Below are 288,358 nucleotides of genomic sequence, written 5' to 3'. Positions count from 1 at the left end.
TATTTATATCAATATTTTTAATGCTTTTATTTTTAAAATTTTGTGTCTTTCTGCTGGAAGTTATTTCCCCTAAGTAAACAACAGTTATTTTTAGCTTTCCACAAAAGAGAAGGGAATGAAGAAATTAACTTGGTCTATGTGTTTAATCCAACCAAAAGTATCCTACAGCAGCAAAAGACTATAACAGGCATATGACTTATAACAGACTTTGAATATTCAGGTTTTATATTTAACATACTTCACTATTTGAGACAGCCATTTTTTTTTTAATAGAATTTAAAATACAGGATATCCAGAAGTTTGATCACATTTTTCTGTTCCAACAAAACAAAACCCTCAGTTAATGTCCAATATTGAATAGAAAGGAAAAAAAAAAAAAAACTATCAGAAATGTTGCTGCTTGCAAGGGACAGATTTCCTACTGAAGAACAGAATTCTTGTTTGTGTCTTGGCCACCTGCTCTGAAAACAAATTCAGAACACAGTTCTACTGCAAATACATTGGTAAAAGGTCATTCTTATACCATGACATCTTCCCCCCTGCTTGTCCAGTGTAAGGAAACTTTAAGTCTAGACATTCCAAATGTCCTTCCCTCAAATAAGACCAATGGTAAAGATGTTTCTCTCTTTCTGGGCCATTTTTTGCTTAGTTTGTTATATAATGGCTGTTCACGGTCTTAAACTTTTTGCATAAATTGGGCCATGATTAACCTCACATGGAAACTGGAACATACTAGTGTGTATATTACAAACACTTACCAAACTGCAAAATCCTTCTGAAATCACTGGGACAAAATCAAGTACCTTGAATTAAGTAAGAGTTTTCCAAAATTCTCAACAAAGTGATGTGGTTCAATTAATGAAAAACAGATACCAGGCTGCTGGCAGCAATGTGAGTTTATTCAAGTAATGAACATTCATTTGATAAAAAAGCGTGCAACACGGTAGGATTTTTATTAGAAGAATAACAGAATTTAAAACAATGTAAGCTGTCTTTGAGACAGTGTGTTATTACTTAAATGGTTTATTTATTTTCCTTCCTGCCCTCTACCACCCCCACCCTGCCCCAAGCATCTACTGTATTCATTCCACAATGCCAGTGTCTGGAGGTTGTTTGTGTGGATTCCCAAAGTAAAATCACAGTCTCCTTGGAGACAAAAGTGTTATTTAGTTATTTAGATTTCTTTCAGAAAGATTTGGATTCAGAAAGAGAAGTGCACAGGTACAAAACAGTGTCATCTCTAAGTGAGATGGTTTTGGAGGACTAAAGATTAAATAAAATTCTTTGTCTATCACTTCAACAAAGTATCAGTATACTAGATGGAGTTTTACTACAGGTGTACATTAAGATAACCTTTTCCTGTTGCAGTATATGTTTATCTGTGTATATGTGTATGTGTGTACGTATGTGCATATATACATATATCTACATACAGAATACTAGTATGTAAGGATCATGGAAGATTACAGAGTTGACAGTATAATAATTTTAAGTAACTCTATGAATGTAAATAAGGTATGGAAATTTTTGTTGGTTCGGGTTTTTTTTCTTTTTTTTCCCTTCTTTTCTTTTCTGAACAAGCTATGACAAAAGCCAGCCGTTCTTCCAGGGGCTAAAGAGAGTGATATGGTGTGTGCAGCCAGTGTAGTATCTCCACTGTTGGTATTAAATTAAAGGATTTCTGGTTTGATGTCAGAGGATGTATGCAAAAATTGCATCAGGAACCTCTCCCGAATGCCTAATATGAAGTAAGGGGAATGTCTTGACTTACTAGAATAAAACACAGTTTGTGGGAATGCAGAGGATTAATGTGGTTTATTATTTAATTCCCAGACAGATGAAGCAGCTGAAGTCTTGGTTGAAGAATAGAGTGAATTAATATAGGGGCTAAATTAAAAACTGGACTACTTGAGGAAAACTAGAAGGAACAGGATAAACTGATGAAAAAGCATTGCTCTAAATTTCTTATCAAAGTTATTCCATGATATAGTCTGGTACTCCTTAGCTGTCCTGTAATCCTCTGTCTCCTCTCCCTCTTTCTCCTTTTAATATATGTATGGAAATCACTTTTACTTCTAGTTCTTTATTTATTATTGGAAATAAGTAAAATTGTTAGGAAAGTAACTTTATAGCAACTGTAACATACCTTCAAGTGCACGGATCACATCCAAGTGACAGACGGTAAGCTTCATGCCCAATTTGTATGAACAATTAGCTTGGGCAAATAAAGTAATTGCATATGCCAGTTCTGACAGAACAATTTATTTTTTTTCCCCTCTGTGCAATCATGATGATTCTAAAAGCAATTGTAGGGCCCGTTGTAATTTAAGGCAGGGACTGCTTGCTATTCTAGACTTGTACTCTTCCTAAAACTAGAAAGCCCCATTTTGGTTGGTCCCTCACCACTGCCATGATTAACACAATTATAGATGGAATAACTTCACAGCATTTCACTTAACAAAGATAAACTACTGGTGCTTATGCAATTATAATGTGCAATGCTGGATGTCCCCACACCCCCAAAAAAACCCCAATGCTGTAATCAAATCTACTGGATTTGTATTTTGAAAAGAAATTTAGATTATTGAAAATGATACAGAAGACATTTTTTAAATTTTGAAGTTAGTGAATATGGGGAGGAGAGGGATTAGTTAGATATTCTACATCTAAATGTTGGTTTTTTAGTGTTTCTTTTGAAATGGAAATCTAATGCTAGCAAGAGTTTTGTTGTTGGCAGTAAAACTCTCCAATTTGTTGTGTATTTTGCTTCACAGAATGTATCTAGCAGGAGCAGTACTGTAATCACTACATTGCCACAGTTATGCTTCATAAATCCTACTTGCAAATATGAAAAAGGTCCTCCTTTTTTAATGCCTATCTTTGACCTTTCTTCTGCAAAGGCAGTTTCCTAGAACTAGTTTTCAGCTAAGCAAAAAAATTTCCATAAAGATGAACTGTTTCTCCTCTGATACGGAGCAATCGGGAATGGTACGTGTTACTCTGACCCAGGCTGAGCAGAGACGTCAAACTGAATTTCCTACATAACATGGAGTTCTCATCCACTTATTCTCCAACTTTTACACACATATCCCCTTCTGAATAAAAGTGCTCATATTTTCCACCAGAAAATAACAGTTCCCTATGTGTGAAAACTTTGGGAATGCTTGATGGTTTACTTGAGGTTGGCTCAAAAGCAAACAGAAAACTTGACATTTTTTGTGAAAAAGAATTTTCACCCCTTGGTAAATGGACACTTCTTGTTGTCTGCTGTCGCATGTGATGGTGCATGTAATGCGGGCTTTTAGGCCATATTCTGTCTCCATAACTTGTAGCCATCTAAAAGGCAGCTGTCAGCCGATGTCAGTCATCTAACTTCTTCCATCATCAATAATGGGGAATAGGTAACTCCATACAGTGACTTACCCCATCCTGACATAGCGGTCTAAAATAGAATAGATAGGTCTCTGGATCTCTTTTTCTTGACTGCAAATGACAGCTAGACAATTAGCTGTTATATCTAAAGTTTGGTGGGATGGATCACACCCTTATCCATCAGAATTGTTTGTTTTTACAGACAAGGATCTGAATAAGCAAGCAGGAAACTCAGGTTTTATATTCTGATCTGCCACACAGTCTTAGATAAACTTGTTCCAGTTTATCCCTATCTTATTCCTCATTTTCTTTTTTGCTTACTTTGTCCTACAAATGGGCCGGGGAAAAGAAGAAGTCTTATGTCACTGCTGAGGCGGACATGACACACAAAGGATTGTGCACAAAACCAAAAGGCCAAAAGGCCCCGTTTATTGTTCTAACAAGCCTTTTTATATATTTCTTCAGAATAGGTGTCTATATTGGTTCACTTACAGACGATCAGTACATGATTGGATGGCCTTTTCTTTGCTACACCTTTGATACGCTTCTTCCACTTGTGCATCTGGCAGTTCCTTATCTTGTTGGCTCAGCTATTCTCAGGACTTTCCCAGGCTCTTCAAGGATACCCGGGTATCTGTTCAAGGCTAAGGTTAAGCTCATATTCCGATCCCTTGGACCAGCCAAGGTTTCCCACAGTCTTAACAAGCATAGCCAGGACTTGATCTTCACAGTCACAGATTTTAAAGAGGAAAGGACCAACAAATTAATTAAGTGGGACTTATATAATTTTGTTCATTTATAAGTTAAGCAGCCAGCTATGGTAATCACCTATGAACCTTCTATTATCCCTGGAGAGACATGCAGCTTAGAAAAGCAATGCATGCCATCTATTGTACATACATTAAAAGCTAGGTGAAATGAATCCAACCTTAGAAGATAAAAAATTATCAAAATGCCAAATTTTTGATTCTAACTCATAGTTGTTGTCATTGCTACTGCTTAGTTGAACTGCTGTGGCTTTAGTTTTCATTTACTCCTTCTCCAATAGATGGAAGTTACCTTCAGGAATCTAGAAGGTTAAAAATAGCTATAAAATCACAAGAACTTGATTTTTTTTTTTCATTTAGGATACAAGAGAGAACAAAATCAAAGTACCTTTTGCCTACTGAGCAAGAAATTGTCTTTATTAAGTGAAAAGAAGCTCTGAAGATGTATTCAAGATGGACCACATCCTTTGGTTCTGACAAAAGTGAAGGAAATAAAAATAGGATTAATGTGACTTATATGAATAAATCTTAAGAGCAGGTAACCTACTACTGCCTCTGATACAAGTGTTCAAAGTTCCCCATCAATAAAATGCAGCATCCACTATGACACCGTAAGGAATTTGTGTCCTTTGTCATGTCAGAGACTCCCAAGTCAACACAGAAGCAAAGTTCATCTGAGCACACTTCTGCTTTCACTCTTGTTGGCTCACAGAGACAAAAACTAACACATTCAGAACACAAAGGTGTCCCAGTGGGCTGACAAGAAGAATAAAATTATTTCCCATTGGAACTGAAAATGAACACAAATTTCATCACTGTCTGGTCCAAATGCAAAAGTAATTTTTTTCCTTCTTGCGTAATAAGAATATATCAAAACCCACACTGATAACACTGTAGAAAACTGTTTAGAATGAAGGATATTCTTTATATAGCTGAAAATAATAAGGAAAATTTATTTGGCAGGAGGAAATAAAAATATTTTAACTGTGGCAAAATGGACTCCTTGCACATAAAGTTGCCAGTGTAGCTGGCCTTTACATAGCATGGTAGACATCCACAGGATTTCTCTGACTCTGGATGAAGAACAACTGAGGTAATTAGCATCTGTTTAAATCAACATGGAGAAGCTTCAGTGATAGTTAAAATCCAGACATCTCTACTATTTTCTTCACATTTGCTATGTAGCATTTTTTTTTTTGGGGGGTGGGGTGGGGTGGGTGGATGGGTGGGTGACTAAAAATGTTCTATTGAAAAAAGGAGTTTTTTTGTAGCCATGATGGTCAAAGACTATAAATTATCAGAACAGACATTGTCTTTTTTTGGAAAGCTTTTGGGAATTCTTGAGGTGTCCCATAGAAGTTTCTATATACATATGTTTGCATAATGGCTGACTGTTCTCCCTCTCTCTGACCTGTGCAACAATATCAGATAGCTAAATAGAATTACCACTACTCCTTACATATCTTGACACTCAGTTTGGGATAAGTGAACTGTCTCTTTAATTGTGATCTTGGCCATTGAGGGAGAAGTACTTACAGTAGAAAATTAAATGAGAGCTGTTTTGGCCCAGATGGTTAGCAGAAGTGTGCCTCTCAGGGAAAAATGACATGGTCTGCATCTATCCTAACAAAGTTGAGCATGCTTGGGAAGATTCCCTGGCACTGGAGCATGATCATTTATGCTAGTAAAGCATTAGAAGGCTTCCTGGCATGATTTTGGCCCATTCCAACAAGCTCCTTCCCTAAACAACTTCTGGACATGATTTGGCAGCTGGAGCAGACCAGGAGCCGTTCCAGCAGGCAGTTTGCACACAGACATCCTGCTCTGGAGGCCGAAACAGTTTATTAGAAAAGATAAGAGATGTCCTGTACCAGTTGGGCTCATTGCTTGAAGATATCTCTGGATACATTTAATTGGCTGGTGTAGATGTAGCTGTAATGAAACTTGTTCCCACATGTGAACACAGTAACAGGCCAATCTTGGCTGGAAAAAATTTCCTCAGAGGAAGAAAAGCTCAAGATAATGTTACATTTGAGATTACTTTATTAAACTACAGATTTTTAAACCCTAAAGTCTGATTCATTATTACATTTTTTAAAGGATTTAGCACTTATGTGATGCAGTTTTGTCGTTGTTTCTCTAAAATGGAAACTCATTTCTGGAAGATACTATGATTTGGAAGATATCACTGTACACAATGATTTTAGTTCCTCAGAGTTGAAGGCATTCTTCTGCCCAGTTTATTACACCAATAAAATAGAAACAAAATAAAGATCATACATGCTTACTGAAAGGGCTTGGAAATACAAATACGTTTGCATTTCACTTACTGAATTTAGCGTGGTTTACTTAGATTAGTAAGGTGAATATAACAGCCTGGAAAGGCAGATAGACAAAGCAGACAAAAATAATAAATTGTTTTCAGCAGTCCTGAGGAAACAAACAGCTTTCCCAAAATAAATAGCCAGTTCTGTATATCAAGATCACATAGAAGTAATTACTACAGCTGACTTGTATTCTATAAAAAATCTTTTGCATCAAAATAGTATCAGTGACTTAAGAGATTGCACCAGACATGATGGATGCACTTGACCCCTTAACCAAACTGGAGATAATTTGGTGCAAGCTCCAAAGGAGGCAAAGCCCTGAGCCATAGCCAGGCCACAAACTCCTCTAATTCCAATCTGTTCTCTGAAAACCCACAAAGGAACAGAGTGACACAGTGACCATCAATGTATATGAGCTTGGAACACTGATCATGTGATCCACACATGAAGAGCAGGTAGGTTTTCCAAGACTCATTCATCAAGGAACAAAGAAAGTTGTGGGTACAAGGAGTCTCATGCATACCTTTCCCATCACATGTAAATCGACTACAAGCCAACCACTTTATTTCGTAAATATGACAGCCCAAGTGAGCCTTCTCTGAGCTCTCCCTGCCAGCATGGTGGTGATCTCCCCTTGAGCTGGGATACCTCTCAAGGTTGCTCCTTGAGGCAGAGAGACCTTTTACCACCAGCTGGTTTTTAGTAAGTGACAGATATGGTGCATAACCTTGTAGTGTGGTGACTTCGATTTCTGCCTTGGAAACTTTGATTTTGTCTTGGTGACATTGATTTTGCCTTGGTCACTTTGATTTCTGACTTGGTAGTTTTGAATCACTGCTCAAATGGTTGTGTTCGAATGATAGAGTGAAGCTTGCCATCAAAGGTTGTTAAGTTGCACTTTTACTTCATCATATTAAACCCACCTCTGTTAATAGTTTTGATGGTGATTCTTTAAGTGATCTAAATCACCCATTCACAACAAATTGGTGTAGTCGGCAGGATGACAAGTAGTATCACTGATTATTTATAGAAGCATTGAATAAGTCCAAGTCCCAGATTCTCAGAAGAATAGGCTCACAACCACCGGCATGACTAGGGTGCTATTGAAGAACATTAAGGCTAACAAAAGAAAATATTAAAAATTGTAAAGACAAAGGAATCATTTGTAAGATGTTAGGCACCTGCCTAGAAGCTGCCTGTCAGGATAGAAGAAAGCTAATAGAGGGAGACAAGATCTGAGTGAGGAAATAGAAGGCAGGAAGGCAGCTAAGTTATTACTCTCCCTGCAAATTGAACAGCTACAGAAGCAGTTGCAGGAAGAAGAGGAGAAGAAACTAAAGTGGGAAGAAAAGACTGAGATGATGCTCACATGGTTCCCACATCCCATTAACTCCTGCAAATTAGGAAACCAACAGTGTTCCCATAAGTCTGGGATGGTAATGTCTGGGGTGATGCTGATAACTATGACGTGGGAAATGATGACTGTGATGAAGGAAGTGATGACCCCTTGTTCCCCCTCAGATTTCCCTGAATATGAGGCTAGACCTACCATTAAAGCAGAATATATCTTGATTCCAGTTCGTCCTTCACAACAACTGGTGACATTTCTAATAGATACAAGAGCACAAAGTTCAATCACCTAAAGTCAGTCACTGGAAGCCAGGTGGAAGTGTATGTCATCTACTTGCTTTGTAATTAAAAAAAAAAAAAAAAAAGAATATTTTGGGGGTTGATGTCTTGACCAGATGAAACTTGTGCCAGACAGACAGCAGCGTGTAGTCCTTTGGTTCAAGTATTGATTCCAACCGCAGTAGAAACTGGGAGGCTACAGTACGTGCATTCTGTACAGGCCCTGTACTCCCCAGCTCAAAAATTACTGGTGTTCCAAAGTATCCAATTCCTGCTGTGGCATGAACTGGAATTTCTGAAGTAATAGCAGATTTGTAAAACCAGCACATTATATCCAGAACCCACTCCCCATATAATTCACCTGTCTGGCCAGTCCGAAAGCTGTATGGATGCTGTCTGGCAATTGATTATAGGTGCCTAAGTGCCAACACAGCCCCACTAACGGCTGCAGTACATTGTATTGCAACTTTAACAGCCACACTATAAGCAGACACATGTCCATGGATGGCAGTGCTAGATGTCAGAGATACGTTCTTTATAGTCCTCTTGCAGGAGGAAGATATAGAAGAATTTATTTTCACTTGGGAAGGTATGCAATACACCTATAACAAACACCCACAGGGGTACAAACTTTCACCCACAGTTGTTTATGCTGTGCTTGCTGAACTTTTACAGACAATCTCACTCTCTCAAGATGTGAAACCATACAAACATATAGATGATATTCTAGTCAGAGGGACCTGCCCTGAAAAATTAGAAGAAGGGAAAACAGCAGTATGGCAAGCACTATATAAAGCAGAAGTTGAATTTTCACCTGAAAAATGTCAGGGACCAAGTACAGAAGATTTTTAAGTACTTGTTAGATTGCAGGTAGTGCAGCAACTCCACTGCGCACCCTAAGCAAAACAGAACAATTGCAGATACCCCAGCTGAGGAAAGAATTACACCACCTTATGGGTACCTTAGGATGCTGGAGGAAGCATGTACCTGGATTTTCTATCATTGCTCGCCCACTTGTACTCACTTTCATAAAAGGGGAAACCATGGAAATGGAAGCCAGAACATGAAGAGGCAGCCCAAACCCTAATACAGGAATCAAAAGCATATCAGTCACTGAGGCCAGTACACCCCCGTGATCCTATGATAGCAGAATGGAGTTTTGCAGAAGACCATGCTGATTGCAATCTACTCCAGACCAGTCCAAGTGGGTCAAAAAGGTCTTTAGTGTTTAACTCTACAGCACCTGAAGGGACAGAACAGAGCTATTCCGAGTGGGAAGAGACTTTTCTCTTTAGTCCGAGCAGTTGAGCCACTAAGGGATAACCCACCCAAAAAATCCTACTGAGACTTCTATTGTTTTCTCTTTCCAGAAATGATACTGGGAATGATACCAGCACACCATTGCTGGAGATTGGGAAACCACTGAAGGATTATTTATCCTCGCAGAAGTAATCATCACCAGCATGAACCAAATTCAGTTCACACATCAACAAGCCATACCACAGAGTGCAGAGGCTCACTGCTTTTATTTATGTTAATCAATACAGTAACTATAGTACATTCTGTACCATACATGTTTCTCATTTGTGGGTGCAATCTACTGTAACAGCAATTATAAAGGAAGGTGATGAGGGCACCTCGCCCACTGAGATGCAAAAGGTAGTTTGGGATAATGCTACTCAATTCGAAAAGGATTTCCAGTCTTGGTGGTATCTAGTTAATGCCACTTATGACCCCACTGACAGTAAAGCTACACCTTTTGTTTTGAAAATACGCAATGTTTCAGTATGCGTCATACACCCAGTCATTGTACTGGGATTAAATCACCATGGAATTGTCCTCTGTCAGAACACAGAGCATCAGAGCATAGGACCAACAAAATGGGGAAAATAGCAAGCTATTGATGTTGATGCACATGCTGTATGGGTATTACAATAATTTATTTGTGAAAGTAACACCATTTAGGCCCAAGACATTTGCCTTGACACTGAACTAAATGTCATTTTGAAATACATCCCGATGAAAACCCTGAAACTGTACTTGTATATGTTGGAAATGGATGCGCCTGTGTGATAACCCTTTGTAATTCTATGTTTACAGACAACACCACTGTAGAGACATATAATCACTCAAATATCTGTTTTTTTAATTTTACCAAAATTATGGGATGTGACTAACTATTCAGCTCTTGTCACAACTCAACAATTGCTACAATCTAACTACACAGTGTCAAGATTTATTGTCTACCACTATTGGAATAAATCTTATACTGGTAGGAAAACTGTTGCAACATGATGACCTGAGTCAATTGCTACAATGAATTTGGAACAATGGACAAAGAACCCTGATTACCAACCATCATGATGCAGAGAAGATACACCCTGTCCTAGAAAGAGTGAAGAAAGGTGGAAAACCTCACTGGTGGGAAACTCTTTTTGTATGGTCACCACCAACAACTGGAATTTTTGGATGCTCCATCCAATTATAGTTTTGTTAGTTTTGATATGTTTATTGCTCGTCATTATTCTTGATGTCAAAGTTTGGTAAAAGAGGAAACATATGTTAATCCAACATGTAAAATTTATACAATCAACTGATTTGGTGTGTGAAATGGGGGATAAACAGTAGCATTAATTGTGGCACTTAAACTAAACAGCTTATCAAATAATTTGACTCTTATCACTGAACCGCAATACACCAGCTATTTATGACACAGAGGCAAGAATTAACCACACTGCCACTTTATGAGTTGATAAAGCAGATTGACTCTAGTCATCAGGTGGACTGTGATGGATGAACTCCACTCCTTCACCAAACTAGCAGTAGTTTGATGCAAGCTCCAAAGGAGGTAAAGCCCGGAGACATAATCAGGCCAAGAATTCCTATAATTCCAATCTGTTCTCTGAAAACCTGCAAAGGAGCAGAGTGACACATTGGGCATTGATGCATATGAGCTTGTAACACCAATCATGCAATTAACACACAAATAGCAGGTTTTTTTTCCAAGACTCATTTATCAAGGATCAAAGAAAGGAGCTCTAACAGTCATTGTAATTTGCAAGTTTCTGTTTATATTATATAAAATTGACTTTACTCCCTTCTAGCCTTCAATATTGACCACAGAGTAATTTCTATGAAGTGACTCAAAATAATATGAAAATATAGATTACTGAGGAGAAAATATCTCAAGGGAAGCTAAACTGCCGATAGCTGTGTCTTTAAAAATGTTTGAACCATCAAGGTAAGATAACATAGTCAAAGGTCTGGAAGTATTCTGAGACATATTAGAGGATAACCATTTTCTGAAGGAAATAGGCTTGGGTTATTTATTTCTGGTCATCATGGTATTAAAAAAAAAAATATATTAAATCACAAATGTGTGGTGAAGGCAAGAAAACTACTTGGTTGTAAGGAGTACCTTATTACATTTATTTCCATTGGAGTCATTTAAGAAGGAGGAAAGAGAAAGAGAAGTTAAATATAAGAATCAAATGCTTCCTGGATCATATGTCTGCCATGAAATATGTATCAGTTGTAATGTCAATGAACAGTGTCCAGATAACATTAGACACGGAGAACAGGGCATGGAATGGAACCTAAATCAGAGGTCCAAGACATAAAATAAAATTATGGATGTTGGTCTGTATTTTGACCCTATCAGTGTATGTATTTGCATTAACCTCTTTAACAATTATATTCAAGAAAACAAAGAAACACTTAATTTCCAAGAGAGAACTTTTCTTAGAATGTATTAATAGTGTGATTCACACCTATTTTTGGATGAAGACCAGTAAATGCCATAAAATGTTTTCTAATATACATTCTGTAGACACTTCCGGGAGCTTGAACCAGAGGTTTAAGTTGTTGGAGGTTTAAGTGTTAGGTAAAATTAGTTCAATACACAGTCCATGATAATTTTATTGGCAAGAAACTTTCAGATGTTGTCTTTACAAGATTCATTAAAAGCCATGAGTGAAGATATAGGTACTTTTGCTTGTTAGTCTCTGTAAACACTGTTGAAATAATTGAGGATTAGAGGTATTTGCTCTTGTCCACTACCCATATCAATTCACAATGAGTTTATTCTGATGAGGGACACATGGACAATAAGAAGGGATTTTTCAAGTACCTCAGCAGCAAAATAAAGACTAGGGAAAACACGAGCCTGCTGTGAACAAAGTGGGTGCCCTGGTGACAGATGCTACAGAGTGGAGTTAATGAATGCCTTCTTTGCCTCAGTCTTTACTGCTAAGGCCAGTCCTCAGGTTTCCCAGACCCTGGAGGCAAGAGAGGAAGTCTGGAGAAAGGAAGACTTTCCTGGGGTTGAGGAGGATCATGTTAGAGATCACTTAAGCAAACTTGGCCCCCATGAGATGCACCCTGAGTGCTGAGGGAGCTGGCAGGTGTTATTGCCAAGCCCCTCTCCACCATCTTTGAAATCTGCTTCCCAGATCAGGAGTGAACTAGCAATGACCCTCATTTACTCATAATTACTGCTTAGTATGGTAGCCCTAATTCATGTCCTGTGAACTTTCCATGTGATCACATAGGTACTGTAAGAGAAAAAGTTGTTTGGGTTTTTTTTGTTTTTTTTTTTTAAGTAACAATATAGTATGCATTACCACTATTCTTAGCCCAGATGGAGAAAAAGAAAAAGTAGGACAAATCTTTTTATTATTTTCATTCTTAATAATATTTTGAACTATAGAGCTCTTGACATTACTCTTGGGACACTATGATTAAAGACAACAAAATACTCTTAATTATTGTTTATAAATCATTTAAGAAAGAAGACAATTAAAAAAAATAAAAAGGAAATGCAAACAACCTAAAGGCTTTTATGTTCTCTTCATTAAGAACTTTCAGTTAGGATTAGTCCTTTGAGACATTGTCTTTTGTTTCTTTCCTCAAAAGCAATTTTAAAGTATTTTATTTTATTTTTCTTATTTCATCTTTTCTTTTCAAAGCAGTAGGGAGTAGTAAAAATATCACAATATCCGTGACAACTGGGTATATTACACAAATAATAAATAATAAACAAGGAAATCACTGTTGTGGTAGGACATCTGAATACTTCTTAAGTGTTTCATCAACATACAAGTTTGGTTTTGAAAGGGGAAACTCTATTCACCAAGTCAGTAAAACTGAGAATACAGCTAACTAGGTCAGTCCAAAAAAAATCTAGAATTTTTCATCAAAATGTCATTATTCCTCTTGTAGCTTCCAAAACCAATACATACAAATGATTGACTCCATGTAGCATTCATGAAGCACTGTGGTGGTTTATATGGAAAGTACTGATGCAGGTTGTATCTAGATTGCAGTCCCCAGCAGGTACTGTGAAAGCTTAGGTAAAATGAAAGATGTCTCTGCATGAAGTAACTGTCATCTAAATACAGTAGTGAAGATCAGCTTTTTCATCTTAACTTTTGATACAAAAGAGGAGCATCACACACCAGTTTTCAGTTACTTTTGCATCATTGTAAGGGTCTTTATTATTTTGGAGGTGGCAAAGGCAGAGAAAAGCAAGGGTCAGAGTGAGGATGGGGTAAAGACTGTGTATGTGTTAGTGTGTGTGTGTTAGGAATACACGCTTAGTTGCTCTCCTGGCTGCACAAAAACCAGGGAATTGCAGCAGCCTGGCTGTATTGGGTAGGGATGCAAGGACTCCTCTGGTGCAGAAAGTCTGCTTAGGTTTTGTCTCTTGTGCACTGGGAAGGAAAAATTCCCTGGGTCCTAAAGTCTTCCAGAGCTGGAGTCCTTAAAACAGAGAAACCTAAAGAAATTAGAGAAAAATTCAGATGCTGGACTACAATCCAGTCTAAGTCACACCTGCATATGATTCCTTAAAACAATTTGCTTAGTATTTTCATCCTTTTTAAGGTATACATTTTTTTTTATTTGAATAGATAGTTACTGTTTAAATATCAGCATGCTTCATGAAAGATTAAAACCAAATTGATCTTCTTTCTTACTTTTCAATCCAAGTTGCTATATTTTGCAGTTAAAAAATATGATTTATGTATATTTATTCATACAAGTCAAAGTTGCAGTTAAATGTCAAAATGCAGCATTTTAAAATGGATTAACAATTTTCCATTGTATTCTTTCATCTCACAAAAGAAGACTCAAAACAGGAATTCTGAGAAGCATGGCTTTAAAACGTATGTATAATTCATGTATAAAACTACTATATTAAAAATATAGGTCAAGATCTGGCTTAAAAATGTAGTTTATAATAATCTCTGACAATCTGTGCATCCTCCTTATCAAAATGAAACTCCACAGATTATTGCCTGTTTTTACATATAATACAACCACATGATAACCAGAGAGGTCTAACACTCAAGCTTCCTGCCCTGCATATGCCTACTGCTGTCTATATTTGCACGTCTGAAATTTTTAGTGACTAAGTCATCTTTATTTGGTAATTTTGCTGTTTGGTAGCTTTGTGCCTTGGCCACCAGCTACAGTAAATCTAAAGTCTTTCACCTTTGTACTGTCTCAACTACTCATCCACCAAAACTGAAACCGTGCTGAGTTAGATCTTACTCTCAAAGATTACTGTGTTGATGAAGATATGAAGGGAAACCACTGTGTTGCTCATCACTCCTCACGGGATTTCTATTCCAGTGCATTTGATATTAAAAAAGATTTGCAGTTGCTCAGCTTTTTATGTAGAGAAATACTAGGATTCAGCTCATCAGAGCTGTGCAGGTACCTTACTCCCCATCAGCTCCTTTTTTGCCACATCCAAACAATGGATAAGAACGCATTAATTTCTTTCCTGTGCAGTGTCCAGGTATAAACTAATGCACCCACTATTCTGCACCTAAGTATCACTAAAACTGTCTAAGGCCCAAATTCAGATCCTGAATAGATTTTTTCTTCCAAGGTTTTGTTTAATCTGTCCATGGAAAAGACCACACTGGAGCTGGTACCCACTGCAGACCATGCAGGACCCCATGATGGAGCAGGTGGATATTCCTAAAGGAAATGTGGTCCGTGGAGAGCCTATGCTGGAACAAATTTCTGTGGAGGACTGCAGCCCTTGGCAAGCCCACATCAGAGAAGAGGAACACTGTGAGAGGAAAGGTGCAGAAGAGAGAAACCATTAGCTACCAACTGTAACATCCCGCTCCTCAGCTGCCTGAGCTACTTGGTGCCAGAGAGGAGTCTCGAGTGACCAAGTTGAGCTTGTGAAAAGAGGAAGGGAAAGTGTTATTTTAATGTTTGTCTTTTTGGTTCTTGATACCCTAATTCATAACTAAATAATCATAATTATATACTTTCTTTCATTGGCAATAAATTTAATTAATTTCCCCCAGGTCAAGCCTGTTTTTCCCATGATGGTAACTGGAAAACAATCTCCCTATATTTATCTTAACCCAGGAGCTTTCCCATCCTATTTTATCCCCTTGCCCCACTTTGTGGAGGGAATGAGTAAGTGTTTGGCTGTAAGGCCAGGCTAACTCACCATGTGTCACACTAGGACTGTTTTTCCCCATTATATCACTTTATATTTATCTTTGTTAAATTTAATTTGACATTTCATTGCCTAGAAACTCTGGCCTCTAAGGTCCTTCTGAAATTCTGTAGTCTGTCCTTTTCCTAAGTGCCTCATATAATGGTGGATCATCATCATTCACATCATTTTATCAACATACAGATCATCACATTTCTTTAGGTCATTTCTTAATACATCAAACAGAATGAGTTCCAGGACAGACCCCTGAACAACTGCTCTGATGACCATCCTGCATTTTAAGAAATGACCTTTTACTGGTATCCTTGAGTTCCTGTCCTTTGACCAAAGACTAATGCATGTTAGAGTCTTTTCTCTTAGCCCATGATACTTGGTGTTCTTACAGCCTATGTGGAAGCCTTTGTGAAAATTTCATAGGAAATTAAAATAGTCTATATAGTTACTACCACTTTAATCCATAGGTTTTTTGACCTTTTTAAATAATGCCTTCTGCTGAAGCCATGATGACCCTTCTCAAAATAAAAATTTACAAATTATCCAAGCATCTACTAATTCTATAATTTCTTAGTATTGCTATTAATTTTCCTAGTGGATATCTTAATTTTAATGGACTGTTAGTCCCTGAGTACATCTGGAAACTTCCTAAGCACTTGTATCTCATCCCCCATCTTTTTGTCTTCAGATATCATAAAGTTTTAAGTGAGATGTTATATGCTACTGTTAGTAATGTATTTATTTAATCTGTGAGTTCCTGTAGAACACTAGAGGTAATATAATCTGGTCCTGGTAATTCGTTAGTGTTCATTATGTTTATTTGTATTGTAACCTCCTCCACAATTGCCTTCAGAGACACTCAGTGCTACAGTGACTAGAGCGCTTCAATATACCTTGGGAATCCCATGCTGAGTTCTGGTCCAGAAACATTTCCCCTGCCTATCTGGGCACCATGCCGGATGCTTTTTCCCAAAACACCACCACTGATTGGCATAAATACCATTGTGGACAGAGACTGTAGTTCTTCCTTTTATTCAGTTTATTAGTGGTGTCCCTGGTTGAGGGATATCTGGTTTGCATTCCATCCTTTGCTGGTCAGGGTTAAAACCCAAACGTCAAATATTGCAAACCCTATATTTTAGGTATTCAAGAAGAGACTCTTTTAAGCCTCCTGCTGAAATTGCTAAACTTTACAGAACAGCTAAATATTCATTGGGCAAAAGACTCTATGATCCTAGTGATTAGGGTATTCATGTGGCAGGGGAGATGTGAGATCCTGACATCCTAATGAATATTTACATAATTTCGTATGAAGTATTCACTGGAGCAGAAACAGCAAGTTGCCTGATCACTTACCTATAGAATCATAATTTTTTTGCCTTTCAGCTCAATTTATTTTTAATCGTGCCTTACAAAGAGGAACAGACTCGAGAGGAGGAGCTGTCTTCATAGAATATCCTAGTCTTTTGTGTATTTATCCAATGTTAGTTTTGAAAGTCTCTCAAAAGCTGAAGAGATGTAAACCCATTGCTCACACTTTCTCAGGATACTGGACAATGAAGGAAAAATGCTATTACAACCACTCTTTTCTCTGGTCTCAAGTTTTGGAAAAATTTGTACTTTGTTAACAATTTTTGTGAGGAGATTCAGTATTTTGAATCACAAATGGAAGAGGCCATTGCAACCTCTGAGAGGAATACAGATTATTCCTCACTTTGCTGATGTCTTGGTTCCTGGATAGACTTGGTGATTTCCCATCTTTTTGGTTTGTAGCATTTCTGGCACAAATTCTCTGTGTTTCTGCACACCGCTGCACTTTTTATCCAGAAGGCATTTTAGAACATTTAGGAATCTGAGGAAATGGGAGCATTTCTAGATTTTTAAATGACAGCGCTGCTCTAGGTGGAACACAGCAAATGTATTTTGTGGTGTTTTATTTTGGATCTTCTGCTTGCTATCACGAGGCTCCTGATAGCAACAGGCAGAAAATGCAGTGGAATGCCTCACACAAAAAAGAAATTCACAAACAAACAAAAGTGGCTTTGAAGCAGAGATATTAACAAATGTGTCTCCTTTAGAAAATGTCAGTATGTTAACGTTAATCTGCAAAATGGAACTTTTCAACTGAATTCTCAGAAAAGAAAGGTGAGGGTAAGGGGTGGGGAGGAAATATCAAGTTTTCAACTTTTCAGCCCAGTGTAGGCTAGGAAAAAGTTTAGAAAGCCTGCTGTCAACATGACAGCTCACTTGTCCTCAAGATTACCAGTCTAATACTCTCATGATAAAAGAGACAAAAATGAAATGGAAGTTACTATGTGGCTTTTAGGTCTGAAATTCTGTAGTTCAGTCCTTCTGCATTAACTGCACTGCCAAATTTGAATCCAGAGTCGACTCAGGTCTGTTCCTTATCTGAGGTGGTTTGTTTGGGTTTTTTAACAGGAGATGGTCTAATTCCCTTTCATGGGGAAAGCTTTTCTCACACTAGTGGTTCATCAATGACACGAAATCCAGAGTCCTGTTACGCTGTACATATAAACTAGAGACTTCACTCTGATTTGAGATACTGGAATGAACTGAGTTAATGAAGCAGAGGGTATTCAGAAGCTAGCTGACTACAGCAAGAGAGCCTGTTCATGTGACTGCTGCAGTATTTATACTCGTGTATTAATTGCCTTGTCTGGCGAATGCTGTTCACCTAGGTGAGCTGTTATCTAGACAACTGTACCCACTTGCTGTGGTGATGTCTAGGCAGTGTCCTTCTCATAGGCATCAAGATTATGAACTTGTGCTTTTATTACCATAATTTTGAATTCAGCCTTACATTTAACCACAGGTAAATTAATGTAGTAGTCCCTAATATGTCCAGTGCTCATATCTAGCTGTACCTTCTCACTGTCAAAGAAGGGTGTCATCTCCCAAGTGAGAAAGTAGTGGCACATACCCAACAGAACAGAAACAGGACAGAAACAGAAAATCTGTTTGCCATTATGGACAGCACATATAGCTATTTTGCCCCTCAGGGTAAAACACAAGCACAAATGGTTATTTCTGATGAGACAAGTAGTCAGAATAGCAGGTTTACGTAGACAAGATTTGGAGGGTTTTTCTTCTTTTACTGTAACAAAAATGAGAAATTTGGTCAGTCTTCTACTCCCACATCCTCAGTAAATGTTTAATTATCTTCAATAATGATAAGCACAAGACCAAGTAGAAGGGGGAAAAAATCTAAACCACGGGAGGTTGCATCTTATATTTTGTGAAGAGAAATGTTCAGTAGCTACAATTTACTTTCCTCTGGAATTCATTTTTCCCTGTGAGACACTGAACATCACAGAATGTGACAGAGGACTCAGAAGACCTCAACCTAAAAAATGAGATTCAGACTAGGTTTTGGCCCATAATTTCAAATTTTCATTCTTGAAAAGTACTTCTCTGTCTCAGGCTACATTCCAGCACGTTTTATATTCTAAGTTTTAACTTACAGTCTTTCAGTTTGTTCGCTTACTTCTGAAAACAATGAGCAGCCCAGCATCTGACTTGGGCCCAAACCTCTGCAGAGTTTCCAAAGGAGGCTTTATACTGCCTGGGTTGCCCAAGTAACCCCATGTTGCAACTACTGTAAGCTTATGTATAAAATGTGATTATCAGTTCCTGCATGCTCCAGAAAATGTAGTATTGGCTGCTTTGCCAGGGCAAACTCACTGACATGACAGGGATGCTTTCATGCAGCAGATTAACAGCCAGCAGAACTTTGGAAGATCTGTGCTCAGTTCTTTCCTCTGCTTAACAGGACTTAACTCCCCACTTGTGGTTTTGGCAAGTTGCTTAGACAACAGAATCAAGGCTGCTTGGAGGGAGGGCAGAAGCCATCAGCAGTGCCAGATGAAAAGCCTTGCAGTGCACAGAGAAAGAATTCAGAATTCACTGGACTGGAAAGAGGACATGAAAACAAGGGCAGCTCTAGCAGAAACACTGGGAACATCCTCTGGGAAGACAGGGAGGCTTCATCTCCACTTCCAAGGGCTGTTTATATGTTTTTCCCAGGTGTGATTTCATGTAAAATGTATAATGTCCTAGCAGCAGGGATGGGGACCTCAGTCAGTTTCTGCCTACAGTCACTGATGTGTGCTATAACCACTAGGCTGCTCTGTGAAGTGGGAATTAAAATGATCCTGGAGGCTGCTCTGTCAATCCTCCCTCTTAAAAGTTGTACTGGGCCCACTAATGTGTTCAGGTATTGAAATAAAGACTATCACCACAAGCTATCTCCTCTACAGTTGTTCCCCTGCAACACATGCTCCCTTTAATGAAATCTCAGCAACAATATTATCCATATTTATCATCTCCTGACTTTCTTTTCCCAAGTCACTCTAGCAGAATCTACAGAAGGTTCACAGAGAAGACACAGCTGGTATCTCAGCTGCCTGATTCCTAAATGGACCGAGCCAAAGACAAAGCAGCCTGCCAGCTCTCTGGAGCCAGAACTGCCTTCCTGTTCACAATCAGATTTATGCAAATATCCTAGCACTGGTCTAAAAATACCTGGATTTAGTCAGGAGAGGCAGAGAAGTGTAGAAGGCTTATACCCTGCTCTCCCATCTCATTACAGTCCCCTGCATCATGTGTCATAGCTGGAGCCACACAGTTAAAGCAGGGCTATGTTATTCCCTGGGCCAAGGCTTATTTTCTGACAAAAAAATCCAAGACCAAACAATCCAACAAAAACACAGGTGCTCTGTCAGAGAGGAAGAACTTTACTGTTTGCTTACTGCTCACAAGCATACTGAGCTTGTCACCACAGTCAGTGGAGAGGGATCAATGAACTGATACAGGTCAGGAAACATACTGTGCTTGTGTTTCCTGAGAGTTAATCAATAGTGCCAGATAGAAGTACTGAGACATGTACAGAAACTGAACTGCATCTCCTAGGAGATGGATGGCTTGCTATATCTCTGGTCAGACATAAATAATGTTAATAACTCAACTGATAATTAGATTTAAATTATTAATTTTTGAGGCACATAAGGGATCAGACTGAAATATTCCTATCTTTCTTCAGCATTTTTTGGTTAAATGTCTAGGGGAAAAACATGAAACCTGTTCCGTTGGCAGATACAAGGGGCTTATTGTTGATCTTTATATAAGCTGTAGGATACCTGCTGATTTGGACTGTGTTTTGCATGTTGTAATTAAGCTGCAAGTTTTTGGTCTTTTACTAAATTTATAGAAATAGAATTCCAAGGCTTGTTTCAGATAATGTTTGTAATATTAAACCAAATTATAATGTTTATTTTTGCCAAAGAAATGAAGTTATGCTTAGCTTGCTTTATTTCCATGAGTTAGTAAACATGCTGTAGACCTGGATATTAGTAGAAAACAAGTTTATAACACATTGCACCAGTGTCTAGAAGAGATGATCAAGAAGTGAGAGAAACATCTGTGTGTCTCCCTTGGTGACAGACTTATAAGTGGAGAGGGTAATGGGCAACACTACAGGCAGCTACCAGAAAATACTTAAGCACTGACAATGTAATTTAGGAACCTATTTCCAGGCTACAGGTCAAGGAAAAATCTCTGACCAAATGTTACAAGCTGCAGACATTTACAATTCCACAGGTGAAATTTTATAGTTGTACAAAAGCACAAAAGTAAAGTTCACTACCTGGGGTACACTATATCAAAATTCACTAAAGTAACCAATCACTTAAGTCTTTGAAAACATGCAAAAATAAATTAATTCTTCACAAAGCACTATGACCACACTAATTTTAGGATGTTGGGGGCAGGGGATTTCTCTTACAGAGCACTGAACTGGTCATTAGATCTAAACCTTACACTCATCCAAGCAGAATGTCCTTATTGTTTGGATACAAATACACAACTCTGTGATCAACCTGGAAATTAATCATTACCCCATGGCAGGTAGGGAAAGACCTGTGACCAGAAGAGTGTTCCTAATCTTCAGCTACTCTCAAAGCAGCTCCTCAGGCAGTGAAATTTCAGGGTTGCCACAGATGTCCCTTCACACTGATACTGAAAGCCAGCTTTATGTCACGCATCTTTGAGCAGGTGTCATTTAGCTGCCTTTCAAGAGTAAGGAAAACCCCCTACTTCCCATAGATTGCATCTCTAATTTTACTGCTATCATGACAGTGTGGTGAGGGAGTCCAAAACCTACTATTTATATGGCAAATGACAGCTTTGCCTTGTCTGAACCTAACAACTACCTAGTGCAGCTTTAAATAAACAAGAAGTTAAGTTGGCACCTCTCTCATCTGGGCTCTCCCAAAAACATTGACCCTTGCCCTGAATTCATTTTTCTGTACCATCACCAAAGTAATATCATTTTTGCATCACAGGTTTTGGTCATTCCCCTGGAGTGGACCTGTTGAGACAATCTGCATAATCAAGTGGACTTCTTTTGCTAGATACAACACGGTTTCTGTTGCATGCATTTCTGTAAGATATACTGAAGAGATTCCTGCTGTTCTATGAAGTAGTTCTACGAAGGCTTATTATTGCCAGAGCACTATAAGTGAATAGAAAGCCTTGCAAACACATACAGAGACATAGTGCCTGCTGAGAGAAATTTACAGTGTAGCTCTGCCAATTCTGTATACCAGGCAAACCCCAACACTTACTTTTGTTATAATTATTTTTTTAATGGCACATTACAGTTCTGCTCATCTTTTTTCTTTGCCCCTTACTATTTTTTCCCCTCCTGTAAGAAGATTCTGAAATCTGATGAGGAAGAGAGAGCTATATATTGACATCATGAAATAAAATCCAGCTCCCCTTTCCTCCCATATTCTAGTTTTCCTGACTTTTTTAGAGAAAAGGACTGTGAAAAGATATTTGGAAATGCTTTTACCTGATTTCCATGCAGCAGAATTTCTGAACCTTTCATTCTGAAAGCTCTACAGCATCATGCCCTGCACATTCCACATCATCTGTTCCCTTCTTGTTGCATACATAAACTCCTCAGATCTGCGAAGAGATGAACACAATTTAAGAGAGAGTTGTAATCTCCTAAATGCTGAGAGAGAAGTGCAAGACTTCAGTTCTGATTAGAAAGGTTTGCTGGTTAGTATCTGTGATTGATTTGCCCTGCTTTCAATGTATGTTTTAGCCTTAAGGAGGATCAAGTGATCCAGCTAAATAATACAACTGGGGACACGAACCTCACAGAAAAATGTAGTATGCCTTTTTCAATCTTTCAGCTATCAATTTCTCTTACAGTGAAGTAAGTAGTTTCCTTAAAGTGAGGTTAACTAAACTGCATAGGGCAGAAATTATGGAGCTATTTGGTTTGTAGGGTAGAATCAATCTCTTTTTGTTCCAAGTATGGACCTTGATCTACACTTACTAGTTCAAACTACCTATAGACACTTATACTTAAATATTTAAAAACTGAGGCCCCAGTGAGTAAGTGTTGGAGTTCAGGCTTGGCAGGTGAAGCCCCCAACTTGTACCCCAAATTTACATTGCTAGTAGTTTATAACTTCAATTAATTCATTGACCTCTGAGATGAATCATACAGCATTACCCTACAAAAATCCATGAGACTGATCAAAGTCTGACTATAGGGACTGCAATGTTTGCTGTACATCCTCTGTAGTAATCCCAAAGTATCTAAGTCCAGGAATTTTATCTGTATCACAGGCTCAGTGTTTATACCAGCTGGAAGAGTATATTATCAAGCTACCTTGGATAGCACAGGTGAACTCTCTCTAAAGTTCTAAAGTTGGAAGCTTTAAAGTTCTAAAAGTGGAAGCTGAAAGGCAAAGCTAACAGGCTCAGGCCAAGTGAAGCACTATACAACTTTTCAGACCCAATCTACTACCCCCACAGACTGGGTACTCTCTATATAGACCCGTTGACCCTCTTGGAGTCACTTTGGGCACCTCTAGGTGACTGTATGATGTGAATGTGCACTGCTGGCAGGCAGGAATCATCTTATTTCCAGCTGGGTCAGTGCCAGCTGACAAAGAAATTGGGAACTTGGGGCAAGTGCAAGAGATGTCAGTGGGATCATGGTAGCACAATCTGCTCCACTGGGAAACTCTTTTAAAGGTCCTTTTCACTGTCCATATGAACTTTTATTTATGGGAAATTCTAGGAGGAGTTGTTAGGGCATGTTAGGGCACCCCTCTTTGCTCTTTGAGCCATTTTGGTGTGCATAGCAGAAGGCTTATGCTTTTAAGGATAGAAGATCACATTTTCTTCTCACATACTTTTTCAGATGTGCAATTATGGTTATTTCAATGAGGTAGTTCCTGACTGATTTCTGAGTAGGTGAAAGAGAGAAGCAGCCTTGCCAAATGGCCAGAACACTGAAAATTTTCAAGTGGATTGTATTATTGCCTGATGGAAGAGACTGCTGGGTAGCCTTGTACAAGCATTATCTTAAATTTCAGTTTTACAGAAAGGGATATCACAACTTTTTATAATGTGCTTTGGGATGTTCTGATGAAAATAGCTCTTTAAAAGCTAAGTGGCATTGCTATGATATTACAAGTGGACCGCATGCAGAAACAAATCCCCTTCTCTTGAATTTTAAATATTATATTCAATCACTGTTTTTTTGTCTGGTCATGCTATGTCTATTGTATGGTTTGCCTATGACAACAGTAGAGCCACACTGAGATTTTTTTTTCCTGCAGGAATACTTCCCTGTTCAGAATACATCCCAGATACTTCAGGTAACTATCAACCTGTCTGCTTTCTCTGTAGGAATACCTTATCACTGTGTGATGTGAAATCTAGCCTTTCTTGCTGTATATTAATACTTCTATCTGACTTCCTCTTTCCAATGCAGAGCTAAAGCCCCCAAATACCTGAAACAGCCTGTTCTCAGGGTTCTCATAGAGCAAACAGAAAATGAGCTCAAAGTGGAAACCAGCTATTTGGAGATTAACAGATTAACTTTACCCTCAAAGAAGTTCAGAAAAATTAAATCATTTTATTTGGGGCTAATCTGGATAAGCCAGAACTCCTTATCAGAATAGTTGGGGGCACTCACTCAGTCCAAAAAGCGTACAATAGCTATTTTGACAGGTGACTGCACAGTGACAAATGTACACTTGCAACATCAGTGGCCTCACCCTTTTTCTTTATATTGATATGACAACTGCAGCTGTAATAGCCTTCAATACTTCCACTTAATTGAAAAAAAATGGTACAAAATGCTCTACACAGAGAGGTAGCATAATGGAATATTTTGCTCTAGAACCAAAACCTGCAAATACTGGATATCTTCTATCCATTATTAGATGTGTCATTTGAAACATTTCATAAATTTCAAATTTGCTCCCCTTAAAGCTTTAGCAGTTCTGTTATTCCTGCCCAAAGACTATGATATTTTTATTTTCCCCCCCTTTCTTTTCTCTCTCAGTTGCTGTGTCATAACATTGGAAATGGAATGATTTTATTCAGGGGCTGGATTAATGGCCATGCATACAAAGAGGAGAAACTAAACCTCCCTAAACAGGAAGGTCAGAAACCATCTGAACATTCAAATCCCTGGGAAGCACAACAGTAGTAAATGAAAGCTAACCTAGTAAGAACAATATTGATTCTTGGATATTATTTCTATTATTATCAGATTAAAATTTGGGAAGAAATCCTCTCTTAATATTTCCCTGAAGTACTAAAAACAATGATCACATTACACTGGAACTCAAGCTTTAAAGAATTTGAAATTCAGCTAGAGCTGTTCTAGCAAGAGTATAAAAATCCATTTACTTCACATCCTCTTAAATCCTCTTAGTGCCTAATAGATTAGTGTGTTAAGAGGGAGGCAACAGTTTTTATTTTAATTGAACTGGATGTTAGTTTTCTCAGCTAGGTTTGATGAAGAGGTGAGTTCTCATGATGGAGTGGTGAGAGGTTTCATTCCCTCCTCTTAATGGTTTGACAAGTACAGGGAAGGACACTTTAGTTTTATGAATGCTACATTTTGCCACTCTCTGAAATAAAGCTTGCAGAACTATATTAACATTGGCTTTTTCATAATGATTATTTTGTCTGGGGAGAATTTGTGTATGAATTAACAGAGTGGCTCAGTTTGGACAATGCTTGGTCTAGAGGCACATTGTCCCACCAGCATGGAGAAAAGTATTGGAAAAGTGTAGATGTCTTACCTGGAAATGTTTATAAAAGAAGCTGAGACTATCTGTCTTGTGTCTCCCTTGGTGGGTCAAACACAAACCCCGGTGAGTCTGAGGCTAGTGTTAACTCATGGATGTGGTCAATCACTAGATTTTCACACTTCACAGGACACAAAGTCCAGTTCTGAGCTTTTTGTAATAATAAAATAAATTTTAATTCACATTGTTCATCTCCATCTGTACAGAGTCCAAGAAACATTATTCTGTGCAATGCTCAGACTGCTTCTTCTGTCCTTTATGGACGTTCATTATAAAAGGCATATTTGACTCATTAGAACATGAGTATATACATCAGACACTTTGGATTCAATAGAATTAAAGTAGTACATTTTTTCCCTTCTTTTTATTCTTTAATTAAGAATTCACTGATATCAAAAGAAACAAAATTAAACTGACCAATATTCAGGAAAGTGTCTTCCACAGAAATTCAGTTCACTCCCTATTTCAACTGTAGTCACCAGTAGCCTTTAGCTGACTACAGTTCCTCAACAATGTTTTTTATTGCTTTCTTATAGATTCATAGAATAGTTTAGGTTGGAAAAGACCTTTAAGATCACCGAGTCCAGCTGTTAATCACCACTAAACCATGTCCCTAAGTGCCACAGCTACACAACTTTTAAATACCTCTTGGGATCTATGAAGCCAGGCTTCAAATATACTTGCTTACTTGTCTTATTGTGCGCAGCTTTCACATCCACCTTCAGTAATGCAAAGGTAAGTGTTTAAAACACAATTTGCCATAAATTTTTCTATATGCTGTTGACAGAGATGGATGTGATACCATAGAGTGTGATTTAGACAGAAAACATGACTTTCAAAAGGGTTAAGCTACATGGGAAATTACCCGCTTCTTCACCTCTTCCTAATGTACTTTGATTTCTTCAGATTCCCATCTGGAAGAAATGCAAAATGCTGATTGCTTTTTCGAATAATCTGAAATCCATGAAAAAAAGAAGAATTATGTCCCCCAGTGTTGCATTTAGACTCAGTGTGGGCTTCTGCCATCACCTTGTTAAGAAATATGGAAGTACCTCCTCATCAAGATATATCAGAAAGCGATGTTTAAATCAATATTAGTATTTAAGCCTTTTGAGAATGAAAGATAAAGTACATCTATGTATAGATAAGGATATTCAAATGTAGCTTTTTGCTCCTAGTGAAAGGGAAAAACACATACAATACAGAGGAAGGATGCATCTTGATTAAAAAAACCAAAACCAACAACAAGCAAACAAACAAAAAACTGCCACAATAAAAAAGGAAGGTAGCAAAAGCAGGAAAGTAAACCCTCCTAACAGTTCAGGGAAGCCACAAAAAAGTGTCAGCCGCTAGAAACCAATTAATTGAAAACTGGGTGACCTTTAGATTCCCTGCAGAGTGTTAAGAGGGTTTGGCTTACTGCCATGATTATGAGTCACTCCAGTCCTATTGGTATAATTACTGCTACCAACAGGCAAATAATCTCAACCTTTTACTGATCTCTTGCCTGAAACAATAATCTTCCAGTCGCCCACCAGCAGCAGATTTTGAGATATGTATCACCAGTCTCCAGCTTTCATCTAAATTGGTTCTGTAGTTTGACATCTGACTGCAGCCTTCTCACCATTCCCTAGTGAACCAGTAATAATAGGCAATTTTAACCCCAGCAAATTAATTACTTTCAACCAGATGAAAATTCAGCATTGTCATGACTCAAAGAAATGTAGGCTCAGCAGTTCTGTAGGGAGATGTTGGTTATGATGCCTTTTGCTCTAGGACATTTGCTATCCCAGTTGGGTTTCCACTTGGAAAGAAGGAAGGACTAGCAAATTCATCCTCACAGGACCACTGTGTATATCCACTGTTTGCCAACCATCCCTGCCTACAGGCAGAAATACTTGCTATAGCCTGGCCCACTGCTGAACAAGATATACTGGTTCTGGGTACAGTTACTGTTTCCAGAAATGGAAAACAATCTGTCCATACCAGTAGATTGGGGGGGGGGGGGGGGGGGAAGTACAATAGTTGACTGGCCTCTCCACTGATTATTCAGTGGCCTAAACTGTCCCTACACGTTCACCTAAACCATAAGCTCACTTGGCTGTAACTTTGGGATACAATTAATGATGGGTAACAGAATAATAGTATTTTAATCTAATTGTTAAGTGCCAACACTCAAGTATTTGTGGTAGAATAAAACTTGCCTCTCAAACACATCTTGTATGAACAAGAAAATCAGGGGGTATGACAGGTGTCTCATCCTTCCTCCTTACCTCTCCCAGGAAAAATCTCCCCAAAACTGAGAATCTCCAAGGTGCTCAACTACCTTACTTAATGGTTGTTATTAATTAGGCAGTTGCTTTGAAAGGAATGAGTGGCTACCTGAATATAATATAATTAATACAGTCAATTTGTGTACTGCTTCCAAATTTGACATTATACCTGCTGAAATGGGAGCATAGTGGTGAGAACTACTCTGTGCCACAGGATGTAAACCCATCTATATCTCATATAGAGCAAAGGGACTGAGTTTCTCTCCTTCAGCATCAATGGGGTTTCAATGATCTCAATTTCAGCATGCTTCTGGCCTTTGTAGAATAAGGACTTAGATGGTTTCTAATTTGGAGCACACAAACCCATAATAATAATAATAATAAAATATTTCCATCCCTGTAGGGTTTTGCATATAAAAGATAGAAAAAACTTATTTATTAGAGAATTGGAGATAAATCTTAGTCCCAAACAGTGAATCGTTACCCCAGGTTCTGGTAAACAAATCACAAAGCCAGCAAAACCTGACCATTCAGATTAATGAAAATGGTTTTACTGTTATTTTCAAATAGAAACAAAATCAGAACAAACAAATGTTGGGGTTTTTTTGGTGTGTTTAGAGCCTCTTGAATTCAGAAACAAACAAACCCAAAGCTCTCAAGGCTGAGGCATGTGCAATTTATTCTGCTCCTTCAACCACAAAAGGATACTTTTCTGCCTTCCGGCTTGAAAACCTTCTGGTCATGAGTCTCGGCACATCTTTTTCTTCAGTCTTGACATTTTCTGTTTTTGCCTGAGGAACTAGAGCAGGGTGAAGTCATTTAGGGTTTGCACTAGAGAACCAGATAAATGGGTAGTTTCATTTGTTTTCTTCTAAATTGACAGGGACTTCAGGCACTTTAAAGCAGACAGCACTGTTGCCTGACAGTCACTTCTAATATGCTGGGTGTACCTTCTTATTATTTATTTCTTTTCCTCCAGCAGTGTCATCTACTTTATGTTATACCCCAAATTCACACTTGTACACATCTTTGAAAAAAGGCACAAGGCGATTTGGTACTTTTGGGGGAGGGGCAGGTGGATCACATCCTCTGACGGGGATTATCTTATTTATATATGCAAATACACATTCATGTACAACCACATACATGCATTTAATTTAAAACCAGAACTGGAAGTATAAACTGCTTGTCTTAATACAGTTTAAGAACAGACCACCTAATTATCCATGGCAACCATTGTCTGGAAATTGCAAGAAGAATAAAGCATGTATCTAAAATGAAATCTCTTAATAGAATATTTTTTTTTACATTTTACTTAGAAGAAACTAAAGAAAAAGTGACCCATTTTGATACAGTGAAAAATAAAGGCAACATCAATAAAATTGTCAGAGACCTTGACTCTATTAAATTATTTCACTGAAAATAGTCAGGACTAATTTTTTCTTATTCTGCCATGGCCCAAGTGTGTAAACAATATATGACCAAGATCCAAAATTAACATCTTCTACATGCAGCATCTATTTTGCTGCTGATGTTTTTTTCTGGCAATGTGAACAAAGCCATTTGCAAACAGTACTGCCTGGGACATGTTTTTCTGAAGCACAAACTAAATGAGCCACATCAGCAAATGGGTTATATGAGGGCGGTGGGGGAATTCACTTCTCCCCTGCCTGGTGATGTGGCCTAGAAAGCAAAAGCTGGTGAGGCAGGAATGTGTATGAACAGAACACACAAATTTGTTTAAGTTTTTTGCCCCCAAATGGCTAATGCTAAAAGGGAAGAAAACCATCAGCCAGATTAAACAGAAATTAAATTATGAAGACACTTTTAGGAAAAGGAGTCATCAGCTTGAAAAGAGGAATTAAAGATGGAGCAGCCTGCCCTGTCTTGTGGCATGCAGCATGTAGGTATCCCACTTTAATGAGCAGATGTGACTCCAAGGGTGTTTTCTCACTGTTTAGAAATTTATAGATAATCATTAACATTTTGTAAGTGACTAGGACTGTGGTTTATCTGCTGTATTGCTGATATTGATGCCAGATGTATAATTTATTGATTGCCTGTTAATTCTGTGTTGTTCATCAATCACACCACTTCGATCCTGATTTGCTTGAATTCATACAAGTGAGCAGCTCTTTCCTGTGACCCTGACCCATAAAAGAGGAATCATTACATCTAAGTTTTAATATTTAACTGGGATGTTAACTGAGGAAATTAGTCTCTCTCCCAGTAGTGAATGAGGCATCATGCTTCTAGGTGGAGATTCACATCCCATACGGCTTTGTGACCCCTATGGCTATGGGAAGAGTCTACAGAACCAAAACCTTTAGGAAAGTGCCTAAAAACAGGTGGCTGAACAAGTAGGAGTGTATGTCTTAGGGTGGCCTTTTTCTGGGCTGGAGGAAGGTGTTACCCTCTAAATGGGATCCACTACATTTAGTTTAGAAAGGCCATCTATTTGAAGACAACTACAGGTGGTTTTCATTTGTTGAATAGCTTGGTAGTCAAAGGCTTTGATCAGAAATTCAGAAGACTTGGATCCAAACTCTACTTCAGAGTATTGGACATATTATTTTATGGAAATTTCTTGATTACCAATACTGTGGAGCCCCCTATGGCTGGTAGACACTTCATTAACATCCACACAAACGAATTAAACAATACTTGGGAATATTCCTGACATTGGAATCTGACTCTACATATGTTTAATTGTTACTCTCTGGCACTGTTTGGACCCGTATGTAGTTTGCATGGAAATGTGCAGTTTGGGAGGAGTAAGAGGATTTATTAACATGGTTTATTGTGAGACAATAATGTGAGGTACAGCATGCCCATAACCTGTCTGCCCAATCTGAGCTATCATCTCATTTGCAAGGAATGATCAATTGTTTGTTGGAGTAAACTAAAGGAAAATTGGGCATTTTTTGCATCATTGAATACTAACAACCTACCACAGTTATGGCTCTACTAAACAGATCAGTATTATATAACAAGTACTCCATGTCCCAGGCTCTGCAGGTGCATATTCAATTATACCAGATCACCTTCATGAGCAAGCTAATGCTTACTAAAAAAATAACAAGATTAGAAAATTATCTCTGTACAGAGGTAAAGAAGTGAGACAGGCACGATCAGTGTGGTCAAAGCCACCAAAGATAGACATATCTTCTGATCTTCTGTTGAAAATGAACAAATGATACCTGCTAGACACATCTGCTGAGGCTAAGAGCAACACAAATACAGCATTGTGACAGCACAAAAAAAAGTAGTTAAGCAGGGGCTAACTTATTGATATTTCTACTCTGGTAAAGGTAATTTGTAACTGTGAGTGAGATGAAGGAGATTTGTTGTTTTTTTTTTTTTGTTTTTTTTTTTTTTTTTGCTTAAAAGAGATCCTGTGATAAGCTTGGCACTTTGCACATATATAGGTAGAGTCATCCCTGCCTTGGCCGTTTTCCCAAGGGACAGGAATATTAAGGGACCAGGGGAAGATAGCAAATCAACCAGATACAAATCAGTGAGATAACCTGCAAACGGCATGGCAGCAGTGGGGGATTTGAACTGAAAATTAAACCTGAAGATCCACAACACCCCAAAAAAGTCAGCAGCGTGTTTAGCAATAACTGGCAATCCTGCTGACATTTAACTGACCCCCCCCCTGTTGGGACCACAAATGATGAGAACTGAATGTGCATAGTGACTAAATGATCTTTTGTCTTCTGGCAAATCAGCAGGGGATTGAAAAGGAAATTTGCTGACTGCTTGTTATTCTTTGTGGCTAAATCCAGGGCTTCTCGTGCTGTCTCCCACCGTGAACATAAATTCATTTGAAAAACAAAATAAGAGGGAAAAATAGGCTCTTAATGCAAATTGCATAGTACTAAGCAAATAAAGGGGCTAATAATAAGTGATAGCAATACAGACTCATCCCTTCGTCAAGAGAAATGAGAGTCTTACATGGTATCATTCACAGTTACAAATTAAGGCATTACTGGCATTTCTTTCTCTTTTGTGTGACTGTGGATTATTAAAGTTCAGTCTTTTATGTTCATTTTCAGGTCAGCAAATTCCTTCATATTCTTTGGATAGCATATAATAAGGTCATCTACTGACTTGGAGTTTTTGAAGTGTCTGGTTTTCATCTCACCTTCTTCCCTCCACCCAAGTTCCTTCTCACGGTCCCCACATCTTTGGCAAAGATTAATGAACTAAGGTAAAGCTGCTTTTATTTTTAGTAAGTGAAAATTCCTCTAAGGTCTCTGGGACCTTCAAGCTTGTAACACAGATCCTATTGTGCACCTGAGAGGTCCTCTGTTGGTGAACCATCATCCTATTAATCACAAGACACAAAATGCTCCTGTCCCACAAACATAAAAATGAGATGAAAGTAGTCTTAGAGTGATCATCAAATTACAGCTCTTTAATGAGTTACCATTCATCAGCAGAGCTGTGGCAAATGATTGTGTGTGCATGTATTCTTAGGCCATAAGATATGTGAGCTAGTATATATTATTTCTTGTTTTAGGACACAAAAGCAACTTCTGAGCAGGCTACCATAGCTCAGCTGAGGCATGATAACTTACTCAATAGCAGTAATTAATAGTTACCATTAGCCTGGTTTAGATAGCTAAGGTACTACAAAGACATACATCAAAGAACGTGGGGATTCATGAAGGAATAGTAGGCAGCCACACATGGAAATCTATAGCAGTCTGTTGCAGCACAATCAAGCTGCAACAAGGTCTTTTACCATCTCATACCAGCATACTCTTCATACCAGTCCCGCTGCTGCCTTCTCCTTGTCTCACCTCACCCAGGGTGCATAAGCTTTTTCTTCTCTCTGCTTCTTCCTCGGCTGCTCTCTCTTCATTGGCTCTCAACCACTTAACTTAACCAGCCACACCTGCACCTTATCTACATCAGCCAACTCGCGACCCCTGAAGCCAACACACAGTTGTATATTATCAATGATAATTAACCCAGCTTCATTCCTCTACGGCAGTCCTGTGTTAGACACTGGGACAAGCAGTATGTTAACATATTGAATCAATTTATTTCCTGTGTTAGATACAGTGTATTTGGATATTAATTGGGTTAATTTATATTGCTATGAATGGCAAGTAATGCTGAGAAGTACAGATAGAAAAATAGTAAGTTATTCCATAATTTTTCTGTGCAATGCCATATAAGTTAATGGATATGGCTTAGTTTTTCTCAGGTCAGATATATTGGTGAGATGTAGAGTAAAATTTACATTTGAAAACTCTGTTTTGCAACAACAGCAATTTCTATATAGAGGCTTATGAACTGTTTTCTCTTGTTTGTCTGTGAATAGGTACATTAGAGTCCAAGTGCCCAGATAATCTGTTGGTCACACCACATGCACGAGAGAAAATATTTCTGGCTGGTGAAGTAATCCTAGCTGTGATTTGTCTATAGTAGTGTTTTACTCAAAAAGCCAAAGGGCTATTTCAGAGAACAGCATTTTCTCTTTCAAAGGTACATCAATTTAAGTACTTCATCTGAGTATAAACAAGCCAGAAATGCATGAGTTATCTATTTCTGCCCCAAATCTGTTAAAAATTAAAAGCACAGAAGAAAATAGATGAATCCCATCAGTAAGACCAGTGGCAGCAGACAAGGCTTAGAAAGTGCTGTGGTTCCGGGGTCAGACAAGTTCCTTTTGAAATGCATAGTGTTTTATGTATTATGTTCAGGTCTTGGATAGTCAGACATTTTGTAGAAATTTAATATTTAAATGGGCATCAACTCAGGAAGCACAAGCAGGAACACAAAGGAAATATAAAACTATACTTGCCTCATTAGCCCAGAGGACAAAGTATGTTTTTCAACATGTATCTTTGGGGATACTAAGTAACCAGTTTTTAACAAGAGTCCTAAGATGTTTTCTTAATGATCAGTAGAGGCAACCCCATGACTGTTCACATCTTCAGATACTTTCACTGTGTTTCACTGGAGCTTTCCATATTAGCAAGGCCTTACTCTGTTTCAAGCAGTTATTCTGTATGTAAATCCTAGATTCTAACAAATGTCAGGTCATTTGATCTGCAAAGCTGACAAAGCTCAACATTATGGAGATATCTGAATGATTATAATTTGCCAGTTATGGGCACTGTAACTCATCACTATATTCCAAATTATTATTTACTATGCTAGTGTGTAAAGGAACAACAAAGCACAATTACCGAGTGCTGTCACAAGTGCTTATCACCTAAATAATCAAAGCAAGTTTCATGAAGGGAGTAACTGACAAGCTCAGGACAGAAATCACCTGGGGCCTGGGTACAGGTTTGTACACCATCAGACAATCCTTCAATGTATTGGCACACTCACAGGCAAGATTATGGCCCATGACAACAAACACATTTTTGGAAATGCTTGGGATAGAAGAAATTCCTGTGCGCTGTATGGACATGCCACCCTGAAGGGATTTGGGTTTCTTGTTTTTGGGGAGGAAAAGAGGGTTTAGCCAAATGGGTATCAGCTCAGCCCTGCATCTTGGCAGCAGAACCAGGCAACATGTCTAATCCTTTGCCAAACAGCAAAGGCACAGCTATAAACTCTGGCCGAAATAAATTCTGAGACTGCTAAAAGGTCTTAGCTTTAGGTGTGCTTTGGCTTTTTGGGCTGTTCTGAAATCTTTAAGATTATTTTTCTCAAGGCTGTGTGATCTGAGAGAAAAGGGACCACAGCGCCCTTTCTGCCCCCACGCTGGACAGGAAGAAAGGGAAACAAAGGGAGTTCTAGGTCTTTCTTTAGGTTTTGGATACCCTGATTTTTGAAACTCACATGCAGTCTGAAATCGGATTAAACTGAATTGAAGAAAGAGAGAACCTGAAAATTTTGGTAATACAACTCCTTGGTAATACAACTACTAAAATAAAGCTGATCTGGCCCTGGGGTGTGGCTGCCAATATCTAAGGCCATGGCAAATGATGGATCCCTCACAAAGGAAGAGAGTGCCTCCTTGAACGCAACTGGCACGTCACACTCAGCCCAGGGAGCACTCACTGCCTCCATTGAGAGTGGCTGACTACACAAAAACAAACACTTCTCAGCATTAAAATAGAGAAAATAAGTTAGAGGTAGCCTGAGTGGAGAGCTGCCTTGCAGTGAAGAGGAACTATTTCTGAAAGACTATTCTGTCAGTACTTTCTCAAGGTCCTGTTGACTTTGCATTTCTTTTCATAGATATTCTTATTCCTACATGTACAAATAGGACATGGCTCAGTCCTTATGCCTTTCACAAACAGAGGTTTAAAAGCATGTTAGCAATTCACTTTATCAAAAATTGTTTTTCTATTTTGCAGTCCATGCTTTATAATTAAAATCCTTGTGTCATGTAGACTAATCTCTTGAAGAAAATAAAAAATGTCTTGACCATAATGACCTACTATTTGCAACATTCACCTTTGTAATTCAAAGCTTGCTTTCTTTCCTTTAATGAAAATACTCAGTGTATTTGAAGATATCTCCAGAATAAATTTAAATAGCGAAGAAATTATTAACAGTCCAATTTCCTTAATAACAAGAGGAAGAAAGTAGTGTTATCTGACATTAATTTCCAACTTAACTGATTAAAAGAACACTTGCAAATTTTATGAGCTTTACTTTAAAACAACAGGTAGATTTTAATGAGGCATCACCTTCAGTAATAGCTATGCATTCAAAACATTAAAGAAGAAAGTAGTTCTGTAACCAAATTAAGTTAGTTTTCATTTAAAAATTAAATTGAAAGAAAATGAAGGATACCTTTCTCCTATAGTCTACTGAAACTTCAGTAGGCTGACATTACTTAACTGATATATTTGCAAACATCTTAGCATGCAATACTGGAATCATGAATGCTTGAATCAACAGTGCAATGTTATTTTCTAATATATAAATATTTAACTTTGGTTACACATACATCAGTGGCAGCTCGCAACCATGTCATTCCTGGCCAGTATCTGTCAAACTGTTAGGTAAAGCTCTCCTATAACACACATTTTTCAGCATTCTCATGCAACCTCTTCTCATGCTTCAGTAACCATATCAATAGAAATTTTATCTGAATTTCTAGATCTCCTCCTTTCATATTATACCATTATTGCTTGCCTTATACACTACAGTATAGTGAACATTTTTTTTTTTAGATGCTTTTATACATGTCTACAGTTATCTTGTTTCTCCTGGGTTTTGTATTCTCTTTTTCTCAATATTCAAAAATGATATTCTGTTCAGTCTTTTTTGTGGGTGATATTTCCTAGATTTCTAAAATAATTTTTGCTTCTCTTCTCTGGCCTCTTTCCAGCTGTTCACAACTATTTTAAAGTATGTTGTGCAACACTGAGAAGAGCATTTCAGCTAAAGCCACTGAGTAGATTAGAAGGATTACTAAGATTACTACATATGTCTTGCGAGATACAATTTTTCCTTTCATCTGACCTAAATTTCTTTGGCTCTCATCCCTTCTTTTTCATTTTACAGATGGAAAACTCAGATACAGATAGATTATGTGAATCACCTCATTTCACATAGGAAATTCTGAGATCTGGGAACGGACTACACAGCTGATGAGTTTGGAGTTCAGCTCACAGAGAAATTGTATATTCCATAAGCCATTTTGAGGGTTTCACACAGTATTGTTTCTCCTGAGCTCTCTGTCATTCAATAGGTTCAGTGCTCTTTCTAGCCTTTTCACTACTGCCAAACACTTTCTCCATGCCTTGGCTTCAGCTCTAAAATCTCCCTTTTATCTCTATTAAAATTCTTGGAAGGATCCATTTCTCCCACTGGTTACAGGAACCTCACACAAAATGGCCTCACACATTAGCTGTTTGATCTCTTTCTTTAACTTTTGCATATCTTAGGTGTTATACTTTAAACGTAGATTCTCCTTTTTGGCTCTTTGGGAAGTACCTGCCACGTGCTGAATGTTACTGCACAGAGCAGAAGACATTTTTCCCATTTCATTGCCACCGTCTGCCATTGTACAGGCATTGTCTGTAGTGGAGTTATTTTTACTTCACATCAGTGCAAAAAATTTTAGAAAACTTTATCAGTCACTATCAACAAAAGGAAGCATCTGCTGAAAAATCTGTGATACAAGGTGGGCCTGAAAGACAGAGTCAGTGATTGTTATTAATCAGGTTATTTTACCTGCAAAAGCAAACAAGCAACTGGACTAAATCTGGGGTATTTTTTCAGCTTCAGAAATGCTTTCAGAACATTGACAACTGATGAAATTTCACAACACACAGATATGCTGATAAGCTGTGATGAAAAGATACTATGGAAAACATGAAAAATTTTATTATATGATTAGGTCATAAGAGAAGTCCTTAAATTGGTAACACAGGACCAGCCCGCAATGAGAGATATGGGAAATTTGCTGTAATACAGAGGTCTCTTATCTGCTACTCCTGCTACACAGGCCACAAGAGCACAGCACTGTTTATATAAACAGGTACCTGGCAGCGTGCTTAAGAAGCCAGTGATCAAAAACAAGGGTTTTAGAGAAGAAAAACACCTTCCTCCTGCTCTGAATACTGACCTTCAAACTCTGCTCCTAATTCAGTGCATTTTTTTTCAGTTGGTGGAGAAGCTTTGAACCTATTAGACTCATTTGACTTCTTCCAGATTATTTTTATTCTAAGCATGTAGCACTGTCATTTCCAGAGTGTTTGGCTCCTTGCAAGGCAAGGAACTGCCTTAACTGACTAGGTGGTTCTGACCTAAATGGGATTTTAGGACATGGTACTGGAGAGGCAACAATATGAAATATCTCAAGTACTTATGGTTGGGGATTTTTTTGTAAATAGTCACAAAATCAAATTAAGTACCAGCCTTTTTAAAAAAATAAATCTACTTTTCATTTTCAGTCTAATCATCATAATTGGAGGTTACCCTTCTTTCCTTTTGTATTTTCCTAGTCTGTAATCCATTTAATGATTCTGTTAGGGCACATGAAATGTATCATCTGCACTAAAATGGAGGCTGTGGTGATGAAGTGCCTTCCATTTTCCCCATAATGTTCTCATAGAAGACTGATGACTAAAATCCTCAAAAACAATTACAAAGAGGGAGATCCATCAACAGTCAAGACTGACCTTTTTTTTTTTTTTTTTTTTCTCACAGAAGTTTTTTCTGGGTCAGTTTGACTTCATTTCTAGAGTTCTGAGCATCTTCCCCTTATGAAAACTACATAAAATAGAATCTTAGAATAGTTTAGGTTGGAAAAGATCTTTAAGATCACTGAATCCAACCATTAACCCAGCACTGCCAAGTCCGCCATTAAGCCATGCCCCTAAGGGCCACATCTACACATCTTTGAAATATCTCCAGGATGGTGACTCAATCACCTCCCTGGGCAGCCTGTTCCAGTGCTTGACCACCCTTTTGGTGAAGAGGTTTTTCCTAATGCCCAGTCTAAACCTTCCCTGGCACCACTTCATGCCATTCCCTCTTGTCCTGTCACTGGTTCCTTGGGAGAAGAGATCAACACCCACCTGCTTACAACCTTCTTTCAGGCAATTGTAGAGGGTGATTGGTCTTCCTTCAGCCTCCTTTCACGAGGCTAAACAACCTCAGTTCCCTCAGCGGCTCCTCATCAGACTTGTGATCCAGACCCTTTACCAACTTCATTGCCCCTCCTTGGCCACCCTCCAGCACCTCAATATCTTTCTTGCAGTACCTCAATATCTTTCTTGCAGTGAGGAGGAGGCCAAAATTGAACCCCGGATTCAAGGTGCAGCCCCACCAGTGCCCAGGGCAAGGGGACTATCAATGCCCTGGTCCTGCTGGCCACACCGTTTTGGACACAAGCCAGGATGCTGCTGGCCTCCTGGGCCACCTGGGCACGCTGGGGGCTCATGCCCAGCTGCTGCTGCCCAGCCCCCCTGGGCCCTGTCCCGCCGGGCAGTTCCCAGCCCCCTGCCCCCAGCCCGCAGCTGCTGGGGGCTGGTGTGACCCATGGGCAGGACTGGAACTCAGCCTTGGTAAACATCATAAAGTTGGCCTCAGCCCATCAATCCAACTTGTCCAGATCCCTCTGCAAAGCCTACGGCCCTCAAGCATGTTAACACTCCCGCCAAACTTAGTGTCATCTGCAAACTTACTGAGGGTGAACTCAATGCCCTTGTCCAGATCAACAATAAAGACATTAAACAGGACTGGCCCCGGTTCTGAGCCCGGGGGAACACCACCTGTGACCAGCCACCAATGGGACTTAACCCCACTCACCACCACTCTTTGGGCCCAGCCAACCAGCCAGTTTTTTATCCAGCAAAGAGTATGCCCATTCAAACCATGAGCAGCCAGTTTCTCCAGGAGAATGCCATGCAAAATGGTGTCAAAGGCTTCACTAAACTCTAAGTAGGTCAATGCCCACAGCCTTTCCCTCATCCACTAGGTGGGTCACCTTGTCATGGTGGGTTAGTCAAGCAGGACTTGCCTTTCATAAACCCATGGTGACTGGTTCTGATCGCTGGGTTGTCCTGGTATTGTTGCACGATGGCACTCAAGATGATCTACTCCATAACATTTCCTAGCACCGAAATGCCTTATTTGCAGAGGCTGCAGTAAAGCCAAATTATTCAAGACAGAAAATTATGAAGACATTTTTTGACATCGATTAAGAAATGTCAAATTCCAATTGATGACTTGTTACATCGGTCTTCTCTTAATTGCTAAAAAAGGGTAAATCCTTCTTATCTTACAAGAATGGAGTTGCTCTCATTTTGATGTGACAAAAAAAAAAAAAAAGTTTTGAGGAAGAGGTTTGAGGCCTTTTCATTTTTATAGAAGAAGAGTTTCAGGCTGCTTTATATCTATGATAGTCTGAAAACCTTAATTTTTGAAAGGAGATTGCTCTTCCAGAAGTACCTAATGTTTTGGAAAATTTCTTTCACAGTTTCAAATACAATCCTGCCAGAAGCCAGGAATATGAGTTGTACCAATATTATTGTTATTGTTACTATTATAATCATCATAATTATTATGAACAATTATTTAGTTACATAATTGCATCCTTTTTTGCTCTCTTTTGCCCACAACACCTAAATAAGGCCCGAATCTTCTTTAGTTTCAATAGTATATGGAACAAGGAAATCCATATTGAGGTATTCCCCTATTTGCATATGTGCCTTGAAAGAAGACAAATCCTAGTGAAATAAGTGTAATATATTCTAGTGATAACTCACATCAATGTAATGCACGCAAACAGTGCTATGATAATTATTATTTCTTAGAAATTTCTTAGAATTTTCAGGAAAAAATAAAAGAAAACTGCGTTAAACTGCAGAAAAAAATTCCTCATGTGGAAGGTGCTTTGGCAGGCTGGCAGATGGCAGGTAAATATTATTGAAAGAAATGCAGTGGCATGATGTAGGGGAATAAGTAGGCAAGGATTATTTTTCTCTTTCTTCAGCTCAGTAAGGAATCTTCTGTAATGCAAGCTAAATTTTGATTTCTTATTTCATGTGTTTGGAAAACCAACTAACATTACAGGTACTGTACTTTCCAAATTTAGGGCGTCAAGTGATATAACTAAAATCATAGAAAACATTAATATAGGCCAAATCTCCCCAAATGACATTGAGAACTGAAGAATAAAGTTCTTTAACAGTTTCAATTTGCCTGGAATACAGAATGAGAAGAGATTGTATCTTTAATACCGATTTGTCTTTGGCCAGGATAATGATATTTTCTCCAAAATACTTGGCACTAGGAATCAAGATTAGTATTTTCTATAGTTGTTTTAATCTGTATTTTCTTAGCGTATGACATATTGTGATGAATCTTAGTATAGCACTGCCAAGAGCACTTGTGGCTTCAAGAAAGTGAATCATTATCAACACTGTAAATATAAAATTCATGTATATACACAGACATATAAACAGATTGTGTTTTGGAACTGTTTCTCAATACAATAAGAAAAGGTTGGCTAAGGTCAAATATTGGAAACTGGTCAAATAATGAACAAACCTTTTATGTTCTATGAAGTGAAAAAAATATTGTACCTGGCATCTGCAGAAAGGGAAGATGCCATCCTTAATAGACACAATATACACATTCGACTTTTTGCAGTACTGAGAATGTGATCGAGTCAATTAAACAGGGGTATGGCTAATACCGTGCTCGACTGACTCAATCTTCATGAGTTTTCTGGCTACACAGCTGCAAGGCAATAGCAAGACACAGAAGCAAAGCTACTGATACCAGCAACAGAGTTGAGATCAGTGATGCAGCATTTTGACATGTGCTCAGGGTCGTCAAGCTGGGAGGAAGTGGTTCCTTTTCCAAATGATATTAACTCTTGTCTTTCTGAAACAAGACAATCACTTATGTTGCTAAAAGCCCTTAGAGAAAGCAGAAGTAGGGTGTGGCAGCAGGTAACATATTCCTCTGGAAGACCTCTTTTAAAAAAAGATGTCATTGGATAGCTGCCTTCTGTTTTAGACATCCAGAATAGTATTTCAGCTACTTCTGCAGATGTTGTTCACAGCCAATGAAGAAAAGACAGCAGAACTATGACAACCTGTTTTATTTGCCTATGTCAGAAGGAGAAGAAAGTATTAAAAGTCATTCTTTATTCCATTGTTTAGAAAGATAACCTAAACAAGTATTTCTCTGTCAGCTAAGGTCTTGAGAGTTTAGAATTAGATCACTCTGCTCTAACCTTGAAAAAGGATAGAAATAAAATATGAGCAACTCCTACATATTTCTGGAATTATTGTTTGTGTGGCAATGTCTCTCATTCAAACTCTTTAGAAGGTGTGTCCACAGATCAGTTTTAGTTTGTATCTATACACGTGGTTTTACCCTCTCTACCATTTGTGTGGAAAAGTGCTTAATAATTTAAGTCTTTCTGTGGTGATGCAATTAAAACTCGAAACACAGTTTAGGTCACACTGCAAGTTGAGCAAACTAATCACTAAATACCCATCCCATTACTCCCTCTGACAGGTCATTTAATAAAACTATCAGAGAAAGAAATCTTTTACAAGTAAGTAAAATTAATGAAGGAATACATCCCGGAATTCCCTGGGCAAGCATAGAGTAGTACATTTAGCACTTTTCTGTAGGGATTTTAACTTATAACTGACTAAAGTTGTTTCAATCTGTTAGACCAACTTTGGATCATCATCATTAGCCCCTATCTTATAAATGTGACCCAACTCAGAAAAGCATATTTTTTAGTATCAGTTAAGTTCCCAAGAGGATATAACTGGATCTAAATGAAGCTGAATTCATTCTTCTGTGTGCTTAATTATCAACTATAAATGCCTTGCAGCCTAAATTAAATACCTGTCTACTGTTGTCCATCTATTTCAGTTTAATACTCTGTGGGTATTCCTCTCATGCTATCATATTGGCAGACCTCAACTTTCAGGCAGATCTTTCCAAAATCTAATATTTCTTAGCATAGTTTCATCCTAAACAGCTCAGTCCATGTTCACAGAATTGCTATGATACAGACACACACACAGTTGCTCAGCTCTGAGACTGTAATTTATACTGCTGAGCTGGTGCCTAGGTTAACTGCATACTGCTTGAGGAGAATTAAGGCTTTCAGGAGAGTTTACTGCATCTACACACAGAGCAGAAAGCTGCCAAAAGTATCCTATGGGAAATAGTTGGGAGGACGAGTACGTTTTAAATCTTGTTTCTATCACTGCTATGTTTGTTGACTTGCAACCAGGAATAAGATGTTTGTGTGAAAATAGGAGTCACAGGTTTAAACTCTCATCTCTATTAACTACCTAACTCACCCTCTTTGGGAGTGAGGCAATGGGTCTGACTATATAGTAGCTGGAGGAGGATGTGGTAAAAGCATTGTCTGCTTTTTGCATACCAGCTCAATGATGGGGAAACCTGCCTAAGAATTTGTAGACCAAGACTCAGGGTGACAAAAGGATTCAAAGCAACAGGAGTTGCCAAAATAGTGACCTAAAGCCCAGGAACTGGCTGGGAAGACACCCTGGTTCAGGACAGCAGAGGCAGAGAAAATATAATTTGATGTGAAATCTCCTTGAGAAATCTATTATCCTGGAATAAGGAAGCCTGGGATTTGGAACACTTCCCAAAACTGTTTCTACATAGGTCTTGAGAATTCTTAGTGCATGATCCAATGAATCTTGTTGAACTTGATATTTATTCCTTCTGTTACTACCACCTCCTACCACTAATAAGTAGATCTTGAAATACAATGTTAGTGATTGTCTTTCAGAAATAATTCAACAAACACAGATTTGATGTATGTTTTTCAGTTAAAAGTTGTTATGTAGGTCTGGGCAGTTACATCTGAAGAGATTTATGACATATTTGGATGCCAGAAAAGAGAAGCAGGAAACAGAATAATAAGACAACAAAAGCAAAACCAAAAAAAGCCCCTCCCAGATGTTAGCAATTTTATACTTTTAAAACAAATATTTGTCTGCATTTAACTGACACTGTTTGCTATAAGAATACTGTTCCTTTTGTAACTTCTGCCATTAATAATTTCTTTGGTGTATTCCTGAAGTGAAAACTGTACAGGCTTCATGGGAAGAACAATTGCTCTTTGTAGATGAAGGTTAAACTACTGGTGTAGAATTGCTTCCTACACAATGGGAGAAGGGAAAGACTATAAAATATGCTTCCTGTCAACAAGACAGCTTTAAAGCTTCTTGGCTCTAAATGAATCCCTTGAATTGATAGTTTGGGAGCACGGCTTGTGCTTCTTAGGACTCAGTTTGGTTATAAAACAAGCAGATCCCTCTTATTTATGCAGAAAATCTGGAGAATGCAATTTTTCAAAGCATTTCTGAATAAATGATACCACACTTGTGATACACTGAAGCTTGATTTTCACATAGTAGTAAATACCTATCCCAAAAGAGCATCCTTGTTTTGGTTTGCTTATGTTTTAGAGCAGGTGGAAGGAGGAAAATCAGGAAAAAAAACCCTCAGAACAAGAGACAAACTGTAATGCTTCAAGCCTGAATAGAAAAGTTAAAGGACTTTTTTGACTTGCCATCATGTGCAATTAGCAGGCTCACATCTTTCACTTGCTAGCACTTTTATTGACGTTACTGGAGTGTCTTCTCATTTCCACTGATCATACATTGTTTGTAGTTGGAAAATAGAAAAGAAACAAACAAAATAACTGTATGTCACAAAGAAGTTTTAAACTAATTGTTGCTCGTAATTTGAAATGAAACTATTTCTTCCAGAAGCATAAATATTTTTAAATGAGATTTTTCATTGTAAGTAATCTGAAGTCTTTACTGAACATTTTTAAAAATTATTACTTATTGGCTGCCTGCTTCAATCTGGGGAAAACTGAATCTACATATTTAGCACCAGAGGCTCTAATCCCTCAATTTTACATCTTCTGTGTCAGAGACTGATGAAAACCAAATATAGGGCCTGTACTTACAGCACAATCTGAAAAGCATAGAAGTACACTTGAATTTCTGCTGACTTTGATTATGTAGTTAGTAGATTCTCAGATCCTCATTGTCTGTCACCTTCTGCTTTGTTGTAAATCTATAAAACTATTATTATTTATCACTATTATTATTATTGTTATTTAGATTACATTATCAGTGCTGCTGAGTACGTCCAATTTTAACCAAGAACCCTTTCTACTAGCCATGTACACTGTGAAAGACTGTGCTTGCCCTGAAGATTTTATTGCATGGACAGAAGTAATTAGCAGAACATATGATGTGTATGTTATTGAGCTCATTTTCAGAAGACTGTGAGATTCAATTTATTGATGCAAATTGCATGTTTTCCTCAAGGTAAGCCAAGAGGAAGAACTGTAATTTTTAAGGGACAGAAAAAAATAAATGTTTACTAAACTAATGCCCCATCAGTTTAGAGAAATGACTATCACTGCTTCACTCTTTCTGAGGGGAGGCTACCTCAGTGAAGCCTGCCTTTGGGACTGATATGTCTTTACAAGAACTGTGACTCGAAGACCAGATTGTCATTTTATTCTCCCTGTGTGTGTTGTGCTAAACATAACGAGGCTAAAGCTGCTAAGTCACATTATGTAAGTCATAAATAATAAGAGTAATCAGGAGCAGATGCAGCCTCAGTCTATATGGAAGTGAGGGCTTCACCTTACTAGTCCCAACTTTAAATAAAAAAGCCAAGGTCCTACCCTGTGCAGCACTCTCTACTCAATAAATCCCAGAATGCTCAATGTAATGGAAATTCTCCATAGTCTAAGCCACAGTGAAACTGAGTGCAGAAAGCATCCTTCAAATAAAACTGGTTCATAAAACAGAATAACCAGACAGATAAGAAAACACCCTGCAACATGAGTTCATAGTGTTCTAGGACTTGATGCTTTAAAAAGATCTGTACCAGTGAATCCCTTCTTCCAGATAATTGGGGGGTTATAACACTGAACTATGTTCTGAAATAGAGGTAATGCATAGTACTACACTATACATTTCTTTGAAATAGCAGTTCGTGCTTGCTCACCCCTCCATAAGTTTTATTTTTCCTTCTGAGTTTATCAGTATGTATTTTGTTTGACTTACAACTGTGTTTCAAAGTTTTCCAGTTGCTCAGCATTTATTATATAGGTTTCTCTTAAAAGAAAAGAAAGTGAAAAAATATATGCACAGGAAAGACCATGATTTGATTCCTCTATTAAATTACTAGATTATGTCTACAGACTTCTGTGAAGTCCCTTCTCATGTGGCTCAAGGAAAGAGTCTCAAAATCAAGCCCAGTACATTTAATACTCAGTGTATAGCCCTTATCCATAGCAGAATATGAAAAGAAATCAAAACAAGTTCTGACAGAAAGAGCATGATGAAAGCAGTGCTGTGAACAGATATTTGCTGCCTTTAGCTATCACAGTGATTCCTTTCTTCTAGCCTGGATTGAAAACACACGTTTGGCAGACTTGTTCTGAATTTTTTGTTTCATGAGTCCCAGCTGTGGTTTCACTTCAGGTAATGAAATATAAAAATTACAGATAAAGATATTAGATACTCAGCATGTGTCAATAGATGAAACAAGGAAAGGGAATTTACAAGCATGGCCCATATGTTGTTGCTGCCTTTGGTCTCCATGAGAGAGCACATAAGTTTCTTTACTTCTGCATCTGCACATGATCTGAGAAAGGCCATGACCTTAGGCTCAGGTTCAAACTTGACAAACTTGTGCAGTTCTGAAACTCAGAAAACTTGTGTCTTGCAATCAAGGAGCAAAATACTAGTTTGGTTTGGTTTGGAATGGTTGGGTTGGTTTTGGGTTTTTTTGGGGTTTTTTTTTTTTTTTTTTTGGTTGTTGGTGTTTTGGGGTTCTGTTTTTGTTTTGGGATTTTTTTGTGTGTGGGTTTTGTGTGTGTGTGGTTTGGGTTGTTTTTTTGTTTTTGCTTTTGTTTTTTTTTTTTTTGTTTTTGTTTTGTCAGGGGACCACCATATCCTTCCCAGAAGGCCTATCATATTGTCATATTGTCTCTTGAAAGTCAACAGACTTTGGAAACACCCAACTGGAAATTATTACTTATTGGTTTATACAGGAATAAAGTTCTCTGCAGGAAAAAGGACTTGCCCACCTTTAGTTTCTCTTTCTTTCACTCTTCCCAGGAACTGAGAATTATTTTGGGGTACCATTGATATCATTAAGGAAGGTATCCTCAGTGTTGAATTTTCCTTAAGATGTGATTTTTCCCTTTTGTGTTTCCAATGGCAATAAAAAAGACAAATGAAAAAGTGAACAGATATGAAAGAACAACTAAGCAAATGAATGAACTTATTCAAGATTCAAAGAAAAACTGCAAAGATAACTGTGGTGAGCTCATGACAATGTGGTGATCAAAAGAGTTTGGAAAAGCTTTTCTTTGCTTTAATACATGAAAGTTAAGCATAATAGCAATTAGACTTCAGTTGCAGTAAGACCAGTGACTTCTATGGTATCCAGTGCTCTCATTATGATCTCCTTAGATGTCTAGACTCACCTATGGCTCTTTGAAACCACCTTCATTTAGTGTTACTCAGGTTTTTGACTGAACTTGAATCCTATGGAAATTCACACAGTAAAGTGGTGCAAATAAAGAGTGCACTCTCACAGCTGTTGTCTGCAAATGTGAATTCAGAATATTAAGAAATATTTTGCCATTATGACAGTTAAAAACATGATAACAACAACAACAACCCAAAATGACAAGGATCTTCAGCTGGTTTTCCTACTCCTATAGCAACACCTCTCTATTAAGTTGATGGACTTTCTAAGACTGAGGACAGAGGATTTACTTCCTTATGTTTTAGGAAAGGTACGAAATGGAGGAAAGAATCATGGTAATAACTGCTATCTTAGCTTTTAAACACAGAAGACCAACAGTTTCTAAATTAGTTTCTTCATGCTTCCTTCTAACAGACAGAAACTAACTACACAGCTCTTATTAGCTTGGAATTACTTCGCAAGGAAGTCGTTACTGTTTTCTGAACAATAGTGCTAAGGACTGGTATGATCTGTTTCTAGAGATACCAAACTATTGGCATCTAGGTATTTTGTATCTACCTGTTGCTCCTGCTCAGGACCGCCTGAGCCAGACAGACTCAATGTCATACCTCGCGTGAGGGAAAGGCGCGAATGAGGTCAAATGACGCCAGTCAGGGAGGGATACTGGCGCAGGGTGTTCAGACGAAAACAGCGACAAGAAAGGGAAGGAAGGACAGGAAAGGAGGGGACCCAGTGCGCATCGGGACAGAGCCGCAAGAGACAGTGGTCGCCATGGACCCGTTGGCGGCCTGGCGACGCGCAGTTTCCCCCCCACCCCAGAGGCAGCAGAGTCCCCTGATGGCCCCCCCCGCCCGGCGGCGCGGCCCGCCAGCGACCGCTCAGGGAGCTGTTTCCTTCACAGTGGCTCGTGCCCCCCGCCCGTGCCCCGCCCCGCCCCGCCCCACCGCGCTGGTGGCTGGGGGTGCACGCGGTGGCGGCATGGCCCGTTGTGGTGGGCTGCGCGTGGCTGGGCGGGCAGAGGCGAGCGGGCGTGGCCGGGTGTGGCCCTGAAACACCATGGTGGTGCCTGCGCCCGGCCGGTGCCTGGGCTTGGGTGACAGTTGGCTCCTTGCCCTACCTGTGGCTGCCGGGAGCCTCGTACCAAGCCCAGCAGGCTGTGAACTAGCTGTGAGACAGCCCGCTCGCAGCATGGGCTCTCACACCTGTAATCTCAGAAAATCATGCAATAATTTATATATAAAATGGCTGCCTATTCTTTAAAGTAGCCCGGTATGGCAGGCAAGAATTATCATCCCGGCAGACTGGCAGAGTAATACGGAAGAAAAGTGATGTGCCCAGAATCTCCAGCCCAGTCTGTGACAGTTACAACTCAAACTAATCCAGGATTTTTCAAGCTACAAAATCAATTCACAAACCGATAGTGACTGAACTAGGAGCCGAACACCATGGAGGCTAGGCGTCCCACACTATACTGCTGCCACCAGTTTGACAACAGATCAGCATTGTTACGTATGATACAGTAACACTTGGGTAACTCCATATTTTGTCATAGAAATTTTAGTTGTTACAAAGAAATGTTTCTCTCTACTTTGTACTAGGCGGATTAAGGGACATAGAGGATAACAAGGTCACTAAGGCATAACTACACTTTCTGTGTTTTTACTGAAGGCAATTTAATTTGGGGTTACCTAGAGGGAAGAAAAAAGGACCAACAATTAGTCATGCAGCATAGCTAAGATCATGCAGCTTTCTGTTCTGCATGGTGAAAGCTCAGTTGGTCTGTGAGAAATCACATTTCTCTGTGACCTAAAGGACATTATAAAGAAAACTATCAGGTTAGTTCCTGTTGTCGAATAACCATCACAACGATAAAGGAGGAGAGAAACCAAGATAGCAGGATTTTTCACTCAGCTACAATTTCTGATGTTGCTTTTGTCCAGATACATTCAATAAGAATAAATATTGAGATATGATGTACAAGAAGAAAAGGGAGGAGAATGAGGGTGGCAAGGTTTATTTAAAACAGCTGAAGAAATGTAATTTCCATTAAGTTTAAATAAATGAACAATGTGTGAGAACTGAATAGCTGCCATGAGTGAAAGCAGAGAAAGGATGGACACAGCCACCTTTCCCTGTATTGAAGAGTTAACATTGTCAAAGTTAATTTTGGGCTTTTCAGATTGCAGGGATGTAAAGCTGGAGCTGGGAAGGACAGATAATTTTTTATGCCAAATTAAGGATGGCTCTAAAACCTAGTGACCTTTAAATCGGATGTGAAAATCAAGGATAATTGAATGGCATGCCTGCTAATTATTTAAAGGAATTAATAATTCAGAAACAGAGAACTAGCTCTGACCTGGTCTACAACTTGAGGGGCATATATCCAATTTTGAGAATCCATCATCTGCCTTGTGACCTCTACTTGAGGTTTTCTAAGTTCAGCCTAAGATATATGGGATAAATTAGAGTACTGGAAAATATGGCAAAGGTCAACTTGTAATTTTTGTTCCTGTAACACAGAGAAGCTCAGAGCTGTCACTGCAATTAGACATGCAGAAACTGGAGATAGGGAAGATACTACTTCAGCTGTGCATTGAAGGTACCCTGACCACAGAATAATGGGGCAGGTGGAGATCTCTGGGATGTATCTTAGTGATTGCTCATCATAGCAGTCTGCAGTTTGCTGGTTTGCTAGGGCCAGCCTCTTGCCTACAGGTGGATGTGAGATAGGAGGAGGAGGAGGTAGATCTGTATTGATGGGTGAGGACTCATCTGAGCAGATGTTTGTCTTGATTGTATATACATATATGAGTTTGACATCCAAGGCTCCTTTTATAAGTAATACAGTGAAGGGGTCATTCTGTGCACAGTTAACATGGTCTCAATGTAGATGCAGAAATAGTTTAGACTGATGAATTCAAACCAAGGCAAATTTATCTCTATAGGTGTAAAACAAAAAACCTGAGGTGATCAGTGATTTGAAGATATTTAACTGTGGATGAGATTAATTTTACAGAAGTCACAGAGATCCTATAAGAACCTTGCTAACATGCATAGATATTTTCCTGGGGCATGCAGAAAAAATTCTGCAGACTACAGAAAATATTAAGCCTTCCCTGCCTTTTTTAATTTCAAACATAGCATTTTTCTTGTCTTCTATATGTTAGTGTGGGAACTGAATAAAATGGTTTGGGAATGTCAAAGCAAGTTCAATTGTTATTTTAAGTAACCTTGAATGACGTATTATGCCTGGTTCCATTTCAGTCCTCTGCATGATCTAAGTATCCTTGGGAAAAGTCAGACAAGATGTTACACACATGCAAAACAGTAGGCATGAATTTCAATACTTTTGATGCCAATGATGTTTAACATGTCTTAAAAGCTGAGAAATTGTTTTCTGGATAGGATATTCCTTGAAGAAAGGTTTGCCAGCTGTAGCATTGAAGAGGTCTACCTTTAGCTGAATTAGCTGGGCTGAATAGTGGAATTAGCATAGTTCTATATTAGTGAGATATTTAGGCTAATTAATGTTGATATTTCTGCACAGGTCTGCCCCATGCCAGGTATACATGTCCTGTAAGATGCTAATTTGGTGGGATTCAAAACACAGGTTAAAGCTTCTAAAGGTAGGTGTCTACTTCTAGGTCCCTGTGTGTGAAATATGTATCTAAGCTGTTACAGTTGTGGAGATCTAGTCAATACAGTGGAATTTAAGGAAGTATTTTAAGCAATGTAGATGCTTCCATTTGATCATCCAAACAGTTCTTAGACCCAGCTGTCTGTACTGGCTAGATGGATATGGACTATAATGAGAGTTTAGACACTTAGATGCAGACATACACATTTCAACACCTACATTTAAATGTCTTAATCTGGAAGTTGAACTGCATCCATGATGTGCATATGCCTTAATTTACCCGTTTGGAAAAATGGTCAACATAATTTCTTGTCCTTACAAACACATATGAAAGGAATGAGAAGGAACATTCATGTTCTTTAAGAGGGGATCCATGTAACAGTAACAGTTACAAAGACACAGAAAATTTCACCATATATTCATTAAAATTGCAACTTCTACCCCTCTAAAGCTATTCGCAGATCACACATGTAACATAAAATCCAAAGAATAAAGAGCTTTTGCATCTCAAGAGAATTTTTCATGCCTGTTAACATGGTGGATACCCCTGGGGGAGCATATGAAGCAACTAGTGTACTCCAGGAAAGTGGTACATTGCAGGGAAGTTACATGGCATGAAGCAGTGTACAAAACTGAATAGTATAATTTGATCCCTGTACCCAAAACACAAAAGATCGATATGTACGCTGTATGGAAAAGTTACAAGTCTCTTTCATCTAATACTAGTAAACCTTTCTGTCTATAAAAGCAAAAGAACACAAAGAGCTCTGATGAATAACTGCAGAGTGTGGATCTGTCTTTTGTTATCAGCTACTGTCACAGAGGACTGTAATATTTTTTTCTCTCTCCAAGGCCCAGAAGTCATATTTCAGTTTCAAGTTTCTTTTATCTTTAAGCTTCCAAGTAGATATATTTGATTCATAAATTCATTCAGAAAAGACTTTTGTTAGCTCATGCTTCAGCAGCAGTATGTGTTATTCGTTCAGCAGGAACAAAAAGTTCTTGTAGACTAAAATTCAGTAACTCTCCATAAGGACTTAAAAATATTGAAGTTAGACTGAGGAACTGTTGCACCTGAGGTGGGATTTGTCTGCCTCTGCTCATATACAGCATTTTCTTGCTCTGAATGCTACATGCATGGTGTAGATGTGAAACAGGCAGAACGCTAAAGAGAAGAGAATGGGAAGAAATAAATCTGTTGTAATGATATTCACAACTGTTGTATGACTATGCCACCAGGGACATATTGCTCTGTTATTGCTGCCCTCTATCCTATCTCTGAGTTTGAATGAGAGATCAGTTTTGTTATAAATGGTAGGGTAGATTTGCTCATAAGCCTCTCTATCCATCCTTCTGAAATAGTTCCAAAGACATTTTTATCAGTGAATTGAAATTGTTAATGGCTGTTGTGGGTGCAAGCAAGCACTAAGAGTAGGGAAAACAGGGAGTTGTCTCATATTGGTTGCAGTATGCCTATACCATGGGCAAGTCAGGTAAAGGCGTTTAAATGCCTTGGGTTTTGTCCCAGACAAGATGTCCCCAAAAGTCCTATCCCCCAAATTTTGCTAAATCCCTGGGATATGCAGCTCAGGTTAGAGTTACTTTATTACATATCAACGTATCTTTTTTTTTTTTTTTTTTTTTTTAGAACAAGTGAAGCACATGTCCTTGGGTAAGGGTAAAGCAGACCAATTTTACAGCCGATCAGTAGGAACTGCTATCTGTTAAAGCTGTGTTGACTTCATCACTGAACAAACATGATTATGTAGTGGGAACAGATCTAAGTGAAATCTCCCATTCCGCAAATAAGTTCTTTTTATCCATAGCAAGCACAGAGGACCATTTACACCCTTAGCTTCCTCCAATCACTCACCCTCAAATTTCTTTTTTCTCCCTCTCCACATGCTTCCCATTTTGCTGCTTCTATTTTTTTTCTGTTTTCCTTAGCTATTAAACACATTCATCTTAAAAGAATTATTGTGATAGGGACTTAAAGCCCTGAAAGTGGTTTCTATTGTTTATTAAATACCTTTGTTTTCACCTCCAAAGAAATATTAAGCATAGTTTGATATAAGCAAAAGACTCTATCTAGTGAGATTTTTTTTTAATTTTTTTTTTTTCCCAGGCAATCAAGAGGAAAATGTTCCTTTAGTTATCCTGCCTCTCTGGGATTGTTTCAAAAGATGGAGTATGACTAGGACTCAAAAATTATGTTGTGAAATTTGGCATTTTTCCACCAGAAAGAACCAAAACAAAACAATGGCATCACTATATAGATATTATATGTGTATTTAAAGGCCCTAGGGACATCTTCTCTTTGAATTTCTTCTGCCTTGTCCTTCACATGCACCCAGAGAGAATTACACCACATATTGCAATGTAATGTCAGTGATCCCCAGAATGGGATGCCCCCTCCCCTTCTAATGCAATATTGATATTTCTCAATGAAATATTAATATTAAATGTCCAAGCAGACCATATGAGATGGAATTTGCCGAAGTGACTGTCTCTTGAGCTATTTATTTAGATTCTGCAAACCAAGGAAGCTCCTGCTGCATTGGATATACTTACTTCCCCTTGCTTCCCAGTCCAAAGATTCACAGCAGCAAAGGATGAAAAATGACAACAGTTATTGCTTTAAATTGAAACTGAGATTTAGAACAACAATTGAGAGTTTGGACAGAGCTCTCAATTGTCCTAAATCTCAGTTTCAATTTAAATTGAAAAAAACTATTCAAACTGTCAATATGGTTTGGTTTTTGGTTTGTTTTTTTTTTTTAACTATAGAACATATTCTTAAGCAGTTATTTCTTCAGTGATGGAACAAGAAATTTTAGTTTACATATTAGCAATGATGTAACTCTTATCAGGAAAAATGTTCCTTTATTGCAGTGAATTTCACCGAATGAGAACCACAGAATCTCTCTGACTTTAAGGGTATGTATACAGGGCTTAAGGAAACATCTATTGATTAGTTTATTGCAGCTGAGCTACTGAAAGGTTATGTATTATTTACTAATTTGAATTTTTAGTATCTATGAACAGATTTTGTTCCTTTTTTTTTTTAAAGTTATTCTGAATGTAGTTGTATTTGAGCAACCTCTAGAGAAGTAATGACTGAGGAAGGTAATCCTTAAAGGACTTCGTTCTGCAGGTAGTAAAATGTGTTCCAATATTAAAATTGTCACAATGATAATTAACATGACAAAATGTTTTAATGAAGGGAAAAAAAATGAAGAGCTGTGCTACAAAATACTGCTCCAACAAGATGGATATTGCTGATATTGTCAAAGATTTGTTTTATAATAGTAATCTACATGTCTTCTTTCATTAGCACAAAATAAATAGTGGTTTAAAATGACAGATGCTCTCCAATAGTATTTCATATGAAACAGCATCAAGTTAAAAGGATTAAATTTAATTTTGGTCTAGTTTCTTGAAGCAGACTGAAAAGGGGTGTGACTGGTGTACTTAAAGCCTCAGGGGCAAACACTTAGAGGTCTGTTTCAAAATGTGGCTTTTGCACAGGCTTACCATGTAACACTAGTAAGTCTATTTCTTTTGGAATTTCTTCTTTTTCTGTATTGATCTGTTATGTGAAAAGGATATTTTTTGCCTCCATTGCTTGTCCATATGGCCTATAAATATATCATAGCAGGTCTTTCTCTCAGTTCAATATTCTCTCAGTTCAATATTTAAGATAACAGGGTTAATAATTACAATTATGGACACACATTAAACTTGGTAAAAGGAATATTTTTCAGGTTGTGAATATCAGCGTTCAAAATCAATGTTTGCCAGTATCACTTTGCTCTTCATGTATGCCTGTGTAATAATTTGTCTTTAGCATGTGATCTTTCCTGAATAGTGGGCATCACCTTCAAACAATCTGAATCTTTAAATTCCTCATGGAAATAAATCCTGCAACAAAACTCATTTAACAACGGTGTTGGGCACTTAGGCCAAGAGATTATGAAAAAAGTGCACTGAGTGCATTTTATCTGGCCAGATTTGGCATGGATCTGAATGAGTACATCCTATGCTCTACTTCGATTAAATAGAGGGAAACTGATGCTCTTAAGGTGCAAATCATCCTTCCCCAAAAGTAGATGTTTATATTAGCACTCCAAAAATTGCTGTATCTCTCCTTTCAAAAATAAAACCCTTGAGCGACAAGTTCAAGTGTAAATGTGTGTATTGTATGCTTTTTGGTCAGGTGAGTGCTATTGCAAACGGCAACTGCAGCCCTGTGTCAGTGGATAAGGCAAAAAATGTTATGAATTCTGGGGTCATCCTCATCCCTCCCAAGTCAGTGGCTTAACAGAAAAATTCAAGGAGCCTTTCACTCTCATTTGCTTTGGATCAGGCCTTCTTCAGAATGAGTCAGTCTTTAGTCAGTTCTGATCCTTATATTATTAAGACATGGTGATACAGCTTTAAATGTAAAGGCTATGAACAATTACATCTAAAGGATTGTGCAGCTAAGCAGCTGGCTGGAAGCTAAAGATGCAATCTTTAGTAGAGGAATACAAAACATAAACATTATGCTGTAAATCATTCACAAAAAAAATCTGGCATAAAATCTGACATAAGTAGATTTTTGGAATAATAATTATAAAATATATATCTTCTAGAGCTGAGACTTTACTATGTACTGAAACTAGAGATTTTTCTCTCCTGTGTAAAAACTAACAGCATCTCTGAAGTTCAACAAAAATAATTGAAAGTCAAAATTAAATTGCAGAGCTAGAAACAGTCATAAACAGCTCTATTTTAATAGTAAATCTAAATTAAGTTGGGACAAATCATAGATGTCTTCGGTTAAAAAAAGAGATTGAAAATTTTATTGCTAAAGGAGAATTTATTAATCAAAACAAAAAGTAAAAAGATCTACAGTAGCAGACTAAAGAATTTGATCTGGAGGGAAAAAGAGAGAGATATCATCTAGGTCATAATATTAATCTAGATAATGGAGAATTTAAAAAGTTAAAAAAGGAACCTTGAATGCGAACTATACTTAATTCAAAACATTGAAGGAAGTCATGTGCATGGGTAATGCAGCAGTAATGATTTCTGGAATGTGCGAAGACACTAATCATAGTAGTCTTTGCTAATTAAAGAACCTATAATTATAGCACAGGGATGTTGAAACCTGTGTTGTTACAGTACTAGGACAATGTCATGTAAATTACTTCTTCCGTGCACACAAAGGTGGAGCTTCATTTCCACCTGCACCAATCACAGATGTCAGGACCTTTGCTAATTAAATAAGTAGACATATAAGCTGGTGATCAAATGAATTTATACAGAGGGAGACAGGAACAGATTTTGTCACTTCTCCATTCCCTTGTGATCACTATGCCATTTGAACTGAAAGAGCAGTCCTCCTGGCCCTGACTCACAGATATGTGCCTGTAGGTTTTTTCCCATCTATTTATAACACACATTTGCTTCTGAATTGCTGTGGAGAAAGGGTCAGGAACCAGCTTTTGCAAATTTTCATACATTTTCTCACTGCTTCTTCCTCAAATCCCTTTCCTTCACAGTGATCCACGTCTCTGTTGTCATTTTCAACTGCTTCCTTCTATGTTGCTGGAATTAAATCAGCATCATGTAGTTTTGTTATTCATTGCTACTATCAGCAGAATCATCCAGAAAAAATTAGGTTTGGGGAAAAAAGTTTTCATTCTTGCTTTCACATGAAGGTCTGTGTTTAGATCAGTATATTGAATCTTTGTGATTGACACAGGATATGCCCAGATCCCTTATAATTAGTTGATAGAGGCCAGGTGATGTAAAGGTCATTTGTGGGACATAGCATTAATGTCATTCTCTTCCATGGACTGAGTGACAAACAATTATCTCTATGCTATGATTTAATTGGATTGATATCTAGTGTTCCAGTACTGACAGCTGCCCCGAGGATGAATATTTTTTTGTTATATGCAATTACATGCCATCATGAGATTGTTGGTGATTAATGTCAGCCCTTCAGAACTGTCACCCAGAAAAGGAAATAAAGACAGAGACCAGTATTCAGGCCTGAAAAGATAACGATGATCCTGGAGCCTTCAACATAGCTTTTTGATAAAGGCATAGTTTCTTGAACTACCTCAGGGCAATGGTGTTGTAGGTTTAAAAGCAGCTTGTTAATTCAGTTTGATTAGGTCTCCATTTGTTATATTAGTAATCTCAGTAGGAAACACCTAAGTCCTTTTGAAGAAGGTGTCAGAGGAACTAAGAAGAAGTAAACAAGAACTTAATTGGACACCTGAGAGTCAGTTATAAGCTTAGCAACGAAAGAAAGATAATCATATCCAGCAAGAGAAATGCTTTGTCTCCAGAGTTTACGTGAGAGAGATTATAGTGAAGGTGGGTATCATTAACTAATGATGTGCAACCACAGTGCAGTGAGCAGTTGATTACCTTGCCTGGGAATGTAATCTGTGTCACAGATCAATCAATGTTGATCTTTTAAAGGAATCAGTCTAGAGACTTAGTTTTAGAAAAATCTCAGTGATCACCCTGGCCATGGGAAACATTTGCCCATGTGACTCTTACAGACCAGGCTTGAATGGCTGACACTTCTGTTGGCCTGAGAAGAACATAGCTTGTCTTTTGCTTTGGTATCTGGCACTTCCTGAGTGCAAGTTCTCTGCTGTCCTTGGAAAGAGAGGATAGTCCTGACAAACCGATGTGCACACAATTTTCAGTAGATGCCTTCTAATCCTATACCATCCTCTTTTTTCTCTTCTGTAGAAGAAAGCCACAACAGCAGATCCCTACCACGTTTCTTGCAGATTCAGAAAAATTTATTAAGTTTACTGCTGGCATTGCTATTTCCTCCTCCAGAGAAAAGGTGGAAGGTTTCTATGAATCAGATTTGGTCTTCCAGTTACCAAATATACGTAGAGTATTTTACTGTCACGTTGCACATTTGCACTTCATTCTTTTTGAGACTGTGTTCATACAACTGTTCATTCTTTCTTTTCATTATAATTTAAACATGGGTCTACCTATGTTTTTCAATGTATTCTCTAACCTTCCCATTTATTCTCAAGGCTCTTCTCTGGGTTGTCTCAGTTTTTCAGTATTTTTCAGCTGTTGATTGCAGATTAGAAATGTGAATTCTAGAAGCATTCTTGTTAATAGAAATGGAGGTAGTATCATGTCTTTCTTCTCAGTTGGCGCTTCTCTGTGAATTCAACAGTTATATTAAACCTTTGATTACTGGAATTTCATGTTTATCTGACAATTTGAAATGATCTTTAATTCTTTTTCAAAATTATTTTTCTCAGGGACAAATTTACCTATCCTGTAGCAATGGCTAATAACCATGTAACAAGTGACTTTACCTTTGACTATATTAAAATGTGTTTGCTTACCCACTGATGCAAGTATCTCTGTAGAAGTGGCCTGTCTCTGTGCTATTTATCATTTCACCGAAATCTTACCAGAGTTCAAAATCTGCTTTTAATCATCATAGACTTAGATTATTGGCCTAGGTCACTGTTAATGGTACAATGTACGGGCAAGAACTAGTATATTTGGAACCAAAGGAAATATGCACCCACTATAGATGAGTCCTCTCACACTTTCCTTATGAAACCTGAGGCGTAATTAATTTTCTATTTTAATATTTGTATTTTAACTGTGTGTTACAACAGTCTGTTGCAAGGCTGCTGTTTCCTTCATCAAGCAAAACAAACTTTTTCATCTTGTCAGTCAAGATATGAAGTTAGTTTGATGACCTTTTTTCATGTTGATTGATGTTAATTATTTTACCTTTCTTTAATTTTTTTATTAGTTGAACCCCTGTCAGCTGCTTCATTATTTTGCCCAGGATCAGTATCAGGCTGTCAAGAATATAATTGCCTAAGTCCTTTACCTTTTTTTAAAGAGTTGGTATCTTCAGTTCTTTCTAGTCTACAACTCCATCTCCCTGTTAAGAAAAAGATCTGTCTCCTAATATTATTCTTTATCATTGTTTGATACATCATGTTAGAAAGACACTGAAGATCATGTCACTACTGGAATAGGTGAACAAACTTACATTGAAAAAAGAGAGATTTTTTAAAAATTAGAGTAAGCCCTGTAGCTTTTACAAAAGTGAAACAAAGCAAACTGTATACATTCCTTGCTATCCGTTGCTGTTACATCAAAAGGGATCATGAAGAAGACAGCAAATTTTTACAAACACTCAAGAAATTTCAATATTTCTGTTACACTAAGATGGTCAATGAGTCATTGTACAGCAGAAACAATGAACAAATAACAACTGAAGAGTTAGGTGATAAAAAACACTCACAATTAGACTGAATTACAGTCAAATTAAATGTTTGAATTCTTACAAATCACAAATACATTTAAAAAGAGACAAATGTTATTTGTGAACCCTTTTCAAATGAAAAAACCAAAGTTTTTTTTAAAAAATAATATAATGAGCATTTTACCCAACATTAATCAAACTCTCCATGAGTAAACTCATTTATGTTTTTCCATAAGCATTCTGAGCCAAGAAAGCAGATAGAAATATGCCTCATTGATTGTCTGTATTCTAATTAATCGCCGTTGCGTGACACAATTGTATTGGCATAATGTAACAGCTGTGCTTTCTGTCTTCCTGAGCTTCTTGAAGATACCAGGCTTCACTGGAATGACAGGAGTAAATTTTGGCTTAAGGATTAAGGATTAGAGATGAAGAACTATTGGTATGATTTAAGTCTCTGAAATACATGAAGCACCTGAGGCTGATGGTGGTGGTAAGGGTATAATCTGACATGCTGTAGAGAGAAAATTACTTTAAGTGCTGTATAACTTACTTGTATCTCTTTATGTATAAGAAGCCATGGAAAGTCACATTTTCAATGTGTTTAAAAAATTCACTGTACACTGTAATTCCTAGGAATTTGCATAACTAAATCATGTAACAGATGTCCTGGGAATTTTTCAGACATCATTTAATTTTCCACACATCTATTCAGCATTCTGTTGTCCGCAGTATTAGAGCAAGAGATCTAATATTCTATGATAAAAATCGACAGAACTTAAAAGACAAACTGTTTTACTGACTTTTGAAGCCATAATGTAATTCAGATTCCTATTTCAAAACAAAAGATGGCCCTTCAAATCTAAAATTAGTTAGCATTTTTATTTTAATTATTTTATGTTATCTTTTTTTATTTGCTTTTTAGAATAAGAGACACAGCAAATACAGGAATGATAATCTGCAGTTAACAATCTCATTATTTATTAATTATACTTGTAAAGTTATTCAGTACAATATATACATAGTGGCCAAGCAATTTGGCTGCACAATTATTTATTTATGGAGTCAGCATAGCTAGCCCATAAGTATGCAGCATTATGGTTTCCATTCTTAATACCATGTTACTAGGAAAGTACATCACTATGTAAACAACAGTGTGTAATTAGTTTGAGTGCAATCCACAGGTTTCTTAGAGTATATCTATATCACACCCACGTACTAACTGCAGATTGAGATCCCTAAGTAGAGAAGTGTGAGGAGAGAAATGTGATGCAGATACACCAGCTTGGCCTCTCCTGCCCAAAAGTACTTGGAGCAGGAGTCAAGCTGTGCTGTGCCTGGCTGCATAGAGGAGGAGCATTCAATGCTTCAGGCACAGGGTAAGAAATAACAAGGCGGCTTTCTTGCTGTCTAGCCTGGACTCTAAGTGCATACTGTACTAGATGAGCAGGTGTGCTGGACCTCCATACCCTACTGCAGGAAAAATAACTGGAGTGTACCTTTCTCTTCAGCTTGATGTTAATTTTAATATGCCACCACCTTATTTTCCTTTCCACCCAGATGAACCTCAAGATATATGTAAACACTGCCAAGGAAATCAATGGATACTGTACTTTTACAGTTGGAGACAAGACAGAAACCTTGTCTTTTACTTGTAGTTGAAAAAAATGTCAGGGTTTCTGAAGTTGTTTCTGCATATACATACAGTTTAGATCTCACGTTATTTGCAGTAAGGTTTGGTTTGTATGAGTAAGACAAGAAGTCAGAGAATCACATTACTTTCCAGAAAATACAGACATTCCAATAGATCTCCCTCGTTTGCACCATCAGAGAACCTGGCCTACTAGTAATGATATCTGTGTGCATAAGGTACCTGATTTTCAAGAGAAGATGTTCTCATCCATTTTTAGATATTGGAAAAAAATAAACCCCTCCAGTGAAAAAGAAAGAATTATGAACTCAAGTTGTGTAATTACACATAACTGCTTTGACTCCAAGTTAGGTACATTGATTCACACTGGCTCAAGACCTATCCACTAATTTTTATGTTAACGTGTCTAATACAGACCCTGAAGACTTTTTTTTTGGTAGCATTTGCCAGTATTTCAAAGTGTTTGCATGAATTTTAATGCTTATTTAAACCAGGTATTAATAATAATAGCTAGCTACACTATGGGAAGCAGCTTTGATACTTTTAATCCACAATTCTACTAATGTATAACAGTCGCCTCAAGTTACCCCTTCTTAATCAATGTTTTGTGTATTTTTGACAATATAATGATATTTATATTGACAATGCATATCTGAGGCTTTATGTCATCTTTATTTTATACATCTTCTACTCACAGCTCTCTTATTTCATGTAATTTGCTTTCAAAATATGTGTGCAAGAGGAAAGTATGAACTCTTCATGCTGGTAAAACACATATATTTTTAGTAACCACTATAAAGCGTGATGTAGAAAAATATCTCTATATACTCACAGACTAACTTTAAGCCTTATGAACAGTTTTTCATGTATTTATTCTTAAAGTAACTTTTACCAGTCTTTTCTTTATGCTTCAGTTGTTCTCAGGTTGGTTGCACATTTTCTGCCTCTCAGTCTTTGCAAAGGGATAGCATCCTGCTGCTTGAACTTTTCCTCCTCAAAACAACACCTGATGAAAAACTAATGTTACATTAAATAAAGAAATAACACAAAATAAATCACAGTCCATCCCAGAATATGTTTGTTTTTTCTCCTGGGAAAAAAAGATTTCATATCTCTTAGGTATCTGTGACACAGGTGTTGCATCCTGGTCCAAGACCAGAGCAAAGTTGTATTTTTGGGATCAGAATTAAGACTCAAAATTGAGTCAAGAGCCAAGGAACTTTATTTGCCTGACAACAGGTTTGCAAATGGAAAGGAGACAGCAAGAGATAAAGAGAGAAAAGGAGAAGGAAAGAATGAAGGAGTTCACAGCTGTAGCTGACACCCTGGGGCTGCAGCATCCTGACAGTCCAATTTGTTTCCAGATATGATGGGGGAACGTTCTGTCTGATGTCGGTTGGTTCTATTCTTTCATAGGGTTGTCATGAGCTGTTCTGCTTAACCACACACTCCACCCGGCGGTGGTGTGCATGCCTAATACCTTCAGGTGGTCCTCAGAGGTCTCCAGGCCCCTCAATCCCCCTGACCCCGGGTCTGGGCACATGCTCAGGGGTTTGGTTAAGCTTCTCAGGATTAGCTCCTCCTGTTGCTCCATGGTGTCAGTCGGTGGGTTTCCTGCCATAACAATGTTGAGATAAACCTCTGCTATGGCAACGGTGGTTCTCACTGAAGTGTCTCTTACAACAGGTAAATAAGATGAGTTATGACATGAAAGTCATAAAATGGAGCAAACTCCCTGTTTTCTAATTAACAATGTTTGAGTGGCCTTCTTTGTAAATAGGAGAATAAGCTTTACCAAACTGCTCGTGGTGACTCACATCCATACCTTTACGCCCTACTGAAAGGTTTGGATTGCTGTTCTTTTTTGCTATGTCTTGCAAGTTTACTTCAGTAAACTTGCAAGTTTACTGACAGTGAAAATGTGTAATGTATTGCAACAGACGATATGTGGCACGCTGAATCAACATGCTCAGCCTATAGCATACTCCTAAGAGGTCCTCAGAAAGAAAAGGATAACCAGAAACAGGCTGAACAAATTGTTCCACAGGACGGTGAATACTGTCCATTAGCATCAGCCAGGAGCATGAGGTGGCAGTGGAAGGACCATGTTTTGAGAAGCCAGTCTGAGCATGGAAACCTTAATTGTCCAAAACCAGTTCGGCAAGTTGTATAGGCTGTAAATGGCAAGGTTTTGGTACTGGCAGGGTCTCTGTGAGAAAAGGTCAGGAGCTTCCCCCTCGATCCATAAGCTTTTCCATTTTTTTTTTCTCCCCCATCCAGCTGGAGAGGGAAAGTGAAGTTGAGTGGGTGTATGGCAGCTGGTCAAAGTTAGCTGCACAAGTTAAGCTACGTAGCAGAGGAAAAGCTGTTTAATTTTTTCTGGGAATACCAGTTATGGGATGCTTCAGTACTCATTCAGAAGTTGAGCACCTCTTCTTCACTCTCAGAAATGAAAGCACGACTTCCACAAAGAAATTGATGTTAATGACACAATCCTGATGGGTAGGATGGGAAGACACTCACTCTAGAATTAAGAGAACTTTATTTTAATTTGGATTAGGCAAAGGCTTGCTTTGAGTTTGGATTTTCTTATCAGATGATGCCCAATACACAGTCAAGTGCCCCCATTTCTTCTTCAGTTTTATATCTTAATCTGCAAATATTGAGCCCACAGAAAATGTTCTCATCCACTATAGATATTGGAAAATCTGATTTCATCTCAAGATAATCAACAAAATCATCTATTATGCTCAACTCTCCCTAAATATAATTAATTTTCCAAATTTTTTCAATCTTTGTTTCATAAACTGAAATCTTTCTACTCTCAGTATCTGAAACTTTGTTCAAAATTTGCTCATCTCAGTTCTTGACTCATGGTATTTCAAGCCAGATACCAGATCTCAAAAGACATCACCGTAGCACATGTATTTGCACAATATATAAAAGTTTAACTTATGAGTAGGCTGGTCTTGTGGGTTAAGAATTTTCACTCAATCAAGGTAATGTCACTGACGTAAGTGCAAGCAGTTTAGTATACACTACAGACCATTTCTCTTAGATCCTAAAGTTGTCCACAGCTGCAGGAGTAACACACTGGTAAAGGCTGGTAAATTACAGTGTCCACTGCTCTTTAGTTGTCACTGGAGAAAGAAGAAAGCTACACATTTCAGGAATTGGTTTTGCATAGATCTTCAGGATAATATCTAAGTACATACATACACAGTTTCATTACTCTTCACCTCTTAGTTGCCTGTAGGCAAAGTGTGTACTTTAAAAAAGCTTCAATCCTCAATATAGGTAGCTTTTGTGCTTGAATGAGGTATGTTATAGCTGTACCTAACTTCAACTAATACCTTTTGGGCTGAGATTGGCTCCTCTTCTATGGACTATGTAAGGTTAAAAGTTTTCTTTTCCCTAAAAGCAATTGATTAAGAAATGCAAAAAAATAACAGAGAATGAATGAAGGATGGCAATGCACAGATTTTTTGTGGATTTCTCTGATCAATCACATTTTAAAAATAATATTTCTCAGTACATCAACCTGGAAAGAGAGTATAAATGCTAACTGTCCAAATGCCTGATGAAGCTGATTTATATTGACTAAGGCACTCAAACATCAAAATGAAAGGTGGTCTCAAAATGTAGACTGTTCATCTAATAAAAACCATAATATTATTCCTCTTCTGTTGGTAACAGAAGGCAGCACTGAAAAATAAAATGCTGTTTGATTGTTCTCTAGCTTTACTTAGGCTGTAAATTATGTACCTGAAGATATTTATTACTTACTGGATTAACTTGACTGTGAATAAGAAAAAAGTTCGTTTGTCTTTGGCAAAAGGAATTAAAGTTAAACTTTAAAAAGATTATGGAGCTTCAAGGTGCAGTGTAATGAGTATTTTGTCTAAGGCTGTGAAGAAATTCATGACTATCTTTCAGAAAGCATTCCAGAAGAATTAACTTGTAGCTTGTGATTGCAAGTATACATGAAAGTAGGAAATAAAAATAGCACTGACATTTCAAGCATGAGTTCTACTTCAGAGAGGAGCTGGGGATTTAAAAGAAAACAAAAAAAAACCCAAAAGAAAACAAAAAAAAGAAACAAAACCCAAAACAAAATAATAGTCAGGATTTGTATATATTAAATTTTCATCTGGCATGATTTTACAATAAAATTGTGACAGCTATAATTATAATTAGTTCTTATGAGATCTAGATTTTCTCTGAACTACTGTAAAGTGTTCAGACTTTGGAACGAGTCTTTGGAACAGACAGAAGTTTGTTAATGATGAGTCAAAAGTTGGATGACATCCCAAAGGAACTAAGAACTCATGTAAACTTTCAGTTTCAAGTGTAAACAGCAATATTTCAATCTTGGTATTTCTAAAGAGAGGAAAAAAAACCAACCCCGAAACAAATCAACAATTACCAGTATGACTAATTAAAAGCAGGAAATACTTAAATTAATCTTATCTTGAGAGAGGATAACTAAAGAATAAAAATAAATCAATAATGTAAATAAAAACAAAAATCTCTGTGATGTAGTGAAGACATTGAATGTATTTGTCTTAAACTCATGTAGGATGAGTGAACTTGAATAAAACAGCATGCTAAAGCATTTACTGATTTAATCGGTCATTGGATTAAATTTCAATATTCTCTTCCACTGCATTCTTGTTAATGTATGAATATGGTGAATTTAATGTTGTTTTTTGCTATTTTGCTTTTATTTAGCTCCATTATCTACATTCAAAAAACACAGCCGTGCGGCTTACCTAGAAATTGCTGCCTTGAAGCCAGGTTCCTGATGAAATCAAACACTTTTTCTTCTTTTTTTCTTTTCTTTGGTTTCTTATTTCTTTATTGCTCCATCTGCCATTCACAGTGTCATGCAAGACAGAGATGGGAACTACCTCACAGATCATCCAATCCATCTGGAAGTGCTTCAGGCTTCCTACAAGACGGTTTTGTCTTCATACCTGTTTTTGGTGTGTTAGGTCTACCCCTGAGTGACTTTTCTCCTCCAGACTTCTAGGAAAACAAAGAAATTGCATGATGATTTTGAATGGAACAAATATAGTAATAATGAGGTCATGAAAATACTTCACACTGAAGTCTTCATCCAGGGGTCAGAAAACAACAGAACTATGGCATAAAATACAGACAAAATAATGAACAACCCCCAAAAATATTCCTAGCCTTTCTTTACCAATAATAATGAAATGCATGTTTGCTACTTCTCTTTATATTTCATGTTTATTAGGACAGACTGCTAAAACCAAGTAGATTGAAATACTAGTGGAAAGTGAAGTTTCCATTTTAAATCTGAATTGAAGTTTTATATTAGGTACCTGCTTCCTAGAAGCTTGTTAATCAAATAAAGGTACTAAAATCTATTAATATCTGCTTACATTAAGCTCATCAATGTAGATGAAACTGACTGTCAGCAATTTCAAATTTAGATCATTTAGTCTTCCTGTAGGCACAGAAATGAGAATGTATTCTGCCTGTTCATTTCAGTGTTCAGACTGCTGTCCAGCTCAAGAAGATAAAATTAGCCCTCAGGTAGCCTACTAGCTAATGAACCAAGGTAGCCAAGTACCAGTATTACAAATCTTAAACCCATAAAATAGCTTAAACCCATAACATATTCAATCAATAATATGATTGAAGTGGCTTTTACTTGGGTTTGGCTTTTTTTAGGGCTATAAACTTTCATTTTCCCCCTCCACAGCTGGAAAAAATCTGCAATTAAAATTGTGACAGCAATTAAAAGTACATGAATTTGAGAAACTCTTGTATTTGTATTCCTCTACCTGCTACCACAGACTTTAACAACACTACATCTAAAATACAAGGAGTATTTCTAATACTCTGTGTCTCATGGTAAAATGGTAAAATCTGAGCTATAGTAATAGGATTGATTTAGTGATGGAAAAGGGGGGGAAACAACAATTGTGGCTCCTAAATATCAACAACACTCCTGTTTGTCAGAGGAGGTTGAGTAAACATAAAGATATGCTGAGCAGTACAGCCTGATGCAGGAGCAGCAAGTTAAGTCTGATCAACCCATCTTTGGAACAAGAAGTCATATATTTGTGTTAGTGTGGTGCCAAAGACAAACTAATTATCCCTGGTGAAGGGGAATATTTATTAGCTCAAGCAGAGCAATGTTCCTGTGATTATATTGTTTTTAGGACATGAGAACATAAGAATGGCTGTATTTGACCGTAGCAAACCCCACTTAGCTCATCACCCTGCCTCCAACAGAGGCCAATAGTGGGTGTCCAGAAATGATAAAAGAATTAGAAACCATGTCATAGTCCTAGCATGTGCTCCTAGACACCAACTAACTGCGGCTCAGGGGCTTTGCGAGGCTTATGTCTTCATGTTTCAGATCCCAAATTGTACCTAGCCAGGAGCACAGCCATACATCCAGAGGTAAGCACCAAACCAAGTGCATGACATGTACATATCTGCAACATCCCAACCACAATCAAACAGGAAACATCAAACCTATTTAAATGCTTACTGAATTCACAAATTATCATAGCTGAATTTTGCTAAATGTAAACAGTGCTCCAGAAATGATCCTTAAATTAAAATGTTCATGTAAACTGTGGCCTGACTTAGAAAAACCTATTTAAATTAATAGGTTATACTGAAACAGCTTGTTTGTGTTTCTAATTGTATAATATATATTAATCAGAAGTGACTGTTTTCTGAATTAGCACAATCACAATTCCATGCGATTTACTTCAATTAAAATGGAATAATCAGCTAGTTATTCCTTTTTTCTCCTCTCTCCCTCTTTTTTGTCTTTTTTTTTTTAAAGCCAAAGTTAGACACTGACCTCCTTGCTCAGTGCATTAGTGGCACTACCACAAAACTTTCTGACACTAAAATGAAAGCATGAATCTGTCTGTCTTTGACCTCTGTGATACTTTGAGTAGCAAACAGAAACACTAAAACCGGAGGATGACAAAGCAAAGCAGCTGTAATTTTGTATTGATCATTAAAAAGAATTAATCCTAAATAAAAATTTACTAAGCATATACGAAGATCATTAGGATAGGTACCCTCAAGTGTTATCTCCAGGGTAGACCGCTAAACCGCATAGCTGAATTGGCCCGGCTATTTGACGAAGTACATCTGCTAGAGATATGGTCACTAAATATACCTATACTAGTAAATAAAGTACGGCTCAAGGAATGACCCATAATTGCCTAGACTGTTCAGTTTTGACAGACTGTTTGCTTACATCCTATTTACAGCCAGTAGCAACTCTCAGGCAGTACTTGCAAATGATGTGAATAAAAGCAAATAGTAAAAACTGTTCATAACAGGCAGTGTGGCTATGGCCATCATATTTTGGGGAGAGAAGGGCAGATTGAAGCATGTGGATGTGAATTGTTCCATGCCTTTGGGCCCTGAATTAAAAAACAGATCCCGACCAATTTTATCTGTACCACAGTTGCAGACAGTTCTGGAATTTTTATTTGCTTGCTTGCTCTTGCGTTTTTTTGGTTTTTTTTTTTTTTTGTTTTCTGCCAAATTTTTGCATCATTTGTTTGAGTAACCCAAGGTAATTTGATAGAACTCTGTAAACACAACTGTGCCTAAAAAAGGTTTTTCTGGCACAAAAGTCAACTGGTGATGTGACTTTGTCATGCTTTGAAATGGCAATGCTTTGCTAACAGAACTTCTTCAATATAGATGTGGCAATTAGTGTTCTGATAAGGTTCTGGCAGCTCCTGAAAAACAGAGTACAGTGAACACTTCTAAAGAGTTTGTAGACTAGTTAAAGGGCTATTATGCTATCATTGTATATTGCAATTACACCACAAAATACTGACACAGTGCTTTTCTAGACAGAACTGTAAATTGGCATAGTTTTTTATGTGCTTATACAAAGACAACAACTGTAGAATCATAATTAAATTTGGCAACCTGGAAATTCTGGAGGAGCAAAGATGTCTGGAAAAAAGATGATGGTTTACACTTTGCGGAATTTTATTGCAGGACAATCTCTCATGCTGGAAAATGTGAGGAGCATCACTGTGTAGCTGTTCTCTCTCTTTTTTTTTTTTTTCTTGGACAGGAAATATTCAGAACAAAATGTGACCATTTCACATGCAATGGTGTCTCTGTCAGAGGCAGGTGTTTAAAAAAAAAAAGAAAAAAAAAAAAAGAAGGAAAGCAAAACTAAACTCCACAGTTATGTAGCTGAACATATAACTGACGGAATAATCACTTTTGCAAAGAATCTTAGTCTTGATGAAATTCAGTAAATGTTTTTTTTCCATAGACATTAAAACTTTCTTCTTGGCTAAACTTGGGTCTTAGTCACATTGTCATAAATCTGGAATAAAAGTTAATTAAAATGTGTGAAGTTGTTGGGAAATGGTAAAATTGAGGCTGTGTTTTTAAGAAAATTGATTATTTCTAGTAATTAGCAATATGAAGCACGAAATGTGTAAGCATGACATTTCAGTCCACTCGAAAGAGAAATGCCTTTATTTCACATAAGATTTGTACAGATTTGAGTTTTGCAATGCAGTTCACATATCTGTCCAAATGAACTCAGGTGAGCATCTGAATCTGTGATTATATGATCCATGGCTCATCCATCTTCTTCCAGAGTTGTTGCCTCCTGAACAGACTGTAGATTACCTGTTTGAGTTTATCATTTAGCAGCTTGCTAAGGCATCAGGGCTGCTGAGATGCACAAGGATCCAAGTGTCAAGCAGACATATCTAACCACCTATTTCCAGTCTTACTGTCTGTGGACAGCATGAGCGGTCTTGAGGAGGTAGCAGTCTTGGGTCTCAAGGTGCAGCATAGAGATAGACCTTGATGATATCTACAGTGGTTGCTCTGCTGCATCAAAGATAAGCTATCACTATTCTAAATTCATTTTCTGGTGAAGATAAAGACATTTGGAGACTTCCAGGATGCAAGGTGACTTGGTTATATGCCTAAAAGAGGCCCACAGCATTAAAACTACAGGATGTGAATTTGACCAAAGAAAGAAAAAGTAGGGAAAGCTGAATTCAGCTAGGGCAGACCTGGTGTAACATAATTTCTGAACAGACAGAAAACTAATCTTGTACTCTTATTCCTGGTCATGGCCGTTTATTGACTACAATTAAGTATATAATCCCATTTATACCATACTCTTGTACCAGATCAGGATATTTAAACTATTTTAGCATAATTTTATCACATATTATGGTCATACATCTAATTTCTGACTTTCTAATACAGTGAGTACAGGAAGATCTGTAGTTTGCTCGCAAGAGGTCTACCAGCAGAGGGAACTGGTCCTATGTTTTCCATATCAGATTCTTTCTGTATGGCCATGGGTGTTTCCAAAGTAATTACACAACTGGAATATGACTTCTTTTTGTCAGACACAAAATTTTACTGTATTTCCATACTTCTTTGCAAATGCTTTGTCAATGTACAGGAGGAAATTTATTCCCGTATTTTCTGTATAAAATATGACAAGTGTTAATAAGCTTGTCTGTCCACAACAGTTTAGATTACTTAGATTTTATTTGCAGAATATACCAAACTGACATTTTGCTGGGGGAATGATTTGTACTAACAGATGGTGGGATGGTTTTTGTTGCTTTCTCCCCTCCTTTCAGGCTCTGTATAGAGCGTGACAGACATTTCAAAGCCAAAACTCCAAAGGTTTCACAAGCTTATACCAAATAATAACATGAAATAGAATTAAGTAGGACCCAAATCTGATGTCAGTGGCCTAAGTCCCTTTGACTAAGCAGAGCCCTGATCTGGAAGGTGGCCAGTGAAAAAGCAGCAGTATAAATGAATTCCTGTATCAAGTAAGGTTGGCTTTCTGTGAACATCTTGTGGAGTTCTCAGAGCAGATTTGGGCAGGTGTTGCTTCCCCATTAACTTCTGGGCTGACTTCCACAGCAAAAGAATTGCAAAAGCAATTTCCTCTCTCCCTACACTGCCACTGCATTTGGCCTAATATCCTCTGTGGGACTTGCACCTGCCTTGTCCAGATTTAAATCTGGCCTTGGTCTTGCTATGAGTTTTGTACCATCTGCATCTGCATGGACCCCTTTTAGCATCAGTGTGGCTGTACCAGGGCTGCCTGCATCCACAAGGCTTTTGGAAATCACTTCCTGAGCCCTGGGGAACAAGACTGAAATTAAGGGGTTATATCAGGGGTGGATTTGCTTTCCTCTTCTTTCCCCACCGCCCCTGCTATGGAACAGTGATGTCAAAAAAAGACTGGTTTTCATATAGCTATTGTATATTTGTGTTTTATGCCAGTCATATGTAGTATTTCCTTTCCATATTTAAAGATGTAATCTATTTAATTTTCTAAATCTCTCCTTGTGTAGAGTATGTAACAATAAATAAACTCTTCAGTTTCACCTAATCTGAATTAGATCTGTCACATCTTGAGAACCACAGTTTACTGCATCTTTGAAGAGTGGTTTTTTTGTGTTTGGTTTTTTTTTTTTTTTCCTTTGGAGATGGATAAAGTAATAGAAAAATGAGTGTGAATGGTGAATGGCAAAGTGCCTGGTCTGATTAAGACAGACCAACTACATAGAAATTGCCCTGGCAAAACAGAGCCAAGAGGGTCACAATTCAGTGAAGCTAGGGAATATAAAAGCTCTTAACTCTCTATAATGCAGTGGAAAGCAATCAGTCTTTGTCAATACAGAAACACGTATTTAAGTAACCAGAATATTCAAAGGAAGGAGTTTCTTTGATCCTTTCACATTTATTCATTGATAATTATCATCTTCTTGCTAAACAGTGTGTCTTAACTGGAAATAAAGCTGATCGAAAACATGAGAGCAGTGAGGAAACTTACACAAGTGAACATAAGATGGGAAAAAAAGAATTAAATTGATCATATATATATGAAACATGCTAAAGAAACAGCATTTCACACAGTCCTTCGATAGCAATTTTGTCCTCCAGATCTTTTTAATTTCCTCTCTGTACATGTCTGTACAGTAGTAACTTATTTTACATCTTGCCTTTCCAGAAATCATGTATTTAGGTTTGTAAATATCAGACAACTTACTATTTTACAATTAATTGTACTTATATATTTTTATTATTCTGACTGGTAAATTTTCTTCTGTTGTTTCAATTCCCATGGGGTTTAGTTACTTTGTTAGTTCTGATTTTGTTTTTTGCCTTTCAGGATTAAAATGTCATGATGCTTAGTGTTTGCTTTTATCTCAGTACCCTACAGGTTTCTCATGCTGTGGACAGGAAAGCTGTGAAAGTATGGGTGTATAGCATTACTCTACAAGAAACATTGCAAAGGCTAGTCATGTGGACTCTCTGAGAGCCTGATCACAGTGCTTTTTTGTCAGCACAAATTTCTCTGTAGGTCTCAATTAGGTTTAGATCACAGTCTTAAGTTATGCAATGATTTCCAAAATCATGAGTACAAATAGGTGTAAACTATTTTTGGCAGTTTAACAAATCTCTTCATATATACTGAATGAAACTAGAGGTCAAAATAATAAAAAAACCCAAACAAACTGAAGAAAATGCTGCTATCTAATACCGATAGTGCTCAGTCCTTTTGGTCTTCAAAATGCTCTGTGCATTTTGGCTGATATTTTTCAAAATGCCCACATGAGACATCAAAATACTGCCTGTGTGTTTTAGAGGTATGGGTGGCTGAGAGGGGAAATGACTCTTGGTGAGTCAGCAGCAGAGCAAAGTTAAAGTGTCTGAAATCTCTAATTCCTGATTTTCCTGGTTACTTTAAACCATACTGCTTCAGCAAGTTACTTTTAGCATGCAAACCGAATCACAAAGGAAGCACAAAAGAAGCACAAACCAGTAATTTAACAGAGTAAAATAAAGGGGTTTCTGCATTCAAGAGAGACTTCACACCACAAAAAACAGACAACAGGGAGGTCATGCTAATTTTCCAATTAGATCTAAAGATTTCACTATTTGCAGAAAGAGAAAACCTAAGACCTAATGGGAGAAAAAACTGAACAGATCAGTGTGAAGAAAAAAGTTTTGTTCACAAGAGGTCTACCAGCAAGGGGAACTGTTTTCCGTATGAGGTTCTTTCTGCATGACCATGGAATTTTCCAAAGAAATTACACAAGAAGCAGAAGCAGCAGGCTTAGCTCCTTCCATCAGTTCTATAGTACAATTTGCTAATGTGGTCCTCCATGAAGCTCTGTTGTCTTCCAAGGTCTGACTATGCACACAGCCTATGTAAAATTTTCTAAAAAGTTGTCTGCAATTAGGTGGTGTTATCTCATCGATGAAAGCCCAGTACTTATTTTGAATCCCTGGGTTTTACAAATGGGGCTTATCAAATTCATAACTGCTCATTTATCATTTGGCAAATTGTTTCCTAGGTTACTTTAGAAAGACAAATACTTGCTAGTCATGGAAAAAGCCTGTCAAGCACCAAGTAGAAGAATTTCTTAAAACTTTAGATTTGTCAACAAATTAAAACCCTGTGGCAAAAAAATGTAAAGTTCTTTCAAGTCTTTAAAATGTCTTTAAGAATTCTTGAAAGAAGGACCAAACGGCATTCTGTGCTGGCATTCAAAGTTAAGTTTGCAGATCTGAGTACATGAAGACAGTTGAATCACTGCTTCTTGCATGACACAGCACTTCTCCCCTGTTTGACTGCCTGACATTGCACTTGGCTTTAAGCAAGTGGGGTCAGGCAGGAGACTGCAAATAGACAGTGTCAATACAAGGAACTGAGATGTTGTCAAAGAGCATCAGTGTTGATTATGGACCTGAACATGCAAAGATAAATATTAATGCATACATAGGACCATCTCTTTATATACTCCCAGCACTTTGCTTGTTTAATGGTGTTCCATAGAAAATACTATAAAATCTTATGGACTTAAGCAAGATACACTCTTTTCCATTTCAAATTTGTAAAGCATCCTAGACCAGAGAAATTATTTTATGGCCATGTGGTGAGTCAAATGAAAAACTGATCGGTTGTAAACTAACCCCATCCTTTATACCCACAAAGCAATTCATTTTCAGGATCCATCTCCAGCTTTTCCTCAAGCTGTACATTTTTTCTTACTGGCACAGAAGTAGGGTGGAGTGGCGTGAACACATCTGGTAAGTGAGTATATAGGAAGAAGTACAGGTTGAAGAGTCTCCTTTCAACACCTCCTGGTACTTAAACAAGCTTAAAGTGGTTGTGAAATCAGAACTTTAGGCTCCCTACATACCACTTAAACATGTATTATATTTTCTCTAGGAACACTCTCAATAAGTGTTACCATATTTATTGATATCTGTACAGCGACATGAGATGTATGGATGATGCCTACCTCCAAAAGTTTGCAGGGCTTGCAAATGTTGGGGAAAACCTTTAGTAAGGAACAAAGGGTCCAAACATTACTAAGGCAAATACTAAGTGTTGATTTTTTTTCATTCAGTTTAAAAAGGAAAATGACAAAGTTTTTTCACAAAATTCTAGGTTTGGCTTATCCTTTTACTGAATAGCTAGCTTTCAGCAAATGGAAATTGCCTAATGATTTCACTTACTAGTCAAAATGGTTTGCATTTTGATAAAAGGCTTAATAAAGTTGGCTTTAAAAGCAGAAGAAAAATAAAATGGCTGTGAAAAGTGAGGGAGTTCTGTGAAAGATTTTGTTGTGTAAAAAGAAAAGCTATTGCTTATAGTATCAATAAATAAATGTAAACAGTAAAAAAAGAAGTGATAACAAATTTAACCAAAATAAAAATTTAGTGAACACTAATAAAAAGCTATTTTATCAAGAAAGTAGAAAAAAACTCTTAAATTATATTTCTGAAGAACTGAGAAATAGTGGTACTGAATTCTGTCTGCAAACCTTTCCCTCGCTGACACCTTACAGATTGTATTTTCAGTATCACAACTCCTGCAGCTGAACCTTTGACAAAATTGTTACTGTTTTTAAGGTGGCCACAACAGCTCTTGGTGTTGAGCAGCCTTGCTCAAGAAAACACTGAGACAGAAGCCATGTTTAGACCCTGATGTGGAAGGTACTGAGCTTTGCAGCGTTATAGAATACAAAACAAAACAAAACAAAAGGCAAGAAAGGCATAAGCATGTAACTACTCAGACTGCTGTCCCTCTAAATGTCATTCTCTTTCCAATGATGGTAAAACCCAGAGTCTTCTGGAAGAGGTGTAAGAAATTTTTACACCACCAAAGATAGAATAACACACTTATTGGGAAAGTGTTATGTTAACGATTCTCAGTAGTTGCCTCTTGCTCTGAAACCAAATGTGTAATTGCATTCAGGAAGTTTGTTTGTTTTAAACTCAGTGCAACGATGTCTGCTGTGACTTTGGATAGTCTCATAGAATGTTAGAGGTGACCAGACCTCCCAAGGTGGAGTTTTGTTATTGAAAATATGATTATTTCCTAAGAAATGTAATGAAGTGCTGGCACAAATAATAAAATAACTGCAGAACTGTCAGCTTTGTGGCTCTCATGGTCAGCTTGAATAACTATTTTAATAATCTCTCTGCAGCTATTTAACTACAGACATGGAATATAAAAGTAACATTAATGGTGTTAGCCTTTTTCCTTAATCTCAAGAAAGAAGCACAGGGAAAGATTATGACCAGCATTGTGTTAAAACATTTTGTATCAATTAGAATTTAAGGATCTCATCTATGTTTCTGTCTTAGCTATATCATGCAGTACTTCCAGGCTTATAAAGTGTGGGTTTTATTTAACTTATAAAAACCTATGTAATAGGTTCATTGTGAGAAGGCTGATACAACTTTGGAGAATAAAAGGTATTATAAACAAATCACCATAGAAAAAAGGTGGCAGAGAAAGAGGAGAAAAGGAATGGGAAAAGCATGAATGTACCTTAGGACAGAACTAAGCACTGAATTACTGAATTTCTGTTTTCTAGAAGCCTTAGGTGCCTGCTGTTCACCCAGTACCTTAGAGAAATATTGGTCCAAATTGTTACTAATCTACCTTCCTTTTACTGTTAGTGTTGATGTCTCCCTTAAGAAATATGAGATGAAGAGGAGGTATGGCTCATATTAGAATTTATGAACGTAAAATTACCTTTCCATGATCAGCCCCAGATTGCCTTGCCAAGTTTGTATGCTGTCCATAAGAAGTGCCATTGCCCCATTGCCTGACTGAAATATGGATTTTATATCCAAATAAATTACAGCAATAGCTATTCATAAAAATGAAGCACATTTTTATTATTGATCTGTTTCTTCGAGGGATGAAAAAACCAGTGCTACACACTGTTTGTTTCTGCTGTTTGCTACATGATGTATAATGTCATTCTGCTTCTTTGTTTCATTTGTTTTAAACTTGCAAAGCTTTAAATCACGTAAACTTTAAATAATATTTCATTTTAATGTAACATGTAGAGGACTGCAAAATTAAAGAACTCTAACATTCCTTTTTCTCTAACATGACAAATTGTTTTTATCATATTTTGTGTAGAACACATTATTTTGAAGAGAAAGACGAGATCAGGTAGATACTCCTACAACATATTCAGCAGTTTACCATAACTGTGGTACTGAGTTCTCAAACAGTGCAGTGAGGTTATGGTGAAATACGATGACTAGAATATGACTGTTGAGTCAGAGTTTCTAGCTGTGGTGATCTCAAAAGATAAATTAGAAGGGTCTAAGTTCTTTCCAGTAAGGTTTTGAGGTCTTAAAATTCTGACAGTTCAGAACCCCTCAATCTCAAAAACACTTAACCAGTTAAATCAAACACTCAGCTGATGAATTACTGCCTACGGATCTAGTGGTTTATTTTGTTAAACAGATGAATTATCTGTGCTTTTAAGTGGGCCAACCAGATCAGACCTCACAAAACATAGACATAATCTGTCTCATTTAATGCAGCACCATGGGGATGTTGTGTATTTTGGATAGAGGACACCAGGAATTCCTTGTCTGCTTGTGCACAAACACTGAAAAGAAGGTTTCCCTTTCTGAGTGATTAGCTACTGGTCTAGAAATGATGCTTTGTGTACCTGACCTAACTCAAGCTCCCTTGTGTAACCCTTGGACTATGGCATTCACAGAGAAGTCTGTTTACAGAATCAAGAACTTCATTCTGAGCAGTGCATCCTGCTATTTTGCCAGGCACAGACAGTTTTTATTATCTCAGTGGCAATATAGAGCACTTGGTATTTGGATGAACTGCTCTGTACTTGAAAAGTCTGATTGCTGATTCAGTTTTGCTGTAACAATATACTTGCTCTCTGAAAGAGCTTAAAATATGATACTGTTTAATTGGAGATACTGATTCAACGTGAGCTGAAATTAATGAATGCTTTAGCATTGATTTCATTGGCTGTTGGATCAGGCCTTTTGAGTTAGAACTGATGAGTATGAAAGAACATTTACTTGTCATCACTTGGACATGTTACTAATTTGACAGATTTCCAGGGAAGGCAGAACAGTGGGGCAATCGGCACAGTCTTATATGAAACCTGGATTACAGAAAACACTACCGTTTTCCTTTGATTATTGAATTTGCAGTTCCATGATGTGTTTTTATTTGTGTCTGTGGAGCAAATCAACTGTTGATAAAATAACTACTAAAGCTAGAGAAATGAGAATAAAACAAGTTCCTCACAGAAAATATGCATAAGTTGCTTAGAAAGCACTGTGGGCTAAGAATAAAGTCTCAGATGAGAGATACGTATTTATCATATAAAAAACCCCCACACAGATGGAACAAGAGAATGCATGCAAATTTGCTTATGAAATTCATATATTTGTTGAAATATATTTCATAGCATCACATACCCTGAAAACGAACAGTTTTCCTACAAGATGACATGGAAATTAGGGTGAAAAGCAAGACACTAAAATCTGCAGATGAGAAAAGAAACTACTTACGGTAATTAAATCCAAAGAAGACCAAGAAGAAATCTGGAAGTATATTCTCCAATTTCTATTTTCCAATATTAAATGAAATTTGATGGCAATATAAGCATAAATTATATAGGGTGAAAAAGGAGGGGTAGTGACAGAGGACCTAATGAAGTTAACTGTATTAGTTCCAGAAAGATCCCTGGACACCACCAGAGGCACCACCAGAGGATATTGGCCCCAAGAGGATACAGAGATGTTAAACACATGACAGGCAGGACAGAAAATAATATGACATAATTGTATTATACAGATCAACTGGCCTAGCCTCTACTAAGCTACTACACAGGCTCCTAGACACCCTTCCAAAAAGACCAGAGGGTAAAAAGGCACTTATCACATGGAAATGAAAAATTTTATGGTCATGAAAATCTCATGAAAAGGAAGTGTATAACTGACATTAGTTACCTTTGCAAGCAGTTTAGCAGTTGGGAACTTAATCAAGATGTTTGTGACTGGGAAACAGCAATGAACCTCACAGTTCCATAATACAATAACAAAGAGACAACCAGTGAATTTCAAAGGGGGCAGGTTTGAGGCTGATGAACAGAAGGAACATATTACACAAGGCATCATTAAATGGTAAAACTAGTTGCCCTAAGCTGCACTGAAAGAAAATACATAGATTCAGGGGGGAGTTACACTTTGTGTTGTTAGCAAAGGCATTTAGCATCAAACAGCTCATCCCAAGTAAAAGAACACCACTGGAGGAGAATAATAATCTCATGTTTGGTGTCATAAATCAGTCTTTTACTGATTTTACAGAGCAGGCTGAGACCAGCAGAGGCATAAGGATTACTCCACACCTGCCTTCTCTGGGGGCTTCATGAAACATCTGGTGCTGCATGAGTGATGTAGTTTACTGTACTATATGCTTATTGGTTCAGATCCAGTTAGATGGTTCTGAGGTTCCAAAAGAGCTGAAAAAACAATGAAGTCCTGAAGCCAAACATTGCAGAGTGCTCTCATAAAAGCTGATTTAAGGCCACAGGGATGAAATTCCCCCACACACATTTTATTTATTGCCTCATCAGTGCAGTGGGAAAGATCTGAATGATGTCAGTGACTGCAGCCCGTCACTTGCATTCATCTGATGCTTTGCTGTCCAGGTGCCAGAAAGCTCCTTCCTATGGATCCAATTCCATCTGCGCTCTTTTGAAACACTGAATGGTTTCATTGTCAAAATTTACCTGTAAATTAAGTACTGCTAGAGAATGTCTCCATGTTGGGAAGATCTTATTGCAAATATTTCAAGTTAACAAAGGGGAAGAGAAGTAAAATAAATTTTTTTTGGAGAGTCTTTCAAAACAATACATAGAATAGGTATTCACTGCCTGAATATACCTTGTGACCTTTTTCTCCTCCTGGTAGCAGTATTACTGATGGGGTATTAGTACACTTGATGAATGTAGCTGTTTAAAAAACTGGAGAATACATTGCATGTTCCCTGTGGTGATTTGGAGGACTTCCATCCTCCAAAAATTGCACACAGGTCTAGGATCCTGGTTTATAGACTGTTTCTGCTAAGACTGATCTTCTGGTACTAACTGGTATCATGTTTGAATGACCTTCTGGGAATAGCAGAGAGCTTTGATAAAAAAAAAAAAAAAGAACTAACAGAAAAATAAATAGCATAGTGGATGGAGCTTGATCCTTTGTCTTACCCCCAAAGTTATTAAACTGTCTGTGTCATCATATAGACTCCTAGTTAGATACTTGCAGAATATTCAAGAACTTTTTTTATATTGAACTTATACTCTTTTTACCTTCCAATTACTCATGTTTTGCCAGATTTATTTGATGGTGCACTGAATATAGTGAAGATTTCCTCTCAGGAGGAATCTACTAACACCGTATTATTTCCTAATGACACTGTTTTTTTCTTGTTGTGATGAACTGCTGCCTTCTGAGAGAACAGAGAGAAAACTAGGAACAAATTATTTTGCTTTTCAAAACTCATTTTTGTTCTTTGTAGTTAGTCAATATTTTTTATTAAACTATTATTGAGACAAAATTATTTATTGAACTTTCAGGTTGAGCAAATGACAGCTTTTTGATAGACAGAAAAATCATAACCTAAATAACTAACATTCAATAAAAAAGTACTGTAATCCTTAAAAATTAACAATATTTTCCAGAATAATTAATATAAGATTTTTTTGTGACATTGAATACTTCAGCAGAAACTGTACTTCCTGTAGAAAAATACTGTTTTAAATGGAAGTAATTTTCCCAGAAAGCGTCTGGGTCTGTACTTCTAAATTCATCAGAAAAAAAACTTTTCTTCTCTGCTCATGGTATTTTGAAATACATATCTAGAAACACAGAAGGGGTTTAACCAATTCAAACACTACAAAATGGTGATAACTATCTGCTTATGTTTGAGAAGGAAATAATGTGCTTAATACAGTCACTGAAAGTATGCCTATGTTTAAAGGTTCTCATGTCTTCTTTTTGCACTGCTCCTTCTCTTTACTATTGGGAGTGGAGTTAAGCCTGTCTCCAGTTTTATCATGACCCACCACTAATTAATATACCCTGCAGAAAAGAATGAGATCCCAGGCTGAAACCCAGCAGTGCAGTAGTATCTTAATACAACTAATGGCTAGCACTGGTCTGAGTCTGTTTGAGAGAGACCTTCACAATCATCTATTTAAACTTTCTTTGTAAAACAAATAAAGGTAGGAAAACAAAAGATCATCAGGAAAACCCAGCTGTCAGAGTAACCCGGAGGATAGTCTTGTGAGGGCTTAGATCTGCTGTCAAAGTATTGCATATCACTTGAGGCACCTTAACTGTCTGTACATGTTTTCAGCTTGTAGCTAATCTGAGATAACTGGACTAAAGCTAAATTGAATTAGCTTGTGATAGTCTGACTAATAGGACACACATGGACAGTTACTATGGCTCACCTAGCCTGGTAACTGGTTAAGCTGAGATAATTTGTTCATCTTTGTGAGCCCTGGGAAGAAAGCATCAACCTTGGTGACCCTTCAAACTAGGCAAGGCTTAAATGTATTCTGTGACCAATCCTGGACTTTCAGAGTAATGGACTGGATGATTCAATTTGACTTTTTAATTTCTTGACTGTTGTGATTTTCTGAGAATGGCTTCTCTTTAGCCACTTTCCTAAATCAGTGTGAGAGTACGGGCCCAGACAATTATCTCAGAAGGGCTTTTTAGGTTTTTTTGAGCCTACACTCAAGCAACTTGAGCATGTGCCTTTTCTGTCATAATAACCAACTACTGTAGCATCCAATGACTTTTTTATGCCTCACTGGCAGCTCTGATAGACAGAGGGGACTCAAAAGAAAGGAGACAGATTGGAAGCCAGAGGCTTTTGTGTATTACTTAGCAATACAGCTTACATCTGTGATGGGACTGGGCTGAACCACTTATTGTGAGCAGAAGTGCTGAAATTCATACTTATTTAAGGAAAGTATCCCGTTTCAGGAAAATTAAAGTGCTTATTGCTGGAAAAACTCAGAAACCTACCAGAGATCCTATGGCTTTCGTATTTACAGTGACCTGCACACTTGGCAGTCTTTTCATAGGAAGTTTTCCGAGAAGTTTCGCAGAGGCTGGCCAAAGCACATTGGAGTCTGTTACTGGGAAGCCAGAGAAGAAAGATTTCCTAAGTCAAATGGTAAAATCACCTGTTATTGCAGGAAATCATGTTGCATGGCCACTGTTTTTCTGAACTTCAACTTAAAAATAGTTTAGACTTTTTCTTCTAGCTGTTCTGACTTAATGTCTCTAGAAATTACTTCTCCCAAAGATTGGATGTCACCATTTTGGTTACATTTTCCACTTTATCCATTACTAGTTCTTCTTCCTTTTCCAATACTCTTATTTTATATTCCAAAAGATAACTTTGTTATGTGCATCTGAAGATATATGTGCTTTTAAACTTCCTACTTAATAGGGTATTAACTTAGTTATGGGGTAAGAAGCCCAGAGGGTTTGCCTTGCTAGTGAGGAGGAAATACAAATGTTGAATGCTAAGTATGTACAAAACTATTTTCTATCAACTTGTTTTTCTTGTTATGACCAATAATCTCTCTGGAGTTGCAGGCTCAAAATTTTTCTACCAGTAATGCAGTCATGAAAAGAGGGTAAGGAGAATCAAAGGGGAAGAGGCCCACAGGTTGCTATTTCAATAAAGCAAGAAAAATTTTGGTGAAAAATGAAAACAGATCTATGTGGAAACACTGCCAACTGATATGGCTAAATTGTGGAATATTAATTCAATCTGATTTATGGGATAGGAACTCTTTTGCCTAAAGTTATCAGACCAACAGGCTGGTATGCAGTCCTCCTTGAAACAGTAGAGAAAGGCATGTCCAAAAGAGGTACCAGTTGTCTTAGACATCTATCTCTGCACTGGATGAATCACCCTCTGGAAATTTTTTTCTCTCTCAAATGAAAAGCAGGGAGTCTGTGTCTCCTTTTGACTAGACACTTAAGATTTGGAAAGCTAAAAAACTGCAGCAAAGCCCATCTGAAAGAGAGAATATTTTCCCGTACCAGATTTCTCAGTTGTCAGTTTTTGGATCTTAAATGGCTTATATAGATGTCCCCAGCTTGCAGTTTCCCTGGGAATGTTACTGTATTAACAGGCTAGCTTAGATCCTACAAGATTATTTCTATTTTCCACTGAGTCCTTTGTTACATAATATATTATCATACTGGGAGCATGTGTGGAAATTACTATCCTGTGCTTTTTGCCTAAGAGCACTGCAAGGGAATTTATGCCATTGCTCAAAGTTCTACTGAAAAAAACTCCTCTTTTTATATTGCACACAACTTATCAAAAGGAAACCCCTGACTAAGGCTTTTATAGCCCTCTGCTGGAGATTTACCACTAATCTGCTCTAGCATTACAATCCCATGCCAGAATTATCCCCCATTCTGACCTTTTTTTTTTTCTTTTCTAATTCTAACTATATCAAAGAAAAGAAAAAAACAAACAACTGTGATGGATTGCACTGGAAAAAAGGTTTCACTTTAATTATTTGTAGTGTAATTTAACAGCACTTGTATCATGTGTTTGCTCAAATTTTTGCTGCTTTTAGCATGATGTAAAATGGAGGAAAGGATATTCCAGGTGCATGTGCTGGTGGTGTGTTTGCAGGTGGGAGGGGGCTGAGAAGGGTTAGCTGAATCTGTATTCCTGGAAATAATTGCTTCATTACTTGAATGAGTTACACTGAGCTGAGTTGATGTGATTCGCCATCTGTTTCTTTTCATTTATTGAACTAAGTGCCATTGGACAGTTAAATAAATAAGTAAGAGCTGTATGCAGCCGGTGCAAGAAAGTCAGGGAAGTCAGAGTTTGAAAGTGCTGAGGAGGCTGTGGCTTATCCTGCTTCAGTCAGACAAAGGCAGATTTGATGGGAAAAGCATGAGCATTATAGTCTCGGTATGTGAGCTCAATTTTCAGCACTACCTCAGGCTTGTTATATAGCTTCAGGCACCATACAACTGCTCTGGGCCTTCAAACTAAAGGTATAAAATAGGAATTGTAAAGATGATGATTGGTTTCCATCTCACTGCGTTTATCTGATTTAGTTTCTGGGATTTAGGATTTTCCCTTGGCTCATATATGTAGCCTTGCATAGGCCTATGTACAACACCTTGCCCAAGGAGAGATGGACCCGTCAGTATTTGAAAATACCATTTATTTAAGTAAGGTTATTATTAAGTATTTGGTCTAAGTAAGATATCCATTCTGTCTTATCCAAGCCTTATGCAAGAAGGGTTTTTAGTAATACCACTATTTCAGGGTCTCAGAAATTGAAATAGATTTGGATGGACCTCTTAAAGCTTCTCCTGACTTGAACTCCTCTCAGTTTACCAGCTTACTCAGTCCTCTCTATGATATTGTATGCTTGATATTATACATTTCTTGGAATAATAGAAGTAATGTTGCAAAATGTTTTTGGATTTGTGAAATATGGGTGGAAATGCTGTCCCTTTTTAAAATGTATGTTAAGCAAATTTTATTTTGCTTAAATATAAATTGTCATATAAATGTCAATTACCGTGTACATCTTTGACTTATTTGGTGGTTTCAGAAATCTTTAGATCAAAGAGGTCCTTCTAACCTACTCAAAATTTGAATGTGTCACTTCATCTCAGTGAAATAAAACAAAAATTTTCATCTCAACAATGTCCAAACATGTGAGTACATTGCTAAACTGCAGCTCTCAACAAGAATGGCAAAGCTCTGTTACAGAGCTGTTGTGATTGCCAGAGGCTCTAAATGGTCAAGGAGAGAACAGAATGCATATTACTGACCCATGTCACTTCAGATTATGAAATCAGTTGTGTGGTCAGCATCCATATTTTTTGTAGTGGCTCCTCTACATTGATAAGCACAGAGAAGGCCAGTGTTATTTGGCCTGTCTCTGAACTACTAAGATGTAGTCTTCCATCAGCATAGAGGTATATTGGTGTAGTACTGTATCTGGACCAATATGAGCTGCAGGTTTTTGCTGCGATTTGAATACTGTTCTGGAACTGGTTTGTAGCACAGATGCTCCTGTCATGGTCCTGTCTACTCCCATCCTTACAGGATATGTCCTTACTCAGTTGTTTGAGGGCTTCACTAGAAACATTGTTGGCAGGTATTGTTTTCTTTGCAGGGACAATTCCTTTCTTTAAGGACCTAGTCATCATCTTTAAAGGTGTGCTAATGCAGGTCAACATGGAGAAACTCAGAAGATAAAAATATTCTGGCTCTTCCAAAGTATTCACTGCATAGAAAAAGACAAATGATAAATGCATGGAACTATTAAGCACAAGTCTAATGGCAGATTCTCACCTGGATTCAATATTAGCATAGTTAACAGGCCAAAAGCAAGTCAAATAGATCCAGGCTGTGCAAGAGTAGGACGACAAATGGAGTGCCATTGCAGTTAGTGCCAAGTCTAATCTCATTCACATTTTGTATCGACGAGATGACCGAGAAGAAGGAATGTTAAAAAAGGTGTACAAATGAAAAAGTGACACCAGACTAGGAGCTTTGATCAATACTAACAAGGCAAGAAGCTGGATCAAAATGGACCTTGAAAAATTGCACTAGCTTTTTCCAAATGACTGCTGAAGTTTTTTGTGGGAATAGAAAAGGACGTATAAACCCTGGAGAGCTAGGGAAACCTAGTTAACATTAGGGCTTTTAAAGTGCAGACTGAAAGCTTCCAAATACCAGTCATAGTCATAATATCAATGAAACACGTATCTGTGTGATGCATCACAGATTAAAAAGCATCGTAAGGATTGGGTGTCAGCAGAGAGGAAGACGAGTAAGAGAATGAAATATATACATGAACAGCACAAATTGAGGTGAGAGAAATGTTGAATGGGGAAGCAGAATGAGTAAGCTTTGGTGTTGATTCCCTGGAGGACTTTGGCTTTCTTCCTCCTTGAACCACAGAGCTTTATCATTTGTCTTGCCTTAATTAGTACTTTTAAGGAGCTTTGTGGGTAGAAGAAGCCAGACAAAACTCTCAGTATAGCTGATAACAAGTAAAAATTAAAAATTGCTGAGCAATACAAACTGAAGTGAAATAAGCACATAAACAACTTGAGACTACCAGCTGGCATGGAAATTCTAAGCTTACATAGTTCCAGTTTGTGCCTATAATTGCAGTCAGTGTTAGTTTTAGTGATTTCCCCGCCATTTGTTCCTGCATTCAATAAAGCAGGTAAGGACCACGTGCATATATTAGACTTAGTTAAAGCTGGCCAGTGGATAATTTCATTTTGCAACAGCTTTCCAGGCATAGATGTTTATATTCAGTCTATGTTGGAATAAACCCTAATGCTTTGGTAATTTTTGCAAAATGAATTTGGTCTGGAACATTTGTTTTTGGATCAGAATGGTTAAGTTGAAATCTGTGAGTAAAGGGTAAAGTGCATATTGTATTAGAAATATTTTTGTAGGGCAATGTTAAAACAACGGTCTTGAAAGAGACTTCTTGGGATGTCCGGATCTTGTACTATCAGAGCCAATAGGTTGTATAGAATCATTCAAAACAGCACAAAGCTCTATTTTCAAAGCAAGCTATTCCAGACCATGAATTTTGTAATCGTGGTTCTAATATTTTGAAAGATCCATCTAATTTCTAACCTGCCTTATTTACTAGCCAATTTAATCTATTTATTCTTTTCTCTGTATTTACCCTTAGATTTCCTGCCCCTGTATTTCCTCAATAAGGAAAATACCCTTTTTGTCTTTGCTTTGTCAAAATAGACAATCCAGGAGCTTATTTGTATTCACAACTTGTAAAAAAGGATGCTGAGATTTACAAGAAGTAACAAAAATTACTTACAAATGGCATATTTGGATTCAGCGGGTGAATTTGGAGCTCCCAGAACTCATGGTTTTGAGGGGTAAGCTTTTTTGGTCTCTGTCCACAACTAAAATACTAGGAAATGTCTTTCAGTTCTTTTCCCCCACCAAGGAAATCTGAGCTATGTAGGACCTGCAAAACCTGAGCTTGTTGTAGGACCTAGATCACTCAGGAAAAAGGCAAATAACAGTAATGTCAGATACCACAGGGACAGCCTGACCTAAAGACAACTATAGCCAATGAAGACTCCTTTGATTTGCACTTGAATCTGGCTTCTAATACATGCCATTGCGTTTACAGTTACCATTCATGCACTTACATTTCTTAGACATTGACTGCACAAAAGCAGAGCAGAGTAAATCAATTTCTTGAATACCTATGGCTGGATCAAAAATGCCATGTCCCATAACACAAAGCAGTGAATCAACAGGAACACAAGCTTGCAGAGCTGCTCAGAAGACTGTTTTGGATATTTTAATGGGGCTGAGCTTCTGCCAATACCCGTGCCTGTCTGCACTGCTCCCTAGCTGTATGTCTCATATCTAGTCAATATTCCCCCTTTTTAAAAAAAAACACCTGTTACTTTCCTTTTCTCACTTTCTGAACTCACTTTGCTGCTAGATGTGGCATTTTTATATGCAAGCTTCTGCACTTACTTTACCTCTTGGGTGTTCAGCAAAACTCCAGTTTTACCTTGTGATAGAGACAAAATGCTGTATTTATTTAGCAGAGGTGAGAAATCAATGGCTGCCTAGCAACGAAGTGACAGATTTCCAGAGATTATGTGTATTTGGAGAAATGGGAGGCTGCTTCCCCACCCAAATAAGCCATGCTTATCTTGAAATAATAATAACAACAGCAACAATAATAACAACAATAATAATATGAAACTAATGCTCCATACCTTTATAAACCTCAAGTAAAATGCTGTTCAGTTTTTAATCTGATATCTAATTAAAAATGTTTATTCTGTTGTAGTATCCTTAGTGTTATCATTGTTCTCTCCCCAGTAATTTTGTACATCTGTGAATTTTGACAAACTTTGAGAGGAAATTTCTGAGATGTTAGAAAGGCATTACATTCCCATATATTTTTCTATATAGATAAGTAGAAGGTGGAAAGTGAAGTTAGCAGGAAGACTTCAGCATAAATTCTACATGATTATAACCTCAAGTAAATTGAGAAATGTTAGAATTAATAATAGAATAAAAAAAAGATTAAAAAACTGAGAGTGCACTGTATGAAACAAGAGATAATCTAACTTTGATATATAAAAAAATAGAAAACCAGACTTCCTGAATTTAGTCACACATTGAAATTTTGGGTTGTCCTCATTTTCACTTGCCTTTTTCAGTTGAAGTTAAACCAGCCAAAGAAACTGATCGATCACACATAGGAAAAGTTTTACAGCAAGACATAGCCATCCAAGTCTGATCTAGTAACTAGAATATAATTAGTCATTACTAGAGGAGCTTGGGTCTGAAAATACCCTGTAATAAAGCTCAGTTTAGTCTGTGATTCTCTCTTGTGTTAAATGACAGAAGTTGGGGCAAAGATAATGTAGTAAACATCTCAAAATGCATTGCTGTACAAGCAAAAGTTACTGTTCGTTCATTACTGATCTGCTTATGCTTTAACTTTACATCAGCTTCATTCAGGCACTGTTGCTAAAGGATGACTGATAGTGAATATAGCAAATGGCTATTTCAATCAAGAGTTAACAAAGTACTTAACATGATGTCTAAAGTTGTGAAACTTGCCCACGTTTCTGATCTTCTCTTTATTATTCTGTTTGCAGTAGTAATCTGATTTACAGTACCCAGTGTACAGCCATAAGGGGGCGAGGGGGTGGAGAATATAAATTGTCAACTCAGTATTAATGAAATAATAAATTTATCTTGACAGCAATAGCATTTACCCACCAGAAAGCCCCAAACAAATGATAATAAAAAGACTACAACTTTTTGTGCATTTGGAAGCTACACTCTGTATCTTTGTTTCAATAATAGGTATTTTTCTGCATTAATGATCAAATCCCGCTTGTCCTTGAATAATCTCACTGGGAGTTAATGAGAATAAATGTTAATAAGAGAAAGAGGTTTAAATCCCAGTTCTCTGGATTGGAGGATTCACTAAGGTTTTGATTCTGAGAAGGCTCATCCATGGCAATGATTAACACATCTGTTAGCAGCTGCAGTCTTATGTTTGTAGGATATCAGGTCATCTAGGAACTGTGTGGACTGACCTCTGTGTATTTTTATTGAAATCAGAGGCCTAGTGCAGCCAGGATAACAACCTACTCTAGCAAACCTTCTGGGAAAGAAGGTATAGATCATCTGATATGGTCAAATGTTACGGACAGTGGCTCTATAATCGGGATGGACTGACTATATCCATGCCAGTCATCTACTGCTCCAAATGTTTGTAAATACTAATGGCTTTTAAATGATTGAACTGATGATAAGTGATCTGATGTCTAACAAGTTATTTTCACTTGAGTTTCTTGCAAAAATACAGAGCAATGCAAAGTGAATATACAAATATGAAGTCAAATTTTATAATCAAATACTTAGGTTGGAAAAGTCCTTCAAATTCAATTTGAAGATACCACCACAGTATTTCTTTGTTGTAACTAAAACACACTTAGGACCAGGTTCTGAAAGAGCAAGCTGAATGGAATTTGCCCGAATACAGTTTTCACATTTTCCTGCTGAATTAATCAAGATTCCCTTGCAGCTCTTTCAAAAGGTGTGTATCACCCTCATGAATGCAACCACCACACTCTGATCATGGCAGAGTTAATTGTTTAAATCCTTTCCACCCTGTATTTTCCAGAATTCCTATCTGCCACTGAACACAAGAGTGACCTCCCAATGACTTCATCTCTCTCTTTCCTCTGCTGGTGAGTTTTGCTTAGATCAATTGTCGCTGAGGCTTATTGCAAATGTATTTCCTGATTTTCTGTGGCCAGCTCCTTGGCCATTATTCTTTAGGTTTTGTTCACAGAAAAACATTTGAAATTTTATCTGTAATTGCTTTCCATATTGCCTCAATCTAGCTGCTTGGGTAAAGCCTTGTTCCAAGAGTAGCAAGAAAAAAAACAATAATTACAGTCCCTTTCAAACAATAGGAATATTTTTAGTGAGAGTTAACATCTCTTATTAAACCAGCTGGTATAACTGGAAGAAAGAACTGAGATGTGAGACACATAGGTCCTTCCTCAGTTCTGCGGTATCTCTTTCCAATGCTGAAAAACTCTCAGAAGGCTTCCAAACAATTTATAGTAATTAATGAATAAGTAATAAGTTAGGCCATGAATCATATTGCTGTGCAGTACTGTTGGCTCACATTACTGTATCAAAACTGGGTCTGAATTTTAAAAAGCAAGTACATTGCATCTTTTGGTCAATGAATATATGTGAGGGTCAAAAGGCAGCCAACTGAATTACTGTTAATAGGAAACAGAAATGGAACTGAAAATTATGTGATTTGTTAGCATAATATAGAATGAAAAGGGCATGATTTTGGCAGGACCAGAAAAGAACAACTCAGTAGCAAACAACTGTAAAGAATGAGAACTTTACTGAGTACTGAGAGTCCTACTGTGGAGGCAGATTTACCTATGTTATGCTATTAAGACAATTGTTTCAAAATACATATATTAATACACTTTTTACAGTCTTATAGTACCTGATATAATGTTTATAAATAGCAGTAACTGATTAACAATAAATTAAGCTAGAATGCTGACCATTTAAAAATGAACTAATGTGAAATATAATGTAGGTTGTATTGATATGATGCTGTGAAAAGATCAGAGTAAGAACTGTAGCTAATTCATTTCTGTGTTAACTAAAATAGTGCTGAAATCTAAGAATTATTGCTTCCAAACCACTGGGTAGTGCGGTATCTGAGAGACTGTGTCTTCTGTAAAACAGTGCACTGTGTTATAGAGCTCTGTAAATTGTCCTAGGTCATTAAACAAATCTAAATTAAAGGACAAAGCAAACACCGTAGAGCATTTCTTCCCTGCTGCTGATTTAATGCCTTTCATACCAAAAATCTCCTCATTGACACCAGGCAAGAAAGATAGGTGTCACTGAGCGATGGCACGGGTAACAACATCCTGACTCTGAAACTGATGGGACTTTTTTCATGTAATTCACCTCGTGGGCTCAGCATCCTTTCCCTCTCCTCTTTGCTGAGTTATTAAAAGATAAAGAAGAGCAGCTGCTGCAGCAGACATAAAAATTGACAAACTTACAATAGGTGATGCCACCTGTGCCTGCCTAATTTAATCACAGCCCAAACAATCTGCCATCCATTTACATGGAGATAATATTCAAGAGCATCTGAAAGTGACTCAGAAGCAGGAGGGTGAGGGGAGAGGAAGCAGCATGGGAGCAGTTTGCTCAAACACCCTCTTGGCTACAAAGACACTTCACAGAATATGGCTAGTGGACGTGAAAAACCCTTTCCCTGCTTTTACATAGAGAGGGGAAAAAATCTGGTAAGCAGCTAACAAACAACATATCGAACTCTTAAGTGCCAGATGGATTCAGCTGTACACTATTATATCAGCTACAGCTGATCCATCTGTAGTGAATGCTCCTTGTCAGTTGCTTGGCTTAGAGAGTGTTTGGGAGGGCACGCCAAGGGAGGAAGAAGCCTGTTTGTTGTACAGGCATAAGTGTCATTTCTGCTGATCTCTCATTGCCTCACCTGCAGTAGTCTCCTCTTCGCTTTTTTATATAATTACGTTAGTATCACTCTGGATGTTACCACTGTAAATCATTGTGATTCTGTATGAAGACCGTGCTTCCAAATTCCAAATACCTACTTCACATGCTTGTAAGTGTATAGGTCTGCAAGCTTTCCCATTAAATAGTCAGTTCAGCTCTGATAAAAAAATTCATGGGCCAGAAGAGAAGACTAAGTGCATCTGAGATTCTTAAAGCGGTTACCTTCTTAAGGTAGAAAGGCAGCTGGGCTGTGAGCCACTCTTGAGATCTAGGATGAGTTGGTGTGAGTTGCTACTATGAATGGTGGGTCTTATTCTTAGGTGAAGCTCTCTGCCATCTGATGTGTCTCCAGAACAAGAGAGTTCACAGACACAGAACTTCAATGAGCAAGGTATGAGTGTGTCCATCTTCTGAACACTTTAGTTCAGTGTTGAGTGTGTTGATAAACAGGTTAGAAGTCATAAAAAAGTCTCACACACAGCAGCAAAATCCAAGCCTTTGTGAAAAACCGATTTATCTAATATAAACCCTATAGCATTCTCATTAGCAATACAACATCAAAACTTTCTTCTGTGTCTTTAATGGAATAAATGGAAGCACATTGGCTATATACTGATTTTCACACCATCCAGTGGTAGCCAGAACTTGTCCCTTCAATACTACTAGAGCCGGTGGGTCTACCTAAGTAGAAGGAAACAGGCTTCAAAAAAATCAATAAAAGCTCTGGTCTTTTAAAGTCTTCTTTTTCTCCCTATTTATCTCAAATATACCTACATTTTTTCCTGAACTTCCCCCTCATATTCTTTTCTTTTCTCCCTGCCATTATAATAACCCACTCCCACCAGTAAGGAAGTTCTTCCCCTGAACTTTCATCCCCGAAGTCTAAGGGGAATGAAAGTTTTGTTCTTCATATTTGTGAGTTGCTTACTGAAGTAAATTTGGTATTTAAAGGTGCAAAATTATTATTCAAACTCTGAAAGCAATTAAATTATGCAAGATTTAATAAGAAATACACTGCCTTTGTACATTGTGCTGTAGTCTTTCTGCATAACAGCCATATACTCTATTAATTAAATGTTAGCAGAGATTATATTCCCTACAACAGTCTAGGCTGTCACTAAGCACATTTATTCCCATTAGAAAATATTTAAAGAATGATCAAAGCATACATAAATTTCCTGAAATCTGAAAGGCTTCAAGAAACTACGCAGTATGGTGTGAGCTGCAAGACACTGGCTGAACAGTGTTTATGTGGAGGGGTCTCCAAGACATTTGGAGTTGTTAAGATACATATGCTTCAAAGTATCTCCTTTAACTGCTGCAAATTGTATTAATTCCTTTTATTGTTGTAAATTAAAGTGCTATAACCTTAAAAAAATATTTATATTTATTTTATTTTGTTCTTTTAATAGACAAAAATAAGATCCAGAGATTGGAGTCTGCTGATGCTTAAGACACCCGAATTTAAATGTTCACATGCACACAAAGATTGTCTTTAGGTCAAGAGCAATGCAGCCAATGCAGTCAACTGAATCTGGAGAATGACTTAACTCACCCAAATTAGACAACCAGATTCAGGTGTCTAAATGGTTCAACTGCCAGTTGAGATGTCCTAGGTTATCTGAGAGGCCACTCAGGACTTAACAAACACAGCAAAGAATCTATGGGATCAGCAACAGGAGACCAAACAATTGTCTATCTTGACATACAAACCCCTCCTGCATTAATGTAGCAGTCTGTCAACAACTAATACAGTTTTCCCCTCCCCTTCCTCCCCCTGTCCCAAAAGAATCTAATAGAGATATGGAATGAGCTGTGTTTCTGAGTTCCTGTTGCTTAATTGAAACAACTAATTCAATTAAATGAGTTTATAGATTTTAAATGAGTCTATCAATTTTAGATTATTTTCAAAGTAATTTAAGTTTCATTTATCAACAGAATTCTTGTAGCATTATTTGTGAAATCTCAGTTTTGGATGAGGGGGAATTTTGTGAGTTTTAACAGCTAGCAGAACTTTCTGTTGAAAAATTAAACAATATTCAGGTGAAGGTAAACAGGAGGAAAGAGGAAGTACCTCAGTCCACATCTCTGAAATATCTACCTGTCTGGAACAGTATTGTTTAATACCCTTTTTGAGACCTTAGGACCTCAGTACCATCAACACATGGATGCTTTCAGGCTTTGCTTGTTTTGGATAACTAATTGTTATTTATGTATAGATGTGGTCAGAATATTTGTTCATTTTTGTAACGGTGGAAAAATATTTTGTCAACCAAGTCAATACCACGAAAAATTTTCAGCTGATATATGGACATCTAAGGGGGAGAAGTGTATGTGTCTCCTTTTTTACTAAAACATTAATCTTTACTAAATAAAATAAATTCCTATTTTTACCTGTGAAAAGTTTAACTGAAAACCGAAGTTACTGAATATGTTTGAGGAAAAACACCTCAGTCAAATCTAGGTATATTTTTACTTGTCTTACAAAGTATCTTTCTATTTAAGCAAAGGTTTAAGTTTTTTCTTTGGTTTATTTTTCATCTTTTGTTTCGCTTTGTTTTGTCTTCCAGTGAACAATGTCTCATCATAGAGAAGAATAAAAGGAATTTGTTCTCTCAGAAAACATAGTTACTCCATCTTTTCATCTGGAGTTTTTCTGTTATTTTTTGCATAATGGTAAAAAAACCAAACCTCTCTTTCTTACTGTATCCTACTTTTATTTGAGGTGGAACTTCTAAAATCAATCCCACAGAGTTACTGGGAGTTTTATCATTGTTTCATTTTAACTAGAATTAAACAACTTTGGCTACATATAAAAGATGTTTAATAACTAATATACAGTTATTTTTAAGATACTTGATTTTAATAAGTTTTGGTGTAAGTAGTTAAGGAATATACTTTTTTCTCAAGTATGTTTCTGGAAATGTTTGCTGTTTGGTTTTTTATTTTCATGGTTTTGGGCATTTTTTTTCATGATTTCTTATTCTTATCATTTAAACTTCTAGTGCTGCAGTGGATCGAGATTTAAATAGGCTTTTAGCTTTAACTTTATTTCATATATCACGAGCTTACAGAGAGGGAAACAAACACAAAATATTTTTTTTAATAATGTATGATCAATATTAGCTGCAGCTCTTCAGGGCTTGTGGAATCTTGTGAAATCAGTCACAGATTTTTTCACTGTTTTAAATGAAACTGCATCTGACCCAGACAGGAAAATTTATCATGTTTTTGAATGATATTTTGAAACTAGTCACACTTAAATGCTAAAACTCATGAAGAACATTCTTAGTAAGCTAAGAATGTAAGGCAAAATGTACATGACCTTGGTTGATCTATAAATAATATTATACTTTTCTGCACTATTTCAATATTTCCCTTTAGTAGTCTGGTCATGAAGCATCATATAGTTAGGAAAATTATTCTAACATATGGGTTATGTGACAAAAGAATCCTTCCTCTCTGAAACTCTTTTTTCAGTATTTCAGTTACTCCTGCTGGCTCAAAAGTGTATTCTAATGAATGAAAAAAAACAGTTGAAGCAACTTCTTAATGCATTCCATACTGTCTTTCTTCAGGGGATATGATTGTAAATGAACAGATCTAACTCTAAGAAAAAGAAAGAATCAATAAAGTTAAACTTCAAAGTCATCCCTTGTGTATTCTTATGTTAATATTTCTTTTGTTTCCCTCTTTCTGTTTCCACTGAAATCTAAAAGCCATAAACTAAATATTTTAAAAAGCTTAACAGGGAAATATGTCAAAACACCAAATACTTTTGAAAGGTTTCTGAAATCTAAGAAAACCTGAAACAAAAATTGAAGCTTCATTTTCGTTAACATGGCACAGTGCCATGTAGTGATAGTAGCAGGTGTATGTACTAAAAAGCTGGTTCATGTGTGCTCTTTATCTATACGTGTGTATATATATATATGTGTGTGTGTGTGTTCTATAATAAGGATATTGAACTGGACAGGTTCAATGAAAACAATCTAGGAAGTTTTAGGGAATCAGCTGAGATGAAAGGCAGGACCAATGTGTAAGGTCAGATACTGGAAGAGTTGTCTTACAGTTTTTAATTTGCACATGATGAGGATGATAGCCTGGAGCTTAGTGAGGTTTTCTGTACTCTTTATTCTGTAAATATGCATTTAGGGGAAGGTGAAATCCAAAACAATCTATAAGTCAATATGCAGTTCAGTCACTTTTGTTATAAGCAATGGGGAGGGGGAAAAAAAGGGGTAATATTTTATTCCAACTTTTTCAAATTAAAGAGTTTGCCTTGTTTCACCATGACTATTTTACATGCTACATTTGATAAAATCTATTATATCTTGAGAAAGGTAAGAAGACCTGATAATAATAAGAAAAGAAAAGAAAAGAAAAGAAAAGAAAAGAAAAGAAAAGAAAAGAAAAGAAAAGAAAAGAAAAGAAAAGAAAAGAAAAGAAAAGAAAAGAAAAGAAAAGAAAAGAAAAGAAAAGAAAAGAAAAGAAAAGAAAAGGAAAAGAAAAGAAAAGAAAAAAGAAAAGAAGAAAAGAAAAGAAAAGAAAAGAAAAGAAAAGAAAAGAAAAGAAAAGAAAAATATCACTTTTGGAATGCAAATTTTTAGATGTTTCCCATGTATTTCTGTGAATTAGAAAAATTTATAAATCACTTTCTGTCATCCTATTTTCTGTTTTCCACTATCAAATTAAATTAAAATGCTACATCAGCACGTTACTTTGGTTTATATTCTCTTTGATCATGAACAGGTCTTGGATGTCAGGTCTTTAACGTCATGAACTGAATTTTTGCCAAGTAATGGTATTTTCTAAACTGCTGTGGAGTAAAAGGTGGGAAACAGGTTTTGGTTTATAACCTCTGATATGCTATTTTTCATAACATAATCATCCACCCACACAGAGCAGTTTGTCTCAATGAAAAGTATTTTCACAGAGCAACAGCTTCTTTAAGTGCATATTAATTTAAAATAGAGATCTCATGTACCTGGAATTCAGGCATGTGGTATAGGCAGGAGAAAGGTATGCGTGGTCCAGGTTGTTCAAACCTCAGGCACTTGCTCTTTGTTCAGGGCATAATACTGCTGTCCTTACCTTCCAAGTCAATCACAGATTCTAGGAGCAAGGGAAAATCATCAAATCCTTCCTAAGCGTATTTATCATTAATTTAGCTTGGATGGATACAGTACACATGATAGCATGGGCTAAAAGAAGAGAGATTATTTTTCATTTCATGTTCAGTTGAAGATGCACTGAAATTTGGATATTTTTTTTTTTTTAACTTTGAAGTAACATACAATCTGTGCAGCTCCCCTGATTATGTGTAGCACTAAGCTAGGGCTGTAAACCCTTCTTTGCACAATCCAGCTACTGGCATATTGCATAGGCTAATAAGAAAAATAACAGAAACTTCACAATGATTTTCTTCCTCTATTAAATGCTCACTAGAAGTAGGGTTAATTGTTATTTTTTCTCCAGGGTAAGTGTCAGGCCTTAATTTGGTACTGTAGTTGCTGCTCCCTGAGATAATGGAAATAAACAAGTTCCGGAGTATATATAAATTTGTATTTGTCAAGTGTTCATAGCTATTTCGCCTAGTGTCTGCTGGGGACAGAGGGATGGGGGAAGAGACTGTTACATTAACCTCATTTTCTCTGCTGACTGATTGTGTGTGTTTTAAAAACAGTTGTCAAGCGTTCAGTACTCACACTACTATCATATAGCTGTCACAAGGCCTTTCCACTCTTGTGTGCATTTTACTAGCTACTGTCAGTTTATCCCATTAATGTGGTTGAGGCTCTGCAGGATGTCAGATCAGAGACTTCCCTGCAGACCATTAGGACCTTAAAATTCAAGAGTCTCTCCAAATATCCTCATATGTTTGTTTGCTCATTTAGGAGAAAATAAGAAAAGTTTGCAGAACCGTACACTGGATTAATCCCACTTAACTTCAGGCTCATGACCTGATCATCTAATCACTCCTGTCTTTCTTTGCAGGCAATGAAATGAGCAGAAAACTCCACAAGAAAAAATATGTGTGTTAATTTGTTAACTGTCATGTCTTTCTCCACCTCTCCTGATAGCACTGTGTGACCTTGCATTAGCTTAATTGCAATTACAGAGTGGATAGGACACTGATTTTGGGGGGATGAAGAAGATCTGTTAGGGTTTTTTTAAGTTCACTTAATCTCTAAAGAACCCTGATTACCATTTCCATGGTCTACTAAAATACTTTTGGTCTGTATAATTTTCATTACCTAATGTTCTAATGAATAAAAAATACACAATACATGTGTGTATGCATAACCATACAATTTTCCAGTCAGCTCTAGTCATAACAGGCATCAAATTTCAACCCATAAAATGATTTAATATTTGAGCATGGGGTGTTTTTTCTTGTTGCTAGTCAACTCAGATTGTAATTTTTCCAATAGCTTCAGATATCTTCCTCATATTGGAAGCAATTTATGGGTTAGAAAAGTTTCCAAGCTCAGATTTATAATTTGCATTAGGTAGTAATCATTAAAATAATTAAATAATCAAATATTTTTATATTAAACCAAATCTATTAAATAACTATAATCAAATGAAATAAAATAAATAAATAAAATAACTTTCCAAAAAGTTACTTTTTGTTTGTTTATTCTGATTCTCTTCTCTAATACATATTCTTATTTCTTTCTTGAACTGTTTGTTGCTGAGTTTTTAATTATAAATTCCTCAGATCTTTCAATAAATCTTTCAGATACTGTGTCTTTTTTTATTTCATGATCTATAAGTTTTTCACAGACTTTATTTCTAGCAGTCTATTTCTTTCTTCATCTTTTTACTCCCTCAGAAAATATTCTGATGGAATTGCATGAGGAAATAAAAGTTTTCTATTAAAAAAATGCTATTTTTCTGCTTTTTCATTAATTTTCCACCTGCAATTTAAAACACCTGATGTATGTAAAGGCTGATATACTAACACAGAGAAATGCATCCGCTTTGTAGCTGAATTTTTTACTGATTTAGAACACTTAATGATAGCTATAGTAATTGTAATTTGCAGATTTGTGGCATGCTTTTACTTGGAAATCTTGAGGTATTTTATGGACATGACAGAACATTCTAATTTCCTTTTCTAAAGCAGGAAATCTTTAATAATTTGAAAGAAGTCATGTGGAGAGAACTTGTGTCTCTCCATGGGCCCAAAGGGGAGTCTAGATGGCTAGCAATGGCAAAATGCCTTATTTTTTGGACAGCTAATGTTAGGTGAGATGAATACCACTCTGAATGATAGGAAACTGGGTACAATAGCCCACTGGGGACTGAACCACAGGCTCAGGCTTCATTGCCTACTTTTTCTGATTTATTTTTTCATTCTGTCTATCATTCTATCTAAATCAATCTGTAACAGTGAGCAGTAAAGTTTACTACTGAGGAACTGAGGTTTTCTTGCTATTATTATTACTTATAGAACTCTGTCTTTGATCATCTCTTTTATTTGGAGGGACTTTAGATAATTCCCCAGTTGCAAGTGATGTACTTCCATCCTAACCCAAACCAAGTTAAAACTATAATTCCTTTTTTTTGACAACCTTTAGATTGTTACCTACCTACATAAAAAATAAAAATACCAATCACCTACAGATTTACAAGGTCTGCTTACGGCTACATTGTCATGGGTCTCATGATGCATTGAATAATCCAGGTAATAATATATACCAAAGGAAATTCAATCTCAAATTTGGCATTATGATGACCTGATACAGCTTTCCTAGAGCTGATGGCAGAGGGGAAAGGAAAGCCAAGGAAGAATTAGCACTCCTCACAATCTTATCCATGTTCAAAACCAGTCTTTCCTACTGTCTGACTGTGCCACTTGAAATTTTCCCAATAACCTTTAGCTCTTCTCTGGCCTCAGCAAAACTATAGAGAATCAGGAATCCAGTCTTCAAACAGGTCAAGAAGGAGGACACAGGAATCTACAGGCCTGTCAGCCTCACCTCCGCCTGTAGAAAGGTGGTGGAACAGCTCATCCTGGAGGTCATCTCAAAGTATGTGGAGGAAAAGAAGGTCATTGGCAACAGTCAGCATGGATTTCCCAAGGGGGAATCATGCCTGACCAGCCTGAGAGCCTTCTATGATGGAATGACTGGTTGGACTGAAGAGGGCAGAGCAGTGGGTGTTGTCCACCTTGATCCAGCAAGGCTTCTGATGCTGTCTCCCACAACACCCTCACAGGCCAGCTCAGGCAGCGGGTGAGGTGGGTGGGCAGTGAGGGGGGTCGGGAACTGGCCGAATGGCAGAGCTCAGAGGGCTGCGATCAGCGGCGCAGAGTCTGGCTGGAGGCTGTAGCCAGTGGCGTTCCCCAGGGTCACGGCTGGGTCCGGTCCCATCCTACTCACTGACCAGTGACCTGGGTGAAGGGCAGGGAGCACCCCCAGTGAGTTGGCTGGTGACACAGAGCCGGGAGGAGCAGCCGATGCCCCGGAGGCTGCGCTGCCGCTCAGCGAGGCCTGGGCAGGCTGGAGAGTTGGCGGAGAGGAACCTCATGGAGTTCAGCCAAGGCCAGTGCCAGGCCCTGCCCTGGGGAGGGACAGCCCCAGGCACCAGCACGGGCTGGGGCTGCCCTGAGGGGATCCTGCCCCTGCCCTGCCCCGGTGAGGCCGCCCCTGGAGTGCTGTGGCCAGGGCTGGGCTCCCCAGTTCCAGAGACAGGGAACTGCTGGGCAGGGGCCAGTGGAGGCTACAAAGGTGATGAGGGGACTGGAGCATCTCCCAGATGAGGAGAGGCTGAGGGAGCTGGGGCTCTTTGGGCTGGAGAAGGGAAGACTGAGGGGGGATCTTGCCAACGCATATAAATACTTTCAGGGTGAGTGTCAGGAGGACGGGCCAGGCTCTTTTCAGTGGTGCAAAGCGACAGGACAAGGGGCAATAGGCACAAACTGCCACACAGGGAGTTCCATCTGAATATGAGGAAGAACTAATTTACTGTGAGGGTGGCAGAGCCCTGGCACAGGCTGCCCAGAAAGGCTGTGCATTCTTCTTCCCTGGAGACATTCAAACCTCACCTCTGTGCAGCCTGCTCAAGGGAACCTGCTTTAGCAGGGGGTTTGAACAAGAAAATTTCCAGAGGCCTCTTCCAACCCAAACCATTCTGTTATTCTGTGATACCTGCTAGGAGGTGACCACCATTTTCTACTTAGCAATTTCCAGCTGTGAACCTGCACTATAATATGACCTTGTGCAGGGTTCAAGACAAGGAAATGCTCTCCCCAGTTTGACAGGCGCTTTCCCAAGCTTGCACTGGGGCTAAGCATATTTTATTTGACTGTCTAAACACAGGAGTTGCCTCTGGTGTATGAATGTTCTGAATCTTTGTATGACTGAAGGAAACAGCAGAGATTTATGCTGGTTAAGAGGATAGGAGGGTGGAATTCATGGAGTTGGTGTATTGGTGTGAGATCAGTGAGAGAGCTATACTGGTTAGGGGTGACTGGTCAAAGCTAGTGGTTAACTGAGACACACAGACTGAAGACAAAGTAGGAAGAAAAGTTGCAATTATTAGCATAAAATACTTTAGAGGAACCAGTTAAGGATAATGTATCCTTTCACTACAGATTTTCTTTATAGCTCTTAGCAGGCAGATGAAGGCCTTGCACGTGCAGTAAGCTGGTAGCCTGGTTTATGAAACAAAGAAAGCACCGTTACTTCCCTGAATTGTTTAGATTCTACAGCCATAAAAAAGTCAGCTCGTATTAAGAATAATAGGGTTTAGTCAGCTCCTGAGAGTTGTCTTAGGCAGATTTCTACTTTTGCTGGGTAACGTGTGTAATGTTCTCAACCAGCCATTGCATACTCTAGCCCATTGTGTCAAATAAATTTTAGATTTGTCTGCAGACATCCTACTTTCCCTACTTAAAAAAACAGCCTTACTTAGCTGAAAGACTATTTATGAAAGAAAACAAGTGGCATTAGGGATGTTCTGTATATGAGCCATGACTCTTAAAACGCTAGATCTCCAAAGAATAAATTTGAATTGCTTATGTTGCCAAGAACTTCCTGCAGATACAAAGATCAATAGGTTTTTTTAACTCTGGACTTACACCCAAATGCAAAAGCATTATCTGGGTGCAGTATTTAGAATCCAAAATACAAACAAACAAAATGCTACCACAAAACTTTAAACGAGCCATATTATTACAAATCGTTTTATTGTATGAAAGTCCTTTTTGCAATTTCTTTTAACTACATGCTGTTTGAAATATTCCAGAGAAAACAGGAGGATGAAAAGGTAGAAGATAATGATAAATGATATTATGAAGTAAATGATAAATCGTAGAAAAAGATAAGTTAATGATAAAATATAGCCACATTTTCTTAATTACAGTGTAAAGAAAAATCAGTGGATTTCCATAAGAAAAAGCACAGATTAACATTTCCAAAGGGAAAATCTTTAAAAGGATTAGATGTTCATACTCACAGGTGGATTAACTACTGTGAATAGAAAATGTCAACTCTGTTCCAAGTGTGTTAAACCAAGATTATTGAACAATACATATTCTCCCTTAACACAGAAAGAAACATGAAAGCATCAAATTCAGCAAGAACTTAAACAGCCAACACAGATCAGAGAGTAATTAATTATAAAGAGGATCATCCAAGCACTCCTGCTGTATGTCTTTCAGGGGAAGATGGGAGAAGAGTTTCCATAGGCTACATCCGATTCAAAAAACAACTTCTCTGGGAAGCCAGGAAGTCTATTACATTTTAGCAGTCTACACAGGCAAAAGTAGATGGAGACAGTATTCCGGTAAGTTTCAAGAGAAGGAAACTTTGGAGAAAAATAGTAATTGATTTCTCCCGGCTTCACCAGTTAAGGTCTTTAATGTATGAGTTTGTCTGGAGAAGGAAGCACAAAGAAGGTACATTCAGGGATAGGCAGAGAGGTAAGGCAGTATGAAAAATCAGAATTCACAGCTGAAGGAGGCAATATACATACCCTACCAAATCATAACACCCTCTTTTGGTCCTAATGTGGAGATTATTACATGTCTTTGCTGCCTTCTCTGATAAGCATGACTGCAAGATGAGATGCTTAAAGCTTTGGAGACAGGATTGCTTTCCAGACATTTTTCTGCAGGTCCAACAATTCTGAGAATGGATTATCTGATCCACTCTGTAAAATTTTGTTAATAGAATACCATCAAGAATGTATTTTTCTCTGTGTCTTTCATCAAGAGATAATTCAGGCTCAGATGTCCCATTCTCCTGAAAGAGGTTGAGACCAAAAATAGCAGCCATGGAATACCCTAGTTAGACTTTGGCTCTTAACTCTATAAAGTATACTTTTTGTTTAGCCATCTGTGTGTTCTGCTCATTCTCTTAATAATTAGTTCTTTAATCTGGTTCTGTCATCTTCTGCGGCATTTCTACACTGATCTATGGACTACATTGTTTTGGGGCAGTCATTGGAGCTTATGAAGAAAGGAGCTATAGAACTGAAATTGTGCTATTTTAGTCAGGAGGCAGACCCTGAAAAGAAAATACCTGAAACTCAAAAAAGAAATGGTGTTTTTTTGTGTTTTAGTTTCTTTTCTGGTTTCTTGAGCTTTAAAGGATCCCTTTTTCAAGGTTTTCTTTGAACTGCTTAATTACATGATTAGAGAATATGGCCTTTAATTGTCAGAATCACAATAAAAATCACAAAACACAGCAACTTAAAAATAGATTCACTTTCCCTCCACAAATTTGTGTGGTTCAGTGGAGGTAGGAAGAAAAGAAATAAGTTTTCATTTCACTTAAGTAACAGTTTAACAACTTGTGAAAATAAGCTGAAGCTGGTGGAGGATGCATGAAATTAACATTTCCAGAGCACAGAAAGTAGAGAGAATTTTTTATTATAACAATTGCTGTATATCACCAGATAGAAGATATTTCTCCCAGCAGACAGCAATCTGATTATGTAAGGCACTCAAGATGACAAGACTGGTAATAATGCGTCTCATGACAAATTAGCAACTGGAATATTGTATCAGCTGGTCTGCAATAACTAAGGCTGCAGAAGTTAAAACACAAACATACATATGTACATTAGAAGTACCATCACTGTTGCTTTCACTGAGTTCCCCATCCGAATGACAGGAGACCCTCTGGCATGTTTGTATTCAATCCAGTTGAACAAAGAAACAAACAAATAATAAATGGCAATGGATTCCTGAAATCCCATCTTCCACCTTAATCACACAAATTCAATGTGAGAGAACTGAGCTAAGCTTTCTGGACTGGACAGAGTGAGTCCCATTAAGGCAGTAAGCAATGAAGCATTAATAATATGTAATGTAATGTAATATGATATGATATGATATAAATAATACAATAAAATAATATAAAATAATAATAAAGTAAATGGCTGGTATCTGTAGATCAATATGACCTCAATTGTATTTCATAAGATGTAGAATAACCATAGAATGGTGTGGGTCAGAAGGGTCCTTCAAAGCTCACCTAGGCCAATGTCCTTGCTGTGGGCCAGGGACATCTTCCACTAAATCAGGTTGCTCAAAGCCCCAACCAACCTGACTTTGAACACTTCCAGGGATGGTGCACCTTTAACTTCTCTGGGCTACCTGTTCCAGTGTCTCAAGCATATCAGCTGTACCAGTCAGCTTAGTGTCACCTGCAAACTTGCTGAGAGTGCACTCAATTCTACTGTCTATTGAACAGTACTGCTCCTGATACAGACCCCTGAGGGACACCACTTGTTACTGATCACTATTTGGACACTGAGGTTTTGACTGTAACACTTTGGATGGAGACACTCAGCAAATTTCTTATCCATCTCAGAGTCCATCCCTCAAATCCATATCAGTCCTATTTAGAGCAAGAATTTTGTGGGGGATTGTGTCAAAGGCCTTAGAGCAGTCAAGAGCAACATGGGTTGACCTTCCCTTATCCACCAATGCAGTCACTTCATCACAGGAGGCAACCAGATTAGCCAGGCATGATTTACCTTTTATGAAACCATGCTGATTGTCTCTAATCATCCCCCTGGGATCCACATGCTTTGACATGTCTTCAAGGAGGATCTGTTCCATGATCTTACCAGGCACAGAGGTGAGGCTTACTGGCCGATAGTTTCTAGGGTCCTGCTTTATACCCTTTTTAAAAATGGGTGTGATATTTCCCTTTTTCTAGTCACTGAGGACTTCTCCTGACTGCCATAATGTAATGACTACATCTGCCAGCTCCTTCAAGATGCTGGGATTAATCTCATCTGGTCCCATGGACTAGTGTACATTCAGGTTCCTCAGGTGGTCTTGAACTAGATCTTCTCTTATGATGGAAGGGACTTTTTTCCCCATTTCCCTCCACTGAGATTCAGGCAGTTGAGAGTGTTAGGAAGAGGAATTGCTATTGAAAACTGATGCAGAAAAGTTGTTGAGTACCTCAGCCTTCCCCCTGTCAGTGATCACCAGACCCCCTGACTCATTTATTGGGGGATGGGATAGGGAGGTGGAGGTACAACTTCTTTTGTCTTCCTTTTCTAACTAATGTACCCATAAGACACGTGGCTCCACTTTGGGTATAGAAGTGTTTGACCAAATGTGTCATAGAATCGTTTAGGTCAGAAAACACCTTTGATATCATCAAGTCCAGCTGTTAACCCAGCACTGCCAAGTCCACCACTAAACCATGCCCCTAAGCACCACAGCTACATGTTTTTTAAACACTTCCAGAAACGATGAATCTACCACCTCCTTGGGCAGCTTTTTCAAATCCTTGACCACCCTTTCAGTGAAGAAATTCTTACTAATATCTAATCCAAACCTGCCCTGCCATAACTTGAGAATGTTTCCTCTTGTCCTGTCACTACTTATCTTGGAGAAGAGACCAACATCCACCTGGCTATAGCCTTCTTTCTAGAAGCTGTAGAGAGCAATAAGATCTCCCTCCTGAGTCTCCTTTTCTTCAGACTGAACAACCCCCAGCTCCCTCAGCCACTCCTCATCAGACTTGTTCTCTAGACCTTCACCAGCTCCATTACCCATCTCTGGACATGCTCCAGCACCTCTACATCCCTCTTGAAGTGAGTGGCCCAAAACTGAAGACACTATTCAAGGTGCAGCCCCACCAGTGCCGTGTGCAGGGTGACAATCATTACCTTTGTCCTGCTGGCCACACTATTCCTGATACAAGCCAGAATGCTGTTGGCCTTCTTGGCCACCTGGGCACAGTGCTGGCTCATGTTCAGTCAGCTGTTGGCCAACAGCACCAGGTTCTTTGCTGCTAGGCAGTTTTCCAGCCACTCTGCCCCCAGCCCGCAGCTGCCTGGGGCTGGTGTGACCCAAGGGCAGGACCCAGCACTCAGCTTTGGTGAACCTCATACAGTTGGCCTTGGCCCATCCGTCCAGCCTGCCCAGATCCCCCCTGCAGAGCCTTGCTGTCTTCAGGCTGATCAACACTCTGTGAGAGACTGTGCTGGTGAGGCCCACCATTGCCACAGCAGGTGTGTTGTCTCAGCATTGCTATGGCAGGAAACTTATGCCATCACCACAGTGAATTATATCACCACTTCCACAGAAGAGATTTAAGGAAGGAAGATAACAACACTGCCACAGAAGAGATTTAGGAAACCAACGGCTGCCATGGAGCAATGGGGGAGGCTGATCCTGCAAAACTTAAACAAACCCCTGTGCATATTCCCAGACTTGGGGTATGTTGGGCATGTAACCCCTGTGCATGTGCCCAGACTTGGGGTCAGGGGGTCAGGGTGCCTGGAGACCCCTGAGGATTGTTGGGCACGTACACCGTTGTTGGATGGAAGGTGTGGTTAAGCAGAACAGCTTGTAACAACTCTCTAAAAAAACCAGAACCAATTAACATGGGACGGAATGTTCCCGTTCTGCCCCCCGCCCCGCCCCCCCCCCGACTTGGAAACAAATCGGACTATTGTGATGCCACAGCTCCGGGGTGGTAGCTATTGCTCTGAACTCCTCCTTTTTTTTTTTCCTTCTTTCTTTCCTTCCTTTCTCTCTCTTTATCTCTCACTCTCTCTCCCTTTGCATTTGCAGATTTATTGTTGGGCAAATAAAGTTCCTTGGCCCTTGACTCTGTTTTGAGTCTTAATTCTGTTCCTGAGGATACAAACAGAACCACGCTCCGGTCTCAGACCAGCATGTGACACACTCCCACCCATCTTGGTGCCATCTGCAAACTGACTGAGGGTGTACTCGATCCCCTTGTCCAGATCATTAACAAAGACATTAAACAGAACTGGCCCCAATACTGAGCCCTGGGGAACACTCCCTGTGACGGGCCACCAGTGGGAGGTAACTCCATTCCCCGCCACTCTTTAGGCCCGGCTATCCAGCCAGGTTTTTTACCCAGTGAAAAGTATGCCTGTTCAAGGCATGAGACCCAGTTTCTGCAGGAGAATGCTGTGGGAGATGGTGTCAAAGGTTTTACTAAATGTCACTACATTGGAAAATTATTTCTCTTTCTGGCTTGCTCTCAGATCCTAATTCCTTGACCTTTCATTCACTGCATGTTACCTAATCTGGCTTTGACCAATCAGTCATTTTAACCAAATCAATTAATTTCCTCTGCTACTAAATGTATGTGCTCTTGATATCTGCAGTTGTAAAATCTGAATTACTGTAAGGGAGCTCAGCAGGTCATTAAGCCAACCTGCTACTCAGGAAGGGCTAACTCCAAGCTAGATAAATTACTCAGGGCCTTACATAGTAGAACTCTAAAAATCTCTGTGGATGGAGGTTTCACATCACTTTAGGCAATTTGTTCCCATTCTTAAGTACTGTCACAGAGAAGAATTTGCTCCTAAATCCAGTAAAGGTGTCCCTTACTGCAGCTTGTGACTATTGCTTGTTGTTTCTGCTGTGCTGCAAGGAGTCTGGATCTGCCTTCTCTAGACGTCCTCAATACCGAAACACAGTAGTTAGATTCTCTGTTAGTTCTTTTAACACTGAAACTTAAGTCCTTCTGCTGCCGTTGTATGCCATGTACTCCGACCTACTTTCCATTCCAGTGACAATCTGCTGGGTTTACTCCAGTCTGACACTTTCATTCCTGTACTGGGGCAGCCCAGGTGGACACAGCACACAAGAGGCACACTTGCAAGTGGTAAACAGAGAAAAGCAATCATCTCCCTCAAGGTACTGACTGTGCTTTTGCTAATGTAGCCCACAGTATGAATGGCCTTAATGACAGCGGGGGCACACAGCCTTTCATGGTCACACATGGTCAGCCTTTCAACCAGGACCTTCAAGCTCTTTTCTGCAAAGTTGTTCTGTGGTTAGTCAGATCCCAGTCTGTGAATCTGCACTGGATGACGTCAGTCCCAGACTTTTCTCTTTTTAAAATGAACTTCATGATGTTCTTGTCTACCTATTCCTCAAGTTTGATGATGTTCCTCTGTGTTTTCCTTAGACATTCCCTGGACTGGCCAACATTCTTAGTTTTCATGACAGCTACTTCAAAAAGAGAGGGGAGGGTACAAATGTGTCCTCTGTTTCCTATTCTGTGACATAGTAAGGAAAATAAAGAGTTTGAAAAAAGGAAAGGAAATCACCGTGTCCTGGTTTTGGCTGGGACAGAGTTAATTTTCTTCCTAGTAGCTGGTACAGTGCTGTGCTTTGGATTTAGGATGAGAATAATGATGATAACACACTGGTGTTTTACCTGTCGCTAAGTAATGTTTATGCAAAGTTAAGGACTCTTCAGCTTCTCAGGTCCTGCCAGCAAGAAGGCTGGAGGGGCACAAAAAAATTGGGAGGGGACACAGCCAGGACAGCTCACCCAAGCTAGCCAAAGGCATATTCCATAACATATGACATCATGCTCAGCATATAAACTGGGAGGAGTTAGCTGAAAGAAGGAGAGTGTCTCTGCTTGGGGACTGGCTGGGCATTGGTTAGTGGGTGAGCAATTTTATTGTGCATCACTTGTTTTGTTTTGGGGTTTTGTTTTTCTTTCTTTCTTTCTTTCTTTCTTTCTTTCTTTCTTTCTTTCTTTTCTTTTCTTTCTTTCTTTCTTTCTTTCTTTCTTTCTTTCTTTCTTTCTTTCTTTCTTTCTTTCTTTCTTTCTTTCTTTCTTCTTTCTCTTTCTCTTTCTCTTTCTCTTTCTCTTTCTCTTTCTCTTTCTCTTTCTCTTTCTATTTTTTGTTGTCACCCTTTCCATTACAGTTATTATTAGTAATATTAGTATTATATGTTACTTTATTTCAATTATTAAACTGTTCTTGTCTCAACCCACAGGTTTTACCTTTTTTTTCCAATTCTCTTCCCTATCCCACTGTGGGAGGCTGGGAATAAGAAAGTGGTTACATCATACTTAGTTGCTGGTAGGGGCTGAACTACAGCACACTGTCAGGGGCTAGTGAGAGCTGGGGGCTCCCTGGAGCAGGGTACTGGGGACTTCAGGGGCTCCTTGGGCCATTAGGGTAGCCAGGGCCCATCCCACTGCCCCCAACAAGAGAGCAGGGCATGCTTCAGAGAAGAGGATCCATTTCTGTACCAACTCCAAAATATCACAGCTGGCAATTTTGCCTAAGAGACAATGGGACCAAGCCCTATACACTCTCTTCATATAAGTATCATTATTATTCCAAGGGATGAGTAATTACTATTGCTGTTTTGTCATATAAAGCAACCCACACTAAGTGGTATGATGGACAAAGTGATATAATTTAACTTACAAAAGAACATAACACATTCAGATCCAGATGGTCACTGATAAAGAGAAGCTTTTAAATAAAGCCAGTAAAAGCCCAGCCTCACCTACCTGAAGATGTGGTTTAAGTGGCTGGTTTCTGAACATGGAGCAATGGAAAGATAAAGAAAACACTGTGAATATCCTTATCATTTGTCATTAGCAGCAAGAAGCTAATAGCTAGAACCCGGCTATATCATATATCCTACAGTGATTGTAATTGTGATGGTGGGACTTATTAGCTGCAAAAAAAATTGTTGCCCTCAGAGACAGCTAATCAAAAATGTACCACTAACAAACATAGTGGTCCTAATGATAATTTATGACCAGCTCATGGCTATAAATAACATTTTGCAGTTAATGGATTCCAGCTAAATGGAAAATAGAAAGTAAAGACTGAAAGAGAGGTATTACATTTCAGAAAACAAACTCCAAAAGTCATGCTGTCTCTGTTCATGTTGCTTTTAAGCATTAGCAGTGATACTCATTGCTGTGAAGTCATATAGATGATCAGCAGCTATTTAGAAAGCCAATCCAGGAAGATGTAATCATCCTTTAATTCCACCTAAATATTATTTCAGTAATCGCCAGTTGTTAAAAATACATATTAATGTTCTTTTTACTTGTGATCAACCAGAGAAATATCATGATAGATTACACAAGTTATAGGAAAAAGCATACTTATTCCGGCTTTGGTATTATAGCAGTTCAAATCGCAAGCTAGCATCAGTATTTTTTTCTCATGGAGTCTGAAGGCACATAAATATTAAAATGCAATTTGAAAGTTTTGGCCAGGTCCCAGAACAGTATTGTTTATGCAGTGTTTGACAGTGCTATTCAAATAAATCAAGTTACAAATGTGTCATGATTACTGTTAAAGTGGAAACTGCAGCACTAACAACTATTAAGATAAATGATACCACGGGTGGAAAATATGAAAATATTTTATGGGTGCTCTGTCTCTGTGTGTATGGGTGTGCATGTATGCACAATAAGCTGTCTCACAGGAAAATTAAAACTGCATCCAGGGATTAATATTGCAAACATCCAGCTCTGTAAACAGCTTATGCTGTGCATGGGATAAAAAGGACTTGTGCTTTGATTTTTCAGTAAATCTTTGCTGGGTTTTGGGCAAGCTTGGTTTGTTGGGGTTTTTTTTCAGTTTTTCTTCCTTACAGATGGAAAGACTTTTGGCAGCAAAGAAATACAAGGACTTACTTGCTTGCCTATAGTCAGCCGTCTGTTTCTTTTTGTAGCAGCATGTTGTTGAGGGATATTAAATTGTAATCAAAAGTGGAGTATAAGCTCCAGCAAAAAGAAGGGTAGTTTTAGAGGTTTAGTGAGGGACACATCTCATCATATTTTAGGCCTCATCTCCACAATGTGGATGTCTACAGCTGAGCTATTCAGTTTTCTATATGGTCATGTGAGAGAAACAGGCATTTTTAGAGTAAGCATCTGACCTATTTGAGATTTTTAAATTTAGTTGATGTCACTGTGACATATACACTGAGCAATGTCGAATATCTGTAAGCAATGTTTGCAGTGATGACGTATATCTCCATACAAGGTCTGGACCATTTTGTGTTGTTCTGTTGTCTGTGGCTATATAAAGTCAACAGGGTGTAGGAACATATTTATCTTTTTAGCTGTACAAAGAGCTTAGAAATGTCTGGTGAGTTGTCCTCACCTCCTAGTCTTAGTAGGAACATGTTTGAATTCAGTTAGCGATAAATTAATGCAGATTTCAAATGATGAGCATCTCTGAAATGGAGGAGGTAAATATGTGATGACTTGTTATACATCTAACGAATAAAAATAGAAAGTTGATGTGGATCATAGATGAGTAAACACAAACACATTTTTACTGTAAGTGGTAAAAGACCTCAAGCTTTGTATTGAGCTGACAGTGCAGGGTCTTAGAACTTGTCTGAGCTCACTTTCTCTTGCTTTGAATTGGGGTTGTTTCTCTGTAGTAACAGTTATCTAGCCATAAGGTGATAATTGAGGAATCATGTTGCAGTTTAGCTTTAGTTTGTAATGATAACGTGTACAAGTAACTTTAGAAAACTCAGCACAATGCCAGAACAAAGGGGCAATACAGGTGAAGGTGGTCTTTATATAACAATTTTGACTATATTATTAATTAGACTTTCCTGTAATTATGTGTGTAATTACATAATTTGGATTAAAGAAACTGTTTAATTGGACTAACAATAAAGTCATAGTCTATATGTGTCGTGTGCTTTATTTGGGCCATAGCAAGACCTTTAGTATAACAGGATACTAATGAGTTTGGATAATGAGACAGCAGGAACAGGTTAAAAAACAGAGCAACTGCTGCTTAGCTTGGTCTATCTTTACCTTCAGTTTTGTAAATAATAATGAGAATAGTGTCCCCATAAGAAAATTGATTAGTGCATACAAAGTTCACTGGTAAATTCTGTCATTAGTACATCTATGATACACTACATTGATTAAAGAGTATTCTATGAGCTTTCCACTGCTCTATAGTTCTAGTAAAGCTCTTTTAGTCAAAAAGGTGAGAGTTATGGTTTCAAACTGATTATGTAACCTAAGAGAACAGGGTCCTGGCTGGTGGGAGGAAGACATTGTCATTACAGCCAACAAAAAAACTCAGATGACAGTTTGGATATGCTGTGGGAATAACATAACCCTTCTATCTGTAGAAGAAATTTCAGTTAAAGGCATGTATTACCAAAAGAAGACAGGAGAAATGAATGCACAGCTCATCCTCAGTGTCTTTACCTATTATCATGGATCTACCCATACGGAAACCCCCACCCCCTTAACCCCCACACACCCCACCCCCCGCCATCACTCTTAGTGGAATTGCAAGATGCATCATCAGCTGAGTCCAAAGAAATGATAAACCAGTGGAGTATGCTAAAAAAAAGTTTAGTGGGGAGGGAAGATTCATATAACCTTTCTGAAGGGTTTGGATACCTGGCATGTAAATAAAACTGTAGTACAACTTTACAGCTAAATGCACCTATTTAGATTTTAATTAAAGTTGATGGAGCATGTACACAAAAAGTGAAATAAAATCAGGACTGCAAGTGTTACTGAAATCTCGGAATGAAAAACTTATCGACACCAATGTGATGTAGATAAGCAGACACTTCTTTATTGACGGCCGGGTGCGTGAGTGAGTCCTCTCATGATCAACGCACACCAGGTCTCAAAATCAGACACCATATATAAAACTTATTCATACATATTCATTAAGTATTCATGAATAACCATGATGTTTCCCATAAATCATTAACATATTCTCCTCTTATATCCGATTCTGCGCAGTAGAGCTTAGAAAGGTCTAGAAATGGGTCTGGGGTACAATTTGGGTAGGTGGTATATGAGTCGGTGGTCGCGATCTCCCCCTGCCGGAATTACCTTTTACTAAAGTTCACAGTTTCTTGGCAGGTAACTACAAGCTGTTCCAGTCGACTCTCCCCAGTTTCCATTAGTCTCATATTCTGACATTTCAATACACTTCTACATACAGAAGACTGGTCAAATACAAAAAAACCTTTCAACCCTAGAGTTATTACCTAAGTTTTAACAATGGTTCCAGCCCCTTCTTCTAGCCTTGATACAGGACATACAGATGATCTCATAACAGCTTTTACTGTACAACTATAGGTTTCATTTAAAATATTTCTTATCCTTCTATTTTTCAATTTTATAAAATGATTTTATTAATCAATCAAATAAAGTCAATCAATCTTAACTTATTAACAAATCGATAACACAAGGAGCCCTCAAAAATTTAAGCAGACATTTGAGACCAGATGGAATTGGAGAAGGCCAGTGCCAATAGTTCTGACAATCCAGCTGAAATAGGGAAGCTGATATTTGGCCTGCTTAGAAAACTCATTTGCTGAAGCAGGACTTCTATATGGGTGGGAAATCAAATCCAGCTGTGCTGCAAAATGCCCCAGGCCTGAACATGAATTTTCTCTGCACCATACACTGGGTAAGTCTGGAAATGCTGGTTTTGATCTTTGTGCGCTCTAACATATGTGATGTTATATCCTATCTTAGCCATATAACCCACTTCATCCTTGAATTCTTTCAAGACTTTTGTTCATGATAGAAAGGTTTAATGTAGAATTTCCATCCTATTAACAATTATTATTTGCTTCAATATTTTTTTTTCTGTAGGCATGCTACAGGAGGAAAAACTTGATATATTTTTAATTTATGTAAAAATATACAGACATATATATGAGCACATTTATTTTCTACCAGTTCTTTATGTTAAAAAAAGCCAGAGATTTATTAGGTGAATTGGAATAAATGGCTCCTTGGTATGCATTTGAGTGAAAAACTGAGTTTTATGACAAACCTTCCCTTTTAATATAACTTAAAATAATCTTAAATCTAAGCACACATTTTATTGAGGTGACAGAAACAAATGCGGAGTAGATCATATAAACAACTTGTAGAATGAATACAGGGTTTTTGATATTTACATTCTGTGTCTGAGCCACCAATACAGCCAAACTAGAGGAAAAGGCCAATTTTAAACATGATCATATCATTTTTGATCTCTGCAATCAGTTGCTCAGGCCACTTCAAAATGACTGCTTACATTTCAGAGTAATGATCGTTCAGAATACTTTAAAGGCAGATGGATAATTCAGTGTTTATAGGCAGATTAGGTTTTAGTCCCCTTTTTACAGTTCCCTGCCAGGGGATTGATTATTGTTCACTGTAGCTGACCATTGGAAATTAGTACTGCCATAAATTTTCAACTAGCTATTCAGCAAAAATATTAGGAAGCAAGTAAATTCATACACTGACTATGCTTCATTGTGAAATGATTTTTTTTTTTTGTTTTTCTGGGCTGATTGCTTATTTTATATGTATGCATATGCAAAATAGAAAATCAGACATAACATTGTGCCATCTCTGCTCCTCAACTTGTTGTGTACTGTTTTCATTTTTTTATGCTATAGCATAATTAAAATCAGTATAATATTTTCCTTTATGTCTACTCAACTTCAATTTTCTGCTCCTTTGAACAGCTTTATCTTCCTCAAATTTATGAAACAGCATAGGAGAATTATTTGTACTTCTCACCCAATTTTCTTTTCCTACCCCTCCACCTCAAAGGTTCATGTCAGGGTGCTATAACTTCTTGCCTTCCACTTCTGTTTTTGACATAACACAGAATTTAAACATGTGCTTTCATTTCTTACCAACAGACATCATCAGACAAAAGAGACATTTTTCAGTTTGGGTCTGCTGAATCATTTCATGGGAAGCCCATAACTTTTAAACTCTTTTCTTTATTTGTTTGGGGTTTTTTTTAGATATGTAGGCTGTTATGTGTCCACTTGTCTGTCTTTTGCTAATGGATACCTGTGAAATACAATAGCCCTAAATAACCCTAAAGAAAAGAGAAGTGATTTTCAGTTCACTTACAGCCTGGAGGCAAACAGAATTTTATCATTGGAGAAAAAAAAAATTGCAGTCGTTTATGTACCTTCTAATGCCTGCTGTTACAAAGCCAGAAATGTGTGCACTAAAACTTTTTGTACAGAGGTATAAAATGTGCTTTCCTGAATTATTAATTCACATATCCATGAATTGCTGTGGTTTGAACATGCAAATGGAGAGGCACAGCAAAAGGGGTGTGACCAATAAAGTGACATTACAGAATGGTACTTAACTGAAGCAGTCAGTATCCACTGAAAATATTTCAGACCTATTGCACTGTCACACCAAAAATAAACAGCTTTTTGTTATGTAAGTCTTCCTTTGTTTTCACTTTTTGTAAAACAGAAGTTTCCCCTCTAAGTTACTGAAAATAACCTATCCTTCTCATTATGCACTTCTATTATCAGCCCTCGTAACAGAAGTCCTCAAGATCTTTAGATCCCTACATAGAGGCACAATTCAGACCAGAGTCCTCCTGTGCTGAACACATTCACGTAGATAAAGTTTAATTATAGAATCAGCTCACACAAAGAGCCGTATATAGATGAATCATGCCTATTGGCAACCACTGACAATAAAGGGAGTTTAGTGTGACCAGCTCAGACATAGACATTTGCAGCTGATCGGAAGAATTCTCCAAAGACCTGGGAGGACTCTGAATCGTGATTCTTGAATTTCTTTTTCAGATGTTTCCTGGTGCCACAGTCACTGAGTTTTCACCTATGAAGACAATGAGGTGCTTAAAACCTCCTTACAAAGCTGTAGAAAATGTCTATCTGGTCTGGCCATACACATCCTAATGACAATCAAAACCCAATCTCCACTTACGACATCTGAAGGGCCTGCTGGACATTATGAACACACTTATGAAACACTTACCAGTTCAATTTCACATGCAGTGGGAGTTTCCACTGTGTCTCAGAAACACAGCTGGTGGAGATGTTTCTCTTTCTAGTGAGTATCTGCAATTCCCTTCTGGAAACGGGAAACTCTGGTTTGAATCCCACCTCTGTCCAAATGATGTGATCTAATCCCATGTTCTTTATTTTAACAAGTATGATATAACTTAGCTGTTAGATTTTCTGAGGTAGAGAAGACTTTTTATACCGTTCCTCCACTCAGTATCTAGGATGATCCTTAGGATCACAGAGAACCAAGACTTTCCTCTTGGAAGAGTTGGATCTTTGATTTTGCTTGAAGGATTCTTAAATTGTGCCTATACTGAGAGTCAAATGTACTCTAGCATAGTCCTGCATATCCTGATCCACCAGTTAGCTAGATGAAGGAACACATCGAAACATGCAGTGCTTTTCCTCTGCGTGAAGACAGAATATATATATAATGACCAGATAAGGATTTAACCCTTCATTTCCAATGCTGTTGAAGTTTTGGCCACACTTTGGATTTGTGCAGACATGGTGTGGGAAATACACAACTGGACATGCCCAGCTCCTGAAGCAGGTAAAGTCACGACCAGTTGCATCTTCAATAAGTACAGTTTAACTGTGTTTCAAGAGGGACATCTTCTGTACGACAAATTGCAGGATGAAGTTAGCTTTCTTTGGCTTCTCAGTCTGACTGATAAGTGGTCATGTGGGCTGGAAGAACGACAAATCCTCGACTGAAACAGACTTTGCATCACGGAATAAGGAATTACAATATATAGATCATGTCAACACAAGGAAAAGTCTTTGCCTGAGTGTTTTGGTAACTTTCTATACAACTGCAAAAAGTTTCCTATAATCAATAAATTCTTTGGTCTGGTAGTGAATTAAAGAATTCTCAATCAAGAAAACTCCCCTGAAACAAACCAACAACCAAACCCCAAAATGCAAACAACCATCTAGCTAATTTTTTGGAAAAGTAAATAATTTGGGAACGCATATCTTGTAGCAGAGCCCTATTAGGTTTGTATTAGCTGCATATGTGTTCCTCATTTTATATAAATTTGATAGCTTTATTCAGTTCATGCAAAAAAACTCAAGTTGATCTATTATAGGTGACAAGCACTCATTACATGAAATGCTACTGACAGGAAAAACCTAAAGACAATAATGTAGCTTGGCAATATTGCAAAGTTAGAAGATGAGAGTCTGAAAGTCTTGTGTTGAAGGTTAATGTCATGCCTTAATGAAAATTTTTTGAAGTTTATGACTAAAAAGTCCAGATGGTAAAGCAGCAGCTCAGGTGAAGGAGTAAGTCCACCCCATATCCTATAATAAACCCGATGTATAATTTAAAATGGCACAGAAATGATTTTCCATTTCCATCTCCCTCATAATTCTACATAATTAAAGGTTTGATAATGTATAAAAGTTATTAAATGCAATACTGAAATCCTCAGAGAGTCATCTTTTTACTATGATATTTGAAAATATCTGTGGTATATTATGAGTGGTTTTGTAAATTATATACATTTTTCATAGCTGCTTTCATTAGCAATTTTCTTCTTCTAATGGCTGTATAATTAAACCGTAATGGGACATTTAGGCTTATGTATATTCATGGAGAAGTAGTTATAACAAAACAAACTATAATTAACTATGACCCCCCAAAAAATACACCAATATTTATTTTTCACACTCCTGATTTTTTTCCTGTAGAGAATAATATTGACAAAAAGTAATGAATATGGACTTTCAAATCCACGTGAGATCTTTGTGGCTACAGGTTTGTTTTCAACAGGGTTTGTACTAACTCTGGCTAGAATAATATCTAGGACTTGGACTTGTGTATTATTTCAGTGATCTCACTACACATAAGGGAGCACATTATTGTCTAGTCCAAATATACACAAATATACAGTGGAAAAAGTCCAGGTGATTTGTATGATACTTCATTTACTTAGCCCATGGTGCAAAATTAGCTTCTTCAGTGTATTTTCTAGCATACTGAATTTAAAATAATATCCACTCAAATTTTACATGATTCTGTCATTACACTATTTTTGTGGTCTACCAGCTCTAGTAATATCCAGATCAGTAGAAAATGGAACACGTCATGTTTCCACTCCTTCACACTGCACTGCAGAGAGGTATGAACTCTGCATATAAATGGGAATTCATGGCCTCCTGGCTTTTCTGCATGTAAAATATGGAGCTCATTAAATTCAGGAGAATTTTTCATTCACTTCAGAACTTCCAGGATTTAATCCTCTCTCTTGTTTTACATATCTGCATCTGAGTTTCTAGATGCAACCTTGAATTTCAAATTAATTTTTATATCAAATTATTAGCAATGGATCTTCAATATTAGCAGGACAAACTAACAATCTGAGTAATTAATTTAATTTATTCCTCGGCATTTTGTCTTCTGGTAGGCTTTTCAATTATTTTTTTTTTTTTTTAAATAGCTATTTCAGAATATTTATTTTAATGGATTTTTTCTGGTATTCAGTATGACAATAATAATCATACTTATCAGAATAATAATTAGTAGTAATAATTCTTTGTTTGATGGTTCAGAGAATGCATGGATTTCATAACTGTGCTGTGCAGCCAGACATGAAAGTGATATAAAAGGCCTTTTACTCCCTGAAGAGACATCCATCCATCCAGCAAAGCATTTGCATGGGAATGGTTGAAGCATGCAAGTAACCCTGTCTGCGAAGTATATGAATAAACAAAATATGTGAAACTGTCAGTCATATTCCAGTGTTGAATCTATAAATAGATCCACAGATAATTCTCCAAATTATGTCCCCTGTTTAGTGTGATAGAGATAGCTTCTCCACCAATGCAGGAATCCAGGTTAGTACTAGTTTTTATCAGGGAAAAGGAGGTGTTAGTTTTGAACCAGGTGAGATTTTCGGAAAGTAAATTTTTTTTCTATGCTACCATTGTCTTAAGCTGCCTTAAGGTGGCTGTGGAATTACAGCACTGGTCTCCATGGCCACACACATTATTAGTATTCTGACTCGACTCCCACACAGACTAATATAGTCAGCCAGTATAAGCAGGGATAGACCCAAGCTTCCCACACCTTAGTGTGAGTTGCTACTCTCTTGAGACTTCATATGGGGAATCTTACACTCTTTATAGGAGAACACCTCTTTGATGAGAAATTTGTAAACACAACAGACTATGGACATCAAAGATTAACATATGGTAGCAAACATGAAAGGTGATCAGCTTTTGTAAGCGTATCTTTATTGGGATTCCCAGAGTGCTGTTTCTGGAGTATATCATCTGGAAAGAAAGGTTTGCAGGATGCAAAAGATGCAGTTCTGTGATACTTGTTCAACACTTGTCTGATCCGAATTTCACCTAGATAGGCTAGAGCTTTTCAGCTGAAGAAAGGACATGAGACTTGGCAAAAATAAAGTATACGGATAGTGTAGGCAAAAGAAATGACATGACGTATGACAGAGGTACAATGGGAGGCATGGAGAAAGGGAATAAACAACAATTTTTCACTGACTTTTCTGAAAAAGGATCATCAAATAAAAGCTGGGAGGTAGGAAGTTTAGACCAGATGAGAGAAGTTACTGTCTTTGTCCTACTTGTATCTAAAGCTGTAGATCTTGCTGCTTTATGGATGTATACAAAGGCTCAAAAAGCACTGCAAATTTTTGAAAAATGCAGCCTTTTCAAAGTTTTTAAATGAAATTACATTTCACTTCAACATTGAATATTGGGATGCATGGATGGGGTTATGGCTGTTTTATTCTCACCTTTTCAGATGCTTGTAAAGTCTACATACATGCTGAGAAAGGTAACTGAGGACACAAGGTTTTCTTTTGGCTCATTACTGTTTTCTGACATATATCTAGGTTGTGATTTTCAGAAATAATGGATGAATGAAACTCCAGACGACTCTGAAGAGTCTTAAATGTATTCTTCTTGAAACAAAATGCGGTCCTACACTGCATAATAATGTGCTGACATTGCATTTTTATTTGTTTGGGGGGTAGTTTGTATTTTTTTTATTAATGCTATGCAGGTTGGCCAACACTTTTTATTGAAAACTATTTTTTGGAACACTTGGTAAAAAAATGGGGTTTTCTAGTATTTGTACATCTAATATTTTTTAAAAAGTGAGACTGGAAATTTATTGCTTTAATCACAGTGAAAACTAGAGTATTCTGGTCCTCAAATTTCTCTCTGGTATCCCACAAGACTTGTAGGAACCTGAGATCTGAACTTTTGCTCCTATAACCAAGGCCCCTCAGGCTGACTTTTATTATCAGGCATTACAGACCTCTGGCTGTCATGATAAATCATTTCCATGAACTTAGAGGTGAGACTGTGGTGAACTTTGGGATAGATCAGTGAAAGCCTTGTTTAGAAGAGGTTGCTTTATACAGTACCAGCATGACAACTCTTTTAGTTTAGTTTGGTGGCTTATGAACAGAAATAGTTGGATCTCAGCTGAGATTTGTCCAAAGCTTTATAGTTCCTGTAGATGTTTTTAATTGGAAAATTTTCTTTCTTTTTCTCTTTTTCTCTCCATTGTATTCAGAAAAAAGGAAAGCAAATTCCAGTAAGGTGAAGCTAATCCCTAGATAGTCCTGTTTCTGATTTCATAAAACTGTCCTTTAAAACATAAAGATTTCATGCACTTACCGTGATTCCCTAAAACACTAGGTATAGACACAATAATATTATAAATACTGCATTTAATTCAGTAGACAGAGAAGAGCCGAGAGACAGAAATTATTAGTGTCTCCTTTAGCCATCTTTCTGCTATTGTGTGGTAATTCTTTTTTCCTCTCTTACATTCCTAATACCAATACCTTAAGAATATGAGGTTTATTTAAGGTGAAAGCAGTATCAGGAGCCCACAACACCAAAACAGCATATGAAATCAAATGTGATAAATTGCAATGAAAAGGCTATGTAAGTAGTCTCTAACTCAGGAAAATTCAATTCTCAGAAAAGACAATGCAAATTAAGTTTCATCTGTTGTACAAACAAAAAAAAAAAAAAAAAAGGGTCACATATGAAAAATGTATGTTCACAAAACAATGCAGATGAGTTAATATGGTATTAGCAATTGAATAACACCCGTAAAGTGTACTGTGGCACATATATATGTGATTACATTAAATATGGAATTATGTATGTTTGCATGTTTTAAATCTGATTATCTCTTTGAGGTAGGCAGTGTGGTTTAGAACAAACATTTTCAGTGGTGTTTTTTAATTAAACCCAGAATTACCCTCTCCATCTAATGCTGTTGGTTATCTTTTTCTCTGAAATAATTCTTCATAGCAGATCTCTTTTTAAGCAAATGCTTATTTAGTCAAATAGTAATAACTTAGATGAATGTTAGTCAATCGATAGTAAATAAGGCACTAATTTTCACAGAGACAATATTCATGATCTTTTTCTCTAGATATAATTTAAACTGACTGCTATCTATGGGTGAAATGACATGCTTATTTACAGAGAAATTACTTTTGACCTTAGAAACACAGTGGTAAAAATTACATTTTAAATCCATGGAACATTTTCAGAGCATTTTTTTATCAAAGAGTTCATTATATAACATCTTATTGCAGTTTAGGAGACAGGATTCAGTATGAATCCACTAGAAAGAATAATTTTTACTTTAGAAGAATCATGTAGCAAAGTTTTATTACTTCCACAGAGTATTTAAATAAATGTTAGCTAGCTGGCAGTTCATGTCTTTCCAGGAACATCAGAATATTTATTGATGTCAATAGTTTTTTGTGCAATAAAACAGCTTTCCTCTTCTAACTTCCACATGAAGCAGAATAACAGTTAGATCCTGAGTTATCATGTCTAATGCAAATTACTTTCAAGGAGGCACCTGGAGTTTGGAGTCATGTTTTAGACTTTCCAGCACTGGTTTGAGTCCAGTGGAGGGCCACTAAGATATTTAGGGAACTCAAGAACATGACTTACAAGGTGAAGCCAAGTGTGCTTTTACTCAGCCTGGAGAAGAGAACAGAACGCCAAGGAAAGGCTACAGTTGTTATCTTCCTTTATATACAGTGAATTTGAGAGAACTGGGAACCAGGCCCTTCCAGTAGTATGCAGCAAAAAGCTGCAGTGAGGGAAATTCTGACTGGGTATAAGAGGAAAAAAATTCTGAAAAAAATTGTTACAGTTGGGGCCAGGCTACCTGGAAAAGTGGTCGAAACACCATCTACATAAATTTTCAGAACTTGATTAGGTGAGGCCCTAAGCAACCTTATCTAACTTTGAAGTTAGTGTTTGAGCAGTGATCAAACTTACTGATATCCAGAGATCCCTTCCAACCTAAGTTATACTATGATTCTGAGCATTATACCATGTAGCTACTAAATTTTAGTCTAGATATTCAATCAAATGGTTCATATTTCCTTCAATAAGATATATCTCACACTGAACATGTGAGAAAAAGTTTTTCCAAGCACATTTTGGGTTTGCATTGCACTGTAAACTTCACTTTATTTTAGTATCTACAAACACCTTTTTTTACAGATCAAAAAAAACTTTTCTAAAATATGATAATGGGGACTTTGAAGACTGGAGCAGGAATAAAGAAGCTTTCTAAGCAGAAAGTTTAATCTACAAACACATAATCTGTTCTGGTTTACACTTGTTTTGAACTTTGGAAACAAACGTCTGCATTGGAATGCTTGGAAAGTACATTTCATTAATCCTATAATATCCTGAGCTGGAAGTGTCCCACAAGGATCATTAAGTCCAACTCCTGACTCCATATGGGGCAACTTAAAATTAAACCATATATCAAAGAGCATTGCCCAAATGCTTCTTGAACACCAGCGGGCTTGGGGCCATGACTACGTCCCTGAGAAGCTTGTTCTAGTGCTTGACTAACCTCTCAGTGAAAACCTTTTTCCTAATATCCAATCTGACATTAATTATGCAATTAATTTCACTAATTATCTTATCCTGGTCAGCACTTTGAAAATACTTCAATCTCAAAATCTGCTCAACGGGTTTACAGATGGGATGTGGGGGGTGTGGGGCATGGGGAATGGTGCAATTCAATTAATAACAATTTGTTGGTTCTTTATTTTGTTCTGTTGGAAGCTTAAAGTGTTGGTATTTTGGATTTGTTCTTTATGAGTGCTGAGTAACAGGTCTACTGTGTCAGCTAAACATTTTAGTGGAGACTACAAAAGTAGAGAAAACAAAAGGTAATTAATTCCTTTTACATTAAGAGTGTGATATGAACAGGATTTTTGGAAGCAACTCAGAGCTGCTACAAGAGTTAAGAGTGATGATTACTGTCACATCTCAAATTTAAATGTTGAGGAAGTGATGAGCATCCAAGAGTAAGGGGAAAGATATTTTGGGTCAGAGGGTCTCAGATTACTCAGAGCACGTTATAAACCTAAACATATTCATTTTTTTCTTACTAAGTAGCCACCATAAACAAAAGTAGGCCTGTGCTTCTGGAACTACTCTCATAACTAAATTACCCCTCTTCCACTAATTAAATCCAGCCACTTCTGTTGTGGAAGGTGGGGATGGTTCAAAATCATAATTAATTCAATGCCAGAAATTACTATAGAACGGTGAGAAAAGATTATTTTAAGAATGTTAGTGGGATTTTGCTAACTATCTGACCAGTTTCATTTCTGGTTGGGCAGATGATGTTGCACCAGTCATCTTTGGTTTTTAACTATGTGTTGATCAAAGATTTTTTCAAAGAAGCTATGCTACTTTTATTCCAATATTAAAAACAAGTAGAGGACTCAGAAAAATGTTTTTAGAGACTTTTACAATAAGAAGGGTAACATGTACATCTTTCCCCATCAAAATAATTTTCAGTTTGAGAGCTATTGAAGATGTCTACTATTGATATAAATTGTCAGTGGGATGTTAGTATCAAAATCATTATTATAAGGAGCCAGAAATGGGAATTATTGCAGCCCATTAAAGACAGAAAAAGACAGAAATTGGTGTTCTGTAGAAAAAATCATCCTTAAAAGAAAAATAAAGTATCAAGTGTCACTGGTTTTGTTCTCTCAACTTTGTTGCTAACTCCTGTGTGCATGTGTAGCCATATATAGCTACTCACATGTACAAACGAGAATATAGATAAACAGACCTACAAATTCATATATATATACTAACACATGCATATTGTGTGTTCATTTCGTACTCACTTCTCCTATGATAGCCTAGTCTTCTTTTTTCACTTTCCTATGTTTATTTATTGACAGACACTTTATTTTTCTCCTTTGAGATATTCAAATTATAGACTCACGTTTTTCCTGAAAATTCTCTGTGGAAAAATCAAAAGCAATCATAAACCCTATACTCTATGAGACAACCAGTTTTTGACATTGCTCGAGATCGTTGCTGAGGACAAATTCAACACTGTGTGCAATTGCTGGTATGGAAATAGATGGACCAAATAATTCCATCCTCTAAAAATACCTCCTTTTTATTATCTTTTTTTGTGTCAGTCCTATCCCCATGCCTCCACACTGAATTGTGAAAGGTCAGCAACTTACAAGGTATTGTGTACAATGATGACAAATGTGAGTTTGGTTACAAGGAAGATGACAAAGTTGGTTATGGTTGTTATTTTAGCTTATTCCTTTTCTTTATCCCCCCTCCTTTTGTTTTTAGTATCACTCTGATTTATTGTCATTCAGCAGTTTACTTCAAAGTTTAAGGAATCTTTGGAGAGGCAGCATAACCTTTAAATAGAAGTGCTAGAGCAGACCACAACTCACATAGTGGCATGATGATACAAATTTAGAAATCATATTTTTTAAGAAGGGCATTAGGTTCACATAATGGTTAGGTTGTGCTCCAGCCTGTGAGGAATTTTTCAGTGAACTACTGAAAATATAGACCAGCTGTTCAGTACTACTTTCATGCTATGGAGATGTACACCAAATTGTGCATAGAGCTATAAAAACAGCATACTGCATCAAATGCTAGTTACCAATGTCATGTAGGTAAGAGCATCATAAATCTGAGTTTGAAAGGTAATGAAATGACATGAGTGATATATCAGTTAAACTGCTTCAGCACTGTGAAGAACATGAAAAAATGACTGGCAGAAGAACTGAAGGTTAGATAATGCACTCAAATGAACAACTAGAGTTGCAGTGAAGTGTTCACAGTAGTGAAGAAGGGTTGTGCTGAAGGAAACAAAGCGCCTGGCACCAGATGAGTTCTTACAGACTCACAGCTCTACTCACAGGTCAGCCGCTGCCTTGCGGTTGGACTGGGGACAGGTCACTTCTCCACTGTCACCCCTTCATCCCTAGCATGGAGCTATTGAGATGGCTTTCCTTCTAGAGCTGCCTACAGAAATGCCAGCAGAAACATATTCCAATGAAATCAAAGCATATCAGAAATTGTTGCATTCTCTGAAAACATGTTTATTTGAGGAAAATGAAGAGCACTGCAAGAAATTTTTAAAACTTGACTGTATCTACACATGCTGATTTTTAATTTTTTTTATTCTTTATTTTTTATTTTTTTATTTTTTATCTTGATGAAATGTTTGGATTTGGGTCTTTTAAAGTATATGAAGAAATTTTTAATGTTTTAAGTGGTGTCAATATGTTTGCTCTGTTATTACAGTTTTCTATTTTTAGCCCCTTTAGAATCAGGACAAAAAACAAGTGGACCATTGACAAGACCTTCATGTCTTCATGGCCACTCTCATGTTATTAACCTTGAAGATTTACTTACCTGGAAACATCATCCATCACCACCATCAACTGAAAGAAGACACAAAGGTTTGGTTGGTTGGTTGGATCGTCTGGGTTTTTTTAGCACAATGGAATAAAAACCACACATAAATTTCATGGAATGGTATTATTTTATAGGTCTCCAGGCTTTTTATTCAGAGGTCTAGGAGAAGAAAGACTTTGTTCACATTTCTTCACTGTACTAAGTACCCCTGTATCCAAATACAGAATCAGATCTTTGTAGAAGAATGTTTGTAAAATATAATTACTGCCAGGTACCCAGAAAGGTGAAGAGATAAGAGGTAACAGCTTTTAACCTTTCCTGCAAGACTGCAATGTCAAACTTTGAACTTTAAGAGTTAAATATATATATACTAGGATGGTAGGGTTTTATTGTTCCTGTTTTTCTAACTAATTAAGTAGTTCTCCATTCAAATTTTGAGCTGAACTGTATGCTCCTTATGGTGTTTTCATTGCCTGTGTAGTGTATGCAGGCATTTCACTTGCTGATATCCGGAGCATAACATATGTGTGGATATATGCATTTCAGGATTAAAGACATTTCTACCCATATTATTTTTCATAAATGAAAATTTCTTCACCACACACTGAACAAAAGTGTTCTAGAGAGAATTCCACACAGGATTTTCTTTATAGGTAAGATGAACCAGGACATAGATAAAATAGGAAATTCAGAGTTAAGGCTAAAGATAATGAAATCCAGTTATTTAAAGCAGTGATTTTCAGCATAACACCTAATGACTGTTAGAAATTAGTGGATTACTCTGAGGGGTTCTGCAAGGTGTAGGTAACAAAAGAAAGTCCACTGTGTGACATGTAAAATCTACTATATGATGATACACACCTTAAAAAAAAATTAAGGGAGCAGAAATTGAAAAATGTTGAAAATCTATGTTTAAAAAGTAAAAAAATAATATTAAAGCTTTTAAACAATCTTAAATATGTCCTATGGTGATAGAAGAATCTGGGTGTACAGGTATTACTGTGAATTTACAGAATGTCACTTATTTTGACAACAGGATTTAATGAATATTTCTTTTCATTTAGCATTTGTGCCACTGCATGGTGGTTTTGCACTTCTTTCTATTTTCTTCTGAGAACAGTGGGACTCTAAAATGGGTTCAACATTTAATGTCTCTTTGTATTATTAAAAAAAAAATCCAAAAATAAATTACAAGCTTTATTTAAAGGTGTTTGCCTTTTTTTTTTTTTTTTTAACTTACTTGAAATTACTAAGCACGCAATATCTAATGATAGAACTGCCATTAAGGAACTGGGACAGACATGGGCCACAGATCAGAACTGAATTATCTGACAATCTGCATACCCAGAAGGCTAACAGCCTGGAAGAGCTGTGTGGTATTGAAGTTACTTTAAAAACATCAAGGTCCTGCTTTAATTTCATACTAATATTTAGAGAGTATTTGAAGTCAGAAATACACAAAGCAGGGCGCTGCTGGAAATAGTTATCTGATTGTCTTGAAAATTCCTTCAGAACATTCAGAGTTATGTGTTGTGTTATTGGTCATGGGAATACTGCTACTTCTAGATCAATAAAATATCTTTCCAATGCAGAGAAAAAAGAAGGAACTTTTAAAACCTACTCAAAGACAAACTCTTTAAAATATCACATCATGTTTTCTTTGCTTGTTTCAGGCTTACAGCTCCCATTGACATTAAGGAATGCTGCAGATAGGCTCCAGAGAGAGCACAAATGTCTATTCAGGCAAAAACTCTGGAGGCACGTGTCAGAACCAAGATATGTTTAAGGTAAAGCTGTGCTGAAAGCTTTGCAGTCAATTAATTAACCATGAACTGAAAAAGAGTCAAGTACCTGAACACCTGAAGATAAATACAGCCTAAAACTCTGACTTCCATCTAATTTCTTGCAAGTGCAACTGTGTGCAAACATACATATCATCATCATATGCTCCAGATGTGCAATGTTTTGTTTGAGCAACAGAAAGAATGTGGTTACAAAATAATGAAAATTATGGCCTTTTAAAGACAGCTAGTCTGTTCCTGTGCTCTTCTAAGCTTGCCCCTTGCACTGAAAATTCTCTAGACTTATATCCTTTCATTGATGAGAGGATTTGTTTCTGCAGTCAGGCCATTTGAGAATTTAAGCTAACCCATGCAAAGTTGCCATGAAAATGTAAAAGTAACCACTAAACAAGTCACATTAGCACTCTATGATCTTTATACCTTTGTGCTTTCTCTCATTTTCGACTCCTGCATTCTGACTTGTATGGGTGGACTCATGTTTCTCAGTTCAAAATGTGCTTTGTAACAACCTAACTCTCAACCAGAGAGCTAGGTGTCTCCAGTGGGTATCCTAAATCAGGTTTCCAAACAAAGTGTCTTGGGTTCTGGAATTGCCTGTCTTTTACTATTGACTGTGTGTAGGATTTTAACTTCTAGGTGAGATTAGGAGGTTTGTTTTAGAAATCTTAAGTTTCATGGCATGATCAGCTATTTTTACTGATCAGGTGTTTAATCTCCAGTTTTTAAGAGTATATATATAAAAATAATCTCTATATTTCCAGTGTCTGAAAACTGTGGCCCTAATCTTGTAAACAAGTACAGAAATTTTAGCAAGTCTTGAGGAGCTAGATAAAAGTTTTTACTCATATATGTACTCCTAAAGGAGTGGGAGGTATAAAAAGCATATTTATGCTGAATAGCTCAAGACACTTTTGGTAGAAGTCATCTTGCCTTCTTCTAGAAACCTACAGTGCCGAGATCCCTATGTGAGCTAGCTGTCCACATCCCTGTTATAGTAAATGCATCTGAACAAATCCAATTAGCTAAGATTATGTGATATTAATCTTGCCCTCAACTTAGCTGTGTTTAAGTTTTTAATACACCTCTGGATCTATCTTTTCATATAGAAAATAAGGGACTTTCTGCCTCATGCAGGTGCTTAGGAGAAGAGTCAGGATTCTGCCTGTGGCCACATTCTGAAGCCATACTCCACTGTTCACACCCTCAAGCCAGCAGGAGCCACGTGGGACCATAGGGAGTGTCTTTGACCCTTCAAAACTCTTCAGAAAAAAAAAAAAATTCTCTTCCAACAACCAAAGAATTGCTACACTAAAAGTTCTTCCTAATCCTACCTACTGACAGCACACTGCAGGAGATATCTCAAATATAAGCCACAAGGATACACAGAGTGAGTGATTAAAACTGATGTGCTTTTGCCGTTCTTACAAAAATAAGATTATTTTTGTTTCAGTTTGGGACAGAAGTAGCTTGAATTCTCAAAACCACCCACAGGACAGGAAGTTCAATTTGTTTCTGGTGTAATCCTGTCCTGAATTCTGTTAGAGCCTCCTGAAGAGAATTCCTTTAATTGACTCTTTTTCGACAAGTCATATCGTTTTAAATCACCATACTGCTCTCATCTTGCTCATTAAATAGGAGATATGTTGATAAAGTAGATGCAGCTAATTAGTAATGAATACATTATTTATGGATTCTCAAAAAGATGAGTGACCTGTGAGTTAATATTGTTGGGGAATTATTTTTTAATTGGATGCAGTCTTACTGCTCTTTGCGTTTCACCTTGAAAGTTTTAAACAACCATTTCTTAGTTCAAAGATCTGAAAGTTCACCTGTCAGAAGTGGTAAAACAGGGCACAATAAGGGTATGCTCCTATAAATAGTCTGTGCTGTGGTCACTGGAACCTGTTAGAGTTCTGCAATAAATTATTTGCAGAACAAAATCCAAAAGCACAAAGTCAGCAAATAAGTTAATTGCATGCTCAAGCTTAAGTCCGGGACAGATTTACAGACATAATAATATGCTGATGTACTTAAATCTTGTTTTCTCCCAATAACATCCAAAGAAGTGCCGTACTGACACAGGCTAAAGTTTTTTCCTAATCCAATATACCACTTGACAACAGGAGAAACTTGGATTATAAAAGAAATAGGCATATGCAGACAGATTCTCCTCCAGGTAGATTCTCTGCCATCAGCAGTTTCTGGACTTTCTGAACCACTTTATGCATGCAATTGTGTTTAAAAGTCAAAAGGATGGACCAATTTTACATGAATTTGCATAATCCTTTTCTAATCCATTTAGACATTTATGGGAACTTCCTGGTAATTTGCTACTTGTTTCTATGTACATTTTTCTACAGACAGAGCTAAAAATTCCCTGGCTATTTGTTAAACAATACATGCAGCTCATCCTCCATAAAAAGAAGATGGAGGTATACCTTGCTTTCTTGTGTAGTGACTAATGATGTCTAATGACCAATAACAAATTTTATTCCCTGCTGTGGCCTTATGGTCTTTTTGTTTCTACTGAATTTCTAATAGTTCTGTTCACATTTATAATATATTAGAAAGAATATTGAATATTCACAACATCCACTTCAATGTTTTTTAACAGGCATGCATTTTTTTACGTACAGGCACACAGAAAAACACATACTTTTATATGCATACATATATTTGTATAAGAGCTGCCTATCAAACTCAGTAGTTTTTTTTACTTCTTCACCTGGTTATTCCAGCAAGATCATTTTATAACGATAAAATTTATACACCCAATATAAGGAGATAATTTTCACTCAAGTATCTTTGAGCACGTTCAATCATTCATACTTTCTGCGGGATGTGATAACATTGCTATTAGATTTAAATACACTTTAAAATCAGTATATAGAAGTTCTGTATAAGAAATATCATGTGAGAACCATGTAATTTCGAAATAACTGCAATGTCTCAAATCAGTTCAGCATCACAAAAAAGAGAATACTCTAAATACCTTTATTTTTCATTTGAATTAAGTTACTGTTGCTATTAATATTTTAGACTTCATAAATATTTTAGGAAGTAAGTTTTCTTTATGTTTATAGACTATGGCAGCTGATATATAATTTAAGGAGAAAAAATATAAATATACAGATATTCATTAGAAGCACATAGTCATAGCCTCAGAAAATGTCCGTGTGAATTTTCTGTGAAGATTATTCTGTATAAAGTTTATCCTTTCTGCTTTACTCATTTACCTTACTTGATTTAATAATTCAAGCTGATGGGAAAAATCTTTGCAAATCTGAACTTTGAAATATTTATTAGAAAGGAAACAAAACATCACAAGAGGCAAATAAGTGAAATTGAGAGAGCAACTTACTGGAGTCATGTTTGCACAGTTCCTAAAGGAAGAAAGAATCTTCCTCCTTAAATGTGTTGTGTTTTCACTACAAGCAGTTAACTTCTTTATGAATTCTCTTTTATATTACATTCTTTTTGCCCCCTTCTTCTTACCACACCAATATTGCAATGGGTCTAGGGTTAAAATACAGGGAAAAGATCTCTTTGTTTCTGAAGCAAAGTCTATACTTGATCTTTGAGCTGTGACTTTAGCTGCCAGATGTTTAAACAGACTTTATTATTTATCTATTTATTTAATGTTTCAGAAATTAAAACATTTCCAGACTGATCAATACCTGAGCTTTTATAAAGGCAGGAAGTAAAAAGACTCCCAGAATTTCTAATTGGCTGACCAGTCTAGCCAGACTTGACTTATGGCCGTGTCTTTTTCTCCTACTTTCTTTTGTTCTTGTTTTGGCAGTATAAATAGGATTTTTGCAACATCTGTGTTCTGGTATGGCTATGGCCTTTCCAGATGTGCTGCCTGCTTGGGGATTGTTTTCTTAGCCTGATTATGCTTTAAAATTTATGAATGGGGAACCCATCAAGCTAGCTCTTCTTCAAATTCTCTTTTTTCTAGATCCATCTAAACACTGCTGTCAGAAATATAACCATGGATTTCAAAAAGGATGCCTCTTCTTGCCTGACATGCATTCTTCAAGTGCCACAACTTAAACTGTATATACCTGTCCTCCCCACCTTTCACTGTGTCCTCCTTATATGTCCATTACAGAGAGAAAGATTTTTATCACCCCGACCTTAGTAATATTGTCTCTGATCTACTTAAGTGGGAGTGTCAACATTTTTTCTTAATATCCTAATAGGTTTGATATGACTTGAATCAATAATTTCAAAAAATTACTTTCTCATTTACTAACTTTTGCATACCAAATGGTAGGTGATTTCCATCTAAAATCTGTAGTTAACTGCACAAATACTGTATGTAGAAATACAGCAGGCTCCAAATGAATAGTTGAGTGCACTGAATGCCTATAAGATACTAAAGGGAGTTGCCTCATGACACACTTGTGAGAAAGGGAAACATTCAAATTCCTATATTTTTTTTAACTGGGAAATTATTGCAGAGAATGACTAACCATTGAAGAACACGCAAGGAGTAAACCCAGTTACCATCTTCCAATAAGATGGTCATTTTTTTCTAAGATTTATTAAAATGCTGTATTACACACCAATCTCAGTAGCTTGAATTGAGAAATACACATTTCAGAAAAATATTTTTTGCAGAATACCTTTGGACTTAACATAGGGAAAATATTAAAGCTTGGGTAAAGCAAGAGAGAAAAAAAAAAAAAACCAAAACCCAAAACAAGCCCACTCACAGCTGTAGGAAAGATTATTCAGCCTTGCCAATACCATTTCCTTAAAATGACACTATATTGTCCTTGGAAAATAAAATATTACACTTTTCTTTTATAGTATTTTCAACCGACATTAAAATTGTATAATTTTAAATTCAATTGAAAATTTACTTTGAGTCAATTAAAGTGTGCCACATTTCCATGTGGTACTACATTGTAGATGCAGTGAGATAGGTTTGACTTTCTCCAAAGTGCCATAGACTGGAAATAGACTGCATTTCCTGACTGCACCTGCTCTCTACAGAAATTATGTGATACATCATATTTTCAGATCTAGTATGTGAAATGCATTTTGATCCCCAAATCTGAGATGAGAAGAAAAAACCAAAAGCACTCGAACCTCAAGCTTCCTTATATTACCTTCCCTGTAATACCACAGTACTGTACAATGTCATCACTCTTCAGTAATTTTGTTACCTCAGTCGAAGCCAAGAAATTCTGCTCTTCATGTTTTATTTTCTTTACTGCTTAATACCTAGCTTGACTCTATAAAGAATGCCAAAACAGATCCCTTAATGCCATTACACAGATATTCATCATTTTTAATATGTTGAAATATGCTGATTTCCTGTAGACAAAATGTTATTCTTTTAACTCTTTTCTAAATGCTGCTTTTTGTAAGATGTATGAAAATCATGCAAAAGTTATGCTAGTTACAAGTAAGACAAAAATTGATAAGTGCACTGCTTGTATGTAAAGAAATGAGCACTTTCCTCTGACTTATAATTCCATGGATTTTAGAATGACTGCTGTTGAACATAAATCAACTCACCCAAGCTAATTTTTGCAGTATTTATTTTTGTATTTCTGTATTTCCTTCACAAAACATTTATATTTTATTATCATATAAATGGCTAAAAAAAAGAGCATAGGATCTCATTGCTTGCTTTATTTTTCATTGTCTTTTAAAAATGTATTTACCCCTGGCCACGCAAAGTGAGTTTGGTAATTTTTTTGAACTGAATTGTTCATTGCCCTTTACCTTCAGGGTCATTTACAGGAAAGCAACATACGACTAAACTTACGGGACCTTCAGGGCAGTCTTACATTGTCTTGTGTTTTCTAGTTCATTGCCTGATGTGCAGAGCGCTGGGGAATATTAGAAAAAAAATTATTCTTTTCCCATAACAAATTTTTACTTCAGTTGTGTATTAACTGCAAAATCTTAAAATTTATTATAAAATCTTACTTGATTCACTTGCAAGGGGAAGTTTAATAATCTGCTGGACGAAACATTTCTGCTTCTTGTACATTCTGCTTTTTCTCAAAATCATGGAGTTCTTCTATTCAAAGTTATTCTATGTTTCCAGCAAGTAGCTAAATTAATGTGTCCCTTTTCTTCTACCATTTCCTTCTGACAGACAGAACATGAAAAAACCCGCTGTCAACTGCCTATGGAAGATTTATCTTTGACATCATAAAATTCGGGATTAACTTCTGGAAGGAGTCTTTTGGAAAAAAGGGAAGGTGCCACCATTGCTTGATGAGGGCTGCTGAATTTTCAATAAGACTTCTCACTGCAGCTTGGCAGGATATGTTGTTCAGTGGACTGAATTTTTTGTAGTGAAAGAGAAGTCTCTGCAAAGGAACAGGAACAGACCACACTCCTCAATGTGATTGATATTTAGATGTGAGGCAGGGAGTGCAATCAACCATTGATTGTGTATTTTCAACTACACACAAAGTGTTTAACATCATCTGATATCAGTATCTTTGGAAGATATTATTAAAAGTATTTCAGTGAATTTATCACAAGTATCTCTTGCTATAAAAGGGCAAAAAATATTAAAAAAAAGGCAGCACACAACAGCATAAGGTTTGACACATATGGAGCGTGTCCCTAAAGAGAAAGATCTGGGATTTCCATTTGTGAGGATGTTTTAAATTGAGACAACCTTCGAATATAAACTGATGGGGAAGAAAATGCATTGTAACTGTCATTGGCAAAAGCAAACTGCCTCTAAATGCAACTTTAAGGACTTTTTTCACTTCAGACTCAAAGTAAAATCTCATGAGGTATGGAAATAGGAAGAAGTCACAACTGCTGATGATCATCAGCAAGAGTAAAACCTGAGATTTTGAAGATTAAAAGCAGATGAAAAATGTTCTCTGCATGACAAATACTATAATGCATTGCATTTACTTATGCAACTAATTGAAAACAAAGAGGCAGGTGGTGCTGCCTTATAAAACAATCTCTGCCAGTTAAACCTGATCTACATGTATCCCTCAGCCTACAGTTTCTCAAAGTTAGGTTCCTTTTACAAATATATTTTAACATAAATTTTATGATGTATAATTTTTATTCTGATCTGCTGAACTCACAGCAGATTCATAAATGGAAACACATATGGGGAAACAAGTATTTATCAAGGCAGAATATTGCTCATTTTTGGTTCAGATTTCCTTCCTCACCAAGGCATTTCCAAAGGCCAAAGCACTATGCAGGTATTAGAAAAGCTGTATGTTAAGAAGGCATCACTGTGCAGTGGCTTCTACGTGATACACTTTCAAGAAGAGCATTAGCTTTGAGATTCATCTTGCCTTAGTTTAAATATCAAGAGTTTAAATGTCTAAGCTTTCACTATTGTGAATGAAGACATCCTTTAAGGGATTTTCCAGATGTTTCTTAGCAGGGCGGGGACAAATACATGAAATATGCACATATTGGACTTTATTTCTCCCAATGTGATGGATGGAGCACCAGTAGCTCCTTGGTCCCATAAAGCTTGTACTAGTGCTGCAATTGGTTTTATTACTTTGTCTCTCCCTTTGCCTTCCTCCTTTTTGGGTTTACATATTTATGGTATTTTACCTTCATCTACACAAAAAGCATTATGAAGAAGGATCATCACACTGGCATCTCCTAAGGAGATTAACAACTAAATATCTGAAGTCATATCAGAATTTCTTTCTGGAAGAGGTAAGGATGGAGTGGTAAAGCAAGGAGGATTGAGTAGTTTAACATGAATAGAGGAGATAAAATGATGGATGTATATATGAAAGTAGAAAAGAGTGGATCAGAAATGCACTAAAACATTTTACAGGTTTCATAATTTCTGATGAATGTGCAAGTTTTTTTATGAAAACTTGTTATTTTTACTAATCTCTTTTCTAATTTTAAAATGGATTATTTTACATTTTAATATTTTTAGAAGGAAGTTTTCTTCTTTTTTTCCCCTTGAAATGATGTAATACCTATTTTATCTTAAATTGAACAAATGAGTTTGACAGCAAATATTTCCAAATTTATCCAAAGTAGTCTAATTAATCATTTATTTTGAGTTTTAGCTCCCATGTGGAGGGCAGGGAAGAAATTAGCCCCAGACCTCTGACTTTTGACTGAGAGAGAAATATATGCATTGTTGCATAACAGAAAATCTGGTGAAATAAAACTGTAAGCTGGATCCATGATGCTCCCAGGGTTGAGATAAAACCCTCCTTGAAACAGCAGTAAGTCCACAGAGTTAAACTGTGATTGGGATACACCCTGTACAGAATTTGGCAAAGGTGAAACAGTTATGTTGTGTGATCACAACATAAGGTCCTCTCTGGCCAGAAGTCAACCAGCTACACATTTTCATGAGCCAAAACGTGAAGTCAAGGAACATGGTATCTCTGTGTAAGTCAGGACAACAGACAGTGAGTCAGATGCATCATTCGTGGTGATCTGCTTTGCACAGTACTATTGAGAGCAGCAGCCTGAAAGCAGCGAAGAACAACCATTACATTGTTGCTGTTACATATGGCAAAAGTTTTATAGACCGTAGACTCTGTATTGGCTTTTTTTTTTTTTTTTTTTTTTATGCTTCCAGGCTAAAATGGAGAGGTTTATAATCCTCCTGATGAAGACAGGGAGTCTTCACAGCTATGCAAAATGGTACTAACAAAGGCACATTTCTAGCCACCCTTTGCTGTGTACTCCACAGACTAGAATCATCCTTTTAGACCTAACAGCAGCTGAGTCAGTCATGTTGCCAATATATAAACAGAGGTGGTCTTTCAGTATTATGTGCCACTTCAGATCTACTCTGGAGAGAATAAGAAAGTGCAGCCAGTGTTTATGTCTTCATCTTTTGCCTCTCATGCTCTGTGGACTGAATTCTTTTATCAGTTATGTTTAAGTGGAAAATAATTTGGTGGGGTTTTTTTATCCCCAGTAGAAGTAAGCCATGACTTCAAGTTGCTCTCTCAGAAATAAGTGAATGTATCCATATACTTCTTTTTTCCCCTCATTTTTCCTTTCTTTTTTTTTTTTTTCTTTGAAATTCCACTCCGAGATATATTTGTCTAGTATAGTAACCATTTAAAAGGACTGCCTGGAGAGCTTGGGTGTTGCTTGGCTTGTATTGGATTAACTTTCAGGAGAGTGAGTCAGGAGCATAACAAGGAAGATGAAATGAGGTTTGTTCAGTGATATATATTCAGAAACATGGTAAGACACAGTCATGCAGACAGTTAAGATGCTGGCCAGCCTTTTCATCTTTGCAGACTTACACACATCCAGGGAAGGTCCAATTGATTTTGAGAGTTTTAGCTTCATCCTTTGTGGATGTTTGTCCTCATCGCAAAAAAAACCAAATGGAATTTGATTCAATTGTGTGTGTGGAAACACAGGAATAACAGACATCACAAGCTTCAACTATAAATGGATTGGCAGCAGTATCTGGGAAGCCTGTAAGACAACTGCACTGTCTTTCAGAAAGCCTTTATTGTAGTCTTTCAGTCTAATTGAACCTAAAGCCTCATCAAATCAACCACTGAAATAAGTTTTCAAACTAGGAAAAAAAAATGGAAAAAAAAGATTGACTGCAACAATACTTCCTAAACATCAAAGAACAACTAGGGAAAAAGAGAAGAAGAAAAAGCTATTCTTAAAATTACGTACTTAGGGAAAAAAAACAAAAAACAAAAAACAAAAACCAACCAAAAACAGAGGAGAGGAAGGGGAAAGAGCACTAAAGAAATGCTGAATACACTCTCTCAAGAAAAATACCCAGACCATGGTGCCTTGTGGGAATTTTTATTAGTTCTGAAATTAGAAACAAGGCACTGGGGTTGGGGAGAGGGGAGTGTCTCAAACCAGCTGCAGCTCATTTTAATTAAGGGCTAATTAGCAAGTAAAGCCTGCTGGAACTGGGAGAAGTCTCTGTCCCTATATAATGCAGAGCAGCTCACTAAAGCAGTTTTTGAGAGCTTGGGGATATTGGCAGGGGGAGAAGAAAAGTGTTTAAATTTAGAAATGCTTGAGCAGTTCTGTAGGTATTTTCTTTCCAAAAGATCTGTGTTTGCTTAGAAATTGCTGCTCTTGTAGGAGAAAAATGTTAAAGATGAAGATCCATAGGTATACAGGTATAGAAAGTTAACTTTCTAAATCTATTATTTCTTGAAGCTTATGATATTCCTCTCTCCCTTATTCTTTTGTCCTTATTTCCTATGCTAGTTACTCGGGTAGTTCTAATTTGTACCATATGAAACCTCTTTTTGTGAAATAACTAAAAATAACAGTTTTCTCTTAGTGCTGAGATATTTCTGAATTGTTTGGATGTCTATGATGTGTACCTCCTCAAAAATATAGTGTAGCTCTATGTTTACAAGATCTGCCTTAATCTTGGTTTATCTAAAACTAATCTTTTTTAGGTGTGAGAACTTAATAGGTGTCTAGGTGATATTTCCTGCTGTTCTGAATTCTATTTATTAGAGGTATTAAAAAGAATAAGAAAAACTGACTAGGAAAAAATCCACCTGCTTGTTTAGTTTTTTGAAGTTCACCAGAGAATAATTAGCTACTTCTCTGACTAATAATAGCAGATATTCCTTGTCCAAGAATGATGATATGGTACCCATGTCTTCAGTTCTGCATGTGTATTTAGAAAGAGTATTATCACTTGGGTCTAGCCGTTTTTTATTGCTCCCTGACTGCTGTTAATCTGAGGCTGGTGTATATCAGAAAAGGCTGCATTACTGAACATCTTAAGGCAGTGAAGGAGAATGTTTAGCCCTAATGTTATTTGACCTATCTACAGACCGGCTGACTGGAGTAACATCAACTCCTAGGGAATCTTTTAATGGGAAAGATACTTCTGTATAAAACTTAAATCCCTCAGGGTTGTGCTAGGAATTTGTTTCCCTGTGTTTAATAGTATTAGGAGCCAAATGACATAGATGAAGAGGTTTTTAATGACTGAAAAATGGCAGATGTTGTGCTCATCTTGTTAGGGGTTGGAGGAAAGAGAGGGGAGGTCAGAAAAGAATGTGAAGGGAAATAAATCTCAAATTTTAGTTCCTTGGAAAACTGCTTAACAAGTATTCTTGGAAGCTATTTTCAGGTACATGAGCAAAGAGAAGGTGACTGTCAATGGAAAGCGTGCATTTAACAAGGGTAAACTGTGCCTGACTAAGGTTTTTGCTTTTTTGTATCATTTACCTTGACTTAAGCAGATTTTCAGTTTGGTCCTCCATAACATCCTTTTTGTCAAGTTAGACATGCATGGACAAATGTGTGACTATAATGTGGGTGAAAAACTAGCCAAACTGATCAATATTTTTTGAATTTTAACTAGGAGGTGGTTGAGTGGTCTTTTTCTTAGGGTCAGTACTGATGTTACTAATGTGTAACGTCACCATCTGTAACCTGGGTGATGATCTGTAACAGTACTGGCTCCCATCTGATCCTCCCTCAGGCACTCTGCAGATGAGACTCCTGATGCAGCAGGTGTGGTTGTTCCAGGCATTACAGGGGTTATGTACCCTGTGTTCTGTACTCTGCTGTTTTGCCGACTCCTGAGGTCGGTGTCTCAAATGACTTCTCTGTGGCCCTTGACTATGCCCGTTCTGTGGTCCTCTTCCATACCAACTACTGTATTGACTGAATGGTCTGTTTGTATGTCCTGGTGTCCACAGACAACCTCTGCTCTGGTGTTGCTAGAGTAAAAAGCTGGATATAATTCTACTATACCCACCAGCACCAGCCAGAAAGGATTCCCAGCCCAGAAAAAAATTTCTTACTGACACTGGGTTCCTAGCCACATGGTGATGCCAGGTTTGTTGCGCTTTTCTTTCTTCTTTGCTGTGCTCTGAACAGGACATGGTTAAGCAACCGGTTTTGGGTTGGTTTGTTTTTCCCCCCCCCCCCCCCCCCCCCCGTTTATTTCCTTCAAGCCCAACTGGACACCCAACTTTTCTTAAGGCATAGGCATGTGTTTTGCTCACTGAACAGTTCTGCCAACTCCACTCTAGTCACATAATGTAATTAGAAAGGTGTGTTGGCTATGTTGAGACAATGTGCAGTGTTCAAGCTAAATGCAGCTGTCAGTGCAATTTCTTTGATCCAATGGGTTTCTGAGAGAGAATACATTTCACTTGGGCTGGCAGTGACCAGTTGGGATTCCTGCATTCTGGCAAGGCAGTAGTCTAGTAACGCAGTATATCCCTCAGCTGTCTGTTCATGCATATGGTCTAGAGGCATGTTCAAACCGGTGTATTGCCTGTCATAAAATACAGTGTGCTTTTTAGCTCCGACTTGGGTCCAAGAGATATTGGTGCTGTTGAAAGCTCACCAAGTGCTGGACAAATTATGATGGTGTATTTCACGGGGTGTTTTTGACTTTTTTCAGCTGTATGTTTTTGGGACAGGTGATAGTAGACAGAGAAGCAACCACTGAAAAAGAGCAGCATGGACTGTCACAGATAAAAGGTGTCTTTATTTGACAATTCACTTGACTTGAATGCTCTGTTAAAGGTCTCTCTAGTATCTGGTAATGGAACTTTTTCACTTTTTTAAAATTAAAAAACCTGTTCAGTACTGAAGTGTATATCCAGCTGATTGCACAATCTCCCAGCTTCATTGAAACTCACATCATGTTTTACCATCAGCAGTGATGTTTGGGAGTTGAATCCACTAAATGATAAAAGTGAAAATACAATGTGACCTATGTTAAAAATCTTTCATCTAGGAAAGAAAGCTGTAAAGAATCCATGTCTATAATCTAGAAAAAATATAAATTACTAAGAAAACTCCATATGTAGTAAGGGTAACAACATACTGTAGATGAATGTGGAAATAGTGGAAATATTGAGAGAGGAAGAATTCATACCAAGCACTATGCTCTTGTAAGTTATGGTATCAGAGAACCAAGTATAGGCTGATGTTTGTAGATATATGGCATGTAGTAGTAATCCAAAACATGATACATTTACTACTAGTATGCAAATGTCTTTGAAGTAATATCCAAAAAAAAAGAAACAAACCTGCAAAGTGAAATGCCAATTACCATTTTTTAATAGCTTGGTTCTTAATGTGGTGCCTACAAGTGAATAAATCTGAATTCCTTGTCTAATGCTGGAGAAGTGATCTGGTAGTCTTGGTTAGAAAGCTGCGGAATCAAAATATAGTAGTTGTATGTAAGTCCTGGAAGTACCTCAGAACTAGGAAATTAATTTTTTCATTGTTTGTTTGCCTGGAAGGAAAAGGAGTTTTAATTTTTTTAAAGCTGTAAGACTGTCTGTTTCAGAAGATATGCCTTCTCATTAACATGAAATTTCTTCTGTGCTGTAATGAAGTGCTGGCTTCTGGCTATGTTAAACTTAATTATAATTATTTTCCTCCTAACACCTTTGTATCTGATGATTCTTGTCTTATCAAGTCAGATAGCAGATGCAGAATTAAAAGGAAAAGTGTATCTAATGTTTAATTCATGGTAATTTGTTCAATTTTTTATGATCTGAGTAAAATAACCTGTGTGAGTTCATATACTTGATTAATCTTTTTTGTCCTGGTTTAATAAGTTTGTTAGAGGACATCAAATAATTACCAGGAAAACCCTAACAAACAACCAAAACAACTTAGATACAGCTTATTACCATAAATAACTTGAATTGTTAGTTCAAACCACCAAAAAAAGAAACCCAGAATTGCATGTGACGTTGTTGAATATGCAGAATGTCCTAATTTCCCTTTATAAAATGATGTTTAAAGATACCTTTCCTGACTGTAATAGGATCAAGCAAACTCGAAACGATATTATGCTCTAGAAGCATCTTTGCAGACAATAATATGTTGCAGTTAACATTAAGGTAGCTAATAATGAATCTTATCTGACACTGTATTTTGTAGACTAACTTTAAGGCCAATGCCATTACCTCCTCTAAAATTTTATAGGAAAGTTTGCATCATTCTTATTAGCATTTGTCAGCTATGAATGACAAACTGATAGGTTGCATGGTTAGAATATAAAGAAGTCTGTACCTCTTCAAAACCAGGTCTGGGGTACTAAAGTGAAACTCAAACACACTGAAAGGTGATTGTATTTCCAGAAAGCCACAGTTTTCTACTCTTCAGTTCCTAGCAATTCTTTTGTTTTAGCCTGGCTTGGACATAATCAGAACTACAGATATGCAAAACCTCAACTTTCCTGCCAGCTCAACGGCCAATGTATTGAGTGGAAGTTGGACCTTTGGCTTTGTATCTCCTTGCTGTTCTAACACATGGCTACAACAGGGAGTAGGTGAATTCTCCCTGCTTGTAACTGAACTGTTCTTGCATTAAATGGAAGATGACAGATATTACAGAACTTTTACAACCTTTGCGCATTGGCAGCAGGTCTTGGAAATAGTTCCCTTATGAAGATGTTACTACATGAAGATTTATGAGGAGCTCATATACACGTGCCACTTCTGAGGCAGGTAATTTTGATAATCTGGATACAAATTATCTCTGGATATCTTGAGGTCTGTGACTAGTCAAGTCCACAGTTGCCAAAAAGCTGGAAACATGGTATGCAGAGCTCAGCCCTGAAGTTTATGTTGGTTGGACATTGCTTAGTTGCTAGAACAAGTCTTTGACTTGTGTTTTCAAGCTGTGATGAGACCATCAGTTGTGTCCTTTTGCTCATTGTGTCTACAAAGACAGTATGAAAGCATCTTTATTACAGAAGCATTAAATGAACAAATCATTCTCTAATTAAATCTCCCCAGGAAGCTTTTTTTTAGAAGTAAGTGCAGAACAGCAGCTTAGAGTTACTGTCAAGCACCATTACTGGTTCAAAGGAGGACAAACTCCTTGCCCCAACAGGTATCATAAAGATATCATGTCCCTCAAAAAAGTCTGCATGTTAGGAACAAGTCTGCCTTGCAATCAGTCATGTAATTGTACAGATGTCAGGCAGAGAGCCACCTGGATTGTTGGCTTTTGTTTTTTCCCTTGTACATGAAAGTTACTTCCATGCCTTTGTGACCTGTGCACTGCTTAGACATCTAGAGAAAAGTGTGTCTCATAAGGAGGTTTCCTGGGTCTCTTAAGCTGCCTCTGTACTAGCAAATAGAGCGGGCACTGGGTTTCTGCATTGGCCTGTGATGATCCACACAGTTCGGTCCACTCTGGTGCACCAGGACAGTCTGTGCCAGCTAATGCACAGCTCCCCCAGATGATGTCCATGATGTCAAGACATAGCATGAGCCACATGCTGTTTCCATAGACAATATGCATATAGCCTGACAGTTCTGAGGTGTTTGTGTGTGTGGATGTAAGCTCTGCTATAGCACTTTAGTTCAAGGTCAAACACACCCTGGTCTGATATACTTAGAAGTTCATGTTGCTTTAAAAAATAGCTAGTTTTAAGTATAAATTCAAACAGTCATTCAGTAGACCCAAAGCCTTGGCCTTTGGCAGGGTTCTTCAGGGGTAGTAGGAACCTTGGGGGAACAAACTCTCAGTAATATTAGTAGTATATTCATTAAAGTCTTACAGACACGTTATGGAAAGGTGTTCAAGTCCTTGCAGCTATGCTGATCAGAGGTTAAACATTATCTCTGTAAACAGAAAACAATCTTATTCTAAGAAGTCTGGCTATGGAGAGAAAATATTTCGTACAAGTTTCAGAGGATGCCACTTTGAATCTCTTAGAATAATAAAATGGCATTTGGCAAAAACTGTTGGCAAGAGCACTTTGACTTCAGGCAGGTGTTACAGTGCTTATTGGTTTGCCTTAGCTTTATCCAGTTCTAGCTATAAAGATTTTGGTGGTGTTGTGGTGGTGTTGTTGGTTTTGTTGTGGGTTTTTTTGCCAGCATCATCAATATGAGTCAGTGTCTTATTTCATACACTTGGTGAGACCTACAGAGATAAAATACAAAGGATTAAAATCGGGACACTGGATTGCAGGTTAGGTTAGCAGAAGGTAACCTTTTCATTGTTAGGAGTGAATCCAGGAAAGCAAAGGAAGTAGTGCATTTCTTATAATGTGTGTACATGGAACATTAAAATGCTCTACAAAATATATTGCAGTATTTATTTACTCCTACTTTTATGCCATAGGATTTCAGTTCTTCAGAACTTAGAAATTAAAAAGTTATTTCCTATCTGCAAGCAATTATGCCAACACATCACATAAACAGTTTTATTACAAGGTATTAAAATTTGTATTTGGAAAACACTGCAGAACTTCCAGGCACTTGTCAGCTTACACTAGTTGGAAGTTACAATGTGCAAAACTGTTGCAATGTTAATCTTATGTTTAACAGCCTTTTTTTAGTATTCTTTGATATGAAGAGTGCATGTTGCCTGTTTCCAGCTAGACAGAGAAGTCAAATTCCACCTCAAATACCTCAGCCAGCACTAATTTTGTTTCATTGTTATACTAATCAGTCACTTTGATAGTGAGACTTCTGTGTTCAGTAAGCCACACTGGGTCGGTAGTGCTGTGTCCTGCTAGTCAATCAATGAAGATTTCTGACTTTTATTAGTGCCTTAAATGGAATGATTTCTTTCTGTTGTGAATAACTATAGTCTAACACTTGGTCTAAATTATGGTCCCTGCTCTCAAAAATGAGGCTGACTCCAAACTGACTTCCAAACGCAGTTAGGCATCTGAAGCCAAATTTCTGATGGGAGTTGCATTGACCATCAAAGTGATTTAAGTGTCTTGGAAAACTGTTAAGTACAGATGTAGTCTCTTATTAATTCAATACGTGTGATAATCAAGGCATGAGTGGAGCATGCAGTGACTTGAGATGAATCAGGCTTCTCTAGTTCTTACCCTCTCACTCTAGTTCTTAACAGCTGCTGTTAAACTCTAGACTGATTTTGAACTTCTGGGGCATCAGTGTTGCTTTGGTTATGTTTCTGCCCCCATTTTATCTACTGTATATTTCCTTGGATTTATTACCTTTATCCATTGTGTCATTTTTTGTGAGTTCTTCTGTACTTTAGAAGTCCATTGAAATAAGTGAGAAATATGGAAGAACACAGTTGTAATGATCAGAAAGAGCTGATTATGGTTTTTTAAGATGCTGTAGGGACTCTCCTCGTGTAACATGTACATGTCTACTCTGAACAAACAAGGTACTATGCCTTATTACAAACAGCAAAACTCCACTAAACCTAGTCTAGCCAGACTCATGTTTCCCGGTACAATTTTAGAACCATTTGATGAAATCAAGTGAATATGCAAGTATACTTTGTGAATAAATACTATATACTATATATATGAAATACATATTTTATAAAAATCGGACTCCAAGATGACCAGATTTTGAGTAATATGGAATAAAACTGGAAGAATTCCATAGAGGTACATGATTGTGTCTGAGAAGAATTTGATCACAGCTAAACTTAAGATTAAAGTTAAGGGCAGTTTGGGGTTTTATTCAAAATATATGAAAAAAAGGGCTTGCCTCTAGATTTAATCAGTTTTAAAATCTTTGCCTTTTCAAAGAAAGGCCAGGCAGAGGGTTTAAGTCAGGGAAGATTAATGCATACTATTGGGGATTTTTATATTAGTTCATTCTTCTTTCCTGCTGTCTGCAGTGATGTCAGTTGCTCATGTTTTCAACCAATAAAACACAAGCTAAAATTATAGGTTGCTAAATATAACTTGCCACATCATTTAATTTGACAACTTATTTGTAAGGAAGACCCCAAAGCAAAATATAAAATGTTAATTGGGGCCAGAAATGAAACCTTGCAATAATTTTTACTCATTGCTTCTTAATTGCAAATAAATAATGAGTAGAAAATATGATTATAAAGCCCAACAATAAATGAAATGTGACTGTGGTTAACTCAAAGGAGGCTTCTCTCACTGGATTCCATTTAAGAGGCAAAGGTCACAATTTCAAGGTAAAACATTCTGCAGCACAAGGGCATTTTTTTTAACAAAAGGTAAACAAAGCTGAATTCCCCCTTTGCAAAGAAATTAAATCAAGTTTAGCAATCATATGGAAAATACATAATGCATATCTTTTAATTCTAGGTTGACTTTAACTGCCTTGGAATTGAGGTTATTTATAAAGGGAAATCTTCTCTAGGAATTAGAATTCGATGTAGGAACTTTTTTATGTTTGTGTGTTTATGTGTAGGCATGAGTACAAAAAAAGATGGGGATCTGCTGTCTGTCACCTAAATATAAAAACTTTGGGATTATATAAAATATGAATAAAACATATTCATGTTGCATTGATATTTGAAACAAATATTGCAGAAAAAAATCATTTGCATTACCTTGGAGTCAAACTCCTATGACTTGGCAGTAAAGATACTAGCTTGGACTTTTTTTTTTCAGTCTGTTATAAGTACTTTTTGTAAATATCCATGTTACATGAACTAATCATCAGGTAAATCTTACTGGTAGAGGATTGGGTTCCCAGGACTTTCACTTCCAGCTGAGCAGTCTAGCCCTGAGATTATAAAATCATGATTTTCCTTCTAAATAATCCAAACCCACTTTTATTCCAGTTTGAAGGTAAATGGGAGAAAAAAATGGGGGGGTAAAAAACCCCAAAACAACAAACAATTTAGTGGTTAGCAGTGGTAGATTATCATAAGGTCCCTAAAGGAACGTGTTCATCAGAGGAAACAATGGTGAAACAGCAACTTCCTGTCTGAAATTATTTGGATATGTTGATACAAAAAATGATTCAATGTAAGCAAAACTAAGATGAGTTAAAAATAGATCTTATGCTGCTAATGACCAGCTGGCAGAAAGTCTGAGACTGGCACAGATTGCTGATTAGATTCCTCTGACCCTTTGTATCTCCTCTGGTGTACTCTCCTTCCTGTTGTCTTTTCCAGAAACCTTTTCATATTGCAGCTTCACTTGATTCAAATACTTTACTGTTAAGCCTGCAATAGACTCTTCTACTGTAGCTTTTTTATCTTTCAGAAATAGTCTTACAATCTAAGCCTTAAACTTCTGCTTATGGACTATTTTAGACAACAACATTGCTTCCTTTGCACACGGATTTTCATGAGTAACAGGAACTACAACAAAATCGTGGCCATCTGTGCAGATGCTCACCTGAATCAGGAGCACCCCACAGGTTTCATTAGCAACTACCAAACCTGGGAATATGCCATTTTGACTCATTAATTTGTGGTTCTACAGCTGATAATATTAGTCACAAGAACTCTAAACCCCAAACCCTCAAAAAATCTTCTATAGGTTCTCGTATAACTCAACTTGTATAACCCTTTGTGTTTTCAGATCAATAGAGACATATATTATCACTGCTCAATGCTGGTATGTCTTGAGGACGCTATGATGAGGCAATTAAACCCAGAGTAAGATAATTTTTTGTTTTTCTTGCAAGCCAGTACTAATAAACTACATATACACATAACCACTTCTTTTCCTCCTGAAAAACTAGTACCTTCAGGATCAGAGCATGGTGATGGACATAGGTGCATGAAGTTCCTTACCTATATATAGCAAATATATTAATAAGTTATAGTAAGGCTATTTGTAATCAATTTGCAATAAAAGCACAGCCTTTTGCAATAAAAGCAAAGAATGGGGAAAAGGTGGAATTCATTGTATTCAAAGTGTTTTATCTATTTCTGCAATAAAAGCACATCAAATTAGTAATAATTTGTAATAACTAAATTTTGTAAATTTTGTAGTAATTTGTAATTGTAATTAAATTTTGTAGAAATAACTAAAAATTGTAAACTGCCTTTAGACTCTGTACTGAAAAAGCTAAATGCACTTTTTCACTCCACCTATTTAGTAGTTACACTTTATTAACCAAGCCTAAATGCATAATTTTCACATTAACTGATGTTCTGGATCCTGACATAGTTATAAATGTAAACACATCCCATGCAGTAAGGTGTTATATAAACATGAATTATATTGTCAGTGTAGCTTGCCTTAATCCATAAGCATCTGCTATGAATCCCAAGGAGGGTATTTGTCACTTCAACTTTGATGCAAGTACCTATCCACTAAGAAGTGAGATGAGACTGATTCTTGCATGTTGTATCAATGTGGAAGATGAAGTTTTTTATCCAGGGACACATTAGTTTGAAGTTTGGTATTTTTGTCAGGTAGCACAGAGCTGCCCATACGATTTTCTGTGGTTTTATGCAGAAACTTAAGCTTTGAATGGGGCTCTCCTCACTCCACAACTATTAAGTAAAGATTCATTACATGAGCAAAAGGAGACAATGCAAGAAAAGCGAGAGACTGGAGGTAAGAGATATGAGTGAGTGTTCCAAAGTCTGTACAGTATTTGGCCTTCCTTGTAGCACACATGTAAGTTGGTTTATGATAGTTCCTTTCATTATTGTAATGCTGAAAAATGTTATAGGCAGCCATTTGGGCCTCTGTTATATCTTTGCAATGCAGGGAATTTAGAAGAATAAACTCCTTCCTCATCAGAAGTCTTAGAGAAGCTTTAAGTCAGACACATGCAAACACAGCCACTTCTAAAGAGCAGGTCTATCATTTCCAATATCTCCAATTCATGTGAACCTGGAGAGCTAACTTTGAGTTGATAGCCGGACAGTTCATAAATTTGAAGATGTTCTTTGAGCCAAAGGGTAACTCATGATGATTTACCTTCCTGTGCAGTTTGGCTCATGGAACTTCAGCTAATGCTTCCTTATTAGGTCCAATAATTTTATCATTTACTGGTGCATTTTCTGAATACATAATATTGAGAACACCTCAGATACACATTCTACATGATTTGCCATCACCTTCTGTAGCTGGACACAGACTTGAATAATTTACTCCACTGAACAATGAATGGAGATATGTAAATTTTTTTTTATCCCAGCTAGGGAAGTTTTCCTCTCTTATTGTCATATGACATATTCATATGACAATAAGAGGTGTTAAGGAGGTCACCTGCACTGCTGAATTCCTTGGATAATAACAGAATCCTTCAGCCAAAATTGCCATGCTTTCCAGGGTCCTGGTACCCTCTTTATAGCATGATAAATCTCTTTGTATAGTTACATCATAAATAGAGGATTTTTTTAAGCCATAAGGGATACTATGACTTGTGACCCAACTTTCTTTACAGCAAGGTGAGAACAGTTCCACCAGTTCTGTTCTGAATCCTGAAGAACTTATTGTAGCTATAGATTATCTACTGGAAAGACATGCAGTTCTGACACTCAGCAATGGATATTCTGGCAGAGTTTGTGTACATATATTTCAGGTGATAGTTATTTAACTTACATTCATAAGAAAGTATTGCCATACAGAAGCTGTGCTTCTAATTTAGCCATTATCCAAATTCTGCTTGCCTCGCATGCAACAAAATAACATAGCCAGACAGTTGCTGGGCCAGGAACTACAAAGAAAAACTGACTTGAAAAAAAACCAACTTAGGTGTACTCTAACTCAATATTAACATATTCTAGATTTAACCACTTCGAAAACTGGGAAAAAGAACAAGCGAAAATGACAGAAAGGAGTAATAGCTAATGTGATTGCCCTGTACTTATCACCATGTAATTTTGACAGTCTGAGGTGGATCTGACTTACCTTGGTTAGAAAGAAATTTGGTTTCAGTGGCCTGTGAGGGAGAAATACAAGACTTCGGGCTCTTCCTAATGAGGTATGAGACCTACTTGATCTCAGCTAACTATAACTTAGTGTTACCAGATTCTAAGTGAATTTCTAAATGTGTTCTGCCTCTTTTGAAAACAGTAACACACTGGGGTAACTAGGGATGATGTTTCATTCCTTACTTGCATTTTTTATCATAAACTAGACTACCTCTTCAGTCTTAATTTTGGGGTTCCCTTGCAATTTTTTTAAAAGCAAGAATGGATGACAGAATCAAAAATATTCCATCAATCTACTAGTCTAGTTGCTGAGTGGTAGCAGCCTTCAACTAGTATATGACAACAAACCTGTTGAATGTCATGGTAACATCTGACGGATCACTTTGGTGGTGGTCTCCAATGTGTACAGTGCTAACATCCATCCATTTCTAAAGGTAGAAAATTCAAGGTGTATTCCTTCATCAAGGGATGCTTTACCATCTCCTGGGATTAGGCATTGAGTCTCATTACAATGCAAAAGAAACTCTAGCTAGAGACTGGTAACTACAACAAGGCTGTCTTCAAGATTTTGAAATCCCCCTCTTCCCTGGATAAAGATCCTGTATTTTTGGGTCCCAAACAATCTTGTTTTTAGCTGTGCAAAGTGTCTGGTCAGATTTCTTCATACAGAATCTACATAAGGACAAATACAGGCAAATTAATATGTTCTTGTTTACCAATGGTAGGCTTCAGTGCTATTTCATACTCCAGGTGATGTTGCAAGGCATTCAGAAAAGTCTGTTCCAGACAGAAAATCACAGATTTATAGAATCATTTAGGTTGGAAAAGACCCCTGAGATAAAGTCTAACCTTTAACCCCCAGACTGCCAAGTCCATCACTAAACCATGTCTCTAAGCATCACATCTACATGTGTTTTAAATCCCTCCAGGGATGGTAATTCCACAATGTCCCTGGACAAACCTGTTCCAATGCTTGACCACCCTTTTAGTGAAGAAATTCTTCCTAATATCTAATCTAAACCTCCCTTGGCATAACTTGAGGCTGTTTCTTCTTGTCCTGTTGCGGGTTATCTGGCAGAAAAATGCTTATGGAAATATGGTTATTTTTCCTTATGTTTTCCAGGCAGTATATGGTACTTTTCCACACAGTTGCACTATAAGAATGACTGTGGTGCATCAGATGAAGTGTGCATCTAGCCTTGTATTCTGTCACTCAGCATGACCAGTATTTGATAAGTGCATAAAAGTATAAGAGCGGGGAAAATAAGCTATGATACTTTTTTGGAGTGTTTTCTCCCAGCTTGAGGAAATTTCTGTTCAGAGTCCCACTAACCAAGCAGAAGTGCCTTTACATAGTAGCCCATGGTGAATTTATTATATAAATATCTTCAACTTCTTCAATTGCCTTTTGAACACTTCTAAAAATTTGATGCACAACTGCCTGTGGCAAGAAGTACTGTTTTAACTATACACTTTGAAAATGTGTACTTATTTTGGATCTGCCTGCTTTATATTTCATTCTATTGAAAGAGACAATGAATGACTTATCTTTTATGTGCCACTGATGGCATCTGTCATGTATCTCTTCACCTATCTTTTTTCCAGGCTGAGAAGTGCTAGACTGTTTTATGCTCATCATGCTGATGCAGTCCTGTACCTTTGATCGTCCTTGTTCTTCCACAAGAACTTGAAAAGGTACCGAGAAGTTAAATGATACTGCAGGGCAGCTCCAAACATGAGGGAGTCTATAGGCCTCTCAAAAAGGTCTTGTTTTCTGATACAACATTACTGTTGAAACTACATCGTACCTCAAACCACATCTCCACCAGCTGGAAGTGACTGTAGCAGGTTGGGTTTTTTTTAAAATTACTATTGATATTACATTCTCTTCCCAAAATACATGAAGCCAGTCAAGCAAAGGAAGAGAAGAGGGTTGTAAAGGGAAATGGGATGATACCCATTCTCAGAGTGCTTAAGAATATTAACATAATAAAGGCAATTTCTTTTTCAATGTCCGACACTTAAAAAAGTAAAGGCAGCCTCTTCATGTGGTCTGTATAAATAATGCTTGACACCTCTAACATTTCAAGGAGTGGTAGAAGTGTTTACCATTTGATTAGTATAAAAAACACTTTAGACAATAAAATGCTTTGAAATTATTTATTTGCATTTCATAAAACAATTTGCTATAATGACAATGACATGCTTTTCTGCTTCCTTGCGTTTTATTTTGTGTGTCAATTCTCCCAAGCTAAACTGTAAACCATGTGGTGCTTTTAAGGGTTGTCTTTGCAAACTTTGCCTTGCAGACTGTAATACTTCAGAAAAGGATGAATAGAAACTTCTATGCAAAAAAAATATTCAAAACAGGTGTATCATTTATTTTTCTCTCCTGAAGTGGTGCTTTGCAAGTAGGCTGGATTCGTAGTGTTTGTGGTCTAGCCTGGTTCTGAGCACAATCTTAAAGCAGTGTGCATACAAGGCTATCTCTCCATGCAGCTCAGACTGCCTGTGTTCAAGCTGCCCATAAATCCCATATGTTTTTGTGTCAGGATGTTTTGTGGCTTTTCAAGGAAGGACTGTTTATCTGCCTGTCTGTGACAGATGGGTTATGTTGAGATAATATGCATGCGGTCCTGAGGATACTTTCAAATATATTCTACTTATAAAATTTATAAATATTTTTTTCCCCATTGGAAAATTTCATGAGGTCTAGTCTATAACAGACTGCAAGGGTCATTAACAGGCAAGCAGTGAAGTGTGGGTGGTTAATTTGGTCTTAAATGGGCAAATCTTTCTCACACACAATACCATGAAGGTAGATGTACTTCTATCCATACAGGGATAACTTTCACAGGCACTGAAGGTCAGCTGCCCATAGATTGTGGGACTTACTAAAGTGCAAAAAAAAAAACCCTACTCCATTTGCAGGAAAAAGTTCCTCTTCTCCGCAGTTACTGGCAGGAGTTTACAGTGCTGGGCTATTGCTCATTTGCTGACAAGTCAGTGGTGCTCTTGGAATCATCACCTTATTTCAGATAACACTTCTGGGAAGGAGAGGGAGAACTTCAGACAAAAGAGCTGGTACAAAGAGGTCAAGCTTCAAGTATGGTAGCAGCCTTAGTTTAAGCCTGCAGAAATAATCTTTTGGGGGAGGAGTAACAGTCTCAGGTATGATGTTTCACAACTCTGAGGTCCTCACTGCTGGATTACACAGCTTCTCAGTAGTGTTATATTAAAGATTTATGATAAAATACAGCACAGCACAGATTCTGCTGGGAGACAATCTCTTGTTTGAATCGTTTAGGAGCAGATGCTCTGGGAACAAAGATGCCTTGGAAAAAGGGATGCCACACTATGAAGGTCTGGATGTACATCGTAATGGGCTGTCACTGACAATGTGTCAGTTAAAATGGGCAAGGCTTGCGTGAATTAGTATCACATCTGTGATTTGATATCAGGGTCTTCTAATACGGGCTGTGATGTTTCTTCATATGTTTCATTGTCAAAGTATTCCCAGACTTGTGTAGAAATAGAGTATTCTGGGGCACAACATGTGCTGGTGAATGAATAGGCTTTAAGATACCACATAAAAGGCAGATCTTTGGGAAGGACCAAGCAATTTGAATGGAAGATGTCTTAAAAATATGATTCTGGAGGTGTCTTAACAACATACAGAAACTTCTGAGGGAAGGTTTAAGCAGAGGTGTACAAAGAATGATACTTATATAGCATGCCTCAAAATCACAGTTGTAATCATCTTTGGCATTCAGGTGCTTTTCATCACACTTCATAAATATTTCCATGCCTGTTTTATACTGTGCATACAAAATTATCTCTGGGAACATTAGCTGAACTTTGGGACCACGGAGACAGTTTTCTTGCTGGAGATAGATCAATGATGCAAGATCTTGATTAAAATACCTGGTGATGAATTTTTTATTCTTTGTTTACACTGCAACACACCTCAGATACAGGAAGTAACTAATTACATGCAGGTAAACTCCTCTCAAATACTTTCTCGGTGCTGATTTCCAGGAAACAATCCTCCTGAGGACTGAAGTAAATGAAATTAAAAGAACAGAGTAAATTTTATAACTGATTGCAAGAGCATCTCTTAAAATTGCAAGCAAAACCAGTGTAGGGATTGCATAGTAACTAAACTGTACTGGATGGCATGTGTATGTGTATAAACTGATTTATGTTCCATGAGAGGGTAATGCACAGAACCTGTAATGTACTTAACTGTGTACTACTTAGTCACTGCTTTTCTAAACATGCTCAAAAACCTAGGCTTGACAGAATTGTGTATGATATCAAAGCATACTTGATCAAGTAGGCTGTGAGTGTTCATGTTTATTTCACCAGTGTTCTTACTACCTGTACCTCCTATCATAAAGGAATAGAGAAGTTATTAATTTTTGTAGCAGGTTGTCCAAGTCAGTGTTGCCATAGAAACTCTAACTTTCAGAATTCTTTGTCTTCTCAGTTGCAGATTGTTCAGTTTCGTTTTTTGGCATTGATACTAACCTTGCATTTAATAATTAATAATAGACTTTTGTTTGTAAGCCAATAAACAAGGGCGCATAGGTTCAACATGTAGTGTGATTACCTGCACCTGGTATGCAGAACTTCTAAAACTGCTGTATTGAACATGGCAGGGTGCGAATAAGCCAGCACCATATATTGAAACATTGCTAGGCTCATTTTTTTTTTTTCAGATATTCTCTTCAACATGTCAATGAAAGTGGTAAATGGCAGGCATCTTCACAAGCTTTAGTCCTTATGAGATTTATAACAAAAATGCTACCTCCTCCTAGAATTAGCTGCCTACACACAGCCTTTTTCACAATGGATCTAATAGCACAAAGAACCACAGAATGATGCATCAAATAATCACTCAATGCATCTCAGACTTGAATTAACCCTTTTATAATAAAATTAATTTTTTTCTGAGGGGATAGAGTGAATCTACCTTGCCAAAAATATGGCATACTCTTACACTGAAATTTCAGGGTTTATTTGTGTAGGATATGATATGATCTGGTAGCAACAACTGCAGTCTAAATAGCCATTGTGCCTATTGATCACTTTCTGCTGCAGTTGCTTAGAGATAAAAAATTCTCAAATGAAAAAAACCAAACCCAGCACATACACAACTATGATTTATTTATATTTTAAACATAACTTAGATTTTTCTCCCAAATCAGATTTCAGTTCAGTTGCAGTAGCTACTCTTGAGGGGAAAAAAAAACCAACAAAAAACAAACCCCCAAAAATATAAAACTTTCCAGATGCTGATATTCTGCAACCAAAACTGTCAAGTGAAAAACCAGCTTGATTTTGTAATGGTTTGAAATCTTGGCTATTTATGCTAAAATAAACCAATCCATCAAAATGTAGTTCACCTATTTCTAATGACTTTGTCTTCAAAGCTGGTATCATAGTTCTTTTCCTTGCTATCATGACAAGCAGAGACACGTGAAGGAGAATTTTTCCTTTTGCTTATAAAGGCCATTTCTTCCAGTCATTTTGAATGTACTGATAAGTCATACTCAGAAAAGTTGGACCAATTTTGTTGCGTTGGTGTCCGTTACAGGAAACTTTGCTGCCAATGTGATTTTGTAACCATTGAGAAAACCTTCAGAGGAAGAGTATGGTGAGACATATAAAGCTGAGGAATATATTAACAAACGTGCTTCCAGGAGCACAGTATTTGGAAGAAATGGAGTGTAATGCCCTAGATTCTGTCATTGGAGTATCTTACTTGCCTAAAGACATGTCCATCTTGAGGATGGTAAATTCTCATTTGCTTTTCTTTAGGTACACAACTGTCTTTTGGAAAAAGATATTTGATTGACATTGAAATATTTTATGGTAATATACTTTTTAAAGAAACTGAGCATTATTGAAAATTATTTTAAAATCATATTAGTGTCGCTAAAAAGCTCCCACTATTTAAAGTCATTCCCTTTGTTATAACCAATTTGTACTTAAATCGTCAATACTCCTTAAACTCTATTTCAACATTACATAAAAATGTTAGCATAATTTTTATATAATGATAAAAATAGGTAAGAGAGTCACAGGTAAGTGCTACTGTTGATTGGAGTTGTCCACAAGACACTACAAAGTGACCCTAATATTTCCCACTTTCCCATTTCTGTGTTGTATGTCTTTTTCGTTATTCCTGAGCATGTGTGTTTGGATGGGGGAAATGACTCCCTTATTACAGCTTGAGTTGATCAGTCTAAGCCTAGAAAAGCTCTTGCCATAATACTGTAGTTGTTCAAAGTATTTTTAAATACCACAACTGGAAGTGGCTGAAAAACTGCTGGCTTCAAGTGAATTTGATTCATGCTGTGTAGCCCACAACGCAAGTGACTGCTTCTTTGGTGCCTGTGCAGCTATGAAAGGTTTTCTTTTTGTATTTTTTTTCCTCTCCATAAAGCCCATATCTACTTTTCACTAGCACTATGGAAAAGGACAGGCAAATGCGTAGAATAGCTAAGTATCTTCAGGTACACATACCTGGCAATACAACTTAACCCTTACACCTGAAATTAGTTATGGTTTGTTTCTCTGAGTAGCAAATATATGTTCAAACTGGACCTATTAACCAAGACACAAACCAGTTTTCACAGTCCAATGACAAATCTGAAAGATGTTAAGCAAGAACTTTAGGATAATTACCTTCAAAATGTCTGTCTGCATAAGGTTTTCTAGTCTACCTCAGTATAAAATAAAAGCTGCATAGAGGAAAACCGAAATTTTCTGTCTTGACACATTTGTGGAATAAAGTTATGTTAGCTTTTTGTTAGTCTTCTGCTTGAGTGTTTAAGAATGGCTTAGTGTGAGAAAAATCTTCCTCATGTAGTGTATTTTATAGACTCTTACTGCCTGGCATAGATACAGACTAATGGGTGTGCTTCAAGGCTCTCCTGAGAACATAACCTGACACAGATCCTTCAGGTTCTTCTTTGAGGTATGCATATAGGCTTCTTCTTAAAAAAAAACAACCCAACAACAAACACAAAACCCCAAAACAAACACACACACAAAGCAAACAAAACCAGAACAACAACAGCAAAAAAACCCACCAAGAATTCTGATATATAAGAGGATGGTGCATGCTGGAGTCTCTCATTTATTCAGTACTTTTAACCTTTTTGTATATATACTGCTGCAGGAAAAAAAAAATACTACATAAATAACCTGTGAAGGACAGATGACCCCAGTTTTCTCTTCTCTTAAAAACATGTCATCATCCACTCACTGTCCTCATCCCCTTCTATAGTAGTGTGTTGGTCAGAACAGTTAATGAAACACACATGAGAGGTAAAGAGCAAATCTTAGATCTGATATCTTCTCAGTCTCTTTTTAAAAAGATATTAGCTATCCCCATCACACTATGAAGCCCTGAGGTAAAGGGGACATAAATATCATTATTTGCTGTTAAGTCTGTTTCAAATTACAGCAAGAGTCACAAAGACCAAATACCAAGTCCTATTTCATGCTTTAATCACCATAAACTATAATGAGATTCATATCTGCAAACATTTATTGCTCTGCATCACAAGGATATTTTTAGCTACTTTGAAGACTGTTACAATGAAAAATAATTTCTACAAAGGAAAAATGATAGCTGCTTTTAAATTAGACATTAATCTGGGAGCAACACATAAGCTAAACAGTATAATAAAGATAACTTTTCTAGGCATTTAAAATAAGAGCCTGTGATGTGCAATTAAAGCAAGAAGTCAAGTACTTAGGGTTTTCTTTCTGGTTTTGTCCTTTGCTTGCTGAGTTCTGCATTTTGAAAGTTAACTGTTGTGAGAGTTGGCTGCCTGAGAAGTCCAGCTGGATAATTCAGCATGAAGGCAATAGCCTCTTAGGTACACAAGTATATAACATGGAGAAGAAGTAATAAACCCAGCTATGCTGAACACAGCATTCACCCATAAAAAAAGGAAAGAGGATAAGCAGGATGAAAATTTAAAAAAGAAACATCTGGCTTTACATACCTCAGAATCCAACCTTTTCAGTCCATCTGATTGCTTTTTCCTGGATGAACTGAACAGGTTCATATTAAGGACTTTTGTCATTGTGCATCATCTCACCTACTGCATAACATTGGCCAGAGAATTCTCTGGGGGAAAAAAAAAAAAAAAAGAATAAAAATGTTTGAACAACAGTATTTAGAACATAATTTAGAAAATCATCTGTGTGACAATGATGGGCAGTACAGAAGCTATCCTCACCCCAAGGTAAGTTGCGTAGACTGATGGTTATTTATATAGTTTGCTCAAGAGTACAAATAACTTCTGGATTGAATGTGTCTGGTTTCCAACTCCAGCTCATGTACAGTCAGGAAACACTTCTGATCTCTCCCTAATAATATAACACAGAATATCAGCCCATCCTAAAAGGAATGTGGATGTATGAAAAACTCTGCTTCCCTCATGATCCAATCATGGCGTATGAATGCAGTGAGACGGGGATGGATGGATGACTACACCTACTTACTATCCTGTGCCCTAATTCATGTCATGTGGAAATAACTGGGTTAGTCCTGGGTGATGAGGAGTTTGTGAAGCTGTAAGAAGTGCTGGGGTGCAGGTTATGTCTTGTTTCGCATTCCTTGTGTTGGGCTGAGCACTGTTGTAAAACTGATGTCTCCTATGCTTTGAGTTTTTGCCAGTTTAATATTGGTAGACAGAGTTTTTTATACACAAAACTTCTATGCACAGGTATTTTAGCATAAAATGGATGAAAGAAAAGGCCAACACCAAAGACCAAGCAAACAAATCATTCTGATGGCAGAAAGACAGTGAGGTCACTGTTCTGTATGGTCAACATTTAGTTCAGCTGATGTAGGCAAAGAATTGTTTTTACCTCTGCATATTAGGGCTGATTTGAAAAATATTACTCTTTTGGTCACAGCAAATATTTTGTGAGACACCTTAATAATCATTTTTTCTTTTAGCACCAGCATCATACTCTGAATAACTTATAACAAGAGCATGAAAGGGACCTATCTTGATAAAGTGAATTACATAGTTTAAAGCGCTAAATTTATCTGATGAAAGATAATTTGCTCCTGTCTTGTCTTTAAATTTTTCCAAATCACACAGTTACAAGTTGTGACAGACTGAAGACATTGTAGAGACCATCCCAAGGGTGCTCAAGATCCGTTTGCACTTTGCCTCCAGAGAAACGGAAAGGTATAGTTCTGCTGACTTTTCCTTGCTTAGAAAGGAACGCTGCATTAGGCTGTGGAGCTGCTAGTCAGAACAGAATATTACCCAGCTTAAGGCAACAGTGAATTGCAAAAAGCTTCACTCTGGGCTGCACCACTAAGAGCTGCAATAAGCTCTTCACAGTGGGAAGCAGAGCTGCTCAAAAGTCCTCTGAGAGTGACTTGATTCCTTATTAAGAAGCGAAGATAATATCTATCACAGATGAACAGACATGTTCTTATACAACTTTTTTGAAGTAGCCACAATCCTGTTATGTACAAGTTTTTAAAGTTTTATCTGTTTTTTTCCCCATCCACTTTTTCTTTTTAGCTATTAAAAAAAATAAAATCCATTCAACCTGATAACATTAAATAATAGAATGAAGCAAGGAAAGAATGAAAAAAGAAGCAGCTCTGGTGATCTTGTAAAGTGAGTTCAGATATTTAACTTCAGAATTCTCAGAAGCCTTGCATTTTAAATAATGAAGAAAGGAAAATAACAAAGGAGACATACAGAAACAGGAAAGAGCGAAAATTGGTGTTCTCAGTACAGCATACTTTCACAAACCTACAAAAATAGGAGGAGAAGAAAATATCACCATTCTGTGATTCTGTGAATCTGAAGGATGATGGCTTTTACATTTTCCGAAAGGTATCTGAAATTTAATTGTCCCTTTTTTCACTCTTTTGTTACCAGTGTGCCTTGAAGGGTGCCAAGTTTCCTTTCAAACTTGGTTTCAGATTTATTAGCCTGATGACCTTCTCCTTACATGACATTTGCTTTGCTTTTAGTTTCCATTTATTTTTAGCTGGGTTCCAAAAGATACAATTTCATGTTAATCTGAAGTATTCGTGAATCATTCATGAATATTTGCTGAATGGCCAGTTCTTCCTCTTTCTTTCCCTCCATTTGCTTTCCAAAATTAAAAGAATTAATTCTTCCCTCTCCCCTTACAACATTTTACTACAATATATCAGAAAGGAATTTTTTGAGTCTTCTAATTTCTATATGACATTTTGGAACCAAATTTAACTGGATGTAAATTCTAAAAAAAAAGTGAAGTTTTTAAAAGAAACAAGTCATCAAGTTTTCTCTTTGTGTAGGGAGCGGAAATTGAAAGGTTTCCCTTAAAGCAATATATAACAACTTTCCTTGTTCCTTTTCATATTTTGATTTTGACCAACATTTTGAAAAACTTTAACAAAAACCTTTTCTATGCAAAGAATAGTTTGAACTATACATTGCATTAATCTAAGCTAATATATACTTAGAGCATTCACAGAGCCATTTTTTTACATTTTTGTATATTCCCATCATTTTCAACAGAACTGGGGCTCCTAAAGACCATATGTGTATGTGTATTTCTATACAATTTTGCTTGACACTGTGTCATTGGTATTTCTACAGATACCTAATCATCAGCTAAACTTTCTCACAGTGGCTGGGTAGCCTCCTGGGTAGTCAGATGTAGGGTCTTACTGAAAATTAAATAGCTGAATTAGATTTAATTATATTTCACATGTCTTTTGTTGGCCATCACAATACAGTAGCACTACTTCTATGCATAATATTATAGCTTAATGGACTGATATTCTAGATACTCAGCAGTGTAAGAAAGAACCTGAGCCACCAAAACTACTGTACCATGAGACTTTATGTTTCCAGGACCATATGCAGTCTCAGTGTGTCACTATGAGGTCAGTTCAGGCCCACATGACTAAACCTAAACCTAAACCTTGAACATTAAAATGTTGTCTTGTCTGTTGAGTTAGCCAGAATAACAGCCCAGATCTGCTGAAAAAAATTCACATTTGGGAAATGAACTAACATGATACTGCTGCATGTGCAAAACCATCTATTCCCTGTCCTAACACTAAATTGTTGCAGGGAGTGGGTTGTCCATTGAGAGGAACATAAAAGAGACTAATAAGTACCTTTGTCTCAATGTCATTGGTTTTGTATTGAGAATTGTTCAGCTTCATCAGTCTTCAACCTCAATATTTCATAAATATTGCCTATTCCGAATTCTGACTATTGGTGTACAAATTATATCCTTCCAGTTGTGTAGATCTATCTTCAGGATCAGGGCCTTGTTTTACATGTCTGAACAACATCATTATAAAGGATGTTATCTGGGGGAAAATGGGATGCCACCAACATTGCATAATTTGCAAACAGCAAAACTTCAGACTGCCTGCCTCCTGATCATTTTGGAAAGGTATGGGGAGCATTCAATTGATGATTAAAGACCTCTCCATAGACAAACTAAACAAAAGGTAACAATTTATCCCAATGTTTTGGTTCACTGCTGATTAATTTTCTTAGCATCTGCTTAAGTGTTTGATTAAAGTATTCTACAAGCCCATCTGTTTCTGGCTGGTGCGAAAGGGGGAATATTTAAAAGCTTGCACACCTCATTTAGCAGAGAAGACATAAAATTAGAGCCCTGATCTGTTGAATTTTCTAAGGGTAAGCCCACTCTGATAACAGCATTAATCAATTCATTAGCTTTGTGTTTTGTCAGCTAAGACTTTATGGCACTATTGTGGGGTTTATAACGTGCCAGCACCCCTTCCACATTTTGTTACACACTTCAGACAAGAAACTTGACTGAATAAGAGTGAAGAGTCATATTGAATTTTTCTAGTCTACCAGTATAATATGCTGCTGGATATAAAATGGAGAGGACATGTTTGGGATTTCTACTTATCTTCTTGTTCTGGTGGGGGCCTTCAGCTTAGCAGCTGCCCACTGGAAGTACAGCCCGGCAGGGAGGGACCAGCCCAGGAGGTTCCCGGAGCGTGTGGAAGAGACCTCCCTGGCCCAGCCGGTGAGGGAGCCGGCGAGGGAAGGCGCCCGCGGGACCGGCTGCTCCTGAGCCGAGAAGGGCGATGTGGTGGCTGGAGGCCACCTGGGGCACAGCTATCATGGAGCAATAAGAGTTTCCCATTCCCAGAGAAGCGAGGTGGGGGCCAGCAGACCTGCCTGGGGCTAGCGGGGGGCAGAGCTGGGCCTGTGGAGGAGCCGGGCTGACAGAGCCCCTGGGGCAGCAGCCCAGGGGCTGAGTGCTCCGGGCAGGCCGGGCGATCCGAGCAGGTGTGTGCTGGCGGTGGAGCCGGTGGGGGAGGCCAGCCTGGCTGAGCAGAGAGCTTTGGCTGGAACTAAGGAAAAAAGGAGAGTTTATGGCCTTTGGAAGGAGGGGCAGGACACTCAGGGGGACTGCAAGGGTGTCCTGAGGTTATGCAGGGAGAACATTAAAAGGGCCAAAGCACAACTAGAACCTAATCTAGTTACTGCTGCGAAATACAATTAAAAATGTTTCTATAAAGACATTGGCAACAAAAGGAGGGGTAACGAGAATCTCCATCCTTTATTGGGTGCTCCGGGAAACAGAGTGACCAAGGGTGAGGAGAAGGCTGAGGTACCTCATGCCTTCTTTGCCTCAGTCTTCAATAGTCAGACCAGTTGTTCTTAAGGTACCCAGCCCCCTGAGCTGGGACACAGGGATGAGGAGCAGAATGAAACCCCCACAATCCAAGGGGAAACAGTCAGCGACCTGCCAGCCCATTGAGACACACACAAGCTTGTGGAGGTGGCTAGGATCCCCCCAAGGGCACTGAGGGGGCTGGAGGAAACGCTCAGCAAGCTGTGGTGCTTAGGGATATGTTTTAGTGATGGATTTAGCTGTACTAGGTTAACGTTTGAACTTGATGATCTCAAAACTCTTTTCCAATGTAAATGATTCTATGAGTCTAGGATTCTAGGATTCTAGGATTTGAAGGGTCTTATTTCTCCTAATTACATGCTTGAAGGCCAGGCCAACATTATTTTATTATATTAATTATATTTATTATCAACATTATATTAAGGGATGCACAGCTCACCTGACTTCTATAGCTGAGATATGTAATTCTCAACTTCATGACACATAAACTATACAATGAGTTGGGTTAGTCTTCTGACTGCTTTGCATCTCAAGGGACCAGGCAAAATTGTCTTGTGGGATGGAGACATCTTTGAGTTGTCAGTTGGTCATCTCTGCTGTAATCAAAGAATGACAATAGCAAAGTTGTGTGTATTGCTGCTTATACTTCATATAACGGAATTAAAATGGTACATTTATAAAAATTCAAACAGCCTTGCAAGCAGCAAGACACTAGAGAACTACAGCCAAATATTAGTGTGAAACATTGAATAAAGGTGAAGATTGATACACATCGAGTCTCAAGGAATAGACAGACATGTCCAGCTTGGTTTAGAAAATCTCCATGGATGGCAATTCTACCCCATCTCTGGCCCCCTGTTCCCTATGGGAATAGTTTTGATTATAATATCTGATGAGAATTTCATTTATTGCAGCTTGTCTGTGGAGTCTTTTCCTTTGAATGTGCACCTTTGGTTCCAGCTGAAGCTGCCCTGTTGTTTGGAGAGAAAGAGTTCAGCCACCATTAAACTTTCCTGTGCTTCCTGCCACAGAGTCAGTCCTGTTTTATTTACTGCTGTAAATTTACTCCAGGAATTCTGTTCCTTTACCATGCATTCATTCTGCAGCCTTAGGCAAATTAAAAAATATTCCTCTGTTCTGGTTTCCTATCTGTAAAGTCAATGTCATGGTACTAGTACTTTTGTAAAATCTGTTATACAGGTCTTGGGGAAGTGATTTTTCCTTTGCAAGAGTGGATTTTCTCAGGGTAGAAAAGATGACAGCTAACCCTGAGATTATCATGACCCCAAGCCAATATGTATTTCATGCCATACAGAAGTTGTGATCCTGTGCTGCTGTTTCTGTCAGCAGGAGGGCTTTGTTCATCTCTTCTATTTGTACATTTTTTTACACAGGAGTCCCCCTCTCAGGTGGACATCTTAGATAGGCCTTAATGTGAAGAAGAAGAATCAGCATAAACATTAACATTATTGACAGGATGTTCATGTCGGGGGAAATCTTCATCCCAGTGTATGCCAACGGTAGGGAACAGAATAGGTTTTGCTTGTTCCTTTCCTCAAAACCCTGCTAAAATGGATCCCTTGCTTCAGCACCTCCTGCCCTCTGGACAGAGGTATGGCAAGAGTTCCACATCCTTAACACAGACCTTGCTGCCTGCTCAGGTAGTTTATGAATAGTGTAGAAGTCGTCAAGGGCTTGTTTTTTAACTCAGGCAACTGGGCACATGCTGAGCTCACAGACTCTGCCTGGCAGGGTCTGAATTAGGGATGAGCTCAGCATACTAAATCCTGATGCTGGACTGAGGCATGTGAGCATTAGAGAGAACTGAGACATAGAACTTTTTCCTGGGGTCCTTCCTGGAGTACAACTGGGGGCAACAGCCCACTTATGGCCTCTGTTGATATACTTAACGTTTACACTACTGCAAACTTTATAGTATGAGTCATCTTTTTGCAGTGAGTAGAAAGGACAGTGACAATGAATGGGAAGCTGACAATTTTTCTTCTCTCTTACTGAGTTTCCCATTACAGAGCATATACAATTTGAGGTCTTTTTCTGTCTGATACACACACTGATATTTCCTGCAGTAATACATCATTTTATACATTTTCTCATGGTGTGGCTTGCATGATTTCTTTTGTGCAGTCATCTGAAAGCAGCCTTAGTTTCCCTTCATTCACAGGTGTTAGTTAAAGCTTTCTTCTCTGCTAAAGAATAGTCTAAGATTAAATAGAAAGATGCTGGGTTTTATTCCAGCCTACTGAATATTAAATTTCATCTAATGAAAATAGGTATCTTTATTGCCTTTTTTATACTTTTAAATGAATAAGAACAGGCAAAGCAAGATAGTCCCTACACTGGGATGATGTACGCAATAAAAACACTAAAATCACTGTAGAACTTATCTTTTCTAAAGTTCAAAGTTTTTCTTTACATAATAGAAATTATTTTAGCTCATGTCATCAGCCTGAATAAATCTAATAAGTCTTGTTTCCTATCCTATGTCATGTGTGAATATTACGCTTCCTGTAATTAGAGAAATGAAAAAGGATAAAGGTTAGATTAGTAATTGAGCTGTTGGAAATCTGTGCATTTTCTTATGTAACCACAAATAAGTATGGATTTATCATCCTGAATCAGTAGAAGCACTGAGGGTTCTGAACATCTAAAGGGTATTTCAAGATTACTGTCTCTTTCAGACTACCGTTGTGATCATCCTGTGTATTTATTTGTTATCAAATTGCTCTCCCTAACTTTTTTAGAAACTTCATAAACTTTTATTTTCCCTACAATGAAGACCTGAAGACAATGATTTGGAGATACTTTCTCATCCTATCTGCAGCTGTTGTTGTTTCAGATTCAGCTGCACTGCTGAGCTATCAGAGCAGCGACAACATTCACTTTTTCCAAAAGCAAGGAAATTTTCTTGACATTACAGGTTCTAGAAAGTTGAGAAAAGCAGTAAAAAAACTATTGCTTCTGTAAGCCCTTGTGTTTGTGGGTTCTTCAGAAAAAGTTCAAATTTGCAGGAATTCCCTAAGTTTTGAAGGTTCCTAGGTTTTAAGGCAATGCAATTTCTCCCTCAAAATCTGGCATTCTGCTTTAAGGAGGGAAAACATAGGATCAGGAAACTTTAGTTTGGGAATCCAATACAGGAGCATATCCCAAGGCACACATGTAGAAACCTTATTCTCTACTTGCTTATGGCATAGGCATTTGTGGGTATATTTGTTTTAAAGTGGTGTGGCTGTAAGTTGTCAGCGTTATACATGAGGCAAGAACATTTTCAACAGCACAGAAAACTTCTGAGCCAATGAAGATCAGATAGCTGTGTGAAATCCTTCAGATCTAATAAATTTACTGATTAATATTTTCAAGATCACCAGGACCACTGTGATCAACTACTATATCTTCTCATTTAAAGACTGAAGGAATACAGTCTTCAAGTGCTTAATGAGCATTTGTTATAAAGAGCAAGAGAACCACATAGTCACTACATTGAAACAAGTACCAGTGAGCTTCAGCTTGTGCCTTAGTTGTTAACAGAGTTTAAACACTGGGAAAGCCTGTGCAAAAATGTTGTAACATTCTTAACTGGAGTTATAAAAACATTTAGAAAAACATTTATCAGTGATGATTTAGTTGATGCTGTTTGGTGGAAGGAGCTGACTTCTAATGGTGCCCTCACTTGTTTATCCATAGTTCTTTTCTGCAGATCATATGCTTTTCTATACTTATATAACTCTATTAATTTATGGTTAAACTAAAATATATTTTTTAGATAGACTTAAGGCAAGTGTGGCATAACAGCAGATAAACATTCAACTATGGAGAAGAAGGTAAGAAACTTTAATGCAGTAGCAAGCATATATTGGAATCCAGTTAGAGTGCACCTCAAATCATTACAGGAAAAAGTCCTTGAAGTCTTTTCAGATAATTAATTATTTAGTTGCAGTTAAACAAACAAAACATAAAAGCATTTAAAGAAGGTCTAGAAAACAAAACTTGGAACTATAATAATATCATCACACACTTTCCTGGCTTAGCTTTATGTCAGACTGTTCATTCTCCATTATGTCACCTCAAAAATATATAGCAGAAATGGAAGGGATCCAGAGAACCTGATGAAGTTCTTGAAGGCATGGAAAGACTGCTTAGTTTTGAGGTGATTAAAACCAGACATTATAGAACCACACAGGGTAATGAACATCACAGAGAAGGTAAATTAAAAAGTCCTTGCTTACTCTTTCTTCTAATAAAGCACAAGTGTATGTATAAAAAATATGAAAAGAAATCAGTATGAAGCCAATAAAATGAATGGGAGTTCTTGCAGACAACATAATTAAACTACTGAGCTCATTGATATCGTACTTAATGGAGGATCAAGGTTTAGAAATGGGGAAAGAATTGTGGAAAAGAAGCATGACCAGCAGGTCGAGGGAGGTGATTCTCCCCCTCTACTCTGTTCCCGTGAGATCCCCCTGCAGCACTGTGTTCAGCTCTGGGGTCTCCAGAACGTAAGAAGGACATGGACCTGTTGGAGCGGGTCCAGGGAGCCACAAAGATGCTCAGAGAGCTGAGCTCTCCAATGAAGGCAGGCTGAGAGGGTTAGGGCTGTTTAGCCTTGACAAAAGAAGAGTCCGGGGAGACCTTACAGCCACCTTTCAGTACCTAAAGGGGCCAACAGGAAAGCTGGAGAGGGGCTTTTTACAAGGACATGTAGTGATAGGACAAGGGGGAATGGCTTTAAAATAAAAGAGGGTAGATTTATATTAGATCTTAGGAAGAAATTCTTTACTGTGAGGGTGGTGACGCACTGGCACAGGTTGCCCAGAGAAGCTGTGGATGCCCCATCCCTGGCAGTGTTCAAGGCCAGGTTGGACAGGGCTTGGAGCAACCTGGTCTAGTGGAAGGTGTCGCTGCCCATGGCAGGGGAGTTAGAACTAAATGATCTTTAAGGTCCCTTCCAACCCAAACTATTTTATGATTCTCTGATTTACAAAAAGATAAAAAGAATATGATTCTTTGCTAATGGCAACACCTACAACTGCAAAACAGACAGCAATGTAACTACTAGGTTTTGCCAACATTTAGGGTCACAAAAATATGTAGGCAACACACTTATTTGAATTTCAGTGAAGACAGGTTTTAAAGTCTACCTTAGGATGTGGCTTTTACAACCCCAGAGTTCCCATTTGTCAGGACCTTTCTCTGAAAGAGCTGGGAGTCGATGGACCTCAAGAAACCATGGCTGAGAATCTCTGAGCCACTTGCTCTAAGAAATTAGCAGCCTCAGCATCATGCCTGAATGAGATAAAACAGACATAAAATCTCCCATTCTCCTTGTGACATGTGCATCTGATTTCTCTGAAGTTCCCAGTCTTTCTAAGCATGATAATTGGTTAACAACTGCACTTGCACTAAGCGTCACCGGTTCTCCTCCATGAATAGTCAGGTGTCACCTTGTTCAGAACAATGTACTTTTGAATCCAAGCCAAAGTAATTATGTCTTCGAAGACTTGTACCTAGTGTGAGATTCATCTCAGCTGATTTCATTTTTCTAGAAGTTTCTAGAATTTTCTATTCAAAGCCAAGTACCTAGATTCCCCTATGTAGTCAGTGGCAAGAGGCATCTCCAGAGGAAGGCTGTTAAGATATCTTCCTTTAGCAGTAGCTGAAACTTAGATAAATGAAAGTGTATTTGTCTTACATTCAGGCCTGAATGCCGTGGTAACATCCTTTCCAGATATCACAATGAGGCAGCTTTGCTCAGTCTTAGCCAGCTTTGACATTAGTTCACTGCATACCTTGCCATCTATAATTGCTTCCAAAGTAACAGTAAAGATGTCTGCAGCCAGTATTTTTCTAAGAAAACTTTTTCTGCCAGTCAGCAATAAAATATATGCTCTTTAGATGATGTGACCAGTAACTGGCAGCATTATTCAGCAAGCAGGGTCTTATAGAACACTAAAAAATAAAAACAGCAAATCCAGCTGCTAAAAATGTCCTCTTGGAAACACAAAAATGGAAGAAAAGCATTGGTCATTCCCCAAAATGGGCTGTTCTGCTTGTAAAACTACCTCTTTCAGCTTAAAGGCAGTCTTTTGTAACTTTTGTAACAAATGATTGAAAATGAAATATTCAGCAGACTTTCACTAAAATCTTGTAATGCATATTTCAGAAATATTGCAACTCCAATTTTGATGGATGAAAAAAGCACCTGAACATGTACTGAAGTCTGCAGTTTGTAAATTCGTAGTTGTTGAAGTTTTGGTCTCTTTTCTATGTCGTTTACAATTATAGCACCACTGTTTGCTGATCAAACTGCAAACACAGAATTCCAGGATGATGCCACTGCCTATTACTAAGTTTGTCTGGCACTTCACACCACAAGACCATCTTTTTATTACTTCTAATATCAAACAGTAATCATTTGGGCTGAAGTGGCTTTTGTTTTCTTTTTTCCCATGTCATGTGTCTGCCTGTTTTGTTCTATGGGTTTTCTTTACTGAAAGTTACAAACATACACTTGCTTCAGTTGTTTTTGACAAAAATGTTAAGGAGAAAATATATTACTCTTTCACAGTGTTGAATATAATTTCTCATCCAAGCATATGCACCCCTGAAAGGTAAGTCATCTAACATCAAATATTTTAGGAAAGGAGGAATCACCCCGTAGAGATGTCTGTGTCATCTTTGAACACAAAAGCAACCTATATGACTAAAGATTTACTAGCTTTATTGCCCGTACATCTAGTGAAAAGATTTCAGACTTGACAATAATGCACTTTGTGTCATTGGGATATTTGTTGTCCCTGGTAACATTAATTCCAACTGGGCAATGAGTTTGGTTTTGAGCAAGTGACGGTTTGCACACTTTCAACGAAGTCACATAATCCCAGAGAGCCAGCTCTGTGCCTCAGAGACAACATACTCTATCTGTGGAGGTGCTGGCATGTGTACCCCAGCGTGTGCATCAAAGCAGCTTAGATTATGACTAATATGCCTCTCTTTCTTCTGTAGCCCCACAGCTGTACACTGTTCTTGCTGTAGATGGTCAAGAGTTGCAATAATGGGAGGGATGTGAACAGCCTGATAGTAAGAAACGTATTGTTTACTTAATTCAGGCAGAGGAAGGAGTTCAAACGATTTATTCATAATCATTAGAGTATTTTAGCAAGTCTCATGGACTGTCATCTTGCCTTTTGAAATACAACCTGCTTTGTAAGCCTTCCACCTTTGGAAAGGATTCTCTGGAAGAGGTTTTGGCACTACAAAGACTAGGAGTTCAGTTCCAACCCTTTTCCTCTAATCTTTCTTGTGAGTGTATTTAAATGACTTCCTACTAAATATGAGGGATATCTAAATTGAAATATTGAGTTAACTGATCTTGAAAACCAATAACCATGTCTTTTCTATGCTGTTTGTGATTTTGTCAGTAAATTGGAAAAAAAAAAACCAACCCACATTGAAATTGATCCGATCCCATCAATAAAAAGTCTGCAAATGAAAAAGCTTATTTAGTATAGCATTTCTCAAGAAAATAATATTCTAAAGATAGTTTTTCATATAGCTCTAGAAATTAACAATTCTGTTTGGAAAACAGGTTTTGAGCTGCATCCAGTAAATAAAGCATTGATACATCTCTTATCCAAACATATAAACCCCAAATTTATTAGCTGCCTATTATAAAAGTGCAGCAAGTCATCTTCATTCCACAGTCCAAGAGGAAACCAGTAAAAAGTGGTATCCTTCAAGGGTCCATGCTGGGGCTAGTACTATTCAGTATGTTCATTAATGACATAGACAGTGGGATTGAGTGCACCCTCAGCAAATTTACGGATGACACTGAGCTGAGTCGTGTAGTTTATATGCTTGAGGGAAGGGGTGCCATCCAGAGGGACCTTGACAGGCTGGAGAAGCTGGCCCATGTGAACCTCATGAAGTTCAACAAGGCCAAGTGCAACATCCAGTGCCTGTGTTGGGGGAATTTCCAGTATCAATACAGACTGGGTTAGGTGCTGGCAGAGGTTTCCCAGAGAAGCTGTGGATGCCCCATCCCTGGAAGTGTTCAAGGCCAGGTTGGACAGGGCTTTGAGCAGCTTGGTCTAGTGGAAGGTGCCTTTGCCCATGGCAGGGGGGTTGGAACTAGATGGAATGTATGATTCTATGATTCTATTAATGGATTGAGAGCAGCCCTGCAGAGAAGGACTTGGGGAAACTGGTGTATGAAAAGTTGGACACGAGCTAGAAAAGTGCACTTGTGGCCCAGAAAGCCATCCATGTCCTCAGATATATCAAAAGAAGCATGACCAGCAAGGTGAGGAAGTTGTGTCTCCCCATCTACTCTGCTTTTGTGGGACCCCTCCTCAAGTACTGCATCCAGCTCTGGGGACCCAGCAGAAGAAAGACATGGACCTCTTAGAGCAGGTCCACAAAAATTATCAAAAGGCTGGAAGACCTCTCCTATAACGAAAGGCTGAGAGAGTTGGGGCTGTTCAGCCTGGAGAAGAGAAGGCACAAGGGTGACCTGATTGTGGCTTTTCAGTACTTAAAGTGCATTTATAAGACAGAGAGACTTCTTACCAGGGCCTGTAATGATAGGACAAGTGCCAATGGTTTTAAACTAAAAGAGGTAGATTTAGATTTGACATAAAGAAGCAATTCTTTATTATGAGGGTAGTGAGACACTGAGACAGGTTGCACGGAGGTGCTGTTGATGTCCCATCACTGGAAGTGTTCAAGGTCACATTGGACAGAATTTGGAGCAACCTGATATAGTGAAAGATGTCCCTGCCCATGGCAGAGGGGTTGGACTAGATGATCATTAAAGGTCCCTGCTGTCTCAAACCATTCTGATTCCACAATCTTCAGTCCTAAATAAGTCATAAACAAATCATTCAATTTTATAATTAAGGTCCACCTTGTAATGTAAAAACATAAGGAGGCCAGCATCTGGTTGCTGGACCAAAATGTTTCCTGCATTTCATAGTATCTAGGTGGAATATTTGGCAGCCTAAACTCCTTTCAATCTATTTTTCTGTGGGTGTGTTAAGCATGTGTGTGAGCAATAGATCTGTATTAATGAGGTTTCATAAATACAAATCTATTTTGTACAGCAGTGGAAAATATTTCACTGAGAGGTTTAACACTTCATAGTCTGCAGAAAACATAATGGCCAAAGACATTTATGGTAAAAAAAAAAGAAAAAAAAAAAAGAAAAAAAAAAAAAGAGAGGCAAATCCAAACTTTCATGGTACAAGACTGGCTAAAGACTTGTTAATAAAGGCAGAAAAAAAAAAGATTTTTTGTAGCATAGTTATCAGGGATATTTTGTTACCCATGAGAACTGCTTGTATGTCATTGCAGCCGTAATTTCACCTCCTGTTCAGCACTTGTTCTTTATTCTGGTTTCTAATGTGGTTGATACTGTGCTGTGCTAGTCATCTTTTTTTGTCCACCTTTTCAGATTTCTCTGATGTTTGGCAATTTTATCTTAGTGCTTTGCAAGTTGTCTTAGAATAGAATTGTAGCCATCATTAGAACAGCTGGTTTTGTAGGTTTTGTTTTATTTTTATGTTCTTTCCTTTCTTGTATCCCCAGTGACAAATTATCTGACCCTTTCCTCCAACTCTTCTCTTGGTGCTGAATTGCCTTCCAAGTAACATATATTACTAGGATATCTGTCACCTTGATGCATGATATTTGCCAGAAGGTATGCAACTCATCCTATACACAAATAAGGATACACAACTCACTGTAGTTTAATGTACCCAGCAGCTTGAATAATGTGCTTAGAGTGGATACATCAAGATGAACAGCAAAAAATACATAACCAATATAGACTGGAAATTTAAATCTTATAGTAGTTATTTCATTCAGCACTGTGCATCATGTCAGTGCACTTGCCAGGGGTGTTGGAGATTCAGGTTCAGAAACTCACTTTGTGGAGTTCTGAGTCAGAACAATTTATCATCTACTATTTCAGCTCAGACTGTACTAGAACCTGAATTTCATTCATCCAGCTCTGAGATGAGTATTCTAAGTATGTAGCAATCTCTTAGCAACCTTTACAGAGCAAATTAGTTTGCTGTTTGAGGCAGCTCCATGAAACATGTAGTTAGCTTCATGACTTGTGTATTTTCTCCATTGCACTTGTAAGAAGTCTAAGGAGATTCACAGCATAGAGATAGATGTGTTTAGGAAAGGGGTCAGCATTTTGCCCCATAGTTGGTATCATAGTGACATGCCATCACTGAGAGATGACAACAGCATTGTACAGTGTGATTGTTATCCTAACCACTCTATAGGGATTTTTCTGACTCTAGAACAATCTGCTTGGATCAAGGAAATTTCTACATCAAGACAACTTTTGATTTCTCAGCCATGTAATCCCACTCTGGGAGTCCACAACTTCTCCTTCACTGTGTAAAGAAAATAGGATTCTCATGTTGTTAAAAGGTAGTCACTGCAGGGGTAGCCTATAGAGTTATCAGCTCCAGATGACAGTTTATTCTGTGTATCTATTTTAACAATAAAGGGATGGGAAGAACTGAATTTTTATGGTATCTTTTTATTTTTATTTGCTGTAAAGGGTTATACAAAATACAAGCCTCTGACTGGTCATTGAACTCTTAAGTGGCTTAAATAAGCAGATGAATCCCACTATTGGGCTCCTGCCTCTGGTCCTTGATCATTTCACATAAACATTGTTTCTAGATCGTTGCTGGCAAGCCATATCTCACAAGAACAGAGGGAACAAACTAGGAGTATAAAGTCTGGTTCGTGTGTTAATCACAGCCTGTCAACAGATCAACAACTTGCTTTCAAACTTTTTACATCATTCCTGGATGTTGTTTGGGCTTGGTAATGTTGACTGCTCAATACTCCATACAAAGCAGCTGGTTAGGGTGCATTTCTTTCACTCTGTCTTTCCACTGGGATATTTAAATGTATGATAATTTACAGTTTAATCAAGTTTACTGATATTTGAGTATATGAGATTCTTGCTACGCTATACTGTGTGAATAACATTAAGCTCACTTCAGATTTAGACAGTCTAGATAATTAAATCATTCATGTTACTAAAAAACCCCAACAACAAAGAATACCACAAAAAAAAGTCCCACAAGACCAACCGAACAAAAAGACTTCTTCAACATTTCCAAACCTCTACATTCAAACAAAAATGAATTTCAGATTTTAGTCATAGTTTTAACTCATCTAAACACACCCAAAGAGCAAAAAAAAATAATATGGAAGTTACTCTCCAAGTTACAACACATTCTTCACAAAGAAAATAGTGTTTAAATTTTATTGAGAAACAGATTACACATGTATGCAATACTTCTCACATCCTTCGCATAATCAGGGCTTTTAAAAATTTAATCAAAGCACCACCTGCTTCAAAAATTCATCATAAAAGTATTTAAAATTTAAAACACAATTATGTGTCAAAAGCACTTGAGAACTTCCAAATCGGTAATAAGAAATTGTTCAAAAAATGCTGAGTATTGTCCCATTAACACACTTATTCAGCACATTAATAAACGAACAATACCTACATCTAGTCTTCCCCATTTAAGAAACAAAACCCAGTATCAGTAGCACTTTCTGAATTTATATATATATATATATATTTTTATCTCAGACATATTTTGAGGCTGTATGTTCCAGTGTATTTAAGGTCCTCCATTGCAAGCACACTACATAACTTAAAAGGTTTAAATTGTGTTCTCTAGCTCTAATTCATGCAGCCATGTATCAATCTTGACTCTACAGACTCAATGCTTTTCAACTAAACCCAAATTTTACACTGGGGTTTTGCTGTTAATAAAACCATAATCAGAGGTTTGTCCTGCTTAAAAGGCTCAAATACATCAACTGGCAGTTTCTACAGATGACAGACAATTTCACCCCTGTTGTAACCATTCAGGGTAACCACTAAGACACAAATGAACCATACAGAGCTGTAATCCCTTTTGATGGGAGGACTGTCAAAGAGTAATAGTTGCGGCTGGTGAGAGCATGCAACTCTTTTCGGTCTCTGGATTTAACCAGGTTACACCATCAGCAGTTCAACAGTTTTACGAGGCTTCATGTTGCTGTGAAAACGTGTTGAAATAGAGGGTCAACTTCAGTGAGGCCAGAGGAGCAGATTTTTCTCACTGTTTTAATGATCCAATCCAACAGAGAGATATACTGAAGGAATATTCTCCTAGGGAACCCATTTAAATGCCCAGCCTAAATTGTGCCTATTAATTTTTTTCTGTATCCAAAAACCTGGATGTTTTCTTTGTCATTAAAGAACAATAGGAGGATACAGGGGCCATTGTTTTGCCTAAAATTTTGACTAAATGTTGGTTTGAGAAGCTATTCTTTTTTGCTTTTCGTATGGCAAGGATATGGTATGTGATGCTTATTAGCATTTGCTTCCTTTTTGACAGACTTCAAGTGTACATGATTGTAGTACATCTAAACTAGAATTCATTGAGCAAAACTCAGAGCTACAAAAAGTCAGTAAGAAATAAACATACTGAGAGGAATATAATAGAAAATTACATGCTATGACCTACATAATATATATTAGCTGCCTAGAAAATTATAACTAACATGAAGACACTTCTTGGGAAACGAGAAATCTGCCATTCACCATAAAACGCGGGTATAAACATACAATGGACAACAAAAAACAAGCATAAAATAAAAAAAAAAGTGAGTATTTATTTAATCTTATTTTCTGTTTCTACTGATAGGAATTGAGAAGCAAATTGCTTCTGTAAGTGAAGGAAATGATCTGTAGAGAACTACTAAGTAACCTGGAGGTACCTTATGGAAAAATCTGAAGACTGAGCACAGGGATTTTGCTTCTGTCAACAGCAGGAAGCCACTTTAGTTTCTAACACACTGCAAAAGCATTCTAATTTCCACAGTACACAGGCAGCTGTGTTAACAGTGTTATTAGAGCACAAGAGAAAATACATCAATGTCTCATAAGGGACAGTGCCTTTGAATGAGCAGAAATTTTATGTATGTAAATACAAGTGTGAATGTTTCAAAAACATACCTAAAACAGAAAATTCCATTTTTATCAGCATACATTATTCTGTATTTTGAAGTTCAAACCCAATAACTATGCATTTTATCTGATGTATAATGTTAATTGTAATATTATTTTATTAACAGTCACTGTATTAATATGGCAGCATATTAAAAAAAATTCAGAGTATTATACAAATATATTACCACCTTGTCATCAAGTATCAGGGTAAGTGGATTTCATGTTAGCCACTCCACTGTGGTCCTGACTACAGGCTTTGCCCTGGTTTAAACTTTCCTGAAGCACCTCCTAGGATTGAGCCAGAATTCTGCACTTAAAAAGCAGTATAAATCTTAATATCGACAATCATAATAATACTTTTATTATATTTTACACAAGTGGTATCATTCATATAGGTCCCCTGAAGCTTGAGCACACAAAGTCCATTAGAATTTTGCATGTTTGGTCTGCTTCTGTGTCCTTGATAGTCCTGCTGTGGTGGCATATAAAGGATTTGCTTTTAATTATCCAACTGCTTACTAAAGACTGCCTAATTCTGCAAAGAGAGGGGCTTAATGGCTGCATTAAGAACAAGTTGACTAAGCTCCCACTCTCTCTTGGAGTGAACACAGAGTTATATTTGGGCATAGGCACAGCAGCTCATATTAATACTGCAGCTCTGCTACAGCATGACCCTCTGAGACAGCTGAATGAGAGCTGGTAATGGCACAAGGTTTCACATATGGTAGTCCCCAGCTGTTAACTCATCTTCTGTTTTACACAAAATGATATTTTCAGTGAGTCAAATCCAGGCTCTATGCTTCTAATACAGCATCAGGAGCAGCACTGTTCAGACTTTTTTGTCTAGGAAAGTGGAATTCCAGGTCTTTTTGATTGTCACACTCACTTCAGATTTAATGTTAGGAGTCTTGGCTGTCAGCATCATCTCATTCCCTTTTAAAAATTAATAAAATTTAGCAGAATATATCTTTTAATCCATCAGATCTATTCAAAACTCATCAAAGAATCACCAAATTCTTAGCAGAAGTATTTTTCCATGCCCAGAAAAGGTATACTTGCCGCATATGTATGTAAACCAGCAGAACTGAAATATTTAATTCCCTTCAGTCCACCTTGAATATGAAGTAAAACTACAGATCTCTGAAAAAGAGGGAGAAAAGTATATGGATTTATCAGAATTTTCTAAAAGTGAGAACAAATCCAATTACACATTATTTTCTTTCCACGTCAGTGAAATTAAATGAGTTAATTTAATTAATTTCTGCCTAATTTAAGGGCTCAAAACTTAGATGAAAGTCAATAAGAATTAATCTCTGCCTAGAAATGATTGTGTGAATGTATAAGCAGCAATATGAGTATTCTTACTTATCATGAATATTCATAAGAACTGAATGTAAAACAAGGTACAGTGGCTATAGAAAAAAGAGACTAAGATGAAGAATCTTAACTTTTTATGTCTAAACTATATCCTTATTACTGACAACAAATCTGACTACAAAGAGAAGGGAACAGAAGTAAAGATTACTGTATTTCTAACTCACAGGGCAAACACTGTCCTAGGAGGAAGATCTGGTTCTAGTGTGTTACAAATGGTATCACCCTTGTCACATGAATTTTATTTCTGGAAAATAAACATTGTCAGTTCCAATTAGAGCTTGATTGTCACAAGTACTCAGTTTGCTCTCTGCTAAGCATTACATTGGCTGTCCAGCTTTCGAGTGAATTCGCGGCCTTGAATCAGTCCTTGAGGGTCCCCTTTGGGAGTACAGTTAGTCACTGGAGGTGAGGAAGCCTTGTTAAATAATAACAGAGTTAGTTAAGCAGTGAATTCTATAAACTAGTCAGGAGGTAAATGCAAAGAAAGAGTCAAGATCCACCTCAGAAGCTGAGAAACTGTCTTGCTCTTTCTTATTATTCTCAGATTTTTTTTCCTCAAGGTAGCTACTTAGCACTTTTTATTTTTTCTGTCTATGACAGAACCCTGAGAGAACCCACAAAAAACCATTGTGCTTTCTACATGCCCTTGAGATGTAAGACATCAGTCAAATCACCCAGCTTTTGCAGAAAGAACTTCCCCCTGCATTCCAAGGCACATTCTAATCAAGCTAGATATTTTAGTAAGAGGTAAATCAAAAACATTTCCATTGCGAATAATGGATTAAATATTAATTTGGACTATGACAGGCAGATTCTACTGAGGTATTTAAGAGGCTAGGTACTTCACTTGAGCATCAAATAAGGCAGCTGGTCTGGAGAAGAAAGTGTCTTCTATTCACAAGGACAAGTTTTTAACTATGACACTATAATCTCTGCAAGTTACTGCCTTTGTAATATAGGCTGACTAGTGGGAAAAGAGGTTTCTCCAGCAACAGCATTTATTAGCATAAAGTAAATATAGTAGTTGTGGAAAATATACTGTGCTGGAGACAGAGTGAACTGGATTTCTTTTGGCAGTGGCAACTGGACATTTAAGGCCAAACTATTCCTCCTGCAGTGCCACTGTAGTACACTGGGTGCCATGGTGACTTGAATTTTTCCTAAACACTTCTCAGCTATGGAGTATCATACATCACTACTCACATGCTATTACATGGAGTATCACAGTCACTACTCTGCCAAATTCAGAACTGTTAAAAATATAAAAAACGAAAAAAAAAACCCAACCCAAAACAAACAACTCTACTGATCAATTGTTCAGCAAGTAAGTTATTAAATCAGACCCATCATTTACAAAAGGAGATAATAATAACTTCAAAAGTGGCTAAGCTGACTGAAATCTTATTTTCACATCAATAGCTCTGGTCTCGAATCTGATTTTGGTGCTGCACAAAAGGGGCACAGGGAAAGGAAACATTCACTCTAAAGCCAAGGTTTAGCAACAAGCTGCTGCATGCATTTCACAAACAGATATTTCTGTTAAAGTGGAGAGTGAAGAACTCAGTTATGATTTGTATAGAAAGTAGAAACCTCTTTAGGACATGTAAAAGCTGTCCACACATACAGAAGTTACTAATGGCTGTAGAAGGTTAAAGGACACACATTGAACAGAAGAATTGGGATGAGTTAGGCTAATTGAGTATGTGTATTCTCTCATTTTTTTTCCATGCAGAGTTTAGATCTATCTGCAGATCTGCTTTCCACTATTCTGTAATGTCCTAGACACACTGCTACAGCCTCCCTCCATTGTGCAAAGCACATTAATGTCATAGTCTGATTGTGAAGTATCTAAGATACATGAAAGGTGGTGTGCACAGTCACTGACCTTGCTCTGAATGGCAATTTGTCTTCCCATGCACTGGGAACAAAGGACAAATCAGCTCATAGTTGATATAACTAGAAAACTACATGTTCTCTTTAAGATACATAAAACAGAAGTTACTGATACCAAAAAAAACCCCACTTGGAGTGTGAGTCTGAGCCTTTGGAAGAAAGTGTTGGTTACAGAGATAAAATAATATTATCCCAACCTGTAATAACATACACTGTATAGCAATGCTGCCTGAGAAGTGACCCAGACACAGCATCTAGCAAGGATTTCCAGATCCTTTCAATCCTGCCAGACCCTGGCATGTGCTGGTACTATGGGACTCTTAAAGTTCAAGTGCTCTGATTAACTCCTTAGACTACACAAGCACTTGATCCCAGCATAGCTGCTTTCCAAAGGGAGACAGTTGTGAATACTAGAGGTGCAGAGCTGATACTAACTAATCCTTTTCTTCCTGGGAGCTTACCTGGGCCAGAAGGAAGGAAGGAAGATCTGCAGAGGTGGGAAAATGTTATACCCTTATTTCCTGCAGCAAGGGGAACCTCTCATGGTCTTGTATGAACTTAGATTTCAGCAGTGCAGGGCTGTAGGTTCCCGTTTAATATATAGACTGCATCCCAAACCCACTATAATCCTCCTTGAATTTGGACATTAACTCTAGAGATAAATATAGGCAAAATTTAGGCTAATCAGAGCTGGCTGCAGACATGGGCAAAGCTGGCAGCTGCAGAGGGCAATGGATTGCTTGGCGTAGGGAAGAATAAAGAGCCATGTTCCTGTTGCCCATTTTATCTGTGCCAGAGCTGAGGTGAGCCAAACTGGCAGCAGCTGATGCTGCTGGGGAGGAAGCGGGAATAAGCAGAAAGGGGGCTGCATCTGAGGGGCTGCATGGCCATACCCCTGGGTGGGGCTGCCCTTGGCCTCTGTGCCAAGCCCTGCCCGCTCGGAGAGGGGTCAAAACTGATTTTTGTATAAGCCTCTGATAAACCTTGAGCCAGCTTTGAGTCAAAAAGAGCTTATAAAATGCGACGGCGGAAAAAGTAAAATAAATTTTATAGAAAGATGCTCTTTTCTTTATGCTAAAAGCACTCAGGAGAAGATTAATAAGTAATCTTAAAAAGGGTAGTATTATGGGGTGTAGGCAGAAGCATGGGCTGCAAAAATATGTTTCTGACTAAAAAGGTGGTGTACAAGCTGATAAGATAGTGCATTGACTTTATAAGTTACTGTTTTGTTTTGTAGTTTCCCTTTTCAACTTTTCTTTATTTCTTGAAGAATGCTAAAGGAAACATAAAAGAAATTACTTCTGTCGATGGCATATCTGCTACCAATTATGTCATATCACAATGGCCTTCCCTTTCCATTTGAAACAAATTATTAGATAGATGAAAAAGAACATTTCAGCTTCAAAGACAATTTTGCTGTGTTTTAACTTTTCTATTTGAATATACATTTTGAAGCTAAGAAAGCCAGAAGTGTGTACATTTTCTACAAAATAACCCCAAAGTTATCCTGATAGTTGAAAAAATACTACTTTGTCAAAGTGATTATTTGGATATAAGGATTTAACTAAGGTACTCCAAACAAACATACAGAATAAGTCCTGCTTTACAAGAATTTATTTACATTGTTCATGTTTTTTCATGCTTTCCTTTGTGCTAGGGTTTTTGTATTCTTCTCTATTATGCAGTCAATATGTTATGCAGGGTACTCTGGTTACTCCAAAGTAAAGGAAAAATCCAGAAAAGGTTGCAAGATAACTTCATAAGAACTCTGTATTTCAGCAGTGTATAATTAAGCTGATTGGAGGCATTGGTCTTGAATTCAGGCTCTCTGAAATGCAGCTTCATAGCTTGTTAAGTTTGCTCCCAAAACAAATGCTTTTAGATGAAGTGAATTATTCTCTCAAAAGCTTTATTCTGTACCATCCCTTGAGGAGGTTTGGAGAATGTAAAAGGACCATGTAAAAGCATTTTTTATATATGAAGTAGAAAAATAAATTTTTATTTAAGTCATTTGCTTTAACTTATAAGCACTAAAATAAAGCTGCAGTGTAAAAATAAACAATAGTATTTTGAGCAGCCACATCATCTCAGCACAAAGCACAAAGCTGTGTCTGTCTGGGTTAAACAGCTTAGCTTCTCTGTAGCACATACAGTAGGAAGACATTATTCATCTCATCCAATACTGAAATGCTGCTAGATCTTGGGCACATGTTTGAAGCAAATCATAGCAGTCACTGCTGTTTGAAGATCTGCTCAGTCCTCCTCAGAGAAGTTCAAGCAAAGTCACTTTGTGTCATTTACATATGTTGTCACTTCTTTCTCATTAATAATGGATCTTCAATGGAGAAAGAATTAAAAGTAAAAATACCCACTTTGCTATGTCCCATGATCACATGAAGCATCTGGGATACATGCTGAAGACAGTTTTGGGTGTTCTTCTAAATTAATTTGTGCTTACTGATGTTTTTACTGTGATTTCAACAGGGATTTTTGTTCCCAGGTGACATAGCTGTCCACTGTGTCTGCAGTGTGAAATTTTCACAACATCCACTCTTAAAGCTGGCTGTGTTTCACCAGAGGGATGGTGAAGTTCAATCCTGGCTTTTTTATTGTTGTTGTACACACAGTCAAGTGTTATGTACATACATCACATTTTTTATCACCTTTTATGAGCTGATTAGGTAGTGTATCTTTTAATTATGCATCAGTAGTATTTATGCTTAAATATTTATTTTCTGTGAAAGAACCATATATGTAAATAGTTGTAAAACCGTCTACCTGGCCTACTTAATACAAATGGCCATGTAAGTGATTTGTTGATCTGAAAAGCTAAACTGTTTATACTACATCACTCCTAATAATAGTCTATTTATGTTTATTGTCTCTGTATCTACAACACACTGTTAATTCCAGCTCCTTTAATGGGACTATAAATTTGAAGGTTTCATGGTTAGGATTCATGAGGCTGACTTGGTGAATTCATCCCCTTGGCGACCTAGGACCAAAATGACCTGCTACAATGTACATGTTTCTGGAGCATGACTATACAAGTCATCAGGAAGGGCTAGAGAAGTAAGATCTGCCTCTTGCACCGCATTTCCCCTGATGATTATATTACACTGCAGCACATTTTCACTAACACTGGTAAAAGTATGACACTGAGGACTATTGAACACTTTTAATTTCCCCTGTGTATCCTAAGGGCTGAAATATCTGTTCTAAATAACTTTCTCAAGACCTGGAACGGAGTGGTTTGTATTCACAGATTGTATTAGTAATCTCTAGTGGGATAGTTTGCCACCATCTGTGGGGAAAATAAGTGATAAATGGATGTAGTAAAGTGATCACTGTTTTTCTGTGGAATTAATCACTTGTGGACTATTTGTAATGCTTATTCAAAATGTTCAACAGCCCTTTCATGTGAACGTGGTGTAGGCTGTGAAATGATGATCAGCTCTTCACAGGAAGGATTGAGCAAGGGTGGTTCACTGGTTCAGTATTAGACCAATGTCAAGCATTGGCCCTGAAAATCATGTGGTAACATTCATTCATTGATTAGATGATATTTTAACTACAAACATACTTTGTTGCCTCTAGCTAGCACATAGGCATATTAAGAGTGAAAAGTCATTAACAAGCTCATTTGAGTTTCTGCTGGTGTTAGCATGATTTTTTTTTTTTAACTCTTACAGAAGATGTTCCCAAAATTTTTGCAGATAAAAAGCTCAGTCAATAGAGTTTTATTTGAAAGAGCATGCGGGTATTCACTTTGGCTTTGTCGCCTCTGTTCTGAAATGTATGTATTTGGTTCTTTTAACAGGTGACTCATATCATAACAGGATTAAAATAGTAGGGAAAACTTGGAATCAGGCATGAAAAGATAATATAAAAATTCTCTAAGATTGTTCTAAATCTTATGAAACTAAACTGTTAGGAGGACATGTTAAAATCTTGCTATGTGCATTTCCATAAAAATCACCGTAATTGGATGTACATAACCTAAAACATATTTATCGGCTTTAGTTATCAAAAAAGTGTTGCTAAAGTAATTGAGACATTGAAAATAGTCACAAATGAAATAAAGGTTCCAGGAAGGAGACTGGATAATTGCAGTCAAAATCTCCAAAATATGTTGAGCATTAACAGAGTAAAATCACAAGTGTTCTTCCTAGATGTCTTGGGAGAATGAGTCACTAAAAAGTAAAAACTGATGAAGTGCCAGCCATGATGTTTTATTACCCCTGTAAAGTTTCTTCTGGTCCAGGTATCTACACTTTGTAGTCTGGTCTTCTTGTACTGATCTTGAGGGGTATGATGTGCTTACCAGACCATGGGAATTCTGAGGATGGTGCTTTTTCTAGTAGTCAACTAAATCCTGGACAGCACCTAGAACAAGAGATGGGTTCATGATGCCACAGTGCTGTCTTACAGGTATTTTCCTGCCTTTGTTCCTTCCCATTTTATCTCCTGCCTAAGTGTGGTTGGTTGGCAGAGGCAGTTCCACCTCTCAGCTATTTCTGTGGACCACTGAGCACTGAGACAGGTAGAATAAGCACCTTAGTAAAAGGGTTGAGGAAATGTATCAACTTGTGCAATAATGTGACAAGTGCTTCAGCAGAAAAAAGGAAAAGAAAGGAAGAAAGGATCCAACTCTCACTCTAGCCCAGACAGACTGCTTGTGTTGAGCCCCATACTGATATAAGGAGCACTCTGTCACATAAAATAAGGGGTTTGGTTGGTTGATTATCTGTCCAGAGTATTAAGCAAGTGGCCAGCTTCCATCACTAGTCAGCCCTGAAGGATGTCCTCACTACCTACCTGTTAAACTTTAAAGGTCATGTTTCTGTGCTCTCCTCCATATTAAAGTATATTTCTTTATCAAGTTATCGATATCCTCTCTTAGTATTTAAGCCTTTGAGGTCATAAGGCTTTTGCTTGTCATGCTAGCCTATAGCATGTCATTGTTTTGCGTAAGCTCAATCTCTGTTGATATCTTTTTGAGGACAATTTCTCCATATTTGCTTTATTTCTCTTTAGAGTGAAGAAAATGCAGTTCCTTTATTATTATTATTATTATTATTATTATTATTATTATTATTATTATTATTATTATTATTATTATTATTATTATTATTATTATTGTGTGTGTAGTCAAGTCCTGGTCTAGAGCTCCCAAGAACTGCTAAAATCACAATGATGAAAATGTGACAAAACTTAACAAAACCCACAAAACCTCAGTACTCTCTTACACATAAACTGCCTCGTTCTACTTAAATGTATAATCCTAAGTAACTTGATAAATCCAGGTCCCACTGAGGAAGCTGATGAAGTTCAACATGGTTCAGAAGCTGCCTTCTGAATCTTTATGAATAAATGAGCTCAAGTTTTGTGAAAAGATGAGAAAACTCAGATAAGGAAATTTGGAAAGCTACCTTGATAAGTTACATATATAGATAATTGTCTAAATCCTACCTAATACTTTTATTGCACCTCTAAATGATGAAAAAATGAAGCTTTCATGGCTTCCATCCTCTTTCATTTTCTCATAACATAAATGAAAATATTTTTAGCAAAAGTGTTTTCCCTGTACCTTTTTTTTTAATATGACAGATTTGGTTTTAAAAGAAAAATATTGGAAACAATGGAAAAATGTTCCTTTAAGGAACACAATATGAGCAATTAAAAATTAGTGTAAATACTTTCCCAAAGATATAATAAAGATATATTTTAAAAACTGAAAGATAAAATTAAAGTCCTGCAGCAGTATAAACACCTATATTTTGTGTCCCAGTTTACATATCCTTTAAGAGAATAATACACTGTGATTATTTCCATCACATTGCTGGTGAGATACTGGTTCAGGAAAAAATGAGACTTAAGGAAGATCAAACTATTCATGTTAGGAACTCGTTTCTGCTCTCCTGACTGTTTTCTGATATTGCTAGTATGAAGCATCTTGGTTGTCGTTGGTGACAGGTGGTACATATAGCAGACTATCTACTAGTCCTGTAAAGGAAACCCAACTCATGCACAAGCTGTTGAATGATTTCTCTGCATTAAGATCCATTCTAAATAGTCTTTTATCACATCAGAGAAAGCCCTCAACTCTGTAGATCATATACACTAAAAAACTTCCTATATTTTTTCTATTTTATAAGTGACAATTTTTTCCAGTGTTTAACCAACTGTAATGACATTAAATCAAATTTAGGATTTATCTAAAATCACCTGGCAAGAAAGTGAAAACTCCAGCAAAGCATACTTATAATTGAAATAGAAACATTAGCTGGTTTGGAAAACAAAAGCTCAGAAAATGGTGACTGCATTCATCATCTTCTGACTGGCATTTACATAAATGATCATGAACCTGGAGTTGCTCTACATAACTCATCCAGAGCAGCTGCTAGTGGTCTTTGCTGGCACAGCAATATGGCATATCAAATATTTAACAGTATACGTTCACTGTGCTTTCATGAAGCAGCCGGTTGTCTATACTGTACTTGGAAACTTTTGGTAAAGATGCCCTTTCCCTTGTCTAAAATGAGCTGGCATGTGATTTGTTATTCTGCTAGTTAACCCAGGAGGCAGTCAATTTCTGTCATTTCAAATATATCTGAAACCAATGAATCATGAATGGGACTTTTGTAGTTAGCTAGTGGCAGTTCTGCATTGCACATTTATACTGGATTTTACTTCTGAAATACTAACCTTGCCCAAATGATTTTACAGGAATTTCTTCACCTTCTCATTTTTATATTTCTTATATTCAACTTACTGCAAAACTATATTAGTTATATTAATTACAATATAACTTATATATATTATATATATATAATATACAATATACGAAAGTTAGTGGTCATTTAATTTGATTTACATAGAGTATTCTTTTTTACTTTCTGTCCTGGTTTCACCTTCCCTTCTTCATCATATTATAAATAAGTCTAGCATTACAAAACTACATGCTTTTGTCAGAGCATGTGTTCTCATGTTCAACACAAAATAGTTATTTATACAGCATCCTTACAACAGTGGATGTGCATTTGTCTCTCCAGTGTAAAATTATGTGCACCATTTAAAAACAGAGAAATGTTAAAGATACAGAAAAGAAGGTTCATTGAAAGGTAGTGGAAGCTGTTGTGGCTGAGAAGAGGCATAAGTAAAAAGTCAGCTCAGTGATTTTGTAAAAATTTGTAGTTATGGGACATGGAATCATTGGGCAGTTGAGAAGAACATATCAATGCAGAGAGACCAAGAGGCTGTGGAAATCATATCTTCAGTGGGATTAAACAATATGATCCCTAATTAATTTCCTTTTTGGGATAAATTAGAGTGGATAATTTTCTGTAAATCTATAACTCCACCTAGTTTCAGCCGGGAAGTTTATTTCTATGGGAAGATAACACAATTCTTTATATACCAAACCAGAAATGTGGGAGATGTTACGTATCTTGTGAAACAAAGTGCTTACAGATCAGTTTGTGACATAAACTGCACTATTAAGTCAAACCAAAGTACTTTGATCAATTTGCCAGAAATCATTCAACCACCACAGGCATAGTATAATACAGCTTCAACCCAATGAAATATTGGGGGATTTTTTTTTTTTTAATCATACTTGTGATTGAAAAACTTTTACCTGTTGTCAACTATTTAAGTGGAAAATTTCCTTTTTCAAGGCACATCATTCTATAATAATTTCTGGTCAGTTCCAGTGGTAACCATTTATTTAAAGAAATTGCGGCATGTATAACTGCAGTGACAAAGAAATTAGCTTCACAGTCATGCACACAACAGTTTCAGCAAGGCTGCCTATTTCAGGATGTCATTTAAAAAACCTGTAGCATCACACAGTAACCAGTTTGAATGTAGTCCAGGTCAACAGTAATGAAAAGTTATTGCTGTCAGATAGCTGTTTGATTGCCTGTGTGAACTGAGTTGATGGGATTGATCCAACATGTAGTAGGCAATACTAAAATACACTGCCATTACTAAAGAAAATTTCCTAAGACAAGATAAAGAATCCCAGGGGACAAAGGGAAAGGACTGGTGAAAGGAAAGTGGGGAAGTTCTTGAAACAGCTTAACAGAAATGTGTAAAAGCAACATGCATTAAAGTCATCATGGTGGCTACTTTGAGTTTTGGGTATATGACTGTGGTATATAACAGATATGTTATTGGGAGAAGAACTCAACAAGAGCCTAAGACAATCCAAGTTGGTGTCTGATCTAGGAACCATCCATCCCAATTAATTTTCTGGGTTTAAGGGCCAGATCCTGCTCTAATGCTTCTGTGTGAAGCCAAATGCATACAGACACTAGTGATATCAAGATATAATGAATTAAACCACTGCAGCATCCCCAGATCTCTAGTAGGAAGGGAAATTTCCCTTTGTACAATGCAAGAAGGGAACCAGTATGTATGTCTGCATGCATCACCGAGAAATAGAGTGTAAAAAATAGTCTCACTGTAAATGTGACATATTTTTTCAATTATGGGAGGGTAGCCTTAAAGACTGTTATTGATAGCATTCTACAGATTATTATATTACATCCAGGTGCTTTCCAATGTGAAGTGTTGTTTGTATATGTATGATTCAGTAAAAACATCCATGAATCAATAATAATTTCAGAACTCTCTGAAATATAATCAGTGATCTCATTCCAAAGCTTTCCTTGGAATATAGATTTATTACATTATACCATGGACAATTAAACATAGAATGATAGACTTGTCCCCTCATCTATTCATATTATCTGACTAGAAATATTTTCTTAGCTAATTGAACAAGGAAGATAAGCAACAATTGTTAGTCTTACAAGCTTTATGTGCTTTTTGTTTTCATGCGTGACTAAATGTGTTCTGAGCTTCTTTGTTTAGGTAACTGATTTCTTTCTTTGTATCTCTGTAATCAACAGTTTGTAAACATCAAATATAGAGGCTTCCAATTTGTATTCACTTCAATGAAAAGTAAATGCAAAATGCTTCTAGAGTATAATCTAACACTTACTTTGCCTAAAAGTAAATAATTACTCAAGGATAACAGAGAATCAAGCCTTTGAATTGCAATCTTTAAAACTTGCATATCTGGGTCAACTACCAGAAAATAAATTGAAAAAAACCAACAAACCCAAACATTTACCTTAGTCTCTAGAAGGAGTAAAGTTCAGCTGATAGCTGTGAGACATGAAGCACTTTTATCTCTGGCTCCTACTGGCAGCCAAATGATGGATGTAAGCAAGATGACTTGTGGCAACAAACCATCAATGCTTTTCCCACAGTCACATGAAGTGGGAAGACAAGTTCTCTTGCAACTGTCACTATAGCAATGGAAAAAAAGGTAAGAGCTTCTTCACCAAAACTTATATTCATGCATATGCATGGATCAGTGGAAGATGAGGACCTAGACCTGGTGTTGGGTCATTAGGGAGGAAAAAAGGAAGCCAGAGACATATTCAAACTTGGCTAACCTGGAATTTAAGACCCAAATATCACTTGGTAAGACTGTCATTGCAGAACTCTAAAAAGTTTGAAAGGCTGAAAATATTCAGGTGAAAGGCAGCTTTTTCAGGAAACAACAATTAATTATTTCAACCAATGCAATCTTACTTGGATTACTGGTAGATTACCTTCTAGCTCTGATTTTGTGCTTCTAGACAGACCCATGAGCAGACTGATCTAGAAAAAGGACTCTGTGTTCATGAATCTTTGGGCAACTTGCCAGGTGGATTATCCCTGGAAGATCTGGACACCAAGGGTTTCCAGGATATATAGTGCCAAGACAACAAATGATAACAGGACTTCCAGGCTTCCTCTCATCATATTGGAATCCTCATGGCCCCAGGCTCAGTATCTCTAATCAGACTGCTAAACCCAGGTATTTAAGGCAGCTGCTCAGTGGAATTTATACTTTTATCAGTTTCACTGAACAACCGAAGTAACAATGAAAGGAAAGCTTACTTGGATGGGCTTCTATAACAGAGTTCTGCTAAAATTTCTTTCTTTTTTCCCCAAAAAGATTTAATTTTCTGAGTTCAGCTAAAACTGCATTAAAAAAAATAAATCCTAAGAAGTACTGGGAAACTTCATTATTTAACTATAATCAAAGATCTCATATAAATTATGAAGGGAAGGGGTAGTGTAAACCATAATCTCTACTTCAGAGAAGTTCTGTTTGTTCTCTGCAGTTCCCTCATTAGCCCTATGCACTGCCCAAAATGTTTAAAAATGGATTCATGGTGATTCCAGCTGTTCCCTCATTCCTGAGCCACAGGTTGAATGTGATTGACAGACTGAAGCAGGAATGTGATTGTCCCTGTCCACTCTTTATGAAAGCCTTGATCATTCCTCATTCTCCATGCACTAACACTGCAGCCACGTACTGAATCATCTTTTTTGAACTCCACGGAGACTCACATTTTGCAACTGCAGAATGGAGGTAAATGGAGGAAGATGAAGATAGACTGGAGGTAAATGGAGCTGCAATCTGGATAACAAGCCTGTGCATGCTCTTCCGTATTTAATGACAAGTAGCACGTGCTATGCTAGGAGTGCAAATGGTGAAGAGGTGGATATAACTATTAACTTAGCTGTCCAGTATAGTTATGCTTGGGAGTGTCAGAACAGGGGGTTACATTTTGCCAGTGTGAGACTAATTTTGTTAAAAAATAATATTTGGTACTATTGCCCACAGCTTCTCTACTTGCCTTTCAACAACTTTAGTTTTCTGACACAGATCATTCTGTAATCTGTCAAAAACACTTTTTTACTACAATTTTGGAGTACTTCTACCTTTTCAATAGTGCTTCCTTCAGTCCCTGTATTTGATAGTTTTTATAGGTTGCTTCTTCAAAGAAAACTTTTGTACTTGTAAATCTATGAAATGCTGGCCTTGTCAGGTTTTGAGAGAAAAACAGAAAACAAAACTTGGAATTTCTGAAGTTATTTTCAGGTACTTTAAACAAAAGTGTCTACTATGTTGTGCGTTGCATGCTGTGAGGACCAGTGGGAGTTCCCAATAGTTCTGTATCTTGCCTCCTTGCACAGCAAGAGCTATTCTAGATATATATAAAGTAGTAATTTTCAGCAGACACAAACACAAAAAGAGGACCCTGTCCTCTTCTCTTGACAGCAGGAATTCAGAAAATAGAATAAAGCACAGACATTCTACCTGAATGTAACAAACATGTAGCACCGACCTTTGTCTTTTAAAATGAAAAGGTAGCATTGCACTGTCAGCAAGAGGCAATGTATGACTTTTATGCATGTGTAGAAGAGATATACAGGAAGAATTTTCAAAGGAAAAGCAAGATCTGGCAAATTCTTAGTTTGCAATTACTTTTGAAATTGAGCAATAAATTATTAAAAGTTGCTGCATTGTTGCTCAGAGATTAATACATATTTGCTCTAATGAAAAACATTATTCCTCTTAGCCTACCCTTTAAATCATATTTTGGAAACATTAATAGATTATAATCTCTAGGAACAACTGATAATTTAGAAGAATCTTCCTTTATGATTGTAGCAATCAGCTATGGTTGTGCAACACTTACAAGGCACAGAGAAGTATCGTTTGGTGTTCTGTCCGATCTATCATTTAATGTTGCATCTGCTCCTTTTCCCAGCAGTTTAGTTACTATAAATGGGAGATAAATAAAGCTAAAAATTGTATTTACCAAGTTTAATAGTTCTGGAAAAGAAAAGAGAGTATTTTGCAACACCCAGACTGCATGCATCCATACAAATAGGGATCCAGAAATGTACATTTGGACATGGTTAAAAGAAATATGCTTGTATTTGTTATGTCAGCCTACCAGTGCTCAGTCACCTGCCAGAGCTGGAAAGGGAAGAAGAGCAAAAATAACTTCACTACTTTCTTGAATCCCTATAAAACCTTTGTTGTCCTAATCCCAAGCAGTATGAAGGTTGCCCTCAAGTCCACTCTTAAAGATTTCTCAGGGTCATTCTGACAGTGACATGCAAATTTAGGCTGATAGATGAGTATTTTGGGGAATAACCTTAATTTGCAATTACATGTGCTGAATTTGGGCCTTATTACTCAAAACCCAGGAATGAGCAGCTCTAACAGCTTTAACATTTGTTCATGTTGCAGACACAGAGTAATAACAACAGCAAAAACTTTCTGAACAGCACTTCAGGACAGAGAGAAGGTGAAACACTTCATATTTTAGGACTGTAAGTGTAAATACTGGGAATAGCTTTGCCACACCCAAGCTATTTTACATGAACTAAAATCTTTGTCATGACAGTGGATTTTTGCCAGCAACCAACTCATTAAAATCTCCTGTATTGATGTATCATACTGCCCTCTGTCTACACTTTTTCATAGTATCATGTTACATCTATTGCTGCAATGTAATCTAATACAAGTTCAGGTAAGAGGTTAATTCTTTCATTCTATTTGTGTCAAAGATGACATTCAGTTGTGAAATGTAATCCTGTGCATACGGCTCCAAACCATCTGTAAGCAAAGAATAAAGTGCTCAAAAAGAAAATATCTTTGCAGGGTTCAAAGGTCATTTATGTTTTTGCTTCACCAGCATTAAATAGTTTTAAATGGCTTATTAACTCCTGAAAAGCGCAGCTGGAAGGCAGCTCATATACATGTATATTTGCTGACGATTTATGAAAGGAACATGAGGGAGAATAACTTTCTTTCATTACCATATAACCTCCTTAAAAGAGTGCTCTCAGTGACTTTATAGCAGTAACTGTGATTAATTACAGCTATTGAGATCAATCTGACAGTTAAAATAACGTTTGTTTTCCATCCTTTAATATTTTCCTGTGAAGAAGTTACCCCAGATATCAGAGCAATGTATGTGTATTCTGCTTTCCCCTTAGTAAATGAACGTGAAGGCCCACTTCAGAACTCTTTGATGACTTCCATTCCCTTAATCCTTAAAAAATACCCCAACAACATGAAAGGTAATGATATGTTTCAGTTTTGCCTGAGATTCACATAGTTATCCTAAATTGATTTAGAATTAAACCTAGTAAACTATGGCTGCTTTATTCAAGTGTTACTCGCTCCTTTCAACACAAGAACAAGTTAAAACCAAAGCAAAGCAAGCAACAACATAAGAAAGACAATTAAATTAATTTCACTGTGAGTTGAAAAGACTGAGTCTTCCGAGGAAGCTTTGCAAAATATAAGCACCCACAGGTCTGCAGATCTGCTGTTGCTGGAAGTCCCTGGCACTAAAGTAATTCCAGCTATATCTGTAATGTCAGTTCATCAAGAATTTCTATCTTTGCATTGTGACAAATACAGATAACTATTTTACAAAGGGGAAATGTCAGAAAATAAAATAATTCTGTGACAATTTCTTCTAGCATAGGAAAAACTCCATGGTGAGTTGTCCTTGTTCAGTTCATGCATTTTACTCTTAGCTTATTTATGCAACCTTTCACCCAGCATGTTTCTGAAGACTCACGATGCATCCAAATTTTGTCCTGCACTTTGGGAATTCTGAACACACAACTCACAGCTGGTAATCACAAGTCACCAAGGAGGAGATGATTCCAGGCTCCTGATTCCAGTCTCCTCTTGGGACAGAGCAAGCGGATTCTTGGTTTTTGTTTTTGTTTTTGTTTTTGTTTTTTTTTTATCTTGCAACTACAGTGTAGCACAAAGCAAGGAAAAGTGGGCACAACATCAATGCATGGGTTAAATGGATATGCATTTTGGTCATCTACACTTTGGTGGCTTTCCTCTAGTTCAAAAGTCTTCCTTGAAGGTAAAGAATTTGCTAGACTTAAATGTTGCCTTCTGCAAAGCTCAGAGCTAATAGCAGATTACAGGTTAAACATACCATAATTGCAGATCATTTGGCATCAATCTGAGCAGCAGGCAGACTGTGAATGTTCAGGTGAGAGACATCTGGCAGGAAATAGATTTGGAAAGAGTTTTTGCAGCCCCAAAGATCAAAGGGTTTGTAATTTTGTTATCTGGCATTTGAAACTGTGGCAGAGCCTTCATTTGGGATTCAAGTGAAAAGTTTGGAATTCTTCTAATAAGGAGCATTACAAACAAATCTTTTTCCTTCCTCCCACATTTTTCAAGGTAAAGCATCCATAATTCTTCATTTCTTTAAACTTAATGTTTTAAACTTAATTCTTTAAAATATGAATAAATAAACACAGAGACAGAGACCTTTTGGTCTTGAAAGAAAATCTCTAAATGAGTGGTGTTCTAAAGAGAATCTTTAGCCAAAGTGAAATAGTTCATTTTATCTGGATGAAAAACACAATACACCCCTGCTCCTACTAGATCTTTGGTCTGCGGGACATGATTCAGACGTGGTTCATTGAAAGCTGGACTGAGCTTTAATCAGACTTTAAATGACTGTTAGGTTCTTTTGTGGGTGGAGTTCAGAAGACCATAGACAAAGCTTGAATTTCTGTTTCAGAGTTTGCCTGTTCCTGCTATTTCTTGTTACTTGATCTTTGTATGCCCAAAGTATGCTGCATACATTGGCTCTTTTGTGCTAAATCTTTCAATTCAGAGTACAAAGATTTAATGGAAATTTAGGTGGAAAATAGCCAGACTTCTCAGCAATTTGAAGGATTTATCCTTTTTCATATAGTCATATTTCTCTTTATTAGAGCACTACTACTCTTTTCTCAGTTTTTCTTTGAGTAGTAATTTTCTGGAAGGATGATTCAAAACAAAAATAATCAAAAAAAGAATGATTGTTAGCCAAATTTATATTCTAACTGATGCTTGCCTCTGAGAAAATTTCTCTTACAATTCAATAGCAGAATGTGAGATCTCAATGCTTTTTATTCTGCTGAGTTTCCCAGACCACTTACCTGTGTTTTGACATCAAACAATTCAACCTTTTCTTCCAAGAGCAAAAACCTCAAATGCTATTAAAGTCATCAAACCAGAAACTTTTGTTTTTCAGTAAATCATTCCTCTGAATAACAGTCCTAGAACCCTGACCCAACCTTTACCCATTCCTTATTTGTCAAATAATGTATCATAAGTCTCAACAGGAGTTAGCAGAACATTGAGGATTGCAAAAAACTGTAAAAATATTGCTAAGAGGATGTTAAATCCATGCTTCCATTTAGACAAATAAACATAAAGAATCACACTTACAAAAAGTCTTATAAGCAGAACTGTGAGGGACAGGAGCAGACATGTGGCTGAGTTGGAAAGTACCATGTGACCGAGTACATGTATGGCTAATTCAGTGTGCATGTGAGCTACAAATCATTGTTCAACCCTTCTCCTCACATGCTTAGTTAGGTAAGATAGCCGTGCAGAAGCTAGCTCCAGCCCATAGGCTGTACAGTGCAGTATGCTATATAGTACAGAACTGAATTCAGATTATTTTTGCCAATAAATTTGTGATAGAGAGCCTCCACATCTTCAACCTGCAGTATCGTCACAGTCACTGCTGCCAGAGTAGACTGACATCATCAACGTGAGGCTTTATGGTTAGAGACCAGTGGGAATTTTGGTGATCACGGACTTATACATGGATGTTCAGGACCTCAGCAATGTCAAAATGATAGATCAAGGCATTCAAAGTGATGTCTAGATACCCACTGTCTTTGCAGATCTAGATACAGAGTGCACATTGATAAATAAATGACTGATCTGACCATTTCCAGCTTTGTGAAAGCTAACCCGAAATTTTTAACATTGACCCTCATATGTAAAACGTGGATGTTGCCCCTTTTGTGGCCTCTATATAGCTCAGCAGTGAGAACAGTGACACATGCATAGCTCAGAAGGGGTGTTATGGGACGAGCAGCTTTTTTAACACTAAGAAACCCCATGCAAAATACATTTGAAGGGCAGTCAAGGGAACCAGTTACCAATGACACAAATACACTCATCCAAATAATCTGTGGATGGAAGCTATGACATGAAAACTTTGAAAATAAGAGTAGTTGGAGGAATATGAAAGTTGATTTAAGGTATTTTAATGAAATTTTCTAAGGGGCATTTTGTTAATTTGTAGTGATAAGGTGACTGATTTTTTTTTCTATTAGACAAAAACAGCACTATGATTCTTTTTAATAGTGTTTTCGAAACATCTGTTATGATACCAAAACAGGTACTTAATCTTCAATGACAGAGTGTTTTCCATTTAGAATGCAGTCTGCAAAATGAATATTAATCTCTCAGTAAAGAACATGCCACCTTTATCTAATTTATTGCAGACATATTGACATTGATATTATCAGCTATGCTGAGTCACTGGAACATAATATGGGACAAAAGAATTACTTGTTCTGTGAAATAATGAAAGCATATCCCTTTGGATTGCCACAACATGTTGAAGTAAACAATAGCTCTGAAAACTAGCTTTTCGTGGAGAAACTGGCTACTCATGCTTTGGACAGGCATACTGTTCACTAGATGAAAACCTGGCTGGATGGCCTGGCCCAAAGTGTGGTGTGGAATTGAGTTACCTCCTGCTGGTGGCCTGTCACAGGCATTGTCCCCAGGGCCCAGCGCCGGGGCCAGTCCTGTCTAATGCCTTTATGGATGATGTGGGCAAGGGGATCGAGTGCACCCGCAGCCAGTTTGAAGATGGCACCAACGTGGGTGGGAGTGTTGATCAGCCTGAAGGAAGGCTCTGCAGGGGGGATCTGGGCAGGCTGGATGGATGGGACAAGGCCGACTGTATGATGTTCACCAAAGCTGAGCACCGGGCCCTGCCCCTGGGTCACACCAGCCCCCGGCAGCTGCGGGCTGGGGGCAGGGGGCTGGGAACTGCCCGGCGGGACAGGGCCCGGGGGGGCTGGGCGGCAGCGGCTGGGCATGAGCCCCCAGCGTGCCCAGGTGGCCCAGGAGGCCAGCAGCGTCCCGGCCGGTGTCCAAAACGGTGTGGCCGGCAGGGCCGGGGCAGCGCCCGTCCCCCTGCCCTGGGCACTGGTGGGGCCGCCCCGCGGGGCCTGGGCTCAGCGTTGGGCCCCTCACGGCCAGACAGACACTGAGGGGCTGGAGCGTGTCCAGAGCCGGGCAGGGGCTGGGGCAGGGGCTGGGGCACCAGCCTGGGGGGGCGGGGGGGTCAGCCTGGAGAGAAGGGGGCTGGGGGGGACCTTATTGCTCTCTACAGCTGTCTGAAAGGAGGTTGTAGGCAGGTGGGGTCAGTCTCTGCTCCCAGAAAATTAGTGATAGGATGAGAGCAAATGGCCTCACGTTGCGCCAGGGGAGGGTGAGATTGGGTGTGAGGGAACATTCTGCACCGAGAGGGCTGGCAGGCGCTGGCACAGGCTGCCCGGGGACTGGGGGGAGTCGCCGCCCCTGGAGGTGTTTAAAAAATGTGTAGATGTGGTGCTTAGGGACATGGTTTAGTGCTTTGGTTAGCATTTGGACTTGATGATCTTAAAGGTCTTTTCCAATCTAAATGGTTCTATGATCTTTATTTATTGACAAATAGATGAATATAGAAAACCTCTGTCTTTTATTCATTTGTACAGTTGAGTGGAGATACTTATACAGACTTTTTTTTTTCCTTTCATTCAGTGCATTATAGAGGATTGAAAATGTTCCTGAAAATATACAGTGCTAGCAGTTATTTATTAGAAGACTATTCATTTTTTGAAGGAACTTTAATAAGAGTAAAGATGCTTAAAATAGCTCCCCATGGAGTTAGCAAAAGTCCAGATGGGCTTACTAGCTTATGCCTAACATCAGCATAGTTAAAAGTTTTACTTACATTAAAAGCAATTTGCACATCATAGTGGAGAAACACCTTACCTGAGTACTGGGGGTGTGGTTAGGCTGAAAGTAAAACTAATTTTATACTCCAATTTATTTCATTTTATTTTTTCATTATTCAGAGAATCTCCACCTTCTACCGTCTCACTTATTGAAGGGGTGATTGTTCTGAACTAAAATCCTGGCCACCTCTTCGATTGCACTGGAAACATTTGGCCTTCCTTATACCCCCTCTGACCTTCTGGAGTCTTTAGCAAATATTTATATGAAGTCTTAACATACTGTTTTATCAGACTGTCTCACCCATCTTGTAGGGTGGGAAACATTATGTTGCACCCAATACTTGCATCTAATTCCAGTGCCTTGGGAACAGCAATTCTACAGCAAATGAGTGACACCCAGATCTAATTACTCTTACCTTTCAGCTTTTATATCAGTGCAATTCCACTGTATTTAACTCCTTTCTCTGAGAAGTGCATTTGCATGAAATTTAGTACCATTCCTTCTGCTGTATAGAAAAACTGAGAACATCAAGTAAACTCAGAGAAAAGTTTTCTCTCTTCCCTTCCTTCTCCATTTCACTTTCATTAGCTCATGAAGGCTGATGACCACAGTGTCAGACGACAGCTAAGCATGCCACGTCTTTTCCTAGTGTTTACTATTTCTTTCTAAAAGTCATGTAGACTACAGTTCCAAATAAGAGCTTTTAGCTAACCCTAGTTTGTTTGTGGAAAATTTCCAGATGTTGTAGTATCCAGATGCCAAAAAACATCAGGTCACTTAGCTTCCAAGATCTGGAAAAATCCAATGCATTCAACCCAAGGTATTTGCAGAAGCAGTTATGTGTTAGTGATCCCTTGCTGCTGTTTAATGGCTCCTCCAGTGGTGTGTAATGCCTCACTACCCTCTCTCCTTTTTCCTTTCCCCAAGCAATAGTGTCTAAAGTTAAAAACAAGCCCAAACCTACAATATCTTTGCCTGCATCAAACCATGTCTTTTGATTTTCAAGGACTAATTACTTTCTGTCCGTTCAGTAGCATCACGATCTGCCTTGAAATGTCATTCTAAGTTTAAATATCATTCTTAGTGGTGTAAGACATTTTATGATTTGAATTGCTTCTGACCTTCCTTAACATGCCGGCATGCAGGGCTGTGTTCATATAGTCCTTTTTTTTTTTTTTTAATTTATTCAGCAGGATTATATTTATTTATTTATTCATTGACTTGTGGATAATAAATGTAGTTTAAACATCTTTAACTAAAATAGGAGACAGATTCTCATCAGCAATTAAATTCCATACAATTTAACACATTGACACAGAATCAAGAAAACAGCTCTTCCTATCTATCTGTAGTTGTTATTACAGGAAATAACCACTTCGTAGGAATACTTTCAGCGATGTGCACATTTATATAGCTGTGTTGTGATCATATTGGAGTTTACTTCTGAGAGTCACACTGTCATATCAGGAAAGAAGTGAAATCAGTAACTGTCCATAAAACTGGATGAATTTGATCTGTTCCTGCTGCACCAGCTGTATTTGAGAGATGAGAAAGGGAGAGCAATTGTCATCAATAGGTAAAAACTGTAGACATGGAAACCCTCTAGTCACCCTGTGTGCCAGAAAAATAGAAGGGGAGTAAGGAGAGAGAGAAAAAAGTTTTTTAAACACAAAGAATTCCCATGTAGCCTGGTGTTTTAAGGAAAGATGTAGAAGCCAAAATAACATCTTTTGAAATTGTAATTTTACTAACCAATTTTCTTGTTTCATTAGGTCATTCTCTGGGTATTGATTATCATGCTAATTTTCTAAGCTATAAAAGAAAACTGTGATGCTTGAAAATCAATGACAATTCATGTCTTGATAAGAGAATCTTTGGGCAGATGGGGAGGCAGTCATATGATGCAGCTGTATAACATTGTGATGGTATCTGTGACCAGCTGCTCTGTGATGAGATAAAGTTTTGTACATAGCAGTGGGCCAGACACCTTATGAAATAATGCACTATGGGTGCTATGCACTAGAAATTTGATTGAAAACCCCTCACAGCTCAATAAAAATAGGTATTTTGGCACAGTGTTTGGGACAGGCAGGGGGATCACCCATGTACGTATACTTAAGTCCTCAGCTACTTCACTACCTTGGTGGAAGTAGGAATATGTGGCAGCTTGTGCTAGGCACACAACTGACCTCTCTGCTCACAGAGTTATGAACCCTTAATGTCCTGAACAGCATTGAGAAAGTAAAGTCTTTACAACCACAGCATTTATTATATGACCAACAGTACTCTCAGTTAAGAAGCTTAAACATTACAGAAATCACAGACTCACAGCATGGCTGGGGTTGGAAGGGGCCTCTGGAGACCATCTAGTCCAACCCCTGCCAGAGCAGGCTCCCCCCAAGCCAGCTGCACAGAGTCACGTCCAGGTGGGTTTGAACAGCTCCAGAGAAGGAGACTCCACAGCCTGTCTGGGCAGCCTGTGCCAGAGCTCTGACACCCTCACGGTAAAGAAGTTCTTCCTCATATTTGGAGGGAAATTTTTGTGTTGCATTTTGTGCCCGTTGCCCCTTGTCCTGTCACTGGGTACTGCTGAAAGGAGCCTGGCCCCATCCTTTTGACACTCACCCTCAAGATATTTGTAGACATCTATAAGATCCCTTTTCAGTCTTCTTCAGGCTAAGCAGGCCCAGCGCTCTCAGCCTTTCCTCATAAGGGAGAAATTCCAGTCCCCTCATCATCTTTGTAGCCCAAAGATTGTTGTGTGAAAAAAATTATTACTGAAGGATAGGTAGTCTGCAGCCAAGGGCTTGATGCATATGGTCTATTTTTCCTAGTAAGGTCCTCAATACTCCTTCTGTTAGATAAAGAAAGATGAATGTGACATAATGAATAGTATCTGCAAACTGTCTGAACCCCAGCTGTTGTGGCACATAGCACATGAGGAAAAACATACAAGGAATAGGCATGAGCTACTGAGTTTGTGGTTATTCTGATATCCAAAGAATTGAAATACTCAACCTAGAATCCAGTGAAAGTGAAAAATGGCTGAAATGGCTGCAGACATATACATATATATATATATTTCCTATATTTTTCTGAATTTATGTAAGCACTCAGCACCCATGATACTGTGGAGCAAAGATACTCAGCTTATCTGTATATTAAATTTAGACTTCTGTATATTAGATTTAGACACAGATTTAAGCTAAAGCTGTCAGGCTTTGAATGGCATTTGAGTTATCAGCTTGAAGCCCAGGCACACAAGTTCTTAGGTTTCTGTTATAAAGACAATTCCTCATAGTAGGAATTGCAAGCTTTTAAAATATGCTAGCTTGGTAGGTTGACTATCTACTGTTAAATCTGGGAACAGCTATTCCACATGCAATTGGGTTAGTAGTTCACCTGTCCCATTCTACCCATTGTATTCAGTTTGTACTTGGTAAGAAAAACTTTCCTAGCACAACAGGAGTCGGGCTGGCAAATGAGGCTTTTGCATACCATCACAAATTGAGTAATAAATATATATATATATTCCTGAAAACATATCCCTCTAAGCATGAAAAAATGTGGTGTTTGAAAGTAGTCGTAAAGGACAGGGAGAAATAAGAAATGGCAAGAGAACCTTTTCACATATACATGTGTGTGTGTATAAATATTGTGCACGCCATTTTTGCTTTGTGTAAAGTACTGTTATTGGATTATAAGTATATATATGTCAGTACACATATATGAATATATATAGAAAGACTATAGAAGTTCTGCACTGTGTGCATAAGTCTTTGCTATTACAAAGTGACTGGTTCATTATATTTATTAAAAATCAATATGCCTTTTATAGTTACATCCCCTAGACATTGCTGTCTTAATGTTCTACCTCTAAAGAATGAGACTTTCCCATTCGGCCAAAATGCAATTTTCTAGCTTAAGCTCTTGGACTCAATTTGTTTTTAAAGACAAGTCATCCATAACAGTAACAGATATGGTGGCAGTTTCTTTAAAAGAAAAAAAAAAGGGGGTTTTTTGAGATTTAAGATAAAGAGAAGATTAGAAAAGTACAGGGATAGTGCACACAAGCTTATTTTGCTTATTTCATTTCTAAATAGCTGGATTTATTACAGTTCAATATAGCATAACTGAAAAAAGTACCCAGAACAGATATAAACCTGACCCTCACGCAGACTAGATAATGGTTATAAGAAATAGGTGGATGTAAGTAAAAACAGAGCCCTGAAAAAGTCTGTAGATTTACTTTTTTCTCTCGGGCCTGTTTTTAAAGGCATGCATAAAGAAAAATCTATGCCCTTCTGCCCTTGCTCTGCTTTGGCCAGTGAAAATCCCTTCTGGCCCGGAAGCCGTATTGGGCACCTCTACATACCGGAGGGGTTGCCCTTGTGACCTACACATCCAGAAGCATTGGGAAGCGCTGTGCGGAGAGACCTTCACTTTCTTATTGGGAGCAGAATGCTTCTAGGGCTCTGTGCTGGTGTTCACCAGGGCTTTGACATCAGAGATATATAGCTTGTTTGATCAAATATTAGTGCTGCATGAAGGGAGCAGTGCTGCATGAAGGGAGCAGTGCTGCATGAAGGGAGCAATGCTGCTTTCAGACCTTGGACATTTGTTCAGTGGGTCCAGTTCAGAACTTACTGGATGAGACCATAACACCTTCTATATTGCATCAGTTCATTTAACACAATGTCACAAAATGGCCAGTAGCAGACACTTGAAGACAAGTGTAAGAACAAAGTATATGTGCAAAGAAATTTTCCCAAAACACTTCAATTTCCAGCAGTTTATTTCAAAGACAACCTTTGATGGATTGTTCTTCCAGACATTTTTCCTATATTTTTCTGAATTTATGTAAGCACTCAGCACCCATGATACTGTGGAGCAAAGATACTCAGCTTATCTGTATATTAAATTTAGACTTCTGTATATTAGATTTAGACACAGATTTAAGCTAAAGCTGTCAGGCTTTGAATGGCATTTGAGTTATCAGCTTGAAGCCCAGGCACACAAGTTCTTAGGTTTCTGTTATAAAGACAATTCCTCATAGTAGGAATTGCAAGCTTTTAAAATATGCTAGCTTGGTAGGTTGACTATCTACTGTTAAATCTGGGAACAGCTATTCCACATGCAATTGGGTTAGTAGTTCACCTGTCCCATTCTACCCATTGTATTCAGTTTGTACTTGGTAAGAAAAACTTTCCTAGCACAACAGGAGTCGGGCTGGCAAATGAGGCTTTTGCATACCATCACAAATTGAGTAATAAAAGTTGGCTGAGTAATCAGTCCCCAGTTTCTGTGCTGAAACCCACAGTATGTCCTTTGTCAGGTTGAAAATTGGATTATGTGACTTGGATTTAAAGAGTAACTTAGAAGAAAATAAATTTTAAACACTATTGCCAATTTTGAAAGGTTTCCCTACTGCTATGTACCAACAAAACACTCCAACTTCTAAATTTCTAGTGTTTCTCTGCTTATCATGTCATAGTATTAACTAAGTAGTCTAGAAAAGAAATAAGGCTATAGTATTTGTGCAAAATCATTGGAGACTGAGGATATAAAAGAACTCAAATAAAGGACACTGAAGGAAAACAGTTGAGGAAATACTACAAATATCAGTCCACAGAAGCCTTTGCAAATGTATTTATAACATCACTAATGGTATTTTTGTTTTGCTACTGTAAAGATGGGGAAAATACTTTCCTGGGAGTTTTCAGTGCCAAAAAGTGAGACCTGTTTAGTTCTTTGTCCTGACTGAAAGTTTCCAATCTCGTGAAGTAGGAATACAAACACAGCAAAAAAAGCCATCTACTGCGTTGAGCCAATAAAGAAATACATATTTGGGTCCATGAGTAGCTGACAAAGAAAAACACCAAAAAAAATTATCCTTCAAACTACTGACTGCTAATAACATGTAAAGAAAACCAAACTTTTCTGCCAGAGGGTTCTTTCCAGTACTCTAAGCATCTACAGTAAATTCCCTATATGCTGTTCAGTTAAGTTCAAATCATCTGAATTATTGAATATGACAGAGAAAACCATCCTCATCTTAAAAAGAGCTGCATACTCCTAGGGGCTGTTGAATTCAGGGAACAGAAGTAAAGCCAGATCCTTCTGGTGCCATCCCACTGATATCAACAGATTTCCATCAGCATATCTGACAGCAGAATTTAACTCTTCATTTTTATGTAAAGGAAGCCTTTATGGTAGTAAAGAAGCCAGGCCATTGCATGCTGAAGTTAAAAATGTCAGTCCCCTAAGAACTAACTGTAGACAAAAGAATAGTATATAGACATAAAAGAAAAATTTATGTTTAAGTCTTAATTTTTTTCAGACATTTAAAAATATATTATCTAACAAAATGCTTGCATTTTAGTAAAAACAGGAAAACTCCTAAGGCCAAAATAAAACTAAAAAAAAGATGTTTCTTGATGTAGCTTTCACGTCTTAGAAAATATGATGGATACTTATAGAGTTTAGTGTGTTAGGAAACCTTATTGTACTGAGTGATCATTAGCGTAGCTCTGCGTGACTGACATATTCAGCCACAGGCACTATATCCTTAGCTGAGATTAGAGACCTGTGACAACAATCACTAAACAAACGTTTAGCAGGAGAAACCTTTTCATCCATCCCACCTTGGAGAGTTTGCAGCCTAGACAGAGAAGACAAACAGGACCACATAGGAGATCTGTCTCAGACCACTTTTACAGTCACTGGTGATTGCAATCCCAGATCCATTGTAGTAAATCCAAACACAGCCAATGACATTCTTCCCTAGCATTGTCAGGATGTTTCCTGGGACTATTTTGGTCTCTTTAAACTGATATTTTTCAGGAATAATTCCCACATGGAGTTTGGCATGTAGGAAATTCCAGTGTTCACTCTGGGTAGTCAGGTTGAATGCAGCCATTCTGTTTGGAAAGATAAAGTAGTTCCTAGCATGAGCAGTGACCAACATTTTTAATTGGTTCCTCATGCCTAGGAATGTTTCTCATGAAGTCTAATTGTTTAAATGTTTGCATAAGTGTCTAGTTTCCATTTAATCCATTCCTACATTAAAGACCTAAGGGACATGAACAGAACAGAGTGAAGACATCAGGTAGGCTGGATGACCACTGTTCCTTCTTGGGATCTCACTTGCAGATATACCAGTTTTTGATCTTTCCAGTCCTTAACATCAAGCACATGATCCACCTTCATATTACATACAAAGTACATGATTTCATGACATAAAGGACTATCAACAGAGATAAAGGTGAGGGGTTTTTAATAAAAAGTAATTGATTAGGGTTCCTAAGCCTGAAATTTTTCATAAATTAACATTTAGGTAATATCCATCTACAAGTCTCCTGGGTGGAAAGCTGAGAAGAACCAGCCAGGTCAAGCAGTTTTTAACATTGTTATCACCAGAGATGCGTGGAAGTCTAGAGTTTTGATTCTTAGACCCCAATGAAATACAGCACAATTTATGTGACATCGTTGTCAGTGAGAGTGGTGCCAGGAAGGTGCCTAGAACAACTGTGTTTCTCATGTAGAGATCTGATTGAAATGTATGTGTAGAGCTTTCTTGTCCAAAGTTAATAAAAAACAAAACTGAAAAGCAACCTGGAATTGGGTGCTCTGATTTCCATGCTATAAATATAACTGAAACTTCTGGTTTAGTTTCTAGACTTGATCTTTATTTTTGTATTTATTTATTTTTTAAACAGAGTATCATACTGCTGCATAAATGAGCTTCCTTGAGACCTAAACATAAGATGTGTTATTTCTAGTTATTAAAAATTCTATGCCAGTATCAAAGAAGAATAGTTTCTGCTTTTAGTCCATCAAAAAAATTAGCATAATTAATTATACCTGAACTACATTCACAGTTAGGTATACTATTTCTGCTTGATGTCTGCTCCTGAACAGTTGTTCAGCCTTGCTATGCATTTTTAAAGAGCAGCTGAATTCTACTCCAGGATGGCATCAAGACAAACAAACAAACAAAAAAGTGAACTTTATTTTTTTCATATGCACTTTACCTAATCAATGAAATTTTCCATAGATTAATGAATTCGTTTTTGAAAACTTCCATCAGATATCTAGCTATTTATCAGTTTAGTGTGAGCGAAGAGGAATATTGTATTCAGTAATGTCAAAACAGTTCAGAATATCTCTAAGCAAAAAACATGCCTTACCCATAGCTACCATGAACACAAGAAACTGGATCACCCTGATTAGAATCCTGAGTAGGAAAAACTGCTAAATCTGAACTTGACTCCACTTGCTTAATTTTCAATTTCATGCCATAGATTCAGCTTCTAAAAAATGGAAGTGTGTGGATGCTGCACCGAAAAACTGTTTTAGGATGCATCTTCACCATATCTAGGCTTCCCAAGAGAGAAATATCTAAGTATAGTCTATCCTGTCTACTTAATGAGGGCAAAAGTGATGGAGATATCATTATTCACTTGAGTCCACCTGATTTTCAAATTTAAAGGATAGTGTAAGGACTCTCATTGTGCAATGTAGGCTCATTTCTTTGGTTGTTATTGGCAAAAATCCTCAAGCTGGTTGTTCAGAAGGTAATTATCTTTTTCCATGAAGAGTTAGTCCTTGTTAATTATTGTGAAATGTCAGCTGTATTTGAGATAGTTGTAGGAAGAATTTATCATTTTCCTCTTTCAAGGCAGGATTGTCTTTTCTTCTCCACTTAGTATAGAACACAGGAGCTGTTAAGCTCACTACAATAGAAGAAGGTATTTGAATGATTTTGCAGTTAAAGTGAACATTTTCAGCAGCTATGAGTGATGTAGTCACTGATTGAAATATAGGCATATTGAGATGTCAGCTGGAGTCATAGATATCCACAACTACTCTTGATGAAATAAATAAAAAAAAAAAAAAGCAAAATTAAAAATAATTAAAATGTTATAAGCAGGAAAATTTAGACTGAAGAGAGGAAATGACATAATCTCTCCCAAACATATGCTATATTATTAAATTTTATATTTTAAAAATAAATAATAAATCAGGTATTAGGGACTCTGTGTTTTATCATAAAACATGAGAGTTGTGATGCCATTATATTGAAAATAGCTGAATGACTTTGTATAAGAACAATTCGTTGCCTGGTGTATTCAGTTGTACCAGAAATTGAAAGTGTGTTTTGTAAATTACAGCAATTATTTTTCAACGAGGTATAAAAAATAAACCAGCTCAAAAGCTGGACATATACTAGATGGAAACTACTATGACTACCATCTTTTTATGGAAGATCTGAAAATATACTAGATTAAAGGTTTACTTTAAACAAAACCAACCGTTCCTCAATATTTCATTGGGAATTTAATTTTAATCCCACTGTCAAAGAGACTGGAAGTCCTGTGTCAAAGTTTTTGTTTGGTATTTAGGATGATGAATTGTTTTGGAAAAGAAGTAGTTAGTAATAAATAACTGGTATCCCATTGTCTATTGTAATAATTTAAGGCAAACATAGTTCTCGAATACATCATTTGAGTAAGGAAAATTTCTTTCTTGCCTATGTACTTCTTAAAGATGGTTGAGATGCTAAATCACCTAACTCCAGAAAATTTCAGCAACTGTTTTAAATCAGTATGAGAATTTATTTCCAAAATCTATTGGAAAAATTAAAAATCTGAAAAAGATATTACTTATAAATATTACTTAAGAAAGAGTGTTATTTAGAAATCACACAGTTTGGTTTTGGGCCATATTTCATGCTTTTCATTCTTTTTGTATTGCATATGATTAATAAAAACTTCTGCTATTATGCTACACTACAAAAGCCCAATAATTTTATGATCATATCTATTTTTAATCACTGAAAGAATGCTTATTCTCTTAGGTTGGGTGCAAACCTCTTTAGCAAATCAAAATGTTTCCTCTTTCTTGCAATAAAACAATTTTGCTTTTATATCAAGGTTTCCCCATCTACTCAAATTACTCTGAGGATGTCCTTTGTCTGTTGTCTCATGCTCCACACACTTTCTATTTCCAGATTAGCTTCAATAGCCATTTTTCAAATCTGGGGGCATGTTCTGGAAAATTGGTAGGCAATCTGCCTGGAGAAGGAACCTACATACACAACATAAATTATGTTTTTGACAAAAGAATCATAGGCCCATGGAATAACTGATGTTGGAGAGGACCTCAAGAGGTCTGTAATCCAACGTCCTGTCCAAAGCAAGGTCAGCTCTGGGGTCAGACCGGATTGCTCAGGGCCTTATCCAGTCAGGGACTGAAAACCTCCCAGTGTGGAAACTGCAAAACTTCCCTGGGCAGCCTGCAACTATACATGATAATCCACATAGTGAAAAGAACTTTTCCTTATATCTGGTCTGGATCTCTCTTGTTGCAGTTTATGCCTGTTACCTCTTATCCACCTACTAGGCACTTCTGTGATGTGTCCAACTAGTGCCTTCTCATTGACTTAGCTGCTCTCAGATCCCCTTATAGCCTTCTCTTAACAATCCCTGTTTCCTCAGTGTCTTCTCATGGGCTACATGCTTCAGCCCCCCACTGTCTTGGTGGACCTCTGCCACGAAAAATACAAAAATATTTTTTAGATGAGCACTTCAGCAACATCTCTTCAGAGATCATTCTCAGTGTGTTTTGGTGGGGTTTTTTTTTTCTTTTTTTTCTTTTTTTAATAGAAGGATATATCCTTCTACCTACAGATGATATTGCTGTGAATAATTCAAAGATGATAACCACTTCTTGTATATGTTTGAATGCATCTCATTTATGGTCTCTAAGATCAAGTCTTACTATAACATCTCTTTCTTATTTTTCTGGAGATTCCTTCTTTGAGATTGTAAATTCAGTGTACAAAGAGTAAATGTATAAGTATTGCTTTTATGGGGAAAAGTGTTCTCATGTTCACAGCAATGATAGCAATTATGCTCACTTTAGCCTCTGCCACATTAAATAACCCTCACTTATATTTCATGACCCTGCTATCCTCTAAACTGACTAGTCCCTCCCAAATCAAGGATGGTGGTGAGTCTATGTTTACCGCCTGAAGGGAACTATGAGCATGTAAAAGGTTTCCTAAGCAGACCCCCATGTCATTTACTGAGCCGAGCTTCTGCCACCCATGGCAAGGAAATGTTAGGGACATATCTGATTGTTCATCTGCCAGCTCTGTTTTGTTTTTTGTTTTTTGTTTTTTGGGGTTTTTTTTTTGTTTTTTGTTTTTTGTTTTCAAATACTAGCAGCAAACATTGCTTTCTATATGCACCTTGAAAACACAAGAAGTATATGGAAAAACTTGCCCGCTGATCCAATGAATCGAATCTTTCATCCTTAGAGCCAATATAATTGAATTGGCTGCTATGGTGGGCTTTTTTCAATTACTGCCTCAGAATTTATGGGCTTGTCTTTCTGCTAGGGACCTTGACAGTTAGGCAAGGAATTCTATCAGTGACTCCCTTTAAGGAAACTGTTGCAGTAGGTAGTCTTAGTTACTTTTCAATAATGAATATAATTGCAGCTAAAGGTATACCTTGGCCTATTGCCATTCCAGAGCAGCAGCTGAAGCAGCAGTCATGTGCATGTGGGATGCTCCACAGAACCTAAAATGACAGTAGATAACTATGTTCAAGCTATTGATTCATACCCCTGGTGAACAAAGTCCATTAAGTCTAGAAAGTTAATCTTCCCATCCTAAGGTTAGATACCTTAAGCTGCAATCTGTTTCTTGCTTCTAGTGGTGGTTAAAGCATTACCACTGGATGGTGAGTTAGCAAGTTAAAAAACAAGAGAAAAGTCATGGCAGGGCAATTTCAGGGAATTTGTGGCAAGTATACACAATCTAGAGCTGGACTTTGCACAAATAATGAGCCTCTGATTTTGGTACCTCCATGAGAATCCAGCTACGTACTCAATGCAGCTACATACACCTGCCAGCCTTTGAGGACAAATTTTGGTAGTGATGGCTGATAAAAGGAGCTCAGTCAGTGCTTGAATGCAATTGAAGGATGGAAAGAGGGTTTTGTAACCTCAGCTGCACAATCTACTGTCTACAATATTTGGGGGATTTAAGCCAGCTAATTTAAAGCTAGCTTGGGCATCTTGCAAATGCCAGTCACACGCATGAGTACAGGACAGACAGACTTTTCACAGAAACCACCTATTCCACCTTTCTCTTGCTGCTGGACAGCAAGATTGGAAGAGAAATCCATTCTGTGTATCCAGAGCAGGCTGTGACCTTCACTGAGAAGAGAAGTTGTGAGGGAAGCAGGGTGTGAAATTGGAGTTACCTGCTGTAATTTTGCAAAATTAAAATGAGATGAGCAGTGTTCCTAGCCAGCTTCTTGCAGATCAAAGATGGGCTGCTTTGTTCCAGCAGCTAACAGGCATGTTGGTAATGAAACAGACTCACAAGCTGACATTGCTTTCCCTGTGAAATGCCATCCTCTTGCAAAGTTGTTGCCCTTGATAAAAAGGGATCAGAGGGTCATACTCTTCTCCCTGCTGAAAGTTTATTACACAGGCAGATGCTCAAGTAAAACATTTTAGGGGGATTGCTTCCTTTATCATCCATCTCCTGCCAAATGTCCATTTTGATGTGCCACCTGAGTTAGCACATGTTGAAGCCAGAACTACCTTTTTTTCCCTTTTTTTTTTATATACTGCAGTTACTGCACTGTGCTTTTTTGACTTCATAAGCTTTCTTTTAAATGCCATTTTTTAATCTTCCTGACTCTTTTGACTTTTACTAGCCTACCCCTCGCTAACATCCTGACACTCAGAGCCACTGTGACATGCAGTGATGTGAAAGCAACTAAAAGGCCAGTGCCCTGTGCTTGTCAGATTACAGCTATGGACCCTGCTTAAACTATGTGCATAAAGTACTATATTCCAACTTCAATCCTAAAAGGACTAAAAAGTGCAAGTGAAGTTACAGCAAATTTTCAATAAAATCGTCTTTGTGAATTTGATTATGTTGTGTCTTAATACATAAGAGGGTAGCAGGCAGGCCCAGGGTGGTTTATAGCATTTACTGAGTCATTCCCTGTGCTACTCGCTGACTTACTGTAATCTGATTTTGGACCCGTGCACTGCTGTGAGAAAAGGGAGCACTATTCAGAAGTGCTCAACAATATTGATCAATTATACATCATGAATTTGTAATGTGTAATAGTACAAATACATCGGGTATTAAATCTTTGTGTAGCTTACGGGCTAAATTTATGTGAGTTAGCCAGCTGACTCCCCATTGTTCTGCCATCAGTATGCAATTAATTCTGTACTAAGAGGTTATAGTGATTTCCAAGTTACCACATGAAGATAATATTCCTGAATTAGATAATATTCCTAAATTAGATATTATACAGACTTTAATTCTCCCTCGGTTTTACCCAAACATACACATGTTTTTCATCTATATACCTATCGCCCAAAATGTTACTTCAATATATCATACAGGCATAATCTATAATTAATATGAAAATGGTGGCAAAATTCACGTGAGATTTTTTTTCTTTTGCTGAGAACAAGTAACAAATTATCATTTGTGACTTGCTTCTGGTGCAAAACCCATCTAAATCAGTAATGAGAAAGAATCATTGGTTGTCTACATATAATTAGAAATTAGTATCTGTAGAGTTATTATTCAGTTCCTAGAACAGTTCAGTAGGAGGCTGCCTTGGAGAAACAGATGTGGTCTTACAGCTGGTGGGGGCTTCCACAGCTCATCGAACTTAGGAATGTACATTCACAAAACATTAAAGCCATTTAACTTGGTTTAATTCCAGGTACAGATAGGAACTGCAAAGGCATCAATGCCATGACTGTCATTCAGCAAAAGTTTTCCCATACGGTCTGTTTATTTCCTTCTGAGCAAGCCTGGAAGTTCCTCATCTTCACAGTGTTTTGGAATCCTGCTTAAGCCCTCCCTACAGTCCCAGTTGGCTCTCCCTCCTATTAGCTTACCTACAGAGGCTGATCCAGGAGGTAGCATTGGAGGATGCCCAACACACAGGACCTTGGCCACAACCAAGCTCTACTTCCACAGCAGTGGTTACATGAAAAAAACATTGCTAAAGGCTCAAAACATTCATTTCTAGTTTCCTCCGCACCTGTAGGGATGACCCACACATCACAGATGAATGCTGCAACAAATCACGTATGAAAAGTATATTGTGAGAGAAATTCTAATCACTTATCTTATGAGCACTGTTGCTTTTCAAGCAATTACAACTTACCTCCTTCCTCAGCCAGGCATATGCCCTAACCACTAGACAAAGTCATGACTCTTTTTGCTCCTTCTCTGTAACCTGATTAATCTTTAATTCTTTCATTAAAAGTAGATCAGCTTCAGCAAGAAGACTTGTCACAGCTTCCCATTTTGGTGTCTAAATTTATTGCCATTAATCAATCTCTAGCAGCTTTTTACTACTTTTAGCTTGATTCCTTAAAGAAGTTTTGCTGAAATGATTATTATGTTGGATGTTGATTTGCCAGTCTGTCCTTAGACACTAACTTCTGGATCTGTTGACCAATTTCACCAAGCTTGAAAGAAGGATAAAAGTTTTGTAGATAATTGAGTACTGGCAAGCATTACAAACATGGACAGGTGGATAGAGAGAACAAGACTAGTTTGGTCAAAGGAAAAGGAGGCAGAAGTCAGGTGTTAGCCTTTCTGCTTAGTAGTGGATTGCTTCATGTTGCAGCCAGGCTACAGCTATCCCTTTGCTGTCTCTTGTGAAATGATATGATAACTTGATGGTGGGGAGAGTAACACGGGAATTTCAAATTCCAGCAGTTCAGGAAAAGAGGGTCTGTTTCTTCTGATGAAGAAGAATTGCATGCTACAGGAAAAATCTTGCCTTTATTTGGGAAGTAAAAAAACCCCTTACTATGCATATTTCACCCCAGTAGGAGTCTTCATTTTGAAAGTAAAAGGAAGTTACAGTCCTTGACATTTTTCATGAACTTTGTCTCTTATATTTCCATAGTAATGATGTCCACAGTGAGCCATAACTCTGTGGATGATTTCATCCATATTATCTCAGCAGAAAGAATTAAAAAGGAAACAAACCCAAAATCTTTGAAGAGGTCAGGAAGTAACCTTGAAGTGAACTTGTTTAACACAATACATGTGGTAATTTCCATCTGCCGAAGAACAATCTATTTCCTAGATAAAACAGAAGATTTGTTATTCTTTACAATTCAGGATAGATTTTGATCCCTTCTCATACTGGCCTGACTATTCAGAACAATATGTGAGTTCACTTTTTTCCTCAGAGGAGTATAATATTATTCAGCATAAGGATATTTTGCTAACAGTCCAAAATCTGGTGGATATCAAATAAAAGAAGACATTACACTATAGAAAATTAAAGAAACAGTGACTAGATTTTGAAAAGAGTAAAACTAAGTCTACACTATCAAATAGAATATATCAATATATATATATATATAAAAAAAAAGTAGGTGTTTCTTAGATTGACTCTTCTGCGTAAGTAAGAAAGGAGTTGAATAGGGTAATCTGTTAGCTTACTGATAGAGGACTGGATTTTCTTCTCTTTCTATTTTTGAAACGCCTCTTCAAACTTCATTATATGCCCAAGTAATTCTTATATCTTCAATTAGGTTTTACTCAATTCTCTGGGACTTTCACCAGCTGGGAACAATGTCTAGCTAGGATGTAACATAGTTTCTTTTTTACCCCTCCCAAGGAGACTACTAAGGTGTAGTTATGCACATAAAACAAGAGGTAAAGAAGTGTGAATCACCTGCTGGAAAGGAAATCCATCCATCTGTACCAGGATAAAACATACAGGAATAAGAAATGTTTATTAGGAAAGAAATAGACCAATGTCTTTTTCTGAGCAAATTTTTTTTCAAAGATCTTTGGACACCATGGCTGGAAAATGGCAGTGAGTTGGGAAATGCACAACTTGTATAATGACAAAGAAAGGAAACTGCAAAAAGCAAAATCAAACCTACATCGCTTCCTATTTTTTACGTTGTTGAATGAAGCTTAACTCACTGTGGATATAAAACAACTAACTAAATGCATGACATATACAATTTATTTTATTTTGTAAAAGAGGGAGACAAGCAGAAGGTGCAGACTAGGAAGGCTCAAAGCCTTCTCTGGGAGTACTGAGGGCAGCTGCTATAGAAGTATTATCTCCTGCGATGCTTCCTGGCTTCCTTTGATTCCTTGGAAACATCACATCAGGTATGGCTCATGCCACTTAATGACAAGCCTATTGTTATTTGCTTATCTCTTTGGGGGAGGAAGAAACTCTCACGTATTTCTGTTTCAGAGCCAACGGTTACAAATATAACACCAGAGTGTGAACCAGCAAGGGGGCAGTTATACCAGGTGGAGGAGGAATGCTGAGCCATGGAATGTGATGGTAACTCTAATTTCATAGAGCAAATGGGTTATAAGAGGGTAATTAAGGGAAGGAGCGAAAAAAGTGTATCATGGAATTCTGGGTAAGTGGAAAGAAAAAAATATCACACACACACACCCCCTTCCCTGTACAATCAGCTAGACCATGCCATGGTGGTTAATCTTGGATTAAGTCTCTGATTATTAAGCAAGTATCAAAAAAAGCATCCCACAAAGGTACATTATAGTAACATTGAGAAATATTAGCAAGACTACGGTTATGTAGGTCTGACTTCTATATTAGAGTAGTAGGTTAAATTGCTAAAATGCACTTAAAAGGATAGAATTAATAGTCATGTGTTTAACTATGATACAGTGGAAAAGAGTTTTAAAAGATCTTGTAGAAATCAGTTATTTCTCGCACCTGCATCAGTATTTAACCAGTATTCAAAAAAAAACCCCAAAACCAAACCCCAAAAATAAACACCAAACTCCCACAGACAAACAAACGAACAAACTTCAAAACAAAAGCTGTTGTGTTTTCTACTGTGCAGCTGGAATTTGAAAAAAAATAAACTACTTACTTGAGGGTATATATATATATATAAAAGTGTCAGGAATATAAGAGAAAGAATAATAACTGTTCCAGGACTTAAGAGAAAAAAAACCAAACGGTTTGCACAGTTGTCACCAAAGGAATCTGTGCAAGACTTGCATCGTTTGAAATATTCATAAGTGATCCACAAAAGGAAACAAATAGCACAGTGACAAAATTTGCAGATGACAGAGAATGATTCAGGACATTTTAAACTGAAATACATTGTGAAAATTTGCAGGTTTTTGTGATGCTGAGTGACAAGGAGATACAATCACAGATGGAAGACAGTTCTTGTTATATGCAAAGCAATACACATGGGAAAGAAATTCTTACAGTACACAAATAAAGGCAAACTCTAAATTAGCTTTTGCCAATGTGGAAAGGGATCTAGGAGTCAGTTACTGGTCTCTTCAGAAATTCCATTTAGCAATAAAAAGCTGTCATGAAGGCAAATACAACATTGCTGTTAAACAGTAGAGATTAACACATGAAAAGCTTTAAGTCAAAGGAAAAAAAAAAACCAAACGAATCAAACAAAAAAAAACCAAACCAAAACCAAAACTGTACCTGTATCTTTATGCCTGTATAGAAATCCTTTTCTTCACCTGGAAAAGGAGTTGGAATGAAAAAAAAAAAAGATAGGTAAGAGCAAAATCATTAATAGCTTTCTCTATAAAGGACCAGCAAGTAGTTTAGGATTTTTCAGATGATAAAAGTCAGGGAGACTATGATGGAGGCATGCAAAATCGTGAGCTGCATGGAGAAGGAGAATGAGGAATGGTCAGGAGAAAGTTTTCACGTTTCAGTTTTCAACAGAAAAACAAATAAGCTGGTCTGAAACTAACAAAATGAAGCACTCTTTCATCGAGTATACAATAACACTATGGAATTCAATGCCACATGATTTTCAGAAGGTCAGACGCATAAATAAGTTCAAAAGCAGACACATTTGTGGAAGAAAGTTTCCTTGACAGCTATGAAACACAATGCTATAAATCCATCCTGCAGCACACATTATGACAGATGAGAAAAGGTGGGAAGGCTTGAGGGACATACACTCTGAACGCTGCTTCGGTCTTTGAGCAGGTATTTTATGTATCAGCTTAGGGCCACAAGTGTAAGTACATGGCCATCTGCAAAACTTTCAACTCTTTCACCACTTTTAACGTTGACTTACACACTCGTGTCACAAGAATTTCCAAAATACTGGCCTATGACTTCAAAGTAACTGCCCTCTGCACAATTATTTATGGTTTGTTTGTTTGTTTACTTATTTAAGGTATGTGAAAAGAGCCTTTAATTGGTAATGGGATACAACAGATGCTTTTCAAATCCATTAAACTCCATGCACCGAATTCTGCTTCTCAACGTGGTGCCAATGACCTGGAACTGAAACTAAACCATTTTGCAGTAAGTTACTTTCTTTCTGTTTCAATGGACTGATTAGATGTGCTAAACACTAAAAAGCTCTCTTGGCAAAAGGTGTATTCTGGTTTCACTATCTGCTGCTATCTAATTTATCTGTCCAAATATCTACTTACAGGTTTTATTTCATGTACATCTGTAAAGCTTTAAAAATGTTAATAGTGAGTACTGCTGCTTTCCCTGCTCTACCCTTTCTAGCTGCTTGGGTAGACATTAATCCTGTATTTCATCAAAGTCAGACTGAAGGTAAGTTGACAAAAGAAGTTCCCCATGTATTTTGCAACATAAAAATGCATTGCCTAGTGCTTGTATCCCTCATAAGTACTTGTAAACTGTGATTTCATATCCTCTTAACTGCCTTTGACTAGTCTAAAGATGTTCAGCTGTTGAATCCCTTCCTTGTAAGATTCATCCTATTTGGAGGAAGCTGGGACATCATTTAGATAAGCAGCCAAATGCTCACAATGTTGTCTCAGCAAACTTTCTATTAGTCTTTGGAAAGATGCCAGATTCCAATTTAAAGTAAAGGGCACCAGGCTGAGCTGATGGGGGTAGCGAAGGGAATTAAAAAGACTGATTCAGCTGCAAACACAAATGTAGGTCTGACCCAGCCAGGATTTAAGTGTTGGCAAGGCCCTCCAAATAGACTTTCCTTAAACAGGCTAAGGAGGAATGCTTTATTTTAACAGGTCCCAGTGACAAAATTTCTAAACAATAGGGTTAATTATTGTATTTACCAGGCACAGAGAAACACTGAATTAATAGATGTGGCACATAATGTTTTGTATGTAATACGCTAAAGTCACACACTTTAGTACTTTCTATACTGCAGTCAATTTTGCATACAACAAATGTTCCTCATCAGCTCTCATTTCTGTTCTTCCCCCTCATTCCCACCCTCTGCCATTCCAGGAATAGTTCTGTTACTTCATTAGTAAGCTAAAGCAGATTTGTACTTTTTTTGGGTGTTTTGGGGTTTTGTTTGTTTGTTTGTTTTATTATTATTTTGGCTAACATAAGCAGGAACTCTGCAAAATATTATATTCGTCCTAAATATACTTTCTTAGTATTTAAGTTTGAAGCAAATCAGCCCTTGGCTTCAGACTACCTCATAAAGGCTTAAAGATGTACACAGCTGGCTATATACAACCATCTATGTTTTCTAACAGCAAAGGTCTTGGCTAACCTCTTTTTCAACTTCGCTCCAAAGTGCCTATTAATTTGGATGATTCAGATCTGTAGCTTTCCATTCTCCTTGGAAATGGTATAACTGTTTTCTAAATTGTAGCCAAACTGCTTTCATCATTACCTACAGTTCTTGTCACCAGCACTAGGAACTGGTGTTACAAGAAAGAAATCCCAGATACCACTGAAATGATCCTGTTCTAAGTAAAGGCAAGGGGAATCTGGTTCCAACGCAGCATATTAGAGGTGCTCAAAAGATCAGGAGTATTGAGTTTTGGCCTCTAATTTGGTGTGACCTTCTCTCACTTCTTTCAGCTGTTCCATAAATTGAATCTTAGCTGGTAATTATTGAATGGCTTGGTCCTTTTATATTCATTTTCTCTCTCTCCAGTTTCACAAATGGAATCAATTGTTGCCAAATGCTGCACAGCTGTTTGGAGTAAGAGTCTTGGCATTAACAATCCCGGCAGTCCTGTTAGATTTGTTTAGTTTCCCCTCTAATCTCTGTACCCCATCCCAACGTCACAATTTGCCAATCCAGAAAGCTTTAAAAAAACTAAAACAAAAAATAACCATGACTGAAATGGTTTGATTGCATTAACCAGTTATTTTTTTTCATTCTGACCCATTCACTCATTTTGTTGTTTTTTTGTTTGGGTTTCTTTCCCCTCTAAATGATCAGACTACCTGTCTTGCCTGCGCTCCACCTTCTCCATATGTCTTTCACAGGCCATCAAGCACACAGTGTGTGAGGCAGGAGGGAGGTTTTGGCATACCGGTCCTCTTTGCTGTGCCTGCAGATCCATCCCAGGATAGAAAGGCCATGTGAAAGTGATGGGTCCAGCTGAGAATTTAACTCCTCTGACACCTTACTTGAAAAAGATCTGGCACTGAGATTAAAACACTGGTATCTACACGGGTCTGATGTTCCCCAGTCGAACTGATGTAGGAGAAAAAGGTGAGAGGTAAGAAAAGGTAAGGAAAAAGACCTGGCTGGACAAATTGCAGTGCCTGCAGACTTCACTGCACAACTGAGAAAATGTTTGAAATTTGCCCTTCTTACAGAGGTGTCATGTTTTAATTCTGTCAAAAGCACAATTCAATAATTGCTTTATTAGTTAATGTATTTTGAATAGGCTTGTACCTTCTGGGTGGTTTCAATAATAAACATTAAAATAAGGCAAATAAATATTATTAATAGAGTTTCTTTCAATTGCATCCCATTTTCTTGACACTAATAAATCACATCTGATTTAGGTTTTAATAATATGTATTTGTAAGTCGTGGAGTAATTTTCTGAGCTAAAGGCTGTTCAGTCCATTTTCTGTTTCTTCTGCTGGCAAACTCTTTTGGTTTGACTATTTTTCCATTAGCTTGTACAATTAGGAACAGCCATGCTTAAAGGAACCTGATCTTCTGCTCTTACAGAGAGTAGTCATGATTCAGGAGACATGTCAGTAGCTACTGGAAAGTAGACTTATATATGTTGAAGAACCAGAAATCCAAGGGATCCAAAGTAGTAAAGTGTGCAAGGTAGGGGGATCTAGGCACTATTTTATGCCTTTCTGATCAGTGCATACATCACTTTATCAAGTCAACATACAGAACATATCTTGCATCTTTGACACTTCCCTCACCCATTTCAACTCAGATTCCTTCCAGATGTTATTGTTTCATATTAACTCCACATTTCCTCCCCCCCCCCCGCATTGTTTTTTTTTCTTTTTTTTTTTTTCCCCCACGAGGTATCAACAGCAATAATAGTAGGTATAGCAGATAGAACTTGGTTAAGGTAATCGCCATTTTGAATATCTTTCTTACATGGGAATTTTTTTGAGTGCCGATATTTTGTTTTATACTTGTCATTGTCATAGAGGAAGAAGGGAGAGGCGACTTCTCATGTCAGGGAAAGTTTTATTTCTGGTATAATTTCAATGGTCTTCTTTAGTCCTTCATGACCTCAAGCACATTATATGTCTTTAACTCAGTCTTGTGTCTGTTTCATGCATTTATAACATTTTCTCATATTGCAGTAGTTGCCTAAATCATATTCTGTCAGCTGTCTGAATGCTGATAGACAGTAGTTTGAAATATAAAGAAGAAAATAAGATTAAAAAAAAGCAGTTTACACGTTATTAACTTTCTACACAATTAACCTGCAAAAGCTTCTAGACATTTGTTACCCTACTTTTCAGCAGCTATAATTAAGTAATGTTCAGTGTAGATTGATTTCTTTCATTACTTGAACAGTCTAGCACTGGCGTATGATGTTTCAGTTAAATAACACTGAACTTCAGGTTTTGCCAGTGATTGCAGCTGTCGTGCCTTTTTTATATATAAAAAAGGTATTTTAATATTAAATCTCCCTTTACTTCCTTTTGCTTTTAAATCTTAGCCTGGCTTTCTGCCTACTGTAACAGCTATCTCATTTGCTTAGAGACATGGGAAAGAGTATATACGATACATATAGACATATATGCGTGTCCCTGAGCGTGCTTTACTGGACTGGTCTTACCTTCAGTTCCTTAGACAGGAAGTAAATATATGTGGGATAAAAACTATAGTGGAGCAATTGACAGCATGCAATAGTGGTAGAAGTAATGGGAATAGGTAATTAAAGAAGTAGTTTAATAAAGACATCAGCTTTGATGGGTAATGTATGAAAACTGAGTAATTTACTGAAAGAAATTTTTTAAAAATTTTCACACAACATTCAGGTCCACATGAAAAGACCTAGGTCTATTTGTCTTCTCATATTTCCTTACTTGAAATGATGATTTGCTGCTCTGACACTAAGAGACTGATACTGGGCTGTACTTCCTTAAGTGTTTGGTGAAATGAGTCAGTTCTGCAATGATTTCTATTCTTTGATTCCAGTGACCAGCTGAGGAAGCTAATAAATAGGTAAAGATGATTAGATTAAAAATGGCATTGAGAAGCAGTAAAATCTAGAGTTATATCAATAATTTCACACTTAATGCAAAATTGTCAAATTTTATCAGCTAGCCTTGGGTAAAATGAAAATCACATCTTTTGACAAGTCAAGCAGCATATGTAGGTTAAGTGGGCAATTCGTCCATTCTATTGTGTAAATACACTTGGAAAGCAAAAGGATGGGGACAAAATACTGTATGGAACAGTGGCATTGAGCAAACTGGTCTAATGGAAGGTGTCCCTACCCATGGCACAGGAGTTGGAGCTGGATGGTCTCTAAGGTCCCTTCCAATGCTTCTACAATCTCTGTTATTGTTGTTTAAAAGTTAGATGTATGAGTCCATGTTAGGAATCAGGCTTTCCCAGTGAATGATCCATCACACACCAACATAGAACTTTTACATAGACTGGATGAATTTCCCTCTGAAGGTTATTAATCTACTTTCCAGTGTTTATAAAGGAAACAGAGGGTAACTAGCTCAAATTTACACATCTAACGTTTTGATGACTCCAGATAAGATTAATTCACTCTTTAAAATCTGTTTCTGGGTAACTCAGAGTAATTATAACTGTCCTCAGACTCTGACCAGGAAAGGATATATTTTCAGAAAAAGAGCAAAACACCACCACACCATTACTTACTTTACTTGCTTTTTTGATGTGTGTTTCTGCTCCCCAGTTTATGGATGCTTCTGTAATATCATACTGCCATAAGTGTGATAAAGGCTGCAAAGGGATTTGCTACTGTGTTAAGGGAAATATCCCAGTTTGTATCCCGCTATCCTAGGCTGGTTCATGGACCATATCACCACTATTACTGTGTGCCCCAGAATGCTGATTTTATTTATCCTCTCAACGTCCCAGTGAGGAAATAAAGATCTGTTATTGCTGAAGATAACAGCAACTGATTTTAGGAACTGAAACATGGAGCCCCAAAGGGCACGGTTTGTTCCAAAACATTAAATATTTCCCATTTTAGGCTGGTGGACTGTACTGTGCATGAGCCATGGTTAAGAAGTACCAGCTTAGACTTTCCCTAGAATGAATCTAAACTGGACGTTAGGAAAGAGTTGTCTCAAATTGTCCCCAGATCTGGCATTGTAGACTGCAACCTACACACAGCTCTCATCTGCAGAAGCAGCAGGGTCAGGGCTGAAGCCTCTCATTCACTTCATGGGTCACTGGAAAATGCCTTACCCCATGCAAGACTCCTGATCTTCTTCCAGAATGACTGACTTCAAACTTCCCTTGCAAAAGCAAGGGGCAGCATGTTGTTTCTAAAACTTGGTAGTTGTTTGGATACTTATGTTAGCCAGCTGTTTTAACGAAAACACTAATATTTTCTACTGGAAAGGACCACTATCACTCCATTTTGTGCAGTACAGAAGCTCTCTAATACAGAATCTTCTTTGGCACATGGAAGATTAAAGTGGTCTCCTTGTGTTCACCTTGTGCCATGTATTCACCTTGTGCAACACAGAATCCCTAACAATCAATCCTAAATTTACTGACTACTCATGGATATATCATATTGCTGCCTGCGGTCTTCTGTTAATAAGGACAGCCTGACGTGCAGCCTAGCAACGGTATGCACATTTTGGCTTTTATGAAGGGTTAACATTTCAATATTTTTTTAATTCTTTTTTTTTTTTTCAGATACACAGAGGGATTAAAATATGAATGTGTACTATTTAAATGCAGGGTGGGGGGGGGTGACTACATGCATTTCAGAGGCATAAAGAATAGATACCATAGAGACTGAGAGTTATTAAAAGCAAGGAAAACCATTTTTTCTTGACCATACATTAAGCAGGAATAAAGTAGAGGCCTTGCTTCACTTCCTATGAAGTACAAAGTATATATTCAAGTGCATTAAACAAACAAACAAAAAAAAAAGCAAAAAAGCAAGCATTTTAAGAAGGAGAAAAGAGCAGAGAGTAAAAAGCAATGTTCAAGAAGGAAGCTTTGTTGAAGTATGAAAGGGCAATTTGCCAAAAGAATTATGCTTCTGAAGAAAGCAGTGCATGCCAATTTTCAGTCCAAAGCAAAATGTCTGTAGCTGAGGTCTTAACTTCTGGAACAAAGGGATTGTATGCCACATAATGCTTGTAAAACAAGTGAGTAATCTCTGCACATGCCTGTGTTAGAAATGAACAGAACATTCCCATTTTACAAATGAGTAATAGTGAGTCCTGAACATTTTTAATTAGTTCGTTCAGTTCCACTACAAGGAGACCAGAAAAGGAACAAGGATAGCATTCTAACAAAGTCCAGTAAACTAAAAAAGAACCCCACCCAAAAGCTGTCTATTTTCTGCAGCAAAGTAAACCTGAAATTATGTCATTCCTAGAACTGCCTCCTGCATAGGTACCAAACTTCCATGTGTGTACTTGGATGCAGCGTGGTTGCCTCTTTCAGAGTGTGTGGGAACCAGACTTGATCACACTTGCCAACACAGTGTCCTGCCAGGCACAGGGAGCTGAGACAGGCACTAGACAGAAAATGTCATTTTGCAGCCTCTCTCAGACTACTGTCTTCAAAGGGGATAGACTTTGTCAATGGCTTACTGTAGAAGACTGAATTCTATGGTCGAGACAACAACCAGCATAAATAAGCAGATACTGTCATGTACAGAGCAGAAGATAATAAAGAAGCTAATGTGAGTACAAGCTGACTAGTTATTACAGTAGTCTGAGTAGTCATACAGTCTCTCTTCTTCCACAAGGTCATTGAAATACTTGTAACTTAAGAGATCTTTAGAGCAGATCCTGATTGTTTAAACAGGATAATGATGGAGCATAGCATATTGCTCAGGAGTTCTGCTCGCTGCATGCCTTTCCTGCTCCAGGTAGAAATAGGGGTAGGTGCACCCTTTACTGTATAATGCTTGACTCACAGAATATCCCACCATATACGCCAAAATTTCAGGCCCTGAATCTCCTTCAAAGTGACCATGTTGTATTATATTACCTATCTGTTGTCACAGCCTTGGCAACACAAGTGTGCCCATGTCCCTTTACAAAAAGATCTGTGCTGTCATGTCTTAGTGTCATAGAAGAAACATTCACTCTGTGACCTGTGAGATACTGCATAACAACAACCTAGTCCAGTCCAACCTTTATTAACAGTACTACATTTATGAATTGGCCTTATAGTGATCTTATACTAAGAAAGAAGTGGGACAGGCACCAGTCCATGTTGAAGGCTATACAGAACCCCTTCGATGGCAAGCTGGGCCAACTCTGTGTTTTCTATGAGTGCAGTGGCTCAATACTCATGTTGGACTTCTGACATCTTCATGTGGCCTTTCAAGTATATTCTGCTAAGCATTCACCGTTCAGTTGAAACACTCAGTTCTTCAAGATGATTGCTAACAATTATAAACCCACTATCTCCCACTGGCTGTAAAGAACAAGCAGCAATTATGTGGTGGTGGAAGTGTATGATCCTTGAGATGGGGTTTATTTATCTGTGAGTTGCTGGTTCAGAGGTACATGGTCACATTCCTGTGTAACAATCCAACCTTATCTTTGCAGCAACAGCTGGGTAACTGTGAGTATCCACTTCCGCCACGTAATAGCCAGACACTGGGAGCCTGATCAGCCCAGACTCCTACTGGTGATACACAATTTCATAAAAAACATGTCTCCTGTTATGGAGTTCCCTGTGGGTGCCAGCTACTCCATCACAAAGCCTGTTCATTTATCTACTTTAACTGTGGGGTAGGTGTGTACCTTCTTCCTCTCCAGTCCATCAGGCTGCCTGAAAAGAAATCAGTTAAGTGCTTAAACCCTGCAGACAGGGTGTTTATGTGGCAGGTCTGGTATGGCATGCTGTCAACACTGGTATGTAGTCTGATGTGAGAATTTAAAATGAGCCACTTGGTTCCCTAGAGACTTTCTTGGAGAATTTGAGAACTGGACTCAGGAGAATGTGCCAAACTGGAACGTATATACACTTGGTCATTTTGAATCCCAAGACCAGGGCTTAGAGTACCCTGGAAGCAACCTCAGATGTGCTCAAATATTTGCTGAGTAAACAGCGTGTGCATAAACCTTGCAGTTGGTGTGAAAAGAACAAGCCAGCAACCTAAAATATTTAACTGTTTCCAATTTTGAAAGAATATCCTCTTTTCCAAATGCAGTGGTTTCACCTTTTTTTTTTCTTTATTTTTCTTGTTTTGTTTTGGGGTTTTTTGTTTTGTTCTGGTTTTTTTTTTTTTTTTGTTTTGGGTTTTTTTTTTTGTTTTTGTCAAAAACTTCGGGGCTATTTTTGTACTTCTGAAGAAAACAGCTTAGAATTAACTGCCAATTCAAGTCCTTCAGGGCATTCATTTAGCCGGCAGCAGTTTATAGTCTTGGCTTATCTTCTTTTCACCTCCATGGTGTATGCTGTTATTGCCAGCCCACCGATAAACTCAGCTTCGTCTCGGGAGGCTAGAGACTGCACGTGAGATATGGATAAAAAGGAAAAGAAAACTCTTTTTGAAAGCTATATGTGATTAATCACTGGCTGATATTCCTTCCACTTCTTTATAGGTTTACTGCATAAGACTCCTGACTAATCCCCCTGAAGGGTTGTCATTTGTAACAAAGTTGAAGTGAACAATATTATTTTAAAACAAAACAATGTAGCATAAAGTAACACAAGCCAGTAAATACACACAGGGCAGATCTTGTGGAAGTAAATAGATAAAAATGCAATTTGATGAGGTTAATTATACTCAGAAGGGCTTTTTCTGCCTTATAGAAAATCTGTTTCAGTTCCCTGTAGATATGGATAATGCTTAATAGAGGCCTATGTGTAATGGAATATAGTTACTTCGTGACTATCTATGCTTCTCAGTGGCCTAGTCATAGGTGTGGAAAAGTCCTAAAATAAAATAAAACCCAAAATTCTTTACTTCTAAGGCATAAGTACTTTCCTGTGGAAGACTGAAGCTGTGTTAATTATCATTGATAATATACAGCTGTAGGCTGGCTTCAGGGGTGTGGGGGGCTGATGTAGATAAGGTGCAGCTGTGGCTGGTTCTGTTAGGAGGGAGAGCAGCCAATGAAGAGAGAGCATCTTGGATGAGGAGAGACAAAGAGAAGTCAGCAGAGGTGAAAAGCAGAGGGACTAGCTAGAGCAGCGTGAAGAAACAGCATGAAGAGTAGATGGACCTTTGAGGCATTGTGTGGGATTGGTGGCTGTGCTAGGGCAAAGTGTGCTAACTACTTATTGAAGTTAACTCGGTATGTGAGGGTAAAGGACCTTGTTGGAGCTGGCTAGTTTTGAGAGTGCTGTGACAGTTGGTGCCCTGTGTGAGGCCCTTCAGATTATGAGACTGAGTGTAATGAGTGGTGACAGCAGTTGATGGTTGTGCCAGGGGACATTTGAAGTTTTGAACAGTGACAGTGGTGCCTAATGTAGTGAAGACAGGCAGAGGTAGCCTGTGATCTGGATCACATTGAGATAGGTGGGAAGAGCCTGGAGATCTGGATCAGACACTAGTAAAGGTGAGCTGTTGGGATCAAAGAGAAGGAAGCCCAGCTGCTGTGGAGTTTAGAGACTGAGGGTAACAGGCAATAGCAACAGAGTACGTGGCCAGATGTGGCAGCAGCGGCGGGTCCAGAGTGGGTCTGGCTAGACAGTGGTGATGGCTGTGCCGGGGGAAGGTACAGGAGCAGTGCAGTACCGCAAGCAGCTCCTGCCACTGCTGCTGCTTGGCCTGGTGGTATTCTTGCTGGTGTTCATGTGCTTGTTGAAGGTGTCTCCAGTCATAGAAGAAATGAGTAACCACAAGGATGTTGAGAAGCTTGTTGGGACACGGAGTAATGTATTAGTGATGTATTCTAGATCTGTTTTTGTTGAAAGCTCATTCAGGTTACTGTCCAGTGTGACCCAAGAGGTGAAAGGATGAGGTACTATAAGTTCATCAGAACCCCACTCTGAAGAAAACAAAACCCCAGATTTCAAGAAAGCAGATGAGAAGAAAGGTGATCAGCCCCCAGAAGCTGAAAAGCCCAAGATAAAATTGAAGAATGGATATGTGTATGAATTCAGGGACAAGTTGTCCGGACTGTATGAAAAGTTTATTTGTAGAAAGGTTCTGCTGATTATTAAAAACACAAGGTGTGAAATGTTAAGAGGAAAAGAAAGAAAGGAAGGAATTGTAGAGGAGTTATAGAGGATTGTATGAAAAGTTTATTTGTAAAAAGTTTGTGATGATTGATAAAAACATGAGGTATGAAATGTTAAAAAGGGGGAATTGTAGATGAATGAGGCTGGGTTAAATATCATTGATAATATACAGCTGTGGGCTGGCTTCAGGGGTGGTGGGTTGGCTGATGTAGGTAAAGTGCAGGTGTGGCTGTTAGGTGGTTGAGAGCCAATGAAGAAAGAACAGCCAAGGAAGAGAGGGGAGGAAGAAGCAGAAGAGAGAGCAAGCCCGTGATTGCCCTGGATGAGGAGGGACAAGGAGAAGGCAGCAGAGGGACTGGCATGAAGAGTATGTTGGTATGTGATGGTAAAAGACCTTGTTGCAGCTGGCTAGTTTTGAAAGCGCTGCAACACTTTCCAGTGTTTACCTCTTGCTTTTCAATTAAAACAAGAAAATACCAATCTATCAAAACTATAGTACTGCATGCATAACATGCACAGGTGACTTACTACAAAGCAACTACATAACTTGTGACAGATCAGACAAAAGTTTTCAACCATTTTACAATATGTTTTTTACCTAAAAAGTTCTTGTCAAGAAAAAAAATCTTGATTGCCTGAGGGAAATCTAGGAATCTATTAGGTTTTGGTTTCACAGAATTTTAGCTCTGTGAAAGTAGTTGCTCTCTAGAGGGCACGTCTCTGGGAGATAACATACCTTGCTGTAACTAGCATGTATCTCAACATCAGCCAAGAGCAGGTTTACTTATTCATGGTTGCTTGTAAATATCATAGGCATGCAAAAGAACATAGTTTGTGAAAAGAGTGCAGCCATGTTTGTGAGTTCACAGTTTAAAGATTTAGGTTTGAAAAGCTCTTTGAGATCATCAAGTCCAAACATTAACCCAGGACTGCCAAGTCCATCTCTAAACCATGTTGCTAAGCACAGCATCTACATTTTTTTTTTAAGTGCCTCCAGTGATGGTGAGTCAACCGCTGCCCTGGGCAGCCTGTCCAATGTTTTACAACCCTTGCAGTGAAGGCGTTTTTCCTAGTATCCAACCTAAACCTCTGGTGCAATTTCAGGCCATCTCCTCTTCTCCTATCACTTCTTAGGAAGAAGAGACCGACCCACATCTGTCTACAACCCTCTTTCAGGTAGTTGTACAGAGTGATAAGATCCCCTGAGACTCTTCTTCTCCAGACTAAACAACCCCAGTCCCCTCGGCCACTCCTCGTCAGACTTGTACTCCAGACCCATCACCAGGTTTGTTGTCCTGAATCCTTGTAGTCCTCCAGAGTTGCCTGGCCCTTCTTCCAAAGGTAGTAAACTCTCCTTTTTTCACCTGAGTTCCAGTGAAAGGTCTCTGTTCAGTGAGGCTGGTCTTCTTGCCTGCTGTCTCATTTTCTGGCACATGGGGATGGCCTGCTCCTATGCCTTTAAGGCTACGCTCTTGAAGAATGCCCAGCCTTCCTGGACTCCTTGGCCCTTCAGGACTGCCTCCGAAGGGACTCTGTCAACCAGGTTCCTAAATAGGCCAAAGCCTGCCCTCTGGAAGCCCAAGGTGGCAGTTCTGTTGACTCCTTTACTTCTCTGAGAATTGAAAGCTCTATCATGTTGTGATCACTACACCCAATGTGTAGTACACCCAACTACACTACTACTCTGATCACCACATCACCCACCAGTCCTTCCCTGTTTGTAGACAGCAGGTACAGTGGAGCACCTCCCCTGGCTGGCTTCCTTTCCAGCTGTGTCAGAAAGGTCTCTTTCACACTCTCCAGGAACTTCCTAGACTGCTTCCTATTTGCTGTGTAGTATTTCCAGCAGACATCTGATAAGTTGAAGTCCCCCATGAGAACAAGGGCTAGCGATCTTAAGGCTTCTCCCAGCTGTTTGCAGAATGTTCCATTTATCTCTTCATCCTGCGATGAAAAGAATGAAAACACAGAAAAAACTCAACCTAAACAGCTTTTCTTTTTCCTGCTTGACATAGGCTTTTGAATTTTCTATAAAACATTTTACCTTACAACATGCATATAGAACAGATTAGTGGTTCAAGCTTCTTGTTGACACAGATAACAGCAATTCATAGGTGTAAAACTATACAGTTTTGGAAGCTTTTTTTCTTCCCAGGCCTCACCATACCTGATGGAAGGGTATTTGAGATCCCTTCTGATCCCACCTAAACTCTGCTTTAAATCTCTTCATAGACAGTTCCTAGGTCCATGCTACTGTTCTTCTTTAATAATTCCCCTTCCTTCAAATCTTACTAGCAAAACCTATAATCTTTCTCAATCTTTATTTTAGAAGTATAAATGATTAATGAAAGATTATTTGCTTTCCCACTCCCATTCCCGTATTCAATGTAGTTAAATATAAATGAATATAGTATTCCTACCAAGCTTGTACCAATGCCTGCAACTAGTGCTTTCCTATCACTCGTGAAGGTATCTCACCTAATAGGTCTTCACGTTTCATGACATCAAAGACAACATCATGTGATCGCTTTCTATCTAGGTCAGCTTCCCATTCTGTTACTTCCACCTGAGTTTGCACCTTGTAGTTGAGGCTTTACCAAATTCATGCATTTTTAGTATGTACTATGAAAATTCATCTCATTCATTCTCTACCTGAACCAATAATTTCCCATGAGTCACTGTCTTCAACGTCCTACTGGAATGAGACCCACATCTTTTACATCCTAATGTTATTCATGAGCTGTGTTCTCTTCCAAACTGCAGAAGATAGTATCTCTTGATGCAGGGGTCTAGTGCCCGTTAACAAGATCAGTGAATAGAAGATGTTTTATCTCCTTGTTAGTTGAACTGGATGCTAAATTGGGTCCTGCAGGATATGTTAGAGGAAATGTTCCAAAAGACTGATCCTCAAAACAAGGATAGGATGTGTCTGTAATGTATATATCCTTCAGGGACACCAGGAGATAAGGGAACTGAGACAAGGGATTTGAAAACCTTCCTGTCTGTTGTAACTCCCTTTAAATGTATTTATTTTTAATATGGAATGGTGGTTTTTGCTGTAATTCCTGTGTTTCTGATATAGTAGAATGACATTCCAGTCCATAGACGTCACGATTTGAAAAACTCAATGCCACGTACCCCAAACTCCAAAATTGTCTGCATTCCCACAGCACAGAAACAGTGACATAGTGCTTGTGAAGTCCATTCAATATCTTTGACAGAGGCCTGCAACAAAGCAGAAAGAAAAACTCCATTTTCTGTCCATGGTAGGTACCAGATTTTGTGGGGAAATAATGTATCATAAACAAATAAGGAAGCAGAGGTGAGAAAATAGGAAGGATAAGAGGAAAAAAAGTTTTGGAAATAAAAATGAATTGCAGATCTTCTAAATTTTTACATATAGTCTTACAAGGTAAGGACCTGATAATATCTGTAAGGTCTACAATATCATAAAAACAGACCTGTCTGCTCTTAATCATATTTCTTAGTTTTAGAAGAACAGGAAGGACCAATCAAAGAGTGGACTTAAACCCTCATCTGTGTGATTAGTCTCACTCCTTTCTACCTCAAGTTGTTAAATGCAAAAGAGAAGCAGGAAGCTCTGCCACATATACCCATTGTAGTTTGTTGTGTAACATTCTGTAGCAGTTATAAAACAGACTGTTCCTGTACCAAGTGGGATCCGTCTTGTCTAAATTAGACTGAAACAAGTACATACACAGGTCAAAATAAATGTAAATAGCACTGGGACAATTCATATGGAGCAGGTGAAGGAGCAGATCTTCTTGAGTGCTATCCCATAACACATACAGGACAACCAGGACATCAAGCCCAGCCAGCATGGGTTTATGAAAGGCTGGTTCTGCTTGATGAACCTGATCTCCTATGACAAAGTGACCTGCTTAGTGCATGAGGGAGAGTCTGTGGATGGTGTCTACTTGGATTTTAGTAAAGCTTTTAACACCATTGCCACAGCATCTCCTGGAGAAAGTGGCTGCTCATGGCTTGGGTGGGCATACTCTTTGCTGGATAAAAAACTGGCTGGTTGGCTGGGCCCAAGGAGCGGTGGGGAACGGAGTTACCTCCTGCTGGTGGCCGGTCACAGGGGTGTCCCCAGGGCCCAGCGCCGGGGCCAGCCCTGTCTCATGCCTTTATGGATGATGTGGGCGAGGGGATCGAGTGCACCCGCGGTCAGTTTGCAGATGGCACCAAGCCGGGGGGAGCGTGGCTGTGCCGGGGGCAGGGGGCTCTGCGGGGGGCTCCGGGCAGGCCGGGCCGAGGGGCCGGGGCCGGTGGTGTGGGGGTCCCCAGGGCTGAGCGCCGGGCCCTGCCCCTGGGTCACACCAGCCCCCGGCAGCTGCGGGCTGGGGGCAGGGGGCTGGGAACTGCCCGGCGGGACAGGGCCCGGGGGGGCTGGGCGGCAGCAGCTGGGCATGAGCCCCCAGCGTGCCCAGGTGGCCCAGGAGGCCAGCAGCATCCCGGCCGGTGTCCGAAACGGTGTGGCCGGCAGGGCCGGGGCAGCGCCCGTCCCCCTGCCCTGGGCACTGGTGGGGCCGCCCCGCGGGGCCTGGGCTCAGCGTTGGGCCCCTCACGGCCAGACAGACACTGAGGGGCTGGAGCGTGTCCAGAGCCGGGCAGGGGCTGGGGCAGGGGCTGGGGCACCAGCCTGGGGGGGCGGGGGGGGTCAGCCTGGAGAGAAGGGGGCTGGGGGGGACCCGGTGGCTCTGCAACGGCCTGGCAGGAGGCTGTAGCCAGGGGGGTCGGTCTCTGCTCCCAGAAAATTAGTGATAGGATGAGAGCAAATGGCCTCATGTTGCACCAAGGAAGGTTTAAGGTTGAGTGTGAGGAAAAAATTCTTCACTTGAAAGGGTTGTCAAGACTGGAACAGGATGCCCAGGGAGGTGGTGGAATCACCTTTCCTGGAGATATTTAAAAGACGAGTAGATGTGGCACTTGGGGACATGGTTTAGTGGTGAACTTGGCAGTGCTGGATTAACGTTTGGACTTGTTGATCTTTTTTTCCAACTTAAATGATTCTATATGCAGAAGCCAGTTGTGTGAACACATAGATGGCTTTCAGATAAGACATAAACTGATCAGTAAGATAAATAGCAAAAGTCTGTAGTTGTATTTATTTGCTTAGCTGTTATGAATACACACAATAGAAATCCTGAGGAACTAAAATGATGTCATGACAGTTCATGTGGAAAAGATCATGTACAGGGATAAGTGGTTGGTAAAAATTGCTGGAGTAGCATTTTGCAAAAATCTGTTTCTATAAAAATGCTGGTGAATTTTTTCACACACACACACACCCCCACACACCCCGAAAAAAATATTCTTAATGCAGGAAAATGATGGAGACAGAATGGGGAGAGGATTTACAAACACAAGGAAAGGTACAGTTTCAAAATTTTTGAAGCAAATTTTTTATTTTTTTGAGTTCAAAATTATTTTGGCATCAGGTCTTTTTAAGGTTTCTTTAATAAAATTAAGTGTTCTAATATGTTGGAAAGTCAAAGCCAATTATTTTCATCTGCCCCCATGTAGAACTTTAAGCATGGAGTAACTGTTGAACAAGAAGTTCTGAATATTGAAATTTTTGCTATTTTGTTGTGAATTGATTAGAGAAATGTCTAACATTTCCCTCAGTGTAGGCAAAGAAATATCTCTAGAAGTCACCTGTCCTGTTTGCTGTAGGTGCCTATCTATCCTGGGATGGAACAAATCTGCCTTTGGAAATCTCTCTATTCCATGAGTTTTGATGGACAATAAATAAGTGATGGCAACTAACCTTCTGACTTTTAGGGAACTAATCTCAGATGAAATGAATTCCCTAGAGGACCTGAGAAATACTTGCCTTGCTTTCAAATAAATTTTAGCTCAGAGCACCCAATTTTTAATGGAAATTATTGCAAGGAAAAATAGGGTGGTGAACTGAGACCCATACCTTGAGGAGTAAGAAATGAAAAAATAGTTATGGACATGAATAAAGGATAGTAAATAATATTAAAAATCATTCCAATATGTATTCTAACTCCAATATATTGCTTAAGTACAAGGGAAGAAAGCAGCTTTAGCCTTAAGACACTGTACACAGATTATGGACCTAAATTTTGACAATTTAATTGTTGGGGTCTGCAGCGGGTCTGTAGACGAGTTAGTTGACTTTAAAGACTTAGTCGTGTACATTTAAGACAGCCACAAAAATGTCAAGTATGTAAACAGGGTGTGAGAACCCGGAACTTGGAACCGCAGCATACGGGCACCTACAACAACAGCAAATAGCAAGCAAGAAGAAGAACACAGAAAGCCTATCAGGGTCTGACACATGAACTGTCTAAGATATATAAGCAATATGTAAAAATAATAAACACCATCTTGGCCATTTTGCCCAAACCCAGCCACGTAGATATAGTGTTTTTATGTCTGTCTCAACTTGCATCGCCACATGTAATTTCTTGTTAAATTCAGTTAAAATGCCCTGAGGAGCCAAAAAAATTGCTGATTAAATATTAAAGGTTTTCTCAGAGACCGTGACACCTAGCTGAGACTTTCCTTATGTCCCAAAGGAGATGTGCACTTGCAGGTGGCACAGCTCAGAATGGTCCTTCCTCACAGACCACACATCTGCCATCCCAAGTTTCTTATCACACCTTCTGTATCTTCTCCTTGTACTTTTCCATATTCTATTCTTTTCTTTCCTGATATTTATCGCAGTGCATGTGTTTTATTTACACAGAGTAGCAACTAAATGATTTTATTAATTTGAAATTTTTAACATTGACTTTAAAGTAAGTTATCCTTAATTTTTTCAGCACATTAGAACTGAACACAAATTCAACCTGCAGGATTACAATTTTGCTGGAGTGCCTGTTCTATTAGGTTTAGGGATTTTTCAAGTGCGTTTATTATAAGTGCATTCCTAACATAAGTCTGCTTCCACTAGCAAACTTTTGTCAGAAATAGATTTGATCCATTCATGCAAAAAAGACCAATTTTCTCTAATAAGTCTGCGTAAAATAGATTCCTCTTTCATGACTTTATCACAGATAAGTTTATAACAAATTTGAAAACAGGAAATATCACTGTATTTCAGTTTTCTTCTGTAAAAGGAAGTCTTCATTCAGGACTGGATCCCTTTTAGTTGACTGTAGTCCTCTAAAAGATAAGAGCCTTAGTCTAACTAGTTGTCTAGGTTCCTCTAAAACCCAAGAAGAAAGTGACAACTACAGGGACCAATTAATCCCATTTTAAATACAACAGCTGTTTGGCTAGAATAAATCATCCACAGAACTGGCAATCTCTTTTTTAACTTTGACTATGCAGCTTAATCTTAACCACTAAGCATCAGACAGAGGTGACATAAACCTTTGCAGAGCCTGAGAGATTTTCCCTGAGTACAGGTGAGGAGCACCCAGGAGAGGGTGCGCTATCCTCCCGACACATGGACTCATTTAACACAGAGGTCTGGGAGAGGTGACCAAGGATGTCTCTAAGGATGTCTCTAAAGATGTCTCTGTCCTTGTGCCTTGAAGCATCAGGTAACCCAAGACGCACCAGGACTGCTGCCACCACAGTCATCACTCACACCTGACCATAATGAGGACAAGAGATGTTCTTAACTAACCATGCTTTTCTTTGACAAATATATAACTTTCCCCCCTCCTTCCATTATGTGGTTTCTATTATATATTTAACATATTTCCATTACATTTTTCTATCTCATGCTTGGGGTTCATTAAAGGAACACATTTAGCATACTACCATTTAAAATTACATTTTAAAGTGCTGTTATATACCATAATTCATACAAGTCTATATGAATTGCATTTGCAGTTGCTGGGGAATGATGCCTCATAAATCATTTGCAGCTTTAGATATTTTTAGTGTTTCCTGTCAATACCTAGCCATAAATCCTATACCATTGTCATTAGCATCCCAGTTCAATTCTTTAAGGAATTTCTTTCATTGCATGAAGACAAGCTTAACATAGTGATGAATGGTTAGAAAAAATATTGTTTCCCAGATTTCCCCTTTCCATTTTTATATATTCACAGGGAGAAAAACCCATTTTTTTTACTTGATGTTGTCACTGAATTTCGCAAGTTTGTATAAATGTTGCTAAATTTGAATGAATCTGGGGGAACAAGAAACTGAATGTCGCAACACGAACCCTACATTTTTGTGATCCCTTGCCCTCACAGCATGGCAGAGGTCACAAAAAGAGCCTGGTTTCCTTACCTATTTCACTGCATGATCTGAAAGGAGGCTTTATAGGAATCATGGGAAAATTTAGATGTAGCAGTGGCTTGGCTGTCCGGGAATTCTTTTCCTTCTGTGTCAAGCAGTGCCCTCTGGAGGTTGCTGCAGGGTGCTATGGGCTCTTTTTTCCCCCTTTTTTTTTCCTCTTCCTCTTCCGCCACCCCCACCCCCCACCCCCTATTTTTCCTTTTTTTCCATTCCTGTTTTTATTACATATAGCAGCACTGGGAAATGAGACATGAACTAAATTATGTTTAGAGATTTATTCTAATTCCCCTGACTGGAGTATCTGTTTATGTCTCCCCCCGCAAAATAGATACACTAATTTAGAGCTCAGGGCTGTAAAATGCTCCTAATTGTGACTTTAATCCAGAAAAAAAACAATCAAAGAACAACAAAGACTCCTCTGGGACTATTCATGTGCTTAAAGATAAGTGCATGCTTAGTACTCAAAGTGCTTCATCGCAGCAAATAGTAGGATCAGCTGCCTCGATATTAGCAAAACCTTTGAAAGGGTTTCCTAATTCCATTCCTGCAAATAATTCTATTTTACTTTGTTTTGTTCTGAGGGAATGACTCTCCTATATAAGAAAATGATTACTTGTTTTTGCTTCCTCTGTCCAGTGTGCTTGTATACAGCCATATTATTCAGAAGACACAAGGATAAAGAAAAGCCATTTTAGAAAGTCTGGTATCCAGAACTTAACCATTTTAAAATTTGTCAGTATTGGAGTTAGACAAAGTTATAACAACTCCAAATATCCTAACACGATAGTACTGAAGTTATATCGTCTACTTAAATTTACTCTCTGATGAAATATGTATAACATGACATCATTTTAAGCCAGGTTTCCAAGGGAAAAATGCTGGCAGGGTCTATTATGTTTGTCCACTTTTGAAGAGCATATTCTTGTAAATTTTCAATATCTTGTCCAACTCCCAGTAATTATTTTTAAAAATTATTAATTTTCTACATGTTTGGAGGAAATTTTAAGAAAATTGATGTGAAATTTGAGTTAATTTCACTATTGAGGGAAAAGCAAGTAGAAAACAAATCCCAACTATTACACTTGGCTAGCCAGTTAGTGTGTTGTAATTCTGGCTGGTCCTTAGATGTATCATTTCCTCCACAGATTTTTCTGCAGAGGTTGGCATTGGAGTGCAGAGTGCAGACTGAGGAAGAGCTGAGGACAAAGGAAAAAAGAGCCCTGGGGATCAGGCGACTGTGACAAGGGGATGGAGTTGAGCTTGGGGGCATTGGGGTGTCACTGGATATAAAAAGTAAAAGAAAATTTAGGCTTCATTAGTTCCATAGCTCCTGGGGCCATTGCTTTCCCCCTCCCTGCCCACCAAAAAAAACCAAACAAAAATTCTCCTCTTGTTTTCTGAACCTGAGGTCTCCCCACTAAACTGCTGGACTTCACTATATATCATCCCAGCCTCTTTCTGCTTTCCTTTGTCGGACTGCTGGTGCTTTTATCGTCTCTCAGCACCCCTTAAAACTCAATCTGTAGCTACTTCCTTGCTCTTTCCAGACTGTCAACTGGGAGTGCAAGCAAAAACTACTTCATCTGAATGCGAGATCTGAATTAAATCATATTTCCTAGAGAGAGTAACTTTGAAGTCAGAACTGAGGCATGGTCTGCGTAGAAAGTTGTTTTTAAGCATTACAAGCCTTTATTAAATGTGATTTACAACCCCCCACCCCCACCCCCCCCAAAAAAAAAAAAGTCTGAAAAGTCTGAAATTTGGCCAAACTGTCTTGGGTTTGGCAAAAGCCACAATGTCACATCCAAATTTATGCCATTGACAGAATTTGTCAAAGGATAGTAATAAAATATGGACAAAGTGATGCCTCTCCGTCTATTTTGGTCTCCAATGTGATCATGCCTTGTTTGCAGATTCTTTCCATAAAAAGTCTGAGATGGAAAATTTCTGCTTTTGTGGCTAAAGCTGAACAGAACCGTAAACATTTGAAAGCCGAATTTCATAATAGAATGTGCCAGGTAATCTTATGAATACTTAACACTATAGAAAAAGAGAAGATGGTGGTGGAATGCAAGACTTTATTTAGCAACAAGCAATTCAACAAGCAATTCAGGCAGCTACATACAGCTATCCGTCAGCATCTGAGATGACCCAGGGTTTTTGATGTATGTCTGTGGCAGATACAACACAGGACTTATAGGAGGCCTCTAGCTTTCTTGGATAGCAAATGGAAGCCAAACTGATCATCTGAGCACATCTTAATTCTCCTCTGATATCTTTTACTTAGGTGTCTAAATTGAATATATTGATCTTTACCTGGGTGCCTAGAAGCTGGGAGTGTCTCTGAAGCTTGTTAATAAAGAGGAATGCGGTTGCTTCAAGCAGAATGGATTCCACCACAAATGTAACTTCATATTTTTTGCATGTATTAGTATCTATATTTCCCTTTCTAAGGAAGAACTTCATAAGGAGGAGACACTCTGCTATATATTCCCAGTACTCATAAATATATATCCTTGGGATACTTGTTGACAGGCTCTCATCTCCCTCCCTATACTGCTCATCCAATGAAGGGGAATAGAAACCTGTCAGAGATTTTCACCTTCAGCTAAAATCTATCAATGACTATTTTCTCTCCACACCAGCACTGAGGATTTTATGAGTTCCAGAATGATATTAGCAGTTCCCCACTACTGTTTTGACATGGTTTAAAAAAAAAAACCCAAAATCAAAAAACAAACAAAACAAAAAACCACTCCATTTAAACACTGAGTGAACATTTTATTTGATGAAAACATGAATGCTCTAGTCATTTTGATAATCCAATCAATAAACAATTCCAGTAACAGTAAAAGCTAAATGCAGCAGCAGCAATGCTACTGGTTCATTTAACTACTCACAAAATATATTTATGTTTTTTGGTGGTTGTTGTTGTTGTTATTATTATTATTATTACTCTTTGCTGTCAAAGTTTCCTGGACTTAAAGGTTTGGGTTTTGTTTGGGTTTGTGTTTGTTTTTTTTTTTAAACCACTTTGTCATATATGTTTCCATTGTTACATATGAGCTCTCAGGCATTAAACAGACTTTATAGTTTGCACAGTAATGCATTCCAGAATTTACTGCCAACTTGATAACATTTTTAATTTAGTGAAGCAACACTCTAATGCAATAGTGTCCCTGAAGAAAAATCAGTGCCATTATTTTTCTGGTATTAAATTTCTCTAATGAAATCAATTCCAATTTATGCTGCTTTTGTTATAATATAAAACTTGTTTTAAAGTGTAAATGTCCTAGCTGTCTGCTATGATGATATTCTAAGTTTCTGCTCACAAAAACAATCACCACTAATGGGATTCATAACTGATTGGAGTCTATCAGCAAAAGGCTCTGGCACAAAAACGTTTGGGAGAGGGGTTATAATGATTGTTTTAAGAGTAGCTAGGCCACTAATACATCTGACAACTTTGAAAAAAGGAAGGAAAAAAGGCATTATGAGTCTAGGTATGACTGTGCATGAAAGATGCACTGATGTCAGAGGAATTACAGAGATGGTCAGTGAACCTAATGTGTTTTGTTTATTTACGGATGCTCTTCACCTTACGTGAACGACCGCATCTGTTTTTGATTGAGAGGCAACACTTAATCCAATAAGGAATACTTGCTGTAATATATTCTGAGAGACAAAGTAACATAAATGGAGCAGCACTTTAGATTATGTTACAAATTACTTCATTTATAACATATTGGTGTATGATGGGCTGAAACAAAACAATACTCTCTTTATCCTGACAAAAAATGGAGTTTTTTGCTAATTTTTCAATTTTTTTTTTTGAAGGGTTGAGGGTCTTTTTCAGTAACTTTTCCTTGCCACCCAGCATCCTAGCTTTGCAGTGCAACAGCACACTGATGGCCACTGCACAAGGTAACATTTGGTCCCGATAGGAGCACAGCTCTCATTTCCCGCTCAATAAACCTGTAACCAACAAAACAGGAAAGCATCCTCAGCTAAATTGTTTATGAAGATTAAAGACAAGCTCAAGTAAATATTCATGTGCATATTTAGAAGTTTATTCACTGAATAAACCACATCAAGTAAATTGTAAACTATCTGTGGATTCCTGGAGTATTATTCCTTATTTTTTTGTGACTCATGAAGGTTTGCTTCCAGATGGACTCTAGTCTCAGTTCTTTTTCCTCTCTTAAAATAATCAGCTCCAAATGTCTTATGGGGGTCCCCGCACCAGGACATCTTAATCTATTATGTGATGGATTTCTCAAGGAGTGGAGAACTGGTTTCTTTTCTTTCCTGAACTTATCTTCTGGAGTTGTTTCTAGTCAATAAAGCTGCAGTAAAATCTTTACTTAAAATAAAATTAAAACAAAATAAAGCTATTGCATTTGTGCAGAATTCCCTTGATTTCAGGTCTTCCTGCCTGTTCTTTATTGATTCTGTTCTCCTGGACCGATGCATTTGGGATGTAACTCCTGGGAACATCTGCTCACTCCTTCCTCCAGACCCATCATTTGCAATGGTTTCAGAAATGAAAAATGCTCTACCCACTTTATCCTTTCCTAGGCTGCTGTGGAGAAACACAGAAGGGGTAGGGATCAGATTCCAATCTCCTTGTTAGGAGGATGAGAGGAGATAGAGATACCTGAGCTTCTAGGTCTTAATAACTGCTCTTTTGTCTTGGAGGAAATGGTATTTGAGGGAATATTCTTTGCCTTTTCTCTTGGCTGTTTTTCTCACCATGGTGATGGAACAGCTCAGGCAACAATTCAGGCAGAGTTTTCACCAAATACTTTTGAAATATTTTAGAAGTAAATAATATTTTAGTAGCCAGTAACTAGACGGGACTCATTTTTGAATGAGGACCCAGAAGAAAAAAAACTGAGCTAAACAGGTTTAAATGAGGGTCCTGTACCTTAGGATTCAGCTAGAGAGGATCCCACCAGGTACAGCCAGAGAAGAACCCAAAGCAGTCAGTAAGGAAATTCCATGTTATTCAGACCAGTCTCATAAAGTGAATGGAGATGTTTTCATTTCTGACAATGTATATCAAATTTTGATTGTTGTATAGTAGGACTTCTATACATAAATATTTCATTGCCCAGAATGGAAGCCGCAGCATAATTCCTTTATGAAAATGAGAGTTATAAAAATAAGTGCAGCTCAGAACATCCTATTGCTAATGTCTGTGCTGAAAATTTTTATGATTTGTAATATTTAGGTAGTTTTACTTCTGAATTTTTTTACATACACTATTATAAAATATTCTTAAATACTGATTAATACAATAATAACAATGAAAATAATTATGGCTCATGCAATGTCTATTTAATTTTAACTTAGGTTTCAAATTTGGTTCATATTTTTTCTTGTGATTTTCACTTTCCCAATCATAAATATACACACCATTGAAATTTCAAAAAAAAATATTTCTGAGAGTAGATAGGATGGGAGTTTACGGGTAGATAATTTAGGGTTTTAATACACTAATGATCTGCAGAGAATGCATCTTTTTGTGCTTATGCACCAAAATCTATCTTATGATTATACATTTATTTTGTTTACTTAGTCTTTATGTGCTGGGACATAAAACTGTAAGAGATTTGTTTGCTTTGATTGGGTAGGCTTTAGTTTGCTGAAAATTTGATTTAGAAACCTAGATAAGACAAGAATAAAGTCAGAAGATGAATAAAAAGGCCATAGAGAACTCGGCTGTTATCAAGGGCAATATGTAGCTCTCCCTGGAGTAAATGTTTCTGATTTTCGGTTAACACTCATGTGTTTGTAGAGAGAAAAAGGCATGAAGTAATATGTCCCAAATGTTCATTGCTCTGGGAGTGAATAATTCTTCCCTGATATTGGCTCTTTGTTGCTTTCTTAACCTACATTTCACCTTTGGCTTGATGCTGAGGAGACAGTGACCTTTAGTATACGTTCTCTGGAAAGACCCACTGACCCTGGTTTACAAGCTGAGCTAAGATCAGTTAGATTCCTCCATGTATCTTCTAATTTTGGTTATATTAGTTGATAACATGGCCTCATAGTTCTTTGTATGTTCCAGAATACAGCCAGTGCTTTGCTTTTCCCTCCTTTTAGAGGGAGTTATTGTTATGTGGCTATTTTACAGACCTTGATTAAAGTAGGCCAAGGCACACAGTGTTTGTTTAGTATTGCTTACAAAAGGTTCAATTCAATATTTATGTTTGACTGATGGTGAAATTATAAGCATGCTTAAAATTAAGGACACGGTTACTCTTTTTGTTCAATCAAAGTATTATTTTGCTTTTCATGGTTTCCTATTGAATTTTATATTTTACTGTTTGGACTTATAGTTTTAGATTGGGCATTTATGTTATATTAAACTTGACAGAATACTAAATTATATTACCAAGATCCATCTAGCTGTGTAGGAGCAGAAAAAGATGCCTAAGGAAACAGGGCTGGTTTTCTTTACACATACAAAACTTGAAAAGGTAAAGGTATGATTTTCAAATATCATAACAAGTTACTACATCCAGACAGGCAGAGACTTCAGGTGAGAGTGCTAGTAATGAATCCCTCAAGGAAATACATTGCAAGTTAGGATGGGTGGGCCATCCATGTTTATATTTTGACATTGACATGAAGCATGAAATCTCTTAATTATGAATTGCATGATTTCTGTAAATGTTTCGCCCTATAGAATTGACTTAGCTACTTGTTCTTCTACTTAAAATCATTATTACTTCAACTACAAAACTGTGGACATCTTGTTGAGAAAAGTAGCCTATTTTTCATTAAATAATTTGTCATTCTCCCATAGCACAGGAATTACTAATAATACTGTAGTAACAAAATCATCAAGTTTTTCTTCCTCTTTTTTTCTTCCCATTAACCACAATTATCAGTTCTTTTCAGACCTCCTTTCAGCACAAACTGGCAAATTATGTTGTCACCAGAGAATGCAAACCTATGTAAATTACAAGTTTTCATGCATTAAAGTTAACATCTCCAATACTAGTATATAAAGAACTTTGCATTTGTTTAAAATGAGAAAACATGTTTCTTTGGACTGATCTGATAAATATATGAAGTATCTATTTAGTCCAGAAATGTACTAAATACAGAAAGTTTCTGGGGTTTCAAAGATGCTTTCCCAGTTGTATTCAGTCAAATCTCACCTTTCCAACTCTTTCAGGTCAAGAAATCTAACCTGGATATTCTGACCTATGGATACAGCCCTGATCATAGAAATTCAGTGCACGAGAAACAGTCCTAAAGGTTCCCCTTCCTGCAGGTCTCTCCACACCTTTGCAGTCCTTGGAGGCAGTCTGAGTGGCTACTGACAACTTGCATATGTCAGTGTGTAAAATTTCAAGCCAAAAGAATTTGTGATGTGTAGTGAAAACAGCCGCTTGGTTTGACAACCGTTGGTGCTGCTTTCTCAGCCATTAGGCATAGGTCTGGATAACCCCTAGAAGAGATTCTAACATATTTCTGCGGTTGACTGAGAGTAAAGTCAATTGATAGGGTCACAAACAACTATGAATACACTATCTAATACTGCTGAGTCAGTCTCCTCACTTATTGTAATCAAAAAATTTCATGGGAGCATGAAGAAGTGTAATTTCTCATTTCAAGCCAAGTTAGTAACTAAGAATTAGAAAAGCATCAGAGTTATTCCCATTATGTTATTCCAGAATGACCGGACTCCATAATGGTTCATGACCAAGGGCCCTTGAGTGGTAGACCTCTGTTCTCCACTAACATCTTCTGGCATCTTTATGAGCAGAATGAGTCCTAGGATTCAGTCTGGAAAAGAAAACCTCAGAAAAGGCCTCAATACCACATTAATATTTCAGTGATGAGTTGAACTGTAAAGCTTGTGAGATCTGTCTTGAAATTGTTGGAGATGTCATGATGTCAAGGGTGATAGCTCACTTCTGGAACAAACTCATTCCCTCGTTAGCGGACTCTTGGAAAAGAATTATTTCAGATCTTTGCAAAATGCACTGAGATTATCTATTACCATGCCAACTCACATTTCATTGCCATCTTGTATTACCCTGTACACATGAGTTCAGACTGAATTAACATTTTTATACTTAGATTGTAGGATTTTACAGTGGACCATAATTTTATCCCATGTTTCTCAGTAGTGTTCAGATTAAAAAAGCAGCTTTAGAAGTAAAACTCATAGTTTAGGAGGATCCAAAAAGAGATCGGTCCCATATGAAATAAGTATATGGAACTGAGTTAGCAGATAAGAATACAGGCACTTTTGTAAGAAGTTTAATAAAAATTTCAACATGGCTTTTGGAGACACCACTGAAAGCAGTACACTGTATACCGGCATTCTTTCAATATCATCTAGAGTTCATGTATTTTTTTTTCTGCCAGGCATCAAAAGTAAAAATTTAGTTTAAATGTTAAGTGCTTCATACATATTATGACAAATTCAGTGCAACTTTCAAAGGAAATGAATTATTCTAAAGGTCAGATGTGTCACGGAATATCCAAAGAGTAAAAAAAGCTGCAAGCATGCTAGGAAATTAAAGCAAAAAAAAAAAAAAAAAAAATGTAGAGAGAAGAAAAACAGATCAGACGTGAGAGAGACAAGCTACAAATCAATCATTACAGACAATGTATATTTCAAATGCACATGCTCCAAGAACTACTCTCACTCTGCTGTATTCTCACAATTCCCAAAAAGGCTGTTGTGTCACTTATGCCATGCATTTCTCTGACAAGTAAATATTACAGTGCAAATATTTTTGTCTTGGTCTTTCAGCATAGAGGGAATTGTTTAATTTTACAGTTTTAATTTGCTTGTTTTTCAATGTAAACTCATGATGACTGATCTGCCTCCTTAACTTAAACAGCAACAGTTTTCAAACAGGTATCAGACACAGTTTTGACATTTTATTATTATGGTATCTATTGTTTTGGGGTTTTTTCCCCAAAATCTAATTAAGATATTCTGATCAACTTTGTGCAGTGTAAATCACTATACCTGTAAAATTATTTATCATGTAAATCAGTGCAACAAAAAGGAGAATATGATACAAAAGCCAACTAGAATATAGATTATATATATGTTGGCAAAATTCAGGATTCACTGATGTGGTAGACTGAGAATTTCCAGGAAACATAATTAAGAACAATGTAGGGAAGAAAAATGGCAATATATTCTGATTTATTAGTGGATCATTGTTATTCTTCATGGGGAAAAAAAAATAAAAAAAAAGATGACATCACTTGGTCTTATCCTCACGAGGTAGAAAGAAGTCTAAAACAATTGACATCTGTGTATTCCTCAGCTCTGCTTGAGCTGTACCCATTTACACAAGCTGAAGGTCTGACCCTCTGTTCCTTAAAATGCAAAGAACCATCAAAAATAAATGGAATGCAATCAATTACCACATTAAAACTGGTTAACTGGATAACAGAAAGAGATGGCAAAAACAAGCAGGCACACGCGCCCCTGCTGGGAATCCCTGCTCAGCTTCCCTACAGGCTAGACTTGGGGACACAGAGCTGCAGCAGCTTCAGATCTGTTGGGTTACTCAATTTTCCACTGTCTATCACAATACTTAATCAGATTTACCCGCCAAATGTTGAAGTCATATATATGTTGTAGCCAGCAGGCACACATTCACTTAGAGTCTGCACTGCCTTGACTAGAGTTCATGGCAGCTTACTATCATGTCATCAAGTTTCACCAAAATCCAAATGTTTCACAGCAGTCAGTCCATGAGATATCTTTGATGGGGGCAAAAAGTTAAATCTTGTTTTAACATTGTCAAAACATTTGACAGTGCTCCTGTAGATCCTTTCAGGTTGGTTGCTATATCTCATTAAAAAAATAGCTTAATATTAATATAATACTGTGTTTTAATATGTGCTATCTAATGTATTACAAAGAGCACTGAAGCACACCCTAGTGTCTCAAATTAAGTTAAATACTTTGTAGAAGAGAAAACTCTGCAGTTGTTCTGAATTTTTTCAAATTTATTTCTTGGGGAAGTTGTTTCTTCTTCCATATTGTAAGATTGAGAGAATGACCATACTAAACTGAATGAAGGATTGTTCAAGCTTAACAGTCCCTTAGAGACAGTGGCCATAAGAAAATACCTACAAAAGATTGACATGACTACACAAGAGTATCTCATTTCTCTGTTTAGTAACTTCCAATTAATTATTCCTCCCCTGCCTACTCTTCCCAATCCAAGAACAAATGGGAAAAACTAGAATTCTGAAAACCATTTAGGGAATGTTTTCACAAAGCTTTGAGTGATCACAGTGTCTCGTCTGTCAGTTCTTCTGAGTGACACGAATTGAGAGACAGGTCTGTGACACCAGTTCCCCCTTTGTTTCCTTTCCCCGAACTTGTTCATTACCTTGGTCTTTCAGACATTTCCAGGGGTTGCATGTCAGTACCCTTCATTTTTTTCTTAAAACATCCAAATGTACTGTGAGAGACACACATATGGCTATTTCCAGATGTTACTATGAGATACAAAGAAATTACGGGACCTTTTTAGGTCACAAGCAAAATCTATGGTAAATCAGGGGACTCAGCTTCGAGTTATCGAATCCCAGGTTACTGACTAAAAAAATACACCAAAACTTATTTATAAGTGGCAGCTTCAGCTCTGTATTATTGCAGGAAGATGGCATGTGGCAGACATCAAGGTGGCTTTTTACTCAAATTAGTATCTCTGTTAAAAATCAATCAATTCCTTCTTCAAGTAGCCAAAAACCAAACAAACTGAATCCAGAGAAAAACAAAGAGGAAAAGGCTTTTAATCTCTGGGGAATATAAAAGGAGTCTGAAGACTGGAGTTCCCACTATCTTATTCAGAAATGCTTTACAATATTTGAAATCTATTTGGCTCATTCTGCCAGGTATTCAGGAATTTCATCAGGATATAAAGGTATTTCTGGTTTGCAGGGAATAGTGTAAAAAGGATGGCCACCGTTACCTATTCAAAAACTTATTTGTTACATTTGAGTAATAACATTTCACTGCCTAATAAGGATAAATGTGCACTTTTATAGGTTTAATTTCCATATTTAAAACTGAATCAAGCATTTCTGTGCATACGATAGCACTGCAAATAGCAGTAGATTCATGATAACAGCATTAGCTACAGCAAGTTCATGAATTACTGTGTAATGCATCCCTTTACAATTTCAATATAGCCCATTTTTCTTCTCCCCTTGCTGCTGCTCTACATGCTATATCTGGGAAGCTGGAGACTAAATATAGCATTCACTATGCCTTGAACTGGGATGGATGGATAGACTGAAGATTGCTTTGAAGATTATGTATCTATCATGACATGAATATTCATATTTGTCTCCAAAAAAATGTGTCCTTGGTTATTCCAATGGAATGGTACTTTTTGTTAACCCTGAGTCACTGTGTAGGATGGAAAGGAGGACTCATAGGGTCAGGACAGCAAGGAGAACCTTAGCATTCACTTTTCTTCTGCTTACACAGTGCTTTCCCTGATTCTTATAATCTTTTCCAAAGCATTCAGAGGATACAGGGGTGGAAGGAATATTTAGACTTGTACAACCTTCCTCTGCACCCAGATGGCCAGGAGGCTTAGGCAGGAGATGAGTGCTATGTTGCTTGCTTTGAGGGGTTCATTCCTGGTTTTAGACCAGTACAAAGTTTGCACATAGCTCAGGAAACAAAACCTGAAATCTCTTTTCCTCAATAAGATTTCTAACCATTAGGCTAAGATTTTCTTGTGTATTTTATCCACTACCAGTGACAAGGCAGCAATTGGGAACTTCTTGGGAGGAAGTAGGTAGAAACTTTATCCCCTCTCAGTTGGGTTTTTTTTTGGTAGTGTTGGGGTTTTTTTTGGTGTTTGTTTGTTTTTTTTCTTTTCTTTTTTAAATATATGTGTTTAAATCTATAATAGAGAATGTATTCCAGACTCGGGAATCAGGTAGTGACTGATTTTATATTTATACCTGTGTTCAGTGTTTCCCACTTGTTATATCCAAAACATTTTACAAGTCTCTGGTCATGTCATGGTTTTTTGGGGTATTTTTTTCAGATTTTTTTGTTTTTTCTATTGAGGTACATTGCTCTATCCTCCCTGTGTTACATTGGTGAATTGTGCTATCAGATTTTGAATCCTGTTCTGGATGCTTCTTAATTAAGGCTGAAAGTCTGACTCCTTCATTGTATGTATTCTATACATACTGAATATGGTAGTGCATATGAATTTATCTTCTATTGTCAAGTGCCCACATTGCAGACAGCCTCACGGCACAGTGTGCACAGTTTTTCAAGCCTCACAGCAATGTACAGGAGGAAGCACAGAAAAACTTGGAATTCAGTGAGAACCTGGGTGTGCTTATCCAATGCAACCTGAGAGGTAGCTATGTCCCTTCCTCAGGAACCATACCTTGAATTTAATGTTTTCAGAGAATAAAACTGAGAATTTTCAGTTAAAACATGTCTGCATTTCATAAAAGAATTGTCAGATTGATGATAGTTTTGGTGAACTGCTGCCGAGAACCAGGGAGGTTTTCAGTCAGCTTTTCTGGAAAGCTATTTAGGAGCCTGGATACACAGAAGTCATAGCTTTGAGGAAGCTTTTACATGTGAACTACTCAGGACTTCCAGTCGTGCAGGTCAGCTGCCTCCTCATATTGCCACACTTCAGGAGAAAGGGATATCATCTCATCAGTGAGTTCATGCTTGCCAGACAGACAGGTAGCCCAGCAGTGCGAAATCTGTGATGTCCCTAGGACAGAGCTGCTCAAATAGATGGTTCTGCCAACGTTTAATGAATACTGTCACAAATCATGTCACTTTAGCGTATTGCTGCTGATTCTCTGGGAGCACATGTGACTTCTTTAGCACAAAGACTTGATATTTTTTATATATTTCTTATTATTTCAGGCTATTTGTTTTTTTCAGGAATACTTGAAGATAGTAATTTTCTTCCAAGAAATTCGCAGATCTGAAATTTATCTGTAAAATTTTATTTAGTTCCTTTCTTTCTAGTGTTCCTGTTCCTCATACAAAACATATATCAAATCTGGAGTTGAAACCCGCATTTGTATTTTCAGATATTATATTTTATTTGGACTTTCTGCAAACACATGTTTTTTACCACCTTGTAATGCACATCATCATAGTTAGTAGCCTTCACTAAAAAATAGTCAGAATTAGAGAAGCTCTAACAGAGACTGTTTATATGGAGAAGAAATATTCAGACATATAGTAATTAAAACTGTCAGAGATTTATAAAACTAAAATAAAATTAATCCCGTACTTCATGGTTTAAACCAAATCCCTTGGGATTATAACGAGACCTTCATGGGGACAGATTACACATCTGTTGACTGAGAATGAGAGGATTTATGCCTTCTTCTGCAACATCTGGTACTTGCAAACATCAGGAAATATGACAGTCTATACGTTTGACCCAGGAGCAATTCCACCGCTACCTAAAATCTGGACTATTATATTAATCTCTTGTTTTCCAAAGCACTAATTCTCAATTTAGATTTCAAAACATGAAAGAACAGTGATTGCAGCATTTTTTTAATGCCAACTGATAACAAGAACACCTATTAAACAGTAATATGAAGATCCATATCTAATTTCTCCAGCAATTACAATGAAAAATTCACATAAACAATTAAGTTTTAATTATGTCCATTTAAATATTTTAAGTGGAATCTACTTCAAAGAGATGATTAGGCTTTAACTGAGGTATTTCAAAGCAGCTACAAGTTACCAACCAACCCACTTCCAAAGTCTAAATTAACACAGTTTAGCTACCTTTTTATTGATATCCAAATGGTTTTTGAGATGCCAGAAAAATGCTTTAATAGAACTAGATGTCTGATAAGTTAATAAAAGTATAACAGATTGCTTTCTGATGTCTAATTTAGAGCTAATGATATTATACCTAAGTTTTCTCAGACAGCAATCTTCTAGCATTTAATTACATTACAAAAGAAAACTTGCAATGCTAAGTCTGTAACTAATAACTTAATGGGGGCAGGAAGTTATAACAATAAAAAGGTTGCTGAAAAGAGCATTTATTTTTATCTTATTTTATGATTCCCTGTGTTCCCTTTAAAACAGAAATAGTATGCATATTATTCATGAAATTCCAAGCCCATTTTATTTAGAATTAATGGGACTTTCTACCTTAAATTATATTAAAGTAGGTCCAGACTCTATCTGCACTGCCTCTGTTTACTACACAAGTATGCAGTGCATCATTCTCCTGGCCCCAGGAATTCTTAACTTAATGAATACATGACATTAAGACACAACTAAATTTTCTGGTTTTGCAGATCTTGATTTTTTGGTTTGTGGGTCCAGCTACTTGAGTTCATAGTACTGTCTTCGGATTCCTTTTGCAATGCATGGGAAGACTACGGTGTCTGTATTCTAGCTATTAGCAAAGGAGTAAGAAATCCAAGAAGCAAAACATCCTCATTCTATTCCCTCTTCTGCCATGAGAAAACTCCAGCCCATTAACTGCTGTGCATCTGATGTCAGAGGTAGAGCTTTTGCTCATCTGTTTCTTGGATACTCTTTGAAGAACAAAAACCTCTGCAGACACGATGAATCTGACAAAGCCAGACAAAAGCATCTTTGTTAGCAGGCTTGCTAATCTAGTGAGGAAGGCTAGGTTAGCCTCAGACCAAGAAGCCAAGCCCAAAGAGAAGTTCAGGTACAGGGAGGAGAGGGAAGCTTGTAGAGGCTAGTGTGATGGTGGGGAGGTACTCAACACCTTGACAAAAGCATGGGAACCAGGCAGGAGGAGTTAGCAGTCTGCTCAGAGTCACAGACCTAATAGTTCACCGGGATCATTGCCTGGAGTGCTGTTCTAGATGGATACACGCTTGTTAGGAAAGACAGGCAAGAAAGATGGGGGATAGGGTGTGTGTTCCTTCAGAAAAGGAGTGCCACAACTGCACAAGACATTGCTGTTGATGTTATGGACCAGATGAGAGCTTATGAGTCAGGTCCCATAGATCACTGTACCCTAGTGGCAGAAATAGATTTAGATAATTATGCCTAAAATTTCCCATCTAGTTCTTTGTTGAGAGCTGAACAAGGACCAGGAAATATCCTTTGATGCAAGTAATCTGATAAAGGAAAAATAAAATCATACTCTGGAGAAGATAGCAAGGAAATTATATTTCATTACAGTTTGTCCACCTGATTCGGAATCCTTTGGACTTCATAGCATAAAACTGTCTTCAAGGGAATGTCATGGGAAAATAGGAGTCAAGTTATTTTCTACAAAACAAGTTCTGTCTGTATGAGTTACAGGTATGATGACATCATCCTATTCATGACCTGAATAAGATCGTTGAAACACAATGTTGATGAACTCCACTGGACATCATGGAGTTATTCTGCCCTCCTTAGACCATTATCTATCTTATCCAAGCAAAATGCGGCTTTAAGACAAAGAGTAATACCAGAAGCAAAAAATACAGGGTTATGTCCTGCCTCAACATCTGAGGAACATGGAGATTGTTTTGGTATCAATGTTCATACTTGGCAAACGAGTATGAGCATGCAGTACCAATGTTCATACTGGATTGGCCAAGTATGGGCAAGTACCTTGAAGCCATTCCACTGGATCCTTAATTAGAACTACTTGTTAAAACTACTTGTGTGTTACTTCTCTGTCACCAGAGCATCTATATTTTAAAGAGTGGAAAGTGTAGAATACAAATAGAGGTTTTTCCTAGCACCTTTGCTTTTTATTATTTTTGTGCTTAAATGGTTCATTAGAGTTTAATCTTAATGCTTTGTTGTTTTGTTTTTTTTCTTCTCCTCTTTTTCCTCTGCCTCTAGTTCATGTAGCTAATCTCAAAAGGAGAGCTATTAACTCAATTCAGTGACCTATGTATTGGATAATTAAGCAATATCACATAATAGCCTGCGTATACAAATCTGTATAATTATAGATCATTGTGCAATGGCTTTTGCAAATCAGGGAACATAGCACAGGATTTGCCATAATCATCCCAGAATGCACTTCCTGGTGTATATGATGGGTTTAAACTCTGGATACTATAGAGATTAATTTCTGTCTGTTTCCTAATGAGCAATAACTTTTTCACCATTCCCTTGGAAAAAAAAAAAAAGGATACATAATTTCTTTTTTAAATTGTTTCACAATTCATGGGATTTTATTTTTGTAATTTTGGGTGCATTGGAAGGCATAAAGCTGCATACCTGATCTATGCTGTAATTTTTCATTTCTCCCTTTCTGAAAAATGCGTTGTTAAGAATTCAATAATGTCTTAAGCAATAACAGTTATGAGATGACAAAGGAGGCTGGTTTTCCTTATGTATTCTTTCTCTTCTCTCTCTCTCTCTCTCCCTCTCTTTCTTTTTTAAATTGAATGAACCTATATATCCAGAAGCACGAAGACCATGATCAGTATAGGTCTGTCAATTTTTTTCCATTGCTCTTCATTGCTGCATCTAGATATTGTGCTTTCAATTCTCATTTGATATCTCATCACAAACACAATCCTCTGAACAGTATGTAATATTTGACTTATTTTGTGTTTAGTAAATGAACATGTTCTAGATTCTTCCCTGCTTCTGTTCTGGTCTATTTGTGCATGTATATGTCTATATATTGTGAAATCCTCACAAACCTTACCAAGATAAAGAAGTAATTTTTTATTGATACGCTATCGAAGCAAACACAGAAAGGATTTCTGACTAACTCAAACTGCCTGAAATGTAGATCACTGTTTAATCAGAAGATTATTCCTTCTTAAGTCAAGGGTTTAATTTCCATTGCAATAATACACACCTTTAAAAGATTCTCTGTAATTGTATCAAACACCATGTCTAAAGACTCTGGGAAATATAATCATCCTCCCAAAAGTAAAAGAAGTTTTAAGATAATGTATGTAGTGTAATAGGATTGTTTATATAATTCAGAGTGAAGAGGGATGAAGAGCTGAATTTATTACAGACCAATAATATTCCTCACTCAGCTTCCACTATAACACATTTTACTGGATCTTCTGAGGTTCAGTGTTTGAGCTTTTGGTGGCCTTGGCCCAATCTTCAGTTATAATGCAAATGCTGATGTCACTCATGATCCTTAGGAGCAAGTAGACAGGCTCTGATAAGAAGCAAATATACTTCTTTTAACACTCCCTGTAGTTCTGAAATCAGCAATTTGAAGTGAATGGAAATCTATTTGGATTGCATAGATTATTTTAAAAAATAAGTATTTCTGACATAATCAAACTTGATTCCAGCAGGTTCTCCACAGCCATGCATTATGACACTGGATCAGGAATAAAGTATTTTTATCATATAATTTTAAAATCTTTTTTATTTATTGCATTGGAGAAATGAATGAAGCACTAATTTTAACATGACAATTAAAATACAGTACATTGCTTTCCAATAAAATCTGACACAAATTTTACCGCAAAGGTGATAGAGGTTATCTCACTTATCTGTACTTTAAAAAACGTTTAAAATAAATGTTTTAGGCATTAATCAGCTTCAATTCTCTTTCAAAAGTTCTGATTTCTCCCATACATGCCTTTTTTAAGAGGCTTTACTTCTGAGAGTTTTCATATTTTCTGAACATAAGTTCCTGAGTCTCTCCAGTGACATATTAAGATATAGCCCAAGAGATCCTCTGCTTGCTAAATTGATTACTTCATTATTTGCTGTTGCCATTTAGCAATAGAAACACCTCAAATCCTGTATACAATTAGTAGCTTTAGGCTATGTTGTTAAAACATGCTGTAGATTGATAATTGAATATTTGAATTTTAGCCTGGGTCTATGTCAGCATTTAGTAACCAGATATTATTTAATTCAGACCTTGATTCAAATAATATTTTAATAATCCAGAATTCATCTATGGGAAAAATGAATATAAGATTAACTGGAGCAAAAAAAAAAAAAGATAAATAAAGCAATAATAAAACACAGAAGTCAAGACAAGGTGTAAATTGCACTCAAGTTTATAAATCTGTAGATTACATTCTCTTTTCATCTATTTTGTTCTTTTGATTTCTTGCTGGGTATGAGATTTATATAGTTTTTCTCTTGCTAGGATGCAAAACACAACTCACCTAGAAAAACAGGAGAAAAACAGTAGGATTCAACTCATGGATTATAACACCACAATTTAGAAGAGAGGTAAAAAGACTCTACTTCTGTGGTGTGACAGTGAACTTATGCTTTCTTCTATATGAAGAAAGTGATGACTGGAGTTAAAGCAGCAACAAAGGCAGTAGGTTACACAGCAGGAAGAGCTTTTCATCTGTGTGATGGTGCATTTCTTCCACTCCTCTGGGCTGCTTTACGGCCTCAGGAATCCCCGTTAGACCTTGGCAATTGTGTAAGGAGTTGGGCAGTTAAGCACCCCTTGACTGCACCAGTGACACTTGCATGGCTAAGGTGGGGAATGACACTGTCCATACCAGGAACTCCTGGTGCCTGGCCAAGGTGGGGAATGACAGCAGGACTAATCAGTCATCCCCTGACAGCCTTGGAACATTCCTTACCTGAATCACAGCCCGAGTAGAACGGTACCATTGTTACTGAGATTCTGAAAAATTATCGATCCAGTTTGTGGCCAGGATGAAAATTTACTGATGACTAAAGCCAAACCACTTATAAAGAGCAATTCTAAGTGAGACCTTTTGAGTTCTCCTGGACAGCAATGGGCTGTAGCCAGCATCTCCCTCTGAGCAGGGCACTGCTCAAAGCTTGCAAAATCCAAGTTTGTGATACTAGTGGGACCGTCGCCAAAAGCTGACGATGGGGCCTGGACTGATACCACTGCTCCTTAAGGCTCAACCTTTCAACCATTGAGAAATGCAAAGGCATTTATTGTCATTATTTCACTGATCTCAAGGGGAATTTTTAACAGATATATCTTTCTGCATTTGTGCATATATCTCTATAAATCTATCTCTTTTGTGCTTGTGTGCATGTGTGTGTGAATATAAGTATAGTGTAAGTATTACTGTTTTGACACCATAGTACACCACTTTTGTAATTTAAGCAATTCCTATTGATTCACTTTGTTAAAGCAGTCATAGATTAAGTGCTGGTAAAATCTTATGATCAACCTTAAACTGTGAATAAACCTTAGGCATCCTTTACATATAACTGTTGTCCAAGTCTGAGACTAAGATTGGACCTAGCCACCCCTAAGCTCTATTAAGAGTTTAGAAAGCAAAGGGGTCTATTCTGAACCTCGTGACTCAACAGGAAGGTCTCTCTTACTCTTCATCCTACTCTATATCTCCCCCATTAGACATAAACCATTGACCAAGCCTGAGACTAAGAATGGATATTGCAACACCTAAATTCTACTAAGGGTTTAGAAAGCAAGAGAGTCCACTCTAAACCTTATGACTCTATGGGAGAATCTCCCTTTCCCTTTTACATCTTTGATCCTTATAAAAATATTTTTGAATCAATTCTAACTAAATTTGATTTTTCTCTGTGTGTTCTATCCATGTAATAAGTACTAGTGAACCTTGTCATTGAACTTTGTGAAGTCACATTTCCTAAATTCATATTAAAACTAATTTGCTCATACCTTTGATGGTGATTCTTTAGGCAACCTAAACTAAACCACTAATTTCACAACAATCTGCATAAAAAATACTAGAATAGGACATTACAGGAATTTCTGCAATCTGCAACTCCATTTTTCAAAGATTTGCTTAGACAAATGTTTGTCATGAACTTTTATGATTAATCAATCCTATCTCTGTGCAAAAGATTGGAAACAAAACAAATGATCTCTTGAAATTCCATCCTGCCCCATTTTCTGTGATAAATCATTTTAAAACATTTTTTTAAACATTTACTCTTTGAGATAAATGTTTGGCAAAATACTGCCAGGAAAAGGTAAGTAGAAAGACCTGGGGAAAAAAGTAAGTCCAAGTTTTTAAAGTATCATCATTCAGGAGCTGACATCCAAGAAAAGGTGTTTAAAATGCAGAAGAGAGAACAAAATAACAGAGAAAAGAATTCTTTCCTTGTAATAATGCCACGACAGGTAACCAGGAAAGGGTGCCCACAAAAAAAAGTGAAATGGACAGATCATCATCTGTCTTTCACTTACTTGTCAGTCTATAAAAGTCAGCACTGGAAGGTTGTGAGGCGGTGAAATAATTTTATCCTAAGAAAGCAAAATTACAGCAGACCTCAATGACAACATGAACAAATTCTGTGGAGATCGCTTTTTTGCTTTATTAACAACTGTAAAATAGGGAAAAAAGTCTATGATAATTCCAAATTCAGTTGTTTTTATCTCAGTGAACCAAACATTTTTCTCGCATTTTTGACTTGATAGTTCTTAGGTGTTTTCTGTGTATAGACAATAAGCAAAAAGGTTTCTGAGGGTTTTTTTTGCCATTTTTTTTCTCTCCCTATTCCCGCCGCCCCCCCCCCCCCCCCCCCCCCCCCAAGTTTCCATTGTGGCACTGTCTAGTGAATTTGGAAAGCTAATTTACTGAATATCTTAATGACCAAAAAGAAACACATATCCAAGTATGAATTGCATGCCAACCAACATGCATAATAAATATTATTTGAGGAAAAAAAAAAGAATATAATATATTGATTACATCCACTATAATAAAGTTTTCACAATAAATAAACAAGATCATTAAAAGTGCACTAAAACAATCAGAAACTGCAATCTGTGCCTAAATATTTGCGGCTAGACCCATAAGTGATATGTCAGCTGCTGTACCCTGTGCGCTGCTTTCACTGGAGTCCTGCCAGTTCATGTTGTGTGGAGATTTAGGTTTCGATATTAATTGATATACAGTTGTTGAAAGATATTTGTGATGTTTTAGCTTCTCTTTAGTAGATGATCCTTTTTAGAAGTTCTGACTTACATAAATAAATTGCTTCTAAAGGATTTTCTGAAGATTTTTATTGAGTTTGCTTTAATTTCATTTTATGCATGTAACGTTAGTAATGCTTTTTTTTTTTCATGGTTCCCAGTGGAAAACAAGTGTCAGAGCAGTAGGATGTGTCTTTCAAGCCTTCCTTTCTGAAACTTCTTAGAGAAAATAAATGTATGCTACACAATAGGTCAAATGTTCAGACAAATTCCCCAGAGAGCAGTATAAACGCTTGCATGCTAGTAGCCTAACTGTAAGAAAAAAGTTGAGAATAAATATGTAGTGATATCGGGAAATTCTGGAGGACTTGTCAGGAGTGCATAGGATGACTCAATGACTTCAGTAGTAATGGTTGGTTCAGCATCCATTCCATGTCACATTATGTAGATGTTGCTGAACTTCTCACTTTTACCTCATGAAACAGAGGCAGTGTTCACCACAAGTATTGGCTATCCTCCTTCAAAGTGGAGATCTAGTGGGACCTTTATAGGAAAGTAATGTTTCATAAATACAACAGAATGATGCTCCATGGAAGGATCAGCTCCCTCTACACGTTTTGCTTTCTACCTGCCACCAACTTCTTTATATAGGCACAGAAGACAGCTTTGAGAAAATGCCTAAAAAGTTACTCCAGTTTTTAAATTTGAAAATTCAGCTCACAGAGGATATTAGGGATGTAGAGGAGAAGAGATGCTAAGATGGATGGGGATGCATATATATACATTCACCATCTCTGCTATTTGTGCTAGTATTCTCACATAGTTCCATAGGAAATGTCTTCACTCCCTTAGCTGCTTCCAGCTCTACTTGAATCTACCCAACTCCATACACTCTACCGAGTGATTTGAGGTTGCTTATTGTAATAATCAGACAAATTTTACCCAAAAGGCTTTTAATTTTTTTCTTCCACCAACCATCAACCATGACAGATGCTTCAAGATGAGAGGGACTTCTCTGTTTCAGGAGCCAACGCTTGCTATGACTACCACCCAAACTTCCAGCCAAGGGCTTCTCAGAAAGCAGAAACAAGTGTGAGTAATTGTGCAATGTCTAGCGCTTCCCACTTTTATTTTTATTTCTGTATGTTAGAAGCATACTTGTGTTGTTTTGTCTTGATGCTTTTCTTTCTTTTCTGATGATGTATCACAAAGAGATAAGTAGGCACCTGCAGCTGGTGAAGAAGACAGGGAAGAAACTATTGGGGAAAAACAACAACAGGAAAATATTTTATAATCTTATTTTCATTTTATGGGTAAAGAGCCAAGATAAGTGAAATCTGGTTTTTTTCCCATTGAAAATGTAATTTTATTCTGCTTTTCAAAAGTAAAAAAATAATTACTTGCTTTCTGTTTACTTTTTGAGCCCTCAAACCATCCTTTTCTCTTTCCTTTCATTTTTGCCATTCTTAGAAATGGAATTTTAATGGTTTTTTTCCAAAATTTTAATCAACTGTCAATTTATTCCAGTAAAAAGCTTTTTATTAATAGGCTTTAATCATGGTTGTGCTATCTTATAAACAGGAAGATTTGACACAACAAGCTTGGAATTACTACAGGTCAACTTCAACCCAAAATTCAGTCTCATAACTAAGACATATAATCTCTTTTATAGTCAAATATCAGCTCAGTTGAAGTATGTTGTAGTATTCTTACTGACTTATAGATACCTCTTGAACAATGTATGCTGACAATGATGACAACCAAATTTTCACACTTGGAAGTAAGTTGCCTTAATCTGTATTAAAGTGTTAATTATATGATTTCTGAGGCTGGCAATTATCTACAATTCCAAGGATTTCTTTGAAGGCATACCACAGCTCATCAGAAAAAGTCTCCTTGGTGATACTGAATGCTGTTACAGAATAGATGTGCCTCACCATTATAAGTCAATATATAATATGAAATCAAACACAGTGTTTGTCTTTGAAGAGAATGCATTTAAAAAGCAAACAAAACAAATTCTTTGTAGGTGTAATCTAAAACTCAAACAAAATGTTCAAAGAAAAAAAGGATTGAATTTAATGTTTCGAAACATATATTTAATCAATAAAAATATCTGCACTGTTTCTAATATATTGATCAGCATTTATAGCTTTCCTGCAACAAGCTATATAAATTATATTTCTACCTGTCATATAATCTGTCCATTAGTACTTCAAGAAGAAAACTCCACAGTCCACACCATTATGACAGTTGTAAAATATTGATTATTCTACTGTCTTGTGTTCAGGAAGTCCAGGAAATTAAGGAAGAAAAATTAAAGGAACTAAAGCCAATTTAATAGGAAATTACAACAACAGTTTGCTTGAATTTTACTACTAGATAGTATATACCTACAAAAAAGATGTAAGAAAAAGAACCTGGCTTTATGATGTCTATCAGTATAAATAAATCCTACACTGAATAATCCTGTTATGAAACCACGCAAAAGTACAAACTGCAGCCATATTGTAAAACTATCTTGAATAGGATGCTAGAATGATTTGATGTCAGAAGTGTGTATTCATCTAGCTATTAATCTTTTGATTCTCAGGAAATCATAGTAAATAGAAGTAAAATACACTTCAAAAATTATCTAGTACTTTGTCCTCCTCCAAGGATGACAATTCACCGATTCCTGATTGACAGCTAATGTTTCATGTTGCTGTACATGACTATATCTCACCACATTATACCAAAGAGTTATCAGCCTTTCTTCTCTCTTGCTCTTCCCCCCACCTCCAATTTTATTGCATATTGTAGGGTATTACATAATACAGACCATGTTTTCCCCTTGAGCATCTTTTACAGATTTCCATCTTAATGAGAATTACATTCCACAACCCTACAAAATATTCAGAAATGTATGATAAAAAAAAAGGAATTAAACTAGTAGCCATTCCTGTTGTTCTTCCAGAGTGGAACATTTTCATGTTTTTTTAAAAACTTAATTCCCTTACTAAAACCTTCCCCACGTGTAGTTCTTCTACTTTAAAGATATGTTGACTGTTTACAGACATAACTAAATAACTTGAATTTATATTTATCTTCCAATATGCAGGATTTTCTATCCAAAATAATACAAGCATCTATATTTACACAATCATTAAAGACAATAAGAAATTTTATTTGAGGTGAAAAACACTAGTTGTTTTATCTCCTTAATTACATATATTTTCCATGATTAATATAATGGAAAACTATGGAAAAGATTTTTTAAATTATTGTTTTATTGAAAAATCATGGGGAAATTTTACTGCAGACTAAGTTTAAATAGTTTAAATGGATGATTCATACCAGTAAGAACCTAAGAGATGAACTGTGTAAAGAGAGAAGGTCTTCTAACAGGGCTTTTCTAGGCCCAGTGCTGTGTCTCCTGTCATTTGCTGTGCACCATCTAACGTCTACCAAACCTCACCAGCTGTGCCAGCAACAGAGAAGACACTTTCAGGCTGCTCTTCAGCTGTATCTTTGAAGGAGTGAGTGCCCCGAAAGGCAGTGCACGTTGTAGGCAGGAGTGAGGGACAGAAGGTGGTGGAACTGTCCGTGGTCCATGTATGCCTTCTGTGGTTCCTCCTACCTGGGATGGGATTTATCTGAGACATCAAAGATGAGCAGGACTTCAGGCAGCTTTGGGGTATTAAATCATTCCCACCTACTTTCAGTACAGACATGAGGGTGAGGTCCAGTCTCGACAGAGCAGATGCCATCATGGTATATCTTATCTGAACACTTCTGCTGCATGGCATATTTCAGAGAAAAGTATCCTACAAGCCAGATTCCAAGGACAGGAATTTAGGCAAGGAAAGGTTACCAACTTGCTCCAGAGTGGAAGAGGCCACATGTCCATGATCAAGAATACTACAGAAGTATCTGCTGGCAGGAATGAAGCTGCACAGGTTGATCACAAACAGTTGATGTTACAAACTGCTACCTGCTGAGGCAGTTTAACTCAAAACATTTGAAAGAAAGCCATTTAGAAAGAGCAAAAAATCTTCTGGCTAAGAGGACAAATGCTGCTAAAAGATATAGAGAAACATCACATGAAAAAGTCTGAATCTGCTGTAATTAATAAATAAATACAGGGGTTTAGATGTATAATCTCAGAGCTCTGACATTTTTTAAGTAGTCTGACTGGTATTTATTACAGAGGTCTAGGTGAGTAAGAGCGCATGGACAGGTTTTGTTGTTTATTTTTTGTTGTTTTTCTAAAGGACCTCCCCAGACTGTCTCCATGTGGAATGTATGAAATCCAAATGCAGGATCCTGAGGACAGAAATGTCCAGCTGGAAAGCTCTCTCTTAAGTTCCTGAGTATTACTGCAATAACATTGACTTCCAGAAAGCAATGCTGGTTTCTGCCATCTGAAAACGCCATCCCACTCTGTTCACTACAAAACCTTGGGGCCAATTGTGGTCCTATCAGTTTGTGCCATAGTCTATAGAACTGGAAGTGAATTTTTCCATTCCTGGAGCTGAACAAGGCTGATGTTAGGTTAGCCCCAGAGTGTGATAATGAGCGAGGCTGTGGCATAATGGGAGAAGAAAGAGATGAAAGGCTGCACATCTGTCTGTTCAGAATTCCAGGATGAATGTAGCTTGTCATTCCCAGAATTAGATATGGTGTGAATTTAGCTGAGTGGAAATGTGACAGAGAAAGTCCATGACCTTATGTGGGACAAATACAATAACAGGCAGAGAGAGGTGAAGTCATAAGGCTAAATCAAGGCTGAGGTTCTGTAATTCTGATCACAGGAGAGGTTCCCAGGAGCTGGAGGTGGTGAGAGGGGATCTATATTCCAACACTTAGCGTGACATAATCTTGATTTCAGGTTGTTGCATGAGAATGAACATCTTTAATCACATTAATCAATCAAAAATAAAGTATAAATCCACCAACATAAAAGTTCCTTTTGAAAACTGAGCGCCCAGCTTTTTACTCTCTCAATGAAAGTTTAATTTCAAGTGCTTTGATTCATATGTAATATTTTCAAAAAGGGAAAAGAATTAACTGCATCCCCAAAACACTCTCACTAGTAAATTCCACAACAAAGCCATCCATTATGAGTGATCAAGTTCACTGTTTACCTCCTCAGAACCCCAATACCAGGGGACTATTTCAGCCTTTAATTACAGCATAATGAAGAAATGAAGCCAACATGATATTTAACTCATCCCACTGTTGAATCATCAGTTCCTTGGAATTAGACAAAAAAATCTCACTTTCAGACTGTTTAAGGTATGCAAAAGTATTGACTTTCTAAAGAAAGACACCTGAGCATGTATATTTTATTTAGCAGTCAAAAAACAGGGCAGTTATACAAATCTTCAGTTATACTGCTTCATTCCCTTTCTCCTGTTCATGAGGGTTTTGTGGCTGATAGGGTCAGGTTTTTAAAATATCATATACACTTAATTCTGCACATTCATGTATTTTCCATGGCTGCTGTGGGAAAAGGTTTGTGATCAGAACAAAACTCCCATCTGTCACACAGCTCTTCTCCATTTGTTCGTGGAGAGCTGAGGCTCACCATGGTGTGCTGGCCTCAGCAGATATGGATCAGCCTCTGCTGTGCCATTTGGACACCCTTTGGCAAGTCATTCAGCTGTCACTGTCTTAGGTCAACAGCTGCGCGATGGGGATAACGTTCAAGTTTTGCTCCAGATCAAGTGTGAGTTAGATCTCAGAACAGGTCTCACAGCACCTATGCTGAAATTCATCAAAAGATTAATATTTTCAAATAAAGCCAGGGGGCAAACCCAACAGAGCTCTGGGACTAAGACCCTTGCCTTAATATACAGATGCAAGTAATGGTATCAATGCACATCGGTGGAAGCCTGCGTGCTGTGTACGTTTCCTGGCAAGGGAATGATGGTGCATGGGAAGTCTGGAAGGCTCTGGGTGTGACTGAGGGGGCTGAATCTATCTGTTGATTAAACCTGTGGGGGTTTATCCTGGATTACATAGACCGTGTCCACACTAGCTCATAAAATAGGATCAGGGCCTGAGCTCTAGCACTGACCTGTGATTATCTAATTCACTAGTTTATAACACAATCCCTAATCTGGGTTATGGTAGGTACCAGTGAGCACTTCCTGGGATGATTCCCAGGGAAGCATCAGGGGACAGTGATTCCAAGGACTAATCCTCAAAAACAGTATAGTTGCTGTTACCATGTATTCAAAGGAAAAGCTAAATCACTCTGAATGTAAACTGAGCCCATGGCACAGTCTTCGGGGTGGCGAAGGGATCTTGGGCTGGATAATTTTCCTGTGTTCATTTTTTTAATGAGGTCGTATTCAGTGATCTGTATTGATCAGGAGACAGGATTTAAGGAGGTAAGGGGTCATGTAACAACTACATCACCATTTGCATGGTCATAATCACTGTCTTACCTGGTGATAAAAGGGCTGTAAATTCTCTTGTTTGCATACTCTCCCTCCACTTTCATATATATATTTTGTAAGGAAAATTTGTGGTGTATTTCAAAACTGATCCTCCATCTCAAGCTAGTCCCTGGAACTAACAGACCATAAATTGTTGGTTAACCTTGAGACTCTCAGATGGCAGGCACTATATGAAGGCAAATTCTCACCATTGTATATTTTGCTTCTAATGTGATGTGTTCTGCCAAACTCTCTGATAATACAATAGATCAATCTCCCTGCATCAGTGAAGCTGCACAGATTTACACACCTATGGTAAATTTGGTCTGGTATGAAAAAATCTGCTTTTAATACAGGGATGACTTTCTTGCTCGTGCTCCATTAAGTGTAATTGAATTAGATCAGGTAAAAAGTAGGTTGTGAATAAGAGAAAAATGCTTTTTCAGTCCTTGTTGGATGAAAAAAAAAGAACAACGAGAACAATATCTGACCTCGTGACTTGCATTGGAATAGGAAGAATCATGTTTTTGGGGAAATGAAAAAGAAAAAAAAAAATATCAAAAAACCCGCACAGTACAGCTTCAGAAGAAAAAGTTAGGAAGTGAAGAACTAGGACAGTCACTATCTCCACTTTGGCTGAAGTATGGTCTCTAATGACTCTGGTGACATATAATCAGTTTACGAGCTTTGTTGTATTACATTCACAGACAATGCAGATGTCAGCATTCCCATTTCCCCTGAGAACAGGCAAGTATTACCTTATATTCACTCAAGAGTGCAAGTACCAGCAAAATTTGGCCATTCTAATTCACACAAAATTCATTTCTGCATAGTTCTACCTAGATCTTTTGTTTATCCAATAGTTGTCTCTCATAATGACTTTTTTCTTCAGTCTTTTGAGAAGACTGTTAAAATACTGATGTGATCAGAACTGCAAAATCAGATTCTGGAGCCTTTCAAATTCCTTTTCCACTGAATGACTTCCATGGGTCCATGTCAGCTCTCACCCTAAATTTCTTAATACTCTCAGAAATCATATGTTAACGGAATTTGCAAACACCACTTTCTCACAGCCCAGATCTACCTCCGTAACTAAGCTTCAGCTCTATGCCTACCCTACCAATACCACTGCTGACTTCAATGAAACTTCACCAGAATACACCGTAATGGGGGACTACACCTCTTCTTCTTTGTCTAAGATAATCCTGGGCATAAAAAGTAATTAAAAAAAAGTTATGCATTTCGTGCTAAATTTTCAGATTCAGTGGAAGCCTGTATTTTTCAAGGATTCTGGAAAGCTGTAGCCTTAAATTCTTTCATCAGGCAAGAGGACCAATTACCAGTTCCACAGATAATGTATTATAAGTGTCTAAATTCCTGATCAATAAATACCCTCTTGTCACTCATTTCTACTCCTGATCAGCCACACATTGTTAACTTCTCTTCCCTTAACAGAATTTGTAGTAAGGGATTAGGGTTTATGTGGTATTAAAGGCTAAATAAACATTTGTTGGGAACATCAGGTGGTAAATCATGTACCGGAGTGTCATTATCTGTTGATTCCTGATGCAGCATAAGTAATCTTCAGGTGTTTCAGATTTCCCATAAATGTTAGGGTTGAACTTTACTGCATTTGGAAGGAGCATAATACTGATTCATTAAGCTTAAAATTTTCTGGTTTAGTGAGTTACTCTAAAATTTCATTGTCCAATAAGGAATATTCCACCTAGGAAACAGTCTGGTTGTGATACCTAATAGGTGTATTGATCAGTCCATTCTTTGTGCAGAGCTGAGAGAGGTGACTGTAATGGGAAAGAAGTTGTTTCTCTCTCCTCTGCCATTGAAATACTGAGCATATCTGAGATACTAGCAGGCAAAACTTGAGATCAAAGTAATGATGATCTGCTCATCAACTGTTCCATTTTAGCATTTTTTAATGTTTTGTTTCTGTTTTGTAGAGTTTGCTTTTGAGATGAAGGTACAATTAAAAAAAAAGTACTTGCAATTCTACTGGGGATGGAAACAGAATGTGATATGGGGAAGGATTAGGAAAGTTTTAATCATGCAGAAAGCAGCATTTAGCCTTTTGGCAATTTTTTCTATAATACATACAATAAATGCAACATAAAATTGTTATTATACAAAATTGTTATTATAAATATACATATGTTTAATAGTACATATTGTATCAATTGTCTAATAAAATCACATTTGAGTGCAACTACTATAAAGCAGAATGGGGGAAAAGATGGCATATGCTTCAAAAGCAGAGATTTGGATGACTTGACATAGATATTTGTGCATATGTTACTTGGGGAAGCACAGGTTGCGATTACCCTCAAATTATATGGAATTCTGATTGAATGCAAACAGTCTAATTGTGAATGATTAATATTCATTCAGGTAACTGAGGTAACTCATACATCCCAGAAAAACAATTACTGACTTCTCTGTGGTGGAAGGTGAGGACCTTAAGGAGGGAATTCTGATTTAAATATCTTGAGTGTTACCATCACATGCAAGTTACCATGTGCCTGCAAAAGTAAAAAATAAATAATGGGAAAGACGTTTTTATTCAAGAATTTTAAGCATATTGTTCTTCCATTCATACCAAAAATTTAATTACTCTATAGACTCTTCAGAAGTGGAGTAGAATTCAATAGATCTTATTCTTGTTTCCATTTAAGAAATTGAGTTCCAAATGTAATTTTTTGTACAATAAGAGATGTGTTTTGCAAATGCAGGAGTATAAGAAAAACAGTATCTTATTTTTTGAGCAGGTGGGAACCTAAGACTCACCTGTATTTATATTTTAACTTATCAGCTTCTCAAACTTAAAAGTAATTTACAGTATCACAAAATCAGTATCTGGCTAAAACTACAGTTTAATGGTAGAATAAGAACTGAATTTGGCTAAGATGGTTTGTGCAATGGCAGCGTATCTGACAGAATTCTAGCTCAAGTGGCCAATTTCAAGTATACAAAAGGGCCAAAGCTTGAGGAACCACAGAACCAACTTTAGCAGGATGAATATGGCTTAATCTCACTATAAGTGATGGTGCAGAAGAGTTCAGCTGCAGATAGAGCCTGCTTTCAAGCACTGGTGTAGAATCAGTGGCATTAATGGGATTTAATAAAACAAACCAAATGCTAGTGAAGGAAAAAATCTGCTGTACATCAGCTAGTGCATGATGTGGCTCCTTAGTTAAAACTAACATTATTATGATACATGAAACTAGATAGGCATTTGACTTTCTGCAGTTGTGAAAGACCCAGAATAAAGCACCTCTTGGCTGACAGTCTCTGAGTACAGGCCTCTGGTCACCATAGGACACATGATCCATGTGTGAGAACAGCATTCACTTACCTTCAGAAGAATCCCATTGAACTCTGAGTTAGCAAAGTCAAGAGCTGGAAGTCAGCCTTTTCATTTTGAAAAATTGGCCCCATGGGTTTTTATTCATATTTGAAGATCTACACAACTGCTTGAAGAAAGAAGAGGTGAGAAGGGCAGAAAACCTTCTTTTTATAAAGGGTTCTTATAGTTATATCCAAGACTTCAACAATAGAAAAGATATAGGATGCCCCTGACTGATAAGGCTCTGCCTTTCCTTCAGATGACTTCCAAGCCACGTAAAAACAACACCCACAGATTATTAATTCCTTGGGGCACCTTTTGAACTTCTGATTTTGAGATCATGAACTTTTAAACAATGTGAAACAACTATTGTGAAAATTATTTTTTGGTAATGTTTTACTATACTCCCTTAACCACAACGATAATGTGAATGTACAGTTTCTTATCTTCCTTTTCTTGAAGTTCTCTTTTCAGCTAACTTTTTTCTAGTTGACATGGAGTATTTACATTTCTTTTTTGCTCCATTTTGGTATCCTGTTTTATGGAGCTGCTTATAAATGTTTTGTGATGAATAGCCAATACTTAAGAGCACGTTTACAGTTTCATCCCAGGATCCTCCAATCATTTTTAAAACACCAAGCCAGTCATAGTGACTACTTCTGATCTCTTTAATTGCTGTATTTCTTGGGAGCAAGCAGGAAACTCCCATTTCTGTGGAGAGGAAAGCCCATCACATCCCCTATAAGCTGGGAAACATTGCTCAGTCCCCCTGAAAGAGTCCTTCTAAGCCTGTCCTCTGTGAGAGTACCTTTCTGAATACCTTTCTGAAAGGTATTAACTTCTCAATTTTTCACTGGGCCAGAAAACGTGGACACAAATCTGCTAGAAATCAGTCCTCCAATCTTGATTTTTTTCCTGCCTCTTTGCTCTTTTTTCTTGGAATGGGCCTACATGCTCTTGTGGGTCTCAAGCAGTCTCATACGGCTCAGTACAAGATAGGTTAGCAAAAGTCTTTTTACTGAAGACTATATAATCGAGAGCAATTGTTATAGGTGTCTACAGGGAAAAAGGAACTATCACTTCAGACTTCTGGGATGTAGCTTTTACCATACTGAATTTTTGGAGAGATATATGTCTCAGATTTTAAACAGTTTCCTCCTCTATTGAATAGAGTTTGTTGTCTGCAATCAGAGCCCAGATATCCAGCTTCCTTATTTAAGAGATGGAATTGAAAAATTCTATTTTACATAGGTACAGGACATAATCCCTTTAACTAGAGACAAAATATAAGTGTCTGTTTAATGGGAGAAGGGAGAGAAGGGGCAGGAAAAAGAATAAAGTTATATGATCCATGGATGCAGAAAATGAAATGAGATTCTATTGAAACTTAACAAGTTAAAATACCAGGCTGCATTTGTATTTCCAAAACGCTAAATTAAAATCAGAATCAAGTTTATCAGGTTCCTTGTTTCCTTCACAGGCTGGATTCTCTCCATACAGTGATCTCCCTGGATACATCATGTCTGGGGTAGTGTGCTGCAAAAATACCAGTTACAAGATACTGCTCTATCACTGTGTTAGCACATGAAATTTTCAGTGGAAAATGCTTACTATAAGACGGTTGAATGAACCATCATATTTCCCCTATGTAAGGATACTCTGTCCAAACTGATGTTAATGGACTCCTTGGAAAGAGCCTCGTGCTGCAAGCTCCCAAGGAGAACATTTCATATGCCAGCCTGAATTTAGGCAAGAGGCTTTATCCAGGCCACAGCCAAGAGCTCTTCTCTATTCTGTACTTTCATAATGTCATTGTATTCATCATACATATAACTTTTGTAGTTGTTGCTGTTGTAGTTATTGTTGCTACTGACTTATAATTTTGTGTCATAAACCTCTGAATCTTACCGGTTTCATAGGAGTACTGAAACAGACTGACAGACTTGGAGGTATGACCTGCCTAGCAGCTTTTTACCTTTATCCACATGTGGAGGAATCAATATCTATCCCAACCAACTCACAGAGCATCTGAGCAATTGCAGGTTGCAGTCACAATGGAGGGAAATGAGATTGCTTATCATATCTGAAAATTAGTACATTTTGAAGTAGATACAGTATGTGGGTTTAGGTAACAATTTGCAAAAGCTTCTGGATATTAAGAAGTCTAAAAGGGTAAATTCCTGAAGCGTGTTGCAGTCATCTTGTGTGCTCACCTGGTTTAACAGAATAAGGATTTCACCTAGTTCTGAATAAATCCAGTTTTAATTTAAGTACAAAACAAGACACAGGTTTAGTCATTCTGACATAAAAGTCAATGAGATTTAAGTTTTTATTCCATTTTCCTTGTTAGAGGTGTTCAGGCAATTTTCTGTATACTTTACTAATCAAATGATTCTAAAACTATTTCACATATTTATTCATGTCATTTTGATATTTTTACAAATGAATACTCAATTGGTTTCTTTCAACAAGTGCTGAAACCAAGAACAATGCTCACATAATATTGTGGGTCTTAAAATGAGCATATTTAATGCTTATAATTGTATCATCCTTGTGGTAAAATTGGTGCACAGATATCAACTAAATCCGGACAAGAAACCCAAATTCCTTAAAATGTGTTTTTACATTCTTTTCTGGTGTTTCTACAGGACTTTGCTCAAGCCTTTTCTTGCTTTGGTTTATATTTTGAATGAAAAATATTGTAATTTTAGATAAGACAATGTGGCTACAGTGTTTTCTAAACGAATAGTTGTATTTGAAGTAGCAGTTCATTATGCAGCCAGCAAGTCCTAAGGTTGGGAAAAGAACTCTTAAGTGGTGTTTTTGCATTTAAACTTTTACTTAAAGCTTGAATAGAAAATATTTTCTCTGCTTTTGTAAAATAGGCACAGTGAAGGTACTGATTTGCACTTGAATGAAGAGTATATACAATAGCTGAAGAACTGGTTTAATATTAAACTTTTGGTGCAATTAATTACTTGGTCTGAATGCCATAAAGACTTTGGTGACTAAAAGCTGTGCACTGGAGCATCAAAATGCTAAGTGTCTGGCCCTCACAATGAAATCTAGGATGCTTTATTGAGTATAAAGGTTTTTTCATACAGTGTTTGAAAAGTTTCTGCATGTGTAGGCTGTAAAATGTGTTCTGGTGCACAAACATCTGAGGTACCACCAGCCCTATTGCATCCCGCCTTGTACTAGACCTGCCTGTTTTGGGATGGACAGCTCAAGAGCTGCAGATGTCTTGAAAGCATTTTCTATTTCTACATGTTTCATGACATGAAAGTTTAGTACAGCTTTCTGCCACAGGGCTTTCCAAACAGTCATTTCTGGCTTAGGTGCCTAATAATTATTACAGACCCCATGTTGGTTTTGGTCCTGAATTCCCATGATTCAACTCTTTCAGCTGCAGATAAATTTATTTTTTAGAAGTACTTAATGAAGAGTTTCTGATTCAGACACAGAATTAAAAAGTTTTAAGACTTGCACAGCGTCTTGATTAAGAGGAAAGAACTTCCACTAGCTTTGGGCTACTGACTGTAACGTATTCGTGGTGGCTTTTGGTAGTGTCCATATTAGAAAAAAGTAACCAAGTCACATCTGATCAGACTAGAGATTCACAGCTGAATTGATTTGGTAGGGAGAGACTGTACGTCACTAGAAGAAATAAATCTGTAGGAGGCTGTTAATTATAGACAAAAATCTCTGTGAATAATATTTAAATGGTACATTGCAAGCAGAACGGGTAACTTAGCCAGCAGTGGCTAGAAAGTGAGGCTTTGGTCATAGTTTTCATCGGGGAATTTGAAGATTTCAGGTAAGTTCATGGTCCTGTCCCTGCCTCCAATGCACATTAAGCCACTGTTTTTTCCACACTCTTTGTCCACTGCTTGCTTGCTCTGACCTTTTTTCTGTTTTTCATAAACTGTTTTCCTAACAAATTATGCTTTCCTGTTACAATTAGTTAACTGGTTGTTACAATTAGGTAAATAATCCTTGGACACTGCTTTTACTTTCAAACACTGCCTTTGCAAAAGTATTTTTAATCTGTACCAGAAAGAAATCCATGCTGGGCAGAAATTACCATGGTGACTGTCATTAGACTTCTTTGGAAGGAATTTGGGAGGTTTTTTGTCATGTTTTATAACATGTTAGTTGATTCATCTGTAAGTGACCACTTTTCGGTACTACAAGGTCCGCAGTAGTCAGATGTCATACCAAACACAGTTCTCCATAATGGACATAGTTCAGCTCTGTATTACACACAATTTTCCAGGTTTTTTTCATCTTTATCATGACTGAGGTATAAAAGATTAACAATTACAACTGTTGAAAAAAAGATAATTGTGCAAATTTTGACCTTTCCTAACAGCTCTTTAACAGAAGATAAACGATGCATTTTGAAAAAGGTTCAACAAACATCCTCATCAGTTCTATGATACCTTCTTTATTGATATTTAGTCCCTCCACTAAATTAATCTCTTATGTTTTACACAGTGCTGGGTGTTTAAAGTAGAAACCTTGCTTCTGGTATCATTATTAATAATAAGGAATCAGTAGCATATATTTTAACTAAATCAACAGGCTATATTCTAACTAAACAACTTGACTGACACCAGCCTCCACTGCTAGATTTTTGTTCTGATGGATGTGGTTAAAACCAGCATCCCTCACTAGAACAACCGAGTCCAAAACCATCACTAATGCATTATCAATTAGGGTCAGATTTAACAACAAAAGCTAACAGAACTCTCTTTGAAAACAGAGGCTTATTTTGTATTAACTTTCACAACCTCAATAAAATTCACCTTCCAGGACGTCCAGCAGACATCCAGTGTTCCTACTCAGACTTATACCTTATGGATTTTTATTTCTCTGTGTATGCTGCCTAAATGTGTTTTATTTAAATGGAAATTTTACAACTGAGAGGACAGAGTAAGGATGACTTAATTGCATTTCCAAAAGGGCAAGCTTCTGTTCTACAGCAGTTCTATCACCTTTGAACAGATTTTTTAAAAAATGAACCACATTCAAAATTCAGGTTTGGCACTGCATCGCAATTGATTCTCCTCATATTCTTCTTCTACAAAATCAGTTATTCTTTACTATTCTTAGCATATTTAATCCTGAGTTGATATGTCACTAAAGTTAACCTTCTAAACCCATAGACAGCTATTTCATGTCAAGACCTCACAATAATAGCTTCACCTTTTTGCAATTAAAGTCTGCAGTACTTACCTAAATACTAACTTTAAAAACGAAGAATCACCTGTGATCTGTGATTCCACTTCAGAATTTCCTTTGGGGTGTTTTATTTAAATCTGCAGGAGAACAGCTCAGCATGCATAGGGTCAAAGCAATGTTGACCTCTTGATTGAGGGTGGGAATAGTACAGAAAATTCTCTGTAGGTCTGGCAAAAAGGGAGTTCTTCGGCAGAAAGATTAGTCTTTTGTCCTCACTCCTTTAGTTCTTTGGCTAGAAAGCTCATGCTATCTCTCCAGCTGGCTAAAAAAAGTGTAACAGTTAGGACTTGATGTACTGTAACAATAATGACCTTAGAAAGTCAATTTTGTATGGGTAGGCTGAGAAGACTAAACTCCAGCAGGGTGAGCACAAGCCACCTTTGAGCTGGAAAGGAGTTATTCACACGAGTGTGCTTCTGGTCAAGATAACATGGTGGCTTTCTTTGCCTCCTGTTAACTAGCTGTGCTCCGTAGCAGGGTGGTGAGTTCAAGTGAACCAGTTGAACTAGTTAGCTCTCAGTTTGGAGCTGGCTTGCAGCCTGACAGGCCAAATGTTGGAAGGGAGGTAGCACTTATATGACTTAGCACATATACCTGAATTCTGAAATTTGGATCATACAGGGACAATTGGACAGTGGAATAGGGTCTGATGTTCCCAACATGACAGATGGAAAAATTCTTAGTCTACTTAATGTTAACTCCAAAAAGAGGAAATGAATGTCTGAAACCATTAGGATTCACAAGCAGTACTCTATGCTGCAGAAGTGTTATGTACCTCTTCTTGCTTCGTATTTGCTGTGAGAGTCCTATAAATATAAGGTATATTTTAAATGTAAAATTTACCCTTTTTTAAAAAAACTGCAGAGTAGGACTTGCTCTACCCTTTAAATACAGCTGAAGAGAGGCGTCTTTTCTATGCACAGCATCAACTGGTCAGTGGGAGACCTTTGCTCATCCTTTATTTCCCCCTGATAAGTTTATTAGTTGAGGAACAGGGAATGAGTGAGACAGTGTATATTCCATCTTCCGTGTGTGCTGTCAGCATACCTGGACCACGGACAGCAGGACTTGCTTGTTAGAGCAACCACCTGGTGGGAGAGTGTCGAAGTGATCCAGACCCCTCTCTCAGGGCAGCTGTATTTTGTTCAGATGCGAGTGCTTCAGAGCAAAATTCTAGGAAAAAGAATATTCCAGGATCCAAAGAGTTAACAGCTGCCTGCTTTGCATTTATTTTTAGCATAACTTTCAACTTCTTAAAACTATACCCACTTGTCAAAACTCAAGAACCTTGTTTGCCAAAGTGAAATACACATCAGCTCCTGACCCATCAACAGTGACTTAAGTCACTTAGCTTTCCAAGTCAAGACTTATGAAAAATAGACATTTCAATAGTGAAGGTTTGGCTATTAAAATCCCATTTAAAATATGTTGTCTAGAATGCATTTCTTAAGTTTATATTCAGAATATATAACAGGATGGTGCATGAGTACTGGCTTCTTACTCTCAGTGTTCTGCACTATTCTACTATTTAGAGTTAATTACAAACTTGCATTGACTGAAATGCATACCACCTCGTGTATTTTGCATAAACAACCTTAAAAACAATAACAGTTTTCAGTGCATCATATTAGACATAAAGATCATTAGACATAAAGGTCATTAGACATAAAGATAGATTTTGACTCAGTAAGAGAAAAGCTGTTCAAGCAGGTGATGTCAGGGTAAATTTCCAGCTGAAGAAGACTTAAAACTACTGCAATGAACATCAACACGAGAATATGATGAAGCAAAATCTGTAATTGTTAGGACACAGTGCTGCTAAACCAATAGGAAGGGTGAGAAGAGAAGGTGAGTGTGGATGGAAGAGGTACAGCTATCCAAAGATGACCCAGTCTTTCTTCAGGTTATGCTAGTGGAATGGGTCAAAGAGGAGGGTAGAAGCTACAGTGCCCTTAAACTCTTTCAAGTCTTTGTTCTATGGGGTTTTTTTCATGAAGTGGTCTTCTAGAATCAGGCACTGACACAAACCTCTCAGTCTGGAATCAAGTCCTGTATCTTTTCCAAAAACTTGAAAATCCGGTTGATTTATTTAAAAATATTTGCAGAAGTCTCAGACAATGAGGTGTAATCTGCATACTTTAGATTCAAAGAATCTCAACAACACAAGTTTCAGTTTCTTAAACATTCCTTTTGATTTTAAGACTTCATTTTCCTATTGTCTTCCTAAACCACCTTACCATTTTTTGAGCCTGCTTATCAAAATCAAAAGAAAGGCTAGAAGCTTTGATCTTTGAAGTGAATTTAAAATAGGATGAGTTTAGTTGTCCTCCTCTGCCCACAGTACTTTCAGTTCTCAACTTTATTAAGTTTGGGAGATTTTTTTGTGTTTGTTTATGTTTTCGGGTTTTTTTAATACATATCTACATTAAATTGAACTATGAAAGGCATTAGGAATACTCCTTGCTACAGTTGCTCTATTAAAAAAAAAATAATATTACAAACTTGCAGGCAAGAAGAGGTAGAACTGCAAGCAACTCAGCCAGTGTGTTTTACAACATATATACAGCCTGAGGTGTTGATTTTGTTAATATCTCATTTTTCTAAGTGTGCATTTGACTTGACAGTGCAAATTAATGTTCTAGCTGTGGTGGGTCCTGATGTATGGCAGAAAAAATTATGAGCAATCAATATAACTTATAAATATTGAAGTGCTACCATATGAAACATCAGAAAGTGCTAGAATAATAAAAACAAGAAGAGAAAGAAATTATCAATATACAAACCAAATAGCCACCTCATCTATGGTTCCTTATATTGCGCAGCAAACTCAGTTCTGAACTGCTGAAGCATTGCGAAATGCAGAGCTCAGCACAGTCCACCAATTCAGAAGACAGCTGCCCTAACGTGGGCATTATATACTGAGTGTGCCAGGGAATGATGGTATCACCGACACGGTGATATTGGGACGTTCCTTTCATCTGTCCAGATACTCTGTTAGCCAGAATCCTGCCCCAGTCCTCCTGACCAGGACAGCAGGTTTTATTTACCCCTAGATGGCTTCATTAATAGTATTTTATATGTTATTGTTCCTTTTTTCATGTTTCTTGATGGTCCTTTTCTCTGCCTTTGTACCTCCCTTTCTCCACCCCAGTCTCTTTCCAGATACTCAACCTGTCTAAATTACTTTTTACCCGTTGGTACCAGGTTTTTTTTTATTTCCATATCCAAATTTGGTATTTGTGATATGGTTCCCTATGCCATCTGACCTTGCATGGCATTACTAATATGGTTACGTAGGTTTCCTTATAAGGTTTTATTCCCAAAAATGTCCCCAGTACTCCCTTCCCATTACCTGTGAAGTTTTCCCATTTACTGATATCCTTAACTACCTTAGCAAATCCAGTCATCCCTCATGGCTCCATCTGCAACTTCTGTCACATCTTGTATTATCACAAGATAATACTTTATGTCACATCCAGCAATTTCTTGTGTCATGTCCAGTAGTTTTCCATGTCCACCCCAGTTTGCTTAACCTCAAGCCAGTGCTAAGCCTTTTACTCGCAGCCTTGACAATATGCAGAAACTAAGAGAAGCAGAACAGGTTGATGAGACAGGAGATGTAGAGCAGACTGGGAACTGGTCCAAGGGCTGTTGCTGTTGCTCTGCTCCAGACACACAAGCATGGTACATTCTGTGCCACACAAACTGACTGTGCCATGTAACCTTCCTCTCGTTCATCTTGCCCATCCTGTGAAAAACATGTCTCTCATGCAGCCACTGACACACTGAAAGTCCAGCCCAGGCACCCATTTCCAAGCTTATGAGAAGGCATATGTGAACAGGACAGCCTCTACTTTATGCTTAGAAGGAAAGGCAAAACCTCCAAATTCAAAGAGAAATGTCTGATAAGAAGGTCAGTGCATAAACTGAATGAAAGATGCAATTACATAATTTTCTGCATTTCTCCTACAGTACATCTAGTATGAAGTATTTTGCTTCCTGCTAGATGCTGATCAGCTAGGATTTAGCCATAAGTTTCTATTGAAGAATTCCTCTTTTAAATGACCTTCCATCTGACTAACTTTATTCTTTGTAGCATTGCCACCTCTTTTGCTTTTTGAAGTTCAGTACATGGATGTGAACTCAAGGTTCACATATAAAACTTGGCAACTTCAAACTCCACAATTGATTTTTCTCTCCAATGTGTTATGTCTGAAACATAAAATACGAAAGACTTCAGGCTTTTTTAAAAGTATAAGGAAGACTGAATGACTGATCATTGACAAAATGACTTCTGCACTGCCACTAAGAATTGCTAATTACCCCCTTGAAAAACACCCACCAAAGAAGCTGGCTGTGTCCTGAAGGTTTACAGAGCAGATGGCATGTTGCCAAAAGATGTTAAAGCTTCCTTCTTCAAGGTGTAGGTCTGCTGTCACTCAGGAGTAAAGAGGTGAGTTGGTGCAGAGCCTTTTTCCCTGACACAGCTCATGAAAAGAGCTTGCAGAGCTCCCTGCCTCAGACCTGAACTGCCCAGTCTCAGACTTGGGCATCAGGTGCTTTGAAACAGGTTTAATAGCTTTCTGACCATATATTTGGTCATCAGTTTTGTTTGGCAACCATAGAAATGATTCTGCCTTACACAGTCTTCGGCCACTGCCAGGGTGGGTAAACAAATGCAGCAAAGAATTTTCTCTTATTTCTCAGATGAGAATACTGCAGCTGTAAACTAGAGACTAGTAATTTGTTCTTTACATAGTCATTTTCCAAGAATGATTTGTTTACATTTACATTTATATGATATTGAAAAATATCAGATAAGATATTTCCTAAAGTTATTCTATTATTCTCTCTTAGAAATAAGCAGTAGTTGCACTACCAGCAAACTTCTGAGGGATTGAGTCCAATAATTTAAGCAGCTGTATTTTTACATTTTGTTTAATAAAATTGCTTTTATGTAAAGGTCTGCTATTAAATATTTGATAGCTTCACACAAAACCAAATCTCTGGCATGGAAAGGCAATTATAATTTGAAGAATTATTGCTATAAACTTTAATGTTTTTCAATTTCAATCTATTGTAAGGCAAGTATTTCACTAGAGCAGTCCCATTCAATGTTTCATCGTAAAAAAGAGTAATGGAGTAAAAAATATTGTGCAATGTATGGAATTTTATGACTAAAAAAACCAACAACCATGCCCAACTCTCTGTAGTCATCTCCACCTTTAGTCTAATTAGTGGCCAAGTAAAAATATCTCAAAAATTGCCTTTAATCCCAAATAATTCTATACCTGGTTGCATAACTTGTTGATAGAAGCTGAATACCTAAACATTCTTTATGCCTTGGCCTTGCAGCTAATTCATCTTGCCGCTGCTGTGTCTAGATTTACATGTTTCAGCTAAACTCTCTTGCTAGACACTGGAGAGACGTATCTCCAGAAGATGATTTACCCTGTTCCACTCTTTTGGCATTAGATAACCACGTAAAGGCAGTGCTATTTCAATCCTAGGTGGCTAAGATTAAGGGAAGTCCTGTTCTGGGTAACTACTTCATAGAGTATTAAGTCTTTGACGATTTTGACGTCATTAGTATTGCTCAAGTCTTATACAGCACTGAGATAAGGTAGTGGTTCAATGAAATCAATGTGAAGGAGGGTCTGACTGTTGTGAAGTTGTGCCCTAGCTGATGCTCAGGTGACTTTGTGATGCTTTGGAAAGGCAGACAGTCTCTAATTTCTCTGCCTTACTCAAAAGCTATGAACCACTCATCCTGGAAGCACTAAGGGACAAGGGTCAACTTAACATACGTGAAAAAATATATTATGCAAAGTATTAAGGCACTACTGTAAAATAAGTAATATCCCACTGATGTAGCTCTGCACTCATCAGCTATACAGGAGACAGCTACACAAATTTAAAGCTTTGGTGGTAGGTGCCGAGCTCAAGATAACCCACCTCACCTATTTCTGACCTGCTGAAGAAAAGAGCAACTGGTGACTCCATGAAAGCAACTGCTGGCCTAGAAATTGCTGTCTCAGGCAGTCAAATGGAAGACTGTTTGCAAAAACTACTTACTGTTGTTCAAAAATTAAAAAGAAGTTGACTCTCTCAAACGGTCACGTTGCATGTCCTTTTAGTGATGAATCGTGACTGGCTTTGAATCACAGTCTGAAACCTCCCAATTATAAAGCTTCACTTTAACAATGGGCTAAAAGGAGGAAAGCAATAATGAATTTGAGGACTTCTCTTGATTTCAGTGATAATAAAACTGCTGATCTGCTGTAATTCATCAGAGCAGTTAAGCATATGCTTATTTTTAAGCTCACAGGCTGGCACAGTGATTTCAATAGAAGATGCATTTTATTAAGTCCACCAACTTAAGTGCTTTGCTAGCTCCCAGCTTAATGCAAATGCCTCTTGAAATGATTGTCAGTGTATTTCTGTAAGAGAAATCAGCGACTGAAAAGAATTGGAAGTAAGCCTGAACAAGTCATATTAACTTTGAATTCTTCAGGATGACGAAACAGTATTTAGTGTGATCATGACAATTCTTCACTTAGAAATTCATCTTGAAGACCAAAAGAGGGGGGAGGGGGAAGTTTCTTCATTATAGTTACAGGATCTCATTTTGAAATCAAAATCTCTTATCTGCTGAAACATACATACACAAAGAAAAAATAAAAATTGAGACAAAATAACATTATCTAGGAGATATTTTTTTTTCATTTGGAGTTATAGAATAACTGTCTTTAGAAAAAAGCATCATTCTAATGAGAACTTTCTTGATACATATTTTCCTTCCAAGCAGCAGTCTGTACAGTTGTTTAAGAATGAAAAATATGTAAGAATCAGAAAATGGAATCTTCTTGACAAAGACATCTCCTGACTGTCAGGTTACATAGGATCACAGAACTGGCAGCTCAGATCACTGTCAGATAAAATCCCAGGCAGTTCTCAAATACTTCCATCCCTCAACTTCCCTCCTTCTGTCATGACTGTGTCCGTATCCACTGGCTACTCCTCCAGCCAATTCTTGTTCCTTAGACTTTTCTGGTGAGACATAGATTGAAAATATACTCTTGTTTTTCTAGCATGATTTGGTGTCTGAACCATTCTTGGGACTGAGCAAATATCTTCTGATTTGTGGTAATCAGTTAAAATTAAAAACTAAACCATACCTCAGCAATGTATTTCTGTAAGCACCTCTTATACAGTTGGTGTTCATGTGGAAAATGGCTGGTAAATTTTTTGCTTCTGTCTCATGTACTCAGGTAAAATACTGAACTGCAGTCTTCTGGCTTGCCTGCTGTTTGGTTCCTATGTCCATAATCCAAATAACGCTTTAGATTTTTTGGTGCTGAAAAGGAGAAATACTATCTTTCTCCTACCCAGCTGTTGTGAACTTTGGGGTAACTGTCTGTTTTAGTTACATACAGACAAGTAAATATTTTCAAAAGTCAATTTCTTTGAGGAGGCTAAATTATTCCCACTATTTGGGAAGAAGTAGGGAGGAAATTTTCTAAATGGTATATTAAAAGTGCCATGGTGCTTTATGTTGGCATTGCAAAACCAAAAAATATTTGAAAGATTCAGTTTTATTTAAAAATATAAAGTCAATGGAAGGGTTAATACAATATGGAATTTGAAATTAAATATTCAGGTTTGGGGGAAAAAGCAATTTCTAGTTTATCATTAATTAACCCAGGCATGTTTGTTGTAAGCAAACCCATTGCACTATTCTCTGCCACCACAAAAAAACAACAACAAAAAAAATTCCTTTCTTGTGTCCCATATGTTATTTTTACATCAGGAAAGCCATGCTCTGAGTTCTGTAACTGAACACAATGCAGAGAGCAGGTGCAAATGAGACAAGAAAATAGGCTGGTGATTTGTCTAATAATCCTAAAAAAGGGCCTATTTTGGAGAGTAATATGGGTAAAATAGCTTCTAGAAAATCTCAGAGCAGTGATTATGCTACCTAAGGGTCCAATGGTGCATGCATCTTAGTGACTACTGTTTTAAACTGCAGAGATTAAGTGATTTTTCTAGCTCCATTGGAAAGATGTGGGTTTTTTGTTTAACCATCTTCTTTCCAATTTGAAACATAAGAATTTTCATGGGGATTGGTCATAATCGTTGTGAGGTTTAAAAAGAATGGGCAAACAAAACATCAAGATAGTGATTATCCTATGCTTTCAGACATAATTTCCAATACACCTTCCAGAGGGGTAGACCATACACTATGGGGGGTAGGGGGGTGGGGGTTGAATACCCTGGGTTGTTCTGCGTCCCTGAGCCTGTAAGTAGATGACTAAATTGTACAAAGCATATCAGGTCACTTAGGAAAGGGGCTTGATTCTTCCTTTCCAGATTGTCTGTTGATGCTAATAACTGATATTAGAGTAAACTACACAGCTCATGACTCAGTACCTTGCTTCTCTAAATAAACAGGCAAAATGGTCTTCTTTGGTGCAATGTAAAGTGGTGCAATGGAAACTCCATACGTTTTACTTTCAGAGCTGACTGTTTTCCCTGATGTAAAACCTTGAACTTGACACCACTGGTATGGAATTTGGAGTTCTCCTTGAATTCAGTTAAGCTCAATGAACTTAAGATAAATGTGTGGGTCTAGTTTTCCAAACAGAGACACGCTACAACTTGCTTGCAGGTCACACGAGGTTACCCAATTGGCAGGAACTTCATAACTGACACCACTACAGCTTTATGATCATGATATAGGTGATAAGTGTGGAACTGTTCATATTATATGGAGGCATCCTTGGCCAGATCAGCTCAGGCAATGCTGTGCAACAAGTGCAGCTGAATGCAGTCTGCCCCCTGACTTCTGCAGAACCCACAAGCCATCACTGTAGTTCACCTGGCATTTAGATTGTCAGCACTCCTTAAAACACAGTGTGTTTTCAGAAAGTTATGCCTGACTGCAGTCCGAACTATAATTGGAAGACATTTAGTTCATGCTCACTTAAAAATGGAGTTTTGGTTCCAAACTATTTGTTTCCAGGCACAGTAATAAATGTAGGGTTTGAATACAAACAACCTTTTTTTTTCCTACAGAAATTATAGCTCTAACAAAGAAATAACCTGAGTACTTTTCTCTTTTGATTGGCTTCAGTTTATAATAACTCTCCCAAAAACCTCTGCTATTTTAAAATACTGAAATATCCACATTGTATAAGAGCTATTATTCTGATCTATGGATCAATCCTGTGAGTTATAGAAGCTAGCACAGCAGAAGGAAGTAGATAGTTGAATAAAACAAGTAATTTTAACTTTAAAACTTCTGGGCTCTAGTAATGTAATTTACCTTTTTAAAATTTGTTCTACATTTACAATTCCAATGACATGATAATAACATCCTGTTCTGTACATAGTTAGCAGTATACATATGTTAAGTTTTTTTGAAGAGGCGTGTACACTCACTGGGTCATGCTACCAGCAGTTGGGAAAAGCCATTTCAGGATCTTAAAACTCTATAAAGGACAGATTCTCTGGGGGAAAATAGTTTCACAATTACCTTAAAACTTGTGTCCTGGTTTTAGCTGGGATAGAGTTAATTTTCTTCCCAGTAGCTAGTAGAGCGCTGTGTTTTGGATTTAGTATGAGAATAACATTGATAAGACACTGATGCTTTTAGCTGTTGCTAAGTCGTGCTTACCCTAAGCCAAGGCCTTTTCAGTTCCCTGTGCTCTGCCAGCGAGGGGCTGCACAAGGAGCCGGGAGGGAGCAGAGCCAGGACACTGACCCGAACTAGCCAGAGGGCTATTCCATACCATAGAACGTCATGCCCAGTATACAAAATGGGTGGAGCTGGTTGGGGGGGGGCAATCACTGCTGGGCGACTGGCTGGGCACCAGTCAGTGGGTGGTGGGTGGGTGATTTATTGTGCATCATTTGTTTCTCCCGAGTTTTATTCCTCTCTCTCTTTGTTATCTCCATGATGATGATGATGATGATGATGATTGTTGTTGTTGTTATTTACTTGCCTTCAATCATTAAACTCTTCTCGTCTCAGCCCATGGGTTTTGCCTTTTTCCTGATTCTCCCTCCCCATCCAACCACAGCAGGGAGGAGTGAGAAAGCGGCTGCATGGTACATAGCTGACAACTGGGGTTAAACCATGACAAAACTTTATATTTGTAATTGTGATCTGTGATTTGTTACCATCTCAGCTGCATCTGGAAGGGAAATGTGGTTAGTTTATAGCTGAGTCGCTGAAGAAGGCTGGATTTCTGAGAGTGGAAATCTTTTTAGCCAACCAACTGCTGGAAAGGGAACTTGTGCAGCCAGGAATTATGTAAGATACAGTGAGATACAGAATTTCAACAGCTCAGATTAGTAGGGTTTCTTGCACTTTTCTAAAAAGCTGCGGTTATCTTTAAGCAGATGTTTGCCATGTCCCTGTGTGATTGACCACTTGCAAGCTTTGAACTAGGAGTCCTTAGCAGGTGAATCTCTTTGCATCTACTGTGTTAAACAGCCTCAGGTTTAGTTTTCTTTTTTATTCCCCCCTCTCCGCAGCTATCCTATATACTTGCAGTTTAGCTGCTAGCAGGACACAGGACTACATTATAAGGTGCTGGACTCAGTTTAGTTAATTAGATAATGATTTTCATATTTTGTCCAGGCCCAGTTTGGTGATGCAACACATAATGCACAGCATCAGCTAAGAACAAGAGCCTGTTCTGCATCAACCATTCAGCCTGTCGTCACAGTAGTACTTAAATACAATTTTTATTAAAAATGTTGTTGTTTATATGCAGCACTCTTCAGTTTTAATCTCAAGTGCTAGTCTCAGCTATAGCATTTTGTAGCATTCGGTGGAATTGCATAAAATTCAAATCGATAAAAACTGGCATGGTGTGATACATGTGGTGTTTAATAAACAAAGCAGATGAGGTTGACCTGACTGCAAGCTGTGATCAGCACAAAACACACCGAATACAAATTGTGGTGCTGATTTGTGGCAGAGCTGGGCTATATGTACATGCATTTACCCAGTCCCTTTGGGAAGATCTTATCTTTTATTGAAAATTACATGCTCCAGTCTAGGGTATAAACCCCAGTATCCTATGTTTGCAAAGCCTTCACATTCGTTTCCATGTCTAAAAAATGAAAATAAAAGTGGGATACATTCATATTCTGAGATCCTGACAGACGCTACTGCTTTGCTCAAAAATTATTGAATTCAGTGGACAGCTCTTGCCATTTATAAACTTTCTAAAGAGAAAAAAAAAGGGTAACAGAACAATTTTTTTAAAAAGTAATAAATTACAGATGGGTTTTTAGCTGGTTTTGGGTGGAAGAGCATTACAGTAGAAAACCTATTGAGTAACCTTGGCAGGTGTGGATATTACAGTAAAAAATCCAGCAGATCTATTTCAATCCTTTTCTTTCTCTCTCCCTTTCTCTTTTAAGTAAACAAAAATATGGCATGTAGACACAGGTGGGAGAAAATTTTTGGCACAAGAAATACATCATTTGGCTAATTAAATATCTGTTTGTTTTCATTGGTATTAAATTCTAATTCTTTTCATTTAGGACAAAACAACTATGGACAAGAAAATGAGAATACAAATCCCAGTTATGGAGATTGGCAGTCTAACATTTCCCATGCCTTCAAGACTTGATGACAGTGTTCATTTCCCATCCAAAGCTGTCATTTTGGGATTGAGGGTTTTCAAGCTAATGAAGTGTCTGACAGAGGGAAAGCATTAATTGATGTCTTCTTAGGAAGATACATGTCATTATATCAGTTTTATTGTGGGGATCTGTAATAGACTAGCCAAGTGCTATGATCAAGTTAATATACTAGGTCAGTGGAAAACAGTTTCCTTGATTTCCATCTTTCCATCTCTGTGAATTTTCCAAATTCTGTTAATAAATGCACTATTAACTGAAATACAACATCAGCTGATTCTCCAGGGCATTTGCTACGAAATGGTATTTTAGCCTAGATGCATTTGCTAAATCTAGGAGATTGTCACTTAATAGAAAGGTAAAATGAAATGTTACTATGAAGTCTGAGGAATACATGCCAAACTGTCCTTAAGTTAAGGCAGCTAAATATTAGTCCAGTTTGAACTGTTTTCTGCTGTTTTTTTGTTGTGGTCTATTTTTCCCCCCTCCTGAAAATCACATCATCCCTTCTCAATATTTCCCTCTAAATCTGATATCCAGGTAAATTTTTAACCTACATACTGGTAATACAGGTAGGAAATGGTGTAGGAATATATATGTTTTTTTCTAAAGCTCCAGGGAAGTGGCAGAGAAACAAAACCAAGTTCTTAGGCTGATCCAGACTAGGACTCAGAGGACTTTGGGGGAGATCTAAGCGATTAACTGTAAAAAAAACTATGATCCACAACCCCCTGGAAATTTCTAAACTACGTATTTTCTGAGTGATAGTTTTATTCTACATACAAGCTGAAATGCCTTAATCTTGTAAATACTAAATGACCCATAAATGGTCTTGGTTTAAAAAAAAGTTTCAAAGCATATATAAACGCAGAGGTTTTGACTTAAGAAAAGTGTACTCAATTATTCCAAGTGGAGACAATAATTTTTTTTATTATTATTATTATTAGGATAGCTGCACCATAAAATAGTGTGGTACTTTCTCTAAGAAATTAAAATTATCTTTCACCACACAGCTCTCCAGGCTCCACTGTACACAGGAAATGAAATTTGGATGATCACACTGTTACCAAATTTGACATTAAAGAATGGAGAGCCATGGCAAAATCTGAAAAATTTTTACATCCTAGGAGGAGGAAAACCTCTGACAATGTCTAATTTACATAAATCTAGGTGGAGAATATCAGAGATAAAAACAGAGCAGGAGGGGAGTTGGATAACATGGGGCTTGACCCATCACAAATGTCAATGAACAACTTTGTGACCACGGACAATTCTCTACATTTCTCTCTTTTATCCATTTTTGCCCGATCAGACAACTGGTTTCTTCCATTTCAGTAACTGACAGGTGCCGATATTTAGTCATCTTCATGACTATTTCTACATGACCCATGATTTTTTGGGGGTTATCGAGAATAGTAGGGAGGATCATCATGTTCAGTTTGAAAGATTTAGAAAGTAGAGAGGCCTCCTGACGTAGTACCTCCAGCAACTGGATGTTATCTGGATAACTGCAAGTCATCTGCAGGTTGCTTCTACTCAATCCCCTGGAACTAGAAAATGAAAATGTCACTAATCAGGTCAGAAAAATAGAAGAAAGATTCATTAAAAGATAATGTGGCAGGATGGAGCTAACAGAAAACAAGGACAGAATTAATGTTGTAAGATATCATCTTATGAGACATGGCAGGTTTTAACAAAAGAGTCTATGTTAAGTTATTCTTCCACCATCTATTTTTGTCTTCATGCTTTTGAAATCAAGCTCCATTAAGTTTTCATGAATCTTAGGCCGTGTGTTATGTTCTGCAAGGAACTGTTACATAGCAAATGGTGTGTAAAAAACAACATTAAAAAAATCTGGACAGGGATAACTATTTACCGTAGCATACCACAGTTTGTTAATTTTCTGAGGTGTTTTTTCTCCTCTGTCTATAGTTACAGCAGCTTTCCAATTCCAATAAGCTCAATGCCAAAGTTCTGTCTCCTGATGAAGAGATGAGGATGTATCTTTGCTAGTTATTTAGAAACACATATTAAAATTATATTTGAAAGTTAAGTATGCTTAGAACAGCACTATTTGAAAAAATATAAAAGGAAATTCAGTTTTGCTACCCTGGTCAAGCAATTCTGCAAGGTTGAAGCTTTTTCAAGTTACCTCTGTGAGAAAGGCTTTGCTTAATATCTTGGAACCAGTAACTAACTGAATAGGCATTTTTCTTAAAATGCTATAGAAAAAAGGAAGGGCTGGTCTATTAAGTGTGCTACAAAACACTGTGCCATCTCAAAGAAGCTAAGTTACTTAAAATGGTGTTGAAAATGCTTTTGCCAGCATGAAGCACACTGCCCACAGAATAAATGCAGGGACTGTGGTCTAAGTCCTCACACTTATTTGTGTCTATTTTGTCATTTTTTTCCAGAAGATAAGACACTTCAAACAGGTTCCAAGCAGAAATGTTAATTTCTAAAATCTGAACATAATTTAAGAAAAAATAGCTTTTGTAGTTATTTCTGTTTTTACTTGAAGGTGATACAGTTGAAGTTCCCGTTCTGATATTTCTGCAATTAAATTCTTGTTTTCTTCTGTTTTATAAACTTCATTAATTTTCCATGTATAACATGAAAAGAGAAGAAAAAGTTGGAAAGTTACCAAGTGTTTTCACTGACTGACCTGTGCACTTTAAAGAAGTACTTTGAAATTTTAAATGAAAAAGTCATGGGTAAACTACTTCCTTCCCAGTCCTACTCACCCTTACCTCACAGCTCTCTTTAGAGGTCAGCATCTCTGTAACTGGTTTGAACCATGACCAGATCTCTCTGTTATAGTTGCTATATTATATATATAGTTGTTATATTATATATAACATATATATATAATTTATATATATATATATAATTTTTATATATATATAATTTATATATATATATATATATATATAGTTGTTATATTGTAAGAATCTAATCAGGTTAAAAAAAAATAATTATATGTAGTGGGTTTTAACACTGGCTACCTAACTAATGTATCAAAGTAAAAGTCTGGGTCTACATTAGCATGAATAAAATATTAGGCGAGGGAAAACATATTGAGTAATATGGTTTTCCAGATCCTCAGATACCCACCCTTGTATAGTTTACAAAATGATATTATTCTCTCCTCTCATAAGCAAATTGCATAGAGATGTACACCTGTGCATCAGAAAACAACTTTAAACCATGTGGCCAGCACAGGAGAAGAAACTCACTATCCTACTCCTAAACGCAATTCAAGTCATGCAGTTGAGAAAGTTTTGCAGTCAAATGTAGTGATACAATCGCAAGACAGAAGCCTGAGGCATTCCTTGGAAAAATCAAACAAAATAGGAAGGAAAGACAAAAGAAACCAGAAGATGAAGTCCCCTCATTCCCCTCATCCTGAAGAATTGCATGATAATAAATTAAAGAAAGCTAGGACTGAGTAAGACTCTAGCATATTTGAAAATATGGATTAGTATGACATTTTTATTGGAGAAAAATCTAACAGGTCAGAGATATTTATCAAGGCATAGGTATACAAACCTCTTTATGCTATCATGATAGTGTCATCCAGGTTGTGATGAGATAGGAACATAGTGAACATATGAGTTTAAAGAAACAATTTAAACTCATAAAGAGTAATAATAACACTTTTCAACTACCTTCATCATCTGGCAAGGTTAAAAGAGATATTTCCTTCTTCTTGAGACAAGTAAGAAACACAGCTTGTCATCTTTTCATTTTCAATGTATTTTTTTATTATTTCTCAGAGAAAAATTACCATTCATCAAATATGACAAGCCTAAATGTCTGGACCGGTGATTTTAATGCAGATTTCTGGGAAAACAAACATGTCAAACACCTTTTCTTCAGCAAATATTTAGGCTGCTAATCCAGTTTTCATCTGAAGCCAGAACTAAAAAAAAAAAAACAAACCAAAAACCACCAAACCCTCAAAAAGTATTGTTTTCTCAGAAATCCAACAAATGTTTCCAAGAGCTTTAGAAAATTTAAGGCATAATTTTCTGCCACTGTATCACCTTTCATGTCATCTGTTAAAGGAAATCAGAGAAATTTTTTATCTATTACTATCCTGTCTTAGTGTAACAATGGATGATAATAAGGTTCACATGTGAGACCATATTTTTTATTTTAACTAAAACCAAAATAAGACAGTCCTAAAGCATGGGGGGAAAGCCCTGCATGCATACAATATACAGAAATGGCAATTATCACCTAAAAGCTTTCAGCCCTTTGGGAACATTGAGGTATTTATTTTTATGTTAGCTGGAGCTGTAAGGCCATAAGGCTAGGTTCAGAAAAGTGTGCTGGTGGAATTAGCGTCCCACACAACTTCCTTAAGAGCATCTGACACTTCAAAATCCATTATTCCAGGTCACCATAGTAGTCTTCTGAAGACTCAAAGCATATTTCATCCAACTTATTTCCATGGAACGGTGAAGTCTGTTTCTAGCCCAGATCCAGCTAACTCAGAGCAACACTGAAAAAAGTGATAGCCAAAAGCCATTTGGATTCACATTTGAGAAATTCTAAGTTCCCTCACTTGCTGGAGGAACTTGCTTTGTGTCCTCAAGAAACTCATTCAGCCTAGGAACTAGAAAGTTTTTGAAATCCCAGCTGCTGTCTGATCTCTCCAGCTCTCTTGAGTGTCTAAGATGATAATCCTTGATGGGTTTAGCACAGTTTTATTAATGATTGGCAAAGTACTCAGGATAGATAAACTGTTTAAATAATTGGATAAGTGCAGTAAGATAGTACCTAAAGATCAAAACTAGAGTGTGTAATTCATTCAGCTTCCCTGAATATAAAAAATGAAAGAGAAAGACTCTGCTGATATAAATTAGCACTGACTTTGAGCAACACCAATGTGCATCAATCTGTACTCTGCCCCTGTACAAGGACACAAAGGATGGCTTAGATGTCAAACAACACAAAAGGCCAGATGCACTACACCGTGAACACCTCCATGACTTGCACAGGATAAAGTACCTGAAACCAGAACAAGTATATCATCTTGGTAATTCTGATGGATGTTAACTATGTCTCAGTCTTTCACACTACTAAGAGACAAAGACTGGCAGTTCACTGGCTTGGCTGTGAACTGTTCCTCTTGGTTTTTTCTTCTGATCTATGAGGATTATGTTGCTACATGTGGCTTTGCATATTTCTCTCATGCCACTGGTTCTCTTTCAACAGTTTCTTCAAACACTCTGTAAGTTTCTTTACAAACCGATACACTGACATGCTTCTTTACACAAACATCTTATAGCTTTGCAGCTCCCAGTATCAGAAAGGGCAAAAGAGAACTAAAACAACTGCAAAGTTCAGAAGTTCCCTTATTCTGTTTCATGCTGTCAATAATGTGATTCTTTTCCACTCTTCTGATGTTCACTCAGGGCATCACTTGCAACATTTCCAAAAATTTCATATATAGAAGGAAACAGTACTTTTATAGTGAGGTATCCTCTCTCACACAAATAGGCATAACAAGTGATAGAGTGACTAGAAATTTTTTCCTATTTGTTCATACCTAACACTGGGCACATTTATTTGGAGTGAAAGTAATTAATCATTGTGAACAACTTACTTGAATCCTCCAGCAGTGGCCTTTGTACACCTTGAAGCTGGAAAACTGGAGACATCTATGTAGAAGCATACGTATATCAAATGCATATCTAAGTATGTCTTAGAAAGGTAAGATAAATTGTTCAGTGAAGAATTACACTTGGAAAGTCTTGGTCTTTTGCTATGAAAGGAAGACAAACTCAAACTGTTTTAATCAGCCTGTACTCCACGGATCTGTAGGGTACTAGGTAGGAATCTGCCAGAAGTAAATAAGAAAAAACATGTTATTCATAGCTTTAAATTTGCTACAAGGGGAACTTATCTCTGCTGAAAAATATGCAGGGGGTATGCGAATCTCAGTGACTGGAAAACCCTGGGCATACATGCTGAAAATGGCTTCTTCTGCCATCTCACACAATTTTCCTGTGAGTCTCTCTACACTTGTTTTCCTTCGAAGTTTCATTGAAAAAAACCCCAAACCAACCAACAAACTAAAGAAGAATCTCAGCTTTCATTCAAAGCAGAGAGCAATTTTCTGTCCCTCAGCTGCAGCAGAAAGCTTGAAAATGTCAAATGAGTGTAATCCAGAAACCGAAGGCCAAATGGACTGTATTTTTGCTTTCCATCTTAAGTCCTTTGAGCCTACCAACCTCAGTTAGTTGCCATGAATTTATTTTCTAGTACTACAGAAGCTGACTTTCCAGCCAGCCAGTAACATATACATAATATTATCATAATTTTTGTTACTTTATTATAGTCATATTTAGCAGAGCAATCATTGCATAACTTGATATATAACACCTCGTTGTATTCTATTTCTCTAGAATCTTTCCCCTTCTTTCCCCCCCCCAATGGGGAAAAAAGTGTACAGAAGATTAATAAGACAGTTTGTTGGTAGCTTTAATTACCTAGATATTTTTTCCCCATCTTACAGTTTTGCACAGAGCAAAAGAAAGGAACTCACTGTGCATTTCACACACAAACACAGCCAAATATTTTGGTTCTGCTCCCAGAACTGAATCACCGACACTGCTGTGAAGCAGCTGAGAGCTGGAAGTGTAATCTTGGTATCAACATACCAGGAAGCATACAAAGTAGCCCAGCTTGGTGTCTCAAATTCCTGGAGCTGGAGCTGCTATGAGTAACTTTCACAATCTAGGCCAGGTTTTGCCCACTGGGGGGTTCATTATTTCAGTCACCTTTTCTTTCTTACAGATCTCTAGCTCTGCTTCTGCCTGTGTACTTCTTTCTCCTTGTCCTTTGCCTCCCTCCTATCTTAATCTCCCTCTTTCTCTCCCTACCTCTTTTCTTACATAATTTTTGCTTTGTTTTCTTTTTTCCTTAAAGCTTCTTCAGACAAGATAACAATTTACACTGAAGATAGTTGTTTCCAAGATATATAGGAAAGGGTATGACTTAGCACAGGCATCAGGACTGCAGATTGAGGATTGCAGCAGAGTATCTTCTACTTCACTCCAGTTAAAGACCTGGCTATATTTATATCCAGAACTGGTAGAACTGAGGAATGAACACCTCCCATCTCCAGTCTCTGATATAATTAGAGGACAGAAGTAACAAGTTGAAAGTATCAAAATACAGTTATGTCCCTTTGTATATTTTAAATACAAACATATACTGGTGCATATGCTGTTTCACAGTCTTTAAAGTATACCTGATGTCTTATATTAAATCTTAAATAAAAAATTATCTTCACTCTGACCTCCATACTGCCCATAAGCCACAACCTAGGGTGCCTATGCTATTTGTAAACTTTGCCTGAGTTTCAAATGCAGGTATTATCTAATTTCTCTTTTCTCACTACCTTTTGTAAGTGTTTGTTACTTTACAGATGGGGGAAGCTAACTTAGTATGAATATATTTGGTAATGTACTTTAGCACCATCAGTATCTCAGTGTTATGGTTCTTAGTGCACAGCTATGACCTCCTACAAGTCCTCAGCCAGCAGATGTTGATAGTGTAAGACACCCTTCTGTTCTTTGTCCCTTGTAGAGTAGCATGGTTACAGAAAGTAGAATGGGAAGAGACAAAGGGGATAGGAAGGACCATTGTGATCTCCATGCGTCACAGTGAACCATGTTTTTAAGATCTTGTTGTGAAGAAAGGGAAAAAAAGTAGCAGCTCAAGGATGTGAACATCCAGTATCTTTGTTTTCATTTCTGTATTGCTACTGGCACTCAGGGTGCAAACCTTCCTTTTTTCCCACTTATCTTTGAAATGCCCAACACTGCCATCAGAAAAGACAGTGACTCTGCCTTGCACTATGGAAACAAATAAATATATAGCAAGTAAAAAGTTCAAATCCAAGTCTTGGCAGCTAAGAAACACAGGTTTTCACCTAATCTGTTCCCCTTTCAAAGCCAGGAAGAGGCCTTGCACCGGAGGTTTTACAATCTAAATAGAAATAATATAGAGAGAAATTTCTCTTACAACCTCCCAAGCTGTTGCATCTCCATTATCTATATTCTCTGACCTTGACAACTTGAGTCTTTTTTTGTTTGGCTCACCTTTTCATTTTGGCCTTTGCACACTATTCTATATATCTTTCCCCATGTGTCTCTAGTGCATCTGGCAAGTTCTTTATCTCAAATTCTTTCATTATCACTATTCTGCTGCTCTCTATTATTAGGTGTTCAGAAATTGATTTCTGCTTTCGTCCTGCCCATTGCACAAACATCCTTTTCCAACCTATTCAGTTTGCAGATAGGTTTGTTCCTGCTTTTTTCCGTGGGGAGATACTGCTTCCCACAAGCTGGGAAGAAACTGCCCTTTCTCTCCATTATCCCAGGTCAAAACCTCTCTTAAGTCTTACCTTTGCCTTGACACTTCTAAGAAATATTGATAGTCATATGTATAAGAATACATGTTCCTTTACAGAGCAATAAAACATCAATATTTCCCTGTACTTTCTGATCTGTTATAGCCATTTCTTGTCTCTAGTCTCTTGTTGAAACTAAAATCTACTTTAGATCCGCATTTTAAAAGTTCTTAAAGTCAGATCTTGGCTTATGTGAAAGGTTGTAAGTGTCACCACAGAAATAGTGAGGATAGATGGAAAAGTGTTATTATCTCCCTCTCACAGAGAGCTGAATCAGGAAGCCAGCAAGCAACACACTGGCGCCAGAACTGGCAAATTAGTGCCCATCTTCCAAATTCCAAAATGGGCTTTCCATAGGAAAACAGTCTTTCTTGGTTACCAAATACACATTGGAACTGTGCATTGCACCTCTTTTAATGTTATGCTGTGTATGTATGTGATTAACCTGATGTCATGTTATTGGACTTTCATTGCCATTATTTACTGTCAGTGAAGAGGTCTTTCTGTTAACCCTTTAGCCATGATACATTTAAGCAAATGGTATTGTTCTGCCACTTTTCAGAATCCTCCATTTATCATTCCAGGACTGAGAGGTAAAAATAAACAACTTATTCATTTAATCAATATGATGGCCAGTTTTCTTTATCCCACATTCCCCTTTATTCCCCTTTACTCTCCCAGCAGTTGTCTTCATGATTTCAGAAACGCCTGACTTCCAGGGACTTTTTACCCATTTAGCTATTCACTTTCCAGTGCCTTCACTTCTTTGCTTGTAACAAAGACAGATGTGTGTTGATTTTTGTTAAGCTGTTCAATTTCAGGTGTAGTGTCTTATTTATCTATTTATTTTATTTTACTTGCAGCTACTGAAGTATAAATATGGGCAATACCAGTATTTCACACTGCCTGTTTTGTTCATACGTTACAGTACCTTACCAAACTATGCATATTGGTAAACTTTAATAGTTCCCAAGTCTCCAATAAGCCAGGTTGATTTGAAGAAGTTTACACTGGAATTTAATAATATTTTCATTGTT

The sequence above is a fragment of the Falco rusticolus genome, chromosome 1 (genome assembly GCF_015220075.1).
Source record: "Falco rusticolus isolate bFalRus1 chromosome 1, bFalRus1.pri, whole genome shotgun sequence".
In the NCBI taxonomy this organism is placed as follows: Eukaryota; Metazoa; Chordata; class Aves; order Falconiformes; family Falconidae; genus Falco; species Falco rusticolus.
This window is presented reverse-complemented; position numbering follows the sequence as displayed.